The following is a 272,670-nucleotide window of genomic DNA, read 5'->3' as shown; positions in this document are numbered from 1 at the left end:
TCTCCCCCCAAAGGGAGGTTGTGCAATGTAAATGCTGCTCTCAGTGATTGACAGTGGCATTTGAAGGGGTTAATCAGCAGCGATCAGCGCTAGCTCCAGTGAAAGACCTATCAATCACCTGGCGCAGAGCAGGTACATGTTGTGCCACAAAACAATGGATATTATGGGGAAATTTACTGTATCCTCATATCCTACATATACACTGCTCAAAAAAATAAAGGGAACACTTAAACGACAGAGTATAACTCCAAGTAAATCAAACTTCTGTGAAATCAAACTGTCCACTTAGGAAGCAACACTGATTGACAATCAATTTCACATGCTGTTGTGCGAATGGAATAGACAATAGATGGAAATTATTGGCAGTTATCAAGGAGTGGTTCTGCAGGTGGGAACCACAGACCACATCTCAGTACCAATGCTTTCTGGCTGATGTTTTGGTCACTTTTGAATGTTGGTTGTGCTTTCACACTCGTGGTAGCATGAGATGGACTTTACAACCCACAGAAGTTGCTCAGGTAGTGCAGCTCATCCAGGATGGCACATCAATGCGAGCTGTGGCAAGAAGGTTTGCTGTGTCTGTCAGCGTAGTGTCCAGAGGCTGGAGGCGCTACCAGGAGACAGGCAAGTACACCAGGAGACATGGAGGGGGCCACAGGAGCAGGGCCGGCTCCAGGTTTTTCTGGGCCCCGGGCGAAAGAGTCTCAGTGGGCCCCTTTAACACATACCATGATTCATGATGCAGAGATACGGCGGAGAAATATATATATATAGTACAATGCAAAGATTTCAATTCTTACATTACATGAGTGATATCTATTGTAAATTCCACAATAGCTCAGAAACCGGTGAATCGCTCCACACAGAATACTGTCCCCCATATAACGCTCCATACAGAATACTGGCCCCCATATAAGGCCCCATACGGAATACTGGCCCCCATATAAGGCCCCATACGGAATACTGGCCCCCATATAAGGCCCCATACGGAATACTGGCACCCATATAAGGCCCCATAAGGAATACTGGCCCCCATATAAGGCCCCATACGGAATACTGGCCCCCATATAAGGCTCCATGCGGAATACTGACCCCCATATAAGGCTCCATGCGGAATACTGGCCCCCATATAAGGCTCCATGCGGAATACTGGCCCCCATATAAGGCTCCATGCAGAATACTGGCCCCCATATAAGGCTCCATGCGGAATACTGGCCCCCATATAAGGCTCCATACGGAATACTGGCCCCCATATAAGGCTCCATACGGAATACTGGCCCCCATATAACGCTCCGTACAGAATACTGGCCCCCATATAACGCTCCATACAGGATACTGGTCCCCTTATAAAGCTCCATACAGGATACTGGCCCCCATATAAAACTCCATACAGGATACTGGTCCCCTTATAAAACTCCATACAGGATACTGGCCCCCATATAACGCTCCATACAGGATACCGGTCCCCATATAACGCTCCATACAGGATACTGGTCCCCTTATAAAACTCCATACAGGATACTGGCCCCCATATAACGCTCCATACAGGATACCGGTCCCCTTATAACGCTCCATACAGGATACTGGTCCCCTTTTAATGCTCCATACAGGATACTGGCCCCCATATAATGCTGCATGCAGGCTGTTACCCCCCACATAATGCCCCATACAGGCTGTCCCCCCCTTATAATGCTCCATGCAGGCTGTTACCCCCCACATAATGCCCCATACAGGCTGCCCCCCCCTTATAATGCACTATGCAGGTTGTTCCCCACCTTATAATGCCCCATACAGGCTGCCCCCCCCTCTTTATAATGCCCCATGCAGGATGTCACCCCCCATCTTTATAATGCCTCATGCAGGATGCCCCCCCCCCTCTCTTTATAATGCTCCATGGAGGATGCCACCCCCTCCCCCCCCCTTCTCTTTATACTGCCCCATGCCTCCATACATTAAAAAAAAAAAAATCAAATACTCACCTCCCTTCTCCTCACCTGCTACCTGCTGCCCGCTGCCCGCTGCTCGGGTCCGAACTCCAGCGTTGTCAGCGTCTTCCCGCTCAGCGCTCCCTGTGACGGCTCAGGGGAGGGCACGGTGTAAAGACGTCACCGCGCCCTCTGACCTGAGACGTCACAGGAAGCGCAGAGCAGGAAGACAGCGGATCTGCGAAGGCCCTGAGCAAGCGGCGGAGAAGGGCGGGCGCTGACACCGCTCTCCTCCGCCCATAGCCCAGCGGGGTGCGCGACCGCCAGTGGGCCCCTCTGCCTGCTCAGGGCCCCGGCATTTACCCGGGTGCGCCGGGTGCTGACGCCGGCCCTGCACAGGAGGGCAACAACCCAGCAGCAGGACCGCTACCTCCGCCTTTGTGCAAGGAGGAACAGGAGGAGCACTGCCAGAGCCCTGCAAAATGACCTCCAGCAGGCCACAAATGTGCATGTGTCTGCACTAACGGTTAGAAACCGACTCCATGAGGGTGGTATGAGGGCCTGACGTCCACAGATGGGGGTTGTGCTCACAGCCCAACACCGTGCAGGACGCTTGGCATTTGCCACAGAACACCAGGATTGGCAAAGTCGCCCCTGGCGCCCTGTGCTCTTCACAGATGAAAGCAGGTTCACACTGAGCACATGTGACAGACATGACATAGTCTGGAGACGCCGTGGAGAGCGATCTGCTGCCTGCAACATCCTTCAGCATGACCGGTTTGGCAGTGGGTCAGTAATGGTGTGGGGTGGCATTCTTTGGAGGGCCGCACAGCCCTCTATGTGCTCGCCAGAGGTAGCCTGACTGCCATTAGGTACTGAGATGAGATCCTCAGACCCCTTGTGAGACCATATGTTGGTGCGGTAGGCCCTGGGTTCCTCCTAATGCAGGACAATGCCAGACCTCATGTGGCTGGAGTGTGTCAGCAGTTCCTGCAAGATGAAGGCATTGAAGCTATGGACTGGCCGGCCCGTTCCCCAGACCTGAATCCGATTGAGCACATCTGGGACATCATGTCTCGCTCCATCCACCAACGTCACGTTGCACCACAAACTGTCCAGGAGTTGGCGGATGCTTTAGTCCTGGTCTGGGAGGAGATCCCACAGGAGACCATCCGCAACCTCATCAGGAGCATGCCCAGGCGTTGTAGGGAGGTCATACAGGCACGTGGAGGCCACACACAATACTGAGCCTCATTTTGACTTGTTTTAAGGACATTACATCAAAGTTGGATCAGCCTGTAGTGTGTTTTTCCACTTTAATTTTGGGGGTGACTCCAAATCCAGGCCTCAATTGGTTAATAAATGTGATTTCCATTGATGATTTTTGTGTGATTTTGTTGTCAGCACATTCAACTTTGTACAGAACAAAGTATTCAATGAGAATATTTCATTCATTCAGCTCTAGGATGTGTTATTTGAGTGTTCCCTTTATTTCTTTGAGCTTTGTATAATTGTGCCCTATAAGGTCAATAAAATACCATCAGTGACACTAGTGAGAAAAGTCAGCTGACCATACTAACGCCACTGTTATTACTGCACTGTCCATTAGGACCATATTCATACTTTGGGGGGACAAATTTGCAACTGCAAGCCAGGGATCGTTATCATGACCGATGTCTACTCCTTCGGTATGTGCACACTGAGGCCTCAATTCATCATTTGCATTTCTTTTCTGCAAATTGTCTCTTCAGAGAGGAAGAAAACTAGAACTCTAGTGCCACCTATAGGAAGTAGTTATTCTAAAAGTCAATATCGACCCTTTAACGAGCCTTTTCACGTGACTTAGGATAATAGCCAAATCCATAATCTCAATTTGCAGACACTGTGTTTCGGGGTACTGCCCCTCGTCAGTGCAAAGTGTAAGATCTGGTTTGGCTAAGTGAGAGGCGTCTGACCGGGATCCAAGGGGTAACATTTCTCATTGCGGTGAGCGACATGTTAAGCATGTCAAGGTGAGGAGACTTTTAAGCCGCAATGCTCCTCTGGGAAATATGCATATTATCTCTTCAGAGAGGAAGATAACTAGAACTCTAGTGCCACCTATAGGAAGTAGCAATTCTCACCCAGCCAAACCAGATCTCACACTTTGCACTGATGAGGAACAATACCCCAAAACACAGTGTCCACAAATTAAGATTTTGTTTTTGTCTTTTATCCTAAGTCATGTGACAAGGCTCTTTAAAGGGTCGATATTGCCTTTAGGATTTCTACTTCCTATAGGTGGCACTAGAGTTCTAGTCCTATTCCTCTCTGAAGAGACAATTTGCATGTTTCTCAGAGGAGCATTGCGTTTTAAAAGTTTCCTCACATTGACATGCTTAACATGTCACTCTCCGCAAGGAGAAACGTTACCCTTTGCATATTTTATTGTCTTGCGGTATTAGTTGCTGTTTTGGGCGCCAAATTCAGCAAAGTGGCACCCCCAATTCATGAATTTGGCACAAAGTCAAAAATGGGTTTTCTTCCTGTCTGTTTTGTGATTAAAAAGACGCAAAAAAATTACACCAAAGTGCTGGCGTATTCAAAAATACACTAGGGAGACTGCAGTGAAGTTGTGCCAAATTTTACGACTTTACAAAAAAGTCACTATTGATGAATCAGGTTACAACATCTGGAATTGCTAGACTCCACCCACAAAGCGTAAAACCAAAAAAATAAACAGGAGAGCACATATAAAATAGGCTTCAAAAAAGTGTAAATAGAATAATGAGTTGGGTGCAAAAGCAAAACTAGACAAAAAATAAGTGCTAAAGCAAAGATGTAGCATGGGGCAGCACGGTGGCTCAGTGGTTAGCACTGTAGCTTTGTAGCTCTGGGGTCCTTGGTTCAAATCCCACCAAGGATGACATCTGCAAGGAGTTTATATGTTCTCCCTGTGTTTGCTTGGGTTTCCTCTGACACTCCAAAGACATACTGATATGGAATGTAGATTGTGAAGCCCAATGGGGACAGTGATGATAATATTTACAAAGCACTGCAGAAATGATGGTGTTATGTAAATAAAGCAAAGATAAATTGGGGCCAGAGATGTTTTGGAGTGCAAACGCAATATTTTTCGTCAGTTTGGAGTTTATGAGGAGGATTTGGAGCTTTCCCACTCAGTTTCTGCTCCAAAAACTCCTAAAAAAAACAGTGAGAAAGTACCCTTTACCTTCCCCCATGCCGGTACGCTTAGCTACTGTGATGTCCAAACTATAAACTGTGAAAACAGCTACCTCAGTCTACATGAATAGCATTACATGATGTCACTTAAAGGGGTTGACCAGGATTGGCACGAAAGTCTGCATGCTGTGAGAATACGCCGATGCCGGCGGTAAGACCAAGTATGTGACATTCACTTGTATTAAGCAAGGCTGTGCACGTCTAGTCGTAATGTGGTCGAGAGTTTGTATATCGCATACTTGTGGTCAGGGTCGGACTGGGGCACGGGGACACCGGCGAATTCTCCGGTGGGCCTGGGTCCTCAGCTGGAGGGCCCGGAGGGTCAGGAGGGCCCTTGCAGTGCGGCTGATGAGGGCAATCTGGCCAGACTCCAGGAGGCCCATGGCCAGATTGCCCGCATCCTGTGCGGCGGGCAGGGAGCGAACCCTCCAACTCCGCTGCCGACAGGAGGAAAATGGCAGCCTAGAGGAGGGATCCGTCCTCTGCTTCCTGACCGACACTTCCTCCCTGACACAGGGTCGCGCTGCTTGATGACGTCATCATGCAGCGCGAGCCTGTATCAGGGAGAAAGATGCCGGGCAGGAAGCAGAGGACGATGCTGCCGTGGAGCGGATGAGAGGTAAGTGTTGTTTTTTTTAAAAAACTAATACACTGGACTGAAGATGGGGAAAATGGGGACAGCAATGGTGATGGAGGAGGTGGGGGGGAGATGAGGAAGAGCAATGGTGATGATGGGGGGAGATGAGGGAGAGCAATGGTGATGGAGGCGGTGGGAGGATGAGGGAGAGCAACGGTGATGGAGGAGGTGGGGGGAGATGAGGGAGAGCAATGGTGATGGAGGCGGTGGGGGGAGATGAGGGAGAGCAATGGTGATGAAGGCGATGGGGGGAGATGAGGGAGAGCAATGGTGATGGAGAAGGTGTGGGGAGAAGAGGGAGAGCAATGATGATGGAGGAGGTGGGGGGAGATGAGGGACAGCAATGGTGATTGAGGAGGTGGGGGAGATGAGGGAGAGCAGTGGTGATGGAGGAGGTGGGGGGAGATGAGGGAGAGCAATGGTGATAGAGGAGGTGAGGGAGATATGGCATGGTGATGGAGGAGGTGGGGGGAGCTATGGCATAACAATGATGATGGAGGAGGTGGGGGAAGACATGGCATGGCAATGGGTGAGGTGGGGGATATATGCATGGCATGGTGATGAGGAGGTGGGGGGACATATGCATGGCATGGTGATGGAGGAGGTGGGGGAGATATGCATGGCATGGTGATGGAGGAGGTAGGGGGGATATGCATGGCATGGTGATGGAGGAGGTGGGGGAGATATGACATGGCACTGGTGATGGAGGAGGTGGGGGAAATATGGCAATGATGATGGAGCAGGTGGGAGGAGATATGGCATTGATGATGGAGGAGGTGGGGGGAGATATGGCAATTATGACGGAGGAGGTGGTGGGGGGAGATATGGCAATGATGATGGAGGAGGTGGGGGAGGTATGACAATGATGATGGAGGAGGTGGGGGAGATATGGCAATGATGGAGGAGATATGACAATGATGGAAGAGGTGGGGAGATATGACAATGATGGAGAAGGTGGGGGAGATATGACAATGTTGGAGAGCAATGATGGAGAAGGTGGGGGAGAGCAATGATGGGGATGGGAGGGAGCAATGATGGAGGAGGTGGGGGGGGGGAGCGATGATGGGGATAGGGGAGAGCAATGATGGAGGTGGGGGAGAGAAATGATGGCAATTATTTGGACGCTATATGCTGTTAATATCTGGTCTGGTCACGGTGTGGTGGTATTTCTCTTTGTATGTGGTATTATTCAGTCACTATGTGGTGGTAATATGTGGTCTGGTCATAGTGTGGTGGCATTTCTCCCTTGTATGTGGTATTATTCAGTCACTATGTGATGGTAATATATGATCTGATCATGGTGTGGTGGTATTTCTCCCTTGTATATAGTATTATTCAGTCACTATGTAGTGGTAATATGTGGTCTGGTCATGGTGTGGTGGTATTTCTCCCTTGTATGTAGTATTATTCAGTCACTATGTAGTGGTAATATGTGGTCTGGTCATGGTGTGGTGGTGTTTCTCCCTTGTGTAGCATCGGCGTCTCTGCCTCCTACCGGGCAGAGACGCCGTTCCCCTCACCGCCGCGGTCTCGGTCCGGCGTCCTCCAGCACCCCTGCTGCTGTTGCGCTCACTGCGCGCAGCTTCCCGGGCAATGTGCTTAGGGCGCACGCGCGCGCGCTCCCTCTCTCTTAAAGGGGCAGCGCGCGTCGTCCTAAAGAGTCTCCGGCCAATGGCCGGAGGACCACTCCTATTTAAAACACTTCCTCCAAAATGGAGGTGCCTGTGCAAGGTTGTTGTTTGTGTGCTAACACTCTCCTCAGCCCTCAGGTTCCAGTTCCCACCAGTCTGTCTGCGATTTGGGAAGACACTAGATCTGCACTTCTTCAGTCCTCTGAACGGATGAAGAAGCATGTTTATAAAAGACATCTGGATCTGCCTCAATTCCGTCGGGAAGACAAGGTCTGGCTTTCCTCCAAATATGTCCGTCTTAACATGCCATCATACAAGTTGTGTCCGCGGTTCATCAGTCTGTTCGAGATTCTGAACCAAATAAATCCAGTGGCTTACAAGCTGAAACTCCCGACCTCCTTACGGATCCCCAACTCCTTTCACGTGTGTCTCCTCAAACCAGTTGTCCTTAATTCTTTCTCTGACGATCCAGGTACCACTCCAGCTCCCGTCTCCGCTGAGGACGTCATTGAGGTAGAAAACATTTTGCCCATTAAGAGGGTAAGAGGAAAGACTTTCTTTCTTGTGGATTGGAAGGGGTTTGGTCCTGAGGAGAGGTCTTGGGAGCCCAGGGAGAACATTCATGCCCCTCGTCTTCTAGAAAAATTTCTTGCGGGCCTAAAGAAGAGGGAGCTTAAAGCGTCGGCGTCTCTGCCTCCTGCCGGGAAGAGATGCCATTCCCCTCACGAACGCTGTCCCGGTCCAGCGTCCTCCAGCTCCCCTGCTGCTTTCGCGCGCCGTCCTAAAGAGTCCTCGGCCAATGGCCGGAGGACCACTCCTATTTAAAGCACCTCCTCCAAAATCGAGGTGCCTGTGTGCAAGGTTGTTGTTTGTGCGCTAACATTATCCTCAGCCCTCAGGTTCCAGTGACCGCCAGTCTGTCTATCAGCCGTGCCCGCCTGCATGTCTATCATCCGTGCCCGCCAGCCTGTCTATCAGCCGTGCCCGCCTGCCTGTCTATCAGCCGTATCCGCCAGCCTGTCCACCTGCCGTGCCTACCCGGATCACCTGTCTGGTTACCTGCTGTGCCTGCCTGCTTGTCTACCCGGATCACCTGTCTGGCTACCTGCTGTGCCCACCTGCTTGCCTACCCGGATCACCCGTCAGGCTACCTGCCGTGCTCATCTGCTGTACTTGTCAGCCTCAGCCACCTGACCCGTGGGAGTCTCCTGCTCTCACACAAGGTCGGTCCCAGAGTGGCACCTGGTTCACCTATCTGGTCCCTCCTTGGTTCACGGAGTCGACTAAGCCGCCGTGTGACCAGGGTCGGTTGGCACTTAGTTACGCCCCTCTGGTCCCTCCTTGCATCCCAGCACAGAGGTTCCACCACCCGGATCTGTAACACCTTGTATGTGGTATTATTCAGTCACTATGTGGTGGTAATATGTGGTCTGGTCATGGTGTGGTGGTATTTCTCCCTTGTATGTAGTATTATTCGGTCACTATGTGGTGGTAATATGTAGTCCATTCATGGTGTGGCAGTATTTCTCTCTGGTATGTGGTACTATTGGTGTTGGTATAGTGGATTGTGTTGTGTATGGTGGTCATTTGTTTACTATGATATTAATTAGGAGAATATTCTTTATTTCCATTCGTGATTAAATACTTGGAACAAGATGCACTTACAGGGGTTCTCCGGGGAAAACAAGTAATCACCTCTCTACAGGATAAGTGATATATTATTGACTAGTGGGGTCTGACTGCTGGGACCCGCACAGATTGGTAGAACCCCCTTTTACCCCCATTAGACTGGAGCTCATGTGCGACTTGACCACTGATCCATTCATTCCCTCAGTGGCTCAGGGGCGGAACTACCGCCCGTGCAGCCGGTTCATTGAACGGGGGCCCCGAAGGAGAGGGGGCCCCTCCAGCCTCCAGCAGGGCCGCCATCAGGGCATGACTGCCCTGACTCCAGTATGGGGCCCGGCCGGTAGGGGCCCCCTCGGAGCCCCCCCTCTTGTGCGTCTCTCTCCTCATGGGGCCCCCGGCCCCATGCTAAGCGCCGGGTCCAGGACATCTCAGCGCTGCGCTGCTCTTGCGCCAGGATTCTGCAGGGATCGCATGGGGGTAAGTATAACAAGTTTTATTTATTTTTTTAAATACAATTAACTAGGAGTGGGGGTAAATGGGAGATGCACACGGGGGGGGAGGGGAATGGGAGATGCACATGGGGGGGAATGGGAGATGCACATGGGGGGGGAATGGGAGATGCACATCGGGGGGGGGGAATGGGAGATGCACATGGGGGGAAATGGGGGATGCACATGGGGGGGAATGGGAGATGCACATGGGGGGGAATGGGGGATGCACATGGGGGGGAAATGGGAGATGCACATGGGGGGGATGCACATGGGGGGAATGGGGGATGCACATGGGGGGGATGGGGGATGCACATGGGGGGAATGGGGGATGCACATGGGGGGGGATGGGGGATGCACATGGGGGGGAATGGGAGATGCACATGGGGGATGCACATGGGGGGGGATGGGGGATCCACATAGCAGGGGGAATGGGGGATGCACATGGGGGGGGATGGGAGATGCACATGGGGGGGAATGGGAGATGCACATGGGGGGAGGGGGATGAGAGAGGTGCACATGGGGGGGAATGGGAGATGCACATGGGGGGGAGGGGGATGAGAGAGGTGCACATGGGGGGGAGGGGGATGAGAGAGGTGCACATGTGGGGGAGGGGGATGAGAGAGGTGCACATGTGGGGGGATGAGAGATGCACATGGGGTGGGATGAGAGAGGGGCACATGTGGGGGAGGGGGATGAGAGATGTGCACATGGGGGGCATGAGAGCTGCACATGGGGGGATGAGAGATGCACATGGGGGGATGAGAGATGCACATGGGGGGATGAGAGATGCACATGGGGGGATGAGAGATGTGCACATGGGGGGGATGAGAGCTGCACATGGGGGAATTGGGAGAAAATGAGCTGCACATGGGGAAATTGGGAGTAGGGGATAATGAGCTGCACATAATGAATGTGGGGTGGGGGAGAGTAAATGATGATGGGGTGGGGAGAGCACGGACATGATATAATGAATTGGGGCAGGGGGTGCATGTAAATAATGAATGCGGGGAGCAGGAAGTATAGAGTAGGGGGCGTTGCGGATGCAGGAGTGTAACTGGTAACAAATTGGTGGAAAGAGTAGAGGTTCTAATTAAATTATATATTAAGTGCCTATTTACAGTTAATGGGGGCACCGTGGTGGATTACAATTTATATTTGGAATGGTGGGTTGCATAATAACTATATATTAATGGTGGGTGCACATCTGTATTCAGCTGCGTAATGTTGAAGTTGGGGAATGTGCTCTAGATAACTGTGTTATTTTATGCAGAGATGAGTCCTGGCTGGAAGACGTGATGGCGGTCTGTGCTGGATGAAGGAGAAAAGCGTAGCTGAAGGACTTCACCTAGAGACGTCACCAGTGAGTCAGTGTATTACATGTACACTTACACTATATACTATGTACCGGGCTCCTGTGTATAATGTCACTGGTGATCACTGTATTACCTGTACACTGACACTATATACAGAGCTCCTGTGTATAATGTCACTGGTAATCACTGAATTACCTGTACACTGACACTATATACAGAGCTCCTGTGTATAATGTCACTGGTGATCACTAGATTACCTGGACACTTAAATTATACATACCATGTATAGAGCTCCCGTGTATAATGACACTTATGGTAATATTAGTAATGTGGTGGTAATATTAGTAATGTGATGGTAATATGTGGTCTGGTCATGGTGTGGCAGTTTTTCTCCCTTCTGTGTGGCATTATTCGGTCACTATGTTGTGGTAATATGTGGTCTGGTCATGGTGTGGCGGTATTCCCTGTATGTGGTATTATTGGTCATTTAAAAAAAAAATGTATATGATACATTCCTTTAAAGAAAGCGAAATAAAAATATATCTAAAAAGAGTATTGGATATTTTAAGAAAATTTTAATAGGTTAGAGTAGGGCCCGGCCAGAAGAGTCTACCTTATCGTGGTGGCGGCTTTAAAAATCTTTTGGCCAAAACAAAAGCTGCTGGCTATGTATGTGGTGCCGTCACATGGCCGAACGTCAGGAGAACCTGGTGGCAGCGACGTGGACGAGCGCCAGGATTCTGCAGGGATCGCATGGGGGTAAGTATAACAAGTTTTATTTTTTTTAAATACAATTAATTAACTAGGAGTGGGGGGAATCAGAGATGCACGGGGGGGATGAGATGCACATGGGGGGATGAGATGCACATGGGGGGATGAGAGATGCACATGGGGGGGATGAGAGATGCACATGGGGGGGGATGAGAGATGCACATGGGGGGGGTGAGAGATGCACATGGGGGGGGATGAGAGATGCACATGGGGGGGTGAGAGATGCCCATGGGGGGTGAGAGATGCACATGGGGGGGTGAGAGATGCACAAGGGGGGGTGAGAGATGCACATCTGGAGATGAGAGATGCACATGGGGGGATGAGAGATGCACATGGGGGGATGAGAGATGCACATGGGGGGGTGAGAGATGCACATGGGGGGGTGAGAGATGCACATGGGGGGGGTGAGAGATGCACATGGGGGGGTGAGAGATGCACATGGGGGGGGTGAGAGATGCACATGGGGGGGTTATGTTTACATAACTTTGTTGCCTTATGAAGGGCAGGGGGGGCCCCAAAAATTTCTTGCACAGGGGCCCACTACAGTCTGTGTCCGCCCCTGCAGTGGCTGTTCTTGTTTGTTTTTTTCTGGAAACCCCAAAGAGAATGAATGGAGCTGTGGTCAGACGTCCCACCTGCTGCTGCATTTTAAAATGGGGATAAGTGTCCTGACAGGGATAAAACTTCCCCATTCTAACCAAAGAACCCCTTTTATGCAAACTACCGTAATTATACATCCCAGTTATAGCGTGTGCACAGTAGATGTGCCGGAGCCGCCTGTGATTTACAGCAGACGCTCCACTATAACAGGGATAACACCTATCAGGTATTTGCATATAGCTGTAGGGTGGGCCAGAGGATCAATTCGTCCTGTGGGCCCCAGACACCCCAGTCCGACACTGCTTGTGGTCACATGACCTCTCGCTACCCGAAGCTGGAGAAACCTGACAGTATGCGCTGTGCGCGATGTGAGGATCACAAGTTCGAAGTCACATAAACTGACTGCAGACTCTCGTGCCAAACCTGCAGTGATATGACATGTCATTATCATGTACTGTAGCTAACACCCTTCTGGGTGTGTCAGTGCTTTGGCACAGTTTTTTTTTTTGTTGTTTGGTTTTTTTTAGATGCAACTTTCTTCATTTTTTTGCACTCTTGACTTGATCTCCAAAAAAAACAGAAAAAGAAATGTAATGCAAATGATGATACAAAGTATGGAAGATTGCAGCAACATTGGGTAGAACCACAGCCGAAATGTTCAATAGCAAACCTTAATATCTGGCACCACCTGCTGGCAAAGTTCCCTCAAGCCAGGAGCACAACACTTTATTTTGTAATTTTTTTGCATGTTTCACTCTGTAGCCTGTAATAAAGTACAATGTCAATTACAATACATATGGATAAGGCTTTACTCACAAGCTTGGGAAAAATCCACAGCAGATTTAATTTAAGCGGGTGGCCGAAATTTGTCGCATGCTTCCTCTTATTGCAAGGAAAAATGATGTCAAATCCACGGTCACATTATTGGTAAAATCCACATAGGACGAGTCCTGTTATGTTGGAGATGAGAGATACTTGTCATTCCAAATTTTTCTTTATTAAATTCAGATTATGGGGATGTAACCCATTCTGTAAATGATCTTTCATGTATGATCTACATTTATACAGTACAGACCAAAAGTTTGGACACACCTTCCCATTTAAAGATTTTTCTCTACTTTCATGACTATAAAAATTGTACATTCACACCGAAGGCATCAAAACTATTAATTAACACATGTGGAATTATATACTTAACAAAAAAGTGTGAAACAACTGAAAATATGTCTTATATTCTTCAAAGTAGCCACCTTTTGCTTTGATGACTGCTTTGCACGTTCTTGGCATTCTCTTGATGACCTTCAAGAGGTAGTCACTGGAAATGGTCTTCCAACAATCTTGAAGGAGTTCCCAGAGATGCTTAGCACTTGTTGGCCCTTTTGCCTTCACTCTGATGTCCACCTCACCCCAAACCCTCTCTATTGGGTTCAGGTCTGGTGACTGTGGAGGCCAGGTCATCTGGTGTAGCACCCCATCACTCTCCTTCTTGGTCAAATAGCCCTTACACAGCCTGAAGGTGTGTTTGGGGTCATTGTCCTGTTGAAAAATAAATGATGGATCAACTAAACGCAAACCGGATGGAATAGCATGCCGCTGCAAGATGCTGTGGTAGCCATGCTGGTTCAGTATGCCTTCAATTTTGAATAAATCCCCAACAGTGTCACCAGAAAAGCACCCCCACACCATCACACCTCCTCCTCCATGCTTCACGGTGGGAACCAGGCATGTAGAGTCCATCCGTTCACCTTTTCTGCGTCGCACAAAGACACGGTGGTTGGAACCAAAGATCTCAAATTTGGACTCATCAGACCAAAGCACAGATTTCCACTGGTCTAATGTCCATTCCTTGTGTTCTTTAGCCCAAACAAGTCTCTTCTGCTTGTTGCCTGTCCTTAGCAGTGGTTTCCTAGCAGCTATTTTACCATGAAGGCCTGCTGCACAAAGTCTCCTCTTAACAGTTGTTGAAGAGATGTGTCTGCAGCTAGAACTCTGTGTGGCAGTGATCTGGTCTCTAATCTGAGCTGCTGCTAACCTGCGATTTCTGAGGCTGGTGACTCGGATAAACTTATCCTCAGAAGCAGAGGTGACTCTTGGTCTTCCTTTCCTGGGGCGGTCCTCATGTGAGCCAGTTTCTTTGTAGCGCTTGATGGTTTTTGCAACTGCACTTGGGGACACTTTCAAAGTTTGCTCAATTTTTTGGACTGACTGACCTTCATTTCTTAAAGTAATGATGGCCACTCGTTTTTCTTTACTTAGCTGCTTTTTTCTTGCCATAATACAAATTATAACAGTCTATTCAGTAGGACTATCAGCTGTGTATTCACCTGACTTCTGCACAACACAACTGATGGACCCAACCCCATTTATAAGGCAAGAAATCCCACTTATTAAACCTGACAGGGCACACCTGTGAAGTGAAAACCATTTCCGGTGTCTACCTCTTGAAGCTCATCAAGAGAATGCCAAGAGTGTGCAAAGCAGTCATCAAAGCAAAAGGTGGCTACTTTGAACAACCTAGAATATAAGACATATTCTCAGTTGTTTCACACTTTTTTGTTAAGTATATAATTCCACATGTGTTAATTCATAGTTTTGATGCCTTCAGTGTGAATGTACAATTTTCATAGTCATGAAAATACAGAAAAATCTTTAAATGAGAAGGTGTGTCCAAACTTTTGGTCTGTACTGTATATGAATTTTCAAACATGTATTGTTTAATTGTATTCATTTTTTTATCACGTGTGTGTGGTCATATTTTGAACCCTTGTTATTTTCTATTGCGCTATGTAGTGTCTGATGAAGGCCCATCTTGTAGGGCCATAACGTCACTGTCTCAATTTTGGATTGCCTGAATAAAGATCAGTTATACCATTTAGAGCGCCAAGTATCTCTCATCTTCTTCATATGCATGGGGTGGAACCCCTCTTGAGCACCCAATCTTTCCTTCAAGATTGCCATATACTTACCCCCATAGTCCTGTTATGTTATTTTAGCATGAAAGATCATATTATTCACATAAGTTGTAAAAGGAAGTGTGAATATGAAGTAGCAGGATCAGGCGGGTCCCAGAAGTTCAGAAACTGCATAGATGATCTCAAACTAGTAGGATACAATTTGATTTACTGTCATGTTTTAGTCATGTTAAGAATCTGTCAGTAGGTTCAACCCTCCTAAGCCGTCTATATAGGCATGTTGGTCATAGGAAGCTGAATAAAATGACACCTTGATATCTACAATCTGATATCTTATTCCAGAAAAATCCTTGTTTTTCATTATAAGTAAATGAGCTGTTAAGATCTATGGGCCGGACATAGATCTCCCTGAGAATCTGCCTCCCGAGATTATTGTAAATGAAATGGAGCTTTACCAGTGTGAGACATGTAATGACTGACAGTCTGCTCTCCTGATCTACATGTCTCACACTGGTGATGCCCCTGTTCAATTAAAATAAATTCTGCAGTCAGGTTCTCGGGGAGATGTATGTCCGGCCCATAGACACGCATCCTCACTGTTTTGTTGAACTTTTGGGTCACTCATGCATTATTCTGACTGATAAGTAAAGCTTACATCTTTACTTTATAAAGAAATTATTTTTTTTCTCAGATCTTGTAACATTTCTCTTCCATGTGGTGCCATTGCTGACAGCACAAAAAGGGAAGGTTTTTTTTTTTGGTAAATAATGGCCCTTTTATAGTCAACTGTCTGCTGAGTGAACACCTGATTAATGAATAATTAGACTTACCAGTGGTTGAATTGAATTCTTGTAAATTAGAATTTTGCAGTCTTAATTTTAGCTATGCTCTTAAGGGGAATATGTCAGCAGGTTTTTGCTATTTAGTCTGAAAGCACCATAATGTGAGGTCAAAGAGCCTGATTACAGGGATGTGTCACTTATTAGGCTGTGTGCTGTAGTTTCAATACAATCAGTGTTTTATCAGCAGGAGATTATCACTGCAGGACTAGGACTCACATGCAAACCAGTCCAGTTAATCTGTCCTTAGACCACATTTGATAGGTAGTTGCGTTCTTCATGCTGGTAACAACCCTGCTGCTTTGACCATTGCTGCATCCATAATGAGTAATGACTTGTACAATAAAATCAATCAACATATTATTTATTGTGCACAGTGAACATCAGAGAAGTAAAAACAATGCCAGAATAACTGCATATAAAAAAAAAGTAATAAAAATGTAAATAACCCAAAATAATTTAAACCAAAAACTTCTGATCATGCCACAAAACAAAAACCCAAATAATAAAAAAGAATCTTTATGCAGCTCCAGTGATGGCAAAATAAAACGGTTATTGATCTTGGTAAGGACTAACTTGATTATTTTGTATTAATTGTGTTTTCATTAATCAAAAGCATTGCAACTTAAAAAAAATATAGAAAATGGGTATAACTATAATAATAATCACCTGAAGAATAAAGCTAATAGGTCTTTAGAAAAACAATCATCCGTGTGACAGCGTGGGAAACACGGACTGTGATCAGTGGTAAGATCATTACCACCGGTCAGAAAGCTACGGTTCCCACGCTGTCAGATGACAGCGTGAGCCAGCAGCTGTGACCAGCGGTAAAAAGCTTACCGCCGGTCACAGGCATCGGCTGATGAGAGAGTACTACTCTCATCAGCCTACGCCTGCTGTCAATGATGACAGCGAGAGCAGGCGCCGCTGATGGGAATATTCTTCAGCCAGTGCCTGTGCAATAAATAAATAAAAAAATAAAAAAAATGACATGGGGTCTCTTCTATTTTTGATAGCCAGCACAGACGAAACTGACAGCTGCGGGCCGCAGAATAGAGGAGTCCTACCCTACGCATTTTTTTATAATTATTTAAATAACTAAAAAAAAAAAGGTGTGGGGTCCCCCCATTTTTAACAACCAGCTAAGCTAAAGCTAAAGCAAACAGCTGGGGCTGGTATTGTCAGACTGGTAAGGGGCTATGGATATTGGCCCCCCCAGCCTAAAAATAGAAGCCCGCAGTCGCCCCAAAAAATGCACATGTATTAGATGTGCCAGTTCCGGCTATTTGTCTGGCACTTGCCCTGGTGCGGTGGCAAGTGGGGTAATAGTTGTGGGGTTGATGCCAGCTGTTTTATGGCCGCTGGCATCAAGGGCAAAGTTTAGTAACGGAGAGGCGTCTATAAGACGCCCCCATTACTAAACCCATAGTTAGATAGTAAAAAAAAACACAGTGAGAATAAAATCATTTAATTGAAATAATGACACAGACTCCTTTATTTGAAATAAAAATAACAAGGCACAGGTATACTTACCTTAACGCCTAATCCATTGAAGCCCATGTCCCCTGCAAAAAAATAAATAAATAAAAAAATAAACAACCACAATATTCATTCTTTACACCTAATCCACCGATGCCCATGTCCCATGGAAAAGAAGAAAAATATTAAACAACCATATCCCTCACCTGTCCGAAATGAAGATAATCCATACTGTCCCACAACTATCCAGATGATTTGGAGAGCAGTCACATCAGTGACCGTTCTCCCCGCCAGCTGACTCACACTGACACAGGAGAGTAATCACTCCTGCAGTGTGTAACACTGAGCTGCCGTGATGCACCATTTCTGGAGTGGCTAAGAGCTGATATTTTTAGTCTGGGAGGTGTCACAGGTGTATTGTTATGATCTGCAACATGTACTAAGGAAAGATAGGGGAAAGCTGTCCCTACAGTAAGACTAAGCTGAATCCCTACGATGTAGCGGGCTGCCTGTTCCTAGTGAACAGACCCGCCTTAGTCCTCGGCTAGTCTGAACGAAGACCTATACAATTAATGGAGGGGTACCTAAAAGAACTAAGGACTGGTACAAAAATGGGACACCTCCTAAACAGAGAAGTTGTTGCAGAACACAAAAAGACAAACTGACAAAAATGTACTAGAGGTCCCAGAGGACCAAGCGAACTTGACAGAGAAAGGCACCTAAGCACCAGGCTAGAGAAACAGTCAAACACTGAAGTCCAGCACAGCCATAAGGGCGGAGCTGGAATATAAAGGCATGGTGGTCACGTGACCGCAAAACACAAGATGGAAAAAAACAGGAGGGTTCTAACAGTACCCCCTCTTTTATGAGGATCCTCTGGATCCTCCAGGCACAGGCCTATCCGGAAACCTCCTGTGGAAAGTTTTAACAAGCATAGGAGCAGAGACATCATCCGTCTTTACCCAGGAGTTATCTTCGGGACCGAAACCCTTCCAGGAGACAAGATACTGTAATCTCCCCCTATGCCATCTAGAATTCAAGATACGAGAAATTTTGTGACAGTGGAATCCCTATCTGATACATCAGCCTTTTTCAACAAAGAAACATGAAACACAGGATTAATCTTCCAGGAAGTAGGGACATCCAACCTAACAGCAGACGGGTTAACAACCTGAAACACTTTAAATGGACCCACAAACTTCGGACACAGTTTTTTAGAGGGAAACCTCAACCGCAAGTTCTTTGAGGACAACCAAACCATGTTACCCACAGTAAAAAAAACCTCCTTACGTTTCCTGTCAAAATACTTCTTGGACTTCTTGTTAGACTCTTGAAGGTTGCAACATACATTAGTTCAAACTCTCTCCAAATCACGGGAAAAATTCTCCTCCTCCGGCACCGCCGACCCCAATTTGGAGAACGAACCAAAAGACGGATGTCTCCCAGTACAACAAAAATAAAGAGAACACCCAGCAGAGGAGGATGTATGATTGTTAAGAGCAAATTCTGCGAGAGGCAGAAACTCAGACCACACCTCTTTATTGTCCGCCACAAAACAACGCAAAAACTGTTCAACATCCTGATTCTTTTGTAACGGGTCTGGGAGGTGGAACCTCTGAGCAACTATACAAAGGGGCAGTCCTTGTAAGGAAGCGGGTGGCTCCCAGGGAAGGCGGGCAGGTAGTCACGGCAAGTGACAGGGACAGTCTCTGGGTAGAAGGGCAGGAGGTCACGGCAAGTGAAGGGGACAGTCTCTTGACAGGCGGATGGTCACGGCAAGTGACAGCAGGATAAGAGTCTCTAGATAGGCTAGCAGGCAGGTAGCAGGTGAGCACTCCCAGGTGAGCGGGCAAGAGTCTCGGGACAGGCAGATGGTCACGGCAAGTGACGGCAGAGCCTCCAGGTAGGCTAGCAGGCAGGTAGCAGGTGAGCGCTCCCAGGTGAGCGGGCAAGAGTCTCTGGACAGGCAGGTGGTCACGGCAAGTGACGGCAGAGCCTCCAGGTAGGCTAGCAGGCAGGTAGCAGGTGAGCGCTCCCAGGTGAGTGGGCAAGAGTCTCTGGACAGGCAGGTGGTCACGGCAAGTGACAGCAGAGCCTCCAGGTAGGCTAGCAGGCAGGTAGCAGGTGAGCGCTCCCAGGTGAGCGGGCGGGCAGATCCATAGACAGACTGACAGGTGTTGGAAGGCAGACTGTCAGACCGCAGGAATGCAAGCAGATAGACAGGAATCAGGTAGGTATCAAGCAGAGATCTGGCAGGTAACTGGCAGGTATCTGGGGCTGAAGCAGAGTTGAAAGGCTTTGCAACAACATTGCTCGGGCACCTCCATTTTGGAGGAGGTGCCTTATAAAGGGGAAGTCCTCCGGCCATTGGCCGGGGACTCCTTAGGATGGCGCGCGCGGCCCCTTTAAGAGAGGGGGAGCGCGCGCGCCCTAAGCACAGAGGCCAGGAAGCAGTGCGCGCTGCCAGCAGAGCGGGAGGAAGCTGCCTGGCACGGAGCGGAGAGGTGAGGGGAACGGCGTCCCTGCCTAGCAGGAGGCAGGGACGCCGACGCTACAGTACCCCCCCCTTTAGGCCACCCCATTTTTAGGCCAGAGAGAAATTTATCAAGGATGAGAGGGGCATGGATGTTTTCCCGGGGCTCCCATGTTCTCTCCTCAGGACCAAACCCCTTCCAATCTACTAGAAAAAAGGACTTTCCTCTTACCCTTTTGGTGGCCAGAATGTTCTCTACCTCAAACTCGTTTTCAGCGGAAACCGGAGCAGGAGGCGTACCTGTAGACTTGGAAAAAGAGTTAAGTACCACGGGTTTGAGTAGAGATACATGGAAGGAGTTAGGAATCCGCAAATTGGCCGGGAGTTTCAATTTATAGGCCACCGGGTTGATTTGTTTGATAACTTCCAGTGGGCCGATGAACCGAGGCCCTAACTTGTAGGAAGGAATCTTGAGCCAGACATATTTGGACGAGAGCCAGACCTTATCTCCAGGACCGAATTGTGGTGGATCCAGACGTCTTTTGTCAGCCTGTTTTTTCATCCGCTCGGATGACTGAAGAAGTGCGGATCTGGTACTTTCCCAAATGGAGGAAAATTCGTTAACGAGAGATTCCGCAGCCGGATTGTCCACCGAGGTGGAGACGGGAAACGGGATCCGAGGATGCTGACCGAAGACTACAAAAAACGGGGATTTTGAGGAAGATTCGCTCTCGTGATTATTGTAGGAAAATTCGGCCCACGGTAAAAGATCCACCCAGTCGGAATGGTGAGCATTAACAAAGTGCCGGAGGAAACTGGTTAAAATTTGGTTGATCCGTTCTACTTGGCCATTGGACTGTGGGTGATAAGCAGAAGAAAAGTCCAAGGTGACCCCAGCAGTTTACACATGGCTCGCCAAAAGCGAGAGGTGAACTGAACCCCTCGGTCGGATACGATGTGGAGAGGAAGACCATGAAGACGGAAGACATGATGGATAAAGTCTTTAGCTAACTCTGATGCAGACGGGAGACCCGGCAGGGGAATAAAGTGAGCCATTTTGGAAAAGCGGTCAGCGACCACCCATATGACCGTACAACCGGCAAAGACAGGGAGGTCCGTTATAAAGTCCATAGCTATATGCTGCCATGGGGCAGCAGGTACAGGAAGAGGAAGGAGACGGCCGGCTGGCAGATGTCTCGAAACCTTGTTGCGGGCGCAGGACACACAGGCTGAAACAAAGTCTATTACGTCCTTGTGCAGGGTAGGCCACCAGTAATGCCGGGTAATAAGCTGGAGGGTCTTTTTCTGACCAGCGTGGCCAGCTAGCTTGGACGAGTGTCCCCAGTGTAGAACCTTCTCACGATCAGGTACAGTTACGAACGTCTTACCGGGTGGAAGACGATTTAGATTCACGGGGGCCACCTGCATTACTTTGGCGGGGTCGATGATGTGTTTAGGCTCCTCCTCAAGATCAGAGACCAAAAAGGATCGGGACAAGGCATCAGCTTTGATGTTTTTGTCAGCCGGGCGAAAATGAAAAATGAAATTAAAGCGGGCGAAGAACAAGGACCACCAGGCTTGGCGCGGGTTAAGTCTCTGGGCACTCTGGAGGTAAGCCAAGTTCTTGTGGTCCGTGTAAATTATTACCGGGTGAAGAGCCCCCTCGAGCAGGTAACGCCACTCCTCCAGTGCCAGCTTAATGGCCAACAATTCTCGGTCTCCTATAGAATAATTGCGCTCAGAAGAGGAGAAGAGTTTGGAGAAGAAGCCGCAGGTTACCATTCTTCCGGAAGACGACTCTTGGGTAAGTACTGCTCCGGCTCCGGAGGAGGAAGCGTCGACTTCTAGGAAGAATTGTTTGTTGCCGTCCAGACGATGCAGCACAGGGGCGGAGGAAAAAGCTTGTTTTAAGGAAAGGAAGGCCTCCTCTGCTTCGGGCGGCCATTCTCTGGGATTAGCGCCCTTACGGGTGAGCGCCGAGATAGGGGCAGTCAGGGAAGAGAAGTGCGGAATGAAGAGGCGGTAGTAGTTGGCGAAGCCCAGGAACCTCTGAATAGCCTTCAACCCCTCTGGTCGGGGCCACTTCTGGATGGCAGACAGTTTCTCAGGATCCATTCGTAGGCCGGTCTGAGAGATTATGCAGCCCAGAAACGGAAACGAGGTCTGCTCAAAGAGGCACTTCTCATATTTAGCGTAGAGGTGGTTCTGCCTGAGCCTGAGCAGGACCTGACGAACGTCCCTCCGGTGAGTGAGAAGATCCGGAGAGAAGACCAAGATGTCGTCCAGGTACACCACCACGCAGGAGTAGAGAAGGTCACGGAAGATGTCATTGACCAACTCTTGAAAGACGGCGGGAGCGTTACAGAGACCGAAGGGCATTACGAGGTATTCATAGTGGCCGACCCGGGTGTTGAATGCCGTCTTCCATTCATCCCCCTGACGGATACGGACCAGATTATACGCCCCACGGAGGTCCAGTTTGGTGAAGATTCTAGCCCCCCTCAGACGATCAAATAACTCCGGAATGAGCGGAAGGGGGTACTTATTCTTCACCGTGATCTGGTTAAGGCCTCTATAGTCTATACAGGGACGGAGAGAGCCGTCCTTCTTTTTGACGAAAAAGAAGCCTGCTCCCGCCGGGGAGGTAGATTTCCGGATGAATCCCCTGGCCAGATTCTCCTCAATATATTCGGACATCGACCGGGTCTCAGCAGCGGATAATGGATAAATACGCCCACGGGGAGGAGAAGTACCAGGTAACAGGTCGATAGGGCAGTCGTATGGTCTATGAGGGGGTAGTGTCTCTGCCTCCTTTTTATTAAAGACATCAGCATAAGACCAATAAGGAATCGGAAGTCCAGGTAGATTAGCTGGGGTAGGAGAAGGACGAACGGGATGAACGGGAACCAGACAGGTCTTATGGCAGCCCTGTCCCCAGCGAAGGACTTCTCCGGTCTGCCAGTCAAGAACGGGTGCATGTTTCTGGAGCCAAGGTAGGCCTAGCAAGAGGGCGTGAGAGAGTCCAGGCAGAACATGGAAGGAGATACTTTCAGAATGCAGCATTCCCACCTGCAGAGTAATGGATTCGGTGATGAGTTGGATGGGGCGTGGTAAGAGCCCCCCATCCACGGCAGCAACAGACAAGGGTACAGCCAGAGGTTTGGTGGGGATGCGGTATTTCTCTACCAGGGACTGTGAAATAAGATTCCCGGCTGCTCCAGAGTCCAGTTGGGCTAGTTCGAAATAACGGTTCTCCCCGTAGACGATTGAAACTGACAACAGCAGGGATGGAGAGGATTTATTCTTGTCTAGGTGGACCTCTCTGAGCGAACCTAGACACAGGCGTTTCCCGACCTCTCCGGGCAGGCACGGATCCGGTGCTCCTTACTGCCACAGTAGAAGCAGGTCCCCTCGGCACGGCGTAAGTCCTGACGGGTCTTGACCATCTTGGTCTGGTCGACCTGCATAGGCTCAGGAGGGTGTACCTGGTTAGAGACAGAAGGAGTGACGGGTTTCTGAAAAGTAGGAGCTAGACGTGGTAACCTCCTCTCACGGGTGACCTCTCTGGCACGCTCCTGGAACCGTAGGTCAATCCGGGTGGCAAGAGTTATTAAGTCATCGAGAGTGGTAGGAATGTCCCGACCGGCAAGTTCATCTTTAATACGGCCGGACAGACCCTCCCAGAAGACGGAAACCAGAGCGTCGTTATCCCAGGCCAGCTCCGAGGCAAGGGTACGGAACCGTATGGCATATTGGCCCACGGTGAGACTTTCCTGACGGAGGCGTAGCAACGATGATGTGGATGAGGTCTTCCGTCCGGGTTCGTCGAAGACTTTCCGGAAAGCCGTGAGAAAAGCAGGCAAGTTGGACACCAGGGGGTCTCCTCTCTCCCATAGAGGATTTAGCCAGGCCAGGGCCTCCCCGGTGAGATGGGACATGATGAATGCAATTTTGGCTCGGTCGGAGTTAAACTGGTGGGACAATAGTTCAAAGTGCAGGGTGCACTGATTTATGAAGCCCCGAGCCTGGGCTGAGTCGCCTCCGAAGCGAGGAGGTGCAGAAAGCCGAGGTCCGGAGTAGGATATCATGGTGTTAGTGGACAGCGGAGCTGCCGGATTGCGAGACATGGCACTGGCGGAGGTTGTTGGTGGAGCAGTCAGAGTGTCCAGGCGAGTATTGACATTCCGCAGGTGACCCAGGATGGATTCCTGTTGGGACCTTTGACGGGACAGTTCATGACACAGGTCCGAGAGCGAGGGAGCTTGGGTGCCACCGGGTTCCATGGCCCGAGCAAACTGTAACGGGTCTGGGAGGCGGAACCTCTGGACTACTATACAAGGGAGCGGTCCTTGTAAGGGAGCGGGTGGCGACCAGGCAGGCAGTCACAGCAGGTGACCGGGACAGTCTCTGGGTGTACGGGCAGGAGGTCACGGCAAGTGATCAGGGCAGTCTCTGGAAGAACGGGCTGGAGGTCACGGCAAGTGACCGGGGCAGTCTCTGGAAGAACGGGCTGGAGGTCACGGCAAGTGACCGGGGCAGTCTCTAGGTAAAGGGTAGGTACGACCTGTGATGGCTGAACCTCCAGGTAGGCCAGCAAGGCAGATGGAGGATGTGTGCTCCCAGGTGAGCAAGCGAGAGTCTCTGGAATAGCAGGTGGTCACAGCACGTGACGGCGGAGCCTCCAGGTAGGCAAGCAGGCAGGTAGCGGAGAAGCGCTCCCAGGTGAGCGGGCAAGAGTCTGGAATAACTGGTGGTCACAGCACGTGACAGCGGAGCCTCCGGGCAGGCAAGCAGGCAGGTAGCGGAGAAGCGCTCCCAGGTGAGCGGGCAAGAGTCTGGAATAGCTGGTGGTCACAGCACGTGACAGCGGAGCCTCCGGGCAGGCAAGCAGGCAGGTAGCGGAGAAGCGCTCCCAGGTGAGCGGGCAAGCTGGTCCATAGACAGACTGACCGGAGTTGTAAGGCAGACCGTCGGACCTCAGGCAAGCAGGCAGGTAGCTGATGTGCGCTCCCAGGTGAGCGGGCAAGTTGGTCCTTAGACAGACTGACCGGAGTTGTAAGGCAGACCGTCGGACCTCAGGCAGGCAGGCAGGTAACAGGAAATCAGGCAGGATTAGGACAGCAAGCTGGCAGGAATCTGGCAGGTAACTGGCAGGTAACTGGCAACGGGACCTGAGGGCTGAAGCAGAGTAGAACGGTGCAACAACATTGCTCGGGCACCTCCATTTTGGAGGAGGTGCCTTATATATGGTAAAGTCCTCCGGCCATTGGCCGGGGACTCCTTAGGACGGCGCGCGCGGCCCCTTTAAGAGGGAGGGAGGGCGCGCGCGCGCGCCCTAAGCACAGTGGCCGGGAAGGAGCGCGCGCTGCCAGCAGAGCGGGAGAGGGACGCCGGGCACGGAGCAGAGCGGTGAGGGGAACAGCGTCCCTGCCTAGCAGAGGGCAGGGACGCCGGCACTACATATTGTAATATTGTGTCACTATGTGATGGTAATATGTGGTCTGATGATGGTGTGGCGGTATTTGTTCCTTGTATGTGGCATTATTTGGCTACTATGTGGTCGTAATGTGTGATTTGGTCATGGTGTGGCGGTATTTGTCCCTTGTATGTAGTATTATTTGGCTACTATGTGGTGGTAATATATGGTCTGGTCATGGTGTGGCAGTATTTATCCCTTGTATGTGGTATTATTCAGTCACTATGTGATGGTAATATGTGGCCTAGTCATTGTGTGATGGTATTTGTCCCTGTATGTGGCATTATTCGGTCACTATGTGGTGGTAATATGTGGTCTGGTCATGATATGGCGGTATTTGTTAATTGTATGCAGTATTATTAGGTCTCTATGTGGTGGTAATATGTGGTCCGGCCATGGTGTGACTGTATTTCTCTCTTGTATGTGATATTATTGGTCATTTTAAAAAATGTACATGACATATTCCCTTAAAGAAAAATAAATAAAAATATACCTAAAAAGAGTATTGGGTATTGTAAGAAATGTTTAATAGGTTAGAGTAGAATATGGCCCGGACAGAAGAGTTTCCTTGTCGTGGTGGCAGCTTAAAAATTCTTTTGGCCAAAACAAAAACTGATGGCTATGTATGTGATATGGTGTTGGATAGGAACTGTTAATATGTGAATGGTGAGGATATGGTGCAGAAGTGGAGATTTTCCAAGAATGAGGGGTGGGACTGTGGAAGTTTTGAGGTGTGGAGGCGGAGCTGGGGTGGAGCAGAGTCTCAAGGGAGCCTAAAAATTTTGCCGGTATGGGGCCCTGAAATTCATGGTGGCAGCCCTGCAGTTGAAAGCAATGATGGAGGTGGGAGCGTCATGTGACATTCCCTCTCCCGTCATTCCCCCTCTGCGTCTGATGCAGCTGAGCGATGACATCTCTTCATTGCGCCACTAGGTCAGGCAGTGGACCTGATGAGAGAGACGCGCATCAGAGACTGAAGCAGCGCGGGAACAAGGAGCGGTAAGTGTGTATTTATTTTATTTTTTTAAAATCAGTGAGTGCCCATATTACTGGAGGACTGTGGCTGCATTTTGCCCTATGGGGGCCGCACTGTGCCCTATGGGGTTCGCACTGTACCGAATGGAGGACCATATGGGCCATATTATATTGTGTGGAGGACCATGGGGGTGCATTATATTGAGTGGAGGACCATGGGGGTGCATTATATTGCGTGGAGGACCATGGGAGGGGTGCATTATACTATATGGAAGGCTATGTGGGGCCATTATAATATTTGGAGGGTTATGTGGGGCCATTATAATATTTGGAGGGTTATGTGGGGCCATTATAATATTTGGAGGGTTATGTGGGGCCATTATACTGTGCAAGAAATTATACAGTGTGAAGGTTTGTGTGGGGTCCATCTTACTGTTTGAAGGGCTAGTGTGGGCTATTATACTGTATGTAGGCCCATTATACTGCATGGAGGGCTGTGTGGGGGTCACAGTTAGGGGATCATACTGTGTTGGGGTCACCATACTTGCACTGGGAGTTGAGGTGGGGTACAATAGGGTCATTATACTGTGCATGTGGAGGCTAATGTGGAGAAATTAACCATGGGGGCAGGGGTGGACATATCATTGGTGCAACCTGTGCGGTCGCACAGGGGCCCAAGAGGTAAGGGGGCCAACTACCCCCTCCAAAGCAGGGAGAATTGTGCATTATGATGAGCTATTGGGCCACAAAGGGCCCATATACTGTTATTGCACAAGGGCTCTCTCCTATGTCCGCCAGTGCATGGGGGTATCATACTGTGTTTGGGGGGCACTTTTGTTTGTAGGGCAGCACGGTGGCTCAGTGGTTAGCACTGCAGCCTTATAGCACTGAGGTCCTGGGTTGAAATCCCACCAAGGACAACATCTGCAAGGAGTTTGTATGTTCTCCCCGTGATTGCGTGGGTTTCATCCGGGTTCTCCAGTTTTCTCCCACATTCCAAAAACACACTGATAAGGAATGTAAATTTTGAGCCCCAATGGGGACAGCGATGATAATGTCTGTAAAGTGCTGCAAAATATGTTGGCGCTGTATAAACATAAAGATTATTATTATTATCATACTTTATGGGGGCAATGAATGAGGAATCTAAGCCTTCAGTAGGAGAAAAATTACTATGTAAAGGCTGGAAAGTTGTGAGATCTGCTCTTCTGTGACCCCAGCGATTATTTGTTTTGTTTTTCTTTTTTTTTGGGGGGGGGCATTAAAACTTCCGCTATGGGGCCCCATGATTTCTATGTACGCCCCTGATTATCCACCTAATCTTAGCAATCACATCTCTTGTTCCTCTGGCATCTCTTTAAAAAGGAAAAGTGCTTGACAAGTTGGTCACACAATATAAATCCATGCAACCGGCATGGATTTATGTTGTGTGACCAACTTAGATGCTTTAAATGCTGCATCTATAATATTAAAAAAAAAAATTAAAAAAAAAAATTAAAAAGTTAGAAATAAAAAAAACCTGTATACTCACCTCTCCGGTCTCCTCCCAACAGCGATCCTCTCTCCATGGCGTCCTGCGGTGTACTGGCAGGACCTGCGTTGATGTCATTTAGTCAGCTGATGGTCACATGACCATCACCTGACCGCTGACTCAGCGGTGGCGTGACCATCAGCTGACTTAATGACATCACCGCAGGTCCTGCCAGTACACCGCAGGACGCCGAGAGGGGACGCGCCCGGGAGGAGACCGGAGAGGTGAGTATACAGGTTTTTTTTTAGTTTTAACTTTTTTTTTTTTTTTTCACGGCGTGGTAGCCGGGATGAAGAGGAGTTGTAGTCTCCTCTTCATCCTGGGTACCACAGGCACCGTGATTATGCCGCAAATTCATGGCCATTGAATTTAATTGAAACGTAGCAAATCCACATATACCTGCGGGTTTGCTGCGTTTCAATGTTCCTCAATGGCGGCGAATTTGCAGCGTAATCGCGGTAGAAATGGTCATGCTGCATTTTGCAATGCGAATTTGGCGCCCTAATTAGCGCATCATGTGCACAGCACATCCGAATTCACATTGCTTTGCATGGCAGACGCTTTTACAAGTGTTTTCGCTGCCGTAAAAACGACGCAAAAACGCTACAAAAACACTATGTGGGCACATGGCCTACCAGTTGTCCATATCTGTTGACACAGGGGCATGATGACACCAACTGCTGTTTCAGAAGACTTTATTAGCTCTATTGGAATATTGTCACTTCCAGGTGCTTTTCTTTTTGACATAAGCTTTATCGTAGCAATGACTTCATTTTTCAAGATGTTCGGTTTTCTATCATTTCCAGTCTCAGTTTCTTCCCGTATCACTGAGTCGTTCTTGCAGAGGTGGGTCCGTGTATTCCTTTAAAGGAAATCTATCACCAGGTTTTTGCTGCTACATCTAATAACAGCATGATGTAGGGGCAAAGACCTTGAGTCCAGCAATGAGTAACTTACTGAGCTGCTTGCTGTCATTTTGATAAAATCCCTGTATTATCTGCTGCAGTTCTCTCAGTGTTGCGCTCTGTATAACCCCACCCACATCACTAGTCAGCTTTCAGCCTATGCACAGTGTACACAGAAAAATGCCATAAATATGCTTGATTACCTGGCAGCAGCTTTAATAGTCCTCTAGTGATAATCTCCTGTTGACAAAACAGTTATTTTATCAAAACTACAATACGCAACCCAGTAACTGACACATCACTGGAGTCAGGGTCTCTGACTGTACATCATGCTGCTCTCGGATTACATAATACAAACTTGGTGATAGATTCCCTTTACCTTATGACTTAGGATAAAAGCCAAGCCAGACTCTCCATTTGCAGATACCAAAGTTCCCGTCCTCTTCCTCTCTGAAGAGACTCTTTGCATATTTAATTTCCTGGAGGAGCACTACATGGCCTATAAGTCTCCTTACATCGACTTGGAACTCTCCACAAGGAGAGACGTTACCCTTTAGGCTCTGGTATATATCATGTCACCTACTTTTGCTTTTTATCAAGATTAGTGCTTGAACCCCAAATGTAACAAGACACTAAATTAGGAAATTAATGAAGAAATTTTGTCATATTTATGTACTTTTAAAGAATTGCAAAGTTGATTTCCATGTGGAGGTGACGTAACTGTGTGTCATCTATTGACAAAATGATTGGAACACACAAATAGAATATAATAAAAGCAGGAGCGAATATCGCAGAACTGCACTCGTCCGCCATATATCCTATTTAGTAAGGTGCTTTGCAGCCTCTACCATAAGGAGCACAATTAAATCTGTAAGCCATTATTAGTCCAGCAGGGATTACAGGCAGGCAGAATCTTCACTCTGCAAATCTTCATCTTATGTATTCCGCTCCTGCAGAAGCAAAAGGAGCCTTCCAAAAACCTTGGTGGGACCACATGCGCTTATTCTCATCTAGCATCCGAAATATCCTGGAGTGCATTGCTTGGGATATATGTAGCAGGGAGTCGTTTCATGTAAATTAACAATACAGGTGAGTGTTTTCTGTAAGATACAGATGGATGGATGGATAGATAGACGGACGGATGCACAGTAAGACTTGAATACCTTTCCATCGACGGAGAGATAAAATTCCTATATTTTGCACTAGATCTATAATAAGAAAATTATGGCATGATTTTTTAATGTTCCCTAATGTCCTATAAAGGTGGTTATAGACATGAGATAAAAGTTGCCCTGACCACTGATTTTGGCTAAATCAGTTATTTACTGTGTACGGGGCTTCTCCACTGTCACTGCGCAGGTGTATGGTAAAGTCAGGCGTAATGGCTAGTGGATGAACAAGCTGCCACCGGCGGCCTAATATGTATGCCCTGGTTAATTATACATGAACTGAGCAACAATCACTATAATTCATTGTCTGTCAGCAGATGAGATAATCAATATCGTTCCACGTACGCTGCTATATTACAAAGAAATGGCAGAATTTTTGATCTTAGGACATCGCACACATCACAAATGATTTGGACGGCAGCTAACTTAAGACCAACGCACTCTGGGATATAAATACAATCAGACTCATACAGATCCTAAATTCACAAAAAATTGTCCGATTTTCATCCAGAAAAAAAAAAAAAAACGGACGATTTTTCATCGTATGGTCATCTGTTTTGATATATCAGCAATTATTACAAGACCAAATATAATTTTGAACGTTAAAGAATTGTAAAACTCGGATACCATATTGTTGATCTGTATGGTATCCGATTCTTTTTGCACACTCAAACTTAAATAGAAGATTTTCACCTAAAATACGGAAGAGAATAATCCAGGCTGCGTTTTTATTCACGGACAGAAAATACTGCCATGTGAACGTACGCTTAATGCTCCATTGACCTGGTTCACGATATCCAGGAGTTATTGGTTTGTATCAAGGCTTTGTAATCAGTACCCTGTATTTTTGGTGTTCCGCAGTCTTTATCCCTAATGCCTTACAGATTAAGGAAAATGTATGGGTATAGCACTTTTTCTAAGTGGGGCTGCCCTCTAGAGTATACGCCAGAAGGGGCCATGCTCCGACACAACAATATGCCCCAAAGGTCTGGCCAAAAACAATACATGGTGATGACTTTGGAGCCAATCATTTGCCACTAGAACTAATCAGTAATGAGCTGACCAACTAATAACACATTGGATCTTATTGATGCTATGTCCTGGGTGTGAGATTATAACAAGGATTACATACATTTTAATGCATAGATAAAGGGTGGGTCCAAGGAACTCCGGTCTGATTGCTACTGTGCAATGAAATAAGGCTTCACACAGAGGTCTGTTTTATTCTCTATAATTTTTGCATACGAGAAAAAAAAAATGAACTGCTTTGCATTAGTTTGCTGGATTTGATTTTCATCCATTTTTGGACTGTGTCTTTTTTTACCATCAGAGTACCACCAGTTTTTCTTATGTATTTAAAAAATGTATTCTAAACTTCTCACATCCATTAAATGGTTACAAAAATAGAGGGATAGCTTCTATATGCTATGCCCATAGGTTATAATGAGTATGTGTTCTATCCATAAAAAATGTAGATAGAACATGTACTTGAAAAATAGACATGTGAACGAGGCTTTATATACGTGAAAAAACAGACATGTGAGTGAGGCATTATACACGTGAAAAAAACAGGCATGTGAATGAGGTTTTATATATGTGAAAAACAAATATGTGAATGAAGTTTTATATACGTGAAAAACAAACATGTGAATGAGGCATTATACACGTGAAAAACAAACATGTGAATGAGGCATTATACACGTGAAAAACAGATATATGAATGAGGCTTTATATACATGAAAAAACAGAAATGTGAATGAGGCTTTAAATATCTGAAAAGCAGAAATGTGAATGAGGCTTTACATAGGTAAAAAACAGACATGTCAATGAGGCTTTATATAGGTGAAAAACAGACATGTGAATGAGGCTTTATATGGGTGAAAAACAGACATGTGAATGAGGCTTTCTATAGGTGAAAAACAGACATGTGAATGAGGCTTTCTATACATGAAAAACAGACATGTGAATGAGGCTTTCTATACATGAAAAACAGACATGTGAATGAGGCTTTATATGGGTGAAAAACAGACATATTAATGAGGCTTTCTATAGGTGGAAAACAGACATGTGACTGAGGCTTTATATGGGTGAAAAACAGACATGTGAATGAGGCTTTCTATAGGTGAAAAACAGACATGTGAATGAGGCTTTATATACATTAAAAATGGACATGTGAATGAGGCTTTATATAAGTCAAAAACAGACATGTAAATGAGGCTTTATACAAGTAAAAAACAGACATGTAAATTAGGCTTTATATACATGAAAAACGGACATGTGAATGAGGCTTTACATATCTGAAAAGCAGAAATGTGAATGAGGCTTTACATACAGTGCCTACAAGTAGTATTCAACCCCCTGCAGATTTAGCTGGTTTGATGAGATGCAAATAAGTTAGAGCCTTCAAACTGCAAACGAGAGTAGGTTTTATGAACAGAAGCATAAATCTTACAAACCAAAAAGTTATGTTGCTCAGTTGAATTTTATTAAATTTTAAACATAAAAGTGTGGATCAATTATTATACAACCCCTATGTTTAATATTTTGTGGAATTTCCCTTGTTTGCAATTACAGCTAATAATCGTGTTTTATAAGACCTGATCAGGCCGGCACAGGTCTGTGGAGTTATCTTGGCCCACTCCTCCATGCAGATCTTCTCCAAGTTATCTAGGTTCTTTGGGTGTCTCATGTGGACTTTATTCTTGAGCTCCTTCCACAAGTTTTCAATTGGGTTAAGGTCAGGAGACTGACTAGGCCAGTCCAACACCTTGACTTTTTCCCTCTTGAACCAGGCCTTGGTTTTCTTGGCTGTGTGCTTTGGGTCGTTGTCTTGTTGGAAGATGAAATTACGACCCATCTTAAGATCCTTGATGGAGGAGCGGAGGTTCTTGGCCAAAATCTCCAGGTAGGCCGTGCTTTCCATCTTCCCATGGATGCGGACCAGATGGCCAGGCCCCTTGGCTGAGAAACAGCCCCACAGCATGATGCTGCCACCACCATGCTTGACTGTAGGGATGGTATTCTTGGGGTCGTATGCAGTGCCATCCAGTCTCCAAACGTCACGTGTGTGGTTGGCACCAAAGATCTCGATTTTGGTCTCGTCAGACCATAGAACCTTGAACCAGTCTGTCTCAGAGTCCTCCAAGTGATCATGAGCAAACTGTAGATGAGCCTTGACATGACGCTCTGAAAGTAAAGGTACCTTACGGGCTCGTCTGGAACGGAGACCATTGCGGTGGAGTACGTTACTTATGGTATTGACTGAAACCAATGTCCCCACTGCCATGAGATCTTCCCGGAGCTCCTTCCTTGTTGTCCTTGGGATAGCCTTGACTCTTCGGACAAGCCTGGCCTCGGCACGGGAGGACACTTTCAAAGGCTGTCCAGGCCGTGGAAGGCTAACAGTAGTTCCATAAGCCTTCCACTTATGGATGATGCTCCCAACAGTGGAGACAGGTAGGCCCAACTACTTGGAAAGGGTTTTGTACCCCTTGCCAGCCTTGTGACCCTCCACGATCTTGTCTCTGATGGCCTTGGAATGCTCCTTTGTCTTTCCCATGTTGACCATGTCTGAGTGCTGTTCTCAAGTTTGGGGAGGGTCTTAAATAGTCAGAAAAGGCTGGCAAAAGAGATCTTTAATCCACACATGTGAAGCTCATTATTCTTGGTGCCTGAACTACTTCTTAATACTTTATGGGGACCAAACAGAATTCTTGTGGTTTGAGGGGTTGAATAATAAATGACACTCTGAATTAACTTTTAACGTTTAAAAAAAAAAAAAAAAAAAAAATTTGCTGCAGTGCATTTCCCACTTCCAGGCTGATCTACAGTACAAATGTCACAATGCCAAGTTAATTCCGCATGTGTCAACCAGCTAAATCTGCAGGGGGTTGAATACTACTTGTAGGCACTGTAGGTAAAAAACAGACATGTGAATGAGGCTTTATATATGTGGAAAACAGACATATGAATGAGGCTTTCTATAGGTAAAAAACAGACATGTGATTGAGGCTTTCTATAGGTGAAAAACAGACATGTGAATGAGGCTTTCTATACATGAAAAACAGACATGTGAATGAGGCTTTATATGGGTGAAAAACAGACATATTAATGAGGCTTTCTACGGGTGGAAAACAGACATGCGAATGAGGCTTTATATGGGTGAAAAACAGACATGTGAATGAGGCTTTCTATAGGTGAAAAACAGACATGTGAATGAGGCTTTATATACATTAAAAATGGACATGTGAATGAGGCTTTATATAAGTCAAAAACAGACATGTAAATGAGGCTTTATACAAGTAAAAAACAGACATGTAAATTAGGCTTTATATACATGAAAAACAGACATGTGAATGAGGCTTTACATATCTGAAAAGCAGAAATGTGAATGAGGCTTTACATAGGTAAAAAACAGACATGTGAATGAGGCTTTATATATGTGGAAAACAGACATATGAATGAGGCTTTCTATAGGTAAAAAACAGACATGTGATTGAGGCTTTCTATAGGTGAAAAACAGACATGTGAATGAGGCTTTCTATACATGAAAAACAGACATGCGAATGAGGCTTTATATGGGTGAAAAACAGACATATTAATGAGGCTTTCTATAGGTGGAAAACAGACATGTGAATGAGGCTTTATATACATTAAAAATGGACATGTGAATGAGGCTTTATATAAGTCAAAAACAGACATGTAAATGAGGCTTTATACAAGTAAAAAACAGACATGTAAATTAGGCTTTATATACATGAAAAACGGACATGTGAATGAGGCTTTACATATCTGAAAAGCAGAAATGTAAATGAGGCTTTACATAGGTAAAAAACAGACATGTGAATGAGGCTTTATATATGTGGAAAACAGACATATGAATGAGGCTTTCTATAGGTAAAAAACAGACATGTGATTGAGGCTTTCTATAGGTGAAAAACAGACATGTGAATGAGGCTTTATATACATGAAAAACGGACATGTAAATGAGGCTTTATATACATGAAAAACGGACATGTGAATGAGGCTTTAGATTGTATTCATATTCATTATATACCACTAATTGTATCCTACTAGGTGTTTAATCTGTTCTTTGTTTTCCATGTGTGTTACATTATTTTTACCATTCAAGGGGTGTTGCTGCCTTGTACATTATTGAATATCCACAGGATATGCAATAAATGTCTAATATATGTAGGTTCCACCTCTGGGACCTGCATCTATGTGTAAAAAAAGGGGGGGGGGTCACCAGACTTGCCTCATAAAGCAGCTGCTAACTATCACAGCCATACAGGTGGTCTTCTATGGGAGTACCTAAACAGGCTAGTAGGCATGCTTAGCTGTTTCCATAACTTCCAGTGGCTTGAGATCGTCATTAAGGGACCCCCATTCTCCACATAAGTAAGGGACCTGTTGATATTTCCCTCAATGGACATTTCTATAAAAGAAAATGTGAAAGGACAGAAGAAGAGCCCTATGTAATTTCATTGTGATGACGCGCTCTTTTAACAATCTCACATTTCTCTGCTCTTGTGTTTCATAGTGAGAAGGCCACATCTTACCTGCATTAGATTTCTTGAGTACAAGATGGCAGTTCTTAAACTAAAATTCTCCAAGACAAGACGGGGAAAATTAGCTCAAGTCTTATGGATTCTTAACTGGCTCTCTGTAGTGACCGGACTCATTATTTTTAGCCTTGGTCTCTTTTTGAAAATCGAAATCAAGAAACGTAGTGAGCTGATGTTGAGTGGAAACCTCCAGTCTGTTCCCAACATGCTCATTGCCGTAGGCACCATAGCTTGCATCATCAATTTCTTTGGTGGGAAGATCTGTTATGACTGCTCGGATGCCAATAAGTTTTCTAGATGGAAGCTCTTCATGTTACCCTATATAATCTGCACGTTTTTCTTTACATTCTGCGTGTTTGCTGGAGCCATTATGTGTTACACCATGAGAAATGAGCTGGAGTCCGCTCTATATCGTGGGCTCAAGGATGCTTTGAAGTTCTACAAGGACACAGACATCCCTGGACGTTGCTTCTTAAAATCTACAATAGACCTTCTTCAGATTGAGTTCCGCTGTTGTGGGAATAATGGTTTTCGGGACTGGTTTGAAATTCAGTGGATATCTGCACGTTATCTTGACATGGGTTCCAAAGACACCGTAGAGTAAGTACCGATGGCTTATAAACCCTTTCCAAATTCCCTTTATTCTTGCACATATACAGCAGCTATGCAAAGTCCATAAAAAGGGATCTGTTACTTAAAGATGGGGTCCAAAGTATGGGGGCTCCCTCCATGATGTCCACATAGGATCCCGAACATTGACAATAATTTAAGAGTCTCCAATCCTATATCTACATTTGAATCATAATTCAATCTTCCCCATTAGACAAGACCAAAGGTTTTAAATGTTTTTTTCTGGAACTCGATGGCCTATACATAGGATAGTCTGTATTCAATTCATTATTTTATTGGGACTAAGCTGCACAATCCTGCAGCACCAGGTAAAGCCACTGCTAAATGTAAGATTGGTAACCAATTGTGGTGCTCAGTGGATTGCCGCAACCCCTTCATCAGGATTTCAGTTGGACTGTTGCAAGTCAGACTTCACCGATCTGATATTGATTCAGTCCATCAATCTTAAAATACACAAATGTCAGTTAATTATGTCTACATTTTATGACCTTTTTGAGTTAGGGTACTTAAAGACGACCTATTACTTGCCATAAATATGTATATAAATCTGGTTTTAGAGAAGAGTTGAGGACCACGTCCATTTGGCTAAAAAGACTAGATTTATACACAGGGAATAGGGGTCATCTCTCAGGAATAGAGAGGGGCAGGAACCAATGAAAAGCAATATCAGATTGAGGAAAACAGCAGTATTTACAACAGGTTAAAAAATTACATTCATGGCAAGTGGCAGGTCCTCTTTAGCATTTTTTTTTGGACATGTCAGAAGTTTAGATAGGCAGGGTCTGGATATGGAGACCCCCAACGAACTCTATAAATAAGGAGCAAAAACACTCATGAAACCACTGCTATGCTCTGACACTGAAATCAGGTTGCACAGATTTTCTATTGAGCCAGTATTAAAGGGATTTTCCTACAAAAGTTCATTGTAATCAATACATTTTGGAATAATAATAACTTCCACAATTGGATGTGTTTAAATAAAATGTTCCTGTGCTGAGATAATCTTATAAATGTGCCCCTGCTGTGTACTGTGTAATGGCTGTGTCTGACCATGCAGGAATATAGTCTGATCATACCACATCTCCTGGGCAGGGGAAGGAGCAAGAGAGTATACAGACATTACAGTACGGGATCACAGCTGATTCTTTTTGTGAGGAAAAACATTTCCCCGCCTGTTTCTAGTCAATGTTTTATTTCAAAGAAAGAATTATTTGCAATCCCCTGCTGTAATGTCTGTATACTCTTTTGCGTCCTCCCCTGCTCAGGAGCTGTGGTATGATCAGACCATGTTCTGTACACGGTCAGACACAGCCATTACACAGTACACAGCAGGAGCACATTTATAAGATTATCTCAGCACAGGAACATTTTATTTCATCACATCCAATTGTGGAAATTATTATTATTCCAAGATGCATTGATTAAAATGAACTTTTGTTCATCAGAAAACCCCTTTAAGTGTAGGAGGAGCAGAGCTCTTTGCTAAAAGGAAGAAGCAGAAGTGCTCAGCAATCAGTTTGGGGTCTTAGCACACAGACCCCCACACTTCAAACAGATTTTAACATACTGAAAGTTTCCTTTTTACATACACCTTGTGCAGTCTGGGTTAGCTTAGAGAGGTGGCCCGGTGAAAACAAGTTATCACCTATCCATAGTATAAGTGATATCTTGTTGATTGGTGGGGTTCCAACCACTGGGACTCGCACTGGTCTGTAGAATGGTGAATGTTTATCCCCATTAGAATCTATAATCGGCAGTGCGCTTGTGAAACTCCATGCTTCCTTCATTCCTTATAGGGGTACCGTGCGCTGCACTCAGTTTGTTTTTTGGCGGCCCCATAGAGAATGAATGGAGTGGTGGTCGGGCGTCCAACCGGTTGCTCCTTTTTGTAATGGGTGTTAAAGTTCCCCATCGAGGATAAAAATTCACCGTTCTGCTGATTAGTGAGGGTTTGATTGGTCAGATACCCACTGATCAGCAAGTTATCACCTATCTCATGGATAGGTGAAACTTTGTTTTTACTGGACAACCCCTTTAAGGTGTAACTGCACTTGTATGTACCCATTGTGAATTCTAATTTTTGAAGAAATGATTACTGGTTGATATTATTATTAAGCAAATTGGGACACTGCCTCCAAAAAGACAAAACATTAAACATTTAACAAGCAGTTTAGCTTGTAATATGCTTTGTTTTCTTTCTGGTAAGTAATCTATACAAGAGATCATGCACACAGCTGTAATAGGGATCTATGCTGCACAGATCCACAGGCTCAACTACAATGTTCATACCACAGGGTTGCAGATGGATAAGTTGATGGTGTGCAGCCATATAACTTGCTCACATCCCACGTTGGTGACTTTGTTTTCATACCATGCACTTCACTTTTCATTTTAAATTAGGTGGGGTTTAAAGGGGTATTCTCAAGTCACTGGCGGACACGGACAGAAAATGGGCCCTTCGCAGCCCAAGAGCTCCTAAAAATGTGAAATTGCACCTGCTTTGGAGGTAGAAATGGGCCCCCTTACCTCTTGGGCCTCTGTGCGGCCGCACAGGTTGCACCAATGATTTGTCCGCCCCTGTCTCAAGTTATTAAATTGCTATCATTAGACGGCATGAAAATAAGCAAGTTCGCATTTGACTTGATTTTTCTATCTGCTGTCATTATCTTACAATGAGGGCCTTTATCTTACATAGTGCACAGCTTGTTTCCAAAAAGATTGGCCAACACAGCCTGGCCAAGCATGCACAGTAGTTACACAGTAGTTTCTAGGAGAGGAATTAATGCGTAAGATCCCAGCCACCTCTCTCCAGCCCATTGATTTCTATACAGCAGTGAGCTGCTCATCTCCCTCCCCATCCCTCCGACCAGCCGACATGGCTCTTATCAGTCCAACATAATCACAATCTCCAGGCCTCCCAGCATCTGAAGTTTCCAGAGCAGCTCTCCTAATCACAGCTCTCACTTTTCTGAACTGTGCGTGTGTTTAAATGCACGGTTACCTCTATGTGTAAATACAGTGATAACCGTGTAGACTCAGAACTAACACTGTTAATGTGTTGTAGCAGGACAAAGCTCCTGACCAGAACTGTCACTCAATGAGAAGCACCCACCCCCAGGTAAACAGGAAGTTAAGAGACTTTCAAAACTGTGAGCTGCTCAATAGACAACTTGAGAATAACCATTTATTTGCAGTTGATTTACTATAGTTTAAGCTATAAAATTGTTCTAAATAATTAGTCGGATCATAGCGGTCATAGATTTCAGATAGTGGTGTGCAGACTGATCTTCCCTTCCTCTTACTCCAAAGAGTTTTTGTTACATTTTAGCATATAAGACACCAGGCCTGAGAAATTCCCCAACTTTTATAACACATTAAAAAAAAAATGTATGTATCAACTTTGTTCCCATTATATTTTGCAGCCGCCTCAAAAGCAACGTGGATGGAAAGTACTTACTGGATGGTGTTCCCTTCAGCTGCTGCAACCCCAGCTCTCCTCGGCCTTGCATCCAGTATCATATGACTAACAACTCTGCTCATTATAACTATGACTACCTCGCAGAAGAGCTAAACATCTGGCTCCAGGGCTGCAGACAGGCCCTCCTTGATTATTACGACTACCTCATGCAGTCCATTGGTCTTACCGTGCTTCTGGTTTGGCTCTTTGAGGTAAGACAACAGTGGCGATATTACGTTACACTACAATAGGAAGTATTTCCTAGGATAGATCTCTGGTTTTGAGTGAGATTTTGGGACTTACCATTTCTTTACAAACTAGACCAATAAGCTGGTTCTTGTATCGATAAGAAGCTTTGTAAATTGTAACATATCTTTATAGTGAAAAATGCCTCTTTCCCCACTTAATCTAATACTCTCCCCCCAAATACACTCCTCTGCCCTGATCATTCACTCTCAAATCAGACTTCAAATCTAAATGAGAAAACAATATACAGCTGCTGCCTATAAAAGTCTATGGAGAGTGGAAAGAGGAGAGTGGAAAGAGGGAAGGAGCTGGAGGGAGAAGCAGAAAGACACCGAGAAACGGGTGAAACATATAATGACCAGAAAGAGTGCTATTCCTCATATAACCACACTTGAGAACTTAATCTGATATGTCACTTGAAAATACATTTACAGTTTAAAAGGCTCATGCAGATGTCGATGCAACAGAGTCTGAGCATGGACTGGCTGCGGGTTCCCAGACCCGAGCGCAACAGCTTGATATATTTCTATAAGGCTGTCATGCTCAGGTCAGGAGACCCGTGGCCAGTCCTGGCATTGCAGACCATGCTCGAACGTCTGCATGAGCCTTAAAAGTTACTTAAGGTAGTTCTGCATGTGATGACACCCTGGGGAATTAGATGCCTTTATGTTCTCTCAAGGGGATCACCATCTCTGCCCCGAAAACTTAATGTATGATGAAATTGCATAGATTGTACCACTGGAGTTCTCCACACTAGGGGACAGTAATTCCTATCACAGATACCGATGATAATTGGACAGCTCCTGTCAAACAGTTATCATGTAGATGACAGTTCAGCCTCCTAACCGTACACTTATAATATACTAGTTTATTTGTAGGAATACAGAGGAAAGGATAATCATAGTGTCCTCCCCGATGGTACTCGGCATTAACTGCCCATGCACTTCTGTACAATGCTTCATGAGGTATTTAGCAGAGCATAGAGGAATACATTTCAGAATGGGATTTATAAATAAAGTTGGGGTCTGAAGACCGGCATAGAGGAGGCTGAACTACAGAGAAGTGAAATTTATATATATTTCACAAAATATTCGACACATCATAGAGACATGTCAGTAGTTTTGAGTAAGGGGGCCATGATTGCAGACCCACACAGATTGCTAAAATGATGCAAGTTCTGCTGACCTTGAAGGTGAAGAAGAGCTCACTGCTCAGCCCCTTTGTTAGATACAAGGGACACAATAAAAGATAAGATTAAAAAAAAAAGCCTTACAAATTTCTCTACAAATGTAGGGACGCTATCCAACCATATGTGAATGTCATTATTTAGAGGTGCACATATACTTATGATAGTTGTTTACAGAGCGATCCCCCCTGACTCTCTTCTGCACACACATGCTGGCAGAGGACGAGTGTGCATGTGTTTTCAATGAAGCGAGTGCAGTAATCAGTCAGACACCTCTCTGGCAATGACTTATGTCCCGTTAAAATAATTGGGTTATTAATTTCGATATGCCTGATCCTCATTTCTCCCAACATCATCAGTCACATCCATTCATAGAAGATAGAGCAAAAATTGACTAAACCAGCCAATTTTAGCAATACTAGACTAATATATATGGGGGCCTTAAAGTGAATATGGCAGCATGTTTTTGCTATGTAATTTGAGAGCAGCATAACGTAGGGACAGAGATCCTTATTCCAGCTATGCATCACTTTGTTTACTGGGTGCAGCAGTTGTGATACAATCACAGTTTTCTATGCGGTAGATCTAGCAGAGCTCCGAAAGCTGAGCCCTGTATAACCTGACCCATGCCCCTGATTAATAGCTATCTGTGTACACTGTATATTGACAGCAAGCTGCCAGTCAGTGATGGGGGCAGGGTTCGGCCAGAAGGCAAGAGACACCTAGCCCTCGAGTGAGAATCTCCTGCTGATAAAACACTGATTTTATTATAACAACAGTACACAGTCTAGTAAGTGATATCAGTGGAATCAGGGTCTCTGCTCCTACATCTCGTATTACACAGCAAAAACGTGCTGCTGACAGATTCCCTTTAAAGGGGTTGTTCACTACCTGGACAACCCATTTTTAAAATGAAGTTGTCCCCCTTGTAAAATAAAAACACCATATACTCACCTCCTGCACTGGTGCTACTCCAGTGATGTCAGCTCCAGGTTTTGTGTAACATTGTTATGCCACGTGACCCCTGCAGCCGATCAGCGGCCTCTATTGGGCTGCTGCGCTTTTACTACTTCCGCTCGTCTGAGGTTCGATCAAAGGTGTGAACCTCGGAAAAACGGAAGTAGTGAGAGCGCAGCAGCCCAATAGTGGCCGCTGATTGACTGCTGGTCCAGAGACAGTGCAGGAGGTGAGTACATGGTGTGTTTATTTTACAAGGGGGACTACTTAATTTGAAAAGGGGTGGACAACCCCTATAATGCCAGCTTAGAAAAAATGTACCATGTCATTATTAGCTGATCACCCTATCATCCTTTTTGCTCAGCTGTCAGTGCTGACTGGTGTGCGTTACCTTCAAACTTCAATGGAGAACGTCTTGATTTTGGGGGACCCAGAGTCTGAATCTGACGGATGGTTACTGGAAAACAGCTGCATGGAAACCGCTAAACATAATTTCCGAATAATAAAGAATCTTGGCAAAATCAACCAGATTTCCACCGTTTCGGGGAAATCCGATCCGAATATGGACATCCCAACAGCAGATTATGGACCAGATAATGTTCCACCAAATTCCATCCCAACGGACAGCTGACCACAATGCTCGTCTTGGCTAAAGTGAATATAAAGTACTTACCCAGAAACTTTGATGGATATGTTTTAAAAGGTGTTTCGAACTGGATTATCAACACCATGTGAAGGACTCTTGGCCAGAATGCGTAAAAAGTCTTAATTTGTTAAAAAAAAAAAATGAACTTTAATTATTGTCAAATGACTGTACAAAAAGATGATAGAGCTCATGTATTTTATTTAATGACAAAGGCAGATATGAAAGCTTTTCTGCACTTTTAATACATTTTACATATTAAGCTATTTTTTTATGTTGTCTGTAAGCAATGTTAATGGAAAAGTTATCTTTTCCGGGCTATGGGCACAGGTCTGTTGTGTCTAGGGTTAAATCTAGCCGTCTCACCACTTCACTATTTTTACTTTCAAGAGAGAAATAAATCATATTAAAATAATTATTAGAATACTGTGTACTTTTCTTGTTAGTTTGGGCAGGAATACCCGTGTGCCAAACCCTCCCCGTATGATAGAGCGGCTGCCACACATAGAGACCCCCATTGTCGGCCTCATTATCAAATTACCCCCTTACCGAAATGTGACATACTGAGTATGTCATCTGCCGCCTTCCTGACTTTGAGGTGGGCTCACGAGCCGAGCTTTGCCGGCAGTTGATGGCTGTGATATTCAGCCATCATCTTCCTTTAAAATCCGAGGGCAGAGCAGAGCTCCAACCACGGCTGTTAAATGCCGCCGTCAACCTCTGACATCAGCATTTACAGCGATCCGGCAGAGGGGCACATTATTTTATGCGCCCATCAGCACTCCCGTGACAGGATCACCGGGCGCTGATGGGTTGCCATGATGGCCAGGGGTCCACTGAGGACCCCTGTGCCTGTCATGATGGCACTCCTGTGAAAACAGGCGTTCATATGAGACAGATTTTTGCCATATACAGCAATACTGTGGCAGTGCTGTATGTAGGACACGCGATCGTGCAGGTTCAAGTCCCCTAAGAGGATGCAAATACAATAAAAAAATAAAATGTTTTAAGAAATATGAAAAAATTAAAAGAAACTAAGTTCAAATCACCCTTTTCCCCCATTAAAAATGAATAAAAAATAAAACACATATTTGGTATCGCTGCATTTGTAAAAGTCCAATCTATAAAGATATTAAATAAATTAATACGATCGGTAAACGGCATAACAAGAAAAATAAATTAAAAAGCGCCATAATTGCGGTTATTAGGCATTCGCAACGAAATAAAATGTAATAGGAGGTGATCAAAACTTTGGTATCTACCCAAAAATTATATCAATAAAAAAATTATTTTATGTCTCATATGTTTTTTTTCGACAGGGGTGGAGCAAGTAACAGCCATTTGGATTGGTATCGGCTTTTTTTACATTTATTTTTTACCTATCTTTTTATTTTATTTTTTATATATTTTTCATATTGTGCCCACCATAAGGTCATAAAAGACCATTTAGAGGCGGAAGCATTCCAACATTGGAAATACTTTATTTTTTCATTTGATTTCCTCTGTAACTGGGGCTGAAATATTAGCGCCCGCAGCCTGCATAATAGAGTTGATTGGGTCTTTTAGGAACCAGCTCCCGTTTGTCCCATACACCCAGGTCTCACAAGACTGCTGGGTCCAGAGGAGGAAACTCTTCCTTTTTCTGTATACTAATTTATTTCTCTACATACAGCAATAGAGAAGGCAGACACGGTAATAAACCGTCTCTGCCTTCTCTAAGGGGAGCTCAGCTGTGTCTGACCTGATTTGCTCTCCCCACGTGTCCGTTTCCATAAATACTTGTATTATCCATAAAAAAGAAATTCTTGTACATATTTTCTTCAATATCTGCATTGTACCACTCCTGTTATCTCTCCTATAAATGTATGAATTAATTTTTTTTTATTAAATTAACTACATACATGCCAGCATCACCGCTGAGGCCAGTCAGTTTGCACCAATAAGCTAATGTGTTTCTAAACTAACTGGTCCTTAGTTATAGCATGATACTATGACTAAGGACCCATGCCAGTCTTTTTGACCCTAGCACCAAGACGCGGTGAGCTGCACTTACTACAGTGTTTTATTACATGTACTTTTTCCTCTGTGTCCGGCCATTGGTCTACTGACTGCAGCACAACTACCCAACCCTATGGACTATCGACAGTAGAATACAAAGATTTTTGAACCTCACTTCTTGGCTAAGTCTTACCATTTTAGCAGTTCCCCCATCCAAAAACAGAAAACACCAGCAAGAAATTAATTCCTATGTTCTCTGCAGGTTTTCTACGAGACTGTTTGTATATCTGCATGATTATATGCATGCTCCAACAAGACAATCGCCCATTGTCTTGTTGTTGGAGCAATGGGGCAAGTTTATCTACAGTTTATTTTTTTTATCAATGATTTCTAAGTTTTGGGTTCCTATAAGGAGAAAAAGTAAAGAGAAACACTTGCATGATGCAGCCCTTATTTGTAGGGATGATTTCAGAGGCAAGAAGGCTTTTAGGAAAACACGTTGCTGAGGATTAGCATCTGCCATGTGACAAAAATAGACAGGCTCAAGAGTAAGACTTAGCAGCGTGGTCATTCCTACTTAATGCAATCAGAATTAGGAGAAGACATGGCATTTCATGGTTAAAACTGCAAAATACGTAGTTTTCCACTTTAATTTTTTTTTTAATAGGCCTTATAATTGCCATTCACTATTAATGTGAATTCAACATTACTTATAATTTTGTGCAATAATTTGGTCTAGGATGGAGAGAGGTAACCAGACGTCGCTATATCAATCACCCTGGTCAACCGATCTGAGGTCTAGTGTTTATCAGCATGTAATTTTGAAGTAAAAAAAAAAGATTCTGTCTGATTATTTTTATTATTATTTAGTATCTGCAGCGCAGTCACAGCTCTGTTTTTCTCTACAGAACTCCAAAATCCTCACAATAGATACAGGTTTAACTCCCTCAAAATGCAACCAATTATAATTTTTGGAGCCTTTGTTTTTGTATCTGTCTTCCAACAGCCATGACAAATTAATTTTTCCTCTTGACGAGGGCTTGCCTTTTCTGGGACAAGTTGTAGTTTAGAATTACACCATTTACTTCATAATATTATGTACTGAAAAATAGAAATAAAAAAAAACAACAAAAAAAAGCAAAAAATATATAGAGTACATATAAAAAAAAGATACAAATAGTGTTTCAGTACAGGACGTTTGAATAACGCATTTAAAGGGATTACCGGAATTTTTTTTTCCCCAACAGAGCTTATCAGTTATTAGCAGATAGTTGCCAATTACCTGCCTGTAATGTTACCTGATCTCTCCCAGACCGCTCCTGCCATTGATTTTCCAGCTTCTACGACATCACGTTGACAGAGAAGCTCCTTCTCTTCTGCTCTGTCGAGAGGCCATCACTGCCAATGCCATGTTGATTGACAGACGGCTCTTGACTGCGTTAGGCTGAGCTGGTTGTCAATCATCATGACTTCGACAGTGACGCCCTATCGACAGAGCAGAAGAGAAGGAGCTGCTTTGATGATGTAATGTCACAGGCAGCAGGATATTCTCCGCCAAGAGAAGTCGGTGATCGCTCGGAGCCGGGACAAGGCTGAATAGGCAGGTAGTTAGCAACTATCTACCAATAAGTGCTTAGCACCATAGGGAAAAAAATTCCCGCATAACCTCTTTAATGTAGATACATGAAATAAGATTAAAAAAGAAAAAAAAAACAATAAAAGAAACATGACTAAACAAGTGCCACCCTGGTACAGAGGGAGAGCGGTATTAAGGGCTCGGATGTGCTGTGTGAAGGACATGGTGGAGTCAAAGGTTACGCCAAGGAGGCGGAAAGTGTGAAGACATTGATAGGTCTTGTAGGGGAATTAAGTGAGATGGCGGCTGCCGGAAAGAGAATTTATTCTGATTTTCTGCCTTAAATCCATATCTATGAAGGAAATTAGGTATCAGGAAAAAAAACAAACAAGGCTTTGACCACTATAAAGAAATATTAAGAAATAGATCCGCATATAAATTTGAACTTATGCAGGTTACTAAAATAAAATGGTGCTCCAGAATAGATATCATAGGTTCTATCTTATTACTGTTGTAAAATTTCCTTCAAGGCTTTATTTATTTTTTTTACTTAATTTAAAGTACATCTAAAGATAAGGTTTAACCCATTTCTGATGTGAGACGTATCCATACGGTCTTGTGGCCTGGTACTTATTGACCAGGGACGTATGGATACGTCTCGCCGATTTTGCGTGCACATAGGAAGTGCGATCGTTGCCAGCTGTCCGCTGTCAGAATCAGCTGACACCCCCTAAATGCATTTAGCGTGAAAGCAAAGGAAAGAAAGCCCCTCTGCCTGTGGATCGGCGACCCCGCGACGTTATCGCGGGGTCCCAATCGTTTCCATGGTGACCCGATGACGACATCCAGGTCACCAGAGCTAGGAAACGTGGTAGATCATGCGCAGTGCATGATCTAACAAGTTTGCCGGTCAGTGTAGCACTGACTGTATAGTATAGGAATGTTGCTGGATCCCTATACTATACAAGTGATCAGCCTGCAACTAGTGAAAGTCCCATAGGGGGACAAAGTGAAAAAGTAAGAAAAAGTGAAGAGAAAAGTGCAAAAAAAATTGTTTAATATTTTTTTTTTTAAAAAATCACAAAATAATAAAAAAGTAAAAATATATTGTACCCATAAATATTTTTATGAAGAAAAAAAAATGGTATTGCCATGTCTGGAATGACCTGACCTATAAAACTGCCCCCTAGTTAACCCCTTCGGTGAACACCGTAAAAAAAAAAAAAGAGGGAAAAAAAAGATGCTTTATCATTATACCATCGAAAAAAAAAGTGGAATAATACACGATTAAAAAGACAAATGTAAATAAAAATGGTACTGCTGAAAACGTAATCTTGTCCCGCAAAAAACAAGCCACCATACAGCTCCATCAGTGGGAAAGTAAAAAAGTTATAGCTCTCAGAATAAAGCGATGGAACAATAATAATTTTTCTATAAAATAGTTTTTATTGTGTAAAAGCGGCAAAACATAAAAAAAACTATAAATGTGGTATCGCTATAAATGTACTGACCCGAAGAATAAAGCTGCCTTATCAATTTTACCACACACCAAACAACATAAAAAAAAAACAGAAAAAAAAAAACAATTCCTGAATTGCTGGTTTTTGTTCATTCTTCCTCTCAAAAATCAGAATAGAAAGAGATCAAAAAGGGTCACGTGACTGAAAATGTTAACAATAAAAACGACAAGTGGTCCCGCAAAAAACAAGCCCTTACATGACTGTCGGACGAAATATGGAAAAATTATAGCACTCAAAATATGGCGATGCAAAAAACAGTTTTTGCAATAAAAAGTGTATTTTAGTGTGTGACGGCTGTCAATCATAAAAACCCGATATAAATCTGGTATCGCTGTAATCGCACCGACCGGAAGAGTAAAGTCGCCTAATCACTCATACTGCATGATGAACGGTGTAAAAAATAAATAAAACCAATTCTTCACCTGCAGTTGATTTGTTCTGTCAGCCTCCCAAAGATCGCAGTAAGGCTCGGCTCACATTTATCCTGCACTCTGCTCTGTGCACTTACACCGGAGTTTCCATGTAAATCTCTGAAAAAAGTGATCCAAACGGAATCTCCCGGCGGAAGATTCCCTATAATGAGACAGATGGAGGCACTGTGGACACTGTCTGGCCTGTGATCTGTCGGCGTCCGTCTTTTTGTTAGGCATGCATAAAAGTGCTGTCGCCCACAGTTTTGTGCACTTCTGAACAGATGCCAGATGGAGTCCAGAGTAATTCTGTTGCCTCATTATAGTGAATGGATCCTGTCGGGGGTGCCATCTGAATTCCGTCACTCGGAGATTTAGATGGAAACCCTGATGTAAGTGCTCAGCGTAGAGAGTGGGATAAATGTGATCCAAAATGTTATGTAAAATGTTCCCAACAAAAGCTTCAACTCAATCCACAAAAAAAAGCAAGTCCCTACTCGGGTCCGTTATCTGTTATCAGAAATCTTAGGGGCTTCCACGAAACTAGTAGCACAAAGGCTCTGTAAAAGCGCCATGGCTCTTCGCCCCCAAAAGAAATTGAGCAATTTCTGTACTCCCAAATCCAACTGCCCCCCCTCCCTTTTGAGCTGCAGTGTGCCTAAACTGCAGTTGGCGTCCACATGTTTGGCATTCCTGTAGCAATCTAATTTACGGGTGCATGTCTCCAGAAGCACGAGCTGGGCATAACGTACTGGTCACTACAACAGCAGTTTGCAATTTTCACTCAGCAACATCCACTGCTGCTTGTTTCTTGAAAAGACCCATGGAGTCAAAATCGTCACTACACCTGTAGATAAATTCCCAAAGGGGTATAATTTCCAAAATGAGGTCACTTGAGAGGGGATTCTGCTCTTCTAGCATTTAGGGTCTCTGTATATGGAGTCCGCAAACTATTCTAGGAAAATCTGCGCTCCAGGAGGCAAATGTCGCTCATTCCCTCCTGAATCTTGCCGTGTGGCTAAGCAGTACTGTACAGCCACATATGAGGCATTTCTACATTCAGCAGAAATTGTGAGAGAAATTTTGATGCCATTTTTACCCGTTTCCCAGTGTGTAAATGAAAAATCTGGGGCTGAAACAAAATTTTGGTGGTAAAAATGTAATTATTTTTTTCTTCACTGCCCATTGATATAAAATTCTGTGACACACCTGTGGTGTTAATATGCTCACTGCATCCCTAGATTAATTCATTAAGAGGTGTAGTTTGTAAAATGGGGGCTCTTATGGGGGGTCTGCTGTTCTGGCACCTTAGGGGCTCTGCCAATGTGGCATGGCACCCTCAAACCAGCCCAGTCCAGCAAAATCTGAACTCCAATATGGTGCTTCTTCCCTTATGAGCTTTTAACTGTGCACCAACAGCAGTTTTGGACCACATATGGGGTATCTGTGTACTCAGGAAAAATTGCACAACAAATTTTGAGGTCCATTTTCTCCTGTTATCCTTGTGAAAATGAAAAAATTTGGGGCTAAAATAACATTTTTGTGGGAAAAATATATTTTTTTCATTTTTACAGATCCACGTTGTAAAATTCTGTGAAGCACCTGTGGGTTCAAGGTGCTCACCACACATCTAAATAAATTCCTTAAGGGGTCTAGTTTCCAAAATGTGGTTACTTGTGAGGGTTTTCCACTGTTTAGGCACATCAGGGGCTCTCCAAACACGTTATAACAGCCGCAGACCATTTCATCAAAGTCTGGGTTCCAAAATGTCCCTTCTTCCTTTCTGAGCCCTGCCGTGCGCCCAAAGAATAGTTTTCCCCAACATATGGGGTATCTGCGTGCTCTGTAGAAATTGCACAACAAATTTTGAGATTCATTTTCCCCTGTGACCCCTTTGAAAATAAAAAAATTGGCTCCACATTATAAACTTCTGTGAAGCACTTGGGGGTTCAGGGTGCTCAACACACATCTAAATAAGTTCCCTGAGGGGTCTAGTTTCCAAAATCATGTCACTTGTGGGGGGTTTCCACTGGTTAGGCACATCAGGGGCTCTCCAAATGCAACATGGCGTCCACTATTTATTCAAGCAAATTTTACATTCAAAAAGTCAAATGGCGCTCCTTCCCTTCCGAGCCCTGCCGTGCGCCCAAACAGTGTTTTTTCCCCACATATGGGGTATCAGCATGCTCAGAAGAAATTGCCCAACAAATTTTGGGGTCCATTTTTCCTGTTACACTTGTGAAAAAAAAAATTGGGTCTAAAGTAAAATTTTTGTGAAAAAAAGTTAAATGTTAATTTTTTTCTTCCACATTCCAAAAATTCCTGTGAAGAATCTGAAGGGTTAATAAACTTATTGAATGTGGTTTTGAGCATCTTGAGGGGTTCAGTTTTTAGAATGGTCTTTTTTTTTCTTTTATAGCTACAGCAGCTTATGACAGTAAGTTTTCTAAAAGGAGACAAATCCTTTAAAGGGAATCTGTCAGCAGGTTTTGCTATGTAATCTGACAGCACCATGAGGTAGGAAAAAATACCTCGATTCCAGTGATGTATCACTTAGTTTATTGGGTGCAGCAGTTATAATAGAATCCCAGTTTTCTCTGCCGCAGATCTCGGAATGCTGAGCCCTGTATAACCCCACCCACACCACTGATTGGCAGCTTTCTGTGTACACTGTATAGTGACAGAGCTGCTAATCTGTGTTGGGGGTGTGGTTGGACTACCCTGCATGTGTAAAGTTGTCCTGTAATGATAATCTCCTGCTGATAAAATGCTAATTGTATTGAAACAGCAAAACACAGCCTAGTAAGTAAAATCCCTGGAATTAGGATCTCTGCCCCTACATCATGCTACTCTCAGATAACATAGCAAAAACTTGCTGACGGGTTCACTTTAATTATAACCATTATATCACTTGGTATACAGCTACTATGAAGACTGATGTGCACAAGAGTGATGCATGGTTACCTTTGAAATTTAATTTATCCCTAAGAAAACTTTAGAGGTACTTATTTTGTCTCCAAAAATAAAGTTTGCATAGCTTTAAGGCATTAAAAGCAGGCGAAAGAGAAATAATGCTTCGCAGGAAACACCCACTGAACTCCGAACTTGCAGGTGCACATGCAGACATATCTGAGAAAGTATTTATTGAAAATAATTTTTGCTTTAATTTTGTTTTTTTTTTAGAGTCAACAAAATTAGATTTAATATAAATATGTGCATATTTGGTAAAATATCATCATGATATATTAAAGGGAATCGGTCACCAGATTTTTGCCATGTAATCTGATAGCAGCATAAAGTAGAGACAGAGTCCCTGATTCCAGCGACTTACTGGGCTGCTTAGTGTAGTTTTGATAAAATCACTGTTTAATCAGAGGGAGATTATCATTAGAGGACTAGGAAACCTGCTGCCAGGTAGTCAAGCATATTCATGTATAACCCCACCCCCACCACTGATTGGCAGCTTTCTGTACAGTGTACACAGAAAGCAGCCAATCAGTGATGTGGGCGGGGTTATACAGACCTCAAGATTCAGATAACTGCTAGATCTTTAGCAGATAAAACAGGGATTTTATCAAAACAACAGCAAGCAACTCAGTAAGTGACACATCGCTGGAATCAGGATCTGTGTCCCTACATGATGCTGCTCTCAGATGGGGTAGCAAAAACCTGGCGACAAATTCCCTTCATCTAGCTTGTTGCTAAAGCTAAAAATCCTAGAATTATTGTTTATAATGGAAGATTTTTGAGAAGTTCTTACATTCTTTTTTTATTTTCCACATGAAGAATGGATATGAACAATAAAAAGGACACAGATGTAAAAATCTAATTCTGAAAAATAGACTAATAATGTGCTATAACATAGAAAAATGAATGGAATACCTGCGTAGATGAAAGCAGTATAGATTAGGGCAATAAAAGCTGGTTCATGAGATATTAATGCAAGTATGCAGTACACTCTATTATATCGTTCTTTCATATTTTAGGTTTATTAATTAGGATAATATTTGTAGTAATAAGAAATATTAGATAATCTATTAAATTAACACTAAACCTAGAAACAACTGTCACAGTTTGGTAGCTTGCAGCAGTTTCTGCATGACCCTGAAGCTGATCAGTTCCATCTTTAGCTGGTGGTTGATTAATACCCTGCTTCCCTCAGTCAAAGGGGTGAGATTTAATGCCTTTTTGTTCTATTGCACCCATGACCAAAGCTGGGTGACTTCTGCTGCAGCTGGTTGTCTAACAGTGGCATACCAGAGAGTGAGAAGGAGGAGGAGGGATATGGCTGAACTCCTGAGACACACACTAAGGATTTATTTAGGATTCACAATGGACACAAAGCCTCTGCAGCATAACATCACCTCTGCTCTCCACTGTCAATCAAAAAGTAAGGAGTGGCACCGAGAGTCAAAGAGGAGCAGAGGACGGCAAGTGCACAGCTATGAGGACCAGTGCACTTGCAGAGCTAATTTGCATATGAATAAAGAACGACTTTAAGCGCGCAGACGCACCAGATAGTGACAAGACAGTCATCCTTGTTCAGGATTTACACTGCCATGGCCTGCAGCACCTCTGTTTGCCTAGGGCACAGACTACAGATTCGGAATTGCAGGCATTGTTTGGTGCCTGCAATTTGTGTTTAGTGTTCCTTTAAAGAAAAAAGAAAATTGCAAACTTTGCATAAAAATAAGAAACTTTGCATAAAAATAAGAACGACTTCTCTCAAGTGAAAGTCAACCAATCATCACCTCCTCTAATGATACGAAGTTAAAGGAAATCTGTCACCAGGTTATTGCTGACTAATTTGAGAGCAGCATTATGTAGACAGACACTGACTCCAGCGATGTGTCACTTACTGGGCTGCGTGCTGTAGTTTTGATAAAATCTGTTTTCTCAGCAGGAGACAACTAGTAACCCTGCTGCCGTGTAATTCAACCCTGCCCTCACCATGAATTGGCTGTTTTCTGTCTATGCACAGTGTACACAGAACGCTGCAAATCTGCGATGTGGGTGGGGTTATACAGAGCTCAGCATTCAGAGAACTGGTAAATCTGCAGCAGATAAGACTGTTTTTAATGAAATCTGCAGCACTAAGTATAATAAGTGACACCACTGTAATCAGGGTCTCTGCCCCTACATCATGCTGCTCTCAGATGGTGTAGCAAAAACCTGGCGACAGACTCCCTTTAACACTACAACAAACAAAAAAAAATTCTGATTACTAACTTTCTGATTTCCTAGAACACTCAGTGCAGAAGCAGTTGTGAATAGCGTAGACCACTAGTATGCAAACTGTGTCTACAAACTGTTGTTCAATCAGGAATCTCACTATGCCCTCAGAAGGTGCAGCTGAAAACTACAAAACTACAGGTAGAGAAACATTCATAACCGAGAAAAAAAATATACTACATCTCAATAAACAGCTTAGCTTGTTATTGCATGTGTCATATCATTTTGATGCCCTCCTAGGTTCTCTTCTTGGCAGGCAAGCAGGACTTTATATATAAAGGAGCATCTCACTAAATTAGAATATCATCAAAAAGTGAATTTATTTCAGTTCTTCAATACAAAAAGTGAAACTCATATATTATATAGAGTCATTACAAACAGAGTGATCTATTTCAAGTGTTTATTTCTGTTAATGTTGATGATTATGGCTGACAGACAATGAAAACACAAAAGTCATTATCTCAGTAAATTAGTTAGCAAAAAACACCTGCGAAGGCTTCCTAAGCGTTTAAAAAGGCCCCTTAGTCTGTTTCAGTAGGCTCCACAATCATGGGGAAGGCTAATGAAATAAATTAACTTTTTGATGATATTCTAATTTAATGAGATGCACCTGTATGTGTGGTTCCAAATGCTAAAGAGAATGTGATAGCAGCTGGCAAGCTTCATAAAAGGGATTCTCCAGTTTCAAAAAAATAGCACAGATCTTGTGAAAAATCAAAAAGCTATAACTCTTACTAATGTTAGGTTAAGTATTCTTCCTTTTCAAAGATATGCAAAAACACTACAGGACTGAAGCGCATGTGAACACTTACTGTACCAATATTTGGATCATTTAGCCTTTGCGTCCATTGCTTCGCCTGCCTGTGTGTGTGCATATAGTGCTGCGGATATATTCTATATATGATGTGCATTACCCCCTAAATAAAAAAAAACAATGGTGCAGATTAGCCAATTCATTGTTAAAAGGGTCTTCTCATTTCAAACAGTTATGCAATAGTCATAAGATATGACTTAAAGGGGTTTTCCACGCACACACACACACAAAAAAAGATCTAGCTGTACCTGTAGCTGTACCTGTAATGAATGAGTCCCCAAATCTTCATTACTTTCATTTTCCTATTTTTACCTCCCCATCAGCCATCCTTGTGGTCTGCTATTGTTTACATCCTGAATTTCATGCCAGGTCTTACTCTGAGCTTCTAGACTACATTTCTCAGGGCTTTATCTGTCCCACAGGTCACCTACTCAGTGCCTGCCCACTCTACCTACAACGCACCTTCCTGAGACTTCTATACAGTCTCAGGAGGGAGAAGCTATGCGGGTAGTGATTTATCCCTCCTAACATTCCTCCCACTATATCTAGTATGTGCTGTCCTGACACTGTCCTGCAGGTAATCATGTTATAAGGGTTGACACTGGCATCACACAAGCTCAGCACACTCTAGGGAAGTGATGTTGTTTCAATTAGACACGATTCCAGATAAAGGAACTCAGGAGATTACTATAATAAAATAAATTTATGGTGTTATATTTCACCAACAAAAAGAGAATGTGATAAAAAAAATTGCAAAACAAATGTGTTAAAACGGTTATTGAAGACACAGTGGATGTGACTTGGGGTATCTGAGCATATTCTCTTTTTCAGATGGGCGAAACCACCAGGTTTTTCAAGAATAGACTTTAGGGAACGCCAGCGGTTTCCCTTCCTGAAGCGTTTTTTTCTAGCATTTTTTTGTAATTTCAGTACTTTTTCAGTGTTTTTGACCGTCGACTATTTTATTTTGATAATTTTCCATGAATTTTGGGGCATCTTTTTACAGGCGTTTTCCGGATTTTTTTTTGTTGTACTCCATTCATTAATGAAGAAACTGCTAGCGGTATACTGAAGCATAAAATGTTTGCAAAATGCTTAAAAAGATTCCCAGGAGTTTTCTGAGCACCTTCAGAGCAGAAAACGCCTGAAGAATGGCCTGATCATTCTACTAACCACTTGGCATCGTTAAAAGACGTCCAAGAGTCTGAACATATGAATAGCAAATCGTTTTTACATAGAAAAGCACGTTCAAGCTTATGAGCATTTAGTAAGCGTCTTTTTCAGACGGCTTTCATAGCAGAATGCGACTTAAAGAAATTGTCCAGTACTTTATATTACCCCCCAAATGTATCCCCCCGGGGCCCCTAAGGATTTTTGTAATTATCTTGTGTTGCTGATAATGCCTGCGAGTGGCGCTATCGGTGGCCGCTCACAGGCATCACGTGACCACGCGCTGATGTCACGATAAGTGAGGAGTGACTCAGTGCTGGGGTCCCCGCGGTGGCTGCTGGGTTGTGGGCAGGGACAATTAAGGCCGTCCCGGTCGGGCAGTTCCTCAGAATGAGGCGTATACGCTCTACTGATTCCAACTTTGAAAAACAGGCCGCAGATCTGGTTGACAGATTTAAACAACGGGGCTATAGCAATAGGTTCATCGACAGTGGCTATGGGAGGGCACGATGCACCCCTCGTAGCCGTCTTCTATACCCTGCTCCCCGGCTCATCCAACAAACACCACAACCGATCCACTACATCTCCACTTATAATGGGGATTGGGGATCTATGCGGCGGATATTGTCCCGACACTGGGACATTCTCAATACGGAGCCTTCCTTACGGGACCACGTGGGGACTCGTCCTTTGATGACAGCCCGACGGGTGAACAACCTGGGAGATCTACTAGCCTCCAGCCATTACAGTCCTCCCTTTGTTAACCTATTTGAGTCCCGCGGGCCTTTACTTGTGATATTTCCATGTCCAAGCTCTGCCTTGTTATTTTCGATTCATTCTGCCGCAGATGATGTGCGCTTGCGCTGTGGTGCTCTGTCTCCCTGCACACGCGCCCGGCAGTCTTTTCTCCCTCTGCGCGTCTCCGGAGGCCGTGTCCTTTGACATGCCCCCTGGGCACACACAGACGGCGTGACGGCCGGGGCATGTTCGGCAGGGGGCGGGACTCATGGCGCAAGCGCCGTATTACATCTGGAGCCAGATAAGGGCATTTCCTGCACATGCGGTCACATGACTGTTACATGCGACTAATGGGGGCGTATTTAGGCAGGTCCTTTGGGCACTTCTGGCAGCGCCTCTTGAAAAAGCCTAATTTCTAATGGGCGAAATGCACGTTGAGGCGTGCTGTCTCCTCCGCATACCCTTCTGTGACACTCTGCATCAGCTTTGGAGCTTAGTGATTTGGTGAGTTTAAGGGCATATGTATTTTTGAATTTGACATTCTCATTGGTTCACATGGGAACCTTGAATGTCATACGTCTATGATGACACCAATTATATGATTACCTACCTCCCTCACTATCATCTCATGCTTTTTGGAATATAATATTGGGTTCTCTTTGGACCGCACGGTGTCATGGTGTATCAATCTGTTGCACACCATGTTAATTATATATACTGGATTTATTGAATCATGTATTTTAAGATTATTTAATAAAAATTACATTTTTATGCCATGATACTCATATTTTCTCCTTCTATGCTGATAACTACCTGTTAGTCTGTCTACTACTCAGGGTGCATCAGACCCACCAGCTACAATGCACCAACATGACTGCAGCATCGGTCAAATCATCTAGGCCTCCATGTCTGTTAGCTAGCATTCACTTTTCTTACTCCCCCCTCTCCTGGACTCCAACCAAGCACTCAAACTAGAGACACGGTATGACAGCCATGTTAGTGCTGTGAACCAGACCCTGAACGTAATGTTAGAGAGTGCCTCTACTCCTGCTGAGACTGTGTCCTTCTGAATGGTCAGGCACTGCTGGGTTTTTGTGTGACCTTGTCTTCAAAAACCTTTTTCCAATGGTTCTCATTGCGTTCTGCTCTCCCCACCCCTCTCTGTAGACTCCCAAACTTTGTTATCTAAGACCAGGAGTCTTTCATGCTTGGACGTGGCCTCTCTGAGGGATCCCTTGTCTTGACGTGTGCCAACAAGGACAGACTTAACCAAGAGTTCCAAAGTTGCACGGTCAGTTTTGTGCCCAGATTTTACTACAACTTGGGTTGGCAAGGCTGTTACTGCCCGGTCTGTATCCTTACTAAAAAGCATCCTTTCCAGGATTCCTACAACCGAATTGGTGGACCTTGCAGAGAAAAAAAAGAGTGCCCATGTGGGCAAGTATCTTTGCTTGGTCTCGCTTATAGCTGACAAGTGTTCTTCAAATCAACCCTGTAAATTGTCGCATTCTTGGCTCAAGTCGAGATACAGAGTCCCTGTATCTAAAGGATCCCTTACTAACCTTTCCCTTTAGGACTCTTGCCTGTTGGGGACCAAAGATGGACGAGGATCACCTCGGACGCAACAAGAGCAACATGTTTACACAGGGTGGTCCAATTGTCTTGCTAGCAGATGGATACCGCTGTCTTTCGCCAATTCTCTTTCATCCGCCAAAGGAAGCCTTCACCCCACCAAGAGATGAAAATACTTCCTACAAGCCAGTCCTTACTTTCATTCACGCAGCTAATCGGACAATTCCTCCATTACCAGAGGCAACAAGTTTTCCTCAGAATTACAACAGGATCTCCACCCAGAAACCTTTTTGAGGACACAAAGTCTGCTCCTCTAAACCAGCATCTGTTCCCTGAAGCATCCCCCATCCTTCTGCATGAGCGTCCTAGGCAAGATGGTTATTGAAATCAAGATAATTTCCTTTGCTCAATTTCCTTTGTCTACAGCTCGTCCTCCTCCATTGCTGTGACAAGACTGTATTCTCTTTGGATAGTCTGGTTCTCCAGCGTCAAGCAGTCTCTGGTCATATGATCTGTCTCTCCCCTACCTTGCCTTGACCTTTCTTTTTCATGCTATTCATTGGCAGATGGTTACGATGGATGCCAGCCTTCTGGAAGTCTACTGTTGAGAATCACAAAGATCTCTATGTCCTGGAGCTTAGGGCCATTCGTCTGGCCCTTCTCCATAAGCTGATCCAGCTGTCAAGTCTACCCATTCGGGTCCATTTTGACAGTGCCACCATTGTGGCATTATATCATCCATAGTGCGGAACGAATAGCCATTGCAGAGATCTCTCAGATTCAGGTCTCGGCAAAATTAAGAATTTCAGCAATCTCCGCAGCCCACATAACTGCGGTGGACTACTGTGCCACAGATTTCTTAAGGTACAAAAGGCTATCCGCCAGGAAGTGGTCTCTTCACCGGGACATCTTCCACCAGATTTGTCTCCGATGTGGTACTCCAGATGTTGACCTAATGGCATTCAAACTGAATCAAATATTGCTCAAGAACAGAGCTGGGCAAAGAGTGGCCCGCAGGCCACATCTGGCCCTCCAGCTGTTCCAGTCCAACCTGCAGACAGAGAGCCAAAGGGCTGAAAATAGTGTCCCACAGGCCACACCATGTCTGTCACTTGTACACCATCGCTCATGTCACTATGCCACTGCTGTCCATAGCCTCAGGATGCAGGTAGCGGTGTACACATTGGTGGAGGACAGAGGCCAGCTCCTTCATCCTAAAATCGTGTCCGAATGAGACAGCAGGCGCAATGATGTAAGTTCATTAGGTCTGCTATGCTGAGAGTCAGTGCACTGTGGATAGGAGAGCGAGGGGGGTATGTGTTTTTTTTTTTTTCATATGTGTATGGCATGTTTGCATGTACTTAGGCTATATGGGGGCTCATATTGTATATAGGGGATTATGTGGTAGTTCATACTGTATTTAGGGGGCTATGTGGGTGTTCACACTATATAGGGGGCTCATATTGTATAGGGGACTATGTGGTGGTTTATACTGTATTTAGGAGACTGGGGGACCATATTGCATATACCGGTAGGTGGCTCACACTATATAGTGGCTCATACTGTACATAGGGGGCTGTCAGCATACTTAATATTGTATCACTCAATATTGAGCAGAATTTTTAAACAATTTTAATTAAATGTTAATATTAATATTGAGCAGAATTTCAGCCTATTGGTTCATCCTTTCACAACAGTCACAGTCTCATGTGGCCCCTCTTGAAAATTAATTGCCCACTCCGGCTCACGTAGATTAAGTCGGAAGTGGTTCCAATCATTCTCATACCCTGGAATGGCCCAGAAGATCCTGGTACACAGAATTAACCCCCTCACAGACATTTCGTGATTTCCTAAGGTCCCCCTCTCCTCTTTCACCAGTATTTGCAGCTGCTCCCATGCTGTTGAGCCATGGTTCTGTAGTTTTCTCTAGTTATTCTATGATTAGAGTACAGATGCCCTCCTCATCTCGTTCATATCTTCCAACTTGGAAGGTCTCTTTTCGTTGGCTTGCATCCAACCATGTCACCTGAATGCCATGCTCACTTATGGGTCTTCTCGTTTTCTTGCAACCAGGTCTCGCGTTAGCTCTCAGTTCTATTTTTTTTTTTCACTTCGGCCCATCTTCCTGGCCCCTAATCAGGTTTTTCCTTTAGGGTGTGGCTCAATCAGTTCTTCTAATTGGTCTTCTTTGGATACACTGGATCTCATCCTGGTCTTGATGCGTTACAGGGGTCTCCCTTGACCCGATTCGGGACATCTCCCCACTCATGGTAGTTTGCTTTACTGGTAGCAATTATTTCCATGAGATCAGTTTCCAGAGGGCATCTATGTCGCTCTCAATTCCTTGTCTTCTGCCAGAATAAAGTGGTCTTCATCTAATACCTTCCTTTATCCCCAAGATTACGTTCAACCTTAAAGGGAATGTCCATGCTTTTAACAAAAGTCTGCAGTCACAGACTGCAGACTTGTGAATCCTGTGAAGATTCTCCAGTGCCGGCTGCAAGACTGAGCAGTAATGTGACTCATCGCCGTCACCGGAGAATCCTCAGCGTACAGTGATGATTCACAATTCTGCAGTCACATTCACTACAGACTGTTGTGAAGTCTTGACAACCCCCCCCTTTAGTTAGATCACTCTACCTTCCTTCTGTCCATCTCTTTCACATCTGTCTGATTAAGCTTTCCAAAAGTTAGACATTGTCAGAACGGTCTTAGTACCTGTCTGTGATGGTCCCATTCAGACGTTAAGACCATTTGTCCTTCTAGAAAGATCTAGTCTAGGTGTCTGTCTCCAAGGCTTCCATTGCTATGGTTGGATGTGTTCTGCCATTCTGGAAGCATATCCGGCTAAGGGCAGAGTGCCTCTGCTGGGGGTTAAGGCTCACTACACTCAGGCAGTGGGGTCCTGCTGGACAGTTTGTCATCAGGCTTCTGTTCTGCTTCGACTTGGTCCTACATCTACACATTCTCAAATTACAGAGCTCATACCTTCACATTGTCTGACGCAAGTCTGGCTAGAAGAGGACTGCAAGCAGCAGTCACTGGGTTATAGCCTGAGATATCTACTTTCTATCCCTTTAGCCTTGTTGTCCGACTGTTTCCCACCCTTGGGGCATCCCATGGTTTACCATGTCAACCAATGGAGCGACCGATAAAAGGAGGATATTTCGTAAGCCCTCTTAGCATTCATTGGAAAGGTGGGGGAGGGGTAGACACTGCTCCCACCCTTATAGCCCTTGGCGATGTTTTATTTCCATTGTGGCCTACGACTTCTTGCTTTGTTCTGTTATACCATTCTCAGCACTTGTACAACTACTCCTACTGCTTTCGTCTGGTGTCTACAGGTATGTGTAGTCTGCAAGGGAGATTACTTTTTGTTTCAGTGTAATTTTTAGTGTCAAACCGGATCCTGGCGGCAGCACCAATGGTTTCCTGTATCCCCTCAATGAAGGCTACGAGAAAGGAATTTTATGGTGCGTACCAAAAATACTTTAGTTGTCATATTGTGAGAGCCATAAGTTTATCATTTGACCGAGTACAGAACTCTATGATGACTTATTTTTGAGTAAGGAACTGTAGGTTTTCATTGATACCACTTTAGGATACATATGATCACAAAAAAAATGAAATAAAGTTAAGCTAGATGGACAGAAACCCTAAATCCAGAATAGTTTTTCAGACATTTAACGGTATTCACCGTGCAGGATAAAATATTGTTTTATCGTACAGGTCACTACGACTGTGGTGATACAAATTGGTAAATTGTGAAAAAAACTACCTTTATTAAAACTGGGATTTGTATTTATTTATGATTAACACATTAAAGAAATAAAAAAACTTTAAAGAGAAAAGTTTATACAATACTTACTGGTCCCACAAAGGAATGGAGCCTGCGGTCCTTTAATACACTGAACTACTAAAGTACTACAGCACACTACTGAGGTCTCAGTGTTTGACTAACACATAGCATATTTATTATAGCGCTATTTATTCCATGGCGCTTCACATGTGAAAAAGGGATATACATACAAGAACAATACGAGTCTTCGACTGGTACAGGAGGAGCGAGGACCCAGGACCCTGCCCGCAAGGGCTCACAGTTTACAAGGGATGGGTGAGGATACAGTAGGTGAGGGTAGAGCCGGTCATGCAGCCTTATGGTGCAGCGAGGGTTACTGCAGGTTGTAGGCTTGTCGGAAGAGGTGGATCTTCAGGTTCCTTTTGAAGGTTTCCACGGTAGGCGACAGTCTGATATGTTGGGGTAGAGAATTCCAGAGTAGGGGGGGAAGCACGGGATAAATCTTGTATGCGATTGTGGGAAGAGGAGATAAGAGGGGAGTAGAGCAGGAGATCTTGTGAGGATCAGCGGTTGTGTGGATGTAAGTACCAGGAGACTAGATAAACAGATGCACTAGTGTTTTTGCAGATTCATGGTTGAGGAATGTGCGGCTACAGGAAATATTTTTGAGTTGGAGTCGGCAGGAAGTGGAAAGAGCTTGGATATGTGGTGTGGTTTGGTTTGCCCCTGGCAAGATCTGATAGGCTGAGATTTATGGGAGGCACGGAGGCCATAGTTAGGCTTCCTTGCTGCCATTGCAACCATTGGCACCCCATGATCATGTTGCCGGGTGGCACTGAGCTAATTGCCAGAAGGAGAACTCCATCTACAGCCATATGTGAGCGGTGGAGGTCACTGCATACGATTTGCCATGGAGAGGACTGGTGTGACGGGTGGAAACAATGACGGGATAGTGGACCCTAGGTCTGTTGCTAAACGAGCAGTGTATTCTAGGGATCGTCTTCTGGAACAGCGCAGGATAAAGTCTTCTCCAGCAGTGGCAATACTGAATGTTCCACGGGAAATAAGGAGACCTTTCAGAGGCTGCAGAGCAGGCAAGAAGATCAAGTCCTGGAGGAGGTGGTTTAAACCAGTGGTCCCATCCATTATCATGGGTAACGTACGATCGCTGGGAAATAAGTCGGATGAACTGCTGGCTCTGAGTAAGACCCAGAAGGAGTTTAGGGAATGCAGTCTCATGTGCTTTACAGAAACCTGGCTGCATGAGGAGGTCCCAGATTCATGTGTCTCGGTACCAGGGTTTCAAATGGTTCGGGCTGATAGAGAGTTAGATGCGGCAAGAAAAAAGGTGGAGGAGTGATACTCTACATTAACAACAGATGGTGCAATCAGGGGCATGTAACTGTTAAGGAGAAACATTGCTGTCCAAATATTGAACTGTTAGTAAGGCCTGAGGCCCACTGCTATCTGCCTAGAGAATTCACTCTTGTTATTGTAGTTGTGATGTATATACCATCATGTGCGAACCCAGAGGCTGCTGGGGATATGTTGTCAGGGGTGATGGCCTGGCTTCAGACTAAACACCCAAACTCTCTAACTGTAATTTCTGGGGATTTCAATCGAGTAAAGATCTCATCTGCAATACCAAAGTTCTATCAATATGTCAAATGTCCTACACGGGACAACAACACACTGGATCTCCTCTTTGCTAATGTTAAGAATGCTTATTCATCGGCTGCATTACCCCCCCTGGGGAAATCGGACCACAACCTCATACTATTGTCTCCTGCTTACCAACCAGACGTCCGCAAACAACCAGTGACAATTAAAAAGATAAGGAAGTGGTGTCCAGCAGCAGAGGAGGCGTTACAAGACTGCTTTGATTGTACAGACTGGGAGGTGTTATGTACCATGAAAGAGAATTGTGATGTTAATGAGATTACTGGCAGAGTTACTGATTACATCAACTTCTGTATGGACATTGTAGTACCTGTTCAAGAGATTCGGTGTTATGCAAACAATAAGCCATGGATTACAAAAGAGTTGAAACATTTACTAAACATGAAAAAACTGGCTTTTAAAAGGAAGGACAAGGAGGCATTGAAAATTATACAGCGAGACCTAAAGGGGAAAATTAAGATTGCCCGTGAGGCATTCAGAGTTAAATTAGAAAATCAATTTGCACAAAAAAGCTCCAGAGAGGTGTGGGCTGGAATGAAGCTAGTGACTGGGTTTAAGGCAAGGTCGGAGCAGGGGGGTGGTGGACTTAGAATGGCTAATGAAATGAATGAATTCTTCAATAGATTCAGCAATAAAGGTGCGGTAGCAGCAGGGAAGGGGGAGGAGGCCGGGGAACAACTAGCTAAATTAACAGGGGGTGAAATAGATCATTTCTCGGTCTCCAAAAATGACGTGAGGGACCAGTTTAGTAAGCTGGCCATTGGCAAAGCAGCAGGGCCTGACTGTCAGTCCACGTGTCCTCAGAGTGTGTGCAAATGAGTTGTGTACTGTCTTCCAGCATCTCTTTAACCAGAGCTTACAATCAAAGAGAGTACCAGTGCTATGGAAGACTTCCTGCCTGGTGCCGGTTCCCAAGACTACCTTCCCGGCTTCCCCGGGGGACTATAGACCGGTGGCCTTAACATCGCATGCGATGAAGTCCTTGGAGAGAATAGTACTTGCTCACTTGTGTCCGAGGGTGATGGCGCATACTGATGCTCTTCAGTTTGCGTACCGGCAGGGACTGGGGGGTGGACGATGCTGTAGCGTCTCTGCTACAAACAGTACATTCCTTTTTGGACAATGATGGAACCACAGTGCGTGCTTTGTTCTTTGATTTCGCTAGTGCGTTCAACACATTACAGCCACTCTTACTGCGTGGAAAGTTGATTAAAATGGCGGTGGATGAGGGACTTGTGAATTAGATAATTGACTACCTGTCGGATAGGCCACAGTTTGTTAGGTGGGGGACGGCTACATCAGATAGTGTACTGAGCAGTGTCGGAGCCCCGCAGGGAACAGTGCTCTCGCCATTCCTCTTTACATTGTACACAGCTGACTTTCCGTATAAATCAGACCGTTGTCACCTCCAGAAGTACTCGGATGACTCTGTGATAGTTGGCGGTATTGGGAAGGACCAGGATGAAGAGGAATATAGAAGGGTGGTTGCGGACTTTGTAGTATGGTGCCAGGCTAACCATCTAGAACTAAATGTTAAGAAAACCAGGGAGTTGGTGATGAGCTATGGAAGGTGCAAGAAGGTATGCCTACCTGTTACCATTGACGGTCAGGATGTGGAGATGGTGGACAGTTTCAAATATTTGGGGGTTTACCTGGATAGCAAGCTAGACTGGAAGTGCCACATGGAGAAGGTCTACAAGAAGGGGATGAGTAGATTGTACTTCCTAAGGAAGTTAAGGTCTTTTAATGTGTGTGGCAAAATGCTTGAGGTGTTCTACCAATCCATTGTGGCTAGTGTCACCTTTGCGGCAATAATTTGCTGGGGTAACAGTGTGCGTGTTGCTGACGCCAACAAGCTCAACAAACTTATAAAGAAGGCTAGCGCGACGGTGGGCCTACAGCTTGGGACTTTTGAAGAGGTGGTAGAGGATAAGATTAAGAAGAAGTGCAGAGCTATAATGGGCAACAACACACACCCGCTTTATGAACTGTTTGCTGAATGTGCTCTTCTGTTTCGCAATCGCCTAATACAACTAAGGTGTAAAAAGGAAAAATACAGGAGATCGTTTGTTCCAACAGCTATGGGGGTGTTTAACAAATGTCTGAAAAGCAATGTCTAAAGCATTCCAAATGTTATGTTATCATATGTGTCATGTTCGAGATCTGTGTTCTGCTGCTGTGATACCGCAATTTCCTCCAGGATAAATAAAGTATATCTTATCTTATCTTATCTGTCACTATTCACAGCAACATCTGAGAGGTTGGTAAAGTGCTGTGATCTGAGCCAAGACCCAGTCCCTGCACAAGCAGTAGGTTTTCTACTGTGTAGAACAGTTGGCTCATGCTGCGGCTGGCACAGGCACAACTATTGAGCCACCTTTGTGATATAACCAAGTCAGATTGAAGGAAAGCGCTTGAAATCTGAATGTACAATTAAGTAATTTGGTGGGAAGGAAGGGGGAGGGGGGCAAGTAAACAAACCACCATAATAGGGGACTCTCAGTGGTGCATACCCTCTCCCCATTCAGAACACAAGCATGCTTGGCTGAGCCCAAGTGTTCATGTGGGGGGGGGGGGGGGGGAATCAGAAGAAATGTCTGACAGCCATTTAAATTTGCATTTACACAGTAAAGGGACTGTCAGCCCAGACAGACTATAAATTAATCACAGCCTAGTAGGGAGTATAGCCCACTGGTTTTGAATGTTCCATTTCCCTGACCAGGACTGCACACTGGCCACACCCAAAGTGCATCTAGTGCCCTAGTGAGCATATTTCAGTAAACAGTTTCTGCAAAATGCAAAAAGATAAAATAAAAGTGGGAGGTAATATTCCCCACAAGGCAATAAGCATCATTTATACTGTTGCCTGGTATTGTCAAAAAACTATTAATCTTTGCATCAATTTTCATATACCGTAACTCCCAGTAGGTGATATACAATAGAAATATACAAAACCGACACGATTAATTATGTAAACTATTAATTGCATCATAGTTTACCTTTTCCAGAACTGTGAATCTTTCCAAAACTTAAGAAAAAAAAGTTTTGTCCCCCCCCCCATCCCACAGAGAAGCACAGCAACTTGCATATAGTGTTTTCAAATATGCTTTATTGATTTCCTTCTTTACAAAAAAAAAAAAAAAAACAATTGGTGTACTAGACAAAGTTGAGCCAATATCGTGAGAACTGACAAACATATAAAATAGTTTAATAATTCATCATATCTCGCCTTCTTTTTATGTTGGTGAGGTGAATCCTTTAATTATCATGTGATTATCCAAGTAAAAAAATATATCCACATACACTGCGGCCATTAGCATGTGAAGATATATCAATTAAAGCTTGTCCCTATAAAAAAAACAAAACAAAAACATTACGATCTGAAGCTTGATCTAATACAATACAGGAAAATGCACACGTACAACCTTATAGGGTGTGTGTCCGCACAAGCGCTCAGTGCACCCTTGGTGTGGCCAAGCAGCTCAGTGAACGTTCCAAACAACTTGTTTTGCATTCATCTCAGCCCCCCCTCTTTTTTGATTGACAGCTTTGGCTAAATTGGAATCGCACGAGGGTGGACATGGATGGAAAAGTAAGAAGGTGAGAAGGTGAACTGAGCTGCTCAGCCATGCCAAGGGTTCACCGAGCACCTGTGCTTAGTTTTAACCGTTTTGTGCCGACAAGTTTCCCTTTAAATGGTATGGTCATATTTTCATAGCAAACTAGGTCTAATATTTGGTCATTTTAAATGCCTTGCACATTTAAAATAATGGGACATCCCCTGACTATTTAAAGGGAACCAGTCACCATGTTTTTCCCCATATGAAGTAGGTCCAGCATCTGTAAGCCCTATGTGACTGTCTATGTCCCCAATGGGCTCTCCACAAGACAAAAAAAAGATTTTGGGTACTCGCCGTAAAAGTCTGAGCCTTCATTGGGAGACATAACTCCCTCCCTTGTTTGAGCCTTTGTTGATTCAATTTAGGCTAATCTCTTATCTCCTTTCCTACTGCTTTCTCACTAACCAATTAGCTCCTTGCCAGTTGATGGGTGTAGCCTGCTGTGGAGGAGTTAGCCTTTTTTTTCAGCTTAATGTTAGCCTCCTACTGGCAGCTGTATACACCCACGTTTTTTATTTTTTTTATGTCCCCCAATGAAAAAAATAGAGAAAAAGCTTTTATTATACTCACCTACAAGGTTGGTTTCGCTGTTCATGATCCGGCGCCTTCTCTCTTCTTGTGGATAGCGTGTCCTCTGCATCGTGCTCCTGTGCAGGTGTACTCTCTCTGCCCTGCTGAAGGCAGAGCCAAGTACTGTAATACGCATGCACGGGAAAAGGCCAGAGAGCTCCGGCACATGCGCACTATCATACTTTGCTCAGCCATTGGCAGGGCAGAGAAGCGCACCTGTGCAGGAGTGCGATGTTGAGGACACTGGATGACGTAGAAAAACACGAAGCAAGAAGAAAGGAGGTGCTGGATCAAGAACAGTGACACCCATTGGACCAGACCACCCCATAGGCGAGTATAATAAAAGCCATTTGTTGTTTTATGGAGAACGCAATGGAGACACACAGTCATGATCAAAAGTGTTGGCACCCTTGAAATTGTTCCAGAAAATTAAGTATTTCTCCAAGAAAATTATTGCAATTACACATGTTATACATGTGTTTGTTTATATCTTGTGTATTGGAACACACAAAGAAAAAGGCAAATTAGACATCGGCTCATTTTTGGGGTTTAGTGTGAAATGGACAAAATTGTTCACACCTTTCCAAAAATGTGGGTAAACTTTGTTTCAAGCATGTGATGCTCATTCAAACTCACCTGTGGCAAGTAACAGGTGTGGGCAATATGAAGATCACACTTGAAACTAGTTGAGTGATATCAACAATCTCAAGGTACAAGGCTATCTCCTGAGATATTGATGTTCCTTTGTCCATGGTGCTGTCACGCAAGGTGAGGGAAGGACTAAGTGCATATAGACGGGAAGAGGGGTAGGGGGAAAAGGGAGAGGAAGCCCAAACACTAGGGAAAAGGTGAGTGGAGACCCCTAGGCAGATGCGACAACACCCTCACTCCCCTAATCGTTCCTAAATCGGTTTCCTGCTCAATGATGGGTGCGTAACCTAATCCCTGACTGCCCCTAGATAGGGAAGGGACAGGGTGAGCACTAGTCAACCCCCACTGCAAGTAAAGACAAACCGGTAGACAGACAAGGGAATAAACTTAGCTTGAGAAGACACCAGAGAGATGATGTCAACTATACTTGAAAAGCATCTCCAAGAAGACTAGTCGACTACTAGTACTTCAAGCCTGGACAGAGGAAAATAGAGCCATCACCAGCGACTCTCTGGAGAGACTGAGGGTATTTTGAACATCAAGCAAGGGTGTGTTTATTAGCAGAGGATGAAAGTAACTGCTAGGTCCTCGAGAAAACAGGATATCACTGCACTGCAGAGTTGGAAAGATTAAGAAGGTGCCTGCAGAGCCAAGCACAATGACCTACAGGTGGATCCAGAATGACTGTAGCGCCGGCGTCCCTGCCCTCTGCTAGGCAGGGACGCTGTTCCCCTCACCCCTCTGCTCCGAGCCCGGCGTCCTCCTCCCGCTCTGCTGGCAGCGCGCGCTCCTTCCCGGCCACTGTGCTTAGGGCGCGCGCGCTCCCTCCCTCTTAAAGGGGCCGCGCGCACCGTCCTAAGGAGTCCCCGGCCAATGGCCGGAGGACTTCACCATATATAAGGCACCTCCTTCAAAATGGAGGTGCCCGAGCAATGTTGTTGCACTGTTCACTACTCTGCTTCAGCCCTCAGGTCCCGTTGCCAGTTACCTGCCAGATTCTTGCCAGTTTGCTGTCTGATTCCTGCCTGATATTCCGCTTACCTGTCTGCTAGCCTGAGGTCCGACGGTCTGCCTACCGACTCCTGTCAGTCTGTCTAAGGACCAGCTTGCCCGCTCACCTGGGAGCGCACTTCTGCTACCTGCCTGCTAGCCTACCTGGAGGCTCCGCCGTCACGTGCTGTGACCACCCGCCTGTCCAGAGACTCCTGCCCGCTCACCTGGGAGCGCTCATCTGCTGCCTGTCTGTTGGTCTACCTGGAGGCTCCGCCGTCACATGCTGTGACCACCCGCTTATCCAGAGACTCTCGCCTGCTCACCTGGGAGCTCACGTCTACCATCTGCCTGCTAGCCTACCTGGAGACTCAGCCGTCACAGGTCGTACCAACCCTTTACCCAGAGACTGCCCCGGTCACTTGCCGTGACCTCCTGCCCGTTCATCCAGAGACTGCCCCGGTCACTTGCCGTGACCTCCTGTCCATTCACCCAGAGACTGTCCCGGTCACCTGCTGTGACTGCCTGCCCGTCTTCCCTGGTCGCCACCCGCTCCCTTACAAGGACCGCCCCCTTGTATAGTAGCTCAGAGGTTCCGCCTCCCAGACCCGTTACAGACTGTTTCTCAGACCTGACACACCAGCAACATAAATCAAGAAGTTGATCAACCCATGGCACTGTAGCTAATCTCTCTGGACGACAGAGAAATTTATGAAAGTTTGCAATGGGGGATAGTCTGGACGGTGGATAAGCAGCCCCAATGAATTCCAAGCTGTCCTACAGGCTCAGGGTGCAACAGTGTCACCACGAACTAACCAACGACATTTGAATAAAATGTCAGCAGTGGGGTCCTCCTGGGTCTTCTGTCATAACGTTTCAGACATAAAAAAGCTAGACTGCAGTATGCCAAAATGTACATGCGTAAGCAAAAATCTTTCTAGAAAGTGTCTTGTGGACAGATGAGGCCAGGATAGAGCTTTTTGGTAAGGCAAATCATTCTACTGTTTCCCGAAAACAGAATGAGAAAAGAACACCGTACCTACAGTCAAATATAGTGGAGGTTCAAAGATGTTTTGGGGTGGTTTTGTTGCCTCTGGCACTGGGTGCAAAGCATCATGAAATATGAAAATTACAAAGAATTTTGGGTCACAATGTAGTGCCCAGTGTCAGAAGGCTGGGTTTGCGTCCTACGTCAAGGGTCTTACAGCAGGACAATGACATCAAACATACTTCAAGAAGCACCCAGAAATTGATGGAAACCAAGCACTTTAGAGGTGTGAAGGGCAGCAATGAGTCCAGATCTAAATCCCATTGATCACCTGTGGAGAGATCGTAAAACTGCTGTTGGGAGAAGACGCATTCAAATAGGTAAGACCTGGAGCAGTTTGCAAAAGAAGAGTGGTCCAATATTCCAGCTGAGAGGTGTAAGAAGCTGATGGTTATAGGGAGCGATTGATTGCAGTTATTTATTCCAAAGGGCGTGCAACCAAATATTAAGTCGAGGGTGCCAACTATTTTGTCCAGTCCATTTTTGGGGTTGTGTGTGAAATGATGTCTGATCTGCCTTTTTGTTCTCTATTTCCTATGTGTGTATTGGAACAACACAAAAACAAACATGTGTATAACAAAATATATATAATTGCAATCATTTTTCTGGGAGAAATACTTCATTTTCTGGAACAATTTCAAGGGTACCAACACTTTTGGCCATGACCATATATTAAGCATTCTAGAATGCTGTCACATAGGGCTTACAGGTGCTGGCCTTACTTTATATGGGAAAAACCTGGTGACAGGATCCCTTTAAGTATAGTGATCATTCCCCCCCCCCCCCCCCCCCCCCCATCAACCAGGAAGGAGAGACACCAACAAGAAAAAGCACTTGCTTAAGTGACCCCAGAAATCCGTGTATTTCTGGGGTCACTTTCATCTACATCTTTGCAAATGGTTATCTGGACGACTGTTAGAAAGGGGTTGTCTATGACGACACTTCATTTAAAGGGTGGGGGGGGGGGGGATTTTTTTTATTTTTTTGGACAAAGACAGAAGCTTACTTTTGAAATGACCGTGCCTAAAGTGACCAGTGACACAATTACTAGTTGCAGTGTGAGGTCACTATATACAGAAAGGCATAATGCAATCACTGATTAGTAGCCATGGTACAGTAGGATACTATTGGTTCAGAATAGATATGGAATTTGGAAGGGTGTCTGTGCCTTTTTCTTTATGCCAAATGCAGATTTTCTGCTTTATATTCCTGAAACATCAAAACGTCCTTACTGGTCAGTATCCCCTAAGCCTCCACTCCATTCAATGTCTATGGGACTGCTGCAATCAGAAGTTCCATAGACCATGAACAAATCCGAGGCGGAGAATGAACACCTTTGCTCCATTCAGGGTGGGGCTGTCCCATTCTCAGGGTTCCAAAGCCCTGATTTTAGGATGGCTGGGGGTTTGAGTGGTCAAACTCCTCAGCGATTAGCAAGTAATCCCTGATCACAAAGCCTCCATACACATTAGATAAAAGTTGGCAGAACCTGACCATTTGAGATGTATGGGGACCACCTGATCTGGAAGAAGGTTCAGGACAGTGGAATTTTAATGGCCAATCCTTAGATTTTCAGAGGAGATAAGCAATTGGCAGAAGAATATGGAAGTGGCCCTCATCCGTTTCCCCATTTAAATCATAAATATTTAGCCAAGCCTCATGTGTAAGGTGGAGACTGGAGATTTAGCTGTCTGCCCACCGAACATTCAGCCAACAGTTATCTCAAGTGAACGACCGGTTTTAGCTCTGCTGAGCCGTCTCAACCACATGTAGATGGCCCACTGCAAACAAACTACTATAAATGTGTGTCGAAAAAAAACATTAGGAACCAGAAATCAATGAAAAAGTTTATTTATGTAATAAATATGTTGGCTATTACGATGCAAATGTAACATAATACATAAACTTCTTACCAACTGCATATGTGGAGACATTTAAAGCAGACTCCAATTAAAGCCAATAAATGTCTGGTTTATTTCTAAACTACGAGCAATTTCCTCGATAATACAGTGCTGTTGCCACATGAGGTGCAGCTTTCGGTATCTTTCATGGGAGAGGCGTAGTGGATTCCCACGCCTTTGTAAGAGATCAAAGAAAAGAAAAGAAAATGTAATTTATTACTTTCTAGTCATATACATACTTTAATATATAGATAAAAACTTATATTAATCCTTAAATTTATTTTATATAAAAAAAATAAAAATGTTTTTTTTTTTTTTTTCGGACTATAAGACACTTTTTACCACCAAAATTTTGGAGTTAAGTGGGGGGTGCGTCTTATAGTCCGGATGTACGGTCCGGCTGTGGAGCACCCTCCACCACCCACATTCATTCTCCTTAATAGCACGCACAGTGTCAGCAGCAGCCACCTGCTGCTGCAGTGGTTTGGCGGTCACTTGTGCCCACTGTTAAAGAGAATGAATATTCACTACTCCCCTATCCCATGGGTGGGGAGTAGTGAATATTCATGCTCTTTAAATAGAGTCCCATGCCCATAGTCCTGGCTTGGGGAGCAGTGACTATCCCAGCAGCTCATCTCACCGTGTGAGGGAGCATGGCAGTGAGGTCATGCGGGCTCACACAGTGAAACCAGCTGCTGACAGTGAAACAGGATGCAGCGCTGGGGCAGAGGGGAGGTGAGTAGAATAGTTTATTTATCTATTTATTTTTTTTTGAGTGCAGAGTGATGGGGTCGAAGGGGAGACATGGGCGTGGGGAGTAGTGACTTCATTCTCCTTAAAGTCGGGCGCACACTGCAGCCGCAGCCGTGGCTCCATGATCGCGTGTGCTCGCTATTAAAGAGCATGAATATTCACTACTTGCCAATCCATGGGAGAAAAACTTGTAGCATGTTGTATAATTTTTATTAAAGTAGACCATGCCCAATATATGCAACTGCTTGCTAAGTAGTTGCATATATCTGATCTTGTATCTATAAATTTTTCTTACAAGACGTTCTTTATTGAAGAGGTAATTCATGCTTTCAATAAAGAAAAAAAATAGATATATATGACCCAGATATATACCAGAAGAGCGCACTCTCTGCTTAAGCTTGGCCCACAATATCATATGCGTCTTGGGAGCATTTCACATGTATACGCCAAATATACAGTCCAAATGTACATCACTTTTCAATAGTGCGTATAAATCTTACTTTAAACCAGGATCGGTTTCCCCATATTCGTCTAGATATGGTGCTGGGTAGAAGCAACCTCTTGTTTTCCATTCGATAAGAACAACTTTACATTCTCTAATCCTGAAAAATATGAAATGGTTTATATGTCTAACCACAAAAATCGCCCGCTCCCGTCTTCACTTATAGCCACCAGCGTGCATCTGTAGTCTGATGGAGTAAATGACTCACTTGAGGAATATACAGATTCCAGCTCCGCAGTGCAGAGCATGTGCTGTGCAGGCCCCCAGCTCATCTCCATTGAGCTCCTCCTGACAACATGTGTTCTGAGAGCACAGTATGACCCCGCACAGTAGACACAGAACAGGATGCTTCCGTTCAGTTTCCTGGGATTTTGGACACCTAAAAACATGTACAAGTAATCTCATGAAATAAAAAAAAAACCCCACAAAAACTTAAAATTTTACAAAATTCAACTTTAGATCAAGCTTTGTCTCTACCCTCCAGATCACCTCTCTGCACCTGTGTACTTGACCCGATCCCGTTCCACCTAATCCCAAACCTCACCACAGTCTTCAACGCAACACTAACCCACCTCTTCAACCGGTCACTAACAACTGGTGTGTTCCCCTCTTGCTTCAAACCTTGTTCAATCACACCCATCCTCAAAAAAGTCATCCCTTGACGCGTCCTCTGACTAGCTATTGCCCCATATCACTTCTCCCCTATGCCTCAAAACTACTGGAACACGTCCATCTTGAACTGTCCTCCCACCTCTCCATTTGACCACCTACAATCTGGTTCCGGCTACATCATTCAATTGAAACTGCCCTAACTAAAGTCACCAATGACCTAGTAACTGCAAAATTCAAGCGACACTACTGTCCTCCTCCTCCTGGACCTGTCATCTGTTTTTGACACAGTGGACCATTCCCTCATCTCTCGGCATCACAGACTTGAACCCATCTGGGATCTCTTCATACCTAACAGACAGGACATTCAGTGTCTTCCACTCACACACCAACTCTTCATATCACCCCCTATCTGTCAATGTTCCCCAAAGTTCAGTTCTAGGACCCCCGTTCTTCTCCAGCTACACCTATGCACCAATGGCATGGGACAGCTCCTAGAGTCTCATGGCTTTCAGTATCACCTCTATGATGACAACACACAGATCTACCTCTCTGGACCTGCTATCACCTCCTTACTAACCAGAATCCCACAATGTCTGTCCTCTCGCTCATCCTTCCTCTAAGCTAAATTTTTAAAACTTAACATAGATAAAACTAAATTCATCATCTTTCCACCATCTCACTCAACCCAAACAACAGACCCATCCATCAAAGTTGAAGGCTGCTCACTCCCCAGTACCACAAGCTCGCTGCCTCAGGATAACCCAGGAATCTAATTTCTCCTTCAAACCACATATCCAGGCCCTTTCCACTTCCTGCTGACTCCAACTCAAAAACATCTCCTAGATCCGCACATTCCTCAACCACGAATCTGAAAAAAAAAAAACCACACTGGTGCACGTCCTCATCATCTCCCGCCTTGACTACGGCAACCTCCTGCTCTGTGGCCTCCCATCTAACACCCCTCTTATCTATCAAACTCTGCTGCCCGACTAATCCATCGGTCCCCCTGCTATTCCCCAGCCTCTCCTCTGTCAATCCCTTCATTGCCCAGAGACTACAGTTCAAAACTTTAACCTTGACATACAAAGCCATTCACAACCTGTCTCCTCCATACATCTGTGACCTAGTCTCCTGGTACATACCTGCACGCAACCTCCGATACTCACAAGATCGCCTTCTCTACTCCCCTCTTCCCACAATCGCATCCAAGATTTATCCCGTGCATCCCCCCTTACTCTGGAACGCTCTACCCCAACACATCACACTCTCACCTACTGTGGAAACCTTCAAAAAGGAACCTGAAGACCCACCTCTTCTGACAAGCCAACAACCTGCAGTAACCATCGCTCCACCATACCGCTGCACGACCAGCTCTACCCTCACCTACGCCTTGTAGACTGAGCCCTCGTGGGCAGGGTCCTCTCTCCTCTTGTACCAGACAGTGACTTGTAGTGTTCAAAGATTATTGTACCTGTTTTTTATTATGCATACTTTTTTTCACATAAAAGTGCCATGGAATAAGGCTGGGTGCCCACGTAGCATTTTACAAGCGTTTATGCTGCGGAATTTCCGCAGCATAAAAGCTTGGTAATCCGTCCCCCCATGGTCCCCAATGACAAGCCACACTTTCAATGCCCATGTTGCGGATTTTTCCGCAGCGTTTATGCTGCGCTCAAAAATCTGCAGCATGTCCATTAATTTTGCGGACACGCAGTGTAATCGCCGCCATTGACTTGCATTGGACCGTGTGACATCCGCATCACTGCATTTGCACATGCGGATATCACACGGTTCAATGTGCGGATGGTACCCAAGTCTGGAGGAGAGGAGACTCATCCAGACCTGGGTACCATAGAAAACTGTAAAAAACAGAATTTAAAATAAAAAATAAAGTTTATACTCACCTACCGATGTCTTCCCGGTGTTTTGTCTGCTCTGTCCGGTGTCTTGCAATGTTCGCGTTGATGTGAAGGACCTGCCATGATGTCACTGAGTCATGTGACCCATCACATGGCTCAATGACGTCACCGCAGGTCCTTCACACCCCCGCAAGCAGTGCAAGAGACAGGACAAAACACCGGGAAGACATCGGTAGGCGAGTATAAACTTTATTTTTTTTTATTTTTTACCATTCTTATTCTTTTTTTTTACTAACTTGGTCACACTACTATAAATCCATGCCGGTTGCATGGATTTATATAGTGTGAACAAGTTGTCAAGCACTTTTCCAAGTGATGCTAAAATAGCTTGGAAAAGTGCTTGATAACCCGCATGCAAAGACGCTTTACAAACACTTCTTCCTGGCGGGAAAAACGCATGTACAATCCGCATGCGTTTTTCCTGCCAGGGAGAAGCGGAAAAAATATGCAGCATTTCTGCATCGTAGGCACTTAGCCTAAATGGCACGATCATAATAATTATTAATAGACTGTTCATTTCCAAACTGCTGGCATTTCAGCCAAGCTCAGAAAACTTTTGCTGGTACTCCCAAGAAAACCTGAAATCTTCTGGGATCGCACAAGTTTGGCTGAAATTGGGCAATGGGAAAAACAAATGGCATTGGTATTTTGTTTTGTCACATTTTAAACACAAATCAAAGTTGTTTTTTGCCATCAAAAAACCCTTTTAACTTTTCCAGTTGTACTAACCACTTCTGTAAATACAGATACTAAATTGGAATTTTGTTCATAACATATGGACCACTGCCTGGTGTCATCCCTATCTGGCAGAATAGGACATATAATTTAGAGCACACGTCCCCCCCAACAGGTTTCACTGCAAATGCGGCATCATCAGGGGAGAATAGCTAATGCTATTCTTCCATCCCGTATGCATTTAAAACTTAAGAGCTAAAGTTTTATGGCTTGTTAGAGAGGGATTTAATCATATGGGTTCTCCTCTTTTGGCCACTAATGTAAACATTTCCCTCTCAAGCCATTTCTCCCCCAGCTGTTCTTGGTAACAGCAAAATCTGAACCCATTGCCCACTGGCAATCAAATCGAACCTCAGGACAGAAGAACCAGGAATAGGGTAGGAGCTGTGTCACCACAATGAAGGCTATGAGAAAGATTTCACCTTGAGTACCAAAGATCTTTCGGTTGCTTCATTGGGGGACACAGGAAGCATGGAATATTCTAAAGCAGTCTACATGGGTGGGTGCTATATAACATTTTCATTCATTGAAAAAGAAAAAAAAAGGCTGAAGATTCCTATCTGAAATGGTTAGAATCTGTGGATGCAAAAAAAAAAAAAAAGAAAAATGCACCCTGTAAGACAATGGAAATGAGTGGATGGTACACTAAGCAGAGGACTGAACAGCTGACTGGAGGCATTATTTCTTGGGATTGGATGGAAAGGTGCAAAGGAAGAAAGCTTAACTCTTCATTAAGGAGAAATCGAAAAGAAAGGCACAAGACATAAGCCACCAAGTTCTAAAAAAAGAGTGAGAAGGGAATGGTAGCATGAGCCAGACATCAATTCAGAGGCCCGTTTGAAAGAGAAGGACCGCAACGAGGAAACTACATTTCCAGGTTTTCGATAGAGAAGCGTGTAGAGCATCTAGCAACAAGAGAACTCTGCAAGTGGCACAGGATATAAGAAAGGGACTCTTGGAAGTATGGACTGAAATAAAAAAAAAAAAAGAAAAAAAAAGGGAAGATAAGAGTCCAGACCCTTAAAATGGGTAGTGAGCTGAAAACCGGAATTAGTCTTATCGGTAATTAGGTTTCCAGGAGTTCATCCTGACGGCACTATGGAGGTCGTCCTTCCTATTCTTTACAGGGACAGGAAATGCGAGAGGTTAAAAGCCTCTCCCACCACCCTCTCCTCAGTGTTTTTTCAAGAACCACACCTGGATGGATGCTAAATCTTGTTTATTTTAATGTTTTATACATTTTAGGATGTACATAGCAATATACCAAGAAGGGAGGGAACTGTGCCATCAGGATGGACTCCTGGAAACAATTACCGGTAAGACTAATTCCGGTTTTCCATTACGTCCATCCTGACGGCACTATGGAGAATACCAAAGTATGGCAACTCTAGGGAGGGACCACAGCCTGTAAAACTTTCCGGCCGAAACCCAACTGATGACCTGAGACAACATCTAACTTATGTTTACAAGAGGTGCTTATGTTAGACCATGTGGCTGCACTACAGATTTGCTCCACCGAAGCCCCTACTCTCTTCGCCCAAGAGCTGGAGACTGCTTTGGTGGAATGGGTCTTCAATTCCACAAGGGGAGATCTATTTTCTGAAATATATGCCCCCGAGATAGTAGATGTAATCCATCTGGCTATAGTCTGTTTTGAGGCTTTCTTCCCCCTATTCTTACCCCCATACTGGAGAAATAAATTTTGGTCCTGTCTCCAACCCTTAGTCGCCTGAAGGAATGGAGAGACTGTTCCTTGGGGTTAGTAGGGTTTTGACAAAATGAGGGCAAAATTACTTGCTGATTAAAATTTTTGGTGGAGACAACCTTTGGTCTAAAAGCTGGGTTAAAGCCCAGCACTATACAGTCATCTAAGATACGAAGATAAGGATCCTGAATAGAGGGCCTGTATTTCGCCTATTCTCTTCGCCAAAGTTATCGCCACTAGAAAAGCCGTTTTGAGGGACAGATTTGCAATAGAAATATCTTCAGCTGGCTCATATGGGTGTTTACATAGAGCATTAAGGACTAAATTTAGATCCCAGGGAGCAAAAGATTTCCTAATTCTGGGTCTTAGCCTCTGGATGGCTTTTAGGAATCTGACCACCCACGGATGAGATGCTAAGGGATAGTCAAAAAATACAGTTAGGGCCGAAACCTGAACCTTCAGCGTACTGGGTCTCAACCCCTTATTAAATCCCGCCTGAAGGATATCTAATATTTTAGGAATATTGGGGCGGGAAGAATCTATTTCTGCATTGCCACTCAGTAGAGAACCTTCTCCAGATCTTCATATAGATTGCAGAGGTGACTGGTTTTCGGCTTGCCTGCATCGTGGATATTATTTGGTCCAAGAGAAAGCAAGCCTTTAGGATCTCCCTTTCAGGATCCAGGCTGATAGCTGGAGTCTCTTCAGATCTTGATGAAACACCGGGCCCTGGTTGAGGAGGTCCTCTCTCAAAGGCAGAAGAATGGGTTCGTCCTGTGCCATCCTTCTCAGCAGGGAAAACCAACTCCTCTTCGGCCAGTCGGGTACTATTAGGAGGACTTCTGCTTGGTCCTCCTAAATCTTCCGAAGAGTCCGTGGTATTAATGCTATAGGGGGAAATGCATAGGCTGGCCTCAGGCTCCAACTGTGATTCAAGGCATCCATGCCCTCTGGTCTGTCTGCTGGATTTAGGGAATAGAACCTCCTGACCTTTGCATTTTTCCTTGTTGCAAAAAGGTCTATTTGGGGAAATCCCCAACGGACACACAACTGCTGGAACACCTCGCTGTTTAGCTTCCATTCCGTTGGTAAGATCTTCTGTCTGCTTAGATAGTCTGCCATTATGTTCTTGGTTCCTGCTAGACGGACCGCCGAAATGGACCAGATCGTTTTTATCGCCCAGGAAAAAATCCTTGTGGCTAGGTCCTGGAGCGTTGGGTGCCTTGGGCCCCCCTGGTGCCGTAGGAAGGAAACTGCAGTCATGCTGTCTGACAAAATCTTCACGTGCTGATTCTTTAACCGAGCTTGGGTGCGCTTTAGCGCCTCCCAGATCGCGTGTAGCTCTCTGTAATTTGATGAGCATGCCTGGATTCCTGTTGGCCAAGAACCGTGAAGAAATTCTCCTTGTAGGCGTGCTCCCCTGACCTGCTTGCGTCGGTAGTACTGGTGACACAAGGGGATGTTATCCACAGGATCCCCTTCTTCAGATTTTGTGGTTTTAACCACCAAATTAGAGATCTCCTTACTCTTGGGGATAAGCAGATCTCTGTGTCTAAGGTGATCTGCCTTCTGTCCCAGGCGGATAAAACTGCTCTCTGAAGATCCCTTGAGTGGAACTGGCTCCAGCGGACAAAGGGGATGCAAGATGTTAGGATGCCCAGTACCCTCATAGCCGTCCTGATGGATTTCCGTCCTTTTAGAAATCCCTGTACTCTGTCCCTTACCGCCCTCAGCTTCTCTTCTGGCAAGACAGATAATTCTTGCTTCGGAGTTCAGAAGTACCCCCAAAAATATCTTCCTAGTTCCCGGCATCAAATTCGATTTTTCCAAGTTGATAATCCAGCCTAGGTCCTGAAGAGTCATGGCGGTTATGTTCAGGTGACTCCGAAGTTCTTCTGAGCTGGCTATCAGAAGAAAGTCGTCCAGATAGGGTACTATGGTGATGTCCTTTTCCCTCAGGAAGGAAACAACCTCCGAAATCAGCTTCATGAAGACTCTCGGCGCTGATGCTAGGCCAAAAGGAAGGCACTGAAACTGAAAAGTTCCTCCCTGAACCCTTACTGCAAAACGGAGGAATTTTTGAGAAAGGGGGTAAATGGGAATATGGTAATATGCATTCTTTAAGTCTATTGTACACATGAATGCATATTTGTCTATTAACGGTATAGTTGTCTTTATCGACTCCATTTTGAAACGCTTGTATCTTATCCAGCGGTTCAGGGGTTTTAAATTTATTATCGTGCGTGACTTTCCCGAAGGCTTCTTTATTGTAAATAATGTTGAATAATGCCCTCGACCTATCTCCTGTAGGGGAACTGGCACTATGACTTCCAAGTCCAGGAGGTCCTGTACCTCTGTTTGCAAAGGACCATTTAAAAGAATAGGAGTGGGGGTCTGTTAAACTGAACCTTTCGGGTGGCGGTTGAATAAATTCTAGGGAATAACCCTGGGAAATTATTTTTAGAACCCATGGGTCCAGAGGTATCCTTGCCCAACTTCTGGCGAAGTAACAGACGCCCCTCCAGGTTCATGGCGTCATTGGTTCCAGTGCCGAGTCCAAAAGGCAAAGAGAGGGGCTCTACCTCTACCCCCTTTAGAGTAGCTCCATCTACCAGTTTTTCCCTTCCCCCGATACTCCTATCTCTGGGGCAGGCGGGATTTCTGAAAGGGCTGAAATCTTTTAGGTTTTTCCTCAGGAAATCCCTTTTTCTTATTGGAAGCCTTTTCCAAGATATCCTCTAGGAATGGCCCGAATACCCTTAAACCTGAAAATGGGATGGCACAATTTATTTTTAGATTGAACATCCCCCGACCACGTCTTCATCCAGATAGCCCTCCGGGCTGCATTAGACAAAGTTGCTGCGGGCCGCGAACCTGACTGACTCGGTGGAAGCGTCCGCCATAAACCCCGTGGCCAATTTTAACAATGGTAGAGAATCTATTATATCCTCTCTAGGAGTCTTATTTCTGATATGATCCTCCAGTTCTTCGATCCACAGATACATGGATCTGGCTACTGAAGTGGCAGCTATGTTTGCCTTCATTGTTGCCGCCAATGCTTCCCAGGCTCTTTTAAGTAGTCCGTCCGCCTTCCCTCAAAGGGAATGGATGTCTTCTTGGCTACCTTAGCCCCAGGAACATCAATTTTTGGAACCTCGTTCCAGAGTCTGATGTCCTCTGGTTCAAAGGGGAGTCTGAGCCTGAAATCTCGGGGCACCACCATCCTTTTTTCTGCTTCTTCCCATTCCTCCAGGATCATCTCCCGGATATGGTGGTTTACAGGAAAGACTGTCTCTGAACTCGCTATCCGCCAAACATCTCGTCCTGTACCGACTGATTCTTCTGGGTTTCTTCAACCTGCATGGTACTTCTTACAGCCTTCAGGAGTTTATCCTTATATTCAGACAAAAATAAGTATCTTCTCCCTATATCTGAAGTATCTGACACCACCTCCCCTTCTTGCTCTGGATCCGAGGAAGGGGCCAGATCATCATCTTCAGTACTTGCTTCCATCTCCCACCTGGGTCGTTTGGCACAGGGACCAGGCTGAGTTGTAGGAACGGGAATTAGGCTGGAAACCGAAGCCTGCACCTCCTCTCTAATCATGGATCTCATCTCGGTTAGAAGGGTAGATCTTTCTTCCCTAACGATCTTTGAGGTGCAGGCTGTACATAGAGGCTTGCCAGAGTCGCCAAGCTTCTCATTACATATGGCACATCTCCTAAGGTTCCCTGATCCTTTCTCCTTCGATGGGGTAGGTGTTGCCATGTCCTAATATCAATATGGGGTAATTAGTCTCTATACTAATACTCCCCCCCCTCCCCCAGCCCCCTCATATGCTGTGTTTTACTCAGATACCAGGGACTGCTACTTTGGGGCCTCAGACCTAGCTGTATCCGCCATGGTGCAGCTTTCTGGGATCTTTTTTCCCCCTTTACGGACCCCAGGTAGCTTTTATCCTACCTTGGTGCTCCTGTCTCCAAACCGCCTTGAGTTCCACCCTGGAACGCACGCCGGGACGGGAAGAAGATAGTCCGCGCTCCCAGGTGACGTCACCAGAAGTGCGCCTAACTTCCGCCGGCCGATTTGTGCATATGAGTGGCGCCCCCGGCCGGCGCGAGCCGAGAGCTCCCACTCCGGGGGAAGCGGCTCGAGACCCCAGGAGCTCCTCCACTTGACTGGGACATGGCTGAGTTACCCCCCTTGGGAGGGGGGGGGGGGGTGTCGGCCACCGGGCTTCTTCACAGGGGAAGGAGAGGCCGGAACCCCCCCGATCCTCCTGGGCCCAAGTGAGTTTTCTTTTTTTTCTGCGCTCTCCTCTCACACACCTGTCCTTTACAGGGACAGGAAAAACACTGAGGAGAGGGTGGTGGGAGGGGCTTTTAACCTCTCAAATTCCTGTCCCTGTAAAGAATAGGAAGGACGACCTCCATAGTGCCGTCAGGATGGAACTAATAGAAAATGTCTCTGTCGCGGATTTGTAGCTGAATTTTTGTGGATCTGAAAATGGCCTAAATGCCTTCACACTTGTACATTGTCTGAAAGTCTAAATCATTGAAAGGTAATAGAACAGCACCACAACTATGAGAATAACCCACCAACCCAATATCAGTGAAAAAAGGAAATCCTGGGAAAAAGAATGTGGATGCTGTGGAGGGCGCAAGGAAGCATCGGCAATGAGAGACCTGGAGAAAAATCGTAGAACGCCGATTTGTCTAGCTGCCTATTTGAGGATAAGCACTACAAAAAAAACCAAAACAAACAAAAAAAAACACAGACAACATACGAGAAAGGTTCTCTGCCCAGTGGAGGATGTGGGTGACTGTGTTGCCAGTTATGCCTAGAGTATGCCACCAACTAGGTTTGTCTGGAAGCAAACAGGATCGGTCAAGATTCCACCTCGACTGTGGAGACCGCTGCCTAGCTCGGAGATCCAAAGTGTGCCGAGTAGCAGAACCTCTGTAGCCTCCAACAGCCTACGCCTGTGAGCAGGGAAGAGATTCCTACAAAAAACAGACTAGAGAAGGGAGGGATCTAGGAGAGAGAAGAGACCTGTATGGACTAGGGGCCATCGGAAGACAAAAAGGAAAAATCCAATAGGCTAATGGAAAAAAAAAAAAAAGTCTTGAAAAACACACGGCCTTGGTGAGCCCTGAATCAGTCTTCTGCCCACCCGTCTCCTCCAGAGCATGGCATGGAGACAAATGCAATGACCATATACCACAGTACCTGATCGCCGACTGCCAAGTAATATGGTCCTGCCAACCAGACGAGAGGGCACAGCATGACCACTGATGACTGTTCGCTCTGTCAATAATGGTGTAAACAGGGTGGCCCCATCTCGCTATGTTTACCCATCTGAAGAAGAAACAAGAGGTTGGCACAATGCTACAAAGCCGTTGTAACAAAAAAAAATTAGCCATAATGGCTCTGACCAAATCGAGAAGGATACAATACCAGGGATAAAAGAGAAGGAGAGAAGGACAAGCTCCTTGTTAATGTGGAAAGCCACAAAACCACCTTTGGAAAAAGGATGTCACATGGTGTAAGACCACCTTGTCCTCATGTAGGACAAAAAAGGGAGCCCTGCAGGAAAGAGCATTGAGCTCAGACACCCTGCGAATGGAGGTTATCGTCACCAGAAGAACCACTTTTCACAAAAATAACTAATGAAAAATGATGCGAAGAGGCTCAAAGGGAAACTCCAAAAGCTCAGACAGAATAAGGCTGAGGTCCCAAAGCTCCACCAGATGCCTGTAATGTGAGGCACAATGACAGCTCAAGCCACCATTAAAAGTACCCCTGTAGCGAGAGCCCAAAGGGGAATAAAGTAGGGATAATCCACCCAGAAACCCCCCAGGAGGAAACAAAAAAAAAATATGAGAGGGGACGGTGGCAGTTATACTTGCCCTACTCCTCTTCAGACACGTGCAGGGTCAACCCTTCCACTCTAACAGTGGACACCAGATGGAAACCAAACGGGTTTCATAATCAATGGGGAGGGGTCTATCTGCATACGTTAGCAAATGGATCCATTTTGGGCATACACCGTCCTGATCCTAAAACACAACTCAAAAACAGAAGTGTGAACAGAGTTTTAGAATTTAATGGAGCGCCTTAAACGTCCTGCAAATGGTGATGCTCCTGGGACTGGAGACCTCGTCCACCCCACAATGACGACACCCACAGGTCAACCCCTGTGCGCAGACTTATATTTTATACTTCACAACAGTGCCCTGCCAAACATTTCGATTAAAGACTGTTGTATCCTATACCTGAAATGGGAAGCTTGATTGAGCAGAACGCTGTAATCTTCAGGCAGCTCAGTCAGGGAGTTTAGACTTCTTGGGTACCTGCAGCAGAGGAGTGATGGTCTGTTATTAGACAATGTGATTTCTTGCTTACACAACTTCACTATTTTCTGATCTTATACAATATTCTATGCCACAAGATTGTGTACCAGAAGAGAGAGTGAGTTTAGTTAAATAATTATATATTTACGGATGAACGCTACTATTCACTGTCAATAGTCCCAGCTTTAAAAAGAGGTCATGATATTCAATTCTGGCTGCAGAATTCAAGAATTGGCTGTAGAGGTTAAATGCACGCAATGTGTGTCTCCTAGTAAGAGCAAACTGGCAGAGCGTACATCCTACCTCCAAAATCCTGCTTCATACACTGGAATTAGGCTGTGTGCCCACTATGCGTTTTTCAAGCGTTTTTTTGCTGCAGAATTTCCACAGCGAAAACGCTTAAAAAAACGCTTGGTAATAAGTGCCCCATGGTCCCCAGTCATAATCCACATGTGCTGTGCACATGCTGCGGAAAATTACCGCTACGGATTATCATTGTGGAAAAATCCGCAGCACTTCCATTAATTTTGTGGACACGCAGTGTAATTGCCGCCATTGACTTGCATTGAATCGCTTAATATCCGCATGACTACATGTGCACATGCGGATATTAAGCGATTCAATGTGCGGATGGTACCGGGGCCTGGAGAAGAGGAGACTCTCATCCAGACCCAGGTACCATAGTACCTGTAAAAGAAAAATTAAAATAAAATTAAAAATAAAAAATACACATACTCACCTTCTGGCCGCCGGTCTCCTCTATGGTGCGTCCTGGCTCCCCGGTGGCTCGCGATGGTGTAAAAGGACCTTCCATGATGTCATTTAGTCATGTGACAGGTCACACGACAGCTGACGTCAGCGGTCGCGTGACCTGTCACATGACTAAACGAAGTCATGGAAGGTCCTTTTACACCACCGCGAGCTGTGCAAGAGACCGGACGCACTGGAGAGAAGACCGTGGGCCATCAGAAGGCAAGTATAGTGTGTTTTTTTTGTTTTTACCATTTTTATTCTTTTCTTTAACTATTAACTTGGTCACACTATATAAATCCATGACAGTTGCATGGATTTATATAGTGTGATCAAGTTGTCAAGCACTTTCCAGGTGATGCTAAAATCGCTTGGAAAAGCGCTTGATAACCCGCATGCAGAAATGCATGTGAAGAACGCTTGACAAACGCTTCTACCTGGCAGGAAAAACGCATGTAAAATCCGCATGTACAATCGGCGTTTTTCCTGCCAGGGAGATGCAGAAAAAAATCTGCAGCATTTCTGCATCGTGGGCAGTTAGCCTTAGAATGTAGGTTATTAGCTACATGCATACATAATTGAGACAGCAAATTCTGGGTCTTGATATCCCCACTTATCACTTAAAAACTGCTCTGATGAGAACTGTGTATGGACTCAAACCTACTATTGAGCTCCCGCACAGCTCATACAGGACCCATGCTCTTCAGAGCATTGTTTAGAGCAGGGGTCTCAAACTAGGCTGGGTATATGGGCCACACACGGAAAAAAAATTAATTTGGGGGGCTAGCATTCTTTGCAGGACAAAGTCACATTTTTATAGTGATACCATTTTTTTTCTATACACCTTTTGAACATTTTTGCTGTTTTATTTTTTATAGCTTGGGTCGTTATGGATGTGGCGATAATAAAACATGCACTTTTTTGTTTACTTTAGTTTACTATAAAGCAGCATTTTTAGTGGCAAAATATTTTTTCATGCTTTATTTTGAAGTTTTTCTGCCAAAATCTTGTAGCAATGTGACCCAGCCTGGTCCCCATCTTGGAGGACTGTCCCTTGTGCCATTCTACACATACAAGAGAAAAAAAAAAAAAAAAGATTTTTCTCACCTGTCCTTTCTGCACCTGTGGCCCGCAGGCACCATAGACCCCGATTGCGGCCCGGTCCAGGAGCTGCCAGCAGCTGCGCTTTAGTTCAGTGTATTGCCGTGCAGAGACCGGCTCTCTGCACAGCAATACCAGTGCCAGCCGCCGGCCTATCAGAGGCTAGCAGCTGACATCTGCGCATGGCAGTGACATCATACACCGCTGCTCTGGGATGCAGATGTCAGCTGCTAGCCTCTGATAGGCCGGCGGCTGGCACTGGTATTGCTGTGCAGAGAGCCGGTCTCTGCACGGCAATACACTGAACTAAAGCGCAGCTGCCGGCAGCTCCTGGACCGGGCCGCGATCGGGGTCTATGGTGCCTGCGGGCCGCATGAAGCAGCCTGAAGGGCCGCATGCGGCCCGCGTGTTTGAGACCCCTGGTTTAGAGCAATCGTTATGGGTCAGAGTACCTGGACCCCCACTTAGCAGCACTTTGTAGTCTCCATAATATATGATCTTTTGAAGTGATCGTCACCTTTTTAGCTGGCCATGTATATTTGATGAGGGCTTCTATTACGGTATTGCAGTGTTATGCAATTGAAGTCACAAGAAAGGCAGTAGAGTGAATCAAAGACAAAAGTTGCTCGTAAGGTTAACATGACACCAAATGGATTGATAAAACATTAAAATGCACAGCTCAACCTGTATGTATATACGTGGGATAGGAAAAACTCTACTGGATAGCAAATAAAATTCAGAATGGCGCTGCCCTGTCTTTAAGTTCCATTGAGAGTGGCCAAAACTCAATGAAGGTGCCATGATTTTGGTTGGGATTTTGAACAGTGCAACCACTATTCCAAGTGGATGATTAAGATCAAAAGAACGCATGCGCTACCCCCCAATCGAAGGACGCACATGTTCCATAATGAAGACAGCATGAGTAACTACAATGGTGCAGATTAATACATATTTGATGTCCATAATCCACTTGGTATAGTGATTGCACCATTGCAAATCCCAATTCATAGGAGTCTACACCATTGTGGTTATTCATTCTGTCTTCATCTTAAAACTTGGGAGCCCCTTTTATGGGAAGCGCGTGCTCCTCAAAAGGGCACATGTTTTTGGATGAAGATAAAATTACCAAGATAGTGACTGCGCAGGTGCTTTCATGTCCATCATCCACTTGGAATAGTGATCGCTAATGCAAATGCCATTGAAGTGAATGTTACACTGCTGCAGTACACAGCACAGCCATTACTAGGCTGTGTGTAGGTAAACAAAGAAGCTGAATGTTGTGGGGTGCCAGAAAATCCATTTACATCCTAAAATGCACTGAAAAGCCAATAATTGTACTGAAATATTTCTAGAAGTAGACTAACCTGATTGCGCCACTTTCACCAGTAAGGACACCAAGAACAGCTGGGTCTGATCCCCACCTAGAGAACAGAAAGAGGGACAGTTGTGACAGCTGCAGATTGGTAATTGCCCAGACTAAACCTGCTCAGCCGTACTCTATAATTCATGCAATGTGTATTATAGCCAGAGATCAGATGGCGATTTCATTTATTTATACCTTATCAGGCACAGCACAGAGAATTGTGTATTCTCTACAAGTAGTCTCTGGGGTGGCTTCGGGGAAAAAAAAAGATGACTACAACTAATCTAGGAAGCAGTATGCACTTTATTATGCAACGTTATGTCACGTAATATTGACTGTGGATTTAGTGACCGAACAGCTCAGTCAGTGGCCAAAAACTCAGCCTCTGTATGCACAGAGCAGCAATTGGATCTGGTCCTGTCTGGACGGTGGGTTGTGAGGACAAACCTAGGGCTGTTCTGCAAGCTCCTGCCACTTACAGGTAATAACGGCATGCAGACGCAAAAATTTAGCACAGTTTATTGTTCGTGATCGCTTGTGTGTAGTACAGATGTAATGCACAAACCGCACCTCTGAATAAGTGGTTTCACAGCGCCCCAATACTCGCGGAAAAGGGCAAACAAGTTAGTAGGTAGAGAGAGGTAGCTGCACAGAGCCTCCAGCTCTTCTTCCGGAGCTGCTGTAAAAGAAATGGTGTAAAATGTAGATTAGGAGGAAGGATATAAAAAGTGCGTGATACAGCAAATGTTTCACTGCAAATCTGATTAAAGATACAGGATGGATTGAGCCCTTTTGCCCTGTGTGTGAACTTAAGTGACAGCTGGAAGATTAATACCATGGTCTGGTCTCAGGCTTCAGCAATGGGAGAGAAAATCTGCAGTAAGGGAGATGAATTTGATATATAATGGAGAAGCTTAAAAAAAGTCAACATATTGATTTTTCATATTTAGCAATCACTTAAATTGCCTGCAGATTGATGGGGGTCCAAGTCCTAAGACCCCCAGCAATCGCACATAGCTCACCATACAGATAAAAGGCTACTAAGCCGTACCCTGGGCTGCACATTTTTCTAGGGTCTGGTTTGTGATAAGTTGAGCGAGGGGTGCCATCAATCTTGGACCCCTACCCACTGATCTGAAGACAATTCAAGTTCCTCCTAGATATGAAAAATCATTGAGAAAGTTTAGTTACTCTTTAGATATTACATGATACCCAACTCATAACACCTGAATATTAGAAAAAAATATAAAACCATAGCTGATGAGTGGTAGTGGTTACTTGCTTTTTCTACAAAATTTCTTAACATTTATGACACAGTTCAAGTTAATCACTCAAGCTTACCTAAGGACATCAGCTCATCTGGTGGCGTCACTCCAAGCAAATAGTGAAAGAACAGTGCCGAACAACGCAAGTAAGGGACAATACCCTTTTTCACACAGTCCCAAATATACCAGCCGGGAAGATCATCTGCTCTAAAGCTGCAACATAGATAATAAAAAACAAAACATTACTTAAACCAGAATTCACATTATACACTGCATTCATTACTACACCTTCTAGACCAGATAACACTGATGTACTGACGTTGATTGCTGTATGATTCTTCTTGAAAGTTCCCCACCCTTAATATTCAAAATAGCATCCAGCTCTAAACATTAAATGCTCATTTAGTATCAGGATCATACAGCCATTCCAATATGGATTTTTAAAGTAAATACACCAGTCTCCATGATGGTGAAAAGTGATGTACAATATTTATGTGAGCCTTTTTTCAGTTTGTTCTGTGATATGTACATAACTTAAAAACACAAAATCTATGGTCAGACAACCTACAAATGCATAAGATAATAGTAAAATGCTGGTGAGCACATATGGCACCGAAAAAAAATAAATAAATACAGGAATACCAGGTGATTGTGCAAAACTTCTCAACCTGCATCTTTAGATACAATCCAAGCGCACGCTTAAAACCAAATATATGTGTTTAGGCAGCGCGCCAAAGATAGGAGATGAAAATCTGTTTTTCAGCAGCAGATGGAAGGAAGGGAGACACAGTCATTACTAGTGGGTAGGCGGAGCCCACATAGGATAGAACACCTCAGATTAAAAAAAGAGTGTTGTCCGGCCCCTCCAGCTTGGGCTCCTCCTACTCCAGCTCTCCAGTCTAAAATTTGAGGTCACAGAGGATGGTCGCTGCTGGAAGCAGCTCCTCAGAAATTTTTTTTATTTTTATCGGACAGAGACTTGGACCCCCGTGGTCTTGAGGTCTCAGCGCTGCTGGACCCCCACCCCTCCCTTGGCGGATCTGCATTACCCTTTGAGAGAGGTCCCTGCAGAACCCTGCCGGCCCCGGGGGATGAGGGATGCTTCCCTGGCGGGGACGCAAACCGCGCATCTGGGGTCACTGCGTTCTCCGTCCTGGGGGGGAAGCTTGGGCACAGCGCCACAAATCCCTGGGGGTCCCTGTGGCGCTCAGCTGGGTGAGTACTCAGCATGTTAATGTGTTTTGAGGGCTTCAGCGGCTGCTGCGGCAGCCGCTGCTACATGTATTCAGGTGGTGACTTGTGTTTTTTTGTCCGCAGGTGGATGCCTGCCGGACATGGAAGCGGGGCAGGAGCGGAGGAGTCGCGCGCGCTTTTTTTGAAGCCGGCGGGGGGCGTGGCTTCGCGCCTTCCCGGTCTTTCGCGGGCAGGAAGCGCTCTGAGCGCGCGCTTTCTCCTGCCCCTCCTCTTCCGGCTTCTCTCTCCTCACAGCGCGGCGGCCATTACTGAACGGCTTCCATCGGGCTCCTCACTCTCCTCTCGACAGACCGAAGGAACACTGCACCGCGGCCAGCTGGGTGAGTCGCTTCTGCCTGTCAGGGCAGAAGCTTAACCCCTCACCCCCTCAGCGCAGGGCACCTTTCTGAGGCACAATAAGGTGGCAGACTGTGCTGTCCTGCAGCTATTACCTCATATAGAGGTTCCTTTTTTTGTCTGGGGCTCGCACATCCTTTTCATTTCACAGAGGTTGTGGGGAGTCTGCGACATTAACCCCTTATTAGGCGGTTATCCCTTAATTGGGGGTCAGCTGGGGTAGCTCTCTCTTTAAGAGCTTTAACCCTTCAGCTTTCTTTTAAGAAACCACACTGTCCTACTTACTGACAGGTTTAACCTGCCATATACTGTGTGAGGGCATGTCAGATCAGGGTCCAGGAGGTGCGGACCGTCTCCCAGGTCCGCTACAGGATCAGTCTCGCGTGTCTGACACGCAGGAGTCCTCGACGGCGTCAAGCACAGCGGTCGGGGGTTTCGGTGATGGGGCAGTGGTCAAAATGGAGGCCCTCACTCGTTCTATTGATGGCCTGTCTGACCTTCTAGGTTATTGGGTGTCAGCTAGATCCTCTCATGGCAGGAAGCGCCACAGGCCGGTACTGCCCTCCCCGCGCAGCGACTCGGAGATCTCTGTTATGGAGGGTTCCCCTTCAAGCTTAGATGGGGAGATGTCCGATTCGGATAAGGAGGATCGGCAGGGGCACTCTGGCTCTTTTTTGGGCCGTGCAGAGGCTTTTATTGGAGCCATGAGGGAGGCGTTACAGTTTCCGGAGGAGGTAACTAGACGTCCTGGTAAGTCGGCCCGGATGTTTCAGGAGTCGCATAGGTCGCGCTTGGCATTACCATCTCTGGATGAGCTTAATGGGGCAGTGGAGAAGGAACGCCTGTGTCCAGATAAACGTTTTCAGGGGACACGGTTTTTTGAGGCACTGTATCCGTGTTCCACGGAGTTGATTGATAATTGGATTCCTTCTCCTGAAGTGGATGTCCCTTTATCCCAGCTTAGCAAATCCTCATTACTGCCTGTTAAAGGGAAGGCGAGTCTGCAGAATCCGCTGGACAGAAAAACGGAGATGGCGGCGAAATCCATCTACGAGGCCGCGGGTCATGGATTCAGAGCGGTGCTAGGATCCATGTGTGCTTGTAAAGCTTCCCTAAGCTGGTTGGACCGTCTACGGACGGCGTGGCAGGATGGATCCCCGCTATCCGAGGTAGATGGGCTTTTCAAGTTGTTGGAGGATGCGGCCCGATATGGCAGTGATGCAGGTTTGGATACCGCGTCACTGCTGTCCAGGGCGCAATCCTCGGCGGTCACAGTCAGAAGAGCACTGTGGCTCAGACAGTGGACCGGGGACGCGGTTTCCAAGCAAGGTTTGGTATCTTTAGCTTACAAGGGTGGTCAGTTATTTGGATCTGACCTCACGGAGCTGATTGTCAAGGCAAAGGCAAAAGAAGCGGCCTTACCACAGCGAAGAACTGTGGCTTCTGCGTCGGGCAGGCCTAGTGCCGGTAGTAGTCGGCGGCCCTTTCGGTCCAGGGGACGGTCCGGTCAGCCCTCTTGGGGATCGGGTCGTCCCTCTTTTTCAGGAAAAAAAGGCTTCTCAGAAATCCCGCACTCCCTGGAAACAGAGCTTCCGTCAAGACAAGCGGGAAGCTGACAAAAAGCCCGCTAAGGCGGACTGACGCCAGGTTTTCTCTCGAGGGCTCTCGAGTGGGGGGGTCGCCTGCTCCAATTCGAATAGACTTGGGCGTCCCGCGTTTCGGACGCCTGGGTGACGCGGGTTGTGTCAGCAGGCTACTTCATAGAGTTTCTTTCTCGACCCCCGGACAGGTTTTGCCGATCTCGCATTCCGTCAGAGCCCGAGCTAGTTGCCGCTCTACGGCAGGAGGTCGATTCCCTTCTGCAGAAGGGTGTGGTGGTACCGGTTCCGCCGGAGGACCGGGGAAGAGGGTTTTATTCAAACCTCTTTGTGGTCCCCAAAAAGGAGGACAAATTTCGCCCCATTCTGGATCTCAAAAGATTGAATCGGCATGTCCGCACCCGGAAATTCCGCATGGAGTCGCTTCGCTCGGTTGTGGCGGCCCTGTCGCAGAACGACTTTTTGGTGTCAATCGACATTCGCGACGCTTATTTGCATGTTCCCGTCGGAAGGGCCCACCAACGCTTCCTTCGTTTTGCCATAGGTCAGGACCATTTCCAGTTTGTGGCCCTACCATTCGGGTTGGCCTCGGCGCCCAGAGTTTTTACAAAAATTCTGGCACCTCTCATGGCGATCCTTCGAAGACAGGGGGTTACGGTTCTTCCCTACCTGGACGACCTTTTGATTGTGGCGTCCTCAAAGGAGGAGGCGGTGACGGCTCGCAATCTATCCCTTCAGCTCCTGGAGGACTTCGGGTGGCTGGTCAATTGGAAGAAGTTGTCTCTGGAACCGTCGCAGTCAATCCTGTTTTTTGGGGATGCATTTCGACACGGTACGAGCAGTGGTGTCCCTGCCTCCAGACAAGCAAGCAAGTCTTCTTCGACATGTACAGGTTATGAAGTCTTCGACAGCAATGTCCCTTCGAAGGTGTATGCGCCTTTTGGGTTTGATAGTGGCGTCAATGAAGGCACTTCTGTTTGCCCAATTTCATTCCAGGACTCTCCAAATGCTCATTCTGAACCGTTGGGATCGATCACAGGCTTCGCTGGATCGCAGTGTCATCATCTCCCACAGGGTGCGAGAGTCTCTAGAATGGTGGTTACGTCCGGAAGCGTTATCCCTGGGGAAGTCCTTCCTCGGTGGTCGGTCATAACCACCGATGCCAGCCTGTCAGGCTGGGGGGGGTGTCTGGAACGATCTCTGGATTCAGGGAGTATGGTCGTCGGAAGAGTCTGTCCTGCCGATCAACATCCTGGAATTGAGGGCGATTTTCCTTTGCCTCCAACACTGGACGGTCCCTTTAAACGGTCTGCCAGTCCGAGTGCAGACAGACAACGCGACGGCAGTCGCGTATATCAACCATCAAGGTGGAACGAGGAGCTCCAGGCTCATGATGGAAGTGTCTCGGATCCTGGTATGGGCCGAGGCCAAGGTGCCAGCCATCTCTGCGATTCACATTCCGGGAGTTCAGAATATCATGGCGGACTTCCTCAGTCGCGAGAAGGTGGATCCCGGAGAATGGAGTCTTCACCCAGAAATTTTTGCACAGCTGTGCTCCCGTTGGGGAACTCCTCAAGTGGATTTGATGGCATCAAGGTTCAACACCAAGTTACCGACGTTCATGTCCAGGTACAAGGACCCGAAGGCTGTGGCGGTGGATGCTCTGGTGGCTCCATGGGACCAATTCGAGCTAATCTATGTGTTCCCGCCAATATCCTTACTTCCTCTGGTGTTGCGTCGGATCAGACTGGAAAGAGTCCCGGCTATGTTAGTAGCCCCAGACTGGCCAAGGAGGACGTGGTTCTCGACGCTGGTGTCGCTTCTGGCTGCGCCTCCACTTCCTCTCCCTCTTCGCCCGGACCTGTTAACCCAAGGGCCCGTTCGTCATCTGGACCTGAAGTCTCTGCGTTTGACGGCGTGGCTCTTGAGACCGAAATCTTGACTCGTCAAGGTTTTTCAGCCGAAGTCATTGCCACTCTGCGAGCTGCCAGGGGTCCTGCCACTACTAGGATCTATCACAAGACTTGGGAGGCCTTCTTTTCATGGTGTTCGGGTTCTTCAAGGAACCCGAGGATTTTTTCCATTCCCAATTTGTTGGCCTTTTTGCAGTATGGCCTGGACAAGGGTTTGGCAGTTAGCACTCTGAGGGGTCAGGTTTCTGCTTTGTCCTTGCTGTTTCGGAAGGCTATCGCCTCGCGTAGGGACGTTCGTTCCTTTTTTCGCGGGGTAACCCGTCAGTTTCCGCCGCGGAAGGCGCTTGTGTCCCCTTGGCGGCTCAATCTGGTCTTGGAGGCTCTTCAACATGGGCCTTTTGAGCCTATGGACTCCGTTAGCCTTTCTTTGCTTTCTTGGAAGGTTGCCTTTTTAGTGGCAGTCACCTCTTTGAGAAGGGTTTCTGAACTGGCGGCTCTTTCTTGCTCGCCTCCTTTTCTGGAGTTTCTCCCGGATCGCGTGGTGCTTCGCACACGGGGCGACTTTCTACCTAAGGTGGTGTCACAATTTCATGTTAACCAGGATATTGTGTTGCCCTCGCTCTGTCCGGAACCGGGGAATGCGAAGGAACGGGCCTTGCACTCATTGGATTTAGTGCGGGCTTTGAAGTTCTATTTGTCTATTACTCAAGGTTTTCGGAAATCGGACTCTCTGTTTGTGATTCCAGCAGGTCGTCGGCGTGGTCAACGAGCTTCCAAGGACACTATAGTTCGATGGATTCGGTCGGCCATTTTAGAGGCTTACCGACTCCAGGGCGAATCTTGTCCAATTAAGATTCGAGCTCACTCCACGAGAGCTGTGGGTTCATCGTGGGCTTTTCAACAAGGGGCCTCGGCAGCTCAACTCGGCCGGGCAGCTACCTGGCGCTCCGTCCACACTTTTACAAAGTTTTATAAGGTGGACGTCAGTGCTTCCGCTGATGCAGCCTTAGGACGTAGGGTCCTGCAGGCGGCTGTAGTTTAAGTTATCGTTAACTTGTATTTAGCGCTAGTTGCGCATTTTTCTAGGTTGTTGGGATTCTGCCTCTGTTGGTTTTTTCCCACCCTTAATTTTTGGACTGCTTTGGGACGTCCCACTAGTAATGACTGTCTCCCTTCCTTCCATCTGCTGCTGAAAGACAGATTTTGGTAAGACCTTACCTGTAAAATCCTTTTCAGCGAGGGAAGGAAGGGAGACACAGCACCCTCCCAGGGCAGAAGTGTGTTGTTGTGTTTTCAGATGCAGCGTGACCCTTCTCTGATAGCGATTATCTGGGCTGAGGTCGGCGCGCTAAGGCTCTGTTCCAGCATTGCCAGCTCATCGCAGTGGTCCGGTCCAGTGAGTAGTACCTGGGACTGTGTGGTTTTTCTGTTATATGCATAACCTGTCTCTTGTTTTTTCTCTGAAGTTCTTCAGAAGGGGTTATGTTGCTCCGCTGGTGATATTTGCTCTTCCTTAGCTTGTGTACGGACTGGAGAGCTGGAGTAGGAGGAGCCCAAGCTGGAGGGGCCGGACAACACTCTTTTTTTAATCTGAGGTGTTCTATCCTATGTGGGCTCCGCCTACCCACTAGTAATGACTGTGTCTCCCTTCCTTCCCTCGCTGAAAAGGATTTTACAGGTAAGGTCTTAGCAAAATCCGTCTATTGGCTAGGATTAATGTTTTTTTCTACCCAAAACACACAAGCATTATGTTTTTTTATCCTATATGATTAAAGGCCAAGTTTTTACTACTTTCCTTTGGTGCCAGAGAACATCCCGTTTTGGACCATTGAGAGCTATGTGACCTGGAAGCCAGAAAAGTGCAGCACACTTATTCTACTCTGGAAGATTCCTGGGATACTTATCTTTAACACAAGAGTGTTGAGCTGAATTGACAATTTCTAATTTTTTGTACTAGTCTTTGGTTTCAGTATAACACTGGTTGATCACTTTCTGCAGAGAAAACAATATGGTTGCACTTACCTTTCAATGATCAGGGAAAGGTCCTGGCACAGAGCAGCTGCACTTTGAGCTTCCTCGCAGTCACCCAGTACGGCGGATGGCAGATGATCTGTGCAAGGAGTGGGAAAAAAAAAAAAAAAATGAACAAACTGTACGAGTCTGTAGTGAATAAATATTTACTAACATTTTTTTTTCCCCCCAATGAGTAGTCAGTGGTCTGCCACTTTACTGTGACCATTACTACTTTCACAACTACACATTTGCGCTTTGAATGGTTACTAGGAGCAAAAACGAAAATACCCCCATAAACATTAGACTAATGTCAACCGAACCCACCAATGTTGACAGGTTCGGCCGAAGTCTAATGTGTATGGGAGCCCAGGGCAATATTTTGTAGGGGGAATGGTCAATATGGCATGTCCGATTTGAGACTGCCGATCATATGGTCTCCCAGAGATAAGACATCACTAGACATGCCTGGCGATAGCTCCCTCAGAGCGCAGTCAGACGGCCGTATAAATTGGGACGCAATGCATGGACTGGCCGGCGGTTTTCCCGACCCAAGTGTCACAGCTGAGTAGAAATTCATGAAGCTGTTACAAGAGTCGGCAGAGCCGGCAGCCAGTCAGAGCATTGCAGTATAAATTATACGGCCATTTGGCCATGCCCTTCGAGAACACAAGATCACTCGGCAGAACGTGGTGGTTGTCGGGTGAACCGGCCAAAATGGTTGCCGTCCAAATCATAATTCGTCCAACAGCCATCTATCATGGCCTTAACACTGTGTATAAGAGATGGCATGTTCTTGTCTATTTACTGCCAATTCAGAAACAATTGGATCCTGTGGATCCAGAACAGGACACTATTGGTCTGTGAAGGGACTATAAGTAATTACATCCCATTCTTTGGTCACCTGAACACCGAGGCCTACAGTTGTAAGGTGATTGGAATGGCACATCAGAGACCAGAAAACGCACCATTCCTGTCACTTGACCACCGGGGTCAGATTGAAGATCAGGACGCCATCACTTCCGGTACTCAGTTTCTACCCCCATGGATGAACAGCAGGCTGCTCCTTGGGGTAAGAGCTGGTGGGTATGTGTCAGTTTGCAGGCAGAAGAAAAAACTCCCTGCCATTTGCAATTATTTTTGTATGCGCTTTACCAGCCACTTAAAGCACATTTGCCCCTTTTAATGTTTGCTCTTGACTTAGCGCAGTGTAGGAACTGCAATCAGGCCAAATGCACATGAACAGGACTATGCATCAGTCCTCCGCACTGCATAAATCAGGAGCAGCTCTGGACTAAAATAACAAAAACAAAAAGCTGAAACTTTAGTCTAATGAGGTCCACATTGATTAGTAAATTATGGCAAACTCCCTACGGGGGGGAATCTGATCAGACTGTTGTAGTTATCTTTACCTGTGGCTGATGAGAAGATTATCTGCAGAATATGAGTCATAGTGAGCAAGTGGAAGAGGTAGAGATGGTTGTATGATGAAATTACACATGATGGGTGCAAATCCACACCTTCTTCGCAGTATAAGGATGGAAAAGCCAACACTGATCCCACCTAAGAGAAACCAACAGAGATGATAATAGCAATCAGTGAAGCGAATACTACTGATATTATATAGGCCACTTTATTCTGTGCACATACGAAACTTACCAAAAGATGGAACATGTCCACAGACAGGAAGGACGGTGTTCCCTTCACCTTTATATTAGGCAGGAAAACTATTAGATACAAGAATGAAAAGGCCAATTATCATCCAGTTATAAGTGACGGAAATTTTTTTCTGGAGAAAACCCAATAAGCTTTTTTATATATTGTTGCCTTATAAAACAGGATTTTTTTAAGCAAATTAATTATTAGGTTTTAAAGGAAGTCTGTCACCCCCAAAACTGAAATCGAACCATTAAAACATTCATGTAGTGAACTTGGCCTTTATAAAAATCCTACTCAAAGTAGATTTTATTCAGTGTGTTTCATACAAATCTCCAGTCCTGCAAAACACTGACATTCTGTGAGCTCTGGCTCCGGCAGTGTTGGTGTGTGCAGGTGCTCTCATCCCTCTCCTGTGTGTAATGGCTACTCATTGCACACAGGGTCTCAAAGCAGCAGGTGCCCGATGCAGAGAAGGGAAATGAAAACGCACACAACACTGACATTGTGCGCGCACGCACTCTACCTCTGTAGTTTTCGTGTGCATTCTCATCTCCCTCTCCCATCGGATGGTCTCTGCTTTTGGATTTTTGTGCACCAAGCTGCCGACACAGACAGGAAAGGGATGAGAACGCACCTGCACAAACTGACTGCTCCACTTCCGCAGTGTCAGCTCCGCAGTGTCAGTGCATAGTTAGGGATTCAGATCAGGCAGAGCTCCAAAACAAGAGCTGTCAAACAGAAGCAAAAGTGCAGAGAATGATCATTGACCGGTGCAATGATCCCTTGGCCATGTCAAAGCTGCACCAAAGAGCCTCATTTACAATTCTAATAAAAGTTTATATAAAACGAAATTAGTAAGATGAAAACTATAACTAGATGTACTGCAGCTTGCTATATACGGCGAAGAACAACCACCCACCTGCCAGTAACTGCACAAGATGTTTCTGTATTGTAGCTTGATAACACGTGACTCTTTGTGCGTCTGCAAATTTTACCAAGGATTTAAGACCTGCATGCTGTGAGAAGAATAAAGGTTATAGAAGACGTTCTCTGAAAATCTATAAAAACAACTACCATCCTGAAAAGTGCAGAAGCCATTAGATATAGTCATAAGCCTTATATAAAAGGAAAAATTAACCGTGCTGCTAGACTTGAGACACTCAAAAATCAATCATATCGTTGCACTTTCTGTGTTAAGCCATCTTCCACACAATCTCATCTGGAGTGTTAGGTCCTTATGAATACACAGTGCTATAATACAGACTTCACTGGTGTTTTTTTCCTATTCCTTAAATCTTATAGGAGTATGTATCACAAGAGTGGGAAGCCCTAGACTGGTAATTTTGTGCCATAATGCTCCATGAAAATGACAGATTTTTTATTTATTTATTTTTTTTAAATAAAAGTCAGAGCCAAACTTCCAGGTCATGGGATCCCGGGATGCAGAGTGGGATCCTAAAAAACAACTACGGCCTCTCTCACAGTGAGTGACAACTTGCTGTTCCCACTAATCCAAATGCGGACTGATAATTTATTAAGCTGGTACTGAACGGAAATCACTAATGATTTAGAGTGTGCGGCAGCGCTGGGTTAGTGCAGAGAGCGAGAGCTCGCTCCTTCACTGAGAGACAGGCATCGTCGGATTGTGGGCTCCCACTATGCAATAATGCTGGTGTTTTTGAGCATGGGTACAACTGCACTGTATAGCTATGCCCCATTTATGTGCCCGATCCGCTTGTGCTGGCAGTGGTTTACTCCACTCTCCCAATAGAGAACACGGACGCTCGGCCGAGCTCACCGTTATTGAAGCACATTTACAGAAATGCTCAATTCAGAAGAAACTTGGGACACTTTAAATGCTGGTAAAGTCGATCCCAGAAGCAAAGCCACTAACTTTACCCAGTAAACTCATTGTAGGGCCCAGTCACTGCTGCCCTGCAGTCAGTAAGATGCAGTCATAATAAAAAGGTCATCATCATGTAAGTCACGCCAGCATAAGCCAAGGTAGAAAAGCTTCTTAAACATTGATGCTCTGAGATAATGCTCTTAAGGGACAGGAAGCATTGAGAAGCCGCTGTCTAATGTCTACTCAATTAACCCCTATCTTTTCATTGACCCTTACCTGCCGATTCTGCAGAGAACCAAACAAAGGCTTGTCTTCATCTCGTAATAAACTCTCTAAAATAAAAACAGGTAACATTGTAACGTATGCACTAAGTGTCTGGGCTTGTTGTAAGGGGGGGGATAACAATAGTTATTACATCCTTACCGATGGACTGTATGGTAAATGCACACGTATTCCAGGTCATCACAGGTAGACGTGGGTCATTTGCATTATGTGGAGCCTTTAGGCTTGTGCCATGCACAATGTTGGCAAAATGGACCAGCATTTCTTTTGTACTAGTGGAATATTTTGGCCTGATTAGAAAATAAAAAGATCCTTTGATATGTTTTAAGAAATTTAAAAATCACCCTAAAAATAACACGTTTAAAATTGTATTTAAAACATTGGGTATTTATTTCTGGGTCATTTTTTTTTTTTTAATTTTGCTGTAATTTCTTGTACTCTCTACAAACAAGGGCATGGTGTTCCTTTCTGAGCTAGGAACTTCATCTCTACAGCTTTTCATGGGCCGGCATCTGAGCAGTAGGGCCTATGTTTTACTCTGTCCTTATCTATATTGAGGTCGGCTGACACAAGGTGAAGTTTTAATGCTAGAGATAGAATAGGAGGGTCCCAACTGGGTGCACCTTGTTGCGGTGGGATGGCTTTTAGGCTTACTTGATCAAAACAGTTAACCAAGTCCCCCAACCTGTTTACATGTACCATTACTATTTACTTACTAAAGGAGTCTCTCTCTTTTTTTTTTCCCTTGGGTTTTGTCTGTGAAATGGCCACTGTGTGAATGTGCTTTTATACAAATAAGTTGTGCTCCAGTTCATTTGTTTGATTTTGCTGTACTCCAAATGAGTACGTTCTGATATTAATACAGCGGAAGGCAGACAAATAGACATGGGTAAAACAGAGTCTTGGAGGTCACTTGCAAGTATTTTTTTTTATTTTTACAAGAATGAAGACAAGTCCTTTAGTAAAGTGATTTGTTAAGTACCATGCAGGAATAACTACGAAAAAAAAAAGTAGTATAGAAAGTTTAGTTACTCTTTCAGGTATTCCCAAAATCAACTGTACTTACTGTTACAGTCGATGTAAATACACATCCTACTAAAATATGCCACAATGGGACTATGAGCCTACAGTTAAAATGGACAAACATCCGTAAGCTCATAGTCAGAAAGTGGCATATTTTAGGAGAATAAGACCCATCAGAGTGAGGTCACCTTGCAGTGATTAAATCCTTCGGCCACAGTCTTATGAAGTCTTTTGTAGCTGCACATAGACATAACCACTGTTAAAGGGACTGACCACACATCTGCCAAAATGTCTGTCTTTTATTCTCTTTTGAAGTGTCCCTCTTCTGTAGATTCTCGAAGATGAGAAGGAGCTTGGCTAAATACCCTGCGGGAAAAGGCAAGAGACCAGCTGCCAACCAATTAGAGCCGCAGTGATGATGTATAATGCTACATGTTTATTGGTATCGCAGCCATCTTTTCTCTTGCCATCTACTTTCAGCCCTAATGTACTTACCCTATTTATGCCATAGTCTGCTTTCTTCATGTGCGGGTTTAATATATATATATATATAAAAAATATATGAGACACTTACGGTGCCTGTACCCCAAAGCTCAAAATGGATCTGAATTCACAGCATTGACTGACTTCACTTTTAATAACTTCGGGTGAAATGGTCTTTTTTCCTGTAATAAAAAAAAAAAAAAAAAATTGACATGACAGTTAGCATTCATATCTTTCACTTTTTTTTATTTATTTTTTAAAAAAAGATATTTATAAGGGCATTCCTCAAGAATAATTTCAATCCATCCTAATCTTAGTGAAAAGCCTGATATATCTTTCAAAGTAAAAAAAACTAATTAAAGTTAAATCTGAACACATAAAAGTGAATTCATCTGCACAGTTCAGCACCTCTTGAAATAAAAAGCCAATTTGAAAAAAAAAAAAAAATGCTGAACCCTGGGAACTTACCTATGTAAGCTTACAGTCAGCAAGTTGGTGCAGAGCAGTCAGAAGAAGCTGGGTTTAAGCTGGACATTTAGCGGAGATTAATTTAGCAAGTATAAAAATGCAAAATATTATTAATGTCTATTTTTTTTTAACTGGATCTGTCCCCTAATCTGAGAGCAGCATAATGTTGAGACAGATCCGGATTCCATTGATGCCACTTAATAAAACTACAGCAAGCAGCCTAATAACAGGAGATTATCACTAGAGAAGTAGTTGTCTTGTGCCATGTAGTCCTCCGGCTCTGTATAACTTCGTCCCCACCACTGATAGGCAGCTGCCTAAGCACGGTGTAAAGAGGCTGTACGGATTCAAAGCGTTTTTTCATTGCGCTGCTGGTAAACCCACGTGGATAGATGAACTCATTAGGAAATCCAATAAAAGTCCTTTATTTAATGGTTAGAGTCAACGCGTTTTGAAGTTATGTTCTGATGAAGTTAACCCCCCAATTAAATAAACAAAGGTTCTTAGCGGATAAATTGGCCAATTCATGTATGCCCATCAACCACGGCAAGGTGATTTCACTCTGATGGGTCTAATCCTCCTAAAAAATCCTACTATCGGACTATGAGCCTACAGTTAAATGGACAAACATCTGTAGGTTCATAGTCAGATAGTGGCATATTTTAGGAGGATAAGACCCATCAGAGGGAGGTCACCTTGCCGTGGTTGATGGGCATACATGAATTGGTCAATTTATGAGCTAAGAACCTTCATATTTTTTGGTTATGTCCTGATGAAGAAGTTAGTTACCTTTACAACGTGTTGACTAACCATTGAATAAAGATCCTTTATTAGATTTCCTCAGCTCGTGAGTTCATCTTTCCATGCGAGTTTACCAGCAGCGCAGTGAAAAACTGCTTTGAATCCGCACAGGCGCTCTATCTGGTCAGATGACCCGTGGTCTTTGCAGCAGCTGGCATATGCTACATTGTTGCAATTGCAACTTCCCAAGGTGAGCATGCATTCGCTTTTCTCAATTTGTTTTTAATCAGATAAAGCCCCATGTTGCGCTTTTTTTGTTTTCCAGTCCTTTCTCATTATGCACGGTCAACACAGAAAGCAGCCAGTGGGGGGAGGGTTATACAGGGCTCGGCAGTCAGAGAACTGCTAGATCTACAGCATAGAAAATAGTGATTTCATCAAAACTGCAGCAAGCAGCCTAGTAAGTGACACATTGCTGAAATCTGGTGACAGAGCCCTCTTTAAACAACATAATGCTTTAGATCCCGATGCTGTTGAAAGTTTGCTCCGGGGCCCATAGGACATCAATTATGCCACAGCAATTATAATTAAAATATGATTTTTGTATTTTTTCATTGTTGCTAAGGATGATAGACACTGTGCTGGTATCGCGGTGACCATCATGTCAGACTGTCAAACTGCTAATTTTGCCAGGCGAAGATGTGGTCAGCCAGACATGTATACTGCAGGGCAAATATCTATACTGCAGCCATGTGATACTATAAGTAGCCTTCCATGTAATACAAGGACAACTTAAGTGCGCCAGAGCAGGAGCCGGCCTAAGACCGAGCTCCCTTATATTGCGTTTGGACAGGGGTTATTTTACTCTCCTTCAAGATGCCGGGGAAGTGAAGGATCCGGCCTATTGAATTTTAATGGCCAATCCTTCAGTTCATCCTGGAGAAAAGTGGTTGCCAAAGAAGTCAACCAGAAGAGTCAGTGGCTCGCATACAGAACATAGGAGCGCTCACTGTATATGGAACATTTGGAAGAGTCAGCTGCTGGCCCAACAAGCGCTTGGCAGAAAGCTATAAAGTATATGGGGGCTGCACTGTGGTATGGGACAGTCATAAGAGACATATGCCGGCCCAACAACTGCTCAGCAGACCGCTATATTTAGTGTACGAGGGCTTTGGTGTGAATGAGGCAGTCAAAAGATTTAGCTGCCAGCCTAACTACCGCTAAGCAGACAGCTAAATAAAGTGTACAGGGACTTAACGGTGTATGGGGCAGCTGGAAGACATACGAGCTACCGGCTCAACGACCGCTCAGCAGACGGCTATATAAAGTCTGTAGTGACTTTGTTGTGTATGGAGCAGTCAGACAATAGCCATCAACCCAACGATCAGATCAGTACACAGCTTCGTAACTTGTATGGGCAGCCTTATAGTTATAAAAAAAAAAGAAAAAGGGAAAAAATTAGGTAGAAACCTTTTGTGATTTTCAGATTGTATCCAGATATCCTGGTCCCAACAACATCCAACCACCGAGACAGCGACAGCACCTCTCCCAATGTTTCAGCATCCACACTGCAAAGAAGATTACATACCATGAAATGACAAACTAGGTAAAACTGCATCAGAATAGCACATGAACTGCAAATCGTAACATACAATCTGTGAAAAAAAACAACAAAACACTGCACACAAAGCCGGTTATAAAATATGAATAAAACTATCAAGAACTTGCACGAGTCGCACAGTCACCTGTTCACTTGCTCTGCCATAACGGGGATGATGGGGATAACAGAGTTGCAGTGACACTTGCATAAAGGGCATAAATATTCTCCATATCTAAGGTCATACAGCAGATCCGAATGAAGACGCTGCCGGGAGTTCATCTGCACGGCCTCAAAAAACCTAAAGGAATCAGAAACTGGTATTAATATAAACAACTACAAACGTAATATGCAAAGAAAAGTTTCTCAACTTTTGTTCATACTCAAGAAAATTAAATCACAGAACGTAAACAGGCGTAGGTGATAATTACCAAAAAAGCTCTGCTAACAATTCCTTCAAATTCCTAAGGGTTTCTGCAGGGTGGCCACCAGGGACATAATATTATAGTGTGACTTATGTGATAGGGCCCTAGCATTAGGGGGGTCTATAACATCCTATTAGACTATGAAGTCAGACACTTACTTCTGCCAGCAGGTCACATGCATTACATGACCACAGCTCCCGGTATAGGTCCCACAAGACAACTCGGGGCTTGTAAAGAGTGGGTTAAATTTATCTGCCAATGACAAGACATTACTAATAAATAATTGTAGAATATAACAAAAAAAAAAAAAACAACAACAACAAAAACACAATTCATACTTTCTTCTAAAATATCAACAAATCTTCTATTAAGAAATACTTATAGTAAAGTCATTAACCAACGTTACTTTTCCGTGAACAACATAACGAAAATTAAAACCAACAAACCCCACTGACAACCTGTCCAGGTGTTCTGCATGTAGCACTATTAATTCCGACAAATCAGACAGCACCTCCTCAGATTGTCGCTGTTCAAGAATCAATGAAGCAGTTTTTTTTCTTTTGCGTCCCTCAGTTCCTAAGTTATGTCCCGTGTAATGATGAAAATTTTCGCTTTTGCTCCTCTATGAGCATTTGCATTTTCTCCTGTGACGCTGGCCAATCAAAACATGGCAACTCCCACTGAAGTTCTGTGGTACACGCCCAGGAGGTTGAAGGGAAAATGTGCTGGTTTATTATATAACTCTGGAACAGAGGGGCACAGGAGAGAAAAAAAAACAAAAAAAAAAACAAAAAAAAAAAAAAACTGTTCTAGGATCAGTAGAGCAGCGACAATTAGAAGAAACCCCAAATTTAAATAAAAAAAAAAAATAGTGAAAGGTCATCTTTAGATCTTTTTTTTTTTTTTTTTACATGGGGTGATAGCTGTCCGAACAATCCATGTGAATGAGTGACAAAAAACCTGAAAATTATTTTAAAACCTGTAAAATGATCTAATGAGCTATGATCAACTTGTTACACTGTAACAAGCAGTTTAGATGCTCATCAGAAGGACCTTTAAGAAGGTTTTCTGTTTTAACGGAAATAGTGTAAAGAATCTGCACAAAATTTATGACTTCCTTATGACTTTAAAAAGGAAAACTGTCAGCTGATTCATACTCCCAAATCATGGGAAGCCTGAATCAGAACCTGGCTGCACGACTATATATTTCTCTGAAATATTCTGAGATTCAGAAAATAAATACAGTTTGGGGATCCGGCAGAGAATGAGACTACTCTGACTTCTCCCAGTACCGCAGCAGGTGACTGACAGATTTCTCCACTGTTTCAGAGAAATATACACATTGTGATATTATTGTATGAATACATACCACCTGAGTGTATAAGAGCGATCCCTCGGGACTGAGAAAGGGTGGTAGATTTTTGCACACTGGCAGTCAGCACCATTGTAGATTTGTCGAGTCTCACTTCTTGTTCCTCTTGGCAAAGGATGCATGTTAGGACTTCTTTTTCAGGCACAGATGGCCCACGTTTGGGACCCAAAGTAATCTTTGAAGCTCCAATAACTGGTAATGAGCTAAATAGAGCAATACATATATTAAATAGGTTATGCAAGCCAAAAGAAAGAATGTAGAATTTACAGTATGTCAGCCTGTAGGGAGAGCTTATTATTTTATGCTGCCCACTGACAATGCTTCTTTTCACAAACTCTAGACCCATCTGCCCTGTGGTGGAAAAACGGGCACCAACTCAAGAAATCAGTTTCTCTTTAAATTTGGGGCCCCTTTGTTCTATGCACCCCTGTGCCAGCTCCAGTCAGGTAGCCTTGCCCATTCAGAGAGCTGTTGCTTCTTGCCAAGGCTGGAATAATTCCCATTACTAAAACTGAAAAATAGAATTAGTCCTTACCGGTAATTCGGTTTCTAGAAGCCTTCCACTACAGCATTGGAGGATGTTGTCCACGCCCTATCGGGGGACAGGAACACTGAGGTTAAAAGCCCCTCCCCACCATCAATCCCCAGTGTTTACCAAGATCACCTGGAAAAATGGTTACCTGACAGCTATAAGGAATCCATAGGGAGGGAAATTTGTGCCGTTGTGGAAGGCTTCAGGAAACCGAATTACCGGTAAGGACTAATTCTATTTTCTCAATACGCCTTCCACGACAGCATTGGAAGAATACCAACAATATTTTTATTAGGGAGGGACAATAGCTTGTAGGACTTTCCTACCAAAGGCTAAATCCCTAGTGGATGATAAGTCTAATCTATAATATTTGGAAAATGTATGAAGGGAAGACCATGTAGCTGCCCTGCAAATCTGCTCAGTAGAAGCGCCCGCTCTTTCGGCCCAAGAAGTTGATGTGGATCTGGTAGAGTGAGCTTTTAAAGGCGATCGGTGGATCCAACTGTTGATTGACGTAGGCTTCCTCGATTGTTTTTTTAAATCCAGTTTGCTATAGTGGATTTAGCTGCCTTCCTTCCTCTGTTATGCCCCGAGTGTTGTATGAATAGATTTTCATCCAATCTCCCAAGACACAGTCTGTTGCAGATAATAAAGAACAACTCTGCGGACATCTAAGAGGTGGAACTCTGCTTCCTTTGAATTAGAAGGCTTCTGGCAGAAGGAGGGAAGGATGACTTCCTGGGAACGACGGAAATCTGTAACAACCTTTGGGAGAAAGGAAGGGTCCAGGCGAAGCGTAATTCTATCTTCAGTCAGTCATGTAAGGTTCTCTGATGGAGAGAGCCTGTAGTTCTACTCTCCGTGCTGAAGTGATGGCTATAAAGAGGCAGTCTTATGGAGAGCAAGTCTGTATTGTGCTGGAGGATAGATTCTCGAAGGGAGAGAGGGTTAGACCCCGGAGCACCACATTAAGATCGAAGGATGGGACATGGGACCGAATTTTTGGGTGAAGTCTGAGTGCCGAAGTTATGAATCTTTCGATCCATCCGTGAGAGGCCAAATCTTGGTCGAATATGGAACTTCGTGCACTCAAGGTGCAGATCTCAGCCCTAGGTTTGAGATCCAACTCCAATCCATTCTGTAAAAAAAAACAAAAAAAACAAGGATCCGAGCAATGTTGGGGTATGAGGTGTCAGGAATATCCGGGGCATACCATGATAGGAATTTTTTCCATATTTTGCTGTATATAGCATTGTTTACTAGTTTCCTACTTTGCTGAAGAGTTCTTATAACTTTCAGAGAGCCCTTTGAATTAAGATCTAAGCTTCAGTAACCAGGCTGCAAGGTTTAGCCACTGAGGATTTGGGTAAAATAGGGGACCTTGTGAGAGAAGGTTGCTGACCGGTGGAAGTATCATGGGACCGTCCAGGCAAAGTTCCGTGATGGCACCAAACCAAGGTCTTTTGGGCCACTAGATTTGTTGCCACTCTCCAACCTGACTTTCTGGATAGTGCTTGCGATCAGTGGAATTGGAGGAAACACGTAGACCAGTTTGAAATGCCAGGGATGGGCTAATGAATCTAGATTCATGGCACTGTCTCTTCTGTCCAATGAAAAGAAGAGGGGAAGTTTTGCATTTAGGCTACTGGCAAAGATCTACTTCGGGGAGACCCCATTTTGCTACCACTGACTGGAATATTTGAGGATTCAAGCTCCATTCTCCTGGCTGAATGTCTTTCCTGCTTAGAAAGTCTGCTTGAATGTTTGAGCCTTCCAGGTGAATTGCCGAAATTGACAGATTTTGTTCTGCCCAGGAAAATATTCGGGCTGCAATTTGTTTCAAGCTGTCTACCCTCGTACCTCTTTGATGACGAAGGAAGGAGACTGTAGTCACATTGTCTGAGTGTATCTTGATTTGAGTATCCTGGATTAGGTTGACTGCTCCCCTGAGCGTTAATTCCACTGCCTTCAGCTCCCTGAAGTTGGAGGATCTGGCACTGATCTCAGGACTCCATCTGCCTTGAAAAGGGGTCTGGGACACCATGGCACCCAATCCTCGTATACTGGCGTCGGTAGTCACTGATTAGAGGGTCATGGGTCCAAGAAATACCCCTCCGAAGATTTTGGGTGCTTAACCACTAAGAAAGGGAAGCTTTTACCCGGCCAGGAGTCCTGGTCCGTTTGTTTAGGGAGTCCCTTTGTCTGTCCCAAGATTACAGGATATGATCCTGGAGGGACCTTGAGTGGGCCTGAGCCCATGATACTGACTGGATACAGGCCATCATCGACCCCAATACAGACACTGCCGTTCTCAATGTTGGATTTTTCGGTGTCTGAAAATTGAGATCTTGGTTCTGAGCTGTTTGATGCTCCAATGGAAGAAAGGACATTTGTCTGTTGGGAGTCCAGTAAGACACCAAGGAACTTCCTCCTCGACGAAGGAAGGAGTTCCGACTTTCCCTGGTTCGAAACCCAACCTAACGAGCGGAGAGTTTTTAGGGTTATGGAGACATGAAGATTGAGAATCCTCACCGAAGGGGCGACGATCAGCATGTCGTCCAGGTATGGAATTATGCAGACCCCTTGTTTTCGAATGAGTACAATGACTTCCACCATAATCTTCATAAACACTCGAGGTGCTGAAGAGATGCCGAAGGGCAATACGTTGTACTGGTAGTGCTCTGTTACGTTGTCCCTGGAAATCGCAAGGCGCAGGAACTTCCTGTGGGTCGGATGAATCGGCACGTGGAAGTATGCATCTTTTAGGTCTATGGCTGCCATGACATAATCCTTCCCTATTAGGGGAATAGTTGACCTTATGAACTCCTTCTTGAATCGCCTGTACTTGATGTGATGGTTTAGGGATTTCAGGTTGATCATGATGCGTGGGGTCCCTGACGGTTTCCGTATTAGGAAAATTTTTGAGTAGTGACCTGTACCCTCCTGGCCAGAGGGGACCGGAGACACCACTACGGACTTTAGCAGGTTTTGTAAACTGACTGATAGCAATTCCCAAGCCGCCCCCCCCTGAGAGGGAAGGAACGTGACCCTCAGGACCCGAGGGGGGCGACTCTCGAATTCCAATAGAAGACCCCCCTTGATAGTATTGAGGATCCAACGGCAGGAAGAAATTGCCTGCCACTAGGGAAAGAAATCTAAGAGAGACGCCCCCCTACACAGCCCAAGTCACTGCTTATCCTGCTGTTGGTGTTGTTGCTGGGGAACAAGGATGTTACGACCCCTGCCGCCCTTAGGATAGCTCCAGCGCCCAGACTTTACCTTTCTCCTATATTGTGAGGGGTGACTCTGGGAAGGTCGAAAGGGATGTTTTTTAGGTTGTTTCTGTTCGGGAAGGGTTTTCTTCCTGTCCGAGGCCTTCTCCAGGATATCATCCAGTGCTGGCCCAAATACATATTTCCCTTGAAATGGAATGGAACAGAGTTTAATCTTAGAGGTGACATCCCCTCCATGTTTTGAGTCACAGTGCACAGCGAGCAGTATTGGATAGGACAGCTGCTCTAGCAGCGATCCAGACTGACTCAGCCGAGGCGTCCACCAAGAAGCCTGTGGCTTTTTGAAGGAGAGGGACAGAGTCTAGCAGGTCTGCCCTGGAGGTGACCTGAGACAGATGTTCCTCTACTTGGGCCAGCCACTTGAAGAGGGATCTGGCCACACAAGTCTTTGAAATTTTCGTTTTGAGAGAGGCAGAAAAGGTTTCCCATGATTTTTTAAGGACACTTTCCATTTTCAGTCTAATGGATCCTTCAATTGGGATGAATGCTCAAAAGGGAAGTGAGGTTTTTCTCACTACCCTTGCCACCTGGATGTCCACCTTAGTGTCATCCCAATCAAAATTCTTCACCTTCCAGCGGAAATCTATGCTTTAATTCCGAAGGGGTGGTGAGACGATTTTCCGGGGATTCCCATTCCTGTCGGATGAGATCTCTAATGACATCATGAACAGGAAACCCAGTCTGCTTTTTTGATCTAAGGCCCCTAAACATTTCATCTTGAATGGAACATGGGACCTCTACTTCCTCCAGCCCCATAGTGCCTTTAACTGCGTCCAGCAATTCTTCTAAGTTGTCCGAGGAAAAATAGTATCTTCAGGTTTCATCTTTTTTGGCAGGCCCTAAGGATGCCATTTCATCCAAATCATCAGAGGCAGAGCTACTAACGTCAATAGAGACTACATCTGAGTCTAACTCTTGGATCTTCCTCTTCTTAGGGGGAGAGAGCCTGGAGGAGAAGTAGACAGGCAGCGCAGCAAAGGAAGCTTGGACCTCCTGTCTAACTACCTGGACCTCCTGTTTAACAGGAGATCTAAGCTCCTCAATTAGAGAGGGATTTTCTTCTTTAATTATTCCATCTGTACAGGGCCGGCACAACAACTTATAGGATGAAGACAATTTTTTAGCGCAGATGCCACATCTACGGGGCTGGTCTTTATCCTTCTTAGAAGCAGGGGACTTGTCTTCCTAAGAAAGGGTAAGAGAAGGAGACCCATGTAACTAGAAGGAGGGGAGTTCTAGTGTCATAAAGGAGAGGCTAAGATAACCCCTTAGTGACCACCCAGGTACTACTCACTGTAGCCGAGAGCATGCTGGGCTCTGCAGATGCAGGGATACTGGATCTGTCACCCTCCATAGTGGAGATAGCCTTACCTTTGGAGTCTTCAGGCGGGTTTTTATAGGAAAAAACGTGCCTCCCAGCAAGGAACCTCAGTCCCCTCCCCCTTCCGGTCACTTTGAGGGTCAATCCGATTCGATATGGGCCTTGCCGGCCCTGGGACGCGTTCAATCTCAGCGTCCCGGCATAGAGCACACAGGCCGGAAGAAGGACCTGCGGTGAAGTCACCCTGGTGCGCGTGCGCCCAGACCGCACCTCCCGGCTCTGGGAACGCCCATTCTAAGCGTCCCAGCGTGGAACGCACAGGCTGGAAGAGACAGGACCTGCACGGACGTCACTTCCGATGCACGCGCGCCAAGAACGCCGGAGGAAGGAGGAAAGGCTGAGGAGCTGAAGCAGGCCCTCGGCATGAAAACCATCCGGCTTGCTTTACCCTCTATGTGGCGCAGGAAGCCAGGAACAGTCCCAATGGGAGCAGCATGGAGGGACTAGGGAGCACCCCGACTGGCCACTGCCTGGCAAGTATAGCCTGATACAATGCTGCCTGCCGGCCCGACAGCACCTCTCCATGCCCACAAGGGGGACAGGAAAACACTGGGTATGGATGGTGGGGAGGGGCTTTTAACCTCAGTGTTCCTGTCCCCCGATAGGGCGTGGACAACATCCTCCAATGCGGTCGTGGAAGGCGTATTGAGAAAAGGGGGGTATTCCTGGAATTAAAAGTTATTCTCTACTCCATCGAGTTAGTCAGATCACCAGCGATCTCTAGAATGTTCCAATGGACAGGTATGCCCCAATACATTTTTTTGTTTTATCACCATCATTCAGAAAGTGTTAGCAACCAGGTGTGTTTTGCAGAGGTACACAGGTCCATACAGTGCTGAGCCTTATTTCACAATTGTTCTAAGAAAAAATATGGCAAGAATCACTTAAGGTAATGTACCATTTCTCTTTACTTCGTTAAGACATGGTCAGTCAGTCTTGAAAACTGCTAGAACTGAAAACTTATGAAACTGGCTCTCAAGAGGACAGCCCCAGGAAGGGAAAACCAAGAATTACCTCTGCTGCAGAGGATAAGTTCATCAGAGTTACCAGCATCACAAAACACAAACAGACAGCACCTCAGACATGATGCAGACATATCTCAACATCAACTGTCCCAGAGTACACTGCAAGATGCAGGCCTTAATGTCAAATTGCAGCAAATAAGCCATTACTGGAGAACTACAAACAAGAATGATTGACTTGTTTGGGCCAAGCGACACAAGGACTGGACATTTTATCAGTGGAAATCTGTAATGCGGCCTGAGTAGTTGAAATTTGAGTCTTTTTGCAACAGCCAAAAAATTCAGAGACACAGAAAAGGCAAGTAAATGATTTCTACATGTGTGGTGCCCACCATGAAGCATAGAGGGGGAGGTGTGATAGTGGAGGGGGGGGGTGTTGGCGACACGGTTGGGGATTTATTTTAATTCAAGGCATACGTACCCACATTACTACCACAGCATTCTGTAATGACATGCCATACAATCTTGTTACACTTAGAGGGACCATCATTTGAGCCGCAAAAGGACAAAGGACCAAAAACACCTCCAAACTGAAGGGGGCTATATGAGAAAGGAGGAGGGATGGAGTGCTGCATCAAATTCAATGGCCTCCATAAATCACCTGACCTCAACCCAAATGGGATGGTTTTGGAGGAGTTGGACCAAAGAAAAGGCAAAGAAGACAAAAAGTGCTCAGAACCTCTGGGAACTTCATCAAGACTCTTAAGAAATTCCAGGTAATGACCTGATGAAGCTGCTTGAGAAAATGCCAAGGGGGTGTAAAGGTGTCAGAGTAAAGGAGAGGGTACTTTGAGGAATCATATTCTGGTTTGCTTACACATGTTTTACACCTTGTTTCCATGTGTTGCTTTGTGATTTTGCTGCCTTCAGTTTGAATCTACGAAGTGAACATTCGAACAAGGAAAACCATTGCATGAACTGGTATGTCCATATTTTTTCAATCGTACTATAAACAAATTGCCATATATGTGCATATAGAGATATATATTCTAGACAGGCACACAGTCCCAACAAAAATAGCAAATATATCTTACATTTCCTCAATAGGGGAGTCTTCTACTTCTTGAGAGGTGTCATATAAAAGTTTGTTTGTTTCAATAAAATTCTTTTGCATAGCAGACATCTGTGCCATGATCTTCTGCCGGTGAAGCCTCGCTGCCTCAGCCTTGCGTTTTCTTTTTTCTTTGTCTTGGGAACTTTGTCCCTATCAAACAATAGGAAAGAGGTTACCCACATTTACAGATAACATGTTGTACAGCCAACTACCAAGGATAAATGAGTGCACAGAATTAGAGCTTATAGCAAAAGGGACAACTTAAGTGTAGGACCACTGGATAAAATTTACAGCAAAGCCACACGCAACCTGCAGAGAAATATACATGATCTAGTGCAAGTTTTTCTAGTGTATGTTTGTGCAGATGTTCCTGTGGTTTATGGAGGGGAAAAAAAAAAAAAAAAGGTTTCAAAAACTGGTTGAATTTGATCTGAAATAATCTAAATAATATAAATCTGGATGAAAATGGATTTTCCTACCGTCAATCTGCAACAATACCTTAATTGAAGAATTTTTTTTTTTTTTCTTTTACTTCCTCCATTAAAAGGAGAAATCTGCACAAAATCTGTAAAAGCTTGAGATTGCAAAAACTGCGAGGAAGATATCACCTGAATGTGAATTAGAAAAACCCATCTGCTTACACTGCACTGTACCGGATCTGTAGACAGAATTTTAGCCTGGCAAATAGGCCACATCCAGACTTAATGAATTATTCAAGGGAAGCCCATCAGATTGTGTTACCTTTTTTTTTTTTATATTGGCAACTTTTTTTATTTATTTATTTATTTATTTATTTAAATCTAAAAGAAATCTTACAATTTTCACACTGGCCTCTGGGGCTTTTAAAGACACTTACTTCCTTTTGTAGAAATAGGAGTATAAAAAAAGCCCTAGTGGCCAGTGTGAAAACTGCAAGATTAAAAAAAAATAAAATGAGTAAAGAATGTGATATGAAAAAATTAAACATAGTCAAGGTTTAAAAATAAAAGTACCACAAAAACATGATTTAAACAATAGGTCAATTTCTGATGATGGCTTCCCTATAAAAAAAAAAAAAAAAAAAAAAAAAAAAAAAAAAAAAGCGTCAACTTCATTGCATTCATGTCTCACTTCAAGTGTCAACTCAATTCCTTGTGTCGAACTTGACGGACCTCAGGTCTAAATTCAACCTACGTTACTATGCAAGTCACGTCTGGTTTATACACCCCCCCTCCCATTTTCAACTATTTTATATTCCGAATTAATAAAACAGGGCAATGCATTCAACAGCTTCATCAATTAGGCAGAGCAGAGAAATGCTACAGAGGGCCAGCTGGTCCATATATTACCCAAACTGCCACTGGATTTATTAAAAGGGTTACTCACGGTGTATTATATTGCTTCACAAATGCAGCATTTTAGAGGGTGGGGGACAGACAAGGCATATAATGTAGGGGGTCGACATATAATGTAGAAGGTCAGAGGGCACAAGATGGAAGAATGGTCAATATCAAAATAGAACAGTCATTGTCTCAGTAATCTGCTCAACTCAGAATCCTCCAGAGGTATTATATCTGTACTACATAAGAAACTTTCGCCATTATACCTCAGTAAGTTCCCTTTGCAGGTTAGATCCAAATGGGAAAGGGACTTGGGACCCCTTACAGAGGAGCAACGGGTGGATGTTCTGGAACAGACCCCATGGCTGGTGGTTTCGGAAGGACAAAGGCCATCTCCGCTTTCTCTCCTGCATAGAAAGCCTAGTTTCTTGCACAAAATTGTGATTAGACAGGATGTGTTGTGTCCTAGATGCGGGCAGGACAACGCACATCTTATGCACATGATGTGGGAGAGTCGGAGCATTGGAAAGTATTGGAAAGTTTGTTTTGTTACTTGTGAAACAGGTCTATGGCATTCATATACAGCCAAACCCATTGTTGTGTGTTTTGGGTCTTCAGGAAGAGGGGACTGATCTGGACTAGCCAATAAATCTGTATATTCAGAGTATATTATATCAGGTTAGGAACTTATTAGCTTATCATTGCTAGATGCTGCCTGCTTCACCCCCCCCCCCATCATCTATTGGAGAACTTCATAAAATGAACAACATAATTCACTTGGAGAGGGGTGTATATCTGAAAAGAAATGCATTACATAAAGTTCAATAAGATTTGGAAACATGGGTGGATGTGCCGGGTCTTCCGTCATCCATCCATCACTCCAGGATAGTGGGTTGGACCAATTTTTACTCCTTGTTAGTTTAGTTTAATTTAAACCGATTTGGTTCTTTTGAACTATTAGATTGGATGACTGCCCACTCTTGTCTCTCATATTCACCCAGTTAGATAGATTTCTTGAGATATGATGAAAGGTAGGGGTATTATTTTAAAGTATAAGATGAAATAAAACTTGATATTGAGGTATAAACTTTTATTACCAAGATATGCTGACATTTGTTAAAAGCAGATGGACATTCTGTACATTTTATTTTTAGTGTTCACCTGTTTTTCTACATTTATAAATGTTGTTTAGTCAAATGTAATAAAGGAAAATGTTTAAGAAAAATGAACCGGATAAAAAAAAAAGAAAAAAAAAAAAAAAAAAAAAAAAAAAAAGATACTCGTTCGTCTGTTAAAAATCTGCAGTCAATCGATGTGACTGCTGAATCCCGACAGCGTGCAGTGTGAATGCAGTCAGGACTCACCAGTATTGCCGGTGGCCGCAAATGTGAGATTTGTTTAGTTCTGGTCAAATTCTGAATACAAGTGAATTGAGAGGCAAACGCACGTTTAGTCAGCAAATCGCATACATGTCATCTCATGACAGCCTGCTCACACCGGCAGTACCAGTTAACCCTGACTGTGTGCACTGCCCACTGTAAGGATTCAGAGGTCTGCTGTAATATAGAGTGATTGCAGAATTAACAGAAGACCGGACAACCCCTTTAAGTCTTGTGCTGTCTCAGTACAAGGCCATCCTGGGCTCATTTTGGAGGATCCTTCTAGTTAAAACAGAATGCCCAAAGGAACATTTACTTTTTCTTTATTTCTTCTCATTTCTATTAAAATAAAAGGCAAAGAAATGAAGGTATAAGACAATTCTCCACTTACCTCATCCACTTTAACAACAACGTCAGATGACAGAGCGATTGCCATCTGACCAGATTTCTCCCGCAGTCTTTTCACAGAATCCAACAACTAAAAATGAGAAATGCCCATTAAATTCAACTGGGAACATGTATGAAACATGGCATTAGCGAAGTGACGAGACGCATCTGGCGAACTATTAATTAATGGTCACCGAAAGGCATATAAAATAAAAATCCATAAACTATTACAGAAGCCGTGTGTTTTGGAATGTCAATTTTTTTAATCAAATATTATTTTAAGCGATCAAATAGTATAAGAAAGTAAAAGAAGAATTTAGCCCTAACACGTAAAGGTTTTTCGTCTGTTCTTTCACTTTATCAAAAAGGTTATCAAATGATGGGTATAGACATAGTGTACCATAAAGAGCTCTGCAAAGTTACGTATTCTTCTCATGTTTATAGGGCACTCTTTCCAGGCAGGTACTCGCTTGATAAAGATGTTGTATATGCATACCCTAACAAGCTGGGTTCAGTTCTGCAATGACGCTAGTGTACATATCAAGTTAGTTATGAAGTGACCAATGTCACTTTGGAGAACCTAAAATATTGACTGGCAAATTGAGGGATACCACTTTTAACTGCATTATCAATATTACTGGATCTGTGTCACTTTATAAGAAAAAAAAAAGCAGAATAAGTGTTTAGAGATTCCTTCCTTACCTGCCAAACCCAGTTAATCATGTCTTTCTGGACCTCCAGTTGCGGCACGTTTTTCAACTTTTCTAGCAAGGTCACAAGACTTGAAGCGTTCACATCCGAACTTCCAATTCCTGCTCATACAAGAATAAATGTGTTTACAACTAGGATGAGTATGAAGACATTCAGCTATGTAGTATATTGCAGACTATAGAAGATGTTCATAACTTGACCCTCCTTTGCCAAGTGGATGGCTAGACACTGGGTTTTGTCCATGCGCGTAAAAGTAAAGTTAAACATCTGGGCACTTGTAACCTGTGGGCACCATATATACTAAAGGAGAGTAAAACTAGAAGAGTCACTTCTATAGAAGGATCTGGGTGTACTTCTAGATGACAGACTAAATATTAGCATGCAAATGTCAATCAGTGGCTTCTAAGGCCAGCAGGATGCAGTTGTGTATTAAAGCACCACTCCAACATTTTTTTCTTTTGCCAGCGCTGGAGTGGTGCTACTAAACCAAGGTCCCTGCCCTTGTTATTATACTCACCCTCGGGTGTGTTCAGCTTATTTTGGGGCCGCTCCGCTGCGCCATCTTGTCACTGCAGTTTTTGATTTACCGGAAGTCAGAAACTACATCACAAGCTCTCAATGCAAGTCTATGAGAACCAGAACAAGACTCTCAGACTAGTATTGAGTAGTGACCTCAGGCATGCCCAATGAAACACCGGAGTGATCCAGCAGGTCACAAACTGCAGGAGACCAATAGGAGATGTGATAGACTGAAGATGGTGACAGGCAAGTATCAGACCATGTGCAAGGACCTTAGATTAGAAGCACCACTCCAGGGGTAAACTAAAATAAATAAACGCTGGAGTGGCGCTTTAAAAGAAGTATGAACTCACAAGACAGAGGCGTAATACCACCACTTTTGTAAAGCCTTAGTGTAACCTATATCTGGAATGTGCAGTTCAGATCTCAGCATCAAAGAAAGGATGCCCTGGAGTTAGAAAAGGTACAAATAAAAGCCACAAAACGATAAGGGGCATGTAGGATCTTCACTATGAGTAAATATTGAAAGAATTACATTTATAGGAGGGGACATTATTAGCTTGTACAAGCAGATAAATGGCCCATACAAAAAATATTGTGAAATAGTTTCATGTAAAATCCCCACAAAAGATAATGCGGCACTCCCTCCGGTTGGAAAAAGTAATATTCAATCTCCATAAGATACAAGGAGGGAACAGTCGATGGCTTCAAAAAGAGATAAGATGTTTCAGAAGAAAACAAAATACTTGTGAAAATGTTCGGATCCGTGATCCAGAAAATTGACAGTCATCAGGAGGGATAAACCTGCTCTGTAGCTCATGTATTATGAATGTACCCAACCCCCATTCTCGTGATCTTTTCCCATCCCTCAGCTGAACTTTACAGACATAGTAAGGTTGGAAAAAAAAAAAAAAAAAGACCCAACTATAACCACAAGACAGATATTCCAAACAATTGTGGTACCTTATATAGTGAAAAATGTTCTACTACCCCTTTAAATTTGGAGGTTTTCACGTGGAAGACATACCAAATCATATGAGTGTTAATTATGAAAGAAAGGAAAATACATACTTGATAACAAAAGTAAATACTTTAAAGCTGGGTAAACTTTTACTGCTGAAATGCATTGTATAGATTGATTGCCTATCCTTAGGCTAGGTCATCAATATCGGATCGGTGGGTGTGCGGCACCCAGGACCTCCGCCGTGGAGCTGCACAGCACAGTGCCTTCAACTGAGTAGTGGCCGCGGCCAGGTACTACACATCCACCCCCAAATGATTCGAGTAGGGGGCAGTAATGCAGTACCCGGCCGCAGTCACTATGCAGTTGAGCGAGCTGTGCAGCTCCCCAATGGAGCAGCAGAAATAGCTGATCGGCGGAGGTACCAGGTGTCACACCCACTGATCAGATATTGCTCCCCAACTAGGCGTTTCTGACTGGCACTGGGAACAGCTGATCAGTGGGGGTTGCGACAACCTGCACCCCCACCGATGAGATATTGATGGCCTATCCTAAGGATAGGCCATTAGTGGACAAGTCTCAGACAACCCTTTAATTATACCATGCACAAAACTAGGGCCAATGAACAAACAGGTCTTAAAATTGACGGAGTCATTATATAAAATGCACAAAAACATAAAAGGGAACGCTTAAACACCAAAAAGTAACTCCAAGTCAATAACACTTCTGTGAGATCAACCTATCCAGTTATGAAGCAACACTGATTGGGAATCAATTTCTCCTGCTGTTGTGCAAATGGAAAAGACAACTGGTAGAAATGATGGGCAATTAACGGGACACCCCCTATAAAGGAGAGGTTCTGCAGGTGGTGACAACAGACCATTTCTCTGTTCTCATCCTTTTTGGCCGTTTTGGTCACTTTAGCATTTTGTCATTGCCCTCACCCCTAGAGGTACAGTAGCACGAGACTGACTCTACAACCCACAGAAGATGCTCAGGTAGTGCAGTTCATCCAAAATGGCACATCAATGCGAGATGTGGCAAGAAGGTTTGCCGTGTCTGTCAGAGTAGTGTCCAGAGGCTGGAGGCGCTACCAGGAGACAGGCCAGTACACCAGGAGACGTGGAGGGTCTGTAGGAGGGCAACAACCCAGCAGCAGGACGGCAACCTCCGCCTTTGTGCAAGGAGGAACAGGAGGAGCAGTGCCAGAGCCCTGCAAAACGACCTCCTGCAGGCCACTAACCTCCATGTGTCTGCTCAAGCTCTCAGACACAGACTCCATGAGGGTGGTATGAGGGCCCGATGTCCACAAGTGGGTGTTGAGCTTACAGCCCAACACCGTGCAGGGCGATTAGCATTTAATAGAGAACACCAAGATTGGCAGATTCCACTTTGGCGCCCTGTGCTCTTCACAGATGAAAGCAGGTTCACACTGAGCACATGTGACAGACGTGACAGTCTGGAGACGCCGTGGAGAGTGATCTGCTGCCTGCAACATCCTTCAGCAAGACTGGTTTGGCAGTGGGTCAGTAATGGTGTGGGGAGGTATTTCTTTGGAGGGCCGCACAGCCCTCCATGTGCTCGCCAGAGGTAGCCTGACTGCCATTAGTTACTGAGATGAGATCCTCAGACCCCTTGTGAGACCATATGCTGGTGCGGTTGGCCCTGGGTTCCTCCTAATGCAGGACAATGCCAGACCTCATGTGGCTGGAGTGTGTCAGCAGTTCCTGCAAGATGAAGGCATTGAAGCTATGGACTGGCTCGCCCATTCCCCAGACCTGAATCCAAATCAAGCACAACTGGGCCACCATGTCTTGTTCCATCAACCAACGTCACGTTGCACCACAGACTGTCCAGGAGTTGACTAATACTTTAATCCAGGTCTGGGAGAAGATCCCACAGGAGACCTTCCGCAACCTCATCAGGAGCATGCCAAGGCGCTGTAGGGAGGTCGTGAAGGAATGTGGAGGAGGTCACACACACTACTGAGCAGCATTTCCACTGAAGTTGGATCAGCCTGTAATTTGATTTTGAGTATAGTTTTATTGTTCTCAACGCATTCCACTATGTAACGAATAAAGAATTGCAACTGGAATATTTAATTCAGTGATACCTAGGATGTGTTATTTTAGTGTTCCCTTTATTTTTTTAGCAGTGTAAATATTACAGTCTCAGGTCTGCAAAGAGGCATACACCTATTAATGAATTTGCCACGTCTTCCAGCTGCGGGGGCACCAGTCAATGCCTGGAGCACATTTGTGCTGTAATTTCTGGATTATTAACCACTTCCCGCCAGAGGCTATTTTTGCCTTCGTGACCAGGCAAATTTTTCAAATCTGACCACTGTCACTTTATGAAGTAATTACTCTGGAGCGCTTCAACGGATCCCCCGGATTCTGAGATCGTTTTTTCGTGACATATTGTACTTCATGATAGTGGTAAAATTTCTTCGATATCAATTGCATTTGTGAAAAAAAAAATAAATAAATAAAATAAAAAAAAAAAATCGGAAATTTGGCGAAAATTTTGCAATTTTCAAACTTTGAATTTTCATGCCCTTAAATCAGAGAGATGTGTCACACAAAATAGTTAATAAATAACATTTCCCACAAGTCTACTTTACATCAACACAATTTTGGAACCAAATTTTTTTTTTTTTTGTTAGGAAGCTATAAGGGTTAAAAGTTGACCAGCGATTTCTCATTTTTCCAACAAAATTTACAAAACCATTTTTTTTTTTTTAGGGACCACATCTTATTTTAAGTGACTTTGAGGGGCCTTTATGACAGAAAATACCCAAAAGTGACACCATTCTAAAAACTGCACCCCTCAAGGTGCTCAAAACCACATTCAAGACGTTTATTAACCCTTCAGGTGTTTCACGGGAATTTTTGGAATGTGGAAGAAAACTATGAACATTTAACTTTTTCACAAAAATGTTACTTTAGACCCAATTTTTTTTATTTTCACAAGGGTAACAGAAAAAAATGGACTACACAAATTGTAGTGCAATTTCTCTTGAGCGCGCAGATACCCCATATGTGAGGGAAAACCACTGTTTGGGCGCTCCGCAGGGTTCGGAAGGGAAGGAGCACCATTAGACTTTTTGAATGTAAAATTTGTTTGAATAATTAGCAGACGCCATGTCGCATTTGGGGAGCCCCTGATGTGCCTAAACAGTGGAAATACCCCACAAGTGACACCATTTTGGAAACTAGACCCCTTAGGGAACTTATCTAGATGTGTGGTGAGCACCTTGAACCCCCAAGTGCTTTGCAGAAGTTTATAATATTGAGCTGTAAAAATTAAATTTTCACATTTTTCCCACAAAAAATGTTTTTCATGCCCTAATTTTGTATGATCATAAGGATAACAGGAGAAATTGCACCATGAAATTTGTTGTGCAATTTCTCCTGAGTACGCCGACACCCCATATGTGGGGAAAACCACTGCTTTGGTGTACGGCAGGGTTCGGAAGAGAAAGGAGCGCTATGTTGGCTGGGATAGGTTGCAGACACCATGTCACATTTGAAGAGTCGCTGACATGCCAAAACAGCAGAAACCCCCACAAGTGACCCCATTTTGTAAACTACACCTCTCAAGGAATTCATCTAGGGAAGTAGTGAGTATTTTTTAATTTTAAAATTTATACCATTGGGCAGTGAAAAAAGCATAATTATATTTTTACCAAAAAAAAAATGTTTTGCACTCGATTTTACAATTTCACACAGGGCAATGGGTAAAAATGGTGCCGAAATGCATCACACAATGCCTTCTAAAAGTGGTAATACCCCATATGTGGCTGTATCGTACCACTCAGCCATATGGCGAGATCTGGGGGGGGGGGGACGGAGTGCTATTGGACAATTGGAGAACAAATTATTGTAGAATAGGCATTTGGATTTGGGAGCACAAAATTTTCTGAATTTCTTTTGGGGGGCAAGGGCCATTTCGCTTTTCCAGAGCCTTTCTGCTACCAGTAACTTGGAAGTCCCTTATATTTTTAACAGATGACGGACCTGAGTGGGGACTAGCTTTTTTTGAGGACTGAGTTGAAGCTTTTATTGGGAACATTTTACGTAACATTTATCCGGCGCTCTAGGCTGAGCACTTACATCGGGGTTTCCATCTAAATTTCCAAGTGATGTAATTCAGATGAAACCCCTGCGGGATCCATTCACTGTAATGAGGCAGCAGAGTTACTCTGGACTCTGTCTGGCCTCTGTTTAGTGGTGTCCTTTTTTTCAGAAGTGCACAAAACTGTGGCCAACCGCACTTTTATGCACGCCTAAAACAAATGACACCGTGGGATCACAGGCCAGACGGCATCCACAGTGGCCTATAACTGCCTCATTACAGGGAATCTTCCGTCATGGGTTCTGGCTGAATCACGTATTTCAGAGATTTACACGGAAACTCTGGTGTAAGTGCTCAGCGCAGGATAAATGTGAGCAGAGCCTTACTGCGATCTTTGGGAGACAAAATAAACAAGTCAGTAGCAGGTGAAGAATTGGTTTTATTTTTTACGCCGTTCCTCGTGCGGTATAAGTGATGAGATTACAGAGATACCAGATTTATATCGGGTTTTTATGACTGACAGCTGTCACACACTAAAAGACGTGTTTTTGCATCGCCATATTTTGAGAGCTATAATTTTTCCATATTTTGGCTGACAGTCATGTGACGGCTTGTTTTTTTGCGGGACGAGTTGACATTTTTATTGGTATGTGACATTTTTTGATCGCTTTCTATTCCGTTTTTTGGGAGGTAAAATTAACAAAAACCAATTCAGGAATTGTTTCAGTTTTTTTTATGCCGTTCTGCGTGTGGTAAGAGTGATAAGGCAACGTTATTCTTCGGGTCAGTACGTTTACAGCGATACTACACTTACTGTATATTTTTTTATGTTTTGGCGCTTTCACAACAATTTTATAGAAAAATATTTTTTTGCATCGCTTTTTTCTGAGAGCTATAACTTTATTTTTCGGCTGATGGAGATGTATGGCGGCTTTTTTTTGCGGAACAAGACGTTTTCAGCGGTACCATTTTTATTTCCATTTTGCTTTTTGATCGCATTTTTTTTCCACTTTGTTTGGCAATATGATGAAAAAGCATAGTTTTTGCTCCGTTTTTTATTTATTTTTATTACGGTGTGCACAGAAGGAGTTAGTGTGACAGTTTTATAGATCGGGTTTCGGACGCGGCGATACCAAATGTGTACTTTTTTGTTTTTGCATAAATATTTTTTTTTTACATTTTTACTTAGTCCTGCATGGGACATGCATTTTTATTTTTCTAATCACTGTTCTCATGCAATGCAATAGACATATATTGCATGAGAACTTTGCTGACAGTTTCACAGTCAGTGTCTCCTGCTAGACTTCAGCTGCAGGCTGGCAGATCCGGAAGTGGTCATGTGACCTCCGGCTGCCATGACAACAGCAGGTCCTGTCAGACATCAGGGGGCCGTCGGAGAGGTAAGTGGACGACCCCCTCTCCTCTCACTATCTTCTAAATGCTGCGATCACTATAGATTGCGGCATATAGAAGATAGCAAAGGGTTAACATCATTGGGACCTGATCCAATCAGGTCCCGATGATGTCCCCTGTCAGCTGTCGCTCTGCACCGCACTTGTAGCGCTTGCAGGACCCTGGGGGTCCTGAGGGCTGCGGGACCACCAACCGTTCATAAACGTCGGCGCTGCACAGAGCCCAGGCAGCGCCAACGTTTATGTATAGTGGGCGGTCGGGAAGCAGTTAAATTTACTTGCTTGGCTACATCCAACTCAAATAACCTCAGCATACTTTACAAAAAGTTGGAAAAAAGGAGATTGTGTACTCACTGTAAAATCTCAGCCTCTAATTGGGGGGACACAAGACCATGGGTGTTATGCTGCTGTCCACTAGGAGGCGACACTATGCTTAATCTGAAAAAGATTAACCGTGGCTCCTCCTCTGCAGTATACACCTCTGGACGGCGTCAGCCTTCTCCTGTTTTGTGCAAAAGCAGTAGGAGGAACGTAACATGGATAACAACCATGCGTATAAGAAGGCAACTATGTACGAGCTCAAAACAATATGAGAACTCAACATAACGGCCCGGAATGGGCAACAGGGTGGGAGCTGTGTCCCCCAATTAGAGGCTAAGAGAAAGATTTTACGGTGAGTACACAAAAATCTCCTTTACTCTGTCGCCTCATTGGGGGACACAGGACCATGGGACATCCCAAAGCAGTCCCTGGGTGGGAAGCAATGGACGAATATTGTGTAGACAGGCCCCTATAATTGGGGCACTGCCGCCTGCAGGATAAGTCTACCCAGGCTCGCGTATGAACCCTGTAGTGTTTGGTAAAGGTGTGTAGGCTAGTCCAGGTGGCTGGCTTACACACTTGTGCCGAGGCCTGGTGCCGAATGGCCCAGGAGGCCCCTACCGCACGTGTAGAGTGTGCCGTAATACCTGCTGGAAGAGGAGAATTTTTGAGGCGGTAGGCCTCTTGTATGGTGGATTTCATCCACCTGGCAAGGGTAGCTTTGGAAGTTGGTAGACCCTTGCGGCCACCTTCCAGAAGAAGGAAAAGAGAATCAGACTTCCGGAAGGGGGCAGTCCTAGACACAGATATGTAATGCCCTGACCAGATCAAGCGTATGGAGAGCCTTCTCCACTCTATGAACCGGGACCGGACAGAGGGATGGCAGTGAAATTTCCTCATTGGAGGTGGAAGTTGGACACAACCTTCGGAAGGAAGGATGGAACAGTACGGAGAACTACCTTGTCCTGGTAAAAAGCCAGGAAGGGTCGTCTGCAGGAGAGTGCTGTGAGTTCAGACACCCTGCGTAGCGAGGTGATTGCCACTAGGAAAACCACTTTCTGGGATAGAAGGCAGAGTGAGACTTCCCTAAGGGGTTCAAAAGGTGTTTCCTGCAATGCTGTCAGCACCAGGTTGAGATCCCACGTTTCTAGTGGTCGCCTGTAGGGGGGAACCAATCGGGAAACCCCCTGAAGAAATGTCCTTACTTGCGGCTTGTTAGCAATGAGCCTCTGAAAAAGCACAGAGAGCAGACACCTGGCTCTTAAGGGAGGCCAGAGACAGTATGGCCTCCAGACCCGATTGGAGAAACCCAAGTACCCTGGGGAGGGAATAAGGGAATGGGGTCTGGCCACGAGATTTGCACCAGGTAAAGAAGGCTTTCCAGGTACAGTAATAAATCTTAGCAGAGGTTGGCTTCCGTGCCCCGATCATGGTTGCAATGACGAGCGGTGAGAACCCTGACTGGGTTAAAACCCAGGTCTCAATGGCCATGCCGTCAAATTGAGGGCCCCTGAGTTCTGGTGGTAGAACGGGCCTTGTGACAGAAGATCCAGGCGGTCGGGGAGACGCCAGGGGACGTCTGCTGTGAACTGCACGATGTCGGCGTACCACGTACGCATGGGCCAGTCTGATGCGATTAAGAAGGTTGGAACTCCCCGTTGCTTGATCTTCCTTACCACTCTGAATAACACGGGGAGAGTTGGAAAAATGTACAGGAGCTGGAACTGGGTGCAGTCCAGGACCAGGGCGTCCGCGGGTCGTGTGTCCTGGCCATGAAGTAGGAGACCTTGGCATTGAAGTGGGATGCCATTAGGTCCACGTCCGGAGTCCCCCAGCGATGGCAGATCTGGCGAAAAACTTCGGGATGGAGAGACCACTCTCCCGAGTCCATTCCCTGCCGGCTTTTGACTCTCTAGAACTGAACATATCATAATTATAGAGCTGGCACCACTAGACCACAACAATTTTGCAGCTGTCTAAGCTCCTTCATGGGTCCTTAGTCAAGATCCAGGAAAGATAAGAATAATTAGTTCTTTCAATTGTAAAATAACGCCACCTATGCATATATCACATGGACTGTACTCTGATGTGAGAGGCTGCCAGTAAGTGATGGAAGGCTCTCAAAGCCAGGAGGATGGCAACAAATTCCCAAGATGTTGATGGGCATGGTTGCTTCTGTTGGGGACCACTTGCCCTGTGCTCCGTGGTTTAGGTGTAAAGCACCTCAGCCCGTCAGGCTCGCGTCTGTGTCAGAACCTTCCATTGACCCGTGAGAAAGGATTTCCCCTTTGTTAGTGAAGTTGGCTTGAGCCACCAGTGCTGAGACCTCCGGGTTGACGACGTCAACTGAAACTCCCTGTCGAGAGAAAAAGGGGTTCCTGTCCCATGACTTGAGGATGGCTAGTTGGAGAGGCCTGAGGTGAAGCTGGGCAAATGGGACCGCTTCTATTGCCGCCACCATTCTGCCAAGGACTCATGGCAAACCGGAGAGAACGAGGGAGTTTGCCTAGTAGGGTGCGGACTCCTATACGGAGAGACAGTTCCTTGGGAAGGAGAACTAGACCCTTGAGGGTGTTGAATAACATTCCCAGGAAGGTCAGAGACTGACTCTGGGTTGGTGAGGACTTTTGTAGGTTGACTAACCAGCCCAGGCGACTTAGGATGTCGATTGTGATTGAGACGCTGAGTTCCGCAGTCCTTGAAGGTGGGAGCCTTGATGAGGAGATCGTCCAGACATGGAATGACTTATGCCTCTGGAGTGCAGGACGTCCATGGTGACTGCCATGACTTTTGGTAAACACTCTGGGAGCCGTGGCAAGTCCGAAAGGGAAAGCCACGAACTGGTAGTGTTCCTGGTCGATTGCAAACCTGAGAAATCTGATGGGCGGGCGCAATTGGTATATGCAGGTATGCATCTTGAATGTCTATGGAGGCGAGAAATTCTCCATAGACGAAATGATGGACCGAAGGGACTCCATGCGAAAATGATGTACCCATACATATTTGTTGAGCTGTTTTAGGTCCAGTATGGGCCGTACGCTGCTTCCTTTTTTTTTGGAGACTACGAAAAAATGTGAGTAGAACCCTTGGAAGCACTCGGCCGTGGGGACCGGTACTATGACTCTTGCTTGAAGCGAGGAGACCGCTTGGTGGAAGGCAAGAGCCTTAGCTGGCGGTTTTGGGGGAACAGACAGAAAGAATCTGTTTGGTGGGTTGGAAGTGAACTCCATCTTGTATCCTGAAGACACTAGTTCCCTGACCCACATGTCTTCTGTAATAGGCAGCCAGACTTGGTGAAAGAGTGAAAGACGGCCGCCTACAGGTGGAGTGTCTTCCGGAGTCTGAGTCATAAGAGGAAATGCAAGATTTTCCTCCTTTATATTTTGACTGGCCTGCCCTTAATTGCCAGGTCTTGTCCGACTTTTGCGTCGACCGCGAGTTGTCCCTGCGTGGAGTGCGGTTGTTAATTGTGCTGGTCGCAAGACGGACCAGCCGGAATAGTTCCGAAAGGATCGGAATCGTGCTTGATTGCGCTTTTTGTAAGTGTGTTTGGGCTTAAGTTAGGGGAGAGAGGTACTCTTACCCCCGGTGGCGTTGGATATCATTGTGTCCAACTGTTCACCGAAAAGCCGACCACTGAGGTATGGGAGGTGTGTGAGGGACTTCTTTGAGGCTGCGTCTGCTTTCCATTCCCACAGCCAGAGGATACGCTGAATCGTGATGGCGTTTGATGCTATCCCCGCCGCACTCCTTGCAGAATCCAGAGCTGCATGGAGCATGTAATCTGCTACAACTGCTATTTGGGCCGCTTGGTCCGACAGTTCAGGGGTAGATGCTTGTAGGCCAGTTTGTAAATTTTGGGCCCAGGCCAAGATGGCAAACGTGGGAGCCAGGGAGGCCCCTGCGGCCTGGAAAATTGAACGAGCCATGCGTTCTACCTGCCGGTCTCCTGTGTCCCTGAGAGTTGAGCTATCTGGCAGTGAAAGGAGTGCCTGTGCTGCTAGTCTAGAGACTGGGGGATCCACTTCAGGTGGATCTGTCCACTGTTTGGCGACCTCCTGTGGAAAGGGGTACCGCGCCTCCAGATATTTGCGATTAGTAAACTTTTTCTCAGGTTGCAAGAACTGCTTTTTAAGGTTCGCTTTAGACTCTGGATGGTCAAAGAAGACCTTAGGCGGTTTCAGGACTCCTTCATAGGAAATCTTATGTCCTGGTGTCTCCAGGGGTGGGTCGGAGATATCCAGCACCCGATGGATGGATGAGATCAGATCATCAACTAGCACTGTATTGCCAGGGGGATAGGGATTAGGGACCCTTCGGTTTCCTTGTCCGAGTCGGAATCACAGATGTCTTCCGAATCCTGTGCATCACTAAGGCGTCTCCTGCTGGGAGAACAGGAGCGGAGGCCATCTCTGGTCAGGGATGGCTGTGGGGATCTGCATTGTCTGTCCCTGTCAGAGGACAGTCTAGATGAGCTGGGACTACGGTGTCTCTCACTGGAAGGGGATGACGCAGATGAACGTGACCTGTGGGTCCGCTTGCGTCCTGACCTAGACGTGGATGTGCCCGTGCCATCATGTCCCCGAGTGGAACTCTCCCTTGGCTGAGTAGTGTTCATAGCCGAGGCATGACTCTGCAGAGCCTGAAGCAATGTGGATGTGAGGTTATCTATAGACTGCGTCATAGATTGCGACATCTGAGTGACCCATTCCGGTGTGGTATTAGGCACCGAAGTATTGGCAAGGGCTTCTTGGGGCTCTGGCACAGTAGTCTGCATGCAGTCCTGGGAATGCGGATACGTGCGGCCACTGGGGAGAGTATTACTGCAGGCTGTACAGAGTGCTTAATAGCCGTCCTGCCTGGTTCTCTTGGACCTCGAGCCCGGCACAGTATACAGGGGTGGCTATGCAGAGGGGCCCAGCAATGCAGAGAAGCTTATAGGATTCACAGCAGAGTGAGAGACTCCAGCTGTGATCTTACCCCACCAGTGTGCCTCTTAAATCCAGCGCCGAAGATCAACAATCCTGTGCCACCCGGAGACTGGCAGGCCTGGTCTGTATGTACCAACCGGTAGCTGCAGGGTTAATGTGTTCCTGTAGCAGATAATGGCCGCCGGAGTATGAAGAAGGTGGGCAGAGAGCTGAAAAGGGCGGCAGTATTGCTGAAAAACAGCCCCTTTCAGTTTGGCTCCGCCCTTTCTATGACACTGTAGAGTGTCATATTCGTCATCCGGGGGGGCGGCTTCGGCTAGGCCGGAGCCGTGGTGTAAATTTATAGCCGATGCCCAAAAGGGCTCCAGGCCGGCGCGGAAGTCGGGGTGGGGGGGGTGTGTGTGCGCCGGATGTGAACCGGACTCCCCCGGATTTAATGGCAGTAATGGCGGTGGGGGTATCAGTGTAAGGGGGGCCCTTGAAGGGTCCCCCTGAGGCACCATAGAGCTGGTGCCAGCAAAGATACAGGGCTGGGAAGGCCTGTATCTCTGTATGCCAAGTCTGCCTGCACTCTCCCCCGGCTTCAACAGGAGTCAGCAGCAGGGCTGGGATTCCTGGACTCGGTGCAGAGTGTCAGCTACAGGGGCTGCGAATTGCTGCCTGCACAGGCCCTACCTGAGGCGTCTCTACCTAATACCCCCCAGAGGGGGATTAGGGAGGGTGCTGCTGTCACCATCAGGGGGCTGTTATCCTCGCCTCGACCTCAACCCAGAGACTAAAAGGAATTGGGAAAGGAGGGGGGGGGGGGGGGTCTTTACTTCGAACCAGCACCCGAGGGGCTGGGGAAGGAGCGACATGGTAAGAAGACATCTCGACTTCAACTGTGTACCCCATAAAAAGGGGGCAGAGGAAGGAGCCATGCTGGGAGTCTCGCAAAAGACCCACTTTTCTTCATCTGTAACTCCGGAAAAAAAATCTGAGCAAAAATTTTTAGGTGTGCCTCCTATGCGACACTAAGCAAAAACTGGAGAAGGCTGACGCCGTCCAGAGGTGTATACTGCAGAGGAGGAGCCACAGTTAATCTTTTTCAGATTATGCATAGTGTCGCTTCCTACTGGACAGCAGTATAACACCCATGGTCCTGTGTCCCCCAATGAGGCGACAGAGTAATGGGGTGGGTGGACTAGTTAACAATTGCCAAAAGTTACAAAATGTTTGCACTAGAGAACTGGCATAGAAAAGCTGTACTTTTTTATGCAACACATAAATGCGCAAAGAGCTTAATGAATGAGCCCCCCAATGCAAATAATATTTTTTTTTGTAACAGATGTCTAATTTGGGCTAAAAAAGTTTCCAATTGGGTTTCACTATTGAACCATTTTGGCTTTCACAGGCTCTTGGTTTCTCTGCTCAAACTTTGATGTGATCTGTAGTCATAAATCAGCTGGAAAAGGGCACAGAAAAACAGATAAGAGTCAGAAACTTCTTGTCAGACTGTTGCAGTGGGCTCACTGACAGATTCTCAGTTAACTTGTTCAATAAACAGCATAACAAACGCCATAGAAGGGAAACTGCAAAATTTTTAACCCCAATTACATGCATTTAAGTAAAAAACAACTGTGCTCAAAGGTGGCGACCAAACCCCTTCAAGAATATCTTACGTACGTGACGCCTTGTGATAAAAATCAAGCGTTACTTCTTCCTCAGCTGACTTCTGTAACTGATGTTTTTCTTCTGTCAAACCCAAAGCTATAATATGAAGCGCCTGCAATGATATAAAGACATAAGTATGCCAAGTATGAGGCAATACCAGACAGAATATTAGATATAAACGAGAAAAAAAAAAAAAGGAGCGAGAGAAAGAAGGAGATCAAGAAAGAACAATACAAAAGGAGAGAGGAAAAAGAAATAACAGATCTCTTTCTATAGATGTAAAGAAAGAAAAAAAAAATGGAGGCAGGATTCTAAAGTTATAAGATGAAAAAAACGGATTTTAAGTCAGTTAACGCAACGTTTTGGCTCTTGTTTCTGGCTTATGTAAAAATCTGTTTCTTCACCCTCTAACGCTTGAGTGCTGAATCCATTATTTGGATTTTTTTGCGATGACCGTGGCATATGTATGTGTTATAATATAATATATTGGAACAGCACCACTTCACATATACTCACAGTGGGTGCCAGGCCTCCAAGCAACCTGTCCAAATTGCATCGATAGAAGAAATATATTGAGGCAGCACTCCAGATAAATTCATTTCTTAGAAAAATGGACTTTATTGAGCCCAAATGGCAACGTTTCAGTTCACAGAACCTTTCTCAAGCAGAGTTGAAGTGCAAATGGTGAAACATTTATAGGTGCAATTTGTGATCATCATCAATACAATTCATTAACATATACAGATCTTTTTCATAATAAATTAGTGCAGAATATATTCATTACTTCCACTTTGTTTTACATCATTTGTGTCAAACTTAGTATAGTTAATTTAACATTTGACACAAATGATGTAAAACAAAGTGGAAGTAATGAATATATTCTGCACTAACTTATTATGAAAAAGATCTGTATATATGTTAATGAATTGTGATGATGATGATGATCACAAATTGCACCTATAAATGTTTCACCCATTTGCACTTCAACTCTGCTTGAGAAAGGTTCTGTGAACCGAAACGTTGCCATTTGGGCTCAATAAAGTCCATTTTTCTAAGAAATTAATTTATTTGGAGTGCTGCCTTAATAAATAAATATTTTTATATATATTTTTTTTATGTATTTGATTTGTGGAGGTAAAGAGAATAACTGTAGCATATCATATAAGTCTGTTCAGCTAATACCGTGACCTGCCTTCTTGTGTAAAGGTGAATGTTAGTCTCCAGGCTAATCCTGTACACTGGCAACAGATCTAAGAACTAGTCGGCTACAACTTCTACAATATAACGATTATTCTTGCATTTTCCTGTATGGCTCATTTTGATTAGCACTGCAGCCTATAAATATTTTACCTTCACAGGGAAAGGCTGGAACGTACACTGTGCAGAATTAGGCAAGTTGTATTTTAGAGGATTATTTATATTATTGATCAACAACTATGTTCTCAATCAACCCAAAAGACTCAAATATCCAAGCTTAATAATATTTTTGGAAGTTGGAGTGGTGTTTTTTTAGATTTGTCTATCTTAGGAGGATATCTGTTTGTGCAGGTAACTATTACTGTGCAGAATTATTAGGCAACTTAATAAAAAACAAATATAATCCCATCTCACTTGTTTATTTTCACCAGGTAAACCAATATCAGTGCACACAATTCAGAAACAAACATTTCTGACATGCAAAAACAAAAACCAAAAAAATGAGTGATCAATATAGCCACCTCTCTTTATGATGACACTCAGCAGCCTTCCATCCATAGATTCTGTCAGTTGCTTGATCTGTTTTCAACATTTCAACATTGCGTGCAGCAGCCTCCACAGCCTCCCAGACACTGTTCCGAGAGGTGTACTGTTTTCCCTCCCTGTAGATCTCACATTTAATGATGGACCACAGGTTCTCTATGGGGTCCAGATCAGGTGAACAAGGGGGCCATGTCATTATTTTTTCTTCTTTTAGACCTTTACTGGCCAGCCACGCTGTGGAGTAGTTGGATGCATGTGATGGAGCATTGTCCTGCATGAAAATCATGTTTTTCTTGAATGATACAGACTTCTTCCTGTACCACTGCTTGAAGAAGTTGTCTTCCAGAAACTGGCAGTAGGTCTGGGAGTTGAGCTTCACTCCATCCTCAAACTGAAAAGGTCCCACAAGTTCATCTTTCATGATACCAGCCCATACCAGTACCCCACCTCCACCTTGCTGGCATCTGACTCGGAGTGGAGCTCTCTGCCCTTTACTGATCCAGCCTCTGGCCCATCCATCTGGCCCATCAAGAGTCACTCTCATTTCATCAGTCCATAAAACCTTTGAAAAATCAGTCTTAAGATATTTCCTGGCCCATTCTTGACGTTTTATCTTAGGTTTCTGGTTCAAAGGTGGTCGTTTTTCAGCCTTCCTTACCTTGGCCATGTCCCCGAGTATCGCACACCTTGTGCTTTTTGATACTCCAGTAACGTTGCAGCTCTGAAATATGGCAAAACTGGTGGCGAATGGCATCTTGGCAGCTTCACGCTTGATTTTCCTCAATTTGCGCCTTTTTTGGCCAACACACTTCTTGCGACCCGATTGGGTATTTGCCATGAAACTCTTGATTGTTCGGTGATCACACTTCAAAAGTTTGGAAATTTCAAGACTGCTGCATCCCTCTGCAAGACATCTCACAATTTTGGACTTTTCAGAGCCCGTCAAATCTCTCTTCTGACCCATTTTGCCAAAGGAAAGGAAGTTGCCTAATAATTAAGCACACCTTATATAGGGTGTTGATGTCATTAGTCAACACCCCTCCTCATTACAGAGATGCACATCACCAGATTTACTTAATTGGTAGTTGGCTCTCAAGCCTATGCAGCTCGGAGTAGGACAACATGTATAAAAAGTATCATGTGATCAAAATACTCATTTGCCTAATAATTCTGCACGCAGTGTAGTGCTAAATAAGTGCAATGGCCCCTTCATTCTCAGAAGTGGCGAGGGTCTCACGCCAACCATGAAGTGATGGCAAATTTAACAAGAAGCCATCTCGTTGAGACCCCCAAGTGATAAGTGACTTTATGCAACTGCCCCTTTAATTTGCCCATAGGAAAATGGTAAGGATAAAGAGCAGCATGTGAATATGAGCGTACCATTTGTATCATGCCTTCAGTCCACATGGTGGCATCCTCCTTGGCTGCTCGCTGGAGGATAGTCCGGAGAAGGTGCATCATCACATCACAGCATAGCAAGTTACTGACATTCTGAAAAGCTGGAGTAAACTCCGGGGGTGGCGGCGGTGGTAACGCTGCACGGACCAGAAGTAAATGAATACATAGACAAATGTTCATCTTTTACTATTAAGCATATGCACAGCTAGTAGTTCCTAGAAGATTTACCTTCAGAACTATTTTCTTGTTTCCGCCTTTTCTTCTGTGTATGCTCAGCCTGCAAGTGAGAAAATAATTTACGACTCGATCGTTGTTTTTACAACTAAAGCAGAAATATCAACCAGCAAAACAGTGATCTGTGTATTACTAAACAATCTGTTTGCTCTCTATGTGCAATGTGTTATACTTAATGTCTCCTGTGGAGGCACTAAAAGGAAATTATAATATAATAATAATAATTATATTATTATTACACATTTTTGCACAGTTCCCAAATACATGAAAACTTAAGTTTGAAGGTCCCAAACAGTGATCAGCTTATTGACCTTAGACTAAAAGGAATCGTACACTGAGGACAACTTCTTTAACAACTTGGAGCTTACAAAGTCCTATACAGAAAACATTCACAAGTGCCAACTGAACAGAAAGCTAATTAACCAGCATCAGCCACAAATAAAGGAGAAGACAAGATGATTCAAAGCCCTCGTTACCTTACTGCGTTGGGTTTTGGTGTAGTGATAGAAAAACACATTGAACTCGTTAAGATATTCATCCTTCAGTTCATAGACTCCATGTCCTGATACCCCCGGTTTTCTTTATTAAAAAAAAAAAAAAAAAAATTTTTTTTTTTTAGGATCATTTAATACCAAAGAGGCATGAAGTGTATTTCACCAGCCATTATACATGGATAAAAGGTGGTTTTGAAGACCCCCCTGCACTGTTAAGGCTGTGCTTACTCCTGCTTAAGAGGCTTAGTTAGGAGCCTACACTCCAGTTTCCATCATTTATGTGAAAATAGCCAACCTATTTAACATGCATATATATTATTTTTAATTCAAGGACTAGTTTTAACTCAAGAGCAAGATCATATAGTATATACACATTTCCAACCCAATTCCTTTAATATATGGAACGGAACAATTCAGCATTTACTAACCATGTGATCAATACTCACTTGAATGTGGCCACTTTATTAATCAGCGTATCCAAACATATGTCCGTATTCTCCTGCAAATATACAAGAACATTTATCTTTGGGAACAAATAGTGTTTTTTGGCTACAAGTCATTTATGTAAAAAATTTTGCACCATTTGAAGATGCACTACTGAAAAAGATTATAATTAGTGATGAGCGAGTATGTTTTGTTAACCCTTTCGCTGAGTATACTCGGCCGAGCACCGAGTATTTATACAATGCTCGGGCTTTAAGTTTTCGTCGCTCCGTGAACATGATTTGCGACTGTTTGACAGATTTAATACATGTGAGGAATGCTGGAAAAACAGGCATTACTCACATGTATTAAATCTGTCAAAGAGTCACAAATCATGTTCACGGAGAGACGAAAACTTAAAGCCCGAGCATTGTATAAATACTCGGCGAAAGGGTTAACAAAACATACTCGCTCGTCACTAATTATGATCTTTCGTGAAGGACAAAAGGCTTCACAACACGATCGAGCAAAACTGCACGATTATGGTGAATTTCTTAGGAACAGTCGCTCACTAAACTCAAGCAGTGTAAATGGACCTACAGTCATAACGTTATTAGGAATTTTCGCATCAGAAGATTAAGGAACGGGACCTTGAAAGCCTTGACACAAGCAGAGTCACGAAGGTGTTAGGACTATGGGCGCTACCCAGATCCTTAGAACTAGAGGTGCTTTAGTCTATCCCTGTCCCCTGGATTACTCCCAAAGGTGGAGATGCCGGGGTCACATGGCTTGCTATGCTCCTATATCAACTTTTATCTGTCCCCTCCTCCACCCAGGGAGGAAGGAAGCCGAAGGGTATAGAGAAACTAACCAGACAAACAAGGGAAGACTGACAGGGATAAATTGATAAATGAAAATACCAACCGTACAAAATTCACACACCAAACAATGTGGAACACAGGGGACTTAAAAAGAAGGAAAAACCAAATAAGAAAGGATGTGCACACAGTCAAAACTCCAAGCAACAATATCCTGAACAAATCTCCAAACGCCAACTAGAACAACGAAACTACATTTTCAACTCTAAAACCAGGCAGTAAGAACTAACACTGGCAGTCCAATCCCCAAGTGCCAGAGGTGAGCGGCAAACAATGAGCAGATTAAACCTTGCACTGCTAGCAAGGAAGAAAGCTGCACTGTTTAAGATTGTGAAGTACTTCTAACCAGTGCAGGAGTTCATGAAACCAGACACTGCGGTCCTCTGGCCCCTCTCTGTGGCGGTATGCCTGTGACACTCCGTGAGGCATCCTTCCTGTAAATATCTACGAAGCTATGGAGCGACACAAAGTGAAGAGGAGACAGCCAACATTGGAGATGCTCCTATGCCACAAATTAAAAAGTGGGGAATCGCAGATAATGACGACTTTTATACCAAGGGCCTGCGCAACATATTCCTACCCTGATTGGAGGTCTTTTTTTGGGGACAAAGGAATACATTGAAGATAAAACATACCGTGCAGTCAGCTGGAACTTATGTACTTTCTAGTGTCTGCAATTGCCCACTGTTGAATTTAGGGTATAAGAGTATGGCAGGCGACAGCTGCGAAGTGTCACCGAAAGCAGGTTGTCATTTTCACAGACTCCTCCAAATACAAAGAAACCTTGGGCTTTCCTACCCTTCTTTTCCATGCCATTTTTTTGATTTCTAGTAGGAACCGTACTTACCATCTCCGGCAAGGCTTTCCCAATTGCACTGTGAGCCATGGGCTCAATACAGAGGAGATGGATAATCTCTCTCATCAGGCTTTCCTCTTTGGTGACATTGCTGACTCCCGGCATATAACGCTCACCTGCAAAAGAATTTATAATAATATCTTCTCTCCAGACATGGGCAAAGCAGGTTATAAGGGGAGGTTTGGCGGGGGGCTGGACAATACTGGAGAAATGCTCCTAGGCTCCTGTGCATGTCCAGGAGGTGTCTACAGCAATGAATATAGCTGGAGAGAAATGGCTCGGCCAGTGTAAACTTGTAGGCAGTAACCACGCTTTTTCGGCCAATGCTCCAATACTGAAGCGGTGGACGGTTCCCTTTGCAATGAGCAGTAAACAACTAAACACAAGAGAAGACAACAGGAGATTGGAAGCAGAGAGAAATAGCAAGTAAATTTGTTTTCACAGCCGCATCACTGGGGAACACAGGAAGCCCAAGGTGACAAGAAAAGGATTTTATTCTAAGTACCAAAAATCACACGTCTAGTCTGAACGTGGCTTGGTTGAAAGTAAGCAAAATCACATACTCTCTTTCACATAACTCCGGCTCCCGGAGAATCCCGACTGCGAGGATGCACAAGTACGCAGTCACGTATTATGACTTCAGACTTGAGCCCCAAACCTGGACAATCCAGTTAAGGACGCACCCCAGGTTTACCAGTTCATAAGTGGGTTATTTTTCCCTGTTTTAGGACCAGGCGCATTTTCAGGTTTTATTGTGCATGGGCTTTTCACAGCGCTATAATTTTTTTCTCGGCTGGATATTCAAATGATTTATGCCTCTTCCTTTTCGCTACACATGGGGCTTAATTATGAAGTCATTTTCATATTCTTTTATGCTTATGGGGTGAAAAGTAAAAAAATATAAAATATATATATATTTATTACAACTACAGAGACCCGCTAAAATTAAAATTGTGTTTCCCATTATGTAGAAATTTTTATTTATTGAACATTTTTTTCAATGGGAGCGGTAGTTTTTTTTTTTAAATGTTTTTTAATTTCCCCCTTTAAAATTGTATACACTGTACCCCACCTCGCAGACCTAATGATGCAATGACATTTTAGCAAGGTTTTCTCTGGCTAAAAAGTGCGTCTGACAGTCCAAAAAATAAATCAGATAGACCTAAAGCCAACGTCTGAAAACAAATCTTCTCGTCTTTGTCAAGTTCTTACCAATAATGCAAATAAGAACGTAAAGCATCTCTTCAATCAGCATGTTCCACTGCCTCATCTGGTCCTATACATATGTAAGAAACATAACAGATCACACAAGGCAAAAAATAAATACTGTTAGAACATAAGATTGTATTGGAATATTACTGGAATGGTGTAATTAACACGAACAATGGTAACTATAGAAAAAAAGAGCTACAAGTTGCTGTGATGCAGAATATATGTAGAAGCAGTGGAAATGTACAGTCAGCGAACACACAAAAAGCTAAATGTAATAGTTCGCCTTCATGCTTTAAAGAGGTAATGCAACTGCATTTAGTTATGTTTTGGGAGGCGAGCGAGGCCAGTGACATCAAGACTACAGATATTTGCAAGAAAGGAAGGTAACACACTCGTCCTATTATAATGAATGTAGGAGTGAAGCAGGATTACCCCTTTTAAAGGCTTTATGATGTTCTTTAAGTTAGTAGTGCAAAGGGATGCCTATAAAAGAATACAGACAGCATACTTAGCCCCAGAACCACTTCTCCGCTCCAGCACAGCTGCTCCGATTGTTTCCTCTGGACCAGAAAAGAAGACATCCCGTCCACCAGTTACATGACCCTGCAGTCAATCAGTTCAAGTGACTAGCAGTCATCTCTTCTGGGCCAGCAGGAATGGCAGCACTGGCAGAATCCATGGGCAAGTATGCTTTTTTTTTTTTTTTTTTTTTAATGAACATCCCTTAACACGGCTAACTTTTAAAGATGACCGTAAAGCTTTATATGGCCATGAACTTCAGTATTACAAGCTGGATGTTTTTATTTTTTATAGCAAGGACAGAACAATCCAATCAAATCTATAAAAGGCAATGAGAGGGCAGTCTATGAGCGGTGTATGATACAAAGGGCATTAAAGATTTTAGGAATTTTTGTGAATACGCAAAAAAAAAAAAAAAAAAAAAAAAAAAAGTATCAAAGTCATACCATGTCTTTGGTTGGCATAGAAACTTTAGACAAAGCTTCCACTAGCTCAAATCTGTCCAGCACCAATAGCAAGAATTGGTTTGGATCCATGTACGATGCCCCAATCTATATAAAGAGAATACAAGAGAGTTGAATACTTTTTTCACTAGTTTTCTGATAAGTATCTTAGCATTGCATATCAAAATAAGCTTCATAAGAAAGCATAGCGATAGTATATCATAAATGGAAAGGAAATCCACGTTACCTTTTGTACAGCGGAACGTACAGGGAACACATGCAACATACAAATCCTGTCTGACAAAAGTATCCTGCTGGCAGTGATGCATCTGGTCAGCTTGGTGATTGGCATGGGTCTGCTGAGAGGTTTTTGCAACTCAGGCAGCAGTGCCCTCTACCGCAAACTGCTTGATTAACTCATTTGGCAAATTTGGGGCAAATTTACCAGCAAACAACTGGAACAATCAGTATGAATATGTTGAGAACTATGCATCCCAGAGAGTGGAAACCTAGTATAAAGCCTTTGTTTTGCAGTAAATAAATATTTGTCTTTTTTAATTCTTTACTTCTTTTACCAACATCTCAAGCCTGGTAGGTCGTAGAGAGCCGAAACTTAATCTAAATCCTGATTTATGGGTGTCCGATTCAGTGCAGATTGTGCACAGAAATTTGACATCTCTACTGGTGTCCCGAAGAGATTTCTATTAATAATTGCTTAAGTATTCTGTTTTTGTTGCTAATATGTGGATAACGATAGACCAGATTTCCAAACTCTAGGACCTAAAACCTTCAGAAGCGTCTGATTAACTTATGTGCCAAATGTGGGGCAGATTGGACCAGTGGTTTGGCTGTGCATAAAAGAACAGACATCATAAAATCATTAATTGTTAGAGTTGGAAGGGACCTCCTGGGTCATAGTGTCCAACCCCCGGCTCAATGCAGGATTCACTAAATCATCTCAGACAGATGTCTGTCCGGCCTCTGTGTGAAGACTTCCAGTGAAGGAGAACTCACCACCTCTCGTGGCCGCCTGTTCCACTCATTGATCTCCATCACTGGCAAAAAGTGTTTTCTAATATCTAATCTGTAGCTTCTCCCCAGTCAGTTAAATTCCATTGGTTTAAGTCTTTGTGCAAATGAGAATAAGGATGATCCCTCTACACCGACAGCCCTTCAGATATTTGTAGACTGCTATTAAATCTCCTCTGTGTCTTTTCTTTTGCAAGCTAAACATTCCCAAATCCTCTAACTGTTCCTCATAGGACATTGTTTACAGACCGGTCACCATTTTGGTAACTCTTCTCTGAATTTGCTCCTTTTTAAGATATGGTGCCCAGAACTGGATACAGCATACCAGATGAGGTCTGACCAAACAGTAGTAGAGGAGGATAATTACTTCACATGATCTAGTCTGGATGCTTCTGTTAATGCAACCCAGAATTGTGTTTGCTTTTTTTGCTGCTGCATCACACTGTTGACTCATGTGCAGTCTGGTCTATTAGTATACCCAAGTCTTTTTCACATACTGTTGCTTAGCCCTATTCCTCCCATTCTGTATATGCCCTTTTCATTTTTCTTGCCCAGATGTAGGACTTTGGTTTTTAACAAGGAGAAATGCATTCTGTTAGTTGCTGCCCACAGTTTTAAATACTCTTCTCCCCTAGTATTCGCTATCCCTCCTACCTTTGTGTCATCAGCAAATTTAATCAGTTTACCCTCAATTCCGTTAAACATGTTGAACAACACAGGGCCAAGGACAGAGCCATAATGCATATATAGCAAAGATATGGGGATTACAGAAAATACCTGCAACATCACAATGTCTTTATCATACATCTCCTCTCTGCATTTGACATCCGAGTAGTAGAAAACCTAGATGGAAAATAGTAAAAATGTTATAAGAACTGATACAATGTAAAACAGTTTTACTGGGAGTTTAAACAGTGATGGCTCAATAGAACAGAAAATCATATGATTATTTAGGTATCAGGCAGGGGATAAACACTTTACATGTGTGAAAGCTTTAAAAAAATAAATAAAAAACTATCGATTTGGTTTCTGCTGGATAACAAACTATATACAGGGTGAATGACCCGGACTAAAGTCACCTTCATTTTGCATTATATAAGGCTATGGATAAAATGAAAGAAATGAATTGGAAAAAGTAGTAAGTATTGGAAATATGTCACTGAATGTTATGGCCGCCATAGAGAGATACATTAAACACTAGATCTATCACACCTGAATAGGTCTTTTTTGCTGTTGCAATGACAATATAATTATGGATGTGATCAGAGTCAAGAAAGTGTGAGCCCACGCAGTAACTTTCTCAAACACTGGATAGTTGGCACGCATCTAGTGAGCCTCTAGAGCAGGAGTCCCAAACGTGCAGCCTGCGGGCCACAAAACTTTTACTTGGGCCAGGAACAGATTATAGGGAGTCGGCAGCAGGGCCCATGGCCAAATCGCCCTCAGTCTTCTTTTGGCATAAATGGCAGTACGCATCATCAGGTAGGGAGCATTGAATGGTGGGTTGCACAGTGGCTAGTCGTATATTAATGGTGCGAAGCATATCTGCATTCAGGGGTGCAGAATGGGGAGGGGGGGCTTTATCTCTGTCGCAGACAAAGTTGCCATGTAGCACCAGCTAAGAGTTAAGAACGTGAAGCTTGCCTTAACGGTATTTTTTTTTAAGTGACCCAAGACCCCATTTTAGTCTAAAACCCTTGCTTTAGGGTGATTAGATGAATGATCCATGAGATTTTTTTGTTATACCTGGCTTACGATTGTGAGGCCGTTTCTCTTCCACATCTCAGCAGCTACTTGACCAGCAAGCACCAAACATTGCAATGGACTTTCAATGAGCAGTTCCACCTGGAAGTCATTCTGAGCAATACATAAACTTTATGTTATCATTGCACAAGCAGATCACAACATTTAAAAGAATAATACCATCTATAATTGTTAGATGGCCATACATGTGTTTTTAAAGGGAGTCAGTCAGCAGGTTTTTGCTATGGTATCAGAAAGCAACATGATATAGGGGCAGAGAACCAGATTCCAGCGGCGTATCACTTACAAGACTGCTACCTGCAGTTTTGATAGAATCCCTGTTGTCTCTCCTGTAGAAGTAGCAGTGCTCAGAATGCCGAGCTGTATATAATCCCGCCCACACCCTTGAATGGCAGCTTGCTGACCAGGCACGCAAGAAGCTACCAATCAATGAACGGGGTGGGGTTACACAGATAAGCTGGACAGCTTGGCATGTGACAACTAGTTTGTCTCCTGCTGATAAAACACTGATTGTATTGAAACTACAGAAGGCTGAGGAGCAAGTGACAACCCTGGAATCAGGCTCTCTGCCTCCACATTATGCTGCTCTTTGATTACATATCAAAAATTTCCTGACAGATTCCCTTTAATGGAGAGGGGAATAAGAAATTGTCAGACATCTTGCTTGATCTCGTGTTTACAGGATTAAGCATGTTGAAATCAAAACAAGCCTGATCATACTTTTCCCCAAAAAATTGCTCCCAAGGGAGAGTTGGCACACCTCCATACACCGGTCATAATCCTACAGTCTCCAAATAGTCTAGTTTTAAGACTTTGCCCCAATTTGTATGTACGAGTACTTTAAAAAAGGGGTTGTTCAGTAAAAACAGACCATCATGTATCCATAGGATGGTTTAGTTAACTTAAATTTGTTGGGGGTTCGGCCACTGGGACCCACACCAGTCAGCAGAATGGAGCAGCAGTATGCCTGCTCGACCACGACTCCACTTATTCCCTATGGGGCTGCTGAGAGCTGCGCTGTGCTTTTTCTGGAAGCACTATAGAGAATGAATGGAGTGGCGGTCAGGCATCCGATCTATACAATTTCGTAATGAGGAGAAATAAAGTATTCCCGTTTCAGCTGACCCCCAATAGGTGCAGTTATACATGGACAGTAAAAAGGAGATTTTTGTGTACTCACCGTAAAATCTCTCTTAGCCTCTAATTGGGGGACACAGGACCATGGGTGCTATGCTGCTGTCCACTAGGAGGCGACACTATGCATAATCTGAAAAAGATTAACTGTGGCTCCTCCTCTGCAGTATACACCCCTGGACGGCGTCAGCCATGTTCAGTTTTGTGCAAAAGCAGTAGGAGGAACGCAACATGGATAACATAACCATGCCTATAAGGCGGCAACTATGTACGAGCTCAAAAAAACAATATGAGAACTCAACATAACGGCCCGGAACTGTGTCCCCCAATTAGAGGCTAAGAGAAAGATTTTACGGTGAGTACACAAAAATCTCCTTTAATCTGTCGCCTCATTGGGGGACACAGGACCTTGGGACGTCCCAAAGCAGTCCCTGGGTGGGAAGCAATGGACGAATATTGTGTAGACAGGCCCCTATAATTGGGGCACCGCCGCCTGCAGAACACGTCTGCCCAGGCTCGCGTCTGCTAAGGACTGGGTATGAACGTTGTAGTGTTTTGTAAACGTGTGTAGGCTAGTCCAGGTGGCTGCCTTACACACTTGTGCCGAGGCCTGGTGCCGAATGGCCCAGGAGGGACCTACCGCACGTGTAGAGTGTGCCGTAACACCTGCTGGAATAGGAGAATTTTTGAAGCGGTAGGCCTCTTGTATGGTGGATTTGATCCACCTGGCAAGGGTAGCTTTGGAAGCTGGTAGACCCTTGCAGCCACCTTCCAGAAGAAGGAAAAGAGAATCAGACTTCCAGAAGGGCGCAGTCCTAGACACATAGATACGCAGTGCCCTGACCAGATCAAGCGAATGGAGAGCCTTCTCCACTCTATGAACCGGGACCGGACAGAGGGATGGCAGTGAAATTTCCTCATTGAGGTGGAAGTTGGACACAACCTTCGGAAGGAAGGATGGAACAGTACGGAGAACTACCTTGTCCTGGTAAAAAGCCAGGAAGGGTCGTCTGCAGGAGAGTGCAGTGAGTTCAGACACCCTGCGTAGCGAGGTGATTGCTACTAGGAAAACCACTTTCTGGGATAGAAGGCGGAGTGAGACTTCCCTAAGGGGTTCAAAAGGTGTTTCCTGCAATGCTGTCAGCACCAGGTTGAGATCCCACGTTTCTAGTGGTCGTCTGTAGGGGGGAACCAATCGGGAAACCCCCTGAAGAAATGTGCTTACTTGCGGCTTGTTAGCAATGCACCTCTGAAAAAGCACAGAGCTGACACCTGGCTCTTAAGGGAGGTCAGGGACAGTCTGGATTCCAGACCCAATTGGAGAAAATCAATAAGGGGTCTGGCCACGAGATTCGCACCAGGTAAGGTAAAAAATCTTTGTAGAGGTTGGCTTTCGAGCGCTGATGATGGTTGCAATGACGTCAGGAGAGAACCCTGACTGGGTTAAAACCCAGGTTTCAATGGCCATGCCGTCAAATTGAGGGCCCCTGAGTTCTGGTGGTAAAACGGGCCTTGTGACAGAAGATCTGGGCGGTCAGGAAGACGCCAGGGGACATCTGCTGTGAGCTGCACGATGTCGGCGTACCACGTACGTCTGGGGCAGTCTGGTGCAATTAGGATGGTTGGAACTCCTTCTTGCTTGATCTTCCTCACCACTCTGGATATCAGGGGGAGAGGTGGAAAAATGTACAGGAGCTGGAACTGGGTCCAGTCCTGAACCAGGGCGTCCGCTCCTAGCGACCGCAGGTCATGTGTTCTGGCCATGAAGTTGGAGACCTTGGCATTGAAGTGGGATGCCATTAGTTCCACGTTCGGAGTCCCCCAGCGATGGCAGATCTGGTGAAAAACTTAGGAGAGTGGTCTCTCCATCCCGGAGTCTATTCCTTGCTGGCTGAGGAAGTCTGCTTCCCAGTTGTCCACACCCGGAATGTGGACCGCAGAGAACCGAACCTGTGTCTTCTGCCCAGTGGAGAATGTGTGTCACTTCTCGCATCGCCTGGGCACTGCGGGTCCCCCCTTGGTGATTTACATATGCCACAGCCGTGGCATTGTCCGACTGTACGCGGATGTGAGAGGCTGCCAGTAAGTGATGGAAGGCTCTCAACACCAGGAAAATGGCACGAATTTCCAAGATGTTGATGGTCATGGTCGCTTCTGCTGGGGACCACTTGCCTTGTGCTCTGTGGTGTAGGTGTACAGCACCCCAACCAGTCAGGCTCTCGTCGGTGGTCAGAACCTTCCATTGACCCGTGAGAAAGGATTTCCCCTTTGTTAGTGAGGTTGGTTTGGGCCACCAATGCAGGGACCTCCTGGTTGACGACGTCAACTGAAACTCCCTGTCGAGAGAAAAAGGGTTCCTGTCCCATGACTTGAGGATGGCTAGCTGCAGAGGCCTGAGGTGAAGCTGGGCAAATGGGACCGCTTCTATTTCCGCCACCATCCTGTCAAGGACTCTCATGGCAAATAGAGAACGAGGGGGTTTGAGAAGTAGGGTGCGGACTCCTAAACGGAGAGACAGTGCCTTGTCCTTGGGAAGGAGAACTAGACCCTTGAGGGTGTTGAATAACATTCCCAGGAAGGTCAGAGACTGACTCTGGGTTGGTGATGACTTTTGGATGTTGACTAACCAGCCCAGGCGACTTAGGATGTCGATTGTGATTGAGACGCTGAGTTCGCAGTCCATGAAGGTGGAAGCCTTGACGAGGAGATCGTCCAGATATGGAACGACTATTATGCCTCTGGAGTGCAGGACGTCCATGGTGGCTGCCATGCCTTTGGTAAACACTCTGGGAGCAGTGGCGAGTCCGAACGGGAAAGCCACGAACTGGTAGTGTTCCTGGTCGATTGCGAACCTGAGAAATCTGATGGGCAGGCACAATTGGTATATGCAGGTATGCGTCTTGAATATCTATGGAGGCGAGGAATTGTCCTTTCTCCATGGACACAATGACAGATCGAAGGGACTCCATGCGAAAAGGACATACCCGTACATATTTGTTGAGCTGTTTTAGGTCCAGTATGGGCCGTACGCCGCCTCCTTTCTTGGGGACTACGAATAAATGTGAGTAGAACCCTTGGAAGTGCTCGGCCGTGGGGACCGGTACTATGACTCCTGCTTGAAGAAGCGAGGAGACCACGTGGTGGAAGGCAAGAGCCTTGGCTAGCGGTTTTGGGGGAACAGACAGAAAGAATCTGTTGTTTGGCGGGTTGGAAGTGAACTCCATCTTGTATCCTGAAGACACTAGTTCCCTGACCCACATGTCTTCTGTAATAGGCAGCCAGACTTGGTGAAAGAGCGAAAGACGGCCGCCTACAGGTGGAGTGTCTTCCGGAGTCCGTGAGTCATGATGAGGAGGAAATCTGAAATTTTCCTCCTTTACATTTTGACTGGCCTGCCCTTGATTGCCAGGTCTTGTCCGATTTTTGCGTCGACCACGAGTTGTCCCTGCGTGGAGCGCGGTTATTTTGTGCAGGTCGCGAGACGGACCAGCCGGAAGAGTTCCAAAAGGATCGGAATTGTGCTTGATTGCGCTTTTTGTAAGTATGTTTGGGCTTCAGTTGGGGGGAGAGGTACTCTTACCCCCGGTGGCGTTGGATATCATTGTGTCCAACTGTTCACCAAAAAGCTGACCACTGAGGTATGGGAGGTGTGTGAGGGACTACTTTGAAGCTGCATCTGCTTTCCATTCGCGCAGCCAGAGGATACGCCGAATCGTGATGGCGTTTGATGCTATCCCCGCTGCACCCCTTGCAGAATCCAGAGCTGCATGGAGTATGTAATCTGCTACAACTGCTATTGGTGCCGCTTGGTCTGACAGTTCAGGGATAGATGCTTGTAGGCCAGTTTGTAAATTTTGTGCCTAGGCCAAGATGGCTTTGGCAGCCCAAACTGAGGCGAACGCGGGAGCCAGGGAGGCCCCTGCAGCCTCGAAAATTGAATGAGCCATGCGTTCCACCTGCCGGTCTGCTGGGTCCCTGAGGGTCGAGCTATCTGGCAGTGAAAGGAGTGTCTGTGCTGCTAGTCTGGAGACTGGGGGATCCACTTCAGGTGGATCTGTCCATTGTTTGGTGACCTCCTGTGGGAAGGGGTACCACGCCTCCAGATATTTGCGATTAGTAAACTTTCTCAGGTTGTGAGAACTGCTTTTTAAGGATCGCTTTAAACTCTGGGTGGTTAAAGAAGACCTTAGGCGGTTTCAGGACTTCTTCAAAGGAAATTTTATGTCCTGGTGTCTCCAGGGGGTTGGTCGGAGATGTCCAGCACCCGATGGATGAGATTAGATCATCAACTAGCACTGTATTGCCAGGGGGATAGGGATTAGGGACCCTTCGGTTTCCTTGTCCGAGTCGGAATCACAGATGTCTTCCGAATCCTGTGCATCACTAAGGCGTCTCCTGCTGGGAGAACAGGAGCGGAGGCCTTCTCTGGTCAGGGATGGCTGTGGGGATCTACATTGTCTGTCCCTGTTAGGGGAAGGTCTAGATAAGCTGGGAGTACGGCATCTCTCACTGGAAGGGGATGACGCAGACTAATGTGACCTGTGGGTCCGCTTGCGTCCCGACCTAGACGTGGATGTGCCCGTGCCATCATGTCCCCGAGTGGAACTCTCCCTTTGCAGAGTAGTGCTCATAGCCGAGGCATGGCTCTGCAGAGCCTGAAGCAATGTGGATGTGAGGTTATCTATAGACTGCATCAGATTGTGACATCTGAGTGACCCATTCCGGTGTGGTATTAGGCACCGAATTATTGGCAGAGGCTTCATGGGGCTCTGGGAAAGCAGTCTGCATGCAGTCCTGGCAGTGTGGATACGTGCTGCCACTAGGGAGTGCAGGCTGTACAGAGTGCATAATAGCAATCCTGCCTGGTTCTTTTGGACCTTGAGCCCGGCATAGTATACAGGGGTGGCTATGCAGAGGGGGCCAGCAATGCAGAGAAGCTTCTAGAATTCACAGCCGAGTGAGAGACTCCAGCTGTGATCTTACCCCACCAGTGTGCCTCTTAAATCCAACGCCGTAGATCCACAATCCTGTGCCCCCCGGAGATTGGCTGCCGACCGGTAACTGCAGGGTTAATGATCCTTCAGCAGATAATGGCCGCCAGAGTGTGGAGAAGGTGGTGGGCGGAGGGCTGAAAAAAAAAGGTCCTTTCAGTTCATCTCCGCCCCTTATATATGACACTGTATAGTGTCATATTCGTCATCGGGGGCGGGCCAGGTGGGGGGCGGAGAGAGGGTGTAAATTTATGAACCGATGCCCAAAAGGGCTCCAGGCCGGCACGGTAGTCTGGGGGAGGTGCCGGATCTGAACCAGACCCCCCCCCCCCCCTCGGTTTTAATGGCAGAGATGGCGGTGGGGGTATCAGTGTAAGGGGGGCCCTTAAAGGGTCCCCCTGAGGCACCATAGCGCTGGTGCCAGCAGAGAGACAGGCTGGGAAGGCCTGTATCTCTGTATGCCTTGTCTGCCTGCACTCTCCCCCGGCCCCAACAGGAGTCTGCAGCAGGGCTGGGATTCCTGGAAATCTGTGCAGAGTGTCAGCTACTGGGAGCTGCAGATTGCTGCCTGCACAGGCCCTACCTGAGGTGTCTCTACCTAATACCCCCCAGAGGGGGGATTAGGGAGGGTGCTGCTGTCACCATCAGGGGGCTGTTATCCTCGCCTCGACCTCAACCCAGAGACCAAAAGGAATTGGGGAAGGAGGGGGATCTCGACTTCGGACCAGCACCCGAGGGGCTGGGGAAGAAGCGACATGGTAAGGAGACGTCTCGACTTCAACTGTGCACCCCATAAAAGGGGGCAGAGGAAGGAGCCATGCCAGGAGTCTCACAGGAGACCCACTTATCTTCATCTGTAATTCCGTCGGAAAAATAAAAATTGGAAAAAAATGGAGTAAAAATCTTTAGGTGTGCCTCCTTGCGACACCAATCAAAAACTGAAGATGGCTGATGCCGTCCAGAGGTGTATACTGCAGAGGAGGAGCCACTGTTAATCTTTTTCAGATTATGCATAGTGTCGCCTCCTAGTGGACAGCAGCATAGCACCCAAGGTCCTGTGTCCCCCAATGAGGCGACAGAGTAATACAGAATTCACTTCATCATTAAAGTTACAAAGCCAAAACTAATAAAAAATAAAATAAAAATTAAAGGTTGCTACTCACAGGAGAAATGAGCTCTGGCAGTTTTGTGAGGAGACCCGTTTTACTCATTTGTGAATGCAGACCTGCAACACATGAAAGTGAAATGTTAATAGCCGTTGACAGCTTGATAACTATGCCATACGGCTCAATTTGCAAATTAATGGGGCTTTCTTTGCAATAAAAAAAAAAAAAAAAAAAAAAAACACACCTCATGGTCTATCTCTTTAGGGAATAGGACTCAACCCTGAAAGTCAACTTTATCTGTCAGGTACTGTAGCATTTACCCTCTTCTATGATCGTTAGGAATCCTCCCCGGACAGCCCATTAGTGTATTATTCCTGAAATCAGTGATTTAGCGACGAGCTGTACTGCAGTACCAGGCACAGCAGAGCCACTGATTAAGTCCAGGAGGTTAGATAGGCCATCAATACTTTAGCCCTCAAAGATCAGGTGTTAAAAATCAGACGCAAAACTGAATATTGATCGTATGGATGCAAAACAAATAAGTTGCAAATATTTTGATAACAGTAGCATATAGTGTGGACTATAAGACACTTTAAGCAAGATAGACAAAAAAAAAAAAGTGCGCGCATCCTATATAGTCCAGAGGCAGAGTCGAGTGAGAATGCTGATACCGCATCCTTGCTAATCAGAGAGAACGGCTGTCTCTCATCTTGCCCCACACTGATCTGTGTGATCGGTGTATGGCAGGAAAAGAAGCTACCAGGACCTGCACAGAGGTTACACATCCCGTGCAACTGATGGACCTTGCACCCAACTACCCCCCCAGGACCTTTCAAGTCACACACCTTGAAGGAACGACAAGATGTGGTAAAGAGTGAAAGAGTGCGTCTAAAAAATAGGTATATGTAGCAGAGCTGTGCTTTTATAATACACCCTACTGCATTAAAATTAGTGATAATGACCCATCGAATTTACACAGCCATCAAGTTTTAATTAGTAGGAAAAATGTTTTGCCCATTTTCTACCTTCTAAACCTGGGCTGCGTCTTATAGTCCGAAAAATGCAGTATTTTAATTTTATGCTACAAGAAACTCGTCTATCCCTGTAATTCATTTATTATAAAAAAAAAAAAAAAAAAAAAAAAAAAAAAAAAATGCACCATCTTCACTGAGAATATCAAAATATATGATGCCCACCTGCCAACATTCGAGATAGGGGCAGATGAATGCTGACCGGATCCCTGGACACCTTAAATGGGTAACTGTGATAAGAATGACCACACATCTGTACTAGTGTCCTTTGGTGAAACGTCACTGGTTTAACGCAGCCGAGGACGACGCGGTGACAATCCTTGTAGGTAGTCAGCAACACATCATCCTTTAATAGAGGAGCAAAATAAAATCGTCATGCTCACCAAGTGTCCAAAAATTAATCCTACACAATAGAAGGAATGAAAATAATACATACAAAACAGAGCTTAGAGGGGTTTTCTGGTTTCAGAAAATGACACTCATGGCTCCAGTTCGCATTAAAAAAAAAAAAAAAAAAAAAAAGGCAAAGATATACGGTAAATATCACAAATTGAAGATCCCAGGAAAGGTTCTTACATTGCTGGCACACCACTCCTGGAGTAATATCAGTACGTTCTTCAGCTGCATATGCATGGCCACGGCAGCCTCCCAATCAGACTCCCTCTCAACGTGCTGTCCTATCATTCTACTTATCGCCTCCATGCCCTCGAAAACAAATACAACAACATGAAAGCAACCTTTTGGACATCATCAGATATGTACATACGGCGTTAAAAAAACCTGTGCTGACAGATTTACAGAGCAAGGCTGGCCAATAGGCGTTATCACAGTCTTAATTATTAAGAGATCTGCAAAAGATGCTTAAACAAAGTTGATTAGAGTGTTTTTAATACAGTTAATTGCAAGTGTAAATCTAGGGCACAAACTTTTTAAATCAAGATTTTTCTATTTGAACTTTTAAGTGGTAATCAAGTTTGATAAACTTTTTAATTGCTGAGGTTTTGACCACTGGGGCCCTCAGCAATTCCAAGAACAGGGTACTAAGAAGAGCCCGATGTGAATGAAGCGGTGGCCAATCAAAACTGCATTCATTATGGGAGCACAAGCGACAGCCCAGCTGATCTACGGCACTCCCATTAAAATGAATGGATTGGCCATGTGAGGGTTTATTTTTTGCGGGACAAGTTGTACTTTTGAATGACGCCATTGATTTTACCATATCATGTACTGGAAAACGGGAAAAAAAAAATCCAAAAAAATAAGTGCAATTCCACAGTTGTTTTTTTTTTTTTTACCATGTTCACTAAAACACTAAAAACAGACCTGCCATTATGATTCGCCAGGTCATTACGTGTCAGTAGATAAATAAAAATGAACCTGATTGTCTAATCGCCACTGCTACACACAGGCGATTATCAAATCGCCTGTGTGTAGCAAAAATGCTCACTTGCTATGACCGACGCTCATAGCATCCTGGCAATGACAACTGCAGGGGTCTCCTGCAGACCCCGGGTTATCATGCCAACCCAGGCGCCGACAGGCAGGGTTCGTGATGCGCTTCTGATAAGCGCGAGTTAAATGCCGCTGTCAGATTGATTCCACCCATGGCTGTTAGGGGCACATGACAGCTATACAGATCAGCTGTTATGTCCCCCGGAAAGGTGTGGGCTCAGCGCCGGAGCACGCACCAAAGGGAGAGACCCGACGTGTCGTAATAGTACGGCACATGTTGGAAAGGGGTTAAGAACCTCATTTCTCCTGATCACTTGGGGAGCCAGTGGTCAGGCCACCAGCAATCAGAAAGGTTTTCTCACTATAAATGAAAGGAGGTGCAACCAGTCTGTTCTCCTGATCTACATGTCGCACACTGGCAACACCACCTTTCATTCATAACAAGCTCTGGAGGCAGATTCTCAAAGATCAATGTCCGGCCAATAGATCTTAACTTATTTACGAATAAAGGAAAAAACAAAAACTGGATTGCTCTGAAATAAGACATCGGATTGCAGATATCAAGGTATCATTTTATTCAGCTTCCAATGACCTACGTGCCCATATAGACGGCTTAGGAGGGTTCATCCTACTGACAGATTCCCTTTAAATAAATTACATAGGTACTGAGTGTTTCTTTGGACAGCAGCTGCAGCTAGTGCAGACAGGTCTACATAGCAGTTGTATGCATAAAATTGTGGAGCACCAAGACCAGCAAAACTGAGTTATTTCCATTAAATGGGAAGAAAGAAAAAAAACATTGCAAAGGTTCACATAGCTTTTCTTTGATTAGTAAGAAGTTGTGAAGATTACCTGCATACAGGACAAAACACGTAATAAAGAGTTGAATCCCTCAACAAACTTTTCTTTTAGTTTTTCTGTCCATGAAGTAGGTTTACTAATGAGAATATACCTAAAAAAGCAAATGGAAAATTTAACACAGAATTAATATAGATCATAAATAGACAATATCAATAATGCAAGCAAATGTCACAATTTTAAAAAAGATGCACTGAATTTAAAGGCTATGAACAGCTTTAAAAACGAAAAGAAAAACAGGGTTTTGGGTACTCTCTGTAAAATCTCTCAGAGAGAAAGGAAACCATCTGCTGATACTAGGCAGAAAATAAAAATTACGGTAACTCCTGCATAGGTGTGAACTCTGTAGAACCTGGAAAGAGGTATGGACCGAAGGACAAGGTGGTGGCCTTGCAGAGCTGCAATACAAAAGGCCTGGTGGCTAACTGCCTAGGAAGCCCCCCCTGCACGTGTGGAGTGAGCACTGACCCCTGGTGTGGGCAGTCTTTCCCTCACTCAGTACGCTTCCAGGATGGTAGAATGAATCCACCGGAAAATAGTAGCCTTGGAAGCAGAGACTTCTACAAGAACCTTCAGGAATCGTGAAAAGATAAGCCAAACATCTAAAAGATGCTGTCCTGGAACTGTAAAGACACAAAGTTCTGACAAGATCCAGTTTATAAAGACCGCTCCAGAGGATGAGCGGTAGACCGAAGGAAGGATGATGTCCACATTGAGATGGATGAAACCGGACGTAGGACCACTTTGTTCTCATGGAATTCAAGGAAAACGAATGACAGGAGAGAGTTGCAAGTTAGGATACATCTGATGGAGGTGATTGCTACAAGGAGCGAAACCTTCTAGGAGAATGAACCTATTCAGGATAATTCTAAGTGTGCACCCTGAAGGACAAGCCAGATCAAATAAAGATCCCACAGCTACAGGGGAGGCAGGGAGGGATGGAGTGAGCCACACCCTACCGAAAAGTCTTGACTTAGAGCAAGAGGCCAAGTTTTTCTAGAAGAGGATAGTAAGGATGGAGAGCTGACCGACAAACCAGTCTCCAGGCATGCCAGGAGGGAGGGAAGAGAAAAAGGACAGTGGGGCGACCTGATTGGCATTGCACAATCAAAAAAAGGCTTTCCAAGTGTGAGGTTATATGAGGGAGGAAGACTGATTTCTCACTTCGATCATGGTCTGAATAACTTGGTCGGAGAACCCTGTGTGGCTTTCAAGAGCCATGCTGTTATACTGAGAAACTGAATTCTGGTGGAAGAGGGTACTCTAGGAAAGAAGGTCTGGTCGAACTAGGAGCCTCCAGGGGATGGATGCAAGAAGATAGATTTCCACGTACCAGGTTCTTCTGGACCAGTCTGGAGATATTAGGATGACTAGAACACCCTCCGACTTCATCTTCTTGAGGAGCTTGGGAATTAGAAGGAGGGTGTGGGGGTAGAGACTTTTTCCTTGGGAAGAAAGGCCCTTGCGTGAACGTTGTCGAAATCCATACTTCGGAATCTAGGCGTTTGGCTGGGATCAGAGACTACTTCAATCTGTTAATGATCCATCTGAGAAGGGACAAGATGTCTAGCGTGAGGTGTAGACTTTTGCAACACAGTCTTCGTAAGATAGTGCCTTGATAAGAATCTTGTCCAGATAAGGAATGGATACAATCCTCTGGTGTGGCGTATAGCCATGACTGTGGCCATGCCCTTTGTAAAGACCCTGGGAGTGGTGGCTAGGCCAAAAGGAAAGACTGTAAACTGGTAATGGGAGTCCTGAACAGTGAATCAGAGAAATTTCTGGTGACCTGGAAAGATAGTAATGTGAAGTAAGCTTCCTGGATGTCTACCGACCAATTGAACTCCCTGGGTTCCATAGAAGCTACCACTGAGTAGAGATCCCATCCTAAAGTGGCGAAGGCGGACACGCCTGTCCAGTCGTTATAGATCCAGAATAGGATTGACGAATCAGTCTTTTGGAACTACAAATAGGTTTAACTAGAAACATAAGGGGGGGGGAATACAACAACGAATGATTGGCGCATGGAGGCAATTGCCTTTAAAAACACGAAAGATAGGGAGTTTTTCTTTGGTGGCTGAGATCTGAAAAAACGGTTTCGAGGGAGAGAAGATTCTATTTTGTAGCCGGAGGAAAAATGAAGGGGTTCAGCCCAAGAGGAGGCCACCTTTGACACCCAGGTGGCGGCAAAGGATAAACAGTGTGCCATACCAGAAGCCTCAAAAATAGATTGACACAGACTCAACAAGCCCGTCAGAGGGGTCCTTGAGAGAACCCCAGTCAGGGAGGGAGAGAGTAGTGATCGAGGATAAACAAGACAAAAGGTGTATGTATGTATGTATTCTACCGCTGGAGGGTCCGACCAGAGTTTAATAAAGATGATAACAAAAAGGGATATAGAATATCCCAACGCTTTTTCCTATAAAAAAAGCGTTTCTGGGAATTCCCATTCCGTGGAGAATATCTCGTCAAACTCCTTGCAATTTGAAAAACTCCACAAAGGGCGTTTCACTTATTTGAAGGATACAGACTGCTCTGTAGAGGTCCTCACCCTTGAAGTTTAGGGTCTGATTTACAGCAAGGACGAGACTGTCCATGTCCTGGAGTTGACATCTGGTCACAGTCCAGATCAGAATCAGATTCAGAGCGCAGGTCAGATTCCTGAACAGTCTGACGTTCTGGAGAAGATGCCTGGGAAACGGATGCCATCCTAGAGGAGGTGGAAGGAGATGGAGATCTAGAGGACTAGCTTGTATATATCTGCTCCTTGGTTCTCCAGTGTGTCCTGCTATGGTGGACCAGATTTGAGGGAGACTTAGATTTGGCCCTAGGGATGATCGGTACTCCACAGGCAGCTGATGGTATGGGCAGGAGCTCTATGATGAACATCAAGGATTGTGAGACTTTGGTTAGGTTGGCAACCGATTCAGATAAGGCTGCAGCTCACTTGGTAGGAGAGGGCACGCTATCCTTTTAGGCAGTGGGGGGCTCCTCCGGAGCCTGCATTGTATTGTTACTGCAGTCTGAGCAGAGGGCCGCCCGTTGATCTGTAGATCGCTTCTTTTTACAGGAAGAATAGAGAGGTCCTTATCTTAGACATGTAGTTAAAGAGAGTTCAAGGTGTGGTGCTGGTGATGGAAGGTCCGTGTGCGTACAGTTGCAGATCCTACCCGTATCTGAAGAGACACAGAACCAGATGAAGAAATTACCCCAGAAGAACAGAAACGGAGACTGCAGCGCTGGAAACCGTGATTTGATAACTGCAAAGTGGGAAGATTCAGGAAGATGCAACTGATGAAGACAATGGAGAAAGGGCGCCAGAGAGGAGGAGCCGAAAATGCACGGCTGAAACTGGATAGGCTAGGAAGAACAACGCTGGAGGTAGGCTGCTGCACTGGAGACGGGCCACGAGGAAAGAGTGGGGAAAAAAAAAGCCAGGACATGCTATTAGCTGGCCGGGATGCAAAGGCGTGGTTTAACGGAAGTAGGCCTCGATTAAGCCAGGGACTTAAATAAAAAAATAAATAAATAAAAAAAAAAAATGAAGAAGTGGTCCTGTTGAAGTCTTCAAGGCCAGGAGCAACGCTGGAAAGTGAATTCCCTCCCTGCACACATCTCGGTATTTTGGGCAAGGACCATGTTTGGATGCTCCAAACGCTCTAGATATGTTAGGTGGGTAGAGTAACTGATTAAAGGGAACCTGTCACGTCCTAGCTACTATCTACACTGCCCCCATAGCGTTGTTAGTGATGCAATGTGCATCACTAACAAGCTTTTTTCATGAAAATCGGTGGTAGTATAATGATTTTATAACCTTTAATATACTTAGATCCTACCTGCTCATTCAGTCATAGGGGTGTGATTCTCTCATTAAGTCATGGTTGGGTGCAGAATTCAGTCAGTGCTGGCACCACCCATGTATTTGAATATTACTCCCGGCGAGAACTATTATTTTGGGGGGCGCAGGTGCATTTGTACATGTCCGGCTGCCTGCGCAGTGAGGCTGTGTGATTACCAGCTTCATTGCGCACGCGCTATATTCCCGCAAGTGCGCAGTGAGGCTGTGTGGTTACAAAGAGTACTGCAGTCTTCACTTTATTTGTAAACAGCATGTATACTGAACTTATTTCCTCTGTGCGCCTTCTTTTTCTACACCTTGTTTTCTCTGCCCTCCCTAAGACTTAATATGCTTTCTCCTTTATCGATACTGTGGAAATATGTACATCTCCAGTTTCTTGCTATTGCCAACACTAATGGAAAAGGCCATAAAAGGCAGAAAGCTGTCAGAACCGAGCAGGAGCGGTGACACATTTTAAACATTTTTTTGCAGATCGTTCAGCTGGACACAAGGACTTACAAAATCTCTGCTGTAGAAAAATGATCTACAATCCTGCTGTAACTTCATTTCAAAAAGGTTACTTCTACCCTAGACTACTGAATGGTGCCCAAAATAAAAACTTGCAATTCTGCGTAGAACTCAAAAGAGCAGAGCGATTTCAGATTAGCAGCTAGTAGAATTATGAATGCAGCTGTGGATGATAAATTGCCATAATACAGGCTGTAACTTAGGATAAGGCCAAGATAAGTAATGCATTGTATTTACAAAACCACACAAATGTCCATGTAAATTACAAAATGCTTCCCAAGGATGGAGAGAAATGATTCAATGAACTTTTTCAGCCTCAAAAGTTAATAGGCAAGTGACAAATATAAAAACCTACTTGAAGTCGAAGATGATGGCGTACACTCTGCAGAACCTATCCTGCCTGTAACCCTGAAAATTAAACTTATTTTCTGGATCTAGATACTCAGGAAGGACGTCCAACAGGGTCTCCGTGATGACTTTGATAACATTTTGTTCTTCAATAAGCATTCGAGCCTGGAAGAAAATATCTTGTAAGGATTGTTGTTATTTCTCCTACTACATTGCAGATTTACTATATTAAGGATTTGTCCGAGTCAGCAAAAGCAATTGTATATACCCCCATTAGGGAGTTAGGAGTTGACCCTCTTCCACTACCCAGAAAAGGAGTAATAGAATTTTCCACAAAAGACAAACACATCCATGATTGACACAAAAAAGTAGAGTTGGTGCAATTCGATGTGTCCTGCAGTAAATTAGACACGGCAGTGTTCAGTGGCCTATGCACAGGAGTACAGCCTCTCCCCTGACAAAATTCGCAGCACTTTTCATTAGCGAGCCTGGCATGACATCACGCCACAACGATCATGTTGCGCCAGGCTGGCTAATCAATAAAAATGCTGTGGAAGCCAGCAGGTGAAAGACAATACCCCCCACTCCTGGGCAAAAGCCACAGAACACTGTCGTGGCCACTGTAATGGCATGTGCAAATAAATGCACACCAAGTAATAAGAAGTGAGGCTGTCTACTACTAGGATACCCCTATTTGAATAATGTAGTAAATAACAGATACTCCCCTCCCATGCCAGCGATGTTGGCTCTGGGTCTCCCAGGGCTCTCATGACACTGGCTGCAGGGATCACATGGCACAACAATCAGTGAGAACTAGTGGGCTGCGCTAACTTCCTTCATCCAAACCTCGAACAAACGGATGACTCAAGAGTTTAGCAGCCGAAGAACAGCCACTGATTGTTTTGCCACGCGAGTCCTGCAGCTAATGACATGATGCATGGCATGGACATTGTGGGAACGGCGCATTTGTTATTTTATAAGTGGAACTACTCTGTTTACAAAGCGGTTGTTGAAGTAGTGGACAACCCTTTAACTTTGCTATTCCACCCAAATCCAACAAATAGCGCAACAATACCAGACATTGCCTGAGAATAAGAACGGGGCTGTATCAGGAAAAAACAAACAAACAAAAAAAAAAAAACAGACTACCTTTTCTGAATCTAGTAAAGTAACAATATACAGATCCTGCATGCAAGGTATAAGCAAAGAAATAATTCAGACTTTCTGTAATAGCCACAAAGATCTCCCACAATGTACATGTGCAGTGCCAGTGCTATGCCGTGACATTAGTAAGAGGTTTCAATGAATGCCATTAAATATATGCAGGTTTGCACTTAATTTACTTATGTAAAAGGAAAGAAAAAAAATATAAAAGTGTTATAACCAGCTGTATCTACATACCAGGGTGGGAACAGTGAACACCTGCACCGAAAATGCTGTAACTGAGATGTTTCTGTCTCGGTCATCATCCATGTATTCCTTCTGAACCTTCTTATAACACTAAAAAATAAAAATATTATTACGTCTTGACTGTCTCAAGGAGCACTGAACAAGGAAGTTGCGCATGTCAGCGTAATACATTAATTTTTTTTTATCGATTTGCAACAATTTAAAAAAATAAATATATGAAACCTTGTCCCCCCAATCCCTTTAAGTCCTAGATTTTTATGGAATTTGGACCTAGTGTAGTGTAAACTATAAAAAGCCTTCCAGGCTACTATGCCAGCCAAATGACATCAGAGATGTCTGGGTTTGGCTACAGTCTCTATTCCCCAACAAGTTGCTCAATTTTTCGCTTATTTTTACATTTGTTTTATTACAATCAACCACCTGAACTGATGAAAAATGTGACCCAAATTCATCAAGCCATTCTGGAAGATTGGCATCGGACCATTGATGAACTCGTGGAGTTGACTGGGATTTCAGAGAGTTCCAGTCAGTGAATTTTAGCAGAGGAATTGGGCATTAAAAGAGCTGCAGCAAAACTCGTGCCTGGCCTGCTCACACCCTTCCCAAAAAGAAACAAAACTTCATAACCACACATTTTCATATGAATCAGCCAACACAAAATAGGCAAAAGATTCAACAACTAGAGAAACAAACATCAGTGTAGTCAGACGCAACCTTCCCAACGTTGCTGGCATACAGACCAAGATGGGTTCTGCCAACTTTCACCTAGTGGCGAAAGCCCGTACTGCAAACGCCCCGTCCTCCAGAAGACTGACAGTTTCTCTTGGGTACCCCCTCGTCTGTCTGATCCCGGGTCGCTGATTGGTCCGGCCGCGGCATTTCAGAAAAACATGGCGGCCATTAGCGGCTCATGTGTGGCACGGAGGTCAGCGGCGATGCAGCCGGGAGATGCTGCCGGCTGCTCGCAGCATAAGTCCCCCGACCGCAGGCGCCGCTGACCTACATGCGGCTATCGTCGGAAGATAAGCGGCTACGGCCGCTTATCTCCCGAGGACAAGTGTGACGCCCCTCCCCTCCCGTCCCTCCCCCCGCTCGATCAGGACCCCGGCACCATACTTACCACCCCCCCCCCTCCCACCCATTTAATCGTTAAGAAATGGAAGCTCATTAACTGATGAGATTACAGTTCTGAAATAAAAAAAAAAAATTGTTGAAAAACACAAAGGGTTTTGAAAAACAGCAAGCTGGAAAGTTAAAAGGGCCAAATTCATCATTTACGGGTTTTATTTATTTTTTTTAAGTCCGTTTATTTCATTTTATTTTTGCATTGTGGTATTCGTATTTTGCGCAAAATAAAACATACTGGTCTTTACTAGTATTTGACCTGGATTGCGACTTTGCACATTTTGATAAATGGGGCAAAAGGTGTCGAAATTTATGAATCAGGCGAAAACATCTGGAAACCCCAAACCTCACGCACAAAGAACATAAAACAAAAAAACACATAATGGACCTTAGAAAAGCCGCAGAAAAAAAAAAAGAAATAGAATTAGGAGAGAACGAAAAACAACAATAACTAGAAAAAAAAAAAAAGAAGAGGGTGGAATTGCAATAATGAATTGGGCATGAAAAGTATATAAAAAAAAACCCAGAAGATTTAGCATTTACCTTCACAAACTCAATGGCAAACAATTTCTTGAAATCCATCTCCTTGAAGAAACTACTAAAGATCAGATCATGGACCACTTTTCTGAATCCTAAAAAGAAGAGTTCTATTTAAATGGGTTGTCCAGGCTGGGGGCTGAAGTCTGCAGTCATTGTATTCCCAGCACATCAATGGCAGTGACTACAAACAAGGTACTGACCTGTATGAAGTCTGGCATCATAGAGGATAAATGAACTAACATGGCACTGTTCCTTTAAAGTGCTAATTTGTGGCTCTAAGCACATTTGACAGAAGATCTGACGAAAGTCACCTATAAATCAGAAGACCGATTATTACTAGATTTATCATTATATATATTAAATTAATGAACAGATTACACTAAAGATTGAATGGAGAAATGATGAAAAGTTACATTGCTAAGTAATACGAGTGGCAAGGATTTCTAATCTATTTTTTGACTTTACATCAAAGCCCTTCTTATGGTTTCAAAGAACTCTAAAACATAGCACAAAAAGAATAAACTTAACAGGGAGAACTTACTTGAATAGGCCAAAAGCTTGTTTAACCAGATTCCAAGACTACGGGCAGACGTTTGATGCGCAATTACCAGAAAATTAAGAACTTCAACACGTAAAGCTCGAGGAGAAACACTTTCAGAAAATACCTGAGATTAAAAAAAACAAAACAGATATAAAACAACAGTGACAGTAGAATAAAACAAAGAATCAGTAAGTCTTGGGGACTGTCTCTACTTCCAAGGTTAATGTACTACTCCCCGAAATACAGGGAGCAGGGTGCTCCTGAAGGTCAATGTGGAGACAACCTTCAAAACCATAGGGTTCCCCAGTTGGGTGGTATTCATGTGAACCTTACAGAGATGCATCTAAAAGACTCATTACACTGTATTTAATGGCACATCAGGCACGAGCAACCGCTAACAGCAGTTTTTATCTCCCGACCCAGAATGGTTATTTGAGCAAGACAATGTTATTTAGGCATGGGGCTGTAAGGTGTTCAATGCCAGGCTATACTCTGTAGGATCCATCATGCAATAGGTGGAGAATTTATGGGACAGTTATTAACACTGTATAGCCCATTGTTTGTGTGGTGTTGCACTTCACTTTACTCCTTATTTACCAAGGGAAGCTGGAGACAAGAGAATAAATTTGTATTTAACAAAACTTCCCAGATTATTAATAATTATTATTATAATATAGAAGCATAAGCAAATTTGTGAAGACAGGTCAGGAAATATTCCATTGAAGCGGACTCCCAGAATGAATGTCTTTGGTGTGACCTTAGCACCCCTGTCCAACACTGGGGGTAATGATGCACTTACAGCTCCTCACTCTCCCCGCCCCCCCCCCAGCTAGCTCCACCCTACCCTGGCTGATTGACAGGTTGGTTGATCTGGTTCTCTGGCCACGGACCTATAAATCAACAAAAGGAGGGTGCTGCTAGTTCGTGAATAAAAGCCTGAGGATGCAGAGCTGTAAGTGCATCCACAAAAAAGCACTTCCAGACAAGTATACAGAGCTTTGAAACGCGATTTCTCACCGGTCATAAAAGGTATCGACTGGGGGGGAGCAGAAAAGTTTGACAGGTTCCATTTAAGTTATGTTTGGTTTATTCATCTATATAATAAATGACAGATGACTTATATTGCACAATTAGAGTTTGAAATATCAAGAATTATCCTTTACTGCTGCAATGCATCTACAATAAAAGGATCAAAAACGGCCTTCTGCTTTTTTCTCCAGCTCCTATACAGACTTCTATGTCCATGGTTGCAGACTACAAATGAATCCCACATAGTCTGATCCTGCAGCCACAGTCCCAGCTAGCTGAACTTTACTTCTAGATTACTTCTTGTTAACCTACCAAATGTACGTCGAGAACAGATTGACCGACTGTAATGGCGGCTTATAAATAAGTTCTAGAACACATGGCAAACCTAGCAATGCTACGTCTGGGTGTCCTCCAGGTAACTCTGATTTCCTCCAACAGTCCAAAAAAAAACAAAAAACTAAACATACTAGGAAAGCAATGCAGAATATGTTGACACATACATATCTATATATAAGCAAGGATAATAAATAAAAAAAGTTTGTTAGCTGTAAAACAAGGATTACCTTGATATTTTGTGCAATTTTTTGACATTCTTCCAAAGTGCCTTCTTTAACAGTTGTACGGCCCTGTTTCAAGAGGTTGAAAAGATATTATTTGTGTTTTCCACATTAAAAGGGACTGTTCATAATCGAAAGACATTTGTGGCTTTCTAGCACTGGATTAGTTCGGTACACATCAGTCTCCTACTGACTATAGCGGCTGTCAACGTTGGCACCTGAAAAAGGCTGGGACAGAGATGGCAGAAGTCATGGTCACCCAGCACCATCTGACTGCCGCTAGCACTTTGTTTTAGCAATAAGACGAAGTTTCACCAATTACACCTACTCCCCATTGCATAGCGGTGGCATATTATATGGATAAATCTCTGAGGATGTACTAAACGTTACTCCTCAAAACTTTTGGGTACATTAAATCAAGATGTAAATATCTCCAATGGTTAATAACCCCCTTACAACGACTCCATTAACTTCCGTTACAGGAGTTTTATTAGATTCCTCAGTTCCCCATTTCCCAACTTGCCAGTCAACTACTTGAAAGTCAAAAAACAGTGCTTCGCAGTAAAGGCTCTAACATCAGTAAGTTCTCTGCTCTATGGCACATTGGGACAGTAGAGACAAATGGCTCCGACCCATCACTCATGCTCGTATGGCAGTGAGATTTGATCAGAAGCTTTATCCAGGAAGAATTTTGCTCTTAGTCACCAACTTTCAGAAATGGAGAGTCTAAAACCCATCACAGAGCTATAGTACTTCTGAGAGGTTGCCCGACAGGTTTCCACACTTTCTGGCTTTTGAAGGTGAGGGCTGGCACCCCGCATAACGCTCCTAATACGATAGGAAAGTGGTTTCACTTTGGCACGAAATATTTTCCACTATGTGGTGAACCATAACACCCCTGTAGAAATAGCACTGCTATAACCTTGCACCTAATCTCTAAGATTAAAATCTGACTATTCAGATGTTTAGTTTCAGCTTGAAGACTAAAAGGACTCAATCTTTGGAGATCATTAACTTACCAAACTAGATGATTATTGTGGGAAAAAAAAAAAGCTATAGATTTTCTTAAATGTATGATAAGTGTTATTGTCTTGAAGCCTAATCTTAGCCATTATGGCATAATGTTTTTCATTTCCCCCATGGTTAAAGGTGTGGTCAGGAAATTTACCACTGATGGCCTATCTTTAGGATAGGCCATCAATGTCCAATTAGTGGGGGTGCAAAACCTGCCGAACAGCCATTCCCGGTGTCAGCTGGAACTGCAAAGCTCATCTCCATCAACTGTATAGTGGCTATGGCCCATCTGCCCCCTATTCAAATCAATAGGGGGCAGACGTGCAGTACCTGGCTGTAGCCATTATTCGATCAATGGAGCTGTGCAGCTGCCCCTGTGAGCAGTCCCGGCCGCTATCGACACCGAGAACAGCTGATCGGTGGGGTGCCGGGTTTTGCACAGCCACCGATCAGACACTGAATTATCTATCCTAAAGGATAGGCAATCAGTGTTAAAGTTCCGGACAACCCCTTTAAGCGGCAATTTCATATTTCAATAAGTGTTCGATTATGAGGTCTGTGCCTGTAATGGCTTTAAATAAGCTTTTATTAAAAGGTATTAACCAATTTCAGAAAGCCTCTACCACTCACAGAAAAAAAGATAAAAAAAATTCCTTACTCACCCTCCCCAGGACAAGTTCTCAGTCTGTTATTGCCTGTAGCGCTGACATAACGCAGACAGTGCTGCAGCCAATAACTGAGTTTAGCGGATCTGCCCAAGTTGGCAGCACAGCCCGCTATGCTCACCAATTGGCTGAGGAGCTGTTGCTGTGACGTCAGTGCAGCGGACAGTAACACACTGGGAGTAGATGTAGAGACTCAGTGCTGAACCTGGGGAGGGTGAGTAAAGAACACTTTGTCTTTTTAAAAAGCCAAAACTAACTAAGGCTGAGGAATTGGTTTTTCTAAACTAAAAAAAAAAAAACCTAACCCCTAAAGGTTTAAAATGTTACTAGTGTAAAATAAACCATTCACTGACCTCTCTCTCGGCTGCATTGGCTATTGCCTGAGACTCTTTCATGTCACGGCCTAAGGATCTTTGCAGACTGTAAATAAAGTGATCATTGGTGTGGTGTTCATCGCTGTACACCACACAGTAGTAAAGGTCTGGCCTGTCTGGGCTGCAGAGGAAAAGGAGGCTGGTCAGGACAACTCCGTTCATTACATGCAGTCATATAAATAGTAGTTAAAGCCCCCACACCTGCAAAGCGCTCTATCCTTCCCTTGGTTTTGTGTAGCACCAGTTGGGGGGAGAGAAAGTTATGGCTGTACATGTTGCCAAACAAGAAATGTATATGTGTCACCTTTAGATAAAGAAAGAAGTGACTGAACTGTTTGCCATGGGCAAACCTAAAGATGTTTTCAGATATTCTATGTATATGGTTTATATGTAGGGGGATGCAAGTCAGATCATATCTCACTTTTCACTGTCGGCAAATTGAGATTCTAATTTAGTTTTTATCTCAAGTCATGTGGCAAGGCTCGTTAAAGAGTCAATATTGACTTTCAGAATCGCAGCTTCCAATAGGTGGCGTTAGAGTTCTAGTCTTGTTCCTCTCTGAAGAGACAATTTGTATATTTAATTTCCCAGGGGAGCATGTGTGGCCTCCAAGTCTCCTCACTCAGATGCCAGGCCTGGCTTGTCACTCTCCACAAGGAGAAACATTATTACTTGGCCCCCTCTCTGTACGGCAGTTTCACATGCTGCCACGTGTCCATGTCCATGGCATTTATTGTCTGCTTGTGTGAACATTTAGTTATCCCTCGATCCCTGTTGTACCAATACATTACATCCCTTTTATCTCCACTGCTCCCTAGCTCTCCCCTTTCCTCTTTGTTTCTGGAGGGGATCCCGTTTCCCATCCAGGGCAGTCGATATGAATACTTTTTCAGGGCACTGTATACAAGTATATTATAAACTTAGATATAAAATTAATGTTGCGGGAACACTACGTAGTTGCCAGATATTGTGGAATAGTAGAAGCTAAAAAGGCAGGTGGGCTTTACAGGAAGCATCTGTGTGTTACCCCGTTTTAAGGTAAGTCGGAAGACTCTGATTTCCCTCGATCAGCATGTCCACAATGTACTGGATGACAACAGGTAACAATTTCCTTGTATGGGATAAAAGCTCTTCAGTTAAGCGAAATCCAGTATCCTGAAAGACAAATAATTCAGCTATATTATACTACAGGCTACTGCATTAATACACTTTCTGGATTATTGGTGTAAGCCATATATAAGCTTTTGTTGAAAGAATATTCTAAATATTGACTTCTATTCCAAGCAATAGTAAATAATTAGCAATCATTGTACAGGTCCTGCTGTCCAACAGTTATAGTTGGTCTCAGACAAAAGAAAAAAAAAAAAGTTTAATCTATTAAGAACAGCTGAAAAAGTAAATGAGCAGTAACTTGCCTATATTTTAATCAATAGGGAGGCAGATGTGCAGTACCCGGCTGCAGCCACTATTCTGAGGACGGAGCTGTGCAGTGCACCTTCGTAACGGAGTAGTTCCGGCTGCCGACACTTGGAACAGTTAATCGGCGGAGGTGCCAGATGTTGCATCCCTGCCGATCAGACCATTGATGACTAAGGATAAGCCATCAATGTTAAAGTCCTGGATAACCCCTAATACTTCCTCTTCCCTGTGGTGGCGCTTTTCATTTTATATATGTTGTAGGATTCCATCACAGAATATAGTTAAATAGCTTAAGATTTCAACATTGGAATACCTTGAATTCTGCCTAATATTTGGGGACAGTCTTCACAAAAAGGGATAGTTCAAAGTAGACATCCCTGTAAGTGGTGCACTGAGGATGGTCTATACAAGAAGTAATGCAGTTAACAGGTAGAAGGACAGTAAAAATGTACTTCAGCATATATAATAGGGCAAGTATAAAAATTGTATATATTTTTTTAATTATTATTTTTTTAATGGTTTGGGAGGGGGTTGCTATAAACAAGAAAAAAAACAAAACTCCAGATTTTTTTTTTTTTTATATATATATATATATATATATATATATATATATATATATATATATATATATATATATATATATATATATATATATATATATATATATATATATATATATATATATATATATATATATATATATATATATATATATTTTTTTTTTTTTTTTAAAAAAACATTTATCACATTGGTTACATAATTCATCATTTTATATGTTCACAGATCAGATGTGGCAATACCAAATTTATATATGTTGTTGCTTTCTTTTTACAGGTGGCAAAAGTTAAATGGCACTTAAGGTATTAACAACAGCGACCTGAGCCAACTCCGGTAGCTGCTATTAGAGGCAGATGGCGGCTCCATAACACAGTTGGCATCTGCCATGTGGAAAGTTGGCTCAGTTCCCAAGCCTGTTCCACACCGACGTGACATATGTACTTTGGGAAGGACTTAAATAAAATATATATATATATATTTTTTTTACATTTGATTATGTTAGGTTTACATAAGTACCGCAAATATATGCATCAAATGAACATCACACCTGATCGGATGCGCTCGGCTCATGAATTTTGCAGTACGGCCCAGACTTCCAAGCTTCTGTGTCTCCACAATCGCAGAAACCCCCTCCCATTGAGGAGTGCATCTGTAAGGTTATAGATCATTACTCAATGACTGACAAATTCGTTTTTTTTTCATAGAATTCTTTCTATATATCCACGTAATGTACACAGCAGTGACATATACCTTGTAGCGGTGATTTCTGTGAATGCTGTTCTGAAAGCAGTCCATGCAAAGAACACAGGTTGGATCAATAGCACAGTCCCTAAAGAGAAAAAACAAAAATTGTACACTTCCTATGTTCCATTAACATTTGTTGGCAATAAGAAAAAATAATTTGGGCTGTAAAAGTAGAAAATTTGGCATCTAAATAATTTTACAACATACTAATGTATATATGCCAATACCCAAAACTCATGCTGTATGTAAACCAGGATATAGTAAAAGGACAAGGTACTGAATAGACATGGGTGGGGGGAGAACTGACCTTTTAGGGTCATGTTTTTTCCCCCTCTATAACACTGACCAATCATAAGCAAGAGGCGTCATGTAGGGGGAAGAAGTACACGCCCACAAAGACTCCTCTCTGGTAATTTCCCTTTGGACTTGTCAAATTCTAAGCTATACTTTCCAAGCCAATATTTCCACAATAGAGAAAAGAAATTAAAAGATAAAAACTACGTCAAACTCAGCTCTGCAGCCACTATTCCATGATATGTCCAGTTTTACATGCCAAACCTGGTGAAAGGTGCACTTTAAAATCAAGCCTACAATTACTGAGAAAAAAAAATGACAAAAGTGAAGGAGTGAGAACAATAAAATCTTTTTTTGGAAATCACTTCCATTACGTTTTTTTTTTTGTTTTTTTTGCTTCCATACAGCAACACAAACAGGCGTTGGTAGGTGATGACTCCTAGGTTACCATGGCTAATCAGTGCTGGCACTGACAAAATTTGTAGTGAAAGTTAACAAAAAAAATTATTGTGCACACTAAACATTTTTTGGCATCGCTCTATATGCGGATGATGTTCTGCTTTTCTTGGAAGACTCTGGGGAGTCTCTGGTAGGGACAATAAATATTTTTAAACGTTCGGGACACTATCGGGATCAGAGATTAATTGGGATAAGTCCAATATGATGGTAGTAGATGATAGGGCTGATGACCTGATCGTTGCAGAGGGCGGAGAGCAGTTGGCAGTTGTGATCTGTGTCTTAGGTTATGTGGAAGAGATACAGGTTGTCTTGGGTATTTTGCTTGTCTTTGGTTTTTCTCTGTCTAGTGGCCTTATGTGAACATGCATTTACATTTTGCATGCACATCAATTTACATTTCAGTTCAGACTCCCAGGTTTTTTCTTTGTAGTTTAGTGTGCTTTAGTGCATATAAGGGTGTGGCCGCCCTTTGTCTGAGCTGAAAGGCTCATTCTGCCTCTCAGGTCTATGCTTCTACTAGGGGTTCAGTCTCTCTGCCCTTATCCATATGTATGTCACTTGACAAATGGTAAGGTTTTAATAGTACAGTTAGGACTGTCCCATAAGGGTTACCGTGACGTCGTGGGATGGCTATTACATTATTTTGATCAAAATTATGTTAACTAAATACCCTTTATTATTTATCATTTTTGCACTGTGCGATTTATCCATTTACTTCAAGTTATTTGGGCATTTTGCTTGTCTTTGTTTTTTCTCAGGTTAACATGTATCAGTTAGCAATTGCTAGGTTACTGTATGTAGCTTGGAAATTAATAGCCAGACACTGGATAAATGAAGACCCTCCAAATCAGGAATTTTTTTTTTTTTTTTAGACAGTCTGATTTTATTATTAATATTGAATTGGGTATCTATAAGAAAAGGAAGAAGGGGAAAATGTTTGATAAATTGTGGAAGCCATGGGTGGCGAGATGATGTATCCTGAAATGTTACATCTCTGATCAAGTGATGTTTATCTATAGATGGGGGAGAGGGAAAGGGATAATTGGTAATCTGTGAAATGTTGAAAGATTGTAATTTGGTTTCAAATTGTTTAAAAAAAAAAAAAAAAATTGGGCAAATAACTAGGGGTACAGTTTTAAATTAATGTTGACCCCCTTTGTTTTGCAGCTATATTAACGTGCGAGTAACACAATGTATTGTCCCATGATCAGAAGATAAATGAATGGGCTTGACATGACAGGTAAGGAAAACATGCCTTGGGGTGTAGCCATAGTTCTCGGCAGCACAACTCCTGTTTACACAGGACAATGTGCTGGCGAGAACGATGATATTTTATGCTGCACAGAAGAAAATTTCAGCTGCAATTACAGTTTACCAACCATAGACAAATTTTGTGTGACCCCTGTTCTAGTGATCGCTGGGAAGGGGAGGGGGGGCTCAGATGTGGCTTTTGAGCAGGTCCTGATACAGCCCATAGCTAATAATCCATCGATTGAACCCTACCTGCACGAGTAGGTGGCTTCTCCGCTCCGAAACACTTTTCCGCATATTGGAGGAACTTCACTTTCACGTAGTTTTTCCATGAAGGTATTGGGGTCTTCGCCAAACAGGTACCATTCTATGGGCGTTAGGATACAATCCTGATATATCTGCTCCTGATCATCTGCTTGAGACTGGAAGCCATTTGTGTACAAAGCGGGGACGTATTTGGCCAAAAAATTATAAAAGTTTGAAGCAAAGTCCACTGTAGTGTCCATGAACTGTTAAAAAAGAAAAATGTTGTTATCAGAACAAATTTATTACCAGAACCGACTACAAACATACTAAGCATTTTCAGACAGTTTTGGAATAATTATTTTGTGTTTCACCATCTGCAGTTTTCACTGATCGACAGGAATATTCATCATCCAGATCATCTGACCATTAGATGGGCGTATTATTTTTTTCTCTTTCTAAAAAGGGAATTGGTCACCAGATTTTAGCTCCCTAATCTGAGAGCACCAATCAGCGGTGTGAGCCGGGTTATACGGAGCTCAGCATTCAGAGCACGGCTAGACCTGCAAATATAAGAAGGATTTTTAAATTAAAACTGGAGCAAGCAGCCCAGTAAGTGTCACATCCCCAGAATCAGCGTCTCTGCCCCTACATCATGGTGCTCTTAAGATTAAATTGACAAAAACTTGCTAACAATTTCTCTGTAGGTTATAGGAGTTATCCATCTTCTGACACCTGCAGCACGTCAATTTCTCTTGTGGGTAAGCTGAGTTTTATGTGCATATTTTTCCACATTGAATGGGATTCGATGCGGAAACTCTGCAGGTAAAAAAACCCATACACTGCTGTAGAGAGTTTCCACTAAAACACACAAAGAAAACCACATGCCAAGTCAGAGCCAAACAGGAATAATTAAGCAAAGTAACTTGATTTGTAACATGACCTACAAAAAAAACAAAACAAGCAAAAGCGTCAAAAAATGTGAGAAAAACGGACTGTAAAAGCAAATTAAAACGAGGAAAAAAAAACAAAAAAAAAAAACACCAAGCGGTGTTTTACTGTGCAAGACATTTCTGGAATCTCATGCACACACTGCTTATCTTTTTCCTTGCAGATATGAAGCAGCTTCATATCTGCAACATGTCACTTCTTCAGGTATGTGCCCATGTTCTGCATTTGCAGATTTGAAACTTTAAATCTGCACCGAAAACGCATAAAAAATTAAGGTAAATAAGATGTCAAAAGTGCAAGTATTTTATGCACATTTTTTTCTGCTAAGAAATGTGTTTTTTTATGTAGAGGTTTCTGCTACATCAAAACAAATAAATCACCAAATACTGATCATGAAAACATGGCCCCACTATCAGTATGTGGTCAGTATTTTTTCTCAGGAGTAGAAGCCAAAACCAGGAGTGGAACAATCAGAGAAAAGGTAGAATAGAAACAAGTCGCCAATTCTGCATTTATCACCCACTCCTGGTTTTGACCAAATACTGATAGTGGGGCCGTGGCCTTAGGGTACAGTCAGACAGCTGCATTAGTCACGTGAGGATCACAGCGCCATGCACGGACTGGCCGGCGGCTCTCCTGACCCGAGTGACAGCTGCATAGAAACACATGCTCAAGTCAGGAGAGCCGCCGGCCGGTCAGAGCATTGCGAAGAGACCGTGTGGTCTATACTCAGACCATGAAACACTGAGGTGAGATGCCGGCCTTCTGCGCGAGAAACATGGCACTCTCACTGAGCTATAGGATGAAATTAACACGTTACTTTTTCTTAGTCTACAACATTAAATTTTTTTTTTTTTTTTGCTTCCTTCCAACAAAAGTAAAACAGAAGTATCACCTCATTACTTTATTTCTATCCTGGGGAAACGAGAAGTTGCTGGACTACATTCTACGGCAGAGCAGTGTCCGACGTGAGAATGCACGTTTTGGAGAAAGTCCAAGTGACATAAAAAGTTCGCCCACTGAATTTCCCAAACGGGGGAAAAAAAAAAAAAAAAGCAAGAACCACATTCACATTTTTTCTATAGCAAACTCTTTATTTGTACAGTGGTCACTTTTTTTTAAAGCTTACATATTGTCATGAAGATCCAACTTTTATAAAACAATACACCCGAGATTAAAGGAAATCTGTCACCAGGTATTCTTGCTATCCTATCCGTGAGTAGCATGATGTAGGGATAGAGACCCCGATTCCAATAATGTATCACTTACTAGGCTGCTTGCTGCAGCTTTGATAAAACTTGTCTGCTTTATCTGCTGTAGAGCTAGCAGTTCTCTGAATGCTCAGCCTTTTATAACCCAGTCCACATCACCGATTGCCAGCTTTCGGTGTACACTGTGCATAGGCAGAAAGCTGCCAATCAGTGGTTGGGATGGGGTTGGACTACATGGCTGCAGGTTTACTAGTCCTCTATTGATAACATCTGTTTTATCAGCAGGAGTTTATCAAAACTACAGCAAGCCACCCAGTAAGTGACATAACTGGAATCACGGTCTCTGGCTCTACATTCTGCTGTAAAAAAACAGGTGACAGATTCCTTTTAAATAAAGGATGAGGCAACTTTGCAACAAGCCTTAAATTATCATTTCCTATGTATGGCTATGACGCATAGCTATACTTTTAGTATAGTTTTAGAGTAGGCCGATCCAGTGCCCATTCTTCCCCCTATTTCTTATACCAAATAAAATGATGCAAAACTTGGTTGGGGGGGGGCGGGGCGGTTTAGGGAAATAACAGGGATCCTCACACCCACAAAGAACTTCCAGGCTAATTTGCATGAAGCTTCAGAGCAGGATTCCTCAGCATTGGCACATCTAATTTCTACAGGACATGTATTCTTATTCTACAGCCATAGCAGGAGCTTAATAAAGTAAAATCATACTGGACAAGCTCCCTATAACTTGATATTTCAAGGGGTTGTTTCGTGAAAATAAGGATAGGTGATAACTTCCTGAACGGTGGGAGGCGACCACTGGGATTGGCAAAGATTGTCAGAACAGGGAAGGTTATGCCTGTTAGAATGGAGAAACATGGTGGATGTCGGACCACCGCTCCATTCATTCACTATGAGGTTGTGTGTGGTCGAGCACATGAACGCTGTTTGCCCCAAAATAACGGGGACTTTTTTTTTTGCATAAAGAGGATTTGTCATTTCTCACTCGACATTTATTCACAGGTGTACACCACCAAAAAACACAGTAAAGTAATGAGAAGGGAAAAGAAGAAAAAGGTGTGAATAAAATGTCAACTTATTAGAATTGTTATTTAAAAGTTGGATATTTATCTTTACACGACACATGCATCTATAGATGCATATAGAGTCACAATCTAGGATGCTATTCGACAGTGACCCAAAAATTTCTAGTTGCACTGTGGTGCAAAAGTTATATTCTATAGGGATGCCTAACCCAGTCCCTTATAATAAATGGGTTCAGGCTATACAGTGAAGGAAATAATTATATGATCCCTTGCTGTTTTTGTAAGTTTGCCCACTGACAAAGACATGAACAGTCTATAATTTTAAGGGTAGGTTAATTTTAACATTGAGAGATAGAATATCCAAAAACAAATCTAGAAAATCACATTGCATAAATTAGATAAATTTATTTGCATTTTGCAGTGAGAAACAAGTATTTGATCCCTCTGGCAAACAACACTTAATACTTGGTGGCAAAACCCTTGTTGGCAAGCACAGCAGTCAGACGTTGTTTGGAGTTGATGAGGGTTGCGCACATGTCAGGAGGAGTTTTGGTCCACTCCTCTTTGCAGATCATCTCTAAATCATTCAGATTTTGAGGCTGTCGCTTGGCAACTCGGAGCTTCAACTCCCTTTCTATGGGATTAAGGTCTGGAGACTGGCTAGGCCACTCCATGACCTTACTGCGCTTCTTTTTGAGCCACTCCTTTGTTGCCTTGGCTGTATGTTTTGGTCATTGTCTTGCTGGAAGACCCAGCCACGACCCATTTTTAATGTCCTGGCGGAGAGAAGGAGGTTGTCACTCAGGATTTTACGGTACATGGCTCCATCCATTCTCCCACTGATGCGATAAAGTAGTCCGGTGCCCTTAGCAGAGAAACACCCCCAAAACATGTTTCCCCCTCCATGCTTGACAGTGGGGACGGTGTTCTTTGGGTCATAGGCAGCATTTCTCTTCCTCCAAACACGGCTAGTTGAGTTAATGCCAGAGCTGAATTTTTGTCTCATCTGACCACAGCACCTTCTCCCAATAACTCACAGAATCATCCAGGTGTTCATTGGGAAACTTCAGACGGGCCTGCACATGTGCCTTCTTGAGCAGGGGGACCTTTCGGGCACTGCAGGATTTTAAACCTTTAAAGGCGTAATGTGTTACCAATGGTTTTCTTGGTGACTGTGGTCCCAGCTGCCTTGAGATCATTAACAAGTTCCCCCCCGTGTAGTTTTAGGCTGATCTCTCACCTTCCTCATGATCAAGGATACCCCACCAGGTGAGATTTTGCATGGTGCCCCAGATCGATGTCGATTGACAGTCATTTTGTATTTCTTCCATTTTCTTACTATTGCACCAACAGTTGTCTCCTTCTCACCCAGCGTCTTACTTATGGTTTTGTAGCCCATTCCAGTTTTGTGCAGGTCTATGATCTTGTCCTTGACATCCTTAGAAAGCTCTTTGGTCTTGCCCATGTTGTAGAGGTTAGAGTCTGACTGATTAATTGAGTCTGTGGACAGGAGTCTTTTATACAGGTGACTATGTAAGACAGCTGTCTTTAATGCAGTTAACGAGTTGATTAGGAGCGTCTAACTGGTCTGTAGGAGCCAGAACTCATAATGGTTTGTAGGGGATCAAATACTTATTTCTCATTGCAAAATGCAAATAAATTTATCCAATATATGCAAATTTAGCTCTCTCTCAATGTTAAAATTAACCTACCCCTAAAATTATAGACTGTTCAGGTCTTTGTCAATGGGCAAACTTACAAAAACAGCAAGGGATCAAATACTTATTTCCTTCACTGTATATTCTCCACATAAGTAATTTCCAAATGCGACAAGCTGATACAGATCTCTTTCTAATTTGGTGAGATCAGTAATACATGCCAGAGGTGTTATTATACACAGGGCTGTGGAATCGGTATAAAATGGACCGACTCTGACTCCTAAAATATATAATAAATTGGGTACAGTAGTTCAATGCAGTTTGTGGGGAATATTTTTTCATAAGAATTTGGGAAAGTTATGAAATGTCCTATAAATGTCTGTCCTATTCCTTAGCTAAGGGTCTAGACTTTTAGCTGATATGAATCTGTGCTGCAGTAAATTTATCACTTAAACATGAGCCGTGTATGAGGGAGTCGGAGTCACGGAAATTGAGGAGTCGGAGGTTTGGCTTACTGACTCCACAGCCCTGATTATACGTGCACCTTGGCTATACTAGTACCAGGCAGTACATTTAGCCATAACTCTTGCACCACAGCATAACTGGAAATTTTTGGGTCACTGTCCAATAGCATTCTAGATTGTGACATTAAACGCATCTATAGATGCATGTGTTGTGTAAAGATACTTTTTAATATCAATTTTTAAACAAATCCAATAAGTTTACATTTTTTTTTTTTCACACCTTTTCTTCTTTTCCCTTCCCATTAGTTCAGTTACTTTATTTCTTTACATCCACGTCAGATTGAATGCTCCCTATAAAATATACACTGTTGTATAATACAGAACTTTTTAAAAGAACATTGGGGACTTCCAGATAAAATCGCTACATCAATAAATACAGTGAGGAGTCAATAGTAAAAGCACCTGTGCTAGGGTTTTTCCAGGAAAGTGCTTGCGGAAAAGACTTATGACTTTGGCATGACTGCAACAGACCAAAATGTCCATTGTCAACATTAAGGGGTTCTCTCACAAAAGACATTTCTAGCCAATTCAAAAAGGATGTGATGCCGCAATGACAGAAGAGGCGGCCATGCATGACAGCTCTCACCATCCACTGCAATGGCAATAATGAATACTAGTTACTTGCTTGGCATCTGGAACGTCCATAGCAGTGAATGCATGAGATATACCAAATGTTTAATAGATGCGAGACCCTATCCCATGTCCAGTTAAGAGGGGGGCCCCTGTATGCTCTGTTGTCACAATCTTTCTTATGTGGTTTTCATGCAAAACTTTAGTAGCAGTCCTGACAAATGTCTCAATTATGAGTTATTTAGTTCTGTGTTTTATTAGTTGGGGGAATAATGTCCTTGGTTTCAGGCTGCCAGGAACCATGGCTATCCTGATATACAGACAAGACCATCTAGCTACAGAAAATATTGCCTGAGAAATAAGGCAGGCACATTACAAAGTCATCTGCGCAGATCCTCCCTGTTCAAAGTAGATTTGCTATATAGCACAACAAACCGCTCTAGATAAAGCTCAGATTGGCCTCTGTATATTAGCATGAGCTCTGCAGGAAGCCAGTGCACATAGGGCAACACTAAAAAAAAAACACAACTGAAAAACAACAATTGCAGCAAATTCTGAATCACTGTGTAATGCTGGAGTTTCTGCATGACTCCCCTCCCTCCCCCCAGCAGGGACACAGGCATTCTCACCGCCACGGCCAGTACCTGTTCAGTGATCCTAAGCCGCACTGTCTGAACCAGCCATTCTGTCAATGGGGGTCAGCTGTGCAGTACCAGGGACTGCCCTGGAGTGGCACCTGGTGAATACCTGCGTACAAGCCTAACCTCACCATCAGAAGCTCTAGTTAAGAACCAGGTAGTCGCTTAGGCACACCCCTCCAGGGTAAGCCCGGTCCGTGGTGCAGTGGGTCCACACCCACCAGCGTAACGCATTGCAAGGTGTGAGAATCTATTAAAAATGTGCAGAAACATAAAATGTTAGAGGGAGTCTTGCGTTGCCTTTTCAGGAGCGCACGGCTCCCTAGGCCCTCACTTCCGGATTGATTGGGGGGGCGAGTTCTCCTTTTTGACTGACAGTTCTGGTCAGTGGCACGTGCCAGAATGTGCACACTACCGAATACAATGTATCAGCTCAGTCTGTATTTTCAGCATCAGCGCAAGTGCTGGGATCGTAACAAGCAGGCATGGCAAGCATGGATGTCATGACCCCCCTGTACCAGAGATATAAAGCTTAGGGGTGGTTCATCCTTTAAGACACCAGTTGTAAATATCAAACAAGAGGACGGTGCAACCTGATGTTATTTGTAAAGTTTCCTATTTTCCCAAATTCAAATTGACAACATCTACTCCTCTAAGGAGTCTCAAAAAAGGATTTTATCAGGACAATGTCTGTCAATATACTGTACTGACATCAAACAGAGGGGGTGGGGGTCCTTCTTAGGCTTTCTAATCATCATGCACATTACACATTTGTCCACATTAGGTCTCATTTATTTATTTTATAAAATTGAAAATATCCCCCACCCCCCAAAATAATTATGGTTTGAACTAAGGGTCCTATAGAGATTAATACGCAGGATAAACCGAGAGCTTCCTGACCAGGAACGTCATTAAAAGCAGAAGGAATGTCACATCTGATTGTAGGAATAGATGGGCTCATAATGCAAGAGGAAACCCCTGGTGGGGGGCTACAATTTACAAGGGTAAAAGCAATGACATTAGTTTACACTGACAGATCTTTGTAAGGTACCACGCCACAAGGGCAGAGCAAGCAGGAAAGAGGTAGATCAGACTCCATGGAACAGGACTGGTATTGGCTGAGACCATCAGTAAAGAGATCGGATTACCAACTGTGTGCAGCAGATTCTTTAAAAGGCACCCTGCACCCATGGGGGGGGGCCGCACGGCAGGACGCCACCCTGCACCCGTGGGAGGGCCGCACTGCAGGGATAGACAATTTTGTAAACAATTGATAGATTCGGGACAGTACCCCAACTCCACATTGTGCAGTGCTTCTTCTCTTCACACAAGCTTATCACATTGGGATCCAGAATTTTCCTTCTACTCACTATTTTGTGGGGACTTTGGACCGGCTACAAGAGTTCAAAGTGTTCTGAAGTATCAGCTGAACTAAAAGCTTAACCCCGCTTACTCCTTATTCTGCATATAGAACATATGGATTATTTTCTCGCAGTCTCTTCTTTGCATATTAAGCCCTTAAAGGCAATAATCAGAAAACACTTACAATTTTAACACTGGCCACTAGTCAGTATACTCACACTTTCTGAAAATGACTTTTTAGCAGTATCAAAGACAAGGTAAAACCTCTGCAAACTGCAGATAAGCCATGACCCAGCAATCACAATAGGAGAATCAGAGCTCACCTCCTCCCCCTCCCTTCACAGGGACCTTTGCCATGAGGAGAACATGCTCATTCAATATATTTCAGTAGGGCAGTAGATTTTGAGTAAGAATGAGTAAGGCAGTTTTGTTTTGTTTTGTTTTGTACAACAAATTGAGCATATGTGAAAGACTTTTCTGAAAGGGGACAACTCGAACATTAGTATTACCCACCATATTATAGGGAAGTGAATCCTCAAGCACATGAGTTATGCCCATGCCATAACAGCTCATACAAGTATCAATTGGTCCAACAGCAAGGATCGGAGCCAACTGCTGCAAACCCAGATGCCTCTTTAAAGGGGTTATCCACAGCTCTGATATATGGGAGTATAAGAGTTATTTTACTAGGGGGGAAACATTAGAAGGGGGTTGCCTGAAAAATGAACATCCCCTTTAACTTTACCGCCTATCCAATCCCTAGCCACAATGTGACTGCAGGGAGCATAGCCAGAAGGCACAGCTACTGAAATAAGCTAGCCTCTTTTCCAGTTCGATGGAATGGCACAAGAGGAGCCATTGCACAAGCGAAATCCACAGAAGATCTGTAATTAGTTCTCCAAGATGTTTGGAACCCGCCTGTCGAGTTTCGGCAAAAACTGTGCACAAGCATCTAGGATAAATGATGAAGGTAAAAGGCGGTTACACAAATACTAATGTTTATATAAAATCACTCCAGGGAAGGAAACGGGAGCACATTTATACAAGCATTCAGACACGCTGTAATAAGTCACAATTGATGAATCGGCCAAAAATATCCAGAAACCCCAACCGACAAATTTAATAAAATAACAGACAAGACAGACTAAAAAAGCAGAGATTAAAAGAATAAAGTAGAAAGGAAACAGGCAAAATACCCCAAAAACAAAACAATAAAAAAGGAAATTCAATAACAAATCAAGTCCAGAAACTATGAGGATCCAACCGGAAAAAAAAAATGCTAAGAGTTGTCTGGTACTCTTATATTGACATTTATCCTTAGGATATATCATTAATATCAGATTGTTGGGGGGGGGGTGTGACAGCCGGCACCCCCACCAGTCAGCTGTTCTACGTGGCAGCAGAGGCCATATGTGATCAGTCAGTTGCAGAACAGCACGGCTCCGTCTACTGCATGGTGGCCGCAACGCTGTACTATGGATTAGTTTGAACAAGGAGCAGATGTGCAGTGCCCACTATACAGTTGATGGAGCTGTGCAGCTTTGCATTTGATCACATCCAGCTGCCGCAGACAGCTGGAACAGCTGAGTGATGGGGGTGCTGGGTGTCGCACCCCCACCGATCTGTTATTGATGACCAATCCTAAGGATAGTCCATCGAGCTAAAAAGTACTACCAGGCAACCCTTTTTATAAATGAAAGCCATGATTTACATGTGTGCAGTGCCATATAGCCAGACTCCCACAAGGGTGTATATAAACTAGCACACACTATACAAAATCCACTCTGGGTAATATCTCATGGGTAATATCGTGATCTTATCCCTTGCAGCACCACTCTAATAAGACATTAATACCCTGCAGCGGGTGCTCATAGAGGTGGACATCTGCTTCCCTGTTCTCTGTCACAGAGCTAATGTTTCCGTGCAGACGCCTGAAGTGCTGCTTTGTACCAGGTGCTAACTGGTAACGTACCTGCGGCAAACGCCGAACATCAGAAACAGAAGAGGACGCTTTTGTACATTATATTTTAACCCTTTCATTGGTCTATAAAACTGGAAAAAAATTGGCGCAGCAGTGGTTTGTTTTCTCCTCCTGTATCTTTATTGGTTATAGTTTACTGATAGTATAAAGTCATAAAAAAAAAAACTGAAGAGGTGGAATGGAAAAGCCCTGTCTTTGGTTTCATTTTTACTTTGAAGTAAAAATGACTAACACTAGTCACTACTCATGGCCGAGCCGTGATCCTGGGTAGTCAAGAGGTCCGGGGGTCAGATACCAAGAGGGATTGTAATAAACAAAAGGGATAAGGCAAAGGCCTAATCAGGTAACAGCCCAAGGTCAGAATTCTGGGAAAGTAGCAGATCAAAACAAAAGGGCAAGGCAAATGGATAGTCAAAGGCAAAGTCCAAGGTCAGGCCGCAAAGATCAAATACAGTAAAACAGAGCAAGCACACACACCATCTGAGCAAAGCTTCAACTGGCACCAATTGGAAGCACAGACCTGGATAAATAGCCAGGTAAATTACTCAAATAGCCAAATGGAGGAAGCCCTGGCCCTGATTGGACGGCTGAACTGTCAAACATACTGATAGCCCAGCGAGCTGCAGCCTCCAATCGGACGGCTGAGCTGTCCATCACCATACTGCCAGCTCAGCACACCTCTGTCCTAGGTTGAACGGTCACTCACTGATCCCAGAGACACCTACAGGCAGAATCGTGACAGACACCAAGTTTTTCTAAGGGTCGATGTGGTTATGACATTTATATAAATTATTATGCCCAAGTTTTAGGCAGGTGTAAGAAGGCTTTCATAATTAGAAATGTTAATGGTTTATTTTATTTTTATTTTTTTCTTATCAATTCACAAAATGCAGAGTGAATGAACAAAAGAGGAGTCTAAATGAGATCAATATTTGGTGTGACTGCTATCTGCAGCCACAAGTCCTTCACTTGCACACAGCTTAAGGAACTCAGCAGAGGGGATCTTTCAAACATCTTTGAGAACTAAACACGGATCTTCTGTGGATATAGAAATACAGGTAGACACATATACATCATACAAAATCCACAGAAGATCTGTGGTTAGTTCTCCAAGATGTTTGCAACAAACTCCCTACCAAGATCCTTCAAAAACTGCACAAGTGACCCAGAAGAACTGATGAAGGTAAGGGGTGGTCACACCAAATACTCTTCATCATTCACTTTGCATTGTGTTATGTGATCAACTAATAATGCTTCTATTTTCCAAACTATTCTGCCTGAGCAGCATTTTTTCCCCACACCTGCCTAAAACTTTTGTGGTGTTTTTTTTTGTATGTTTGAAATCTTTTAAAACTATATATTTTTAAACACAACATGATTTGTGTCTCCATATTGTGAGACCCATGAGTTTAGGTTGTCAGCAGTGAAGCTCACTTAGGGCTTTTTTTGTGCAGGGTAAACTGTAGTTTAACATTTGTTGTAACATCTTACAGAGTTTTTGATCTTGGATTTCAGAAAACTCCTGTCCTCCCATTGCAATGAGTTATGTTTTTTTTTTATTTAAAAAAAAACAACTGAGGCATGGGCATCAATAATTTTACAGAATGCTCCAGTGTCTAGATATTTCTGTTACATACGTGTAATGGTGCCCTTTGTTGTTCTTTTCATCCCTTTTATGAGGGTCTACCTAATGTATGCAGCATGGGTGGTCCACAAGCTGAGTAGTTCGATCTCCTGGATCCTCTTGTACACGGGCAGCAGACCAATTCCTGCTCTTGTGCAGGTCAGTCAGGTGGATTTGGGGTACTAGGGTCGGCTTCTCCTCTCCAGCACTAGACACTAAGTGAATTAACCACTCGCTGCACAGACTATTAGAGCCGGTTGCAGATTTTGGAAAGAAAATGCCTCTGTAGCAACTACTATATGAGGCTGTGTCGCCCTTTAACCGTTCCACAACGTTCGCTCTTAACAATTAAATATTTACTATAAAAATAAACTGAGACGCCAAATGTAACATCCCATTGTCTGCAAAGCACCGGGGAGAGGAGTGGGCAACAGGAAACGTAGATACCAACTATAAAAGCAGGATGCAAGGAGGGAGGCATTACACAGCTACTTCAAATACCGCAACTATGTACTAACACAACCAGTCTGGTGTCTGACATGGAGCACAGATTAGCACCGACATCCACTGTGGTAGCAGAACTGTGCCAGGATTCCTTAATAAGCAGAGCTGGGGGAGGACACAGCGTGAAGCTGCATGCAGCCCTCAGATCATGGCTGGTCCTTGGCGGCTTGTAGCAGCCTGGTGCATAGTAATAAGCCCTGGTTGGGGGCTTTAAGGAGGGACGTTCAATCTATTGGGGGCTAAACATGGAAAGTGAAAGCGGAAAACGGTGACCTGAAATCCACTGCACAGAGTGATAGCAAATCCCCAACATCAATGACCAGATACAGAGAAGCTGCAGGGCAGGAGCACACAAGCACAGCACCCCGCTGCGTCCACAGCACCAACACGCACGCACACACACACACACGTCTCCCATCCAGTCACAGAGGTCTTCTGTTACATACATTTCTTATCTGTTAGCTCACATGTGTCTCCCATCCTGTTACATAGAGGTCTTCGATCACATACACATTGTTTTGATCTATGACATTTGTCACTCCTGCCGAGTCTCCAGTCCCGTTACATACGTGTCCCCCGTTCCATCATACATGTATCCCATGCCATGCACATCTCCTGCTGTGAGGGGCTGGCCAGTTACAGACAGACTTTTCCAGCACGGAGCTCCGTTTCCATCAATATTATTATTGTGTTTTATTAGAGATTTGCTTGCCGTGTTTTATTAATTTTCTGCTTGCTCGTCAGTTTATGTACACTAATTTTACTTGTAAAGGGTCCAGCATTCCACTAATCTCATCAGTATCGCCAGAGCTTTAAGCCATTGTTCAAACAGCAACTAGGCCCATTGTGTGAGTGCTGAAAGTAGATCCGGTGGATCAGTCACCACAGGGAGTCTCACATGTAGACCCAGGTGATGGGTCCGACATGAGAGAAATACCTCCAGTAATGCAAACTTAGCAGGGGGGCGGGGGTAGAGCAGTTCTGCCCATCCAGCGGGCTGATCCAAGTGAAGAAGAAAAGAAGCCAAATATTTAGTGAGGAGTTGGTGGGATGATGTCAAAAGGGACAGGATCTAATCTGAGGACCTGGACCACGGATGGATGGCATATGGAGTCTTGGAGATCAGTACCAACAGGGCTGAATGAACGTGCTACAGTTGTGGAACCAGTCGCTGGGATTTAAACTTTCTTAAAAGGCTGTTGCTACTGGATACCTGTGCTTCGTTTTATCTGTTGTCTGGAGGATCATGGACTGTGGCTACAGACTATACTGGCTGGAGATAAGAAATCTGTTAGCCAACAAAAAGTTGGGGGACGGGGAGTATCGCCTGGTACTAAGTCAGTGGAACTACTGATCCCAGGTTGAGAACTTGAGTGAGAGAGTTGTATTTTGGCCATTTACCTAGTTATTGTATTACCATGGATGTGAGAAATAAAGATAGTTACATGGTTAACCTGCCCAGGTGATTATTACAACCCACAACCTCGGACCTTCACACCTACCCGGTCACATACGTGTCTTATCGGTCCCATCACATACGTGTCTTATCGGTCCTATCACATGCATGTTTCCCATCCTGCCATACACGTGTCTCCTGGCACATACGCATCTCCCCATCACATACACGTCCTCCATTCGTCCTGTCACATACGTGTTCCCCCCCATTTACCCCATCACATACGTGTTACCCCCCCCCCCCCATTCGCCCCGTCACATACATGTCCCCCCATCACAGAGGTGTCCTGCACTGCTGTAGTAATGCCGCCCATGGCTTCACTACGTGACTTCTCTCCTCACCAGGTTGCTTTGCTCCCGGTCTCCCTCGAGCTCCTCCATCTTCACTGACACCAGCCCTCCTCCTCCTCCCCCTAATGTCCCATAACAACACACGACGTGCAGCAGCACCTGAGGGTGTGGTTTACGACGTCAGCCGCGCCTTCCGGCAGTTGCTTTCCTCCCTGTGGTACGTAACGCAGCGTTATTGGCAGTGACACTTATAGGGGAAGGTCTGGGCACGTCCACGCCACACGCGGTCACGAAACCAATTATTGTAAGTGGGTAACGCTAAGGTCCTCCCACAGCCACACGAGGGACAGACAAGCCTGGACGTCTGGACCGCTGCCGCCGTCTCTATGGTAACGCGCTTTACGTGACGTTTTTTCCTCCTCTCTATGGTGAGGGTGACTGGGCGGAAGTGACGGGGGCGGCAGCGGCAGCGGCAGCGCTGCCCGGAGTGGGGCGGGCCGGCATGCTGGTGTCTGGTTGTCATGTCAGGATGCTGAAGGTGGTGAGCGGGCTGTGTGTGGCGCTGCTGCTGGCGCTGATGCTGGGGAAGTACAGCAGCACCGGGCGGCGGGCGCAGCTCAGTGCCAGGAGGGCGGCAGGCAGCGTGCCGGGGAAGGAGCTCAGCAATGTCTTCTGGGCGGTGCAGGTAACTGGGGCTCTGTTATCAGGTTGTGTTGTGTCATGGCTGCGCTCTACTTTGGGGTTGCTTCCATGCTTGTTCCCCTCCATGAGTGGAGCTTTATCTCACCCTGTGCCCCCAGTACGAGGGCTGCTGATAATTATATTCTCGTCTGGTTCAGTGATGCTCTGCTGCTGCTGTGTGATCCATGACGTCTAGTCCCGGGCGGGGGGCTGCAAACAGCTAAAGGGTCCCTCCTGTAGAGGACGGTTGACTGCGGGGGTCCCCCCCTTCCCATAGAGGATGTCCATCTGCGGGGGCCCCCACCTTCCTGTAGATGGCGGAAGGCTGCGGGGGTCACCCCTCCTCCTGTAGAGGATGGCCGACTGCGGCGGTACCCCCCCTTCCCATAGAGCAGGGCTCGACAAACCCAGGCGCCTGGTCGCCAGTGGCGCCTAGAAAATGTTGCCTGGTGCTTGGTGCTTGAGGAGTTGAGAAGAAAAAAAAATACTCTCAATCCAATCCCACCTCCTGCACGGAGTCATCCAATCGGAGGAAGCAGGGACAGTATCGCTCAGGCCGCCTTCTCCACTTTGCTCCGCCCCCCTTATGCTCCGGGACTGGACAGGGAGAGTTGGGTTACGGGGGAAGCAGGGCCGGCGTCAGCATCCGGCGTACCCGGGCAAGTGCCGGGGCCCTGGAAAATCAGAGGGGCCCAGCCGCCCACTCACTGTCGGGGCCCGGGCCCACACACCGACCCGCCCACTCACTGTCGGGGCCGGGCCCACTCACTGTCGGGGCCGGGCCCACACACCCACCTGCCCACTCACTGTCGGGGCCGGGCCCACACACACACACACCCACCCGCCCACTCACTGTCGGGGCTGGGCCCACACACCCACCCGCCCACTCACTGTCGGGGCCCTGGCCGCTTCCTCGGCACCTGTTCAGGAACGCAGGCGCTGCTTGATTGCCGGCACTTCCCCCAGACATGGCCGCGCGCTGTCCGGCTGTGTCTGCTAGTAATGACACGGCAGGGTCGACGGCACTGCACCTTTAATTGTGCTTGTGTGTCGCTCCTGCCGCGTCATTACTAGCAGACACAGCCGCACAGCGCGCGGCCATGTCTGGGGGAGTGCCGGCAATCAAACACTGTCGGAGCGGAGGTCCCCATACCCGAGGAGCTGCTGGACAGGACACTGGACCGGGGACAGGTGAGTGAGGCTTCCCCAATCCCCATATTAAAAATATTAGTAATGGGTCTGTGTGAGTGCATGTATGTGAATGTCAGTGTATATGACTGTATATATATATATTTGTCTGTTTTATCTATGTGTATGTCTGTATGTGTACATATGTCTGCGTACCGTGTGTGCGCGCGCATATGTCTGCGTACCGTGTGTGCGCGCGCATATGTCTGCGTACCGTGTGTGCGCGCGCATATGTCTGCGTACCGTGTGTGCGCGCGCATATGTCTGCGTACCGTGTGTGCGCGCGCATATGTCTGCGTACCGTGTGTGCGCGCGCATATGTCTGCGTACCGTGTGTGCGCGCGCATATGTCTGCGTACCGTGTGTGCGCGCGCATATGTCTGCGTACCGTGTGTGCGCGCGCATATGTCTGCGTACCGTGTGTGCGCGCGCATATGTCTGCGTACCGTGTGTGCGCGCGCATATGTCTGCGTACCGTGTGTGCGCGCGCATATGTCTGCGTACCGTGTGTGCGCACGCATATGTCTGCGTACCGTGTGTGCGCGCGCATATGTCTGCGTACCGTGTGTGTGCGCGCGCATATGTCTGCGTACCGTGTGTGCGCGCGCATATGTCTGCGTACCGTGTGTGCGCGCGCATATGTCTGCGTACCGTGTGTGCGCGCGCATATGTCTGCGTACCGTGTGTGCGCGCGCATATGTCTGCGTACCGTGTGTGCGCGCGCATATGTCTGCGTACCGTGTGTGCGCGCGCATATGTCTGCGTACCGTGTGTGCGCGCGCATATGTCTGCGTACCGTGTGTGCGCGCGCATATGTCTGCGTACCGTGTGTGCGCGCGCATATGTCTTCGTACCGTGTGTGCGCGCGCATATGTCTGCGTATGTGAAGGATGAGGGGGCAGGCTGGGCCATGTGTAATAAATAAATATATATATATATATATATATTTATTTCTCCGCCGTATCTGTGCATCATGAATCGTGTATGTGTTAAAAGGGCCCACTGAGAATCTTTCGCCCGGGGCCCAGAAAAACCTGGAGCCGGCCCTGGGGGGAAGGATCGCTGTGGCCGGGGGCCCGTTCTCATCTCCCGCTACCTGTGTAAGTACATACAAAGGCCGTGCTCCCCGGGGAGACGCCGTGTGTGAGGGGGTCTATATGTACAGTTTGTCAACAAAAAAAATTCTGGCTCCTAATTTTTTTGGCTGGCTCCTAGATTCTGAACAACTTTGTCGACCCCTGCCATAGAGGATGTCCATCTGCGGGGGTCCCCACCTTCCTGTAGACGACGGACGTCTGCGGGGGTCACCCCTCCTCCTGTAGAGGACATCCAACTGTGGCGGTGGTCCCCTCCAACCCTTGTAGAGGATGTCCGTCTGTGGGGGTCCCCCCTTCCTGTGGAGGATGGTCGTCTGCGGGGGTCCCCCCACCCTCCCGTAGAGGACGGATGGCTGCTGCGTCCCCCCATTCCTCCCCACCTCCCCTCACAGTTGACGGCTGACTGCGGGGATCCGCGCTGCTGGGGGTCAGACTCAGTCATCATCGGTGTCAGGGAACTTGGGAGGAGTATGGCTGTATGGTACAGGAGGAATGTGATCGCTGACTTTCTGCTTCTGGTGTTGCAGGTGACGGATGTTCACGTCAGTAAGTTCTTGGATCCCCTCCGGGTCTCGGAGTTCGAGGTCTTCTGCACTGAGAGCCTCTCTGTGATCGGGCCGGCCATTGTCCTTGTAACCGGTAACAGAACTTGTACTGAAATGTTTCCTGCAGCTTCTGACCTGAGCCGTGTGCAGCATAACATACTCGTATAGTGGCGGGGCTTACTAATCGTATCGGCATTGATGTACAGTACAGACCAAAAGTTTGGACACACCTTCTCATTTAAAGATTTTTCTGTATTTTCATGACTGAAAATTGTACTTTCACACTGAAGGCATCAAAACTATGAATTAACACATGTGGAATTATATACTTAACAAAAAAGTGTGAAACAACTGAAAATATGTCTTATATTCTAGGTTCTTCAAAGTAGCCACCTTTTGCTTTGATGACTGCTTTGCACACTCTTGGCATTCTCTTGATGAGCTTCAAGATGTAGTCACCGGAAATGGTCTTCCAACAATCTTGAAGGAGTTCCCAGAGATGCTTAGCACTTGTTGGCCCTTTTGCCTTCACTCTGCAGTCCAGCTCACCCCAAACCATCTCGATTGGGTTCAGATCTGGTGACTGTGGAGGCCAGGTCATCTGGCGTAGCACCCCATCACTCTCCTTCTTGGTCAAATAGCCCTTACACAGCCTGGAGGTGTGTTTGGGGTCACTATCCTGTTGAAAAATAAATGATGGTCCAACTAAATTCAAACCGGATGGAATAGCATGCCGCTGCAAGATGCTGTGGTAGCCATGCTGGTTCAGTATGCCTTAAATTTTGAATAGATCCCCAACAGTGTCACCAGAAAAGCACCCCCACACCATCACACCTCCTCCTTCATGCTTCACGGTGGGAACCAGGCATGTAGAGTCCATCCGTTCACCTTTTCTGCGTCGCACAAAGACACGGTGGTTGGAACCAAAGATCTCAAATTTGGACTCATCAGACCAAAGCACAGATTTCCACTGGTCTAATGTCCATTCCTTGTGTTCTTTAGCCCAAACAAGTCTCTTCTGCTTGTTGCCTGTCCTTAGCAGTGGTTTCCTAGCAGCTATTTTACCATGAAGGCCTGCTGCACAAAGTCTCCTCTTAACAGTTGTTGAAGAGATGTGTCTGCTGCTAGAACTCTGTGTGGCATTCACCTGGTCTCTAATCTGAGCAGCTGTTAACCTGCGATTTCTGAGGCTGGTGACTCTGATAAACTTATCCTCAGAAGCAGAGGTGACTCTTGGTCTTCCTTTCCTGGGGCGGTCCTCATGTGAGCCAGTTTCTTTGTTGCGCTTAATGGTTTTTTCAATTGCACTTGGGGACACTTTCAAAGTTTGCTCAATTTTTCGCACTGACTGACCTTCATTTCTTAAAGTAATGATGGCCTCTCGTTTTTCTTTACTTAGCTGCTTTTTTCTTGCCATAATACAAATTCTAACAGTCTATTCAGTAGGACTATCAGCTGTGTATCCACCTGACTTCTGCACAACACAACTGATGGTCCCAACCCCATTTATAAGGCAAGAAATCCCACTTATTAAACCTGACAGGGCACACCTGTGAAGTGAAAACCATTTCCGGTGACAACCTCTTGAAGCTCATCAAGAGAATGCCAAGAGTGTGCAAAGCAGTCATCAAAGCAAAAGGTGGCTACTTTGAAGAACCTAGAATATAAGACATATTTTCAGTTGTTTCACACTTTTTTGTTAAGTATATAATTCCACATGTGTTAATTCATAGTTTTGATGCCTTCAGTGTGAATGTACAATTTTCATATTCATGGAAATACAGAAAAATCTTTAAATGAGAAGGTGTGTCCAAACTTTTGGTTTGTACTGTATGTCAGGCAGCTCCCGTATACACCAGCAGCACCTGCTTAATCCAGTGCGTGTCCCACTGGGGTGTCTAGATCCCAGCAGCAGAAACACATCCTACAAAGTGTATGAGCATCGCTTGGTCACTTTTTTATTAAAGGGAATCTGTCAGCAGGTTTTTGCTATGTAATCTGAGGACAGCAAGAGATACAAGCTAAAACACAGAATTCAGGGATGTGTCACTTGTCAGAGTGCTGTTATTTACTAACTGTGAATGATTTATCACTAAGAGATTAACATTGCCGGACTAAATTAACTTCTACTCCGCCCCCTCCTGTGTTAAGCAACTCACTCTCTATAGACTATGTACATTATACAGAGCCTGGTGTGGGCGGGGTTAGCTGTGGTGTGGGTGGGGTTAGCTTCCTCAGCTCTGCTTCATTCTAAATCTAAAAGCTCTGATTGTATCAGAACGGCTGCACTCTGTAATCTAAGTGATACATCTTTGGATTCAGCTTCTCTTTACCTTCATTACATTGCTCTCGGATTAGGTAACAAAAATCTGGTGACAGATTCCCTTTAAGGTGTCATCACAAAATGATGGTCTTTTTGCCTTCCATAACATTTATACTGATTCTTTTATTGATGGCTTGCAAATGAGTTAACGGTAAATCCATCAGTGAGCTCGTTGTGACAACAGGATCTGTAACCCTTATCTCTCTTCTCCTGAACCCTTCTTTGGTCATTGTTAGTCACTTTACTTGTCAATTACCTTCACCCTCACCCCCTTTCCTCCCACTTTAAACATATCATCCTTAATGGGATTATATAGTTCTGCTCACTTCCGTATTGGGCCATTGATATCAAGTCTACAGATATCTATTCTTTAAAATAAGACGGGTTTACGATACCTGCTGACCACTTTCCCTGACGGCTAATATAAAACTAAAGAGAGCAATCGTTCTGTATGAAGAAGTGGCGGCTGCGGAGCAAGTGCAATCTGCAACGAATTGTGGACGATATTGCTGTTATGGGGGCACCGGGACCTCTCAGATAAGATTCTGCTCTGAGAAGCTTTGCCTGCTTTCCATTTCTCCTGTGCTCAGATGCTATTTTTTTTATCTTGTGTTCAATTATTAAAATAAATATAAGTAAAAAAAAAACCTGCACCTCTGGTCCCATTTTGAGCTTACTGTTGTGTATTTTTAGATTTTTGAAGAAAACGTCTTTTTATACCAACATAAAGTAATGTACTTGATAAAAAAAAAAAACATCTCAGATGCAGATATATACAGATATAACAGATTATACTGACATGTAGACAATCTAAAAAGTGTGAAAAATATAAGTTTACTTAAAGGGGTTTTCCTGTTTTGAAAAAACCCTGGTTGCAGTTTGTTTAAAAAAAAAATAAAAAAAAAAAGTGCTCTTCTCACCCTTCCTGGGTGCAGCGCTGATTCCTCTTCACCTTTGTCCCAATGTCTATTATTGTCTGCAGTACTGATGTTATTTTGACTGTTCTGCAGCCAACCAGTGAGCTCTGCCTAAATGGATAGCACAAGCTGCTCAGAGCTGCTGAGCTCACTGATTGGCTGCAGCGCTGTCAATGCAACATCAATAGTGCTGCAGACAAAAGAGCAGAAAGAAGACTCTGTGCTGGACCTGTGGAGGGTGAGCAAAGCCCTTTTTCTTTTTTCTTTTTTTTTAAACAAACTACATTCCGGGGAAAGGTGTTTTCTGGAATCGGAAACTTTGACATGGTTCTTGAACCCCGACAAAAAGGTCATCTCTTTGAGGGGTCCACAACCAACCCCAAACACTACTTATAGATGTCTTAAGGATCATGTCCTCAGAGATAAGATCGGCCTACTGACGTCGGTACGTTTTCCTGGAGTGTCACACTTTATCATTTCTTTTCAGGGGATCTTACAGACGGGAAAACGAAGGACAAGTTGGGTTCGGACCAATATGAAGACGAATGGCAGACGTATCGGTCTGTGCTCACCAGGTCACAAATACTGGAAAAAACAACCTGGATAGACATTCGTGGAAACCATGGTAGGAGAATCAGTACGGCTCCCTATTTCTTCTTAAAGGGCTACTTTTATAGTACATGTTCCTTAAAAAAAAAAAAACCTGTTGTGTCATATCCAACTGTAAAGGTCCCTGCTCATGCGGCAAATTAATGGCATTATCTGCTGATTTTGGCTGTCGGATTCCACCTGCTACAAATGTCAAAATCTGCATTGAATATCAGTTTATGTGCAGATAATATGTGCAACATGTAGCTGAGGATTGCCCTTCATATAGATGAAATACCTAGCTCAGAAAGGAGGGGGCCACACCCCTGTTTGTACAAAGTCCAAAAAAACTAAAGCAAAACCAAAGAAATGAGCCGGAGCATAAGCTGGTATACGTGCAGAGTGTAAGAGCAATCTAATATGCCCAGGAACTATCCTTTACTCTTGCCATTCTTTTTTTTTTTTTTTTTTTTTTTTGTAATTTTGTTAATTAGCATTCTTTCAGCACTATAGGTGCTGGTTCTTCCTTTTTTGTCACTTACCAGCATACAATGGGCGCAGTCAGATGGCTGTATAAATCGGACCAAGATTGGAAAGCAGTGCATGGACTGTCCGGCGGCTCTCCTGACCCGAGTGTGATGGCTGCATAGAAATACATGAAGCTGTCAAGCTCAGATAGGGAGAGCTGCCGGCTGGTCAGTGCATTGCGGGGATTTTTGTGTTTTTTTTTTTTTTTTTGGAGGGGGGGCTTCCTATTTATCATACGATCTTTTCAGTATAGTGACTATTTGCTCTATGCTCTATTGAAAGAAGCAGGAAAAGTTGGTAATTGGCACGTGATCAATCAGATGACCACTGACTTCTTCCAAATGAAAGCTCTACCCTCCCTCTAGATCAGGGGTGCAAATCCTTTTTTTGGTCCAAGGGCCACATTATCATACTGAACCAATCCGGGGAAGGCTGATTGGGGCGTCAAATACTCTGTGAATAATTTTTCGACTGATTTCATGGGGAGAGCTCCTTTAGTGCACACAGTGTACAGTTTTTTGTGTTATTTTGAACATTTTACAGTAAAACTAATAGGAATCTTATTCAATTTGAAGCATTTTTCTGTGGATTCTTCTGGAGGGCCAAACGGGTAAGAGACCCCCAATCACCCAGCGACGTCTCCACAGGACTCCATTGCTACTTTCCAGCCCCTGCTCCTCCGCTGCTGCCACTTCTCTTCTCTGTGTGGCTGCTCACATAGAGATATCCCCTAGTTTTCTGTCCACGGTTGGGGGCCACACAGAATGGCATCGCAGGTTGAATGTGGCCCCCAGGCCGCAGGTTGTGCACCCCCTACTCTAGAGCTCACCATCCTCCTGGTCTGTAGAGCATATAGATAACCATGATTTTCTTGTTTGCTTTACCATAATCTGTGTATTTCTGTTCTTTGTAGATTCGTTTAACATTGCAGACCTGAGCAACAGCAATAACTACTACAGGTAGAGAACGTGACGTTCATATTGGGGTATGTGGGAAACACCAGTGCCTAAAAGTATGTGATGAGAAGGGTCTAATGATGGCATGGAGGTGCTTCAGATACATCGAACATGTTCAATCCCCGGTAGGTCCAGCGCTGACGCTCTGGTGGTCCCTCCCGGTCTTGGGTTATTGGAGACCACCAGTGCTGAAACGTGGGAATGTACTGTATGTATTGGGGTTATTTTTGTTTGCTTTTTACATTTATAGACTATCCTGATTCATTTTTTTTCCTAGTTTCCCTTTAAGTATAATAGATAAATAACAACTGATTTCTTCCAGAAACAGAAAATTCTCAACTTTGGGCCGTGTCTGACATTGTTGCTTTGCTCTTTTCATTAGAATGGTTCTGAGCTGCAATAGCAGACACGGTCGGCGAAAAAACCCTTTACTGCATCTGCCGTACATGTACATCACAGGTGTATGGTGCTGGTGCCAGCTGCGTTACACAGCCAACACCTGCCATCTAACAGCAGTGATCAAATCCAGAGTTGTTTAACACCTTGAATGCCGCTGTCTATCACTGATGGCAGCATTTAAGTGGGACGATTCGCCTGCCAGCTAATATCAATGATCAGATCTAGCTTCGATTTGCAAATTATTTTTTTAACCCCTTAAATGCCTTTGTCAATCACTGACAGCAGCATTTAAATGGTATGATTCCCTTGACGTGCTGATTCAGGTGCCCATGTTATTGTGGGGTGACGATGACATCCGATAACCTGCTGAAGGCCCCTGTCCCTGCCATCTTGGCTCTCGGCTGGGCTTCATAGAAGCCTGTCATTTTCACTATATACAGCAATACTGTAGTGTTAATACAATTATAAGTAAAAAAAAAAAAAGACTAAAAAAAAAAAAAGTTTTAAAAATGTCAAAAATTAAGAAAAAGTTGAAATCACCCCGCCGTTACACATGTAAATTCTTTTTTTTTCATTTACAGGAAATATTCAGGATGGCAGAAAGAAGGCTCCTTCCACTACATTCATCACACCCCATTTGGCAATTATTCTTTTATTTGTGTTGATGCGACCCTAACCCCTGGACCCAAGAGGCCTTACAACTTCTTTGGAATAGTTAATCAGGTAGGAAAGTAAATATTAACCCCTTTACCCCCAAGGGTTAATGACCAGGCCAATTTTTTCAATTCTGACCACTGTCACTTTATGAAATAATTACTCTGGAATTCTTCAACGGATCCCCCTGATTCTGAGATTGTTTTTTCGTGACATATTGTACTTCATGATGGTGGTAAAATTTCTTCGATATCACTTGCGTTTATTTGTGAAAAAAATGGAAATTTGGCGAAAATTTAGCAATTTTCAAAATTTGAATTTTTATGCCCTTAAATCAGAGAGATATGTCACACAAAATACTTAATAAATAACATTTCCCACATGTCTACTTTACATCAGCACAACTTTGGAACCAAAATAAATTTTTGTTAGGGAGCTATAAGGGTTAAAAGTTGACCAGCGATTTCTCATTTTTCCAACAAAATTTACAAAACCATTTTTTTAGGGACCACATCACATTTGAAGTCACTTTGAGGGGTCTTTATGACAGAAAATACCCAAAAGTGACACCATTCTGAAAACTGCACCCCTCAAGGTGCTCAAAACCACATTCAATAAGTTTATTAACCCTTCAGGTGCTTCACAGGAATTTTTGGAATGTGGAAGAAAAAAAATGAACATTTAACTTTTTTCACAAAAATGTTACTTTAGACCCAATTTTTTTTATTTTCACAGGGGTAACAAGAAAATATGGACCCCAAAATTTGTTGTGCAATTTCCACTGGGCACGCATATACCCCATATGTGGGGAAAAAACACTGTTTGGGCGCACGGCAGGGCTCGGAAGGGAAGGAGCGCCATTTGACTTTTTGATTGTAAAATTTGCTTGAATAATTAGCGAAAGCCATGTTGCGTTTGGAGAGTTCCTGTGTGCCTAAACATTGGAGCTCCCCCACAAGTGACCCTATTTTGGAAACTAGACCACAAATTGATTCGTAAAAATGAAAGTGTTTGTTTTTTTTCCACTTTTTCATTTTTACGAATCAATTTGTGAAGCACATGGGGGTTCCAAGTGCTCACTATACATCTAGATAGGTGCCTTGGGGGCTCTAGTTTCCAAAATGGGGTCACTTGTGGGGGAGCTCCAATGTTTAGGCACACAGGGGCTCTCCAAACGTGACATGGTTCCAATTTGTTAGCGTTTGGAGAGCCCATGATGTGCCTAAACAGTGGAGCTCCCCCACAAGTGACCCCATTTTGGAAACTATACCCCTCAAGGATTTTATTAAGGGGTATAGTGAACATTTTGAACCCTGAGGTACGACACAGAATTTGATAACATTAGGTCATCATATTGAATAAGTTGTCATTAGTCTTGAGCGCAAGTGCTCGCTACTTGAGTTTGCATCGGGTACTCAGGTATGCACCATGTACAGTCATGGCCAAAAGTATTGAGAATGAGACAAATAGTAATTTTTCCAAAGTTTACTGCTTCATTTTTTGTAATGGCAATTTGCATACACTCCTGAATGTCAGAGTGATCAGCTTAACAGCAATTACTGTACTTGCAAAGTCAAAATTTGCCAAGAAAATGAACTTTAACCCCCAAAACACATTTCAACATTATTGCAGTCCTGCCTTGAAAGGAGCAGCTAACATCGTTTTAGTGATTGATCCATTAACACAGGTGTGGGTGTTGATGAGGACAGGGCTGGCGATCAATCAGTCATGATTAAGTAAGAATGACATCACTGGACACTTTAAAAGGAGGCTGGTTCTTGGTATCATTGTTTCTCTTCAGTTAACCATGGTTATCTCTAAAGAAACACGTGCAGCCATCATTGCACTGCATAAAAATGGCCTAACAGGGAAGAGTATCGCAGCTACAAAGATTGCACCTCAGTCAACAATCTATCGCATCATCAAGAACTTCAAGGAGAGAGCTGCCATTGTTGTCAAAAAGGCTCCAGGGCGCCCAAGAAAGACCAGCAAGCGCCAGGACCGTATCTTAAAACTGTTTCAGCTGCGGGATCCGACTACCAGCAGTGCCGAGCTTGCTCAGGAATGGCAGCAGGCTGGTGTGAGTGCTTCTGCACGCACTGTGAGGCGGAGACTCTTTGAGCAAGGGCTGGTTTCAAGGAGGGCAGCAAAGAAGCCACTTCTCTCCAGAAAAAACATCAGGGACTGACTGATATTCTGCAAAAGGTACAGGGAGTGGACTGCTGAGGACTGGGGCAAAGTCATTTTCTCTGATGAATCCCCTTTTCGATTGTTTGGGACATCTGGAAAACAGCTTATTCGGAGAAGAAGAGGTGAGCGCTACCACCAGTCTTGTCTCATGCCAACTGTAAGGCATCCTGAAACCATTCATGTGTGGGGTTGCTTCTCAGCCAAGGGAATCGGCTCACTCACAGTCTTGCCTAAAAACACAGCCATGAATAAAGAATGGTACCAGAATGTCCTCCAAGAGCAACTTCTCCCAACCGTCCAAGAGCAGTTTGGCGCCCAACAATGCCTTTTCCAGCATGATGGAGCACCTTGCCATAAAGCAAAGGTGATAACTAAATGGCTCATGGAACAAAACATAGAGATTTTGGGTCCATGGCCTGGAAACTCCCCAGATCTTAATCCCATTGAGAACTTGTGGTCAATCATCAAGAGACGGGTGGACAAACAAAAACCAACAAATTCTGGCAAAATGCAAGCATTGATTATGCAAGAATGGGCTGCTATCAGTCAGGATTTGGTCCAAAAGTTGATTGAGAGCATGCCAGGGAGAATTACAGAGGTCTTGAAGAAGAAGGGGCAACACTGCAAATATTGACTTGCTGCATTAACTCATTCTAACTGTCAATATAACCTATTGGTACTCATAATATGATTGCAATTATATTTCTGTATGTGATATAAACATCAGACAAACACTAATAAAAACCAGAGGCCAGCAGATCATGTGAAAATATAATTTTGGTGTCCTTCTCAAAACTTTTGGCCATGACTGTACTGCGTGTGCTCGAGTGACATGCTCGAGTCCCTGCCCCGCATGTTTCACGGTTATTAGACACCCAAAAAAAAACATGCGGGGATCGCTCGTGCATGGCAGGCAATCCCCGTAAAGTTTTTTTGGCCGTGAAGCATATGGGGCGGAGACTCGAGCATGTCACTCAAATACCCACGATACTCAATGCATACCACAGCACCCGATGCAAACTCAAGTAGCGAGCACTTGCGCTCAACACTAGTCACCATATCGTCATCTTTTTTTTCTTACTTTTGAAAAAAATCCCAACCCCATCACAACCCTAACCCCAAACCTAGCCCTAACCCTAGCCCAATCCTAACCCTAGCCCAACCCTAACCCGAGAGTTTTTTTACACCGTTCCTTGTGCGGTATAAGTGATTAGACGACTTTATTCTTCGGGTCGGTGTGATTACAGCAATACCAGAATCATATGGGGTTTTTATGACTGACAGCTGTCACACACTAAAAGACGCATTTTTTGTAAAATCTAGTGTTTGCATCGCCATATTTTGAGAGCTATAATTTTCCAGATTTTGGCAGACAGAGTTATGTGATGGCTTGTTTTTTGCGGGATGAGTTGACGTTGTTATTGGTGACAATTTCAGGCACGTGATATTTTTTGATCGCTTTCTACTCCGATTTTTGGGAGGCAGAATAAACAAAAACCAACAATTCAGGAATTGTTTTTTTTTATTCTGTTCCACGTGTGGTAAAATTGATAAGGCAGCTTTATTCTTTGGGTCAGTACGTTTACAGCGGTACCACATTTATATAGTTTTTCTATGTTTTGCACTTTTACATAAAAGCAATTTTATAGAAAAAATTATTTTTTAGCATATCTTTATCACGGTTTTATGAGCTAGAGATTATCATTATAGGACTAGTAAACCTAGTGCTAAGTGGGATAAACACGCCCCCACACCTGATTGGCTGCTTTCTGTCTATGCACACTGTACAAAAAAAGCAGCCAATCAGAGGTGTGGGCAGGGTTATACAGAGCTCAGTATTTAGAGAACTACTAGATCTACAGCAGATAAAACAATGATTTTATCAAAACTCCAGCAATCAGCGCAGTAAGTGATATGTCATTGGAATCAGGGTCTTTGCCCCCTAGATCATGCTGCTCTCAGATGGGGTAGCAAAGACCTGCTGACAGATTCCCTTTAATTCGTTAAAATTGTAACATTTTTGTTGCAGTTTATCCGTTCATAGAAGGATTTTAATTCTGTAGTCTACTGTTCATTACAGAGGAGGGTGGTAACCTGGGCAGAGTAGCTGATTACCTAGGTAAGGAGCGCAGGCCCTTTGCTTGCTCTATGCTTTGGAGCTTGCTCACGACTCTCTGAAGCTGGCTGAATCTTGCTTAGCTCAGCGCCCCTGCGCTTCTTCTGTGCTGCAGAGGTAACGTTTTCTCTGTCAGCTGCCCGGAAGAGCGCTCAATCGATTGTAAAAGCGAGGGAATATTTTTAATAACAAAAACCAAAATGCCAGCACAACATCTGCGATGGCTTATAATTCAAGGAATTCACTCATTAGTTTTCTTTGCCTCTGGTGGTCTAAGGATTTATTACATTGCAGATTCTCAAACACCAGATTAATATATGTATATTGCATCTATTAGTAGCTTCCCTGATTGGAATGCTTTCTATTATTTAATTTTTTTTTTAAGTTGGAAAAGTTTTAATGAATTAGGTGGATATTTTTCACTATTATTCTATGTGGTGGTGGAGAAAGCCATGTTCATCACATCATCTTGTTTTATATATCCTTATTTAGGAAGATAACCAAAGTTCTGTCTCCATCTTCTCTTAGAGTCAGATGCAGACGTTGTCCGCGCTCGCTCGTGAGAGTCTACGTAGTAATCAGTCGGTGTGGTTCGGCCATTATCCAACGTCAACCATTGTGTCCCGTTCTCCGGGGGTCCGGGCAGTAATGAGGTGCAGATAAATACATATTTATACACAGATAAAGTGATAGCGATGTTATCACCCCTCCACATCCCACGTCCCCCCTTTCCTGCCGCTGCTAATTTTTTTTTGCACTCTTGTTTTTCTATAAACATACCCATATGACGGTTTGATTTTGTTTCTTTCCTTTTTTCTTTTTTTTTTTTTGCTGCGCTTGCTGTATTTTTAAATAATGCCATTCCTCCTTTCTTTTTACCATACAATGAGAAATGTTCATTGTGGACTTAAAAATAATCTGGAAGCATGATTACGACAATGCCAAACTTGTATAGTCCTTTTTTCTTTTCTTTTTCTTTTTTAATATATATATTTTTTTATTGATTTAAAAAAAACAGAATTTGTTAAAAGAAAATCATTTTGGCTTGTAACACCTTTTTCTGAGACTTGTAAAAAAAAAAAAAAATTATACTTTTTTTCGGCAATGAAGCTGATGTGAGGGCTTATTGTTTTGATTTTTTTACCTGACAACCTGGCATTTTTATTGATACCATTTTGGTGTAGATATAATGTTTTGGCTGCTTTTCATTGCATTATTTTTGAGGAGTTGCACCAACCAAAAAAAAATATCTGGGGTTACATTACATTATTTTATTATTTTGCCCTGCAGCATTTGTAGAGTTAACACGCTTTGTATTTTGCTTATTTGGACTTTTGCAGATGCCAAAATACTACATGTATTTTTTGTTTACTGGAGGAAAAACAGCTTATGGTTTTTGTTTTTTTTTTGTTTACATTTTTAAAACCCCATCCTTTGGTTGCTTGTTTTATATACTGCATTACATTTTTACCGCGACAGAGAGGAGCCAGAAGACTTCACCGTCTCCTGTATTGAATAGAAGTATTTCTCCCTCTTATTAAATGGTGCTAGTTTCTTTCAGCAGTACAGGAGTTAATCTGCTCGGCTTTGAGTCTCTGTAGCTTCCTTCTTGGAAGTTCTCAGCTGAGCAGCATCAGCCACTCCCCTCTCCTATATAGTCTCTTCTCTGGCAATCTGGATTGCCAGTGTTAAGTCTTGTACTGCCTGGTGAGGAGTGGAGGATGCAGTGTTCGGTAGAGGCGTTTAAGGAGAGTTGTTCTGTGACTGTTGCTTGGTGTTTTTGTTGTGTGCATAGTCCCTACCTCTTCTATTTTTGTTTACCCTCCTAATCCCTTCTGTGTTCCCCTCTGTTGTCTGTGAGTACATATTTTGTGTTTGGTATTTTAATTTTGTCCCTGTACATCCTTCCTTGTTTGTCTGGCTGGTGTATTTACATACACAATTCCTTCCCACTTCCCTGGGTGGTGGAGGGGACCGATAAGGGCTGATTCAGGAGAACAGCAAGGTACTTGGCCCCAGCATCTTCACCATCAGAAGTAACCTGGGGAGCAGGGATAGCTAGCACTCCCCTGGCGCTTAGGGACAGGGTAGGAGCCCCTGGTCCTGGGTTATCAGACAACAATATCGTAACCATTAGTATTGTATATAGACGAAATGATGATGTTCTATAAAGCGCCGCCACAGCCTGGGATTCGTAGGAGCACAGAGATAGCAGCTATGGAGCGATGGGTGTCCGGATGCGTGAGCCCTCCTAATCACCACTTGAATTCTGCTGTCAGTAACTGGCAGCAGCATTTAAGGAGAGATAACAGCAGCAATTTGAGCTAGCTCTGGTTGCTGCTGTAACAGGTACGTAGCCGACATATGAAGGGGGCTCAGCTCCCACTCCGTATATCCGCACCTGACATAAACATCAGCCAAAAGGCCAGAACCATCTGTGTATTGGGTCCTCCTGATTCTCACCCGACAGATGATATCGGAGGAGAGAAGTATTAGGTTGTTATTTCCAGGGGAGATGAGCCGCTGTCCGGTGTTTGGTAGCAGCTTGTTCCTCACTCCAACACATGAACATTTAGCCGAGTGTTCTTGTATATAGGGCATGTATTTTGCATGGCACAATTTCAGCCGTATCATGTAAGTCTAGCCCTTTAAAGTTTAAAGCCCACCTACGGGTCTTGCATATCTGCATGTTATGACCAGATCTGTGATAAAGGCTTAAAATCATGCAATATAAGTAGTAGGTATTAAAACTTTGTAAAGTTGTCGTTGTGCCAAGATCTGAAAGTCTACAGGTCAGTAACTTTCATAACTTTTTATTGTCACTTATTAGAAAGCCAGGTAAAGTTTGCAAGACCTTTTAAAAAGTTGTGCCATCTAACCATTGTGTTGACATCCACAGCTCAGCCGTGGCCTACATGTGTGGTCACCTGCACACGTTAGGAGGGTTGGCCCCAGTCCTGCACTCGCAGCACCTACAAGGGACATTAGAGCTGGAGCTGGGAGACTGGATGCACAACAGAAGGTAACACTCGCTGTACTGGTACATAAATCAAGTCTACACCCTGCTGCTGGATGTCATATTACCATTTATTCTCCCCCCAGATTCCGTATCTTTGCCTTTGATCACGACCTGCTCAGCTTTGTAGACCTCCAACATGAAGAATGGCCAGCGATCCTGATCACCAACCCCAAATCTGCGCTTTACTCCAACCCTGCCGTGGAGCCGTTACAGCAGATCTCGCACTCCACACATATACGGTATTTCTCTTTAATCTGGCCGGGGAAATAGTTTGGATAATAATGTGATCCAGTCCATAAAATACAGTAGGATGCTGTTTAATTGCCTTTTTTTGCCAGAATTCTGGCAAAAAAAACGTCTTTAAAGTTTTCAAATTTTTTTTGCACAAATTGATTTTGATGCTTTTTACCTGTAAGGAAAATTGTAAGATGCTCCAAATTCATTAAATGACGCACACCTGTTCATGAATTTGATGTATAAAACTCCAGATCTCCTATCATTAAGACTGGGGTTCACAATGCCAGAATCGGGGTGGGGGAGGGGGTTTATGTATTTTATTGTCGCCAATGAAAATGGAGCAACTTTGCAAAAAGTCTTAACTGAAAACGTATGGTTTTGTGTCTACAGCTCTGGCACAGATCTATGTGTCTCTGTGGCAAATAACTACAAACAAAACCTATTTTACTTTTATCCAGCAGTTATACCTTGTACCATCAGTCCCTTTATTCTTCATGATGGACTATGAACGCAATATCTGACCGTACAAGGTTTGTTTGTAATCTGTTGCTATAGATGCACATAAATCAGGGTTGGCAAAACCATACAATTTTGAATCCGGTTTTCACAATTGCTTAAAGGGGTTGTCCGGCTGCAATGTGTTTAAAATAAAAAAGTAAAACAGCTGCTCTATACTCGCCCTCCCCTGGTCCAGAGATTAATTTCCACAGCTGTTTTTGGTGTCATTTGTCATTGGCTGCAGTGGTGTCAAGGTGTCGACACTGCAGACAATCTGTGACGTCAACTCGGGTAGAACCACGGAGCTCACTGATTGATTGCAGTGCTGTCGAGGCGGCGTCCACGTCCTGCAGACAGTAACAGACATCGGGAGCAGCAGCGGAAATCTCTTTTAATAGTACATTAAGGTGTACTGTAAAAGAAATCAAATACAAAATATTTGTGTGTATGTATGTGTATATATATATATATATATATATATATATATATATATATATATATATATATATATATATATATATATATATATATATATATATATATATATATATATATATATATATATATATATATATATATATATATATATATATATATATATATATATATTTATATATCTATATATATATTTATATATCTATCTCACACAATTCATGGAAAAAGGGTAGTGAATGCACCCTGTATCGGGTGTATGTTCTAAATTGACATTACATTTATTTCCATAATAAACACTACCTTTAGTGGACTAAATAGACCCCATCGTCAAACATACATGAAGAGCACAAAAAGAGGAAAAAGAAGATGATAAAGGGGCCACTAGATTGAAAAAGATTTTGGCAAAATTTATTATAAATAGTCAGGTACACAATGAGGGTAAGAAAAGGTACAATAGGAGGAGCTTAAAAACAACCCACTCCACATGACAATCTCCATAGTAAGTCCTCTATTATACACAAATACATCATTCATTTCAGACATATAGGGGCAGAGAAGATGTCATCATGGGGGAAAAAACAATAGGTAACAACTCTGTACAAATTTCCCACAATATTATATTGTATACCCTTATGACATGGATGAAATGTTTAATCACTCACTCGCTCTTGCAATACATATTCCCCAGAGCGTTCTCTGTATACATACCAGGGAAGTAAGAGCCACATCACAAGGCAGTCAAAGGGCAGTCAGGAGTGGGGGGACCTATTAGGAGAGCGCACACGTGGAGCGGGATGCCCCGACGCGCTTTTCGGTCACCCTTCATCTGGGGGCATGTGGGTGAAATGAGTACATCCGATTTTATAGGCGCCGGATGGCACCATAAACCGGAAATGACACTGGTGTCACCATGGAAGTTAAGACGCCGGCCGGCGTCGGCTTGAACCGGAAGTGACGCATGCGTCACCATGAAGATCAAGACGCCGGCCGGCGTCCGCGTCAGGTGACATCCGGCGGCAGCGGGCCGCTGCACCGGATATCAATGGAGACACAGAGAGCAGGCAGGCGTCGAGAACCCCACAGCACGATGCCTGCCAGGTCCCAGCATTCCCATATACGTAAGTGCCAAAAGAAATATTGGATTATGGGATTGGGAAGGGAAAGGCACACATTGGAGGGGACAACAAGAACACTGGTAGATAACAACATGTTATTTTAGAGGGGACCACAGACAAAAGGTTACATAATCAATGATGAATCAAAAGAGGCCAAGTATATCATTAAAGGCGGCTAAATAGTTGCAAACCCCATATGTTTATAAATATATCTCAGTAAGATAAATAAAGAAAGATATATATATATATATATATATATATATATATATTAGGACCCATTATCAATGAAAACACAAGATGGAGTATAAAGATAATACATTAGGGGCCGCAAAAATAACCTGATTCAAACGGATTACCAACATCTTCTATTTTCCTATGGGTTACAACAAGGTGCATTAAACTAATCCGCAGATATTGCATTAAAGGTGCATAGGGATGCCATACAGAGATTGGATATAGTATACACATATACATTTATTTATTTCCATCAAAACATGTCTTATATTTTGTTATATTAATATTGAACATCAGAGGAATATACACAGTGTATACCATGACCACACATTTATAAAGGCAAATAACACAAAGCGTAGATGCACCCTGTTCTTCATTTTCTCTTGTGGTATATAGTCTTTTGTGGACTCTAACGTAGATGCAACAATGTATATTCACAAAACCAGTGGAGAGGTCCCCAGTGAAAAGTGGACAGGAGGCATCCAGGAAAAGAAAGGGAAGTCCTAAATGATGTACAAAGAGATAATATAAGAAAATGGTAAGTAAAATAAAATAAATATGCGATTTAAAATCAAAGCGCAACACTATTGAACCAATTAAGATATAATTATACAGGCGTGGTGACAGGTCAGAGGAAAGGAGAGTAGCTTTTACTCTCATTTAAACCCTTGGGGTGCAAGGTGTTAAGGGTCCAGATCCAACGGGACTCCAATTGGGCAAGTTTAAGCCCCACCTTGCCACCCCGTATATTAGGTACAATACAGTCAATACCTCTTATTTTGAACAGCGAAGCATTACAATCATGATGGATCTTAAAATGGCGTGGTATGGTTTTTAGAGTGGATGTGTCCGTGTGGTCGGCTGCAGCTATAATGCCCAACACGTGTTCGCGGATCCGTACTTTGAATTGACGGGTGGTCATGCCCACATATGAGTCCACAAGGACATGTGGCAAAATAGATCACATATTTTGTAGTACAAGTAATGAATCTATTAATTTTATAAGTCTTGGACCCATCAGAATTAAAAAATGTATCAATCCGTTCAACGTTTGGGCATGCTACACACCGACCACAAGGGACATATCCACCTCTTCTTGTCTGCCCATCCAAGAATGTAGTAACCGCCGAATCCTCATAATGTGAGCGTACCAGGTAATCCCGAAGATTCCTGGAGTGTCTGATAGAAATGGACGGCCTATCTGGGATAAACCGTGATAGAACATTGTCAGCTTTGAGGATGTGCCATGATCGGGCCAGAATATTTCTCATAGGGAGAATTGACAATGGAAATTATTGACAAACCGCATTTGTTCATTATCATTTCTTCTAATTTGGCTACCATATATTAAACTGTGTCGAGACGAGAATTTTGCCCTATTATATGCCCTCTTAATCATGCGACGGCTATAACCTCTAGTATAGAATCTCTCTTTAAGTTCTGAGCCTTGCCTCTTAAAGTCAGCATCAGTGGAGCAGATCCTCCGAATTCGAAGGAACTGTCCCACCGGTACCGACTGAAGCATGTGTCTGGGATGTGAGGGTGTGGCATGCAAAAGCATGTTGGTTGACGTGGGCTTGCGGAACACAGTAGTTTGGAAACAATTGGATTCATCCCTCCTTAGAGAGACATCCAAAAACTCCACTTGATGTAGATTGAATTGATAAGTGAGATGGATATTGAGGTCATTAAGATTCAATTGACCCATAAATGTTTGTAGAGATGATGGTGAACCCTGCCAGATCATGAGGATGTCATCGATGTAACGCGTCCAGAAGAGGACGCGGCACATCACCTCCTCACGATCTGACAGGCAGAGGTCCCTTTCCCACAGACCCAGGAACAGATTGGCATAGGCGGGCGCTAAGGCCGCGCCCATGGCTGTCCCCTGGAGCTGCAGGAAGAAGGACCCCTTAAAAGTAAAAAAGTTGTGGTTAAGAGTAAACTCAAGTAACTCAAGAATGAGAGCCCTTAATGGTAATGGTAGACTGGAGGTGTCAAGGAAGAACTTGACAGCGGAGAGATCGTCAACATGTCTAATATTGGTGTAGAGTGACTCCACATCTGCAGTCACCAGGATGGTGTTATCCTCAATGTAAAGCCCGTCCACCTTCCTCAACAGTTCACCAGTGTCCTTAAGAAAGGAGGGCAGACACTCAACCAGTGGCTGCAGATGCGAGTCAATCCACCTATTGACATGTTCCAGGAAGTTACCCCCTCCCGAAATGATTGAGTGGCCAGGAGGAATAGCGGCATCCTTATGAATTTTGGGTAAAAGGTAGAGTGTGGGAATAGTAGGTTCAGCTATCAAAAGGGCGGAGGCCAATTCCTGGGTGATAGTTTGGTCTGCTACAGCCCGATTTAATAATAGATTTAAGTTCAGCCATATATGAGATAAGGGGGTTATAAGTTAGCTTTTTATAACAGATCTTATTGTTTAATTGTCGGTATGCCTCTCTCTCATACATTGGCATTGGCCACACGACAGTATTACCCCCTTTATCTGCAGGCTTGATTACGATGTCAGGTAATTTTTGTAACACATTGAACCTATCCCATTCATCCTTAGATTGTCGCGTGAAATATGGCGAGGAAGTGCCAAAAATTCATCCGCGACTATTTTAACAAAAAGATCCACATTGGCGCATGACGTAAGGGGGGGAAACTTCCTAGACCAGGGACGTATAGAGTCCGGAATCTTACCTCCAATTAGAGTGTTGTGTTCAATGGACAGGTCCTCCAATATTCTCACTGCAGCCTGTTCCTCCTCTGTAGGGAAGAGATCATGGAGACCACCATCAAAAAAGTACCTCTTGAAGATCAAAGCCCTTGCAAAGATGTGTAAATCTTTGATAGCCGTAAAGGCATCAAACTGGGCAGCTGGCGCAAATGATAGTCCCTTACTTAGAAGGGACATATCAGAATCTGTCAAATTATAGTTACTAAGGTTAATTACCTTAAAGTCATTCCTCTTATGGTCTGGTGATATATACTCCTGACGTTTGTAAGGATGGAAATTAGCTTCCCACATTCTTTTATTGGAGGTGCCAGACCTTGTCATCATAGATGAAGAGGAAGCTTCAGAATGATCACTCAAAGATGTAGCAGAAGAATTGGATAATTTCCGTGGAAGATTAGAGACTTGCATTCCAGATTTAGGCCACAGGTATACCTTTTTAAGATGGTAGTCTCTCATGTCATGGCAGGCATCGTGCTGTGGGGTTCTCGACGCCTGCCTGCTCTCTGTGTCTCCATTGATATCCGGTGCAGCGGCCCTCTGCCGCCGGATGTCATTTGACACGGACGCCGGCTGGCGTCTTGATCGCCATGGTGACGCATGCGTCACTTCCGGTTCACGCGGACGCCGGACGGCGTCTTAATTTCCATGGTGACACCAGTATCATTTCCGGTTTATGGTGCCATCCGGCGCCTATAAAATCGGATGTACTCATTTCACTCACATGCCCCCAGACGAAGGGTGACCGAAAGCGCGTCGGGGCATCCCGCTCCACGTGTGCGCTCTCCTAATAGGTCCCCCCCACTCCTGACTGCCCTTTGACTGCCTTGTGATGTGGCTCTTACTTCCCTGGTATGTATACAGAGAACGCTCTGGGGAATATGTATTGCAAGAGCGAGTGAGTGATTAAACATTTCATCCATGTCATAAGGGTATACAATATAATATTGTGGGAAATTTGTACAGAGTTGTTACCTATTGTTTTTTCCCCCATGGTGACCTCTTCTCTGCCCCTATATGTCTGAAATGAATGATGTATATAAATTAATTTTTAATTACTATTATATTTGTACAGTAAAATCCCTTTTAATTATGATTATTTTTTTTATTTAGCTATATTCAAGCAATAAGAAAAAAGTTCTGTTGCCAGGACACGTATTGTGTTTCTATATCCATGGATCCGCTGCCTTTTCTGCTCAGCTCTACAATCACTCGATGTAGCTGCACCTAAAGTGCTTCAGACCATTAGCAAGTGCTCTCTGTATATTGCATGTAACTGAGCAGTGCACAGATCCTTCCTGCTTGCCCCGCTGTCAGGATGTCGTCTCTGCTTAGACATTTTTAGTAAGCAATTATGCAGAAAATAGCACAGTCCGGCTATTTATACCTTGAAGGAACATTAAACCTACAAATTATTAATAAAACTTGCCCAGACTGTCTGCTTGTCTGTAGAATTTCCTGTAACAGTGAAAGGAAAAAAAAAAAAAAGTGTTAAAGGGGTTGTCCACCTTTTTAAAAACAATTTTTGTTTCCTTACTTAAATGCATGCATTTTGGGCTAAAAATTAATTTCTGTTGGATTTAATTAAAAAAAAATGTAGTGTTAGCTTTCTAGAGCCTCTTTGTTGCACTGTCTATAGCTGGCTGCAGAATGAGATAACTGAGTATCCGTCAGTGAGCTCGCTATGATGGTCTGATGGAGCATTTATACCTCATTTATCTCTTTTTCTGAGCTCCCCTCGGCTGATTTATGGTCACAGATTACATCAATGTTGAATATGCCAGGAAACAAAGAGCCTGTAAAAGCCAAAGGGTAGAACATTTTTATTGAAACCCATTTGCAAAAAATTGTTTTTAACCCCAAATACATTTGATTAAGTAAAAAAAAAAGTTCCGAAAGGTTACCAACCCCTTTATACTTCTCTTGATCCACACCATGCATCCATTCATATCTGATAGATGGTTATCGGACTGGGACTTGGAGGTGCTTGGCGATCATGGAGGAGGAGAAGACGGCTCTTTTTAGAATCTAGATACTGTACAGATGGTTTAATGCTTCAGCCCCTCCATTCAGATAATGGGTGGTGGTCTTAGTGGTCATATTTACGGAGTATCTCTTTAAGATTACTGTGTTTTTAAGAAAGCTCAAAATGTAAATATGAGTCCCCGTCATCATCTTATGACTTCATGTATGAGCAAGATTGTAGGAATTGCTTGACTGAGGCGTCCCAACAATTAGATTTAAAGGGACTGTCCGCTGTCTCATACTCTTCCTTTTCCAAACTTCTGACATGTCTCTATGCCATTGTCAAGGTTTTCTTAAACTTTAAAGTGGTTGTCTGACAGTCAAATTAGTTTTGTTTTTTTTTTAAGCAGGAATAATTAAAAATAATAAACTGAGACATACTAACCTTTCATTGGCCACAGATCCAGCACAGGTCGCCCTAGAGGTCTGAGCTGGCTTCGAAAGCGGTGTTTGTTCCGTTTCAAAGTCACTGCAGCCTGTGATTGTCTGCAGCGGTCAGGTGACTAGAAGAGAGCGTCTCTTCCGAGACTCTGCTTCCAGATTTTTGCCCTTTTGGATTGCAAAGGGTGAAGCCTGCGGCAAATCCACAGCATTTCTTCATTGAATTCCACTGCAGAAAAACACATTCGGTGCAGTTTTTGCTACTGTAGACTCGCAGCTTTCAAGCTCTTGTGGATGTACCATTAACATAGTGTGAACGCTGTTTAAATAGTTTGATCAAATTCACCTAACCATTTTTTTTTTTTTTTTTTTCGTTATTTTTTTTTTTAAAGAATCTTGGTATTTTCTCCAGACCCCATCACGTCCATAAAGGTGTTCATAGATGGCAATGAAGTTGGGGAAGCTGTGCACTCATCCGGTCCATTATATGTATTACAATGGATGGCAGAAAAATATAAGACCGGGCTCCACGAAATCAAAGTCAAAGTTACGGTAAGGAATCAAAAGCTCCTGACCAAGCCACTGTTTAATGCGAAACTCCAACTTTGAGCAAGAGTCACTATATAGCAGCAGCTGCTGCTCTCTTACCTCTGGACGTATGTGATATGTCTGAAGGTGCGGAGAATGAAGCCAGCACTGATTGACCACAGGGATCACGTGACATAATAATGTCACGCTATCCCGGGGGAGAGCCAGCGCTGACACTTCTGGAACAGCATCCGCACAGGAGGTGAGTATAGGTTTTCTTATTTTTCAAAGGAGAAACCTGAGGATTGAGTAGTGGACAAACCCTTTGATTTGCACTGTTCCATCTCATCTATTTTTCTTTACAGGATGCAGTAGAAAGAAGTCGGTCTAGAAGCCACTTGTTTAGCTTAGAAGATGATGCGGATGTGCGCTTTAGCCTTTTTCCTACCTTAATTCTTCTTATGGATCATTATGTTGTTGTAAGTCATATGCGCTTTATTTATCCCTGGTTCCTGCCATATTGAGTGTACTGTGATTTTAGCAAGGTTAATACAAGTGCGCTTCTTCTTAAAGAGAATCTGTCACCAGGTTTTTGTCCCCTATTATGACATGTAGGAGCAGAGATCCTGATTCCAGCGATGTGTCACTTACTGGGCTGCTTGCTGTAGTTTTGATAATTTCCTACTGAATAAAACAGGAATTTTATCACTAGAGGACTCCTAAACCTGCTGCCAGGTAGTCTTCCACATTCATGAGCTCGGTATACACCCCCCCCCCCCCCACACACACACACACACACACACACACACACACTGATTGGCAGCTTTCTGCCTATGCGCAGTGTACACAGCTGCCAATCATTGGTGTGGGCTGGGTTATACGGGACTTAGCATTCAGAGAACTGCTAGATCTGCAGCAGAAAAACTGTGATTTTATAAAAACTGCAACAAGCATTCCAGTAAGGGATACATGGAATCATGGTCTCTGCCCCTATATCATGCTGCTTTCAGATAGGATAGCAAAAACCTGCTGACAGATTCCCTTTAATCCTTATGACTTGGCAACCTTGTAGGAATAGGTCTTCTGAAGTATCCCATCAATTAGATTTTAAAGGGGTATTGGCGGTGGGATTTGCATATTTGCGGTCATGTGCCGACTAGACGCGTTCAGCTTCTCTTCATGCTCCATCATATTTTACCTGAAAAATTAGCACTATTATCTTGCATACATTTTGGAAAATTCATTTTGGCCATATATTTTCCAAAAAATTTAATTTAAAAAATTCTGAGTAATAATCCAGATGGTTTTTATTTCTTCCTCAGTCACAGGTGCTGTTTATTCTGACTGTGCTGAGTCAGTTAATTTTACTAATTATCTACCGGGTCAGAAGACGAACCGTTCTTAGGGGTAAGTACAAAGATCATTACAGCAAATCTCAGTACTTCCATCTGGTAGAGGTCTTGTAAATGCTCCCAGTGTCCATGTTCTCCTGCTGCATGACCCCTTGCAGTGACTTTCTGTATACCATTTAAAGAGGTCCGGTCAGCAGGCCAAAAGTGGGAGTTTTTGCTCTCATTTTTATCTCCGCTGCGACCCTGACTATGCAGTTTTCTGTTTTGTTTTCTTAAATCCTCCACATAGGTACAAATATATGGGCCTTTTTAGGTAATGCTATCTTTTATGGTCATTAGCTATGGGGGCGTGGCTCTGAGGATCCTGGGGGCGTGGCTCTGAGGATCCTGGGGGCGTGGCTCTGAGTATCCGGTGGGGGGTGTCCGTGGCTCACAGAATCGGGGGGTGTCCGTGGCTCACAGGATCCTGGGGAGGTGTGGGGGGGGGGGGGCCTGGCTCACAGGAGCCTCGGGGTCACGTCTTTAGGCAGCTCTGCATTAACTTGTGAACCACATCCACTTGACAAAGCATAAAAGTTAACACCAAATAAAAAGGCCCATATCTGTGGTACCGTATGACGGATTTAGTAAAAAAAGAAAACCTGCACACTCGTGGGAGCAGTGAAAATAAAATAAAAGCAAAAACTGGACAACAGGTCCACTTTAAAACTTAATTATTCGTAGGTCTTTGCCTGTTACTAAGGATCATATCCGTTCATCAACAATATTAGTAAATTACTACCAATATCAGTAATAGCTGGCTTTCATTATTGCAGCTGTATTTTAGCACAGCCTGTTTTTCATGGTATCCAGATGCAAATTCTCTTATCCTATGGGAAATAAAAAGGAATACCAAATTATTAAAGAGCAGCAACATGTGCATTTACTATGTGGGTGTATGGAAAAGATTTAGCTTTATTACGTTTTTCCCTTTTTTAGTTGTGTTGTTTTAAACAGTCATTGGTGCCATACAAGCAAGACTGTTTGACTTCATCTATTAGATATCCTGCTGTTAGCTGGTAAAAGCCGTCCCGTCTCTACAGCAGTTATCTGCAGCTATGGAAATATTATCAGAAGTGTCATTTTGCATTGTCAGATGTGATAATCCACTTAGATGCAAGAGAGCACTGTAAGTGTTTTATCTTTCATGTCTTTCTCTCTAGGTCCTCCCGGATATTTCACCCTGGCATCTTTCTCCATGCACGTACTCAGCAAAAACAATACTTTCTTCTATGCCATGTTACTGCTCAATCTCTACACCGCAGTTGGTAAGTGGAATCCATCATCCATAAGTAGCACTTCATTCTGTATGATCGTTTTGTGCAGCTTTTCACATTGTTCTACATGGGGGAAAAAAACCTTTTGAACTATCAATTTGGTTTCCTTGCCTAATGGAGGCAACCATGATCTAAGGTGACCAGATATACATAATGTCTACTTGTTCATTAGAAACCACTACCCCCTTATGGCCCTCTCACACTGCGTTCTTCACCACGTTCAGTGGTCCCGTCAGGGCTTACATTGGAATCCCCTGCAAAACGGGATTTGCGTGTATGCACTAACAGAGCCATTGAATAATGGTGCTGACTGAGTCACCGTGCGCTCTGTCGGGCCTCTTTTTCGGGCATATACTGGAGGTGGACATTGCATCTGGGTGTCTGTCTCCAGTAGGCGTATACGCCCAAAAATTATGCACGACAGCGCACGGTGACTCCGTCAGCACTAGAATAATCAATCACTCAGCCCAAATCCCATTTTGCAGGGGGTTCGGACCTAAGCTCCGACTGAGCCACTGAAATTTGTGAAGAACGTAGTGTGAAAGCACCCTTAGAGGAACCCAAAATAACAAAGCCAGGTGGTACTAAACCTCATCTCCTCCGGCATTGGCGCTGTAACGCTGTTCCGGTCTCCGTGTTTTGGATGAAGCGCTGACGCCACAAATACTGCACAGCAGCCAATCAGGGCTAAACGGTTTGTGCCTTCTACTATTGCAGAGCTGCTGCACTTACTGATTAGCTGCAGCGCTGTCAACATGATGTCAGCGCTGCAGACCATATCAGACGCCGGGAGTAGCGGTGGAAACTCGGTGCAGAATCTGGAAAGGGCGATTTACGAAGTCCTTTTTTTTTTTTTTTTCTTTTTTTTTAATAAACTACCCTGAGGTAGAGGTTTTTCCAAAAGTGGAAAACCACCTCAATATTGTGACCTACATTTGAAACGTGACCCTTCATCTCCCAATAATGTGTCTTGCTTGCGTTGCCGTGTTAAAGCAAAAGCGTGTGATGTTTGACAATAAAGCTATATGATCAACTTCCAGGTCCCTGGTTTATTGGAGAAATAATCGATGGCCACGTGGGAGCCTGCTTCGCATTCGGGGTGTTCGTTGGGGGGCATTTCTTAGAGGGCAGCCTGACTTATGTGGTCGGAATAACACAGGTTAGTGAATAAGTGACTTGTCATTCACATAAGCATATATATGCACTGAACAGACTTGAGGATAGAGATTGTTCGCATGATGATATGCTCTGTAGTAGGAGAACCTCTATTATATCAAGTGGCTACTTCATGGGAATCAGGCCTGTATTATTTATGAGACTGACTAGGCTGAAGTCTAAGGGCTCCCCATAGGGACTAGTGGAGCATCAATTTTTTTTTTTATTTTTGCTGAGACAATGAAACTTGCACCCTTGGTCTCTAAAGTATAAAGGCAATTTATACTCTACGCCTTAGCAGGACATATACATACAGTTATGTGCAAAATAATAGCCGTGTGTTGAAAAAAAACCGGACAAAACCACAATCCTCATAATAGCATTTATTAAAATATATACAAAGGCACATTCAATTCCAAGTGAAAACCTGAACAAAATGAAGAAAAATGAATAATTGGCTGCTCAAAAAATAGCGGTGTGTGCATTTACAGTATAAACTGAAATTTGTTTCCAAACTTCGCTTTTGTGTTGATCACTGAATTAATAATGAGTTATAAAGCCGTTATCAGAAATAAAGGTTATACCTGACACCTGCGGACAGATATTCCAGCCCCGGCTGACTGCTCTACATTCTTAGGTCTTGTATCAATAACAGCATTCTTGATGTCGCTCCCTAATTCTCTATCTGATTGGGCGGACACTTCATAACCTCAATCTTGTAGATCTGGAACCAGGGTGTTGCCCACTTTCTGGTGTGTTTGGGGTCATTGTCCTGCAGAAACACCCATTTCTAGGGCACTTCTTCAGCATAAGGCAACATCACCTCTTCCAATATATTGATATATTAAGTCTGATCCATTGTGCCTGGTGTGTGATAAATGAGCCCAACTCCATAGTTTGAGAAACATCCCCCAACCCATTATGCTTGCACCTCCATGTTTTACTGTCTTCACAGTGTACTGTGGCTTGAATTCAGTGTCTATGGGTCGTCTCACAAACTGTCCGCAGCATTTAGACCCAATAAGAACAATCTTGCTCTCATCTGTCCATAGAACGTTGCGCCACTTCTCTTTAGGCCAGTCAATGTGTTCTTTGACAAAATGAAAAATTTTGGCTATGTGCGCACGTTCAGAATTTGAATGCAGAAAATTCCTTAAGGTTTCTGCTTCTCTTAGCAGGAAAAATGCTGCAGAAAAAATGCGTTTTTTGATGCCTTTTTTGTGTTTTTCTACATCAATGAATGCTTTTTGGAGCTAAATAAAGATATTTGAAAAAAAGAAATGTGGGACATTGCTTTAACCATTGAATTACCATCAGACCTAGGGTGAGTATATTGGTTAATTTAAATGATTAAAGAATGTGTCTGTTGTATTTCAAATAAAGTGTTTTTAGTGTGTGTGTGTGTGTGTGTGTGTGTGTTTTAACTCTTTACTTTAATTGGGTTTAGTAATGAAAGGGTCTGACACCTTGACATCACTAAATAAAAGGGCTAGGTGTCAGCTAATCCAATAAACCCAATCTCATTAGCATTCCCACTCAAGTCATTTCTGGGGCAGCTGAAAGCTGCTAATTTTTAGCCTAGGAAGGTGCCATTAGGCTATGTGCCCACGATGCAGAAATGCTCCGGATTTTTCCTGAGCATTTCTGCATCTCCCTGGCAGAAAAACTCATGCGGATTTTACATACGTTTTTCCTGCCAGGGACAAGCGGAAGTGAAGCGTTTTTTGCATGCGGGTTGTCAAGCGCTTTCCTAGTGATTTTAGCATCGCTTGACAACTTGGTCACACTATATAAATCCATGCAACCGGCATGGATTTATATAGTGTGACCGTAAAAGAATGGTAAAAAATAAATATATACTTAGCTTCTGATGGCCCCCGGTGTTCTTATTCGATGCTCCTGGTCTCCCCAGTGTCTCGCGGTGGTCTGAAAGGACCTTCCATGACATAATTTAGTCATGTGACGGGTCAGGTGACTGCTGACGTCAGCGGTCATGTGACCCGTCGCATGACTAAATGATGTCATTTCAGGTCCTTTTAGACCACCGTGAGCTGCCGAGGACACAGAACGGATCGCTATGAAGACCGCGGGCCATCAGAAGGTAAGTATAATGTATATTTTCTATTTTCTTCTTTTTTTTTTTTTTACAGGTACTATGGTACCCGGGTCTGGATGAGAGTCTCCTCTTCTCCAGACCCGGTACCATCTGCACATTGAATCGCTTAATATCCGCATGTGCACATGTAGTGATGCGGATATCATGCGATTCATTGCAAGTCAATGGCGGCAGAAACGCCGCGATTCCGCAAAATAATTGGTAGTGCTGCGGATTTTTCCGCAATGATAATCCGCAGCGGAAATTTCCGCTGCATGTGCATAGCACATGCGGATTATCATTGGAGAACATGGCAGACCTTCTACCAAGCGGTTTTTAAGCGTTTCCGCTGCAGAAACGCTTAAACGCTTAGTGGGCACACAGCTTTAGTCAAAGATGTTCCCTGGCTATTAACAGCTCACAGCTGTTTTTTTTTAGCCACTACGTCACCATGATCAACCATCAGTGATTTGGACACAGCGTATTTTCGCTGCGTCCAAAACACTGTGTTCTAATGACGCCCATTTGTTGTCAATACATGCGGATTCACCGCATATATTTAAATCTGTCAAAATCTGCAGAAATAGACGTGCTGCAGGTGAGTTTGGGTACGTGACCATAATCAGGAGCCGTAGTATGTTTGTAGCTGCGTGTTTGTGCAGCGTCAAACCCGCAGCGGCCAGGTGTTACAGCATAGTGTATGGTATTTCTAGAAATCCTATGTCCACTATGCGTGCATCTGAGGCTGCGTATCACCCACGGACACTGACATGCACCGTGTCTTTCAGGACCACAGCATGTCAAATTCTCTTGCAGAGTCGCTAGTCTCAGCAGCAGAAATTTGACCACTAGAATGTATTGAATGCAGTAAATCCGCATGGTTCAGTGAACACATGCGTATTTAGCACTGCTACATCTGGATTGTGGGCACATAGCCTAAAATTAAAAAAATGACTTGGGCTCCCGCGTCATTTTTATAACCAGTAGAGGGAAAGCCAATCTCTGGCAGCTGATATTAGTAGCCGGGAAAGGGGCCATTAGCCAGTTCCCTTGCTATTAATAACAGCCCACAGCTGTTTGCTTAGCCTTTACTGGCTAGATTACAGGGTGACCTCAGAAAAAAATTGACGTAGGGTCGCCCTATAAAATCTAATCAGAAAAGGCTAAACAGACTGCTGCGGGCTGATATTAATAGCCAGGGAAGGGGCCATGGATACAAGCTCCTTCCACGACTAATAATATCAGCTCTCAGCAGTCCCAGAAATGGCGCATCCGCCAAAACTGGCGCTTAGCCTTAACTCTTCCCACTACCGTGTAGCTGTGGCGAGTGGGGTAATAAGGTTGGAGTTCACGTCAGCTTTGTATTGGCGGCTGACATGAAGCCCAGGTTAGTAATGGGGAGGCGTCTATAAGACGCCCCCATTACTAACCCCGTAGTAAAGGTTTTTGATGCTTTTTCAATAAAGACACAGCTAGAATACAGTCTTTTATTGAAATAAAATTACACACTGTTTTAATAATTTATTTAAAAAAAAAAAAAAGTATACTCGCTTAACGCCCAATCCCCGAATAGCCTTTCAACAAATGTTTTTTTTCAGCCATGATACTTTTACGATGGTATATTGCAAATAGTTTGGCTTCACATAGGCGTCTTCTGATGGTTGCAGGACTCACAGGAAACTGAAGATAGTCTTTGATCTCTCTGGAGCTGATCATTGGAGTTTTCTTTGCCATTCTTGCTATTTTATGATCTATGTGGTCAGTAGTATTTCTTTTTCCTACCCTATGCTTTGAGTTTTGTTTGCCATTTTAAAGCATAGGGAATCTTTTTAGCTGAGCAGCCAATTATTTTCTACACTTGTTTTATATGTTTTCAACTTTCCAATCAAGTTCTTTCTCCTTCGGTAGAATGTCTGGAACGATCCATTTTACTCACTGAGCAAAGGCTAAAACCAGCAGCTACAACATTTGCTGCCCTCCTTCTTTAATTAAGGGCCATGATTGACACCGGTTTCTTCACATAATGAATGATCTCACTAATTGAACTCCGCACTGCTATTAATTATAACACCCCCTTCATTAAAAGGTCAATTACACCCAATTAGCAGCGTGCATGTCATGATTTTTGAATTTGTTGGTTGCTCATTACTCACCTACACCTAGTCATGAGGTTTTTTTCCCAAGTTGTATGATCTTTTCTGCCAAAAATAATAATTAAACACATTAGTGATGTTAGACTGCTATTATTTTGCACATAATTGTAATTATTGAAGTGCCAGGTGGGGACCCCAAAATATCTGATTTCCTAAGTGCCTGATCATGAGTTACTAAGTGGGAACTTGTCAAGAGAGTTAGGCTGAGTTCACACGATGCGTTTTTCATGCGTTTCCGCGGCGTTTACGCAACTGCAAAAACGCCGTGGAAACGCATGAAAAACGCATGGTAGAAGGGCAGCAATGTTCCCCAATTGAAATCCGCATGTGCTGTGCCCATGATGCGGATTTTTCCGCAGCGTAAACGCTGCGCTCAAAAATCCGCAGCATGTCAATTAATTTTGCGGAAACGCTGCTTTTTTGCCGCCATTGACTTGCATTAGACCGCATGGAATCCGCATCACTGTATATGTTGATGCGCTTTTCATGCGGTCTAATGTGCAGATGGTACCTGGGTGTAGATGAGAGGACTCTCATCCAGACCCAGGTACCATTAAAAAAAAAAGAATAAAATAAAAAATATATATATACTCGCCTTCTGACGGCAGGCGCAGCGCTCCTGCTTGGTTCCCCGCACTTCGCGGTTGAATGAAGAAGGACCTTCGCTGACGTCCGAGTCATGTGACGGGTCACGTGACGCTGACGTCAGCAGGTCCTTCAGTCTTCACTGCCGGCAGCCGGGACCGAGCGAAGCAAGACATTGGGGGCCATCAGAGGGTAAAGTATATATTTATTTTTTATTTTTTGACATTCACACACTGTATAAATCCATGCCGGCTGCATGGATTTATATAGTGTGAAGTTGACAAGCACTTTCCAAGTGATGCTAAAATCGCTTGGGAAGCGCTTGTCAACCCGCATGCGGAAATGAAAGTGAAGACCGCTTCATTTCCGCATGTCCCTGGCAGGAAACCGCATGTACAATCCGCATGCGTTTTTTTCCTGCCAGGGAGATGCAGAAATGCTCAGGAAAAAATCCTGAGCATTTCTGCATCGTGTGCACATACCCTTATGCTGCCCAAGTAATGGGGAAGCAATAAATGCATCTGGCTCCCTCGTTATCAACTATGTTTTTTTTTTCGCAAATTCTTCAGTATATTGGAGAAAACATACCGTATTTTTCGGACTATGAGACGCACCTAGGTTTTAGAGGAGGAAAATAGAAAAAAATTAAGCAAAAAATGTGGTCATGATGCACTGTTAAGGGGGAGGGGGTCTGCTGCTGACACTGGAATAGGGGTAAAGTCCCTCAATTCTGTTAATATCCCCCATCCTGGTATATATGTCCCCCTCCTTCCTGTTATACGTGGCCCCCATCCTGGTATGCATACCTCCCCTCATCCCCATCCTGGTATGCATAGCTTCCCTCATCCCCATCTTGGTATGCATGGCACCCCTTGATCCCAATCCTGGTAATTCATGGTCCCCCTGATCCCAATCCTGGTAATGCATGCCCCTCCTGATCCCAATCCTGGTTATGCATGGCCCCCCTGATCAACATCACACTGCGCACACAAAAATAAACAGTTAAACTCCCCTCCTCTCTCCTCCAGCGCTTGGTCCCGCTCTGCTGCCGACACTCTCACCGTGTGAGTCGTTCACACAATGAAGTGCTGTGCCGGAATAGTGACTGCTCCCCGCGCCAGGACTGTGTGCGTGGGGAGCAGTGACCATTCACTCTCCTTAATAGCGCGCACACTGTAGCTGCAGTTCGGCTCCTGCTGTGCTCAGCGGTCAGTGTGCCCGCTATTAAAAAAAAAAAACAACGAATATTCACTACAACCCACTCCTATGGGAGTGGGTTGTAGTGAATATTCATGGACTTTAATAGCAGGCACACTGGCCGTCAGCCGCAGCAGGAGCCGCGCTGCGGCTACAGTGTGCGCTATTAAGGAAATTGTAACGGGTCTGGGAGGCGGAACCTCTGGGCTACTATACAAGGGAGCGGTCCTTGTAAGGGAGCGGGTGGCGACCAGGCAGGCAGTCACAGCAGGTGACCTGGACAGTCTCTTGGTGTACGGGCAGGAGGTCACGGCAAGTGTTCAGGGCAGTCTCTGGAAGAACGGTCTGCAGGTCACGGCAAGTGACCGGGGCAGTCTCTGGAAGAACGGGCTGGAGGTCACGGCAAGTGACCGGGGCAGTCTCCAGGTAAAGGGTAGGTACGATCTGTGATGGCTGAACCTCCAGGTAGGCTAGCAAGGCAGATGGAGGATGTGTGCTCCCAGGTGAGCAAGCGAGAGTCTCTGGAATAGCAGGTGGTCACAGCACGTGACGGCGGAGCCTCCAGGTAGGCAAGCAGGCAGGTAGCGGAGAAGCGCTCCCAGGTGAGCGGGCAAGAGTCTCTGGAATAGCTGGTGGTCCCAGCACGTGACAGCGGAACCCCCGGGCAGGCAAGCAGGCAGGTAGCGGAGAAGCGCTCCCAGGTGAGCGGGCAAGAGTCTGGAATAGCTGGTGGTCACAGCACGTGACAGCGGAGCCTCCGGGCAGGCAAGCAGGCAGGTAGCGGAGAAGCGCTCCCAGGTGAGCGGGCAAGAGTCTGGAATAGCTGGTGGTCACAGCACGTGACAGCGGAGCCTCCGGGCAGGCAAGCAGGCAGGTAGCGGATGTGCGCTCCCAGGTGAGCGGGCAAGTTGGTCCTTAGACAGACTGACCGGAGTTGTAAGGCAGACCGTCGGACCTCAGGCAGGCAGGCAGGTAACAGGAAATCAGGCAGGATTAGGACAGCAAGCTGGCAGGAATCTGGCAGGTAACTGGCAACGGGACCTGAGGGCTGAAGCAGAGTAGAACGGTGCAACAACATTGCTCGGGCACCTCCATTTTGGAGGAGGTGCCTTATATATGGTAAAGTCCTCCGGCCATTGGCCGGGGACTCCTTAGGACGGCGCGCGCGGACCCTTTAAGAGGGAGGGAGGGCGCGCGCGCGCGCCCTAAGCACAGTGGCCGGGAAGGAGCGCGCGCTGCCAGCAGAGCGGGAGAGGGACGCCGGGCACGGAGCAGAGCGGTGAGGGGAACAGCGTCCCTGCCTACCAGAGGGCAGGGACGCCGGCACTACAGTACCCCCCCTTTAGGCCCCCCCTTTTTTAGGCCAGATAGAAATTTAGCTAGGATGAGAGGGGCATGGATGTTCTCCCGGGGCTCCCACGTTCTCTCCTCAGGACCAAACCCCTTCCAATCTACCAGAAAAAAGGTCTTTCCTCTTACCCTTTTGGTGGCAAGAATGTTCTCTACCTCAAACTCGTCCTCAGCAGAAACCGGAGCAGGAGGCGTACCTGTAGACTTGGAAAAAGAGTTAAGCACCACGGGTTTGAGGAGAGATACATGGAAGGAGTTAGGGATCCGTAAGTTGGCCGGGAGTTTCAATTTATAGGCCACCGGGTTGATCTGACTGATGACCTCCAGAGGACCGATGAACCGAGGCCCTAACTTGTAAGAAGGTATCTTGAGTCGAACATATTTAGATGAGAGCCAGACTTTATCTCCTGGACGAAATTGTGGAGGATCCAGGCGTTTTTTGTCAGCGTGTCTTTTCATACGCTCGGATGACAGAAGGAGTGCGGACCGGGTACTCTCCCATATGGAGGAAAATTTGCTAACGAGAGATTCCGCAGCCGGGTTGTCCACAGAGGTGGAGACAGGAAAAGGAATCCGAGGATGCTGACCAAAGACTACAAAAAACGGGGATTTGGAGGAGGATTCGCTCTCGTGATTATTATAAGAGAACTCGGCCCATGGTAGGAGATCCACCCAGTCAGAATGGTGGGCATTAACGAAGTGCCGGAGGTAACTGGTCAGGTTCTGATTGATCCGCTCCACTTGACCATTGGACTGTGGGTGGTAAGCGGAAGAGAAGTCCAGGGTGACGTCTGGTAGTTTACAAGTGGCTCTCCAGAAACGTGAGGTGAACTGTACCCCACGATCCGACACGATGTGGAGGGGCAGGCCATGAAGACGGAAGATGTGGCGGATAAAGTCTTTAGCCAGCTCGGGTGCAGACGGAAGGCCTGGCAGGGGAATAAAGTGAGCCATCTTGGAAAAGCGGTCAGCGACCACCCAAATGACCGTACAACCGGCAGAGACGGGGAGATCAGTTATAAAGTCCATTGCTATATGCTGCCAGGGGGCAGCAGGTACAGGAAGCGGAAGGAGGCGTCCGGCTGGCAGATGTCTCGGGACTTTGTTGCGGGCGCAGGACACACAGGCAGAAACAAAGTCTATTATGTCCTTGTGCAGGGTAGGCCACCAATAGTGCCGGGCAATAAGCTGGAGGGTCTTTTTCTGACCGGCGTGGCCAGCTAGTTTAGACGAATGGCCCCAGTGTAGGATCTTCTCCCGATCAGGTACTGAAACAAACGTCTTACCGGGAGGGAGACGATTTAGACTCACGGGAGCCACCTGCATTACTCTGGCGGGATCGATGATATGTTTAGGTTCTTCCTCGAGATCGGACACCAGAAAGGATCGGGACAAGGCGTCTGCTTTGACGTTTTTGTCAGCCGGGCGAAAATGAAGAACAAAATCAAAGCGAGCAAAAAACAAGGACCACCGGGCTTGGTGCGGGTTAAGTCTCTGGACATGCTGGAGGTAAGCCAAGTTCCTGTGGTCAGTGTAAATTATTACCGGATGAAGAGCCCCCTCGAGTAGGTAACGCCACTCCTCCAACGCCAGCTTGATGGCCAATAACTCTCGGTCTCCTATGGAATAGTTGCGCTCAGAAGAGGAGAAGAGTTTGGAGAAGAAGCCACAAGTTACCATTCTCCCGGAAGATGATTTTTGAGTAAGTACCGCTCCGGCTCCAGAGGAGGAGGCGTCAACTTCCAGGAAGAACTGCTTGTTGCCGTCCGGGCGATGCAGCACCGGGGCGGAAGAGAAGGCCTGTTTTAGGGAAAGAAAGGCCTCCTCTGCTTCGGGCGGCCACTCTTTGGGATTAGTACCCTTACGGGTGAGCGCGGAAATTGGGGCAGTCCGGGAAGAGAAGTGCGGGATGAAGAGGCGGTAATAGTTGGCGAAGCCCAGGAACCGTTGAATAGCCTTCAACCCCTCTGGTCGGGGCCATTTCTCGATGGCAGACAGTTTCTCAGGATCCATTTGTAGGCCGGTCTGAGAGATAATGTAGCCCAGAAACGGAAGCGAGGTCTGCTCAAAGAGGCACTTCTCATATTTAGCGTAGAGATGGTTCTGCCTGAGCCTGAGCAGGACCTGACGAACATCCCTCCGGTGAGTCTGGAGATCCGGAGAGAAGACCAAGATGTCGTCCAGGTACACCACTACGCAGGAGTAGAGAAGGTCCCGGAAGATGTAATTGACCAACTCTTGAAAGACGGCAGGAGCGTTACAGAGGCCAAAGGGCATTACCAGATATTCATAGTGGCCGTCCCGGGTGTTGAATGCCGTCTTCCATTCATCCCCCTGACGGATACGAACCAGGTTGTACGCCCCACGGAGGTCCAGTTTGGTGAAGATTCTAGCCCCCCTCAGACGATCAAATAACTCCGGAATGAGCGGAAGGGGGTACTTATTCTTCACCGTGATCTGGTTAAGGCCTCTATAGTCTATACAGGGACGGAGAGAGCCGTCCTTCTTTTTGACGAAAAAGAAGCCTGCTCCCGCCGGGGAGGTAGATTTCCGGATGAATCCCCTGGCCAGATTCTCCTCAATATATTCGGACATCGACCGGGTCTCAGCAGCGGATAATGGATAAATACGCCCACGGGGAGGAGAAGTACCAGGTAACAGGTCGATAGGGCAGTCGTATGGTCTATGAGGGGGTAGTGTCTCTGCCTCCTTTTTATTAAAGACATCAGCATAAGACCAATAAGGAATCGGAAGTCCAGGTAGATTAGCTGGGGAAGGAGAAGGACGGACGGGATGAACGGGAACCAGACAGGTCTTATGGCAGTCCTGTCCCCAGCGAAGGACTTCTCCGGTCTGCCAGTCAAGAACGGGTGCATGTTTCTGGAGCCAAGGTAGGCCTAGCAAGAGGGCGTGAGAGAGTCCAGGCAGAACATGGAAGGAGATACTTTCAGAATGCAGCATTCCCACCTGCAGAGTAATGGATTCGGTGATGAGTTGGATGGGGCGTGGTAAGAGCCCCCCATCCACGGCAGCAACAGACAAGGGTACAGCCAGAGGTTTGGTGGGGATGCGGTATTTCTCTACCAGGGACTGTGAAATAAGATTCCCGGCTGCTCCAGAGTCCAGTTGGGCTAGTTCGAAATAACGGTTCTCCCCGTAGACGATTGAAACTGACAACAGCAGGGATGGAGAGGATTTATTCTTGTCTAGGTGGACCTCTCTAAGCGAACCTAGACACAGGCGTTTTCCGACCTCTCCGGGCAGGCACGGATCCGGTGCTCCTTACTGCCACAGTAGAAGCGGGTCCCCTCGGCACGGCGTAAGTCCTGACGGGTCTTGACCATCTTGGTCTGGTCGACCTGCATAGGCTCAGGAGGGTGTACCTGGTTAGAGACAGAAGGAGTGACGGGTTTCTGAAAAGTAGGAGCTAGACGTGGTAACCTCCTCTCACGGGTGACCTCTCTGGCACGCTCCTGGAACCGTAGGTCAATCCGGGTGGCAAGAGTTATTAAGTCATCGAGAGTGGTAGGAATGTCCCGACCGGCAAGTTCATCTTTAATACGGCCGGACAGACCCTCCCAGAAGACGGAAACCAGAGCGTCGTTATCCCAGGCCAGCTCCGAGGCAAGGGTATGGAACCGTATGGCATATTGGCCGACGGTGAGACTTTCCTGACGGAGGCGTAGCAACGATGATGCGGATGAGGTCTTCCGTCCGGGTTCGTCGAAGACTTTCCGGAAAGCCGTGAGAAAAGCAGGCAAGTTGGACACCAGGGGGTCTCCTCTCTCCCATAGAGGATTTAGCCAGGCCAGGGCCTCCCCGGTGAGATGGGACATGATGAATGCAATTTTGGCTCGGTCGGAGTTAAACTGGTGGGACAATAGTTCAAAGTGCAGGGTGCACTGATTTATGAAGCCCCGAGCCTGGGCTGAGTCGCCTCCGAAGCGAGGAGGTGCAGAAAGCCGAGGTCCGGGGTAGGATATCATGGTGTTAGTGGACAGCGGAGCTGCCGGATTGCGAGACATGGCACTGGCGGAGGTTGTTGGTGGAACAGTCAGTGTCCAGGCGAGTATTGACATTCCGCAGGTGACCCAGGATGGACTCCTGTTGGGACCTTTGACGGGACAGTTCATGACACAGGTCCGAGAGCGAGGGAGCTTGGGTGCCACCGGGTTCCATGGCCCGAGCAAACTGTAACGGGTCTGGGAGGCGGAACCTCTGGGCTACTATACAAGGGAGCGGTCCTTGTAAGGGAGCGGGTGGCGACCAGGCAGGCAGTCACAGCAGGTGACCGGGACAGTCTCTGGGTGTACGGGCAGGAGGTCACGGCAAGTGATCAGGGCAGTCTCTGGAAGAACGGGCTGGAGGTCACGGCAAGTGACCGGGGCAGTCTCTGGAAGAATGGGCTGGAGGTCACGGCAAGTGACCGGGGCAGTCTCCAGGTAAAGGGTAGGTACGACCTGTGATGGCTGAACCTCCAGGTAGGCTAGCAAGGCAGATGGAGGATGTGTGCTCCCAGGTGAGCAAGCGAGAGTCTCTGGAATAGCAGGTGGTCACAGCACGTGACGGCGGAGCCTCCAGGTAGGCAAGCAGGCAGGTAGCGGAGAAGCGCTCCCAGGTGAGCGGGCAAGAGTCTCTGGAATAGCTGGTGGTCCCAGCACGTGACAGCGGAACCCCCGGGCAGGCAAGCAGGCAGGTAGCGGAGAAGCGCTCCCAGGTGAGCGGGCAAGAGTCTGGAATAGCAGGTGGTCACAGCACGTGACAGCGGAGCCTCCGGGCAGGCAAGCAGGCAGGTAGCGGATGTGCGCTCCCAGGTGAGCGGGCAAGTTGGTCCTTAGACAGACTGACCGGAGTTGTAAGGCAGACCGTCGGACCTCAGGCAGGCAGGCAGGTAACAGGAAATCAGGCAGGATTAGGACAGCAAGCTGGCAGGAATCTGGCAGGTAACTGGCAACGGGACCTGAGGGCTGAAGCAGAGTAGAACGGTGCAACAACATTGCTCGGGCACCTCCATTTTGGAGGAGGTGCCTTATATATGGTAAAGTCCTCCGGCCATTGGCCGGGGACTCCTTAGGACGGCGCGCGCGGCCCCTTTAAGAGGGAGGGAGGGCGCGCGCCCTAAGCACAGTGGCCGGGAAGGAGCGCGCGCTGCCAGCAGAGCGGGAGAGGGACGCCGGGCACGGAGCAGAGCGGTGAGGGGAACAGCGTCCCTGCCTAGCAGAGGGCAGGGACGCCGGCACTACAGAAATTAATATTCATTGCTCTCCACACCCATGGGCGTGGGGAGAAGTGAATATTCATTTTCTTTAGCAGCGGGCACAGCCTAGGCTGGCTCAGGCGGCTGCTGCCTTCTGTGCCCCGCTCATCCCCTGCTGCTGCTCCCCCTCCCCCACAACCCCCACCACCCACAGTATATAGTATATACTATGGCTAGTATTCGGACTATAAGACGCACCCCTCGACTTTCCTCCAAAATTTTGGAGGAAAAAAGTGCGTCTTCTAGTCCGAAAAATACAGTAATATGAAAAGCACAGAGTAGTGAATGCTCCGAGGCTTTCTCTGTCTTCCCTGCCAGGTTGCCTCAAATAATGGGTATGTAAATAGGGAGAGGCCTTAATTTAAGCTGTCCTGGGAAAAATCGGATGGGAGCCACTCAGAGGCCACTTCTTAAAACATAGCTGTTTGCAACGAGGTTAGGGAGCCGGCCTGTGCCTCATGCTTTCCATAGTCCAGACAGGATGAATCTTCTGACGGATTCCCTTAATATAAGAGGAGGGAGTTCACAGGAGGAATCAAATGCATATTAGCTGTAGTGATGAGTGCTTGGTACTCAATAGCGCTTCAGGGTGCTCAGGTATGCATCGAGTATCATGGGTGCTTGAGTGACATCCTGGAGTCTCTTCCCCACATGTTTCGCAGCTGTTAGACAGCCAATAAAACATGCAGGGATTGCCTGTATATGGCAGGAAATCCCCGCCTGTTTATTGGTTGTTTAACAGTTGCGAAACATGCAGGGCGTGGACTCTGTGTACCCAAGCACCCCGATGTGCGTTCGAGTAGTGAATACACTCGCTCATCACTAATTAGCTGTTCTTGGAGACGATCGCCCAATGTTGCCATTATTTATAGAAAATTATATATTTATAGATAAGTGTATTGTAATATATTAATAATTTTTTGCAGATGCTGTTCTTTAATATTCCCATGACATTGTACCTCTGCTGGTGTTTGCTGCTGCGGTGTAGGGGATTCAGTTTCCTCTCCCATCTGAAGCACAGTAAGAAGATGGTCTGCATCCCAATACACTTCTTCATGTTCCTCCTGCTGGCATGGCAAATCTACTCCATCTTCTTTTTGATGTTGACCTACGGCACTTTAGCCGCCTTCCTCTCGCCAATGAAACTGTGGCTAGTGGTAGCCACGCTGGTCATGGGTAGGAGAGTATGGGTATATAACTCTGCAGAACTCAGATCTTACATAATTGAGCTAAAAAACTGCCAAAGCACTTGACCCCGAGCTCTCGTGCTACCTCGAACAGGTGGGTTGTGTGCGGTGCATCACACTACCCTAACCCTAAATGATGGAAGTGCACCAAGGTATATTGGGACAATTATTAGTTTTGATTTGCTGGATTCTTGTCTCTCTATTGATCACATACATAAAACTACCTGATAAAATGTAATTTCATATAATCTAATGACATTTCAAATGCACTGAATAGAAGCTGAATGGCCCAACTACTGACATACATTCCCTTTAAATATTGTCGTATCCGCAGAGAATGTCAGATTATTTCAATCTGTTTTTTTATTGTTTTTATATAATATATAAAGGGAATAAATCAGTCTGAGCTATTCCTATTTTCACAGTTAGCTGCAGCTCTCGTCAGCTGCGCCGTACAGACTGTGACACAGTCAGCGGAGAGGAATCTAAAGAGATAATCAGTACTAAAGCAGATATGTTTTCTTGATTGTCAACTCTGTTGTACCTCTGCTTAGATAACGGGAGGATTGTAATAAGCGGAATCTCCCTCATCAATCCCTGGTCCCTGAGGGAAGGGCGCTGTATGCCATCTCTTCCAGGAATCCGTAATAGTCTCCTGACTTTTTTCTGACAGTTGACTCCCCGTTCATTACAGCTGCCATAAAGCACACTCCTCCTGCTGCACTGTGTGTATATAAACTATACAGGACCTGTGCATCACCAGTATATGGCTTCCAAAAAAAATCAGCAACAAACTAAGAGAAAGGGGAAAGTGGATTTGAAAGTGGAAAATAGTTTACTCTTATACAAGGAAAGTAGATTTGAAGTTGGAAAAGTGTGTGTATGTGTAAATGTACAAGACTGATTGGCTGTAGCAGCCTTAATGCTATCTCCAAATGCCCGTTATCTTGTACATTCTCAAGCAGTAGCTCACATCAGTTTTCCCTGAAAAAAAATAAATAAATAAAATATATATATATATATTTTTTTTTCTGGGAAAACTGATGTGAGCTACTGCTTGAGAATGTACAAGATAACGGGCATTTGGAGATAGCATTAAGGCTGCTACAGCCAATCAGTCTTGTGCATTTTCAAAATCCCAATTGCTATATTATGTGATCTGGCTGCGCACCACCCATTGTATTATCCAGTGTCCATCCAGAGTTTAGTGCACTGGCTAATGCACCGCATCCTTCCCCCATCCTGCGTCCTGAATGGAGCGGAGGTGCGCCTCATCTATATTCATAGTATATGGGAATGTATGAAATACCTGGGGTCTGTACGCTGATTTCTCAGGTAGTCCCATAGACAATTAACTGAGAGGAGAACCTGCATGCACACCTCCACTCCATTTTTGATGGTGCTGTAGAGGCCCCTTCTCCGAGTCACTGGGGGTCCCAGTACTCAGACCCCCAGTGAATCATCAAGTTATCCCCTATCCTGTAGATAAGGCATTCCCAAAATACACTTGCCTGGTTACAGATGATTCATTGACCACAGCAAAAAAATCCACTTTCTTTTGGCAAACATTGAGGTTGCGGTAATGCAGTAGTTTTTACTGCGGCTTGCAGACAAATAGACTTTGCATGTTGGTATTAAAGTCTTGTTTTTTGGCTGATGATCGTGAACGAGTGTTTCTAGATGTGTAAACAGGCGGCCCATCACATGACAAGCAAGCAAAACAGTTGTTGGGCAAATGTAATGACTTTTAAGCTTGCATAAAAATCCTGATTCTCATCTGCACATGACATATGCTGCCGGTAACAATGATATTCTATGCACACAGAATGATCTATTACCATACCGATTGTTCTGTCTGAATAGGCAGTTAAACTACCATCAATATGCTTGCACTAGATGGAGGCCCGATGCTATCGCATCAGGAGGGCGGTAATGTCACGATGGGGACAGGCTTTGCAGCATTGAGAACCCCCCCCCCATGTGTTCACCCACCTATCCATCTCTCTCTCCCCCATGTGCTGACTTCTCCCACCTGTGCTCTCTTCTTTGACCTGTCTACCCCATGTGCTCTCCCCCTTGTCTGCAGTCTCTCTCCTTCCTGTGCTGTGTTCTCCCCTCATGTGCTGTCCCGTTTGAGCTGTCTCCCCCCTGTGCTCTGTCTCTCTCCCCCTGTGCTCTGTCTCTCTCCCCCATCTGCTGTCTTCTCCTCTCATGTGATCTCTTCTTTGACCTGTGTACCCCATGTGCTCTCCCCCTTGTCTGCTCTCTCTCCACCCCTCTGCTGTCTTCTTCCCTCATGTGTTCTCTCGTTTGAGCTATCTCCCCGCGCAGTAAATCAGTCCGCCGCCATCTTTGTGCAGGCAGATAGCGGCGGTCACATGAAAACTGCACATGCTCTCCTCCTGTACAAAGATGGCGGCAGTCAGTGAATCATTCTGCTGATCCCAGCGGCGGCGTTCCGCTGGTGGTGCCGCACTAGAGGCTGGTACCACCAGCGGTTTCCATATTGAGACACCCATCACTTGGGTGTCCCAATATGGCGGTCGACGAACTTCTGCTGCTTGGAATTCTGGGATCTGGACGGAACAGGATTTGAAGACATTACAAGGTAGGTATATTATAGATGTAGCTGATTGGCAGCCATTAATGGTTGCAGGTCGACTAATGTAAACTCGCCCATAGAATCTAGATTGGGATATTCTATTTTCAGTGAGGAAAAGCCAGAAATCCCTGGGCAATCCTAATTATCCGGTTATTGCACAGTACGGGCAGATTCCATATTTATAGGTGCTGATCAATCATTTGAAACGTTCGCTTTCCTTCTTGGTGGAAGACTACTTTATAACCTATATTTGATTAAATCCAATCCGATTTATTGCTGACTACTCCCTGTACGGGCTCAGTGCCTGGAATGGTTTCTCTGGAATACGAGGCCGGACATGGACACTGGGTCCGTGTGAAGAAACTGTCACCCAGACAGCCCCATTAATGTACATTGGGCCGAGTGCTGCCTTTAGTATACGCTTGTCTGATCGAGCCCTAAGACTAAGATCGCTTGTGGCTAAAGATTTCCTTCTTGGCATTAGCTGTAAGTCACATATCAGATACGCTGGTAAGGATGGTGCCTACTGTACAAATAGCACATGACGTCTCCTTAATAATTCCCAGCAGGCTTTAAAACGTACAGCTTTTCCTTCACCATGTAATTGTCTATTCACTTGCATTGAACTGTATTCTGATGTTTGTTTGGTATGAAATCTGCAACAAATATTTCAAGCCTGTACACGGCCTTAAAAGAAGCCAAACGACACCCTTAAAAGATTTGTCATTGATTAATAAATCACGGCTACTTCCCAAAATCGGGCCAGGCCCGTCCACCTTGTTTGTCTGCCATTGCAGCTCAGATTTATTCACCTGAAGGGCTCGTGCTCATGGCCAAATTATCGGTCCCAGTGCGAACTGACAACACATTGGATCACACTCTGACCCATGTTATTCTATGGGTCCGATTTGTTTTTCGTCAGCAGCATTCCCAAATTGGATCGCACTCGGCCATTTAAATGTATAGGTAGACCGTGTCCAATCAAAAATAAAGTTTATTCCGCCACAAGAATGCTCAACGTTTCAACCAACAGCAGGTCTTTATCAAGTACTCGGCCATGTAAGTCAATGAGTGTGGAAAACATCAGACTGCACTCGGATGACATCTGAGTGGAGTCTGATTTTTCACAGACTGACAGAATGGAGAATTTTTTTCCCATCTCCTCCAAGAAAATCTGATCACACTATGATCAGAGTTTGTCACCCCCCCCCCATGCTGTTACTGTACTGTGCAGCAGATTTGCTGTGCACCGTGTATCCGTCCCTTGAACGCCTATAACGTGTGATAGTTTTTGGCAGATTTGAGCAGTTTTCTACCTGCTGCGTTATTAGCACTATAGACACGACGACTTCTATACATTGACGTTATCTATCTGGCATTTGCAAAGCATTGAAGCCCGGTATTAAAGGTTATTCTGCAGAAATGTATTACATAAAGGGAATCTGTCCACCCTGGATGGTGGGAGCAGAAGGCTATTTTGATGCTTGGTCCTAATATTCACACTGTGTGTAATGTTTGCAGGTGTTGGGCGCGTGCCTGCGCTCTCCTACAGCCATACAAGCTGCTAATATTCTCCCTGACAGTGATCAAAGCATCACACGTATAAGATAAAGGCAGATAAATGCATAATGATGACTTGAAGGCTTTTTAATGCAAAGTACAAGGCGACCTTAAGATGTGTTATATCCGGATCTCCAGCAGTCCCAGATCCGATCTCAGATCACCATATTTGACTTTGTCGGGATATTTTATACATGGCACAGATGGTAAAAATTTGTTTTTTTTTACATTTATCGCCGTTGTTTGTCTTTACTCTTGGATCTCCCTTTTTTTTTTCTTTTTTTTTTTTAAAGTCCTTGAGGGTATATTCCCATGTAGAAAATACACTGCTGATTTTTCCATCATTGGATTTGCAGGTAAAAAGAAAAAAATATACAACATAATTAAAGCAACAGCAAAGTGGGTGAAATTTTACCTAAAAAATCCATGTCCTATAGACCTGTTGGACAGATTCGACATCGGGCATTCATTTCATTTGGTCAATTTATGCTGTGGATTTGCATTGTCAGGCTGCGTGCCCCAAATTGTGTTTTTGGGGAGTTTTTGATGTAGATTTTCTGCACCTAATAGCTAAATTACTTGCATTTTTTAATTGCATTTTTTGTCTCTTTGGCTATGTTCCCACTATGAGATTTTGATGTTTCTGATTTTCTGCACTTATTCTGTCAATTAGGTTACTTGTGTTTTTTCATTGCATTTGTTTTTTCTACATGCATTTTTGTCGCTGCTTTTTTTTTTTTTTTCTTTGTCATGTTTTAACCAAAGCTGCTTTGTTTTTGATACTTCCTTGCATTTCATTTATGACCAAATTTTATTGATAGTCATACGCGTTTAACTGCTAATTTTCCGTCTCTAATGCAAGTCTATGGGGAAAATCTGCACACAAAACTCAGTGTACACGCAAGAGAAATTGACATGTTGAGTATTTGAAACACGCACCGCAGGTCAGTTATCGCAAAGTAAAAAAAAAAAGCACAGTGGGCGTAAGACTTCTATTAATCCCATCCACTTTGCTGCAAATGTAAGACGCTGCATTTTTTTGTGCAGCAATAATATGAAGTGACAAAAACTCATGGGAACTTAACCTAGACTGTAAAACCTGCACCAAATCCACAGAAACTTGCAGCCAAATCCACAAGATTTTTCGGCGGCAGATAATCTGTCACATTTCAGTTCCCCGAGAACCTACCCTGAACGTGACTTTGAGGGGAAAGACAGTAATAATTTTTGACAGGTTTGTGACTCGCATGGAAATCTTTGATCTCGACACCCCGACCAGTGTATATTTCTAAGAGGCCGCAGTGCTGTATACTGCGACATCAGTGAATCTCAACGATAACGAGACGACGGGGTGAATTTTCCTGGTTTTTACCATGATTATATTATACATCTTATTTATTCACTATGAACTATGCTGCTCATGAATTTGCAATGTTCACTCATTGTGCATGGTTACTTTTTTGTTTTTATTAAAATTATTATGCACTTTTTTGTACAAATGTTAAATTTAGTTTTCCAAATAAAAAAAATGATTCAATATTGTTTGAGTTTTCTCCATTAAGAACACGGACTGTTTTGTGTACATAACTGCTAAGGCCTCATTCAGACATTAGTGATTTTTCTCTTTCGTACATAAACTTAAGATTGGATTTCAGGAGATTGGAAATTGTTATTGCAGTCAAAATCATCCAATTCATTTGTTTCTTCCACATATTCTAGGCTATGGAGGATATGCACTCTTTCTAAAAAGCAAAAGCATCTCCCACTTTTATTCATATATTTCCAGGAGGAATAACTGACTACACCATCCAGAGTTCTACAAAAAGCTGTTCCACCATTGTAAACTCATTTACCAAAACAGGTACATGAGGGATGACTATTTTTAAGAAGATGACCATAAATGTCTGCTTTAAATACCAATACATCCCTAAAACTGGCTTTATTTTTCTTTTGTTCTTGCACTTTTTTTTGGTTCTTCAAGCCAGACCAAAAAAAAAAAAGTTGAGTGCAATTTTAATTTTATTTTTTTAGATTTTTTTTTTTGGGTGAGACTTAAAAAAAAAAAATGCAGCTGGATCCATTGGTTCGTTTATTTTAAGTTAATGTAAAGTTTGATCCAGTAATTTTGCTTACTGGATATTTTTCAGACTGATGATTACTGGACATGTGAACTCGGCTGTATCTAAGGACGTGATTCTTAAGAAGACCCTCACAGGGAAAAGTTAAAAATGACGCCCCCCCCTTGACTAACGAGATTTAGATTTACACACGAAAGAGAAGGAATAGAGATGTCGGAACACCAACAAAAAAAAACAAACTTTTTTTTGAAGAATAGCAGCATTGATATTTAGGGCTAGTTGACGGGTCCTCTTTAACTCTTGCTGTGCCTGCCAGTGACCTGGATGGATAGGACAATATTGGTGATTTCGTTACCTCCCGGGTTCATGGAGAACTGGTTGTCTTTCCAATGGAAGACACCTCATTTTTCCTGCAACACTGAGTGTAACTTGGGGAGGGAGAATACGCTGATTAGTTATTGTTGCATCCATCTTTCCAGGTCGTTATTGGATCAATATTGATTTATATGGATGGACAGCACATGCTACATGGCACCTTTTAAATATTGAGAGTTTAGGAAAATTGTATAATATTTGCCGGGAGCACAAAGCATGAAATGTGCCTTAAGACAAAGTAACAAAACAAATCGCAGACACAAATGATTTTCAGTGCATATTATAAACAAAGACCATGATAATTGATTGTTCTCATGAAAAGTAATATCCATTCTGACAAGTGCAATCAATTGTAGATTTTATTGCCTGATGATGTTACTCCCTACCCCGGTGTAAACTAGACACCGACTTATTGAAATTAATGTGAGCTGATAAACCGAATTTATTAAGCTGCAAGCGTCATCCAGATATTTGGACAATCTGTTTCCCTATATTTCCCCCTTTCATCATGGACAGAAAAGCTCCTGCAAGAGAAAAAAAAATAAAAGTAACCATTAAAATAAAACAATCTATATGTCTGTACTTAGAATACCTGTTAGATTAGCCTTGTATATTAAACAACATGGACATTTAATTGATTAAAGGGGCACTCCAGTTATTAGATATCACCTGTCCCAGGGAAGGTCATAACTATTCGATCAGAGACTGTTTGACTATAGGAACTACCACCAGTTTAGCTAGTGTGCAAAAATTAAACTGCTGAAACTCTGGTAAAAGCTGAGACGCTGAGCAAACATGGATGAAAATCTGATCCGAAAAACTGATGGAAAATTAGTCCTTTTTTTATATGACAAAAATCACTGCCGGGTAAATGAGCGCTGTATTGCTCCATTTGTCCTGTCGGAGGCGCTGCAGGGTAGATGAACACTTCTTGCAGGGTGGATCTGTGGGAGTCCCAGCGGTCAGACCCACACTCTGATCAGCTTAACAGGGAACCTTCTAATAAAAAATAATTTTATATATAAAATATAGCTTTTTTTTTTTTTTTTTTACCTGCCGTGTTCTCAATTCCTTGCACAACTGTCTCCTTAACCTGTGCAGGAAATATAAGAAAGCAACCGAGTGTTAATAAACCTATGCAAAAATAAAATAAATGACAGAAAGCAGCACTGAGAATAAGGAGGAGACGACGGCCTCGTGTCACTTTGTTCCTCTTCACGTTTCCTCCAGAACAGCTTGGGAACAAGAACAGATTCAGCGTTACATAATATTTCTAGAGGACGGGGAGCGTGCACTGCGCCGGGGAAAATAAGACACCAGGAATCAGTGTAAAGAGAGTAATGAGCCTGTGCCATGTGTTATTTCCACTCCTGACCAAAATCCACATCATTACTGTACCAGCTATGATCATTTTTTTAGGGTAAATGCACACACTGGGTTTGGTGCAAATTTTCCGTGCAGAAAATACACTGCATAATACAGTAAAAAGTCATCTATACATTGCAGAATTTTTCTGCATTTAAATTTACTTTAAACCCTGCAGAATGGCAATTCTTTGTGCAGAATTCATTGCAGTCTTCACTCTGCAATACATAAGCTGAATCTCTCAAAACATGCAGATTTTGATGAAGAAATGCAGAAATTCTGTAGATTCGCAACAGAAAATATGCATAAAATCCTCAACATGTGCATTAAGCCTTAGAGCTCATTCAGACGTCTTTTTTTTTTTTACATGTAAAACAGTCAGTTTCATCTGAGATTGATCTGAGTTTCATGAGCTTTTTTCTGATGGTTAAAAAAAAAAAAAGTTTCTCTTCCTTCTCCAATCTAGCAGTCCATGAAAAACGGACACGAGTGCAATCCGATATTTTTCACGGACCCATGGACTTGCATTGCCAATTTTGATCCTGTATCAGACATGGCTCTCAGATTTTGAGCTGAAAACTCGGCCCCCATGAAAAGAACAGAAATCTGCCGTGAACTATCCCATAGAGTAGATTACCTACAAGTTCAAGTGAAAAACACCGATCAAACTCGAAAGTGAAAAATGGACGTCTGAATGAGCCCTTCGACTGCTCTGACTTGTGTCATTTTTGGGGACACTCAGGTGTAGTAGACTGTGTCTGGGTGTCCGCCTCCAGTAGGTGTACACTCCCGAAAATGGTGCACATCAGATCTCATGTTCGCTCTGCCGACACCTCTACAGTCTATGGCCCCGCCAGTGCATACGTCCGAACCCCGGTTTTGCTGGGGGGAATTTATACACCAGCCTTGATGAAGAGTCCGGTAGAGTGAGATGTGTCAAATTCATTAAAATATGTGCACCAGCATAAGTAATGTGTGCAATCTGTCATCATTCACACCACTTCTGTGGCATCACCAAGACTTTTTTTTTTGGGGGTTGTGCTTGGACAAGCGCCTTCATCACGAAAGTCCGACAACTTTTCAAAACAATGACAGAGCTGGATTTAAAAAATTTAAAAAAAAAAAAAGGGCAAATATTGCAATTTTTTTTGCATTATTAAGTGCTGTACAAAAATGTTGCAACATTTCAAACTATTTTTGATAAATAGGGACCATTAAAAGCAGAAAAAAAAGGTGCCTTATTGAAGAAATCGTAACACCTCCAGCAGTAAAGTAAGGGGAGACATCATGATTACTTATGGATCTTTGCCAAGTGATCTAAAGGTCAATGAATGTTTGATGTCACCAATGGATTTATATCTGAACTAGCCAGCGAAAATGCAGCAGATTTTACATATATATTAATTTTTATTTATTTTTGGGGCGTCCTCTCCACCAATCCGATCGCTATCTCTTGCGTACCTTCAATTTTCCTGTTCTCAACCACTGACTGAGCTGCTGAAGACCCATTTCATGTTGATCTGCGTACTTCAAGACAATAAATCTTTCCCTGTCAAAAATGTGCAAGAACATTTTATTAATTGTGCTTCACATCTGCATTATTAAAAGGTACACTTTACTTTTTTGGCATCTAAGTAATTTTACAAAAAATCTGCATAAAGTAATATTATTATAGAACATGCATTTTAAGGCTAAAAAATAAACCTGTATTACATTATCACACAAAAAAAAAACAAATTGGAATACTACAGAACCCCCCACCCCACACACACTAACCTTGTAATATTGCGCTCTTTCATGGTGGCCTCTGTCTGAGGAGGTAGTGGAGGTGGATAAGGCACATCCTTGTTGTATTGTGAGATCTGGCCACATAAAATAATATGGCTGTTCTTTGTCATCTACTTTTAAAAACAGGAAAAAAAAAATACTGTTGTGCTCTTTTGTGGATCAGCTTGAGCCTGTGACTGAAAATTGATTACATACACATATCACCTGTATAGCCGCCCTACCTGGTCCCCTCCTTTTTGATTCCACTACCTCCTCTACTGAGATGTCTTTCCTTTTCTCTGCCTGCTGCAGTGGCATGGGGGAGTTTACAGGGGTGAGTTTGCATTTTCTCCTCTGCAGACTATCTCTAATTTGCAATCCACTGGGATTTGCGGGGAGGAGACTAGCTGCAGAGATCCCTGCCGTACACAGCATAGGACACAGAAAGGGATTGCGGCTCTTAATTCCTTTTTTTACCACTCAGACAAACTGCAGGAGCATGGAGGGAATTATTCAGAAATGAGCTGTGTGGATATGCATCAGCTCTGGTGGGAGGTAAGGGACTTGTTGGAAAGCTCAGCACAATCTTTCTGTTTCTCCCTCTGCCTGTTTTCTCTCCCTGCTCCTCACGCCTCCTCTCCCTCCATAGAGTGTAATTCATATATATTTTTGTTTTGTTTTTGTTTTTAGAAACAGTGCCACATCGGTCCACGGGTTGTGTCTGGTATTGCAGTTTCATTAATGAAGAAAAACCCATAGACAGATGTGGCACAGTTTGTGTAAAAACAGACCTTTTAAATTGAAGATCACTGCCTGAATGCTTATATTAGGTTGGGTTTCAGACTAATGACAAATCAGGACAATTAACGAGTTGTTCAAAAGTCATGATGTTTCTTAAGAAACAGCACCACTTCTGTCTAATGGTGGTCTCTGGTATTGCAGTTCAGCCCAATTCAATGGGGGCTGGGCTTCACATCAGAAAGAACACATGGACAATAATGGTCTGCAACTCACACTCTCTCTTAAAGAGGGGGGGGGGGGGTTCATTTTTTTTAAAAACCCTGTCCCCTGGCTAATATAAGTCTTTAGAAAAAATATGCCTGAATTGACGGCATGAACCACAAAGCTCAGTTATTGGCTGTAGCGCTGTTGACGTGACGTCAGCAGTGCAGACAATAAGACATCAGGGGGAGAGGCAGTGCTGGACCCAGTGAGGGTGAGTAAAGCACACATTTTTTTTTAAAACCTAGAAAACCCCTTTAAACTGTTCAAGGCATAAAAAAAAATAAATGAGTCCAGACACTTGAGCAGTGAACATTACCTGACTGATAACAACATCGCTGATTTCTCCTCCAACATTGTCAAAATACACATCCACTCCACCAGGGCAGTTTTCTCTTAACTTCTCTGCAAGACCCTTTTCCTTGTAATTGAGCGCAACATCAAAACCTAAATCTGAGGTCAGGACCGAACACTTCTCATCTGTCCCACAAATTCCAACGATGCGGGAGCAGCCAAGGAGTCGTCCGATCTATAGAACAAGCATGGAAAGAATGGGTGATATCCTTATTATAGATGCTACAATCCAGCAGCGCCGTGCATCCACATTTAAATGCTGTGTACACTTTTGCACAGAATTTTTTCTATTATTGTTCATTTGCTTCCTAAATGCAAAGTTGAGCAACTTCCTAAATAGTCTTTATTAGAAAGGTTTCCACTATTTTGCTGCTGCAAAGTTTCCTTAAGTTCTTTATCTAGCTGACTGATCTGCAAAAAATGTTACAAATCCGTCAGCTCTTGCTCTGCTCTCCCCATCTCTTATCTCACTTTCAGACTAGAGTTACATGACTGTTTTCTCTCCATCCAAGAAAATTGGTTCGATTATTCGGATCAGATTTTCTCGGAGGTGAAGAGAAAAAGAAAATAAAAAGTTTCTCTACTATGACAGTCCGTTAAAATTGGACCCATGGACTAGAACCGGCAAGTGCCATCCAATTCTCGGAGGCAAGTCGTGCATGCTACAATATTTTTTCCCAGACCACTTGGTCCGAGGGAAAAAAAAAGAAAAAAATTTCGGAAATGTGCACAGCCCCGTGGAATAACATGGGTACGAGTGCTATCTGTCAAAACCACAGATAGTGCTCGTCCAACTTATACAGTCGTCAGCACGAGCCCTTAGAGATGGCAGCAAGGGAGTTGTACACTGATCTCCACAATGTGGACAGGGAAGAAAGCATGTACAGTCTCAAACCGCTGACAGAAAATGAGGTATGGACATGAAGATCAAATAAGGAAAGTATTGGAGCTGTGCCGATATATGAACTACTGGAGACACAGAGTTCTAATCCAGCCTATATTACTGTGAGGGACACTCCCTCAAAAGAAAAAAAAAAAGTCATAAGTTACTTACTGGTAACAGGATTTTTCAGAGACCATGACAGCACCACGAGAGAGGGGATCCACCCCACCAAGGACAGGAAACCTACAGGCTTAAAAGGGGCGGCCCTCTCTTCTCGCCTCAGTTTGGATTACAGAGTATTGAGAGGACCGCCAGGTTAGTAGACATAGCAAAACATGATAAACCAACATTTCTATAAATCACCAACTTAAGAGTGAAAATTAATAAACAAGGAGTGCTCCCACCAATGTGAAGGGAGGGAATATAAGGGTGCTGTCATGGTCTCCAAAAAAATCCCGTTACCGGTAAGTAACTTATGACTTTATTGGTCGACCATGACAGCATCACGAGAGAATTACAGAGATGAAGAAGTTAAGGGATGGACTAAAGCCTGGAGCACCCTTCTCCCGAAAGAGAGATCAGACAAAACACCCGAATCCAGTCTATAGTGCCTATAGACGGTAAACGGAGAATACCAGGTAGAAGCCTTACATATGTCTTCTATCGAGACGCCCGTCTTCTCAGCCCAGAAGGTGGTCACTGCCTGGGTGGAGTGAGCCTTCAATTCTTGGGGTATTTCCTCACCCTTGGATGTATAAGCTAGGGAAATAGCCTCCCTGATCCATCTAGCTATGGTGGACTTTGTGACTTTAGAGCCTTTCCAAACACCTTGGTAGGATATAAATAACGAACTATCTTTTCTAAACTCTTTGGTGACCAAGAGGTACCTAATTGCACATCTCCTTACGTCTAGCGTATGAAACTCTTCTTTCCGGTTACCTGGATTAGGGCAGAAGGAGGGTAGGACTACTTCTTGGAGTCTGAAAACGGGTAGCTACTTTAGGGAGATAGGCGGGATCAGGTTTAAGAATTATTTTATCATCCAGGATCTGAGTGAAGGGCAAGGCTGAAGACAGGGCATAAATATCACTAACTCTCCTAGCAGATGTTAAAGCTATCAGAAGTGCTGTTTTAAGGGAGAGGGACTTAAGAGTGGCTAACTATTGGCTCAAAGGGTGGACCATTTAAGGCTTTAAGAACCAAATTTAGATCCCAGGGTACCAATTTGCTTTTGACAATGGGCCTGGACCTAGACCTAAAAGGCGGCTTTAATGAAACGAGAAATCCAATAATTACTCGCCAGATCACAGCTATATAATGCGCCAAAGGCGGACACCTGAACCTTCAGGGTGCTAGTGGCTAGCCCTAACTCAAGACCTTTTTGCAGAAATTCGAGAATTTTACTTATTGGAGCCACTTCACCGACTCTGGAACCGGAAAAATAAAAAAAACCTCTTCCAGGTTCTCGCATAAATTCTGGTTGTAATAGGCTTACGGCTATGGATTAAGGTTGTCACCAAGCCTTGGGAGAATCCCTTTATTCTTATTAGCTCCCCTTCAAGTTCCATACTGTCAAGTGGAGGCCAGACACTTGAGGATGGACTATTGGACCCTGGAAGAGGAGATCCAGAACTTCTGGTAGAACCCAAGGATCTGACACAGACATGCTCCTGAGGCATGAGAACCAGGGCCTCCTGGGCCAAGAGGGTCCAACCAGCAGAACTCTCGCCTTGTCCTCCCTGATAGCCATAGGAAGAAAGGTTAACGGGGGAAAGGCATAGGCTAGGCTGAACCCCCAAGGTATCTGGAGAGTGTCTACTGCCAGGGGTTTTTCTTTGGGATCCAGAGAACAGAAGAGCGGAGTTTTCCGATTTAACTTTGTCGCAAACAAGTCCACTACTGGAGGTCCCCATCTTTGGACAATTTGGGAGAAAATGTCCTTATTTAGTTCCCATTCTCCCTGTCTCAGGGTATAGCGGCTTAAGTAGTCTGCCCTTGAATTTTCTTTTCCCTTTATATGAAGGGCTGTTAGGGAACCAAGATGGCATTCAGAGACCTGAAAGAGATGATCTGCCACTCTCAGAGATCTTGATCGTGTACCCCCTTGGTGGTTCACGTAAGCTACTGCGATTTTATTATCAGAGAAAACCTTTACGTCACGATTTTGAAGAAAAACTAGATAATTGACTGCCCTGTCTATCACTAGCAACTCTTTAGCTCTTTAGCGTTGGAGGAGAGACTTCTCCGAATTAGACCATCAACCTGGGTTACCATATCTCCAAGATGGGCCCCCCACCCACTGGAACTGGCATCGGTAGTAATTGTTCGGGTTGTTCTAAAAACCCAGGGGACCCCTCTGGATGAGTTCACTTCATTATCCCTCCACTGTAAGGATTCAACTGACCGGGAAGACAAGGAAAACCTCCCCTCCAACATAACTTCATTATGCAGTACATCCCATTGTAAAACGCTGGAGTGATATTGAGCCCACAGAACCCCGGGAAGGCAAGATGTCAGGGTACCTAACAGGGACATGACTGGGTTTGACACTGCCTTTCTTACTTGATCCCTGAGCCTTAGTTTTTTGGCTTCAGGGAGGTAACATGTCTGAGAATCTGAATCCAGCATAACTCCTAAGAATTGCTGAACTTTTGTGGCCGTTAACCTAGATTTATTGAAATTGAAGACCCAGCCCAGATTCTCTAAGATGGAGATCACTATTTTTAGATGCTTACTACATTGAAGGGCCGAGTTACCAACTATCAGGAAATCATCCAGATAAGGGCTAATTAATATGTCATGCTCTCTAACATGAGCCATTAGCTCTGCCACGATTTTGGTAAATACCCGGGGGGCTATGGCTGAACCGAACGGAAGGGCCCTATATTGAAAATGCTTGATTACCCCATCTATAACCACGGCCACTCTAAGAAATTTCTGGTAATCTGAATGGATAGGGACATTGTAATCTTTGGATCTTTCAAATCCAAAACTACCATGTAACAATCTGGAAACAGCAATTTTATTGTTGACCTTATCGATTCCACTTTGAAGGTGGGGATTAATCAGGAATTTATTCAGGGCTTTTAAATTTATAATTCACCTGAAAGAACCGTCCGGCTTAGAGACCAGAAAGAGAGGGGAGTAAAATCCCAACCCCCTTTTGCACGCCGGGACCTACACCAGGACTGCTTTATGAACAAGGTCCAGTACTTCTTCCTGAAGAGCGAGTTGTTCTGATATAGAGGAATGGACCGGGATCAAGATAAACCTTCCACGAGGAACTGCTTGGAACTGGAATCTCAGACCCGAACCTATCAGATTAAGGATCCAGTTACTGGCTGAAATCTTTGTCCAGGCAGGTAAGAAGCCCGTCAGCCTCCCCCTACCTGGGCTACGAGTCATTGACTCGATTTCCGGGGCTCCCGAGTGGAAGAAGACGTACTGAACCCAAGACCTCTACCTTTTGGTTTACTGTCTTCCCATTTATCCTGGTCTCTCTGTGGCCTTTTACGTACAAATCTTCACCTGCAAAAAGACCGCTTATAGGCAGGCATGGATAGGCTAGGGAAACCTTTCTTCCTGTCGCTTGCTTTGTCTATGATTTCATCCAGGACTGGACCGAAGAGATGTTCCCCTTCGCAAGGTATAGCACAGAGTCTAGTTCTAGCCTGGATGTCACCCGGCCAAAACCTGAGCCACAGGGCCCTGCGGGCAGCATTAGACATGGCGGCCGATCTAGCAGCTAACTTAACAGAGTCCGCGGAAGCATCCGCTAGGAAGGCTGCTGCCCCCTGCATGAGTGGGATACTAGACAAGATCTCTTTCCTGGATGTATTGTTTTCTAAATGCGATTCCAGCTGATATAGCCATACCATCAAAGACCTAGCTGTGCAAGTCGCAGCAATTGCCGGTTTTAAAGCCCCAGCGGTTGTCTCCCAGGTGCCTTTGAGAAACACATCCGCTTTTCTGTCCAGAGGATCTTTGAGGGCCCCCATATCAAATGGGAGAGATGACTTTTTAGAAGTTTTAGTTATGGCTGCGTCTAGTTTGGGAGCCTTCTCCCAGGACGAGGAGGCAGAGTCCTCAAAGGGGTACTTTCTTTTAAAGAATGGGGGGAGAGAACCATTTCTTTCCGGCTTTTGCCACTCTATGAATTAGACCCTGCAGTTTATCATTAAACGGGAAACATTTTCTCTTCCTCTGCCCCAGTCCTCTGAACATGACATCTTGGACTGACTTCTCTGGTCTGAGGTCCGTAATGCCCATGATTGAGCGGACCGCTTTAACCAACCCATCAACTTCATTTAATGGAAAGCAGTGCTGGCCTGAACCACTATCCGAGGATGAGGAAGATGAACAAGATGAATCGTCAGAGTCCACCACCTGCACTGATGATAGGGAATAATTAGGAGTTGGGGAGACCTCATGGTTAGCTTCCTTCCTCTTAGACTTTTTAGAGAGGAGTTTGCTCACTTCTGATTTAACTAGGGTTTTTAAGCCTAAGGCGAAACTAGGGGTCTCATTCGCCAAAGTTTGGTTTGTGCAGGACTGGCAGAGTCTTTTGGAATAGGAGTCTGCCAATAGGGCCTCGCATAACGCACATTGCTTGTGTTTGGTTTTGGAGGTACACTTCTTCCCCTAAAAGTATAAGAAGAAGGAACACCTTATTACCCAAGTGAACTTTCTCGAAGATCAGTTACCCAGAGCTCAAATAGCCAGTACCGGTTTAGCTGGAGGACCTTTCTCAGCCGGGGGATCGTCCCTAGGGGCTGCAGATTCGTCCGTCTTGTTAGAGTCACAATGACCGGACCGGGTTTGTCTACCTGCAGTCCGCGAATTGCTGGTGACTCGAGGGGATTATGTCTCCTGAAGCTTCCCAGGCGACCGCTGAGATGGAGAAAGCAGCGGCCGCTGGATTTGCTGCTGCTGGTCTTCAGAATCCATTAACAATAGAGTTCTGAAGTAGCTGGGAAGCAGCGATATCTGGACGCTTAAATAGGAGTGTCTACTTCCCTTTAATTTCCCCTCTTTTTTTTTTTTTTATCTGCTGGTTGGAGGGGAGAATGCAGCGCTCATGCGGCGTCTGCATGCATGTGGACCAGACTTCCTGTCTGGTCACATGACCGCCCGGCATCAGGCCCCACCCCCAGCCTAGTAAAAGACCGGAAGCATGCGGCCCCGGTGATAGAGGCTCCGCTCCTGTAATCAGTGCTTTCTCCCTCCTGCTGCCTGCTCCAGCTAGTGTTCACCTGCTACTAGGGGCAGCCCTACCCCGGCCGGGGTGCTGCACCCCAAGGGTCCTGCGCGAAGGTCTGGGGCTGCCAACCCCAGACAGAGGCGCAGCCCCCCAATGCTGTGCCCAACTCAAGTTGGGTCTGCCGTCCCCAGATGAGGGCGCAGCCTCCGTCATCAAGATCCATCTGGCTGGAGCTGCCACCCCAGACAGGGGCGCAGCTCCCACAGCCCAGGGTACTGGAGCTGCTGATCCCAGACAGGGGCGCAGCTCGACAGCACGCTTCTTCCGGACATCTTCACAGGTAAGCCTGTCAGAGGTTCCCTCCATCAAGGACAGGAAACCAATCTGAGGCGAGAAGAGAGGTCCCCCTTTTAAGACTGTAGGTTTCCTGTCCTTGGTGGGCGGATCCCCTCTCTCGTGGTGCTGTCATGGTCGACCGATAAAAACGTGTAACTCGGACAAAGCTGCACACTGAATATATGGGGGGGTCTGAAAATGAAAATGAATGAAGACTGCAGATTGAAACTTAATGCAATTGTATAATGTGAATGTAGCCATTAATATATGTACAAATTATTTTTAACATTTTCCAAAAGTTGCTCATAGCTTTTAAAATAAATTGTAACATATACCCTGGGTTGCCTTCCTCTGCTTTACTTATTGCAACTGACTGATCTTTCCTTGGAAAGAGGAACATGGGCTAAACCAGGGATACACCATTCTAAGAGTTAAAATAAATTCTTAATAATATTGGAATACAAGCGAGAAATTCAGGTTTTAATTACACATACTTCATAGTAGCCAAAAATGAGCGCCCAACATCCACTTCAATAGGGCTCACCTGTCCAGCCAATGAACCACAAGCTCCAGCAGCTCCGCTAACAACCATCGTCTGATTACCGCCAGGAATTACATGACCTTTCTCTTTGACGCCAAGTAAAGCAGTCAAACCGATTAATCCAACCGCACTCAAAAAATGTGACAGGTGCCGGTCCACAAGGCCAGGGTCCAGCTTTCGAGAATGATATTTGTAAAGTTGAAAATTAAATACGGTCACAATCATTCTACAATTTCACAAAAAAAAAAAAAATTGCAATATTCTATTTTCTGCACAAAGGAAAGGGTTACAAATGTTTTTCCACTACAAAAATGTTAACAATCCCGCAAAATGTACTAAATGAACATGACATCTTTGTTTTGTTTTTTTCTCAGTGATCCCCTTTTAGCCTATAGGTAGATACATCAGGCAGAGCAGGATTTAAAGGGAATAGGTCAATGTGTTTTTTACATCTTAAGGTAGTGACATCGCTGTATAGGCGCTTGTACCCTCGTAAAAATTACAATTTTTGCAGAGATACGATATTCCAATCATGAGAAATCTAGTATAGAAGTCAGATGCAAAATAGGCTGGAAGTGCACAGTGGGCGTGTCACTGCACTTGAACTACTTCCACCTACTGACTGACACGCCTCAACCTGATTTTCATATGGCTTCTACTCTAGATTCCTCATGACTGGCACATCCGATCTCTACAAAAAATGTATTGCTTTTATTAGGAGAAAAGCGCCTATACCACACAGGTGTAAAAAAAAAAATACACAACAGATTCCCTTTAAGGCCCCCATTTATACTAGAGTGAAGTCTGCAGTACCAGTTAATCATGTCCCTCAATATAAGCTACCACCAGACGTGTGTGGCAGCATATACACAGTGGGTGTGGAAAGTATTCTGACCCCTTTCAATTTTTCACTCTTTATTTCATTGCAGCCATTTGGTAAATTCTAAAAAGTTCATCTTTTTCTCATTAAAGTACACTCTGCACCCCATCTTGACTGAAAAACAAACCAGAAATGTAGAAATTTTTGCAAATTTATTAAAAAAGAAAAACTGAAATATCACATGGTCATAAGTATTCAGACCCTTTCCTCAGACACTCATATTTAAGTCACATGCTGTCCATTTCCTTGTGATCTTCCTTGAGATGGTTCTACTCCTTCATTGGATTCCAGCTGTGTTTAATTAAACTGATAGGACTTGATTTGGAAAGGCACACACCTGTCTATATAAGACCTCACAGCTCACAGTGCATGTCTGACCAAATGAGAATCATTATCTAAAAGGAACTGCCCAAGGAGCTCAGAGACAGAATTGTGGCAAGGCACAGATCTGGCCAAGGTTATAAAAAAATTTCTGCATTACTCAAGGTTCCTAAGAGCACAGTGGCCTCCATAATCCTTAAATGGAAGAAGTTTGGGACCACCAGAAGTCTTCCAGCCAAACTGAGCAATCGTGGGAGAAGAGCCTTGGTGAGAGAGGTAAAGAAAAACCCCAAGATCAGCTTGGCTGAGCTCCAGAGATGCAGTAGGGAGATGGGAGAAAGTTCCACAAAAGTCAACTATCCACCAGTCGGCCTTTGTGGCAGAGTGGCCCAACGGAAGCCTCTCCTCAGTGCAAGACATATGAAAGCCTGCATAGAGTTCGCTCAAAAACACATGAAGGACTCCCAGACTATGAGAAATAAGATTCTCGGGTCTGATGAGATGAAGATAGAACTTTTTGGTGATAATTTCAAGCGGTATGTGTGGAGTATGTGTGGAGAAAACCAGGCACTGCTCATCACCTGCCCAATACAATCCCAACAGTGAAACATGGGGGTGGCAGCATCATGCTATGGGGGTGTTTTTCAGCTGCAGGGACAGGACGACTGTTTGCAATTGAAGGAAACATGAATGCAGCCAAGTACAGAGACATCCTGGATGAAAACCTCTTCCAGAGTGCTCTGGACCTCAGACTTGGCCGAAGGTTCAACAAGACAATGACCCTAAGTACACAGCTAAAATAACAAAGGAGTGGCTTCAGAACAACTCTGTGACCATTCTTGTCTGGCCCAGCCAGAGCCCTGACCTAAACCCAATTGAGCATCTCTGGAGAGTCCTGAAAATGGCTGTCCACCAACGTTCACCGTCCAACCTGACGGAACTGGAGAGGATCTGCAAGGAAGAATGGCAGAGGATCCCCAAATCCAGGTGTGAAGAACTTGTTGCATCATTCCCAAGAAGACTCATGGCTGTACTAGCTCAAAAGGGTGCTTCTACTCAATACTGAGCAAAGGGTCTGAATACTTATGACCATGTGTTATTTCGGTTTTTCTTTTTTAATAAATTTGCAAAAATTTCTACATTTCTGTTTTTTTTTCAGTCAAGATGGGGTGCAGAGTGTACATTAATGAGAAAAAAATGAACTTTTTAGAATTTACCAAATGGCTGCAATGAAACTAAGAGTGAAGAATTTAAAGGGGTCTGAATACTTTCCGTACCCACTGTATCTCTCCTCCCCCCATATATAACCCCATGCAAACATGGCCAAGAGTGTGCATGTGTATGGGATTCGGGAGCGATTGTTGTTGGCTGGTGATAAATGTTTGATCGCTGGAGTAGAAGGTATCGGTAGCTTTGGTGCCCTTATGGACGCATTTTGGATAGGATGACCAACTGGTGGACACAGACAGAAGAGGCCCATGTGCAAGAAAGTATATTGGTCTTTGCAGTCCAATAGTGCACCATAATGCACAATTGCACCTGCTTTGGAGGTGGTAGTTGCCCCCTTACCTCTCGGGCACCTCTTTGGCTGCAAAGGTTGCACCAACGATATGTCCGCCCCTGGGCTAACCTGGTTAGATCATTGTAGATGTTATCCCTTTCTCTACTTTACTGCTACTATGAGGATAATTTGCACCTAAGTTACCTTGGTCAGAGAGTTGCCTTCCAATACACACTTTGTCTGCCAGGGCCAGTTGAAACTTGTCACAATCTCTCCAGTTTTAATGTTCCGGTGTCTACTTTGCTCCACCACTCCGATACCACTGCTATCCAGCACTTCGTTGATTTTCCATGCCTGGATATAATCTGTTCCAGTGTCCTCATTCATGCGGCAGCGCTGGAAAAATAAAATGACTGCGTTATGTAACCTGCAGTCAATTCTGATTATCTGTGAGCTGCCAGAGTTTTGCACATGTTGCTGCATATTTATTAAGTAAATCAGAACAAGCACCAAAACAAAACTGATATTTATCAATTGTTTTTCTATATAGTGTTAGAAATTGATCATGGCACAAATCAATAGCATCTTCCTCTTGTTCTAGCAGCTTAAAGTTCCCTTGTCTCTGTCTACATGTTCTCCTTTACAGATCTGTGTAGAGTAAAACCCCCACAACCCAGTACATATTATCCAAAACCGGCAAATTTGGCACAACTGGATGACCATTTGATATGTATGGTGACCTCCTTGTCGGGGATGGAGAAGGATGGGGCACTTGAAATTTCATTGCTCGATCCTTTAGTTTTCAGGGTAGTGGAGACCTCCAGAAGTGGCTTTTGCCTCTCTCCAGCTGAAAGACTTGAATTCTTATCCGAGTCGAGTGTTCATGTGTAGGGGAGTTGGGAGAGACAGTGTTCTGCCGAACAGACATTCAGCCAACAGATATTTCGTGAGTATGGTCAGCTTAATTCAGTAAATGCTAGACAGGTAGAAGAGAGGAGGAGGGGGGGATGCTGCTGCAGTAACTCACAATACTGGTGTGAGATTGCATTCAGTGAGCAGGAACAAAGAATAATGGAGGAAGATTCGGATCAGTTAGCATGGAGACAGAAAAATAAGGTTTTGAGTAGAGTTGGAGAGAATCAATTCGTAAGACTTTGGCCCAGCAGCCACTTCGGTAATCTTTGGCTGTCAGACATGAGCCCTGAGAACAGTCTCCTACTTCTCGGCTCTTCTTTAAATTATCCAGCCTGGCAAGACATCAAATGTAAGTCATGCCGCAAGGACGAAGTCTCACCAGGCCAGTCGATGCTGGGAGGGTAAGAGGAGGTCCTTAGGGCTTTTGTCCAGCAGACACAGATTTGTGATCTGGCCAATGGACCGAGTCCTGCAAATCGACTGGCATCAAGTCTACTTTTGAGTGCCTACTTGCCAAGAGTCTGGCTTTTCTAAGATCATGGGATGAACAAGATTGATGAAAATTTGAGGTAAATGGGAGTTTTTGGATTGGGGTTTATACATGGTCAATAGAAAGGTAATAAGACAGCAGACAATAATAAGTTGCCTTACAAGTAATGAGTAAGTCGGAGTCCATTTATATGGGCACATTCTCTTTCTGAAAGCAGCACCGATTGTTGCTCCAAGTAGATGAAGCTCAACTGCCACCGATCCTTTTACTTCATCATCAATCGGTGCTGCTGTTTATTTCCTTTGGGTGTATTGGAAAAACACACACAAATAAAAAAAAAAGGCAAATTGGACATAATTTCACACTGTAGAACAACTTGGACGAAAATAGTCTTTTTTTTCTGGTTAAAATCTGGACGATTTTTTCATACGCTCATCTGAACCCGGCGGGGGAGGATGTGGGGGATATGGGCAGAACACTGGATTTTGGCTGTTGGAGCTGAAAAGAGGACATCGGTAAACCAGGGGAGGAGTCCTGAGGAGATCATTTGCATATTCCCACTGCATTTTGGGGTAAGTGAAGAGTCTCCGCGAGCTCAAAGAACACTGGATTTTGGCTGTTGGAGCTGAAAAGAGGACATCGGTAAACCGCGTGCCTGCAGGAGCGCGCATTTTTAAAGCTTTTTTCACTGTTTTCAGAACATTAACAGTAAGAACATGGAAGAGTCCAGGAGCCATTTGGTGAGCTGCATATCCTGCTACATGTTCACAGACTTGCCAGTGGAAAAGCCAAACTTCACATGCAAGAAATGCAAGCTTGTGTCCCTGTTGGAGGAAAAGTTGCGAAATCTAGAAGAGAGGTTAACTACCTTGAAAATCATTAAGGAAGGTGAAGAGTTCTTAGACAGAGCAGAATTATCTCTTCATGATTCAGAAAGAGAAGAAATTCGAACTGCACCTGACGAAACAGAGGAATGGAAGCATGTGACCCACAGAAGCAGGAGGATCGAGAGGCAGTCAGCACCCATACTGCTCAGGAACCAGTACCAGGCTCTCACGCAGGAGAACCATGAAGAAATACAGCAAGATAAGACTTTGCCAGCAATGAATAACCTTGTAAGCCCTCAGAATCCTCCTGGATGGAGAAAGAAGAATGTTGTGAAGAAAAAACAGAGAGTGGTGGTCATGGGGGATTCCCTGTTAAGAGGAACAGAGGCCGCTATCTGCAGACCAGACATAACCTCAAGAGAAATGTGCTGTCTTCCAGGAGCAAAAATTAAAGATGTGTCTGACAGGATATCAAGACTCTTCAGACCTACAGATCACTACCCATTCCTGCTAATACATGTGGGGACAAATGACACCGCAAGAAAGGACCTGGAAACCATCTGCAGTGACTTTGAAGACTTAGGCAAGAAAGTGAAAGAATTGGGAGCGCAGGTGGTCTTCTCATCCATCCTCCCAGTGGATGGCCATGGAACAATGAGGTGGAATAAGATTCTACAGGTGAACAACTGGCTACGTCGATGGTGCCGTCAACAAGGATTTGGATTTCTGGATCACGGAATGAATTACCTATACGATGGACTACTTGCTAGAGATGGGGTGCACCTTACGAAGACTGGAAAACATGTATTTGGAAGTCGCCTTGCTACACTCATCAGAAGAGCTTTAAACTAGAACAATGTGGGAAGGGAAGCAAAAGGCCAGAAAAAGCCATACAGCTGACAAATACTATTGAGATCTCTGCTACTGGAAGTGGAAAAGAAGAACAAAGACAAAACAATTTAAATAATAAAAATATGGGAGGAAGAGAAACCAATCACAAACTAAAATGTTTTTATACAAATGCACAAAGCATGGGCAACAAACAAGGAGAATTAGAACTACTAATGCAGGAAAAGGAATATGATGTCATTGGAATCACTGAAACTTGGTGGGACGATACACATGATTGGAATAAAAGGCTAAAAGGATACAACTTATTTGCAAGAAACAGAATTGATAAACGAGGAGGAGGTGTTGCATTGTATGTTAGAAAAGCGTATATCTGCACAGAGATTGAAGCTTCAGAGACTGGGAGTTCTGTGGAAACTGTTTGGGTAAGAATACAAGGAGAGAACAACGGAAAGGACACCATTGTAGGCATTTACTACAGGCCACCTGGGCAAGCTGAAGATATGGATGAACTCTTTATGTATCAAATTACCAAGTTCTCCAAAAAATATGACGTAGTGGTCATGGGAGATTTCAACTATCCAGACATTTGTTGGGAATCTCTCTCAAGTAAAACTAACAGGTCAAGCAAATTCTTATCCTCTCTTGCTGACAACTTTATCTTCCAAAAGGTAGGGGAGAAAACAAGGGGATCTGCTACTTTGGATCTAACCCTTATGAACAGGGAGGAAATGGTTGAGGAGGTAAAGGTGGCTGGGACGCTAGGAGGCAGCGATCATGCTATTATAGAATTTTGGATAACTAGAGGAGGAAGACATGTGAAGACTCAAACTTCAAGGTTAGATTTTAGAAAGGCAGATTTTAAGAGACTCAGAAAGAGAATAGGAGGGATCCAATGGCTGGATGTCCTTAAGGACAAAAATGTCCAGGAAGGATGGGAAATTTTTAAAAATGAGATTCTCAAAGCACAATCGTTAACAATCCCGAAAAGTAGGAAGAATGGGAAGCATTTAAGGAAACCAGGATGGATGAACACAGAACTTAAACACATGCTAAAAAGAAAGAAAGAAATGTTTATTAAATGGAAAGAGGGAGGCATATCTAAAGAAGATTATAATGCAGTCTGCAGATCCTGCAGGGCACGTATCAGGTTAGCTAAAGCTGACAATGAATTAAGGCTTGCAAGAGATGTCAAAAGCAATAAAAAAGGATTTTGGGGGTATGTCAAAAGTAAAAGAAAAGTCAAAGATGCTATAGGATTTTTACAGGATGAAAATGGAGAAATGGTAAGAGAGGATGTTGAGAAGGCCGAACTTTTTAACTCCTATTTTGCATCTGTTTTCTCTCAGAAAGAAAATTTAACATCAACTGATCTTCACTGTCCTTTTAAAGGAATAGAGGAATCCAAGTTATCTGTAAACAGAAAGATTGTGAGGGAATATTTAGCTAGCATAAATGAGTTCAAGTCTCCAGGTCCAGATGAATTACACCCCAGAGTACTGAAGGAGATCGTAGAAGAAATTAAAGAACCACTCTCTATAATCTTTGAAAATTCTTGGAGAACAGGAGAAGTCCCAGAAGACTGGAGAAGAGCAAATGTTGTTCCTATCTTCAAAAAGGGGAAGAAGGTGGACCCAGGGAACTATAGGCCGGTGAGTCTGACTTCTATACCAGGAAAGATCTTTCAACAAATTATTAAACATGTATGTAAGTACATGGATAAGAATGAAGTGATTAACCAGAGTCAGCATGGGTTTGTAACTAACAAGTCATGTCAGACTAACTTAATTTCCTTCTATGACAGAATCACTGACTGGGTGGATCAGGGAAATGCTGTAGATATAGTATATCTTGACTTCAGCAAAGCATTTGACAAAGTATCTCACACCATCCTTATTGAAAAAATGACCAAGTATGCAATGGACCAGGCAACTGTTCGGTGGATTCATAACTGGCTTAGTGATCGGACTCAAAGGGTGGTTGTAAATGGCTTCACATCCAGCTGGATGAATGTCTCAAGTGGGGTACCACAGGGCTCCGTCCTGGGACCTGTATTGTTCAACATCTTTATCAATGATTTAGATCAGGGTTCCCCAACTCCAGTCCTCAAGGCCCACCAACAGGTCATGTTTTCAGGATTTCCTTAGTATTGCACAGGTGATAATTACATCACCTGCACAGGCAATAGTTACATCACCTGTGCAATACTAAGGAAATCCTGAAAACATGACCTGTTGGTGGGCCTTGAGGACTGGAGTTGGGGAACCCTGATTTAGATGAAGGAATTGAGGGTAAACTGATTAAATTTGCTGATGACACAAAGCTAGGAGGGATAGCTAATACTAGAGAAGAGAGAGAGAGGATTCAAAAAGACCTAAATAAACTGGAGCAGTGGGCAGCAACCAACAGAATGGTTTTTAACAGGGAAAAATGCAAAGTACTACATCTGGGCAATAAAAATGAAAAAAGCATATACAGAATGGGAGGAATAGAGCTAAGCAACAGTACATGTGAAAAAGAGTTAGGTATACTAATAGATCATAGACTGAACATGAGTCAACAGTGTGATGCAGCAGCAAAAAAGGCAAATACAATTCTGGGATGTATTAACAGAAGCATACAGTCTAGATCACGTGAAGTCATTATCGGTCTTTACTCCTCTTTGGTCAGACCTCATCTGGAATACTGTGTACAGTTTTGGGCACCACATTTTAAAAAAGACATAGACAAACTGGAGCAAGTTCAGAGAAGAGCGACCAGAATGGTGACTGGTCTGCAAACCATGTCCTATGAGGAACGGTTGCAGGATTTGGGAATGTTTAGCTTGCAAAAAAGAAGACTGAGAGGAGACTTAATAGCTGTCTACAAATATGTCAAGGGCTGTCACATTGTAGAAGGATCATCTTTATTCTCATTTGCACAAGGAAAGACTAGAAGCAATGGGATGAAACTAAATGGGAGGAGACACAGATTAGATATTAGAAAAAACTTTTTGACAGTTAGGGTGATTAATGAGTGGAACAGGCTGCCACGAGAGGTGGTGAGTTCCCCTTCACTGGACGTCTTCAAACAGAGGCTGGACAGACATCTGTCTGAGATGATTTAGTGAATCCTGCTTTGAGCAGGGGGTTGGACCAGATGACCCAGGAGGTCCCTTCCAACTCTACCATTCTATAATTCTATGTAGTGTACTGTCCATACCCCTCTAGCAATGGGGAAGAAATGATTGTGCATGTTTGTGACAACATGCCCGATCCATCTTTTCTGTACTCTCTTGTATACTGATTGTAACGCTGCAGTACATTTGCTGCTTACTTACAATGTTGGATATTAGGTCATTATCGTCTTCGCCAATTTTCAAAGCAGGGAAAAGTCAAATGACTGCAGTTCACACATGAGAAGTGAAAATATACTGCATGTATAATGTAGGAGCCGGAGAATGTTAGCGCTCCACAGGAACAATTCCACCTTCTGATATGCAAATCCCAACACATTTCTACTTTCAAGTCTTTACAGGAAAATAAACTCTGCCCAATGTTGTTCAATTCTGAATATGCAAAAAAGAAAAAAAAAAAACAATGTGATTCTATCCTGTTCTCCAATATACATTTATCATTTTTGTGTTCTATAAAAGACCTGTCTACTCTGCTAAAATGTATGTCTGTTTTACTAGATATTAGTATTTATTATTAATAACAATTATCTGTATTGTGCTGGTCCTCTTTTAATCCTCCTGTAAACAACCTGACAACTGGGATTAATCATCCTCCCTGTCAAAAGTGATTATCTCTAAAAAGCTGACTGTGCAGTTTCGGAGTGCGTAATGGGACACCCTTAATTCACATGGTTTATACAATTCCTGGGGTGAGAACAGAGGAACAGTACAACTCAGTTGTTAGAAAAGATGTTCTGGAATTTTATTTCATGGGAAATCTGAGCATTTACAAAGTACCCTCTAAGAAAAATTTTAGGGATGGGTCCCTTAAAAAAAAAAAAAAAAAAAAAAAAAAAAAATTAAAAAACTCCCCCACAAAACTGCAGTTTTGATTATTGAGCCCTGTTAGGCTAAATTTGCATGAGTATTAAAAAAAAAAAAAAGTGTCAAATTTTTAATTATGTGAGGAGGATAACTGGAATCCCCTCTGCCTTGACCTTCTTGAGGAGTCTGGGCAGAAGAGGTAGAGGCAGAAATAGGTAAGGTAGGAAGAAGTGCGACCAGAGAATTGCCAATGTGTAGTCGTGGCTGCATGAGGATCTCAAGATCTTGCAATGAATCTTGGTACCTTGTGGTTTAGTTTGGATGTTCACAGATCGACATCTGATGTGCCCCACCGATGACAAATCTACTCGAACACCTCTGGATGAAGAGCCCATTCTCCTGCCACTACCTGCTCGCGGCTCAAGAAGTCTCTGACATGGCCGACAGACTCCACGTCCCTCTTTGATGGTTGATATAGGCCACTGCCGTGGCATTGTCTGGCTGGATCTTGATGGGCAATCCTAGAACCAGGTGCTGCCAAAGTAGAAGACCCAGACGGATGGCTCTGAGCTCCAACATATTGATCAGAAGCAGTCTCTGCTGACTGTTCCAGGATCCCTAAACCAACAAATGGTGGAAGATGGCCCCCAATCCAATAAGGCTGGCATCTCGGGTCAGAACTTGCTACTGGATGGGGCAGAAGGAGCGACCCTGGACTAACAGAAGCAACGTCAATCACCACTTGAGACACTAGCGACAGTAAAGTGGAAGGAGGATTGGACGGTCCAGAGACTGTATTAATCTGTCTCAACAGGCCTTGAATGAAACGGAGCAAACGGCACTGCCTCAAACGTTGCTACCATCTTTCCCAAGACTCTCATACAAAACCAAAGAGGAGGTCTCTCTGGTTGCTTTAAAATTCGGACAGAGGATTGCAACGCTAACCTCTTCTCCTCTGGAAGGAAGATTGAGGCCTGAACTGTGTCGAATATCATCCCTAGAAACAGAATTAACGTGGACTTTGTCCTGTTGATAATCAATCTAAATTGTTCCAGGGAACCTAGAACAATCTGCAAACTCTCCAGATTTTGATAAAAGGAAGATGCCTTGACCAGAATAGTGTCCACGTAGGGGGATTACCACCACCAACCTGGTCTGCAGCAAAGTCATAACTGGGGCCAGAACCTTTGTAAACACCTTGGGCGTGGTTGCCAGCCCAAAGGGAAGAGCCCTAAACTGAAAGTGATCCCGGTTGACTGCAAAGCGAAGAAATCGCTGATGGGCCGGAAAGATAGGTACAAGAAGATAGTTGTCCTGGATGTCTATCAAGGACAGACACTTCCCGGACTCCATGGATGCCACGACTGACCGGAGCGATTCCATCCTAGAGTGACGCAGCTGCACCCATTTGTTCAGCCGTCTTAGATCCAGAATTGGACGCACTGAACCATCCTTTTTGGGGATGATGAATAGATTTGAGTAGAACCCTCTGAAATGTTCTGAAGGAGGACCACTCATGATTACGCTTGCTTGAAGCAGGGATCCTATCGTTTGATCGAAACTGGCTCTTATACTGGGGGAACAAAAATCTGAAAAAACGAGAAACTATTCTGTAGCCAGAAGAGACGACCTCTCTGACCCAGCAACACTACAAAAAACTGAGGGAGCCTGAGGCTAGCAGGCGAGGTATAGTCTGCTGGGGAGGAGCTAATTTTCATTTAGAATGTAATAATAGTGCCAGCCTCCAGGTGGCCGCAGACTGTCCCCTGGTTCTCTAAGTCCTCCAATGAAGCAACCGAGAAAAACCCATGATTTTTCATTTGTACTCTCATCCATATGGAATCTGTTTCTTACATCCGTGCGACACACAGATGGCATCTGTTCTTTTCATACATAAACAGTTACAATACTAAAAACAGTGTTCCATGTTAATAATTGCAATGTATCCATAAAAGACGAATGAAATATGGCAGAGCCAAATGGATCCGATTTTGTTTTTTGCGCACTCAGACTTGAATAGGCGAGTCTCATCCAAAATGCGGAAGAAACAAATGCGATTCGGGCCATCTGGGTGTTATGCCGCCTTCTGTACATAAAGACACAGACTGCTCACCAGGTAAGGATCCACAGAAATATACAAGGTTTGGGTCAAGACTTGTCCGTCCATCAGCTCCTCTGTAACATCTGCTTCCTCCAGGCGGAAGTTTTCGGTTGTTGGCTCTCCATCATTTCCTGAATAAAAATACACAACATTGCTAGGTGTCAATTCACATTTGCTGAATGTAAGTAAGACAAGCAATGGCCAAGAAGGGGAGGCTTATTTACTTGGAGTTTGCATTTTCTTTCAACCTTTTTCATCCATTTTATGTAATTTCTGGAACATTTTTCTAAGAGTTCAGGATTGTACCGTCCGATAGATATTTCCGCTTCACATCTAGAGAGGAGAAACATCTGCCGCTCGCTCCGAATTCCGTGGCCGCACAGATCACTTTCCAGCATGTGCAATTTGGGTCACACGTGGTATAGAGATCAGATGTGCTAATTCTGAACTACGCGCCCTATTTATGCGACTCAGACTCTTGCAGGGACTAAAAATACAGTAGGGTCACAAGTCAGCACAAATCACTTTCACACTTTTCAATAATCTTTGACACCTGGCTCTGACACTGAAAATGTTATCAAAATTGTCACATTTACCCCATTTGATTTTCCTCCAAAAATGCAGATCATTTGGACTGACAAACAGAGTTTAGGTTGCTTTTCCATGATGTGTGGCTTACTAGGCATTCTGCTGTAGTTTCAATACAATTAGTGTTTTATCAGCAGGAGATTATCACAGCAGGACTAGATCTCATGTGCCAGGCAGTCCAGCTAATCTGTGTAACCACGCCCCCACCACTGATTGGCCGACTCCTTTGTACATTGTCAAGCTGCCAATCCGTGGTATGGGCGGGGTTATACACAGCTCAGCATTTGAGCCCTGCTACATCTACAGCAGAGAAAACAGGGATTCTATCAAAACTGCACGAAGCAGCACAGTAAAGGATACATAGCCAGAATCAGGGTCTCTGCCCCTACATCACATTCTATAGAAAAAAAACTATTAATAGATTCCCTTTAAAGTCCTAGTATAACGTATGTTTTCTTGATCCCGACTTATCTGGTCACCCAGAGGCATTCCATCAACCATCTCTCTGATCCTCCCATCAGTCAGGGTGGAGTTATCTTCTCCATTTCATTTATTGTGCACATATCGGCTTGATTAAATCTATCCTCTTACCCCTAATGTACATCCCGGGCTTAATGCCTCTGATCACCTTCCTATTGACGCCAAGCTCTGATCATTTTTACTTTTGAATTAAATAAAGCAAAAATAAATGACCTACCGGGCCGAGATGCCAGCAACGTCCTCTTAACCTTCATGCTTCAAGTTCTTTTGTCTTGTCTTTATTTCTGCACATAAAAAAACCCATAAAACAAGAGCAATCATAAGGCCACATTCACACGTTCAGTATTTGATCAGTATTTGTAAGCCAAAACCAGGAGTGGAACAATCAGAGGAAAAGTATAATAGAAACACATCACTACTTCTGTATTTATCACCCACTCCTGGTTTTGGCTTACAAATACTGAACAATTCATTTTCAGTACACTGTCCCCATGTTTGAAAACCATTACTGCAAATACTGTATGTTGTAAAAAAATATATATAATTTGACCTCCGCACATTAAAGGGAATCTATTAACAAGATCACTCCCCATAAAGCATGTATATGGGCATGTAGGTTGGAGAGAGATAAAAGTGTTGGTACCTTTAGATTCGCTATCCATTGCCTGAATCCGGAGTAATCCACAATTTTTAAAATATGTAAATGAGGCGCTAAGTGCTTTCTCACACCCAGAGCACTTAACAAAAATCTGCCTCCTGACATTATTTCCATTCCTAGCGTCTCCCTCTCTGTAAGAGATACAGCTCAATGCATCTGATGGTTGTTTTTTTTTTCTTTTTTTCTTGATTTAGGCAACATATAGTGGATATAAAGTGTCCATATAAACAGTTTAAGGAGGTCTTAAAGGGAATTTGTCTCTAGATTTTTGTTACCCCATTATCATTATCTAGAAACAGAGGCCCTGATTCCATGGATGTGTCACTTATTGGGCTACTTGGTGCAGTTTTGATAAAAATCACCATTTTGTCTGCTGTACATGTAGCAGAGCTCTAAATGCTGAGTTCTGTATAACCCCACCCACACCACTGATTGGCAGCTTTCTGCCTATGCACAGTGTACACATAAATCAGCCAATCAGTGTTGGGGGCGAGGTTGGACTACCTGACAACAGGCCAAGTAGTCCACTAGTGATAATCTCCTGCTGATAAAACAGTGATTTTATAAAAAACTACAGCAATTAGCCCAGTAAGTGATACATCGCTGGAATCAGAGTCTATGTCCCTACATTATGCTGCTCTCAGATTAGGTATCAAAAACCTGGTGACAGATTCTCTTTTAAGATATTGCATCAAGTTAACTGTATAGCATATAAGGGCGTATTGACGTCATAGCAGGGTCCTCTGTCCTGCCCCTCTAAAAGCAAAGTTGAGGGCGGCTTTAAAAAAATAAAAAAAGAGCATTTGGGCAACAGCAGGGAAAATATATGGCTGGATAAGTTACAGGCCTGTATAGCACAAGACTGCTGAGGCGAAGTGATTGACTGCAGCGGTCATGCATGTGCAGCAGCACGCCATCACTGTGGCATTGTACACACAGATGGATAAGGAGCACTGCAGTTGCAATGCTTAAGAAGAGCAGGAATTATCCTGTATTTTTATATGCCATTTTCGTCCTTTAACATTTCTTTTCTGATCAAGAAAAACTAAAAAAAAAAAAAAAAAAAAAACACAACACGACAGGTACCGTATGTATGTAGAATATTTGTGGTACAGTAACATTTCTGTGGCTGTCATTTATGGAGTCGTAGTCACAATCTGGCATCTACGCTCAATACCTTATGAGCTTTGTATCGTATAAACACTGATTTTATTTTCATTTTTTTCTTTGAAACATTTTAAATAAAACAAATTTTAAAAAAAAGTTAAACGTTTTCCTTTGACTCAGATCCAACCTGGGGTTTGTAAGCCGCCGTAAGTGTCTTAGTTGCCAAAACACAATTATGTTGGTGGTTACAGATCTAAACAAAGTGGCTGCATTGTCGGAGGTTAAACTTGAGAAATATAGTGGAGGATTTCTTTGTCCCTGTGATTTCACACTACAAAACCTTGTTGCCTGGTTATGCCGAAAATACACAAGTTTTTATGTAATACATTAGTTTTAAGGGAACTTGTCAGTGAGACCAAATCCTGCCCTCCGCAATCGCATATAAGGACATGCAGGTCTTTGAAATGGAAATCCATCGACACCTTTATATCTTCTATCTGTTGCTGATAAATTAAAGAAGTTGTGCACTACTTTAGATTACCCACCCAATGTATCCCCCCAGGGACCCTAAAACTTTTTGTAAATACCTTCCGTTGCAGATAATGCCTGTGAGTGGCGCTATCCTTGGCTGCTCACAGGTATCACGTGCCCCCACGCTGGCGTCACAACAAGTGAGGCGTGACTCAGCGCTGGGGTCCCTGCGGTGGCCGCTGGGTTGTGGGCGGGGTTATTCCCCGCGTCACACCTGGCATCCACCGCGCGCTTTCCCAATGAATAGGGAGAGGCAGAGCGCGGTGGATGCCGGATGTGACGCAGGGGGGGTAACTCCACCCACAGCCTGGCATCCACAGTGGAACCAGGAAGATCGTGACGCCCGGCTGCTGCCAGCACTTGTCATGACATCAGCGGATGTCAGCGTCTGCTGCAGCTGGGGGTCACGTGATGCCTGTGAGTGGCCAGTGATAGCGCCACTCACAGGCATTATCTGCAATGGAAGGTAGTTACAAAAAGGCTTAGGGGCCCTGGGGGGGATACATTGGGGGGGGGGGGGTAATTTAAAGTAGTCGACAACACCTTTAACATTTTAAATTCATATGCAAATGAAGTGCAAATGAGTGACACAGAGTAAGGTCAGCCCCTGAAACCACACTTATGGGTATTCAGGTTTTTGAACTGTAAATCAATCGACACCTTTATATCTTCCATCTGTTGCTGCACTCCTGAGAAATTATCAATGTATTCCATATGAAAATAAATAATTAAGTGCTTTGGGCATGACTGAGCACTTCCTGAGCCTCTGCCTCTCCAGGTTGTTCCCCCACCCAGCGTCAGCTTCTTTAGCTTGATTGATAACTCACTATGTGACATCAGGCAAGAAAATCAGATAGTGAGCTATCAATCAAGCTAAAGAGGCTGGTGCTGGGCGGGGAAACTACTTGGGTAGGTAGAGACTCGAGAAGTGCTCAGTCATGCTCAGAGCACTTAATTCTTTATTTGCATATGGAATATATTGCCAATTTCTCAGGAGTGCAGCAACAAATAGAAGATATACAAGATATTGATGGATTTACAGTTCAAAAACCTGCATGCCCATAAGTGTGGTTTAGGGGGTTGATCTTACTGACAGATTCCCTTTTATAAAACCCTGCTAGAAACTTGAATAACGAGTTGATTGTACTGATCTGACTTCACTATACCTAGTCATGAGCTGTATTCTCAGGTGTCTTTACTTTTCCTGGAGAGGACAGAATATTAGGTGAGTGGTCATGTCAGGTCAGCCCGACATGAGGAAATCCTCTTACAAAGCATTTCGTCCTTCTGGCCCATTGTGGGGGCACTCAAACGGGGGACTCCCTCCTATGACAACCCTTTGCCATACAGACAACACTCTTATGGTTTTGTAGCTTTGTGTTCTGTTTTGGCTAAAATTCATGGAAAATTGCTGTATTTCAGGGGTTTTATGGTGTTTTTTTTTTACAAGTTTTTTGGATGTATTTTTATTTGTGCTTTTGCGGTATATATATATATATATATAAAATTTTTTTTTTTTTTTTTTTTTTTTTTCGTGCCATTATAAAAAACTTCCAAGAAAAACATCGGAAAAAAATGCTATACGCTGAGAATATATTCAAGTGTTATTCAGCAAACCTGGTGTCGGTTTGGCAGCAGGGCAAAATCCTGATCAGGAACTGGCAACTAAAGAAGAAGAGACGGTGTGCAGGTTTAGAAAAAAAACTATTCCAACTTTTATTCATTCAGATTAAAATATAACAAGAAATCTCTCCGCAGACAGGTACAGGTAGCATCACTGACGCGCTTCGGTCCACCGTGGACCTTAGCCATAGCAAGCAAAATAAGAGTTAGAATGGTTTTATTCAATACCTAAACTTGGCAAAGTTACGCACACTGACACCTAAATCTGTCCAACACGTTTCTTGAAATTTTTTTTTTTAATGAGTCTTGAAAAAAAACGAACAATCAAAACGCAACAACAAAAATCATGTTACTATGTCATTTTTCCTGCAGTTATTTGATGCCAACGGGGTTTCCCAATGCTGATTATAAAGGTCCATAGAGACAGAGCTTCTATAATCAGGATATAGAAGAAATACTTGAACTAGGAGTGTAACTAGGATTTGGCCAAAAGGGTTCACAGTCATGGATATGCAACTGTGTGCACAAACAAATACACATGGATACAAGCAGCAAAAGGTATACAAGCAAAGAAGCCATGGGGACTTTCCTGGCCACGGACTCAAAATTGAAATGGTTTGTTCACCGAGCCACTTAGTTATCAATTTTCCTTGGGATCTGGTCTCCATTATGCTGGAGAAAGCATTGTTCACCACCAAATTGCTCCTGGGTGGTTGGCAGAAGTTTCTCTTGGAGGAGGTTTAGATCCCATTCTATATTCATGGCAATGTTCTTATCCAAAATTATTAGTGAGCCCCCTCCATGGATGAAAAGCCCCCATGCATGAATGGTCTCAGTGTACTTTAGGCTATGTACACACATTGCATAAATCTGCAAAGTTGCTTTTTACAGTACCAGCAAAAGCTATGGATTCCAGAAATCTCATGCACATGCTTGCTTTTTTATTTTTCCTGAAAGAATTGGAAAAAAATGTCAGCGTTTTTTCACAGAGGAAGAGCGGAAAGAGCGCAGAAAAAGAAAGCGCAGAAAAAGAAAGCGCAGAAGAAAAAGAAAGAAAATTAAGAAGAAAAAGAGACAGACTCTGCTTCCTTTGGCAGCCCCCCTTAGCCCTTACTATGACCATTTAACAGAACTTGTCTTCGATGGGGTTCGGGTAGAGTTCTGGTACCTGAACTGAGCTTTGGACTAAAGTTCGGTAGAACCCAACCATCCACAGGTCCGCTCATCCCTAATCATTGCTATGAATAAAGAAGTGGATCTAAACTTCCTCCAAGAACAACTTCTCCGGACCATCCAGGAGCGATAGGTATGCACAATGCTTTCTCCAAAATGATGGAGATCAGGTCACAGGGCAAAGACTTGATGAATTTGTCAATAAAAGATTAAAAACCTATAAAATGCTAATAACTGTACTTCAGTAACCATAGATACAGCCGACTAAAAGATCGAAGAACACTGGAGCAACAAACTGTGTGAAAAACAAAACTTTTGGCCTGTGGGGTTCTGTTCTGGGGTCTATATTACTTTATTATGGGTTCTGAGGGTGGTCTGTGCTCATGTTTGGGTGTGCTGAAGAGCAGGGGCGGACCTACCGCCCGTGCAGCCGGTTCATTGAACGGGGGCCCCCAAGGGAGAGGGGGCCCCTTCAGCAGGGCCGCCATCAGGGCATGACTACCCTGACTCCAGCATGGGGCCCGGCCGGTCGGGGCCCCCTCGGAGCCCCGTTGGGTCCCCCCTCTTGTGCGTCTCCTCGTGGGGCCCCCGTCGCAGGACCCCCCGCCGTCACATGACCGGAGATGTCCCTGCGCTCAACATGGGCCCCCGGCCCCATGCTGAGCGCAGGGACATCTCCGGTCATGTGACGGCGCCGGCACAATACTTAACCATCCCCGTGCCTCCGCAGCGTCTTCCGCGTCCTCTGACTGACGTCTCAGGTCAGAGGGCGCGGTGATATGTTTACACCGCGCGCGATCTCTCCTGAGCTGTCACAGCGTGAAGACGCGGGCGATGCTGGAGTCCGGATCAGCATCAGGTGAGAAGTGAGGTGAGTATTTGATTTTTTTTTTTTTTTTTTTTTTTAATGCATGGGGGCATGGGGCATTATATGGTGGGGGGAGAGTGGGTGTGACATCCTGCATGGGGCATTATATGGGGGGGGGTGACATCCTGCATGGGGCATTATAAGGGAGGGGGGTGTGACATCCAGCATGGAGCATTATATGGGGGAGGGGTGACATACTGCATGGGGCATTATATGGGGGGGGCTGACATGCTGCATGGGGCATTATAAGAGGGGAAGGGGGGATGTGACGTCCTGCATGGGGCATTATAAGGGAGCGGGTGTGACATCCTGCATGGGGCATTATAAGAGGGGGAGGGGGGAATTGACATCCTGCATGGGGCATTATATGGGGGGGGGGTGACATCCTGCATGGGGCATTATAAGGGAGGGGGGTGTGACATCCAGCATGGAGCATTATATGGGGGAGGGGTGACATACTGCATGGGGCATTATATGGGGGGGGCTGACATGCTGCATGGGGCATTATAAGAGGGGAAGGGGGGAAGTGACGTCCTGCATGGGGCATTATAAGGGAGCGGGTGTGACATCCTGCATGGGGCATTATAAGAGGGGGAGGGGGGAATTGACATCCTGCATGGGGCATTATATGGGGGGGGGGTGTGACATCCTGCATGGGGCATTATATGGGGGGGGGGGGTGACATCCTGCATGGGGCATTATAAAAGGGGAAGTGGGGAAGTGACATCCTGCATGGGGCATTATAGGAGGGGGAGGGGAGAATTGATATCCTGCATGGGGCATTATATGGGGGGGGGGGGGGAGGGGGGAGTGTGACATCCTGCATGGGGCATTATATGGGGGGGGGGTGGTCTGACATACTGCATGGGGCATTGAAAAGGGGGGGAAGTGACATCCTGCAAGGGGCATTATATGGGGGGGGTGAGGCGACATCCTGCATGGGGCATTATAGGAGGGGGAGGGGAGAATTGATATCCTGCATGGGGCATTATATGGGGGGGGGGGGGGTGTGACCTCCTGTATGGGGCATTATAAGGGAGGGGGTGGTCTGACATACTGCATGGGGCATTGAAAAGGGGGGGAAGTGACATCCTGCAAGGGGCATTATATGGGGGGGGGTGAGGCGACATCCTGCATGGGGCATTTTATGGGGGGTAGAGGTGACATCCTGCATGGGGCATTATAAGGAGGGGGGGTGTGACCTCCTGTATGGGGCATTATAAGGGAGGGGGGGTGTGACCTCCTGTATGGGGCATTATAAGGGAGGGGGGGTGTGACCTCCTGTATGGGGCATTATAAGGGAGGGGGTGGTCTGACATACTGCATGGGGCATTGAAAAGGGGGGGGGGGAGTGACATCCTGCAAGGGGCATTATATGGGGGGGGGGGGGTGAGGCGACATCCTGCATGGGGCATTTTATGGGGGGTAGAGGTGACATCCTGCATGGGGCATTAAAAGGGGGGTGTCATCCTGCATGGGGCGTTACATGGGGGCCAATATTCTGTATAGAGTGTTATATGGGGGGGTCAGTATTCTGTATAGAGTGTTATATGGGGGGGGACAGTATCCTGTATGGAGCGTTATACGGGGGACAGTATCCTGTATGGAGCATTATAAGGGGGTCAGTATCCTGTATGAAGCATTATATGGTGCTCATAACACTGTATGGAGGTCTATACTGTCCGGTCTGCACTGTGCGCTGTGAGGATTTGCCGGTTTCTGAGCTATTGTAGAACTTACAATAGATATCACTCATGTAATGTAGTAAGTGAAATCCTTGGCCTTGTACTATATATATAGTAGGTATCTGAGGTATCTCTGCATCATGAATCGTGGTATGTGTTAGAGGGGCCCACTGAGACTCTGTCGCCCGGGGCCCAGAAAAACCTGGAGCCGGCCCTGGGGGTAAGTATAACAAGTTTTATTTTTTTTTTAAATACAATTAATTAACTAGGAGTGGGGGGAATCAGAGATGCACATGGGGGGGGGGTGAGAGATGCACGGGGGGGGGGGGGGGACTTCATGCCCCCTATGAAGGGCAGGGGGGGCCAAAAAATTCTTGCACAGGGGCCCCCTAGTCGGTGTCCGCCCCTCCTGAAGAGGGTCTTATGCCTGTCGTTTACATACCAAGTTGGGGGGGGGGATTTTTTATAGATTTGGGCCTTAATTCTCCCCAAAGTCCCCTCTCTGCAGTTTCTCTAATAAAGCTGCCATTTCCCATCGTATCTGTCCTCCATGACTGTGTGTGGAGCCCTGCAGCCAGTCACTGCACACTGCGCACCAGCTCAGGACGCAGCGGCTGCCCGCAGCAGCGTGAGGAGCAGACGTGTGCCCAGGGAATAGACGGACCACGTGACCACTCACCCGAGAACCCGCGTCCAAGGACAACCCAGCGAGCCGTACTGCGCATGCGTCACTCTTCTTAAAGCGGCGATCACCGGAAGCGTGCACATTTTGCTGTCCTGTCGCGTTAGGTGTGCTTTATCCTTAACATAGACTAATATTAATCTGCTGGGGTATAGATATAATACACACTTCATATCTAGTAGTAATACTGCCTTACAGGCAAAATTTGCAACGTTTCATGAAAGCTGCCACTAGAGGGCGCACACTTCCTCTGTGTATGTAGACAGCTACCAGAGAGAACTATGGTGAGCGCTCCCTAGTGGCGGCAGCGGGCGGTAAGACTCTGGTCGCTCTTATTTGTTTTATTTTTATGAAGCGTTTTTGTTAACATTTTTTCTCAGCTGCTTTATGTAAATGTTAATTTAAGCTTTTTTTTTTTAATCTATAAAAAGTAGTGTTTTTTTTAAAGCAGAAACGCTTATAAAAAAACCAGAAAGCACCCAGGTATTGCTCTATGCCCAAAACTTAGTTTTTAGAAATTTTTTTTTTTTTTATATGTGGATTTTTCAGACAGAAAAATCAGGAGAAAAAAATGCTGCATAATCAGGTATGTTCACACACAGATTTTTTTTTTAACATGGATTATTCTGGGAACATGGAGCCTGTCCCGTCTGCTTTTTTGCCCAAATTTTCCAATGCTCGTCAGGTCTGATTGTAACCTTGAGGCCGGGGTCACACCACCGTAGATTCCTTCATCCCAGAGAATCGGGTGAATTATGCTAATGACGCTCTGATCAGAGTGTGATCATGATGTGATCTGATTCTCTCGGATGAGAAGATGGAGAACAAAATGTCTCCATATTTTCCATTGTGTCACTGTGCAGAAATCAGACTGCACTCAGACGTCATCCGAGTTCAGTCCGATAGAGTGGCATTCGATTTTAGAGCGAAGTCACAGCATGCTGCTATTTTTTTTTAATGACAGATTCTATCAGTGAAAAAAAATTGGTTGCCCCATTGAACAACATTGAACCAAGTGCTATCCGTTAAAAAATCAGATGGCGCCCATCCATTGTATACGCTCGAGCGAGCCCTGAAGGTGTATTCCAATAAGAAGTTATCACCTATCCAATAGTTAGGTTATAAATCCTGGATTGTTGGGGTCCTAACCTCACTGATCTCCAGAACGGGGCATTTCTCTCCCTGGTAGGACCTGTGCACACCCGCCAATCTTCTCGGATGAGTGCTATCCCTGGTTTTTATGGATAGCACTTGTACCTTTGATATTCTGTGGGTCTGTCCACATGTTCTATTTTTTTCCTAGGACGGAGTGGTCTGGGAAAAAAAACATATCGGATCAAAATCAGCAATGCAAGTCTATGGGTCAGTGAAAATAAAAACTGCACTCAGGTGACATCCGAGTGCAGTCCGATTTTCACGGACTGACAGAATGGAGAAGGTGGAGAAACTTTTTTTTTTCATATACAAGAAAAACTGATGACACTCGGACCACACTCTGATCAAAGTTTGATCAAAATAACCGGTCCTTTTTTTTTTTGTACGTGAGAAAATTGGAAGTGTGAATAAGCTCTTAGACTGGTGAAGTGCATATGGCTGACCGCTGCTCCCGTCATTCTCTTTGGCTCCAGGTCTGTCCTCGGCGTCCTCCCATTGGGAATGTTTGTTCACTGCTGCTCCATCCTAAGGCTTTTCATCTGTATTGTGATCCTAACGGCATTTGTTTTTTTTTTATAGATCAACACTTAGGACGGGGCGTATAAAAAAAAAATCTGTCCGATTTGCATCCAGAAAAGTGCAACAATTTTCTTTTCTTATTTCTCATCCGTATACAATCCGTTTTCTTACAGCAGCTATTAATCTTTTACAGGACCATTTACAGCTTCCTATGTTACAGAATTGCAATATAATCGGACACCACTCTGATGGAATCCGATTTTTTTCTCGCACCCATCCGATTCCAGAGTGAGATTGCAGCAGGCTGAGATTTTTTTGGCCTCATTGAATAACATTGGTCGGAGTGCGATCCCTTAGTTTATCGGATTGCACCTGTCTGAGGTATACGCTGGTCTGAGCGAGCCCTTACTAACGTTCTCACGCCCAAGTACAGTTTCCTATATTATTAATTGCAATATATCTGTAAATATCAGATGCTATACGATTCATCCCCATATTTTTTTTGCGCACCCATAGACTTGAATAGGCAAGCCTCATCCGAATTACGGAAGAAACTAGTGCAGGCTGTAATTTTATTTTTCACGCGGACAGTCGATCCGTGTATAAAAACTGTCATCTGAACAGCCCCATGGAACACCATTTGTCCGAGAGCTGTAAGTTTGTTTTACGGACAATATTCGGGCAGAATATATGGTTGGATGAATGTAGGCTAAGGAGGGCGCCGATAGGCGTCCATGAAAATCGGTCCAAGATCGCACCTTAATGCATGGACTGGCTGCGGGTATCCTGACCCAAGCGTGACAGTTTCACATATTTCTATGAACCTGTGGCCAGACCATGCATTAAGGTCCGATCACAGACTGATTTGCAAGAACGTCTGAATTTACCCTAAGGGAGCAGACAGACTCATGTGAGATCGTAGCACAATCCCTGGACTGGCCTTCGGCAATCCTGATCTGAGCGTGACAGCTCCATAGAAATACATGCTGTCACGCTTAGGTCAGGAGAGCCGACGGCCAGTCCGAGTATTGCGATACAATCCTCATGTGAGTAATACGGCCGTCTGACTGCACCCTAAAGGGGATAAAAGTGTTGTATTCTTGAGTTCGGAGAGGGTCCAAGTGGTCAGACCCCCGCCAGTCTAGAAGTTATCACCCTTTCCTATCGGAATACCCCTTTAAGATGAATACATCCTACTCTTTCTTAGATCGGAAGCTCCACGGAATCAGTGCAGGGTTTAAGCAGCATCTTATGAGAAGTATAATACATTCATTTCTTTCTTATTAACAGCTTTCAAAACCTGCAATTTTGCTAACAAATTTCCTGTGCAGAAACACTGGCAGAGCTGATTAGATTTTCCCTTGACTAAATTAATAAAAAGAAATCACACTGTTCCTTGTGACACCTCAAAATTCACCATAGAAACAGCAGTTATGTCATGACCATTGAGGAGCGAGCTCCTGCCGGCTCTTCTAATACTTCATTATGAAAAGAAAATTACCCGTTAACGTAGTTATGTAATTGTGGAGGTTTTTTTTTCCTTGAATAAAACTTCTATTCCAAAGACTCTGCATTTCCGTCATTGGGAAATAAGGTCTTAAAGGGTTTGTCCGAGAGTCCAAAAATAGGCAGAAAATGTGTGTACAGTAACAAACCATCACTCACCTGTCAAATCAAGCGTCGGGCCAGCGGTCACACTCCGGCGGCCACACTATATGCGGTTAATCTGCAGGTTAATAGTGTTATTAGGCTATGTGCACACCAAGCATTTTTACAGTGTTTTCCGTGGCGGTTTTTCCGCTGCGAGAACGCTTGTTAATAGGTCTGCCAGCTATAGCAATGGTAATCCTGATGTGCTATGCACATGATGCGGAAATTTCCGCTCAGGATTACCATTGCGGTAAAAACCGCAGCATGTCCATTGTTTGGGCGTTTCCACCGCAAATTCACACCCATTGACTTGTATTGAACCGCAGCAAATACGCAGGTATAATATTTATACCTGCGGATTTGCTGCGTTTCAATTAAAGCCAATAAGCGCGAATTTGCGGCAGAAACACGGTGCGGGTGGTACCCAGGTCGGGAGGACTACTATTCCTCTCATCCAACCGCCACTCCCGCTGATAACAGCGAGAGTGGGTCGGCTATGGGGAGCAGTAGTCTGTTCTGCCAAGCCGGCATGTCCACGGTGAAAAAAATAAAAAAAAAAAGTAAAAATTCAAATAAAAAACACTATTCTCACCTGTTCGGCGCCCCCTGGTGTCCTCCTGGTTCTCGGTCCCCAACGATGCTCTCCTCCCAGAGGCCGGCGGTACACTGCGGGGAGCGGTACTGTGCTGCCAGGACCTGTGGTCTGAAGAATGTTCCCATGGTGGTGAGCTCACCGGGGCTGAGCAGCTGATTAACTCCAGTGACCTCCTGCAGCAGCAATGTATACTGACAGGAGTGATTTTTACACCCCTGCCAGTGTACCTTGCTGTCTTCTACAGCAGTGACATCAGTGATTGCTGATGTCACTGCTGTAGAAGTGACACGGATCACCGAGGGACAATCGTTGGCGGTGATCGTGGACGGCGGACAGGTGAGGGATATGGTTGTTTGTTTTTTTACTTTTTTTTTCATAAGATCGATGGCTTTGCGGACCGAGTGCAATAAAAAAAAATTATTAAAACCATGTGTTTTTTATTTCATTAAAATACTTTATTTTGGTCGTGTCTTTTATTGAAAAAGTGGCAACCACTTTACTACGCGGTTAGTAATGGGGGCGTCTCCATTACTAGCTTGGGCTTCACGTCAGCCGCCAATACAAGGCTGACGTGAACTCCAACCCCATTACCGCACTCGCCACCGCTACAGGGCAGTGGGAAGAGCGAAGGTTGAGCACCAGAGTTGGCGCATCTTATGGATGAGCCATTTCTGAGACTGCTGAGGGGTGATATTAATAGCGGCGGAGGGGGCTAGTATTCATGGCCCCTTCCTTGGCTATTAGTATCAGCACGCAGCTGTCTGTTTAGCCTTTTCTGATTAGATTTTATAGGGGGACCCCACATCAATTTTTTTCTGGGTTTGCCCTGTAATCTAGCCAGTAAAGGCTAAACAAACAGCTGTGGGCTGATATTAATAGCCAGGGAACATTTTTGGCTATTAGCCCCTTCCCTAGCTACTAATATCAGCCCCCAGCGATCGGCTTTCCCTCTGCTGGATATAAAAGTGACGCGGGAGCATCCGCAGCATGTCAATTTCTGTAGCGGACACGCTAACAGCGAGTCATTCTACCCGGCTCCTCTGCTGAGCGGTCGTGTGGATTACAGCGGGGAACTCTTAGGACAGGTGAGTATAAGGATTTTTTATTTTATTCTTATTTTTACAGTTGGACATTGCGGGAGCAGAATACTACTCTCATCATGGCCCCTGCCGGCGCTGATCGCAGCGCCGGCAGGGGACAATGATGAGGGCAGCATTCAGCCCCCGGTGCTTGGGAACAGCACTAACTGTACGCTGATTCCTAGGCACCGGTACGTGTCACACTAATGACACATGGATGTCATCCGTGTGTCATCAGTGTGGGACGTTTTGTGGCCCAATTCAGCGGTTAAAAAATTGACATGTCAGCGTGTTTTGCACACTGACACATGGTCAGTGGAAATACACTGACATGGCACAGACCCATTCATTTGAATGGGTCTACGTGTGTATGTGTCTCCGGTACGTGTGGAAACGGACACCACACATACTCAAAACACTGACGTCTGAAAAAGGCCTTACTGTTCATATGAGAAGTTTTTTTCACCTTTTTTTTTTTCTGAAGAGGTTTTGAAAAACACCTGGTGGAAAGAGAGAGTGCATGTCACTTGTTCGAAGGTCATAGAATCTGCCCAAATCTAGGCACTATCAAAGAAAAGGCTGTAAAAAAAAACTTCAAAGCCACTTGAGGAAAATAAAAACTTTTCTAAAAACTCCCCCCAAATAAAGCCAGACATTTCCAAAAACTGAAGCAGTTTTTGCTTGAAAACCTGGTCATTTCTGAACGCAGAGGCACAGGGTCACTTTCTGAAGATGAGTTTAAACTGCTGCCATTGAACTTAATAGGAAAGCTGTATGCAGAAGGGACATGGCAGATTTTGGGACATAAATGTCTGCACCTAAAAATTCAGTCTCATACATCTGAATGGGCTTGTTATGGCAGCAAACACATGGACTTCTAAAAGCTTCATTGAGGCCTCCTTCATGTGTCTGTGTTTCCAGTATGTGTGGTGTCCGTTTTCTTCACAGATACTACATAAACCCATTATAATCTATGGTGCTGTTCACATGTCCGTGTTTTTATATGGTTCATGTGTCCATGCAAAACACATGGAGACATGTCCATTTTGTTTCCGACAAGGGCCAATATAACTCTATGGGTCAGAGAAAAACACGTGCAGCTCACGGGTGGCGTCAGTGTACAGTCTGTGTTTAACATTGCAAAGTATAGTAATTTTGTAATTTGTTTCTTTCTTCATCCATAAAAACCACTGATGGTAAAAACGAACACACGGATGGAAAACACGGATGACACCGGTACAGGTTTTTCACATACATGGATGGATGAGACTAATGCTATGTGCCCACGTTGCGGAAATGAAGCAGAAAATTTCTGCTTCATTATTATTATTTATTATTTATTATTATTTATTATTATAGCGCCATTTATTCCATGGCGCTTTACATGTGATAGGGATATACATAACAAAAGCATTTACATAATCTTAACAAAACGAGTCAGCGACTGGTACAGGAGGAGCGAGGACCCTGCCCGCGAGGGCTCACAGTCTACGAGGGATGGGTGAGGATACAGTAGGTGAGGGTAGAGCTGGTCGTGCAGTGGTGTTTACTGCAGGTTGTAGGCTTGTCGGAAGAGGTGGGTCTTCAGGTTCCTTTTGAAGGTTTCCACGGTCGGCGAGAGTCTGATATGTTGGGGTAGAGAGTTCCAGAGTAGGGGGGAAGCACGGGAGAAATCTTGTATACGAGTGTGGGAGGAGGAGATAAGAGGGGAGTAGAGCAGGAGATCTTGTGAGGATCGGAGGTTGCGTGCAGGTAAGTACCAGGAGACTAGGTCACAGATGTATGGGGGAGACAGGTTGTGGATGGCTTTGTATGCCATGGTTAGAGTTTTGAACTGAATTCTCTGGGCAATAGGGAGCCAGTGAAGGGATTGACAGAGAGGAGAGGCCGGGGAATAGCGGGGGGACAGGTGGATTAGTCGAGCAGCAGAGTTTAGGATAGATTGGAGAGGTGCAAGAGTGTTGGAAGGGATGCCACGGAGCAGGAGGTTGCAGTAGTCGAGGCGGGATATGATGAGGGCATGCACTAG

General features: G+C 44.5%; 4 protein-coding genes across 7 annotated transcripts; 2 read left to right on the top strand and 2 right to left on the bottom strand.

The window, feature by feature from the left end:
* Positions 1–35,564: 35,564 nt before the first annotated feature.
* Positions 35,565–42,652, top strand: LOC141152886 (photoreceptor outer segment membrane glycoprotein 2-like). Its single transcript, XM_073637533.1, has 3 exons — positions 35,565–36,145; positions 39,598–39,844; positions 42,386–42,652. The coding sequence occupies exons 1-3, from the start codon at positions 35,565–35,567 to the stop codon at positions 42,650–42,652; spliced, it is 1,095 nt and encodes a 364-aa protein (XP_073493634.1).
* Positions 42,653–66,293: 23,641 nt separating this feature from the next.
* UBR1 (ubiquitin protein ligase E3 component n-recognin 1) lies at positions 66,294–183,671 on the bottom strand. 3 transcript variants are annotated; one of them, XM_073638850.1, is made up of 48 exons: positions 183,444–183,671; positions 169,479–169,735; positions 167,229–167,307; positions 167,026–167,127; positions 165,529–165,656; positions 164,481–164,622; positions 162,455–162,517; positions 160,863–160,986; positions 160,522–160,632; positions 160,325–160,413; positions 158,648–158,746; positions 157,254–157,411; positions 152,527–152,626; positions 150,799–150,927; positions 150,388–150,568; positions 149,249–149,310; positions 141,943–142,053; positions 140,974–141,039; positions 139,171–139,275; positions 138,206–138,269; positions 136,985–137,109; positions 135,283–135,335; positions 134,819–134,921; positions 134,337–134,385; positions 134,091–134,245; positions 130,983–131,082; positions 117,088–117,197; positions 116,390–116,476; positions 113,281–113,450; positions 106,016–106,221; positions 104,805–104,898; positions 104,370–104,522; positions 104,095–104,192; positions 101,507–101,597; positions 100,051–100,199; positions 99,904–99,959; positions 98,701–98,797; positions 97,782–97,849; positions 97,535–97,685; positions 96,135–96,222; positions 89,088–89,224; positions 88,317–88,425; positions 87,748–87,804; positions 84,455–84,532; positions 73,417–73,587; positions 73,207–73,308; positions 71,966–72,128; positions 66,294–66,521 (listed from the first exon to the last, which is right to left on the bottom strand). In XM_073638850.1, exons 2-47 carry the CDS (start codon positions 169,730–169,732, stop codon positions 71,987–71,989), a joined length of 5,166 nt encoding a protein of 1,721 aa, XP_073494951.1. In that variant the 5' UTR covers positions 169,733–169,735; positions 183,444–183,671; the 3' UTR covers positions 66,294–66,521; positions 71,966–71,986. The 3 variants fall into 3 exon arrangements, with proteins under 3 accessions (XP_073494951.1, XP_073494949.1, XP_073494950.1); XM_073638848.1 differs by having other exon boundaries at positions 183,336–183,670; XM_073638849.1 differs by having other exon boundaries at positions 88,317–88,422; positions 183,336–183,670.
* Positions 183,506–227,249, top strand: TMEM62 (transmembrane protein 62). 2 transcript variants are annotated; one of them, XM_073638852.1, is made up of 14 exons: positions 183,506–183,673; positions 186,778–186,889; positions 190,523–190,660; positions 192,065–192,110; positions 193,088–193,229; positions 197,995–198,119; positions 200,366–200,488; positions 200,569–200,724; positions 208,540–208,699; positions 209,041–209,154; positions 209,998–210,082; positions 211,230–211,334; positions 212,384–212,502; positions 226,062–227,249. In XM_073638852.1, the coding sequence occupies exons 1-14, from the start codon at positions 183,671–183,673 to the stop codon at positions 226,386–226,388; spliced, it is 1,755 nt and encodes a 584-aa protein (XP_073494953.1). In that variant the 5' UTR covers positions 183,506–183,670; the 3' UTR covers positions 226,389–227,249. The 2 variants fall into 2 exon arrangements, with proteins under 2 accessions (XP_073494953.1, XP_073494952.1); XM_073638851.1 differs by lacking the exon at positions 183,506–183,673 and adding an exon at positions 183,703–183,969.
* A 6,029-nt stretch (positions 227,250–233,278) lies between these two features.
* On the bottom strand, positions 233,279–265,727 carry PTGR2 (prostaglandin reductase 2). Its single transcript, XM_073638846.1, has 10 exons — positions 265,641–265,727; positions 257,534–257,600; positions 256,261–256,379; positions 247,292–247,483; positions 244,389–244,559; positions 237,391–237,600; positions 236,079–236,200; positions 235,764–235,851; positions 233,991–234,030; positions 233,279–233,461 (listed from the first exon to the last, which is right to left on the bottom strand). Exons 2-10 carry the CDS (start codon positions 257,568–257,570, stop codon positions 233,397–233,399), a joined length of 1,044 nt encoding a protein of 347 aa, XP_073494947.1. The 5' UTR covers positions 257,571–257,600; positions 265,641–265,727; the 3' UTR covers positions 233,279–233,396.
* Between the last annotated feature and the right edge of the window lie 6,943 nt (positions 265,728–272,670).

The sequence above is a fragment of the Phyllobates terribilis genome, unplaced genomic scaffold, assembly GCF_046119375.1.
Source record: "Phyllobates terribilis strain yellow unplaced genomic scaffold, ASM4611937v1 Scaffold_7__3_contigs__length_470593459, whole genome shotgun sequence".
NCBI lineage: Eukaryota > Metazoa > Chordata > Amphibia > Anura > Dendrobatidae > Phyllobates > Phyllobates terribilis.
Note: the sequence above shows the minus strand (reverse complement) of the source record. Positions and strands in the feature narration are given on the sequence as shown.

What these genes read in the sequence shown, in the direction of transcription:
- LOC141152886 (XM_073637533.1), top strand. Translation starts at nt 35,565, where the DNA reads ATGGCAGTTCTTAAACTAAAATTCTCCAAGACAAGACGGGGAAAATTA. An exon ending in GGTTCCAAAGACACCGTAGA is followed by an intron (nt 36,146 to 39,597) that starts GTAAGTACCGAT and finishes TATATTTTGCAG; the next exon opens with CCGCCTCAAAAGCAACGTGG. An exon ending in TTCTGGTTTGGCTCTTTGAG is followed by an intron (nt 39,845 to 42,385) that starts GTAAGACAACAG and finishes CTTTTTGCTCAG; the next exon opens with CTGTCAGTGCTGACTGGTGT.
- UBR1 (XM_073638848.1), bottom strand. Translation starts at nt 183,374, where the DNA reads ATGGAGGAGCTCGAGGGAGACCGGGAGCAAAGCAACCTG. An exon ending in AATAAAGTGGCCACATTCAA is followed by an intron (nt 134,922 to 135,282) that starts GTGAGTATTGAT and finishes TTTTTAATAAAG; the next exon opens with AAAACCGGGGGTATCAGGAC. An exon ending in GAAACCGATCCTGGTTTAAA is followed by an intron (nt 72,129 to 73,206) that starts GTAAGATTTATA and finishes TCTCTTACAAAG; the next exon opens with GCGTGGGAATCCACTACGCC.
- PTGR2 (XM_073638846.1), bottom strand. Translation starts at nt 257,570, where the DNA reads ATGAAGGTTAAGAGGACGTTGCTGGCATCTCGGCCCG. An exon ending in GTTGCTGGCATCTCGGCCCG is followed by an intron (nt 256,380 to 257,533) that starts GTAGGTCATTTA and finishes ATTTTTATTCAG; the next exon opens with GAAATGATGGAGAGCCAACA. An exon ending in TGAGAACAGGAAAATTGAAG is followed by an intron (nt 234,031 to 235,763) that starts GTACGCAAGAGA and finishes TTTCCTGCACAG; the next exon opens with GTTAAGGAGACAGTTGTGCA.
- TMEM62 (XM_073638851.1), top strand. Translation starts at nt 183,787, where the DNA reads ATGCTGGTGTCTGGTTGTCATGTCAGGATGCTGAAGGTGGTGAGCGGG. An exon ending in TCGCACTCCACACATATACG is followed by an intron (nt 200,725 to 208,539) that starts GTATTTCTCTTT and finishes TTTTTTTTAAAG; the next exon opens with AATCTTGGTATTTTCTCCAG. An exon ending in TTATGGATCATTATGTTGTT is followed by an intron (nt 209,155 to 209,997) that starts GTAAGTCATATG and finishes TTTCTTCCTCAG; the next exon opens with TCACAGGTGCTGTTTATTCT.